Source organism: Schistocerca serialis, chromosome 7 (genome assembly GCF_023864345.2).
Source record: "Schistocerca serialis cubense isolate TAMUIC-IGC-003099 chromosome 7, iqSchSeri2.2, whole genome shotgun sequence".
In the NCBI taxonomy this organism is placed as follows: domain Eukaryota; kingdom Metazoa; phylum Arthropoda; class Insecta; order Orthoptera; family Acrididae; genus Schistocerca; species Schistocerca serialis.
Genome location: NC_064644.1, coordinates 623,184,291 through 623,472,648, shown reverse-complemented (window position 1 = coordinate 623,472,648; position 288,358 = coordinate 623,184,291).

Below are 288,358 nucleotides of genomic sequence, written 5' to 3'. Positions count from 1 at the left end.
CAGCAACAAGACTAGGTCTTCTTGTACTTAAGTCGGCATTGTGCCTATTGTAATTAATTCCGATGCAATTCCTGTGTTTCATTGGCAATGTGAAGATCCAAGGGATGCAGTAAACCTTCAGTTGTGAATCGGATTCTAAAACTTGTGACACAGGAAAGGCTCGAATCATAGACACTAAGAAAAGTCAGTCTTCTTGTACTTAAGTCGGTATTGAGCCTTTTGTATTAAATTCGGATGCAGTTTTTGTGTTTCATCGTCAAAGTGAAGGTCCACGGGATACAGTAAACCTGAAGTGAAGCATCGGAATCTAAAATTGGTCTCACAGGGACGGCTCAAAACATAGACAGTTATAAGACTAGGTCTTCTTGTACTTAAGTCAGCATTGTGACATTTGTATTTAATTCCGATGCAATTTGTGTCTTTCATCGTCAAAGTGATGGTCCAAGGGATACAGTAAACCCGAAGTGAAGCATCGGAATCGAAACCTGGTCTAACAGGAGAGGCTCAAAACGTAGACACTAAAAAAAGTCAGTCTTCTTGTACTTAAGTTGGCATTGTGCCTTTAATATTTAAATCCGATGCAATTACTGTGTTTCATCGTCAATGTGAAGGTCCAAGAGATACAGTAAACCAGCAGTTGTGCATCGGAATCTAAATCTGCTGAGACAGGAGAGGCTCAAAGTACAGACACTCGGAAAAGTTGTCTTCTTGTACAAAATTCGGGATAGTGCCTTTTATAATTAATTCCGATGCAATTTTTGTGTTTCATAGTCAAAGTGAAGGTCCAAGGGATACAGTACACCTGAAGTGAAGCTTCGGAATGGAAAACTGGTCTCACAGCAAAGGCTCAGAACATAGACGGTTAGAACACTCTGTTTTCTTGTACCTAATTCGGTATTGTGCCTTTTGTATTTAATTCCGTCTTAATTTCTGTGTTTCATCATCATAGTGAAGGTCCAAGGGATACACTAAAACTGAAGTGAAGCATCGGAAACTAAAACTGGTCCCACAGGGAAGGCTCAAATCATAGACAGTAAGAAGACTCAGTATTCTTGTACCTAATTCGGCATTGTACCTTTTGTATTTAATTCAGATGCAATTTCTATCTTTCATCGTCAATTTGAAGGACCAAGGGATACAGTAAACCTGCAGTTGTGCATCGGAATCTAAAACTGGTGACACAGGACAGGGTCGAATCATAGACACTATGAAAAGTCAGTCTTCTTGTACTTAATTCTGCATTGTGCCTTTTGTATTTAATTCCGATGCAATTTCTGTGTATCATCGTCATAGTGAAGGTCCAAGGGATACTTGAAAACTGAAGTGAAGCGTCCGATTATTAAACTTGTCTCACAGGGAGGGTTCAAATCATAGACAGTACGACGATTCAGTCTTCTTGTACTGAAGTCGGCATTCTACATTTTGTATTTAATTCAGATGCAATTCCTGTCTTTCATATTCAATGTGAAGGTCCAAGAGATACTGTAAACCAGAAGTGAAGCATCGGAATCTAAAACTGGTGACACAGGACAGGCTCGAAACATAGATACTAAGAAAAGTCATCCGTTTTACACTTAAGTCGGCATTGTGCCTTTTGTACTTAATTCCGATGCAATTTTTGTGTTTCATCGTCAATGTGAATGTCGAAGGGATACAGTAAATCTCCAGTTGTGCATCGGAATCTTAAACTGGGGACACAGGAAAAGCTCATACCATATACACTAAGAAAAGTCAGTGTTCTTGTACTTAAGTTGGCATTGTGCCTATTGTATTTAATTCTGATGCAATTTCTGTGTTTCATCGTCAATGTGAAGGTCGAAGGAATACAGTAATTCTCCAGTTGTGCATCGGAATCTAAAACTGGGGACACAGGAAAAGCCCAAAACATAGACGGTAAGCAGACTCCGAATTCTTGAACTTAAGTCGGCATTGTGCCTTTTGTATTTAATTCCGATGGAATTTCTGTCTTTCATCGTCAATGCAATGTGAAGGTCCAAGGGATACAGTAAACCTGAAGTGAAGCATCAGAATCTAAAGCTGGTGACACAGGGAAGGCTCAAAATATATACAGTAAGAAGACTTAGTCTTCTTGTACGTAAGTCGGCATTGTGGCTTTCGTATTTAATTCCGATGCAATTTTAGTGTTTCATCGTCAATGGGAAGGTCCAAGGGCTACAGTAAACCTGAAGTGAAGCATCGGAATTAACAACTGGTCCCACAAGATAAACTCAAAGCATAGACACTAAGAAAAGTCAGTGTCTTGTACTTAAGTCGGCATTGTGCCTTTTGTATTTCATTCCGATGCAATTTCTGTGTTTCATCGTTAATGTGAAGGTCCAAGGGATGCAGTAACCCTGCAGTTGTGCATCGGAATCAAATACTGGTGACACAGGACAGGCTCGAAACATAGACCCTAAGAAAAGTCACCTTTTTGCACTTAAGTCGGCATTGTGCCTTTTGTATTTAATTCCGATGCAATGTCTGTGTTTCATCGTCAATGTGAAGGTCGAAGGGATACAGTACATCTCCAGTTGTGCATCGGAATCTAAAACTGGGGACACAGGAAAAGCTCATAACATAAACACTAAGAAATGTCAGTCTTCTTGTATTTACGTTGGTATTGTGAGTTTTGTATTTAATTCCGCTGCAATTTCTGTGTTTCATCGTCAATGTGAAGGTCCAAGGGATACAGTAAACCTGAAGTGAAGCATCGGAATCTAAGCCTGGTCTCACAGGAAAAGCTCAAATCATAGACACTAAGAAAAGTCAGTCGTCTAGTACATATGTCGGCATTGTGCCTTTTGTTTTTAATTCCGATGAAATTTCTGGGTTTCATCGTCAATGTGAAGGTCCCAGGGATGCAGTAAATCTGCAGTTGTGCATCAGAATCTAAAACTGGTGACACAGGATCGGCTCAAAACATATACACTAAGAAAAGACAGTCTTCTTTTACTTAAGTCGGTAATGAGCCTTTTGTAATTAATTCCGATGCATTTGTTGTGTTTCATCGTCATAGTGACGGTCCAAGGGATACAGTTACCCGAAGTAAAACATCGGAATCAAAAACTAGTCTCACAGGACCAGATAAAAAACATAGACAGCAAGAAAACTCTGTCTTCTTGTACTTAAGTCGGCATTGTGCCTTTTGTATTTAATTCCGATGCTATTTCTGTGTTTCATCGTCAATGTGAAGGTCCAAGGGATACAGGATTTCTGAAATGAAGCATCGGAATCTAAAACTGGTCTCACAGCAAAGGCTCAAATCATAGACACTAAGGTCAGTCTTCTTGTTCTTAAGTGAGCATTGGGTCTTTTGAATTAAATTTCGATGCAATTACTGTGTTTCATTTTCAATGTGATGGTCCAAGGGAGACAGTATACCTGCAGTTGTGCATCGGAATCTAAAATTGGTCTCACAGGAAAGGCTCAAATCATAGACAGTAAGAAGACTCAGTCTTCTTTTACTTAAGTCGGCATTGTGACATTTGTATTTAATTCCGATCCAATTTTTGTGTTTCATCGTCAAAGTGAAAGTCCAAGGGATACAGTTAGCCTGAAGTGAAGCATCGGAATCTAAAACTGGTCCCACAGGAAAGGCTCAAATCATGGACGGTAAGGAGACTCAGTCTTCTTGTACTTAAGTCGACATTGTGCCTTTTGTATTTAATTCCGATGCAATTTCTGTGTTTCATATTCAATGTGAAGGTCCAAGGGGTACAGTAAAACTGAAGTGAAGCATCGGATTCTACAACTGGTTTCAAAGGTAAGGCTCAAAGCATTGACACTATTAACAGTCAGTCCTCTTGTACTTAAGTTGGCATTGTGCATTTTGTATTTAATTCCGATGCAATAACTGTGTTTCATCGTCAATGTGAAGGTCCAGGGGATACAGTAAATCAGCATTTGTGCATCGGAATCTAAAACTGGTGTGACATGATAGGCTCTAAACATAGACAGTAAAAAAAGTCAGTCTTCTTGTACTTAAGTCTTCATGGAGGCTTTTTGTATTAAATTCCGGTGCAATTTTTGTGTTTCATCGTCAATGTGAAGGTCCAAGGGATACAGTAAACCTGAAGTGAAGCATCGCAATCTAAAACTGGTCTCACAGGGAAGGCTCAAAACATAGTCAGGAAGCAGACTAGGTCGTCTAGTAATTAAGTCGGCATTGTGCCTTTTGTATTGAACTCCGATGCAGTTCCTGTGTTTCATCGTCAATGTGAAGGTCCAAGGGATGCTGTAAACTGGCAGTTGTGCATCGGAATCCAAATCTGGTGACACAGGAAGGGTTCGAAACATAGACACTAAGAAAAGTTAGTCTTCTTGTACTCATGTGGGCATTGTGGCTTTTGTATTTATTTCCGATGCATTTACTGTGTTGCATCGTCAATGTGAAGGTACAAGGGATACAGCAAACCTGAAGCGAAGCATCGGAATCTAAAACTGGTCTCACAGGGAAGGTTCAAATCATAGACAGTGAGAAGACACTGTCTTCTAGTACTTATGATGGCATTGTGCCTTTTGTATTTAATTCCAATGCGATTTCTGTGTTTCATCGTCAAAGTGAAGGTCCAATGGGATTCAATAAACCTGAAGTGAAGCATCGGCATTGTAACATTATGTGATTGCCTTATCATTTTAAACCATTCACTAATCGAGCAGTCGCTCGGCAACAGCTACAGTTAGCAATTAATGTTGCGAGAATGTAAAAGGTGAACCACCTGTGACCTAACTTGTTTATTGTCGAAGCGCCGTCAGAGATGCTGGGAGTTACTGACTTTGAAAACAGCGGCGCGAAAAACGGACAGAAGAAGAACACTTTTTTACAATTTTTTTTTTTTTGATGTACGAGATATTCTCGATGAACAGCTACTCATTCTTCTCTTGTCTCCTGTAACGTGTGTCGGACGCGCATGTCTTGCCGCCGTATTATTATTGTTAAAAATAATATTGTTCTAGTGTTAAGTAAATGTGTAATACTAAAAGTGCCTAGCAGTAGATTCATTGTGCGACGTGTATGTGAAAATGTCAAAGGAATTGTTTTCATTACGAGAAGTGCCAGTCAAAACTGCATCCATGTTAAATCCTTCGTTGCAGTGTAAGTTCGTCTATTAATTGCCATAAATTCAGACTTAAATGGAACTGGTGTATGGACTATTTATTTAATATAGAATCTATGTCTCACTCCTTCATGAAGTTATTTAATTTTCTTTATGTTTCTTCCAAATAGAGAGTTCACAGTCACGAATTCTTTCGTCGAAATCGGACGGAAGTTGTATGCGGCGAAATATTTTCTCCGCGACATGTTCTATTGGTAAATGCACGATAAACTACGGTCCCTTAGGAAATTCATGTTGAGCCATCCAAAAATAATTATATTTTGAATAGCCATTTGCTCTCTTCCGCAATGCAACTTCCGACTGATCAGACGATCCAACAAGAAACAGCCGCACACGGTCGGCGTTCGCAAATATGTTTCCACCGCTGATTATAGCTATATGTTACAGCACAAAAGTAAACATATTGTTATAATTAGCGGCCACGAACGGGGACATTTATAACTGTATGTTTATGTATACACATTACGTAAACATATCGTTATAATTGGCGCCCGAACAGGGACCCAAATTAAAAAAAAAAAAAATTAAAGGAATAAAAATTTATATAAGATAGGCATTGTGGAAATATTCATAAATAATTGTAGCTAATCTTGTGCTTTTTGTTACATGACATCAAACGTCATCCAATAAAATTTCCATTCAGCGAAAGAAACGAGATATTCAGGGAAAATTACGGAAGAGACATTTTTTTTTTGGAACAGAATTTGTGCGAAAATCTAGTAGCAACGCCCAAGGCAGTCATCAACAACGTAAGTTAAAATTTCGTTAGCCATAGCCAAGCTTCCTTAATTTCGTCCGACATTAATCAATTTGTGACGATCCTTAGTAGTTGCAGTAAAAATTTGATTTGAATTCAGTAGATTGCATTTAGTAGAGTAGAAATTTCTTCAAGTATTGTTTAAATTACATTGTTTTGTATTGCATATCAATTGTTTTTAAATGTCCGTTGCCTGTTCACGGAGCTGACCAGCCTTAGTTTTCATTTATTTTGACCAGTGTGCAGCCATACTTTCTTTACGGTCCAGAATAGTCTCTTGTTCTCGTGACGTGCAACTCCTGACATTCCGAACTTGGACGTAGCAGTGACAACCGACTCGCAACAGATAAATTACATCTCTGTCGACAGCTGACGGCCGTAGCTCAAGCGAACTTCATTGACTTACTTTTTATAAATAAGTGAGCTATGGCAGACGATAAAATGTCATCACTAGATTCTAATGAACAGAATGAAACGAGTGAAGTGTCGCGTCGCTTACGGTCCCGCACAATAATTAGTATGGCTGAGACACCAATCGAAACAATTGTAGAAAGTGAAGTGGGAAATCTTACGGACTTTGATGCCTCAAACCATAATGTTACTGGTACTGAACTAGACAATGGCAGCATAGTTTCTGCCACTAGTAGTCGTAGCCATATACCGGTTACAAGGGAGGCAGGTGAAAGCAATTCAGGGGTAGTGACAGACGATGTATTCAAACAGCTACTGAGTCAAATAAGTCAAATGATGCAGGACGGAAATCGCCAAATGTTAGCCTCGCTTGAAGATAAACTGTCTACAGTAAGCGAAGAAATAAAAACTGTTAGAGAAAACGTAGCCAAAGAAGTAGCAAAGCAAGTTAAGGATGCTGTTTCTCAAATGCGAAGTGGAATAATTATCGAACTGAATGACACTTTAGCTACCATGCAAAGCGAGACAGCTGACATCCGAAACGCAACCAAGAATCTTGATTCCACCGTAACCACGGTTAATCACAGATTAGACAGAGTAACTACGCAGGTAGAAAAATTAACCGAGGGAATGTCAAACTTGACTCTGGAAACGGAAACGAAAGTAAAGGAGAGGCTAGATAGTCATGAGAGAGAATTTAGAGAAAAGTATGAGAACTGAATTGCTGGAAAGGACAAATTTGTCGAAGATAAAATTAACAAAGACCGAGTAGAGACTGTGAAAGCAACTACTCTTGGTATCTTGTCAACTCCTGGAAGCTCCAGAGATACCGTAATGTCTGAACTCGGTAGTATTAAGCGTACCCTTCAGCAAGAACTACCAAAGTGGAAGCAAGAGGTAACGGAACAGCTAAATAACCTGAAGGCACAAGTGAGTAGTAGTTCCAGAATACAGAGACCGAATTTTCCTAACTCTTTAGCCTCAGAGGAAGAAGATGAATTATTTCGTCAATTCCGAATACCTGTTGTATCTAATGAACACACTTCACCACCACATATTCCAGTTAGTCACCGAAACCAAGAATCTGACTCAGTAGTAAAAATGATGAAGGAAGAAAGATTGATAAAGCATCGAGTTTTTCAAACCTTTAACCTGGAATAACGAAATATTCACCCGATTGCTTTTCTTCGTGGATTCTCTGGCATTTTTGCAAATTCGTGGACTGATAGACAGCGTATCAAATTTGTTACCGGATATATAGGTAGCGAATCGGCAATATGGGGAACAGAAATGGTTGATAAGTGTCGAACATATAAAGAGTTTGAGCACTGTTTCCTCAGGAAATTTTGGAGCGAAGGTGTTCAGAAGCTCCTTCGTAAAGAAGTCTATAATGCAGAACAATTTGACCCCAGGAATAGTAGCCCGAGAAAGTACTTCGAAAAATATCTTGGCAAAATTAGGTATTGGGATAACCCTATCAATAGTAAAGATGTAATTATGATTCTCAAGTCTAAGTTACCCATATCTATTCGTGACAAGCTGATAGCCATACCAGACGATGATCCACATACCTTTCTGACGATATTAGATTCCCTAGACCTGATCTATGAGGACACGAGAGCTAACAAACCGCGGAATACTCCGCACAATTCTTGGCCACAACATTAGGACAGTAACGGCTATGAAAAGCCAGGAAACGATTCAAAAAATAGTAACGATTGGCAAAACGGAAATAAAGGCAGTGGGTATCCGCACAAAAGGAATAGACATAAGCAACACAACCGATTCAATCCCGTGTATAACACGACTGGTAACCAGTACGGCAATCAATCGTACAAGCAGAAGTTGGGAAACGGTTTCAGTCAAAAAGGTTGGCAACAGCAGAGCGGATCGCAATGGAATGCACCGTACTCGCGCAGCCAACACTCAGATTACGGGCAGCAACAAACAGCTGATAACGCCCACTCATACCAATACAACTCCGCACCTAGTAAAAATCAAGCGCAGGGAATGTACAGAAACACACAGTTTAACGGCAAACCACAGTGTGAAGGTGTATTTCACAGTAACAATTCCGGAAATCATAATAGTAATAAAAATCATCAGACCCCGCGAAGGCACTACAATCCCCCTGTATTTTTCGCAAACGCGGAAGACAGTAACACGTATTGGACACCAGAACAAACGCAGCAACATTTTGACACGAGGTTTGTGCATAACAGTAATTTTGTTCCTCAGTGTTCTCACAATGTCAGATTGGTCGAACTTTCTAATGATGAAGGCCAATCAAAACCACACAAGCAGGAAAACTAAGTTCAGCATCTGAAAGCTCCCTAAGTGATGCTGTGAGACAGAATTGGGGCGACCACTTCGACGGAGAGACTAACCATGACGTACATGTACTGAGATACGGTGTTAACTTATAAAGTAGGCGAAAAGGTCTTGCTAAAAACACACTTTAAACCATCGTTGCTCTTACACAAAAATCGAAAATGGCAAAGTCTTTTTGAGGGACCTTACGAGATCCTTCGTATACCGCATACAGGTTGATATCTGATTTCTGATCCCGCAAATGGAAAAATAAAAGGGTTATACCATCACTCTGACCTTAAAAAATATCATGCTACAGAATAAGTCAAAAGGAAAGCTTTATAATGACAAGAGAATGTTAGCCGCTAGTGACTAAGTGACAACTGATTTGACTTCGTTAAAAAAAAAATGCTTAGATTATATTACACGACAGTGAGTCTATCTTGCTATACAGCAGACAATTTAAAATATGTTATCTTGAGCCATAATTTAAGTACAGACAAGCTGATTAATAAAGAAAAAATTCTTGTTTAACAAAGAAAGTGATCAACTCTAAGAACTTTAGTTTTAAGATTTAGTTTTAAGGAGATAATATTTAAGAGAGAAAAATGAAATATAAAGCGAAGGATGTGCCTAACAAGCCGGCTTCTGCGATATGAAATGCTAAAGAAGTGAAAATAAAACATAGTATGTAAGAATTTTTTCTTAATTTCAAGGAGCAATGATCCAGAAACGAAATTTATTTTCGTCAAGGACAAGGGTCGCTTGACAATTATTGGTTCCTGATCCCATTAAAAAGGAAAACAAGTAACTAGTTTCTAAGTCATCTATGTCTAGATTAAGTTACAATGTACATAGAAATCTGGAACAGGTTCATCTCTGCATTAAAATAACGTAATGTTTACGAAGCATGTGAGTTACTTGTAAGTACCACCATCACCACGAAAGCGCAATCCTTCAGCTAGGTAAACAAAGTAGCATCAATTGTAATTGCAATACGCAGGACAGATACATTCAAAGCCATAAGCGAAATAAATACCAAGTATAAGAGCGTAAGTGGCAAGGACAAGGCAATGATGACTTAAGGTCATATATAGAGGTCAATGCAGTGTATCGCAAGCAGGCGTCAAGGCGAGAATAAAATGACAATGAAACAGCCGGCAAAACAACCCAACTAGTTCTTAATTGGAGCGCGTACGCAGACGTACGGCGCAAAGTGAAATTAATTTCTAAGTCATAAGGAACAAGGAGTTGTTTGCTACATTTCTTCTTCTATGTACTATTATATCTATGTCTTTCTTCTGAATTTGTGTAAATACCCTAACCGGCCTAAACCCGTCCCGTAGACTTGACGTCACAGATTGAGAAATGCGGTTGACGTGGAAGGCTGGTTTGGCATACGATTTTCAAAAGGAAACGCGTGAACGAAATCGGGAAAAGCTAGTTTTGAAATGTCTTTATTTTTCCTTTTAAAGTCAATCCGAGACGGAAACCGAGATCGCGATACGGAATTTGAATATTTTCTTGAATGGTGTTCTGTTCTCATGTGAGAGGGCGATCAAATGTGACTGATTGATCCTCACATCTAGTAAAAAGAGAATTTTTGTTGAAATGACAGTGATAACTTTCATGAATCTAATAAATAGAAAGAACGGTTGAAATGAATTAAAATAATAATAATTGCTAACAGATCGGAGAAACTAATGTATTGTGACTGTGAACTAAAAGCATAATTAGTCTTAGAGAAAGATGATGAACAATGTAAAGCGAAATGTTAAAGATAGTTACCAACAAAGTAACAGAAATTGAAATGAACATGATAATCGAAGCTCTCAATTAGCAAGCTTCAAAGTGAGACAAACTATATGATTACAAAGTGTAAAAAAATTGTGTACATAGTAGTGTATAAGTGAAGGCTTAAAATGGTGAGGAAGTCTGCCACAGACACGATGAAGATAAAAAGTGTTAAACGTGCAGATAGGCCGACGGACAATGATAGTCCGGTTGTGTAACCGAAGGCGGTGATGTGATTACGTGCAGTGCATCGGAAAACATGTGTGTTAGCTGCTTTGCAAAGTGCGAGCGCTAGCCTACCTTAAAATCTTCAAAATCGGCTGGAAAATGTGGAGACAGGGATGGTTTCAATGGAGTTTCTGTTCCTGGTAATCCTCGTCCCTCCGCACCAGCTCAGCAAACCACAACACCATCGACGCAACGTGTTCACTGAACCGTGCGCGGAAAAGCTGAAGTTCCGCGTGGAGGCTGGTGAGCGCCTCGAGTTGCGATTCAGCTCTAACAATCAGCCTGTGTCAACGTCCATCGACGCAACAAACGCGTTAAATTTAAAGTGATGTACTTGCACAACACTCCCGCTGCAGTTCGACGAAACGGACTTTCCATGAAAGCCGCTCACAAAATAAAAGACTCTTATATGAATTCACAACATATCACATACTATGCTAATGTTATATCCCGTGGATGAAATGCGAACAGCCAAACCACACGCGAATAGTGCCAAGTCAAATTCCTATGAATCCCAAGTCCTAAAATTAGATTTAAGCTTAGTTCTTAGACTAATGGGTATTTATATTTTTTGTTACATGTAACGTGTGTACGTAACGTGCGAGTGAGACTCGCCCGCCAGAGCTGATGAAAAGTTTTCTACTCGGAGACCGCAATGTAGCGATCCTACTTCTCAAGGCATAAGCTTCACCTGGAAAAGAATCAAATTTTAACTTTCCTGTCAATACACAAACAATGAAAGCGTAAAAATTATAACAACTAGTGAGCAATGGAAAATGGACACGTGTGAGAAATTCCATGTGTGAGAAGTATATGTGTATAAAATGGACACGTGTGAGAAATTCCATGAGTGAGAATTGTGTGAGAATTATGTGTGTATAAAAAGATGAATCCTATGTGTTTTCTTTCAGGAGCAAAGAGCCTATGAACTCTGGACAATAACTGGAGGCCACAAAGATGGTCGGTATGAACTCTGTAAAAAAAGGACTGTAATGAGCATAATGTATAATGTCCATTGTAAACTTCGTAGATTTACTGTCTTAGTTTTTAAATTTTTTTGTGTATCTATACCTTAAGAACTGACTTTGTCTATGAATGAGAGATCTCCATATTTGTGTAATCCTAATAATCAAATGACAGGAATTCTGTGTTTGATCAATGTAAATCTGTAAAGTACTCAATCCCATAATGTTAACGGCGACATGTGAATCTTGGTAATCTCCATGATTTCCAAGATTCCCATGGAAGGCAATGTAACATTATGTGTTTGCCTTATCATTTTACATCATTCACTAATCGAGCAGTCGCTCGGCAACAGCTACAGTTAGCAAATAACGTTGCGAGAATGTAAGAGGTGAACGACCTGTGACCTAACTTGTTTATTGTCGAAGCGCCGTCAGAGATGCTGGGAGTTATTGACTTTGAAAACCGCGGCGCGAAAAACGGACAGAAGAAGAACACTTTTTTACACTTTTTTTTTTTTTTGGTGTACGAGATATTTTCGATGAACAGCTACTCATTCTTCTCTTGTCTCCTGTAACGTGTGTCGGACGCGCATGTCTTACCGCCGTATTATTATTGTCAAAAATAATATTGTTCTAGTGTAAAGTAAATGTGTAAGACTAAAAGTGCCTAGCAGTAGATTTATTGTGCGACGTGTATGTGAGAACGTCAAAGGAATTGTTTTCATTACGAGAAGTGCCAGTCAAAATGGCATCCATGTTAAATCCTTCGTTGCAGTGTAAGTTCGTCTATTAATTGCCATAAATTCAGACTTAAATGGAACTGGTGTATGGACTATTTATTTAATATAGAATCTATGGCTCACTCCATCGTGAAGTTATTTAATTTTCTTTATGTTTCTTCCAAATAGAGAGTTCACGGTCACGAATTATTTCGACGAAATCAGACGGAAGTTGTATGCGGCGAAATATTTTCTCCGCGACTTGTTCTATTACTGAATGCATGATAAACTACGGTCCCTTAGGAAATTCATGTTGAGCTATCCAAAAATAATTATATTTTGAATAGGCATTTACTCTCTTCCGCAATGCAACTTCCGACTGATCAGACGATCCAACAAGAAACATCCGCACACAGTCGGCGCTCACAAATATGTTTCCACCGCTGATTATCGCTATATGTTACAGCACAAAAGTAAACATATTGTTATAATTAGCGGCCACGAACGGGGACATTTATAACTGCATGTTTATGTATACACATTACGTAAACATATCGTTATAGAATCTAAAACTGGTCTCACAGGAAAGGCTCAAAACGGAGACGGTAATAAGACTCAGTCATCTTGTACTTTAGTCGGCATTGTGCCTTTTGTATTTAATTCCGAAGCAATTTCTGTGTTTCATCGTCAAAGTGAAAGTCCAAGGGATACAGTTAGCCTGAAGTGAAGCATCGGAATCTAAAACTGGTCTCACAGGAAAGGCTCAAATCATAGACAGAAAGGAGACTCAGTCTTCTTGTACTTAAGTCGACATTGTGCCTTTTGTATTTAATTCCGATGCAATTTCTGTGTTTCATCGTCAATGTGAAGGTCCAAGGGATACAGCAAACCTGAAGTGATGCATCGGAATCTCCAACTGGTCTCACAGGTAAGGCACAAAGGATTGACACTACGAAAAGTCAGTCTTCTTGTACTTAAGTCGGCATTGAGCGTCTGGTATTATATTCCGATGCAATTTTTGTGTTTCATCGTCAAAGTGAAGGTCCAAGGGATACAGTAAACCAGAAATGAAGCATCGCAATCTAAAACTCGTCTCACAGGGAAGGCTCAAAACATAGACAGTAAGAAGACTAGGTCATCTAGTACTTAAGTTGGCATTGTGCCTTTGTATTTAATTCCTATCCAAATCCTGTGTTTCATCGTCAATGTGAAGGTCCAAGGGATGCAGTAAACCTGCAGTTGTGAATCGGAATCTAAAACTGGTGACAAAGGAAAGGCTCGACCCATAGACACAAAGAAATGTCAGTCTTCTTGTACTTAAGTCGGCATTGTGGCTTTTGTATTTAATTCCGATGCATTTACTGTGTTGCATCGTGAATGTGAAGGTCCAAGGCATACAGTAAACCTGAAGTGAAGCATCAGAACTATAACTGGTCTCACAGGGAAGGCTCAAATCATAGACAGTGAGAAGACACAGTCTTCTAGTACTTACGACGACATTGTGCCTTTTGTATTTGATTCCGATGCAATTTCTGTGTTTCATCGGCAAAGTGAAGGTCCAAGGGATACAGTAAACCGGAAGTGAAGCATCGGAATCTAAACCTGGTCTCACAGGGAAGGCTCAAAACATAGACACTAAGAAAAGTCAGTCTTCATGTACTTAAGTTGGCAATGTGCCTTTAATATTTAATTCCGATGCAATATCTGTGTTTCATCGTCAGTGTGTAGGTAGAAAGGGATACGGTACACCAGCAGTTGTGCATCGGAATCTAAAACTGTTGACACAGGAAAGGCTCAAAGCATAGACACTAAGCAAAGGCAGTCTTCTTGAACTTAAGTCGGCATTGAGACTTTGGTATTAAATTCCGATGCAATTGTTGTGTTTCATCGCGAAAGAGAAGGTTCAAGGGATACAGTAAACCTGAAGTGAAGCATCGCAATCTAAAACTGGTCTCACAGGGAAGGCTAAAAATGTAGACAGTAAGAAGACTAGGTCTTCTAGTACTCATGTCGGCATTGTGCCTTTTCTATTTAATTCCGTTGCAATACCTGTGTTTCATCGTCAATGTGAAGGTCCATGAGATGCAGTAAACCTGCAGTTGTGCATCGGAATCTATAACTGGTGACACAGGAATGGTTTGAAACATAGACACTAAGAAAAGCCAGTCTTCTTGTACTTAGGTTGGCATTGAGACGTTGGTATTAAATTCCGATGCAATTTTTGTGTTTCATCGTCAAAGTTAAGGTCCAAGGGATACAGTAAACCTGAAGTGAAGCATCGGAATCTAAACCTGGTCTCACAGGAAAGGCTCAAAACATAGACACTAAGAAAAGTCAGTCTTCTTGTACTTATGTTGGCATTGTACCTTTAATTTTTAATTCCGATGCAATTACAGTGACTGATCGTCAATGTGAAAGTCCCAGGGGGTACAGTAAACCAGCAGTTGGGCATCGGAATCCAAAACTGTTGACACAGGAAAGGCTCAAAACATAGACACTAAGAAGAGTCAGTATTCTTGTACTTAAGTCGGCATTGAACCTTTGCTATTAAATTGCGATGCAATTTCTGTGTTTCATCGTAAAAGTGAAGGTCCAAGGGATACAGTAAACCTGAAGGGAAGCATCGGAATCTAAAACTGGTCACACAGGAACGGCTCAAAACACAGACGGTAAGATCTCTTTGTCTTCTTGTACATATTTCGGCAGTGTGCCTTTTGTATTTAATTTCGATGCAATTTCTGTGTTTCATCGTCAATGTGAAGGGCCAAGGGATACAGTAAACCTGAAGGGAAGCATCGGAATCTAAAGCTGGGGACACAGGGAAGGCTCAAAACATATACAGTAAGGAGACTGTGTCTACTTGTACTTACGTCGGCATTGTACCCGTTGTATTTCATTCAGATTCAATTTCTGTCTTTTATCGTCAATGTGAAGGCCCAAGGGATACAGTAAATCTGCAGTTGTGCATCGGAATCTAAAACTGGTGACACAGGAGAGGTTCGAAACATAGACACCATGAAAAGTCAGTCTTCTTGTACTTAATTCGGCATTGTGCCCTTTGTATTTAATTCCGATGCAATTTCTGTGTTTCATCGTCATAGTCAAGGTCCATGGGATACAGTAAGACTGAAGTGAAGCTTCGGAATCTAAAACTGGTCTCACAGGGAAGGCTCAAAACATAGACAGAAAGAAGACTCAGTATTCTTGTACTTAAATCAGCATTGTACCTTTTGTATTTAATTCTGATGCTATTTCTGTCTTTCATCGTCAATGTGAAGGTTCAAGGGATACAGTTAACCTGAAGTGAAGCATCGGAACCTAAATCTGGTCTCACAGGAAAGGCTCAAATCATAGACACTAAGGAAAGTCAGTCGTCTAGTACTTATGTCGGCATTGTGCCTTTTGTATGTAATTCCGATGCAATATCTGTGTTTCATCGCCAATGTGAAGGTCCAAGCTATACAGTAAACCTGAAGTGAAGCATCGGAATCTACAACTGGTTTCACAAGTAAGGCTCAAAGCATTGACACTAGGAAAAGTCAGTCTGCTTGTACTTAATTTGGCTTTGTGCATTTTGTATTTAATTCCGATGCAGTTACTGTGTTTCATCGTCAAAGTGAAGGTCCAGGGGATACATTAAACCAGCATTTGTGCATCGGAATCTGAAACTGGTGTGACATGAACGGCTCTAAACATAGACACTAAGAAAAGTCAGTCTTCTTGTACTTAAGTCGGCATTCTGGCCTTTGTATTTAATTCCGATGATTTTACTGTGTTGCATCGTCAATGTGAAGGTCCACGGGTAACAGTAAACCTGAAGTGAAGCATCGGAATCTAAAACTGGTCTCACTGGGAAGGCTCAAATCATAGAGAGTGAGAAGACACAGTCTTCTAGTACTTATGACGGCATTTTGCCTTTTGTATTTAACTCCGATGCAATTTCTGTGTTTCATCGTTAAAGTGAAGGTCCAAGATATACAGTAAACCAGAAGTGAAACATCGGAATCTAAACCTGGTCTCGCAGGAACGGCTCAAATCATTGACACTGTGAAAAGACAGTCTACTTGTACTTGAGTTAGCATTGTGCGTTTTATAATTAATTCCGATGCAATTTTTGTGTTTCATCGTCAATGTGCAGGTCCATGGGATACAGTAAACCAGCAGTTGCGCATCGGAACCCAAAACTGCTGACACAGGAAAGGCCCAGAGCACAGACACTAGGAAAAGTCAGTCTCTTTGTACTTAAGTCGGCATTGTGCCTTTTATAATTAATTCCGATGCAATTTTTGTGTTTCATCGTCAACGTGAAGGTCGAAGGGATACAGTAAACCTGAAGTGAAGCATCGCAATGTAAAACTGGTCTCACAGGGAAGGCTCAAAACATAGACAGTAAGAAGACTAGGTCTTCAAGTATTTAAGTCGGCATTGTGCCTTTTATATTTAATTCTGATGCAATTCCTGTGTTTCATCGTCAATGTGAAGGTCCAAGGGATGCAGTAAACCTGCAGTTGTGCATCGGAATCTAAAACTGGTGACACAGGAAAGTTTCGAAACATAGACACTAAGAGATGTCGGTCTTCTTGTACCTAAGTCGGCATTGTGGCTTTTGTATTTAATTCCGTTGCATTTACTGGTCTCACAGGGAAGGCTCAAAACATAGACAGTATGAAGACTAGGTCTTCAAGTATTTAAGTCGGCATTGTGCCTTTTATATTTAATTCTGATGCAATTCCTGTGTTTCATCGTCAATGTGAAGGTCCAAGGGATGCAGTAAACCTGCAGTTGTGCATCGGAATCTAAAACTGGTGACACAGGAAAGGTTCGAAACATAGACACTAAGAGATGTCGGTCTTCTTGTACCTAAGTCGGCATTGTGGCTTTTGTATTTAATTCCGTTGCATTTTCTGTGTTGCATCGTCAAGGCGAAGGTCCAAGGGATACAGTAGACCTGAAGGGAAGCATCGGAATCTAAAACTGGTCTCACAGGAAAGGCTCAAAACATAGACAATAAGAAGACTAGGTCTTCTAGTATTTAAGTCGGCATTGTGCCTTTTGTATTTAATTCTGATGCAATTTCTGTGTTTCATCGTCAATGAGAAGGGCCAAAGGATACAGTAAACCTGCAGTTGTGCATCGGAATCTAAAACTTGTGACACAGGAAAGGTTCGAAACATAGACTCTAAGAGATGTCGGTCTTCTTGTACCTAAGTCTGCATTGTGGCTTTTGTATTTAATTCCGTTGCATTTACTGTGTTTCATCGCCAATGTGAAGTGTGAAGGGATACTGTAAACCTGAAATGAAGCATCGGAATCTAAAACTGGTCTCACAGGAAAGGCTCAAAACTTAGACGGTACGAAGACTCAGTGTTCTTGTAGTTAAGTCTGCATTGTGCCTTTTGCAATTAATTCCGATGCAATTACTGTGTTTCATCGTCAAGTGGAGGTCCAAGGAATACAGTAAACCTGAAGAGAAGCATCAGAATCTAAAACTGGTGACCTAGGAAGGGCTCAAACATAGACACTAAGCAAAGTCAGTCATCTTGTTCTTTAGTCGGCATTGTGCCTTTTATATTTAATTTCCATGCATTTACTGTGTTGCATCGTCAATGAGAAGGTCCAACGGGTACAGTTAGCCTGAACTGAAGCTTCGGAATCTAAAACCGGTCTCACAGCAAAGGCTCAAATCATAGACACTAAGATAAGTCAGTCTTCTTGTTCTTAAGTGAGCATTGTGTATTTTGTATTAAATTCCGATGCAATTAATGTGTTTCATTTTCAATGCGAAGGTCCAAGGGATACAGTATACCGGCAGTTGTGCATCGGAATCTAAAATTGGGCTCAGAGGAAAGGCTCAAAACATAGACAGTAAGAAGACTCAGTCTTCCTGTACTTAAGTCGGCAATGTGATTTTTGTATTTAATTCCGATGCAATATCTGTGTTTCATCGTAAATGTGAAGGTCCAAGGGATACAGTAAACCTGAAGCGAAGCATCGGAATCTACAACTGGTCTCACAGGTAAAGCTCAAAGCATTGACACTAGGAAAAGTCAGTCGTCTTGTACTTAAGTTGGCATTGTGCCTTTTGTATTTAATTCCGATGCAGTTACTGTGTTTCATCGTCAATGTGAGAGTCCAGTGGATACAGTAAACCAGCATTAGTGCATCGGAATCTAAAACTGGTGTGACGTGAAAGGCTTTAAAGATAGACACAAAGATAAGTCAGTCTTCTTGTACTTAATTTGGCATTGTGCATTTTGTATTTAATTCCGATGCAATTACTGTGTTTCATCATCAAAGTGAAGGTGCTAGGGATACAGTAAAACTGAAGTGAAGCATCTGCATCTAAAACTGGTCTCACTGATAAGATTCAAAACATAGACAGTAAGAAGACTCAGTCTTCTTATACCTAAGTCGGCATTGTACCTTTTGTATTTAATTCAGATGCAATTCCTGTCTTTCATCGTCAATGTGAAGGTCCAAGGGATACAGTAAACCTGAAGTGAAGCATCGGAATCTAAAACTATTCTCACAGGAAGGGCTCAAATCATAGACACTAAAGAAAGTCTGTCGTCTAGTACTTATGTCGCCATTGTGATTTTTGTTTTTAATTCCGGTGCAATTTCTGTGACTCATCGTCAATGTGAAGGTCCCAGGAATGCAGCAAAATCTGCAGTTGAGCATCGGAATCTAAAACTGGCGACACAGGATAGGCTCAATACATGTACACTAAGAAAAGACAGTCTTCTTATACTTAAGTGGGCATTGTGCCTTTTGTCTTTAATTCCGATGGAATTGGTGTGTTTCATCGTCAAACTGAAGGTCCAAGGGATACAACTAAACTGAAGTGAAGCATCGGAATCTAAAACTGATCTCTCAGGAAAGGCTAGAAACTTGGACGGTATGAAGACTCATTCTTCTTGTAGTTAAGTCGGCATTGTGACTTTTGTATTTAAATCCGATGCAATTACTGTGTTTCATCGTCAAATGAAGGTCCAAGGGATACAGTAACCTGAAGATTAGCATCGGAATCAAAAACTGGTGACTTAGGAAAGGCTAATAACATAGACACAAAGCAAAGTCAGTCTTCCTGTTTTTAAGTCGGCTTTGTGCCCTTTGTATTTAAATCCGATGCAATTTCGGTGTTTCATCGTAATTGTGAAGGTCCATGGATACAGTAAACCTGAAATGAAGCATCGGAATCTAAAACTGGTCTCACACCAAAGGCTCAAATCGTAGGCTGTAAGGAGACTCAGTCTTCTTGTACTTAAGTCGACATTGTGCCTTTTGTATTTCATTTCGATGCAATTTCTGTGTTTCATCTTCAATGTGAAGCCCCACGGGATATAGTAAACCAGATGTGAAGGATCGGAATCTACAACTGGTCTCACAGGTAAGGCTAAAAGCATTGACACTAAGAAAAGTGTGTCCTCTTGTACTTCAGTTGGCAAGGTGCATTTTGTATTTAATTCCGATGCAATCACTGTGTTTCATCGTCAATGTGAAGGTCCAGGGGATACAGTAAACCAGCATTTGTGCATTGGAATCGAAAACTGGTGTGACATGAAAAGCTCTAATCATAGACACTAAGAAAAGTCAGTCTTCTTGTACTTAAGTCGGATAGAGCCTTTGGTATTAAACTCCGATGCAATTATTGTGTTTCATCTTCAAGGTTAAGGTCCAAGGTGATACAGTAAACCTGAAGTGTAGCATCGCAATCTAAAACTGGTGACACAGGAAAGGTTCGAAACATAGACACTAGGAAAAGTCAGTCTTCTTGTTCTTAAGTCGGCATTTTGCCCTTTATAATTAAATCCAATGCAATTTTTGTGTATCACTGTCAAAGTGAAGGTCCAAGGGATACAGTAAACCTGAAGTGAAGATTAAGAATCTAAAACTGGTCTCACAGGAAAGGGTGAAAAACATAGACAGCAGGAAGACCCAGTCGTTTTGTACTTTAATCGGCATTGTGCCCTTTTGTATTTAATTCCGATGCTATTTCTGTGTTTCATCGCAAAGTGCAGGTTTAAGAGATACAGTAATCCTGAGGTGAAGCATCGGAATGAAAAACTGGTCTTACAGGAAAGGCTCAAAACATAGACCGTTGGAAGACTCAATCTTCTTGTACTTAAGTCGGCATTGTGCCTTTGTATTTAATTCCGATGCAATTTCGGTGTTTCATCGTCAATGTGAAGGTCCAAGGGATACAGTAAACCTAAAGAGAAGCATTGGAATCAAAAACTGGTGTCATAGGAAGGGCTAAAAACATAGACACTAAGAAAGGTCAGTCTTCTTGTACTTAAGTCGGCATTGTGCCTTTTGTATTTAATACCGATGCAATTTCGGTGTTTCATCGTCAATTTGAAAGTCCAAGGGATACAGTAAACCTGAAGTCAAGCATCGGAATCTAAAACTGGTCCCACAGCAAAGGCTCAAATCATAGACACTAAGATAAGTCAGTCCTCTTGTCCTTAAGTGAGCATTGTGCCTTATGTATTAAATTCCGATGCAATTACTGTGTTTCATTTTCAATGTGAAGGTCGAAGGGATACAGTAGACCTGCAGTTGTGTTTCGGAATCTAAAATTGGGCTCACAGGAAAGGCTCAAAACATAGACAGTAGGAAGACTCAGTCTTCCTGTACTTTAGTCGGCGTTGTGACTTTTGTAATTAATTTCGATCCAATTTTTGTGTTTCATCGTCAAAGTGAAAGTCCAAGGGATACAGTTAGCCTGAAGTGAAGCATCGGAATCTACAACTGGTCTCACAGGTAAGGCTCAAAGCATTGACACAGGGAAAAGTCAGTCCTCTTGTTCATAAGTTGGCATTGTGCATTTTGTATTAATTCCGATGCAATTACTGTGTTTCAACGTCAATATGAAGGTCCAAGGGTTACAGTAAACCCTAAGTGAAGCATCGGAATCTAAAACTGGTCTCACAGGGAAGGCTCAAATCATAGTCAGTGAGAAGACACAGTCTTCTAGTACTTATGACGGCATTGTGCCTTTTGCATTTAATTATGGTGCAATGTCTGTGCTTCATCGTCAAAGTGAAGGTCCAAGGGATACAGTAAACCAGAAGTGAAGTATCGGAATCTAAATCTGGTCTCACAGGGAAGGGTCAAAGCATAGACACTAAGACAGGTCAGTCTTCTTGTACTTAAGTTGGCATTGTCCCATTAATACTTACTTCCGATGCAATTACTGTGTTTGATCGTCAATGTGAAGGTCCTTGGGATACAGTAAACCAGTAGTTGTGCATCGGAATCTAAAACAGCTGCCACAGGAAAGGCTTAAAGCACAGACACTCGGAAAAGTCAGTCTTCTTGTACTTAAGACGGCATTGTGCCTTTTATAATTAATTCCGATGCAATTTTTGAGTTTCATTTTGAAAGTGAACGTCCAAGGGATACAGTAGACCTGAAGTGAAGCATTGGTATGTAAAACTGGTCTCACAGGTTAAGGCTCAAAACATAGACGGTAAGAACTGTTTGTCTTCTTGTACTTAATTCGGCATTGTGCCGTTTGCATTTAATTCCCATGCAATTCCTGTGTTTCATCGTCAACGTGAAGGGCCATGGGATATAGTAAACCTGAAGGCAAGCTTCGGTATCTAAAGCTTGTGACACAGGGAAGGCTCAAATCAAAGACAGTAGGGAGTCTCAGTCTTCTTGTACTTAAGTCGGCATTGTACCCTTTGTATTTAATTCAATGCAATTTCTGTCTTTCATCGTCAATGTGAAGGTCAAAGGGATACAGTAAATCTGCAGTTGTGCATCGGAATCTAAATCTGGTGACACAGGACAGGCTCGAAACATAGACACAATGAAAAGTCAGTCTTCTTGTACTTAATTCGGCATTGTGCCTTTTATATTTAATTCCGATGCAATTTCTATGTTTCATCGTCGTAGGGAAGGTCCAAGGGATACAGTAAAACTGAAGTGAAGCATCGGAATCTAAAACTGGTGACCTAGGAAAGGCTCAAAACATAGACACTAAGCAAAGTCAGTATTCTTGTACTTAGGTTGGCATTGTGCATTTTGCATTTAATTCCGATGCAATTACTGTGTTTCATCGTCAATGTGAAGGTCCAAGGGATCCAGTAAACCAGCAGTTGTTCATCAGAATCTAAAACTGTTGACACAGGGAAGGCTCGAATCATAGACACTAAGAAAAGTCAGTCTACTTGTACTTAAGTCGGCATTGTGGCTTTTGTATTTAATTCCGATGCATTGACTGTGTTGCATCGTCAATGTGAAGGTCCAAGGGATAGAGTAGACCTAAATTGAAGCATCGGAATCTAAAACTGGTCTCACAGGAGAGGCTCAAAGCATAGACGGTAAGAACTCTCTGTCTTGTTGTACTTAATTCGGCATTGTGCATTTTGTATTTAATTCCGATGCAATTACTGTGTTTCATCGTCAATGTGAAGGTCCAAGGGATACGGTATACCAGCAAATGTGCATCGGAATCGAAAACTGTTGGCACAGGAAAGGCTCAAAGCATAGACACAAAGAAATGTCAGTCTTCTTGTATTTAAGTCTGCATTGAGACTTTGGTTTTAAATTCCGATGCAATTACTGTGTTTCATCGTCAACGTGAAGGTCCAAGGGATACAGTAAACCTGAAGTGTAGCATCGCAATCTAAAACTGGTCTCACAGGGAAGGCTAAAAACATAGACAGTAAGAAGACTAGGTCTTCTAGTACTTATGTCGGCATTGCGACTTTTGTAATTTAATTCCGATGCAGCATCTGTGTTTCATCGGCAATGTGAAGGTCCAAGGGATACAGAAAACCTGAAGTGAAGCATCGGAATCTACAACTGGTCTCACTGGTAAGGCTCAAAGCACTGACATTTGGAAAAGTCAGTCCTCCTGTACTTAAGTTGGCATTGTGCATTTTACATTAAATCCTGATGCTGTTACTGTGTTTCATCGTCAATGTGAAGGTCCAGGGGATACATTAAACCAGCATTTGTGCATCGGAATCTAAAACTGGTGTGACATAAAGGGCTCTAAACATAGACACTAAGAAAAGTCAGTCTTCTTGTACTTAAGTTGGCATTGTGCATTTTGTATTTAATTCCGATGCAATTACTGTGTTTCATCGTCAATGTGAAGTTTCAAGGGATATGGTAAACCAGCAGTTGTGCATCGGTGTCTAAAACTGTTGACACAGGAAGGCACAAAACATAAAGACTAAGAAAAGTCAGTCTTCTTGTACTTAAGTCGGCATTGAGACTTTGGTATTAAATTCCGATGCAATTTTTGTGTTTCATCGTCAACGTGAAGGTCCAAGGGATACAGTAAACCTGAAGGGAAGCATCCCAATCTAAAACTGGTCTCACAGGGAAGGCTCAAATAAAGACAGTAAGAAGACTAGGTCTTCTAGTACTTATGTCGGCATTGTTCCGTTTGTATTTAATTCCGATGCAATTCCTGTGTTTCATCGTCAATGTGAAGGTCCAAGGGATGCAGTAAACCTGCAGTTGGGCATCCAAATCTAAGACTGTTGACACAGGAATGGCTCAAAGCATAGACACCAAGAAAAGTCAGTCTTCTTGTACTTAAGTAGGCATTGAGACTTTGGTATTAAATTCCGATGCAATTTTTGTGTTTCATCGTCAAAGGGAAGGTCCAAGGGATACAGTAAACATGAAGTGAAGCATCGCAATTTAAAACTGGTCTCACGGAGAGGGCTCAAAGCATAGACAGTAAGAAGACTAGGTCTTCTAGCACTTATGTCGGCATTGTGCCTTTTATAATTAATTTCGATGCAATGTTTGTGTTTCATAGTCAATGTGAAGGTCCAAGGGATACAGTAAACCTGAAGTGAAGCATCGGAATCTAAAACTGGTCTCACAGGAAGGGCTCAAATCATAGACACTAAGCAAAGTCAGTCGTCTAGTACTTATGTCGGCATTGTGCTTTTTGTTTTTAATTCCGATGCAATTTCTGTGTCTCTTCGTCAATGTAAAGGTCCCAGGGATGCAGTAAATCTGCAGTTGTGCATCAGAATCTAAAACTGGCGACACAGGTTAGGCTCAATACATGTACACTAAGAAAAGACAGTCTTCTTGTACTTAAGTGGGCATTTTGCCTTTTGTTTTTAATTCCGATGGAATTGTTGTGTTTCATCGTCAAACTGAAGGTCCAAGGGACACAGTTAAACTGAAGTGAAGCATCGGAATCTAAAACTGGTCTCTCAGGAAAGGCTCGAAACTTAGACGGTATGAAGACTCGATTTTCTTATAGTTAAGTCGGCATTGTGCCTATTGTATTTAATTCCAATGCTATTACTGTGTTTCATCGTCAAGTGAAGGTCCAAGGGATACAGTAAACCTGAAGAGTAGCATCGGAATCTAAAACTGGTGACTTCGGAAAGGCTTATAACATAGACACTAAGCAAAGTCAGTCTTCCTGTTTTTAAGTCGGCATTGTGCCCTTTGTATTTAAATACGATGCAATTTCGGTGTTTCATCGTCAATGTGAAGGTCCAAGGGATACAGTAAACCTGAAGTGAAGCATCGGAATCTAAAACTGGTCTCACAGCAAAGGCTCCAATCATAGGTGGTAAGGAGACTCAGTCTTCTTGTACTTAAGTCGACAATGTAACTTTTGTATTTAATTTCGATGCAATTTTTGTGTTTCATCTTCAATGTGAAGCTCCACGGGATATAGTAAACCAGATGTGAAGGATCGGAATCTACAACTGGTCTCACAGGTAAGGCTAAAAGCATTGACACTAAGAAAAGTGTGTCCTCTTGTACTTCAGTTGGCATTGTGCATTTTGTATTTAATTCCGATGCTATTACTGTGTTTCATCATCAATGTGAAGGACCAGGGGATACAGTAAACCAGCATTTGTGCATCGGAATCGAAAACTGGTGTGACGTGAAAGGCTCTAAACATAGACACTAAGAAAAGTCAGTCTTCATGTACTTAAGTCGGATAGAGACTTTGGTATTAAATTCCGATGCAATTTTTGTGTTTCATCGTCAAGGTGAAGGTTCAAGGGATACAGTAAACCTGAAGTGTAGCATCGCAATCTAAAACTGGTGACACAGGAAAGGTTCAAAACATAGACACTAGGAAAAGTCAATCTTCTTGTTCTTAAGTCGGCATTGTGCCTTTTGTATTTTATTCCGATGCAATTTCTGTGTTTCATCGACAATGTGAAGAGCCAAGGGATACAGTATACCTGAAGGCAAGCATCGGTATCTAAAGCTTGTGACACAGGGAAGGCTCAAATCATAGACAGTAGGGAGTCTCAGTCTTCTTGTACTTAAGTCGGCATTGTACCCTTTGTATTTAATTCAGATGCAATTTCTGTCTTTCATCGTCAATGTGAAGGTCAAAGGGATACAGTAAACCTGCAGTTGTGCATCGGAATCTAAAACTGGTGACACAGGACCGGCTCGAAACATAGACACTATGAAAATTCAGTCTTCTTGTACTTAATTCGGCATTGTGCCTTTTGTATTTAATTCCGATGCAATTTCTGTGTTTCATCGTCGTAGGGAAGGTCCAAGGAATACAGTAAAACTGAAGTGAACCATAGGAATCTAAAACTGGTCCCACAGGGTAGGCTCATAACATAGAGAGTAAGAAGACTCAGTCGTCTTGTACTTAGGTCGCCATTGTACCTTTGTATTTAATTCAGATGCAATTTCTGACTTTCATCGTCAATGTGATTGTCCAAGGGATACAGTAAACCAGCAGTTGTGCATCGTAATCTGAAACTGGTGACACAGGGCAGGCTCGAATCATAGACACTATGAAAAGTCAGTCTTCTTGTACTTAAGTAAGCTTTGTGCATTTCGTATTTAATTCTGATGCAATTTCTGTGTTACAACGTCAAAGTGAAAGTCCAAGGGATACAGTAAACCTGAGGTGAAGCAACGGAATCTAAAACTGGTCACACAGGAGAGCCTCAAAGCGTAGACGGTAAGAAATCTCAGACCTCTTGTAGTTAAGTCGGCATTGTGCGTTTGTATTTAATTCCGATGCAATTATTGTGTTTCGTCGTCAAGTGAAGGTCCAAGGGATACAGTACACCTGAAGCGAAGCATCGGAATCTAAATCTGGTGACACAGGAAAGGCTAAAAATATATACAGTAAGAAGACTCAGTTTTCTTGTACTTAAGTCGGCATTGTGGATTTTGTATTGAATACCGATGCAATTCTTGTGTTTCAACGCCAATGTGAAGATCCAAGGGATACTGTAAACCTGAAATGAAGCATCGGAATCTAAAACTGGTCTCACAGGAAACGCTCAAATCGCAGACGGTACGAAGGCTCAGTCTTCTTGTAGTTAAGTCGGCATTGTGACTTTTGTATTTAATTCCGATGCAATTTCGGTGTTTCATCGTCAATGTGAAGGTCCAAGGGATACAGTAAACCAGCAGTTGTTCATCGGAATCTAAAACTGTTGACTCAGGGAAGACTCGAAAGATAGCCACTAAGAAAAGTCAGTCCACTTGTACTTAAGTCGGCATTGTGGCTTTGTATTTAATTCCGATGCATTTACTGTGTTGCATCGTCAATGTGAAGGTCCAAGGAATACAGTAAACCTGAAGTGAAGTATCGGAATCTAAAACCGGTCTCACAGGAAAGGCTGAAAGCATAGACGGTAAGAACTCTTTGTCTTCTTGTACTTAATTCGGCATTGTGCCTTTTGTATTTAATTCCGATGCGATTTCTGTGTTTCATCGTCAATGTGAAGAGCCAAGGGATACAGTAAACCTGAAGGGAAGCTTCGGAATCTAAAGCTGGTGACACAGGGAAGGCCCAAATCATAGGCTGTAAGAAGACTCAGTCTTCGTGTTGTTAAGTCGGCATTGTACACTTTGTATTTAATTCAGATGCAGTTTCTGTCTTTCATCGTCAATGTGAAGGTCCAAGGGATACAGTAAACCTGAAGTTGTGCACCGGAATCTAAAACTGGTGACACAGGACAGGCTGGAATCTTAGACACTATGAAAAGTCTGTCTTCTTGTACTTAAGACGGCATTGTGCATTTTGTATTTAATTCTGTTGCAATTTCTGTGTTTCATCGTCAAATTGAAAGTTCAAGTAATACAGAAAATCTGAAGTGAAGCATCGGAATCTAAAACTGGTATCACAGGAAACGCTCAAAGCATAGACGGTAAGAAGACTCAGACTTGTTGTACTTAAGTCGGCCTTGTGCCTTTCGTATTTAATTCCCATGCAGTTTTTGTTTCATCGTCAATGTGAAGGGCCAAGTGTACAGCCAACCTGAAGTGAAGCATCGTAATGTGGAGCTGGTGACACATGAAAGGTTAAAAATATATACAGTAAGAGGACTCAGTTTTCTTGTACTTAAGTCGGCTTGTGGATTTTGTATTTAATTCCGATGCAATTTCAGTGTTTCGTCGTCAATGTTAAGGTCCGAGGGCTACAGTAAACCTGAAGTGAAGAATCGTAGTCTAAAACTGATCTCACAAGTAAGGATCAAAACATAGCCACTAAGAAAAGTCAGTCCAATTGTACTTAAGTCGGCATTGTGCCTTCTGTATTTAATTCCGATGAAATTTCAGTCATTCATCGTCAATGTGAAGGTCCAAGGGATACAGGAAACCTGAAGTGAGGCATCTGAATCTATAACTGGCCTCCCAGGTAAGTCTCAGAACATTGACACTAAGACGAGTCAGTCCTCTTGTGCTTAATTCGGCATTGTGCCATTTGTATTTAATTCCGAAGCAATTTCTGTGTTTCATCGTCGTAGTGAAGGTCCAAGGGATACAATAACCAGAAGTGAAGCTTAAGAATCTAAAACTGGTCTCACAGGAAAGGGTGAAAAACATAGACAGCAAGAAGACTCAGTCTTTATGTACTTAAGTCGGCATTGTGCAGATTTGTATTTAATTCCGATGCTATTTCTGTGTTTCATCGCAAAGTGAAGGTCTAAGAGATGCAGTAATCCTGAGGTGAAGCATCGGAATGAAAAATTGGTCTCACAGGAAAGGCTCAAAACATAGACCGTTGGAAGACTCAATCTTCTTGTACTTAAGTCGGCATTGTGCCTTTGTATTTAATTCGGATGCAATTTCGGTGTTTCATCGTCAATGTGAAGGTCCAAGGGAAACAGTAAACCTGAAGAGAAGCATTGGAATAAAAAACTGGTGTCATAGGAAAGGCTAAAAACATAGACACTAAGAAAGGTCAGTCTTCTTGTACTTAAGTCGGCATTGTGCCTTTTGTATTTAATACCGATGCAATTTCGGTGTTTCATCGTCAATGTGAAAGTCCAAGGGATACAGTAAACCTGAAGTGAAGCATCGGAATCTAAAACTGGTCTCACAGCAAAGGCTCAAATCATAGACACTAAGGTAAGTCAGTCCTCTTGTCCTTAAGTGAGCATTGTGCCTTATGTATTAAATTCCGATTCACTTACTATGTTTCATTTTCAATGTGAAGGTCGAAGGGATACAGTATACCTGCAGTTGTGTTTCGGAATCTAAAATTGGGCTCACAGGAAAGGCTCAAAACATAGACAGTAGGAAGACTCAGTCTTCCTGTACTTTAGTCGGCGTTGTGACTTTTGTAATTAATTTCGATCCAATTTTTGTGTTTCATCGTCAAAGTGAAAGTCCAAGGGATACAGTTAGCCTGAAGTGAAGCATCGGAATCTACAACTGCTCTCACAGGTAAGGCTCAAAGCATTGACACAGGGAAATGTCAGTCCTCTTGTTCTTAAGTTGGCATTGTGCTTTTTGTATTAATTCCGATGCAATTACTGTGTTTCAGCGTCAATATGAAGGTCCAAGGGTTACAGTAAACCCTAAGTGAAGCAGCGGAATCTAAAACTGGTCTCACAGAGAAGGCTCAAATCATAGTCAGTGAGAAGACACAGTCTTCTAGTACTTATGACGGCATTGTGCCTTTTGCATTTAATTATGGTGCAATTTCTGTGCTTCATCGTCAAAGTGAAGGTCCAAGGGATACAGTAAACCAGAAGTGAAATATCGCAATCTAAACCTGGTCTCACAGGGAAGGCTAAAAACATAGACAGTAAGAAGACTAGGTCTTCTAGTACTTATGTCGGCATTGCGCCTTTTGTAATTAATTCCGATGCAGTATCTGTGTTTCATCGTCAATGTGAAGGTCCAAGGGATACAGGAAACCTGAAGTGAAGCATCGGCATCTACAACTGGTCTCACTGGTAAGGCTCAAAACATTGACATTTGGAAAAGTCAGTACTCTTGTACTTAAGTTGGCATTGTGCATTTTGCATTAAATCCCGATGCAGTTACTGTGTTTCATCGTCAATGTGAAGGTCCAGGTGTATATTAAACCAGCATTTGTGCATCGGAATCTAAAACTGGTGTGACATAAAAGGCTCTAAACATAGACACTAAGATAAGTCAGTCTTCTTGTACTTAAGTTGGCATTGTGCATTTTGTATTTAATTCCGATGCAATTACTGTGTTTCATCGTCAATGTGAAGGTCCAAGGGATACGGTATACCAGCAAATGTGCATCGGAATCGAAAACTGTTGGCACAGGAAAGGCTCAAAACATAGACACTAAGAAAAGTCAGTCTTCTTGTACTTAGGTTGGCATTGTGCATTTTGCATTTAATTCCGATGCAATTACTGTCTTTCATCGTCAATGTGAAGGTCCAAGGGATACAGTAAACCAGCAGTTGTTCGTCAGAATCTAAAACTGTTGACATAGGGAAGGCTCGAATCATAGACACTAAGAAAAGTCAGTCTACTTGTACTTAAGTCGGCATTGTGGCTTTTGTATTTAATTCCGATGCATTGACTGTGTTGCATCGTCAATGTGAAGGTCAAAGGGATACAGTAAATCTGCAGTTGTGCATCGGAATCTAAATCTGGTGACACAGGACAGGCTCGAAACAAAGACACAATGAAAAGTCAGTCTTCTTGTACTTAATTCGGCATTGTGCCTTTTGTATTTGATTCCGATGCAATTTCTATGTTCATCGTCGTAGGGAAGGTCCAAGGGATACAGTAAAACTGAAGTGAAGCATCGGAATCTAAAACTGGTGACCTAGGAAAGGCTCAAACATAGACACTAAGCAAAGTCAGTCTTCTTGTACTTAGATTGGCATTGTGGATTTTGCATTTAATTCCGATGGAATTACTGTGTTTCGTCGTCAATGTGAAGGTCCAAGGGATACAGTAAACCAGCAGTTGTTCATCAGAATCTAAAACTGTTGACATAGGGAAGGCTCGAATCATAGACACTAAGAAAAGTCAGTCTACTTGTACTTAAGTCGGCATTGTGGCTTTTGTATTTAATTCCGATGCATTGACTGTATTGCATCGACAATGTGAAGGTCCAAGGAATACAGTAGACCGAAATTGGAGCATCGGAATGTAAAACTGGTCTCACAGGAAAGGCTCAATGCATAGACGGTAAGAACTCTTTGTCTTCTTGTACTTAATTCGGCATTGTGCCTTTTGTATTTAATTCCGACGCAGTTACTGTGTTGCATCGTCAATGTGAAAGTCCAGTGGATACAGTAAACCAGCATTAGTGCATCGGAATCTAAAACTGGTGTGACATGAAAGGCTCTAAACATAGACACTAAGATAAGTCAGTCTTCTTGTTCTTAAGTTGGCATTGTGCTTTTGTATTTAATTCCGATGCAATTACTGTGTTTCATCGTCAATGTGATGGTCCAAGGGATACGGTATACCAGCAAATGTGCATCGGAATCGAAAACTGTTGGCACAGCAAAGGCTCAAAACATAGACACTAAGAAAAGTCAGTCTTCTTGTTTTTAAGTCTGCATTGAGACTTTGGTATTAAATTCCGATGCAATTTTCGTGTTTCATCGTCTAAGTGCAGGTCCAAGGGATACAGTAAACCTGAAGTGTAGCATCGCAATCCAAAACTGGTCTCACAGGGAAGGCTAAAAACATAGACAGTAAGAAGACTAGGTCTTCTAGTACTTATGTCGGCATTGCGCCTTTTTTAATTAATTCCGATGCAGTATCTGTGTTTCATCGTCAATGTGAAGGTCCAAGGGATACAGGAAACCTGAAGTGAAGCAACGGAATCTACAACTGGTCTCTCTGGTAAGGCTCAAAGCGTTGACATTTGGTAAAGTCAGTACTCTTGTACTTAAGTTGGCATTGTGCATTTTGCATTAAATCCCGATGCAGTTACTGTGTTTCATCGTCAATGTGAAGGTCCAGGTGATACATTAAACCAGCATTTGTGCATCGGAATCTGAAACTGGTGTGACATAAAAGGCTCTAAACATAGACACTAAGAAAAGTCAGTCTTCTTGTACTTAAGTTGGCACTGTGCATTTTGTATTTAATTCCGATGCAATTACTGTGTTTCATCGTCAATGTGAAGTTTCAAGGGATACGGTATACCAGCAGTTGTGCATCGGAATCTAAAACTGTTGACACAGGAAAGGCACAAAACATAAAGACTAAGAAAAGTCAGTCTTCTTGTACTTAAGTCGGCACTGAGACTTTGGAATTAATTCCGATGCAATTTTTGTGTTTCATCGTCAACGTGAAGGTCCAAGGGATACAGTAAACCTGAAGGGAAGCATCCCAATCTAAAACTGGTCTCACAGATAAGGCTCAAATAAAGACAGTAAGAAGACAAGGACTTCTAGTACTTATGTCGGCATTGTTCCGTTTGTATTTAATTCCGATGCAATTCCTGTGTTTCATCGTCAATGTGAAGTTTCAAGGGATGCAGTAAACCTGCAGTTGGGCATCGGAACCTAAGACTGTTGACACAGGAATGGCTCAAAGCATAGACACTAAGAATAGTCAGTCTTCTTGTAATTAAGTGGGCATTGAGACTTATGTATTAAATTCCGATGCAATTTTTGTGCTTCTTCGTCAAAGTGAAGGTCCAAGGGATACAGTAAACCTGATGTGAAGCATCGCAATTTAAAACTGGTCTCACAGGAAGGGCTCTAAACATATACAGTAAGAAGACTAGGTCTTCTAGCACTTATGTCGGCATTGTGCCTTTTGTAATAAATCCGATGCAATTCCTGTGTTTCATCGTCAATGTGAAGTCCCAAGGGATGCAGTAAACCTGCAGTTGTGCATCAGAATCTAAAACTGGTGACACAGGAATGGCTCGAAACATAGACACTAAGAAAAGTCAGTCTCCTTGTACTTACGTCGGCATTGTGCCTTTTATAATTAATTCCGATGCAATTTTTGTGTTTCATAGTCAATGTGAAGGTCCAAGGGATACAGTAAAACTGAAGTGAAGCATTAGCATCTAAAACTGGTCTCATAGATAAGATTCAAAACATAGACAGTAAGAAAACTCAGTCTTCTTGTACCTAAGTCGGCATTGTACATTTTGTATTTAATTCAGATGCAATTCCTGTCTTTCATCGTCAATGTGAAGGTTCAACGGATACAGTAAACCTGAAGTGAAGATTCGGAATCTAAAACTGGTCTCACAGGAAGGGGGTCAAATCATAGATACAAAGCAAAGTCAGTCGTCTACTATTTATGTCGGCATTGTGCTTTTTGTATTTAATTCCGATGCAATTTCTGTGTCTCTTCGTCAATGTAAAGGTCCCAGGGATGCAGTAAATCTGCAGTTGTGCATCAGAATCTAAAACTGGCGACACAGGTTAGGCTCAATACATGTACACTAAGAAAAGACAGTCTTCTTGTACTTAAGTGGGCATTGTGCATATTGTATTTAATTCCGATGCAATTACTGTGTTTCATCGTCAAGTGAAGGTCCAAGGGATACAGTAAACCTGAAGAGTGGCATCGGAATCTAAAACTGGTGACTTAGGAAAGGCTTATAACATAGACACTAAGCAAAGTCAGTCTTCCTGTTATTAAGTCGGCATTGTGCCCTTTGTATTTAAATCCGATGCAATTTTTGTGTTTCATCGTCAAGGTGACGGTCCAAGGGATACAGTAAACCTGAAGTGTAGCATCGCAATCTAAAACTGGTGACACAGGAAAGGTTCGAAACATAGACACTAGGAAATGTCAGTCTTCTTGTACTTAAGTCGGCATTGTGCCCTTTATAATTAATTCCCATGCAATTTTTGTGTTTCATTGTCAAAGTGAAGGTCCAGGGGATACAGTAAACCAGAAGTGAAGCTTAAGAATCTAAAACTTGTCTCACAGGAAAGGGTGAAAAACATAGACAGCAAGAAGACTCAGTCTTTTTGTACTTAAGTCGGCATTGTGCCTTTTGTATTTATTCCGATGCTATTTCTGTGTTTCTTCGTCAAAGTGAAGGTCTAAGAGATACAGTAATCCTGAGGTGAAGCATCGGAATGAAAAACAGGTCTCACAGGAAAGGCTCAAAACATAGACCGTTGGAAGACTCAATCCTCTTGTACTTAAGTCGGCATTGTCCCTTTTGTATTTTATTCCGATGCTATTTCTGTGTTTCATCGTCAAAGTGAAGGTGTAAGAGATACAGTAATCCTGAGGTGAAGCATCGGACTGAAAAACTGGTCTCACAGGAAAGGCTCAAAACGTAGACCGTTGGAAGACTCAATCCTCTTGTACTTAAGTCGGCATTGTGCCTTTTGTATTTTATTCCGATGCAATTTCTGTGTTTCATCGTCAATGTGAAGGGCCAAGGTATACAGTATACCTGAATGCAAGCTTTGGTATCTAAAGCTTGTGACACAGGGAAGGCTCAAATCATAGACAGTAGGGAGTCTCAGTCTTCTTGTACTTAAGTCGGCATTGTACCCTTTGTATTTAATTCAGATGCAATTTCTGTCTTTCATCGTCAATGTGAAGGTCAAAGGGATACAGTAAACCTGCAGTTGTGCATCGGAATCTAAAACTGGTGACACAGGACAGGCTCGAAACATAGACACTATGAAAAGTCAGTCTTCTTCTACTTAATTCGGCATTGTGCCTTTTGTATTTAATTCCGATGCAATTTCTGTGTTTCATCGTCGTAGGGAAGGTCCAAGGGATACAGTAAAACTGAAGTGAAGCATCGGAATCTAAAACTGGTCCCACAGGGTAGGCTCAAAACATAGAGAGTAAGAAGACTCAGTCGTCTTGAACTTAGGTCGCCATTGTACCTTTGTATTTAATTCAGATGCAATTTCTGACTTTCATCGTCAATGTGATTGTCCAAGGGATACAGTAAACCAGCAGTTGTGCATCGTAATCTGAAACTGGTTACACAGGTCAGGCTCGAATCATAGACACTATGAAAAGTCAGTCTTCTTGTACTTAAGTCGGCATTGTGCATTTCGTATTTAATTCTGATGCAATTTCTGTGTTACATCGTCAAAGTGAAAGTCCAAGGGATACAGTAAACCTGAGGTGAAGCAACGGAATCTAAAACTGGTCACACAGGAGAGCCTGAAAGCGTAGACGGTAAGAAGTCTCAGACTTCTTGTAGTTAAGTCGGCATTGTGCGTTTGTATTTAATTCCGATGCAATTACTGTGTTTCGTCGTCAAGTGAAGGTCCAAGGGATACAGTAAACCTGAAGTGAAGCATCGGAATCTAAATATGGTGACACAGGAAAGGCTAAAAATATATACAGTAAGAAGACTCAGTTTTCTTGTACTTAAGTCGGCATTGAGGATTTTGTATTGAATACCGATGCAATTCCTGTGTTTCAACGTTAATGTTGTGATCCAAGGGATACTGTAAACCTGAAATGAAGCATCGGAATCTGAAACTGGTCTCACAGGAAAGGCTCAAAACGTAGACGGAACGAAGACTCAGTCTCCTGTAGTTAAGTCGGCATTGTGCCTTTTGTATTTAATTCCGATGCAATTTCGGTGTTTCATCGTCAATGTGAAGGTCCAAGGGATACAGTAAACCAGAAGAGAAGCATCGGAATCAAAATCTGGAGTCATAGGAAAGGCTCTAAACATAGACACTAAGAAAATTCAGTCTTCTTGTACTTAGGTTGGCATTGTGCATTTTGCATTTAATTCCGATGCAATTACTGTGTTTCATCGTCAATGTGAAGGTCCAAGGGATACAGTAAACCAGCAGTTGTTCATCGGAATCTAAAACTGTTGACACAGGGAAGACTCGTAAGATAGACACTAAGAAAAGTCAGTCTACTTGTACTTAAGTCGGTATTGTGCCTTTGTATTTAATTCCGATGCATTTACTGTGTTGCATCGTCAATGTGAAGGTCCAAGGGATATAGTAAACCTGAAGTGAAGTATCGGAATCTAAAACCGGTCTCACAGGAAAGGCTGAAAGCATAGACGGTAAGAACTCTTTGTCTTCTTGTACTTAATTCGGCATTGTGCCTTTTGTATTTAATTCCGATGCGATTTCTGTGTTTCATCGTCAATGTGAAGGGCCAAGGGATACAGTAAACCTGAAGGGAAGCTTCGGAATCTAAAGCTGGTGACACAGGGAAGGCCCAAATCATAGGCTGTAAGAAGACACAGTCTTCTTGTTCTTAAGTCGGCATTGTACACTTTGTATTTAATTCATCTGCAGTTTCTGTCTTTCATCGTCAATGTGAAGGTCCAAGGGATACAGTAAACCTGCAGTTGTGCATCGGAATCTAAAACTGGTGACACAGGACAGGCTCGAAACATAGACACTATGAAAAGTCAGTCTTCTTGTACTTAATTCGGCATTGTGTCTTTTGTATTTAATTCCGATCCAATTTCTGAGTTTCATCATCGTAGTGAAGGTCCAAGGGATACAGTAAAACTGAAGTGAGGCATCGAAATCTAAAACTGGTCTCACAGGGAAGGCTCAAAACATAGAGAGTAAGAAGACTCAGTCTTCTTGTACTTAAGGCGGCATTGCACCTTTTGTATTTAATTCAGATACTATTTCTGTCTTTCTTCGTCAATGTGAAGGTCGAAGGGATACAGTAAACCTGAAGTTGTGCACCGGAATCTAAAACTGGTGACACAGGACAGGCTTGAATTTTAGACACTATGAAAAGTCAGTCTTCTTATACTTAAGTCGGCACTGTGCATTTTGTATTTAATTCTGTTGCAATTTCTGTGTTTCATCATCAATGTGAAGGTAAAACGGATACAGTAAACCTTAAGAGAAGCATCGGAAACTAAAGCTGGTGACACAGGAAAGGTTCAAAATATAGTCAGTTATAAGTCTCAATCTTCTTGTACTTAAGTCAGCATTGTGGCTTTTGTATTTAATTCCGATGCAATGTCAGTGCTTAATCGTCAATGTGAAGGTCCAAGGGATACAGTAAACCTGACGTGTAGCATCGGAATCTAAATCTGGTCTCAGAGGGAAGACTCGTAACATAGACAGCAAGAAAACTCAGTCTTCTTCTACTTTAGTCGTCATTGTGCCCTTTGTATTTAATTCCAATGCAATTTCAGTGTTTCATCGTCCATGCGAAGGTCCAAAGGGTAAATCAAACCTGAAGTGAAGCATCGGAATCTGCAACTGGTCTCACAGGTAAGGGTCAAAACATTGACACTAAGAAAACTCAGTCTTCTTCTACTTTAGTCGGCATTGTGCCCTTTGTATTTAATTCCAATGCAATTTCAGTGTTTCATCGTCCATGCGAAGGTCCAAAGGGTAAATCAAACCTGAAGTGAAGCATCGGAATCTGCAACTGGTCTCACAGGTAAGGGTCAAAACATAGACACTAAGAAAAGTTAGTCTTCTTGTACTTAAGTCGGCATTGTGAATTTTGTATTGAATTCCGATGCAATTTCGGTGTTTCATCGTCAATGTGAAGGTCCAAGGGTTACAGTAAACCTGAAGTGAAGCATCGGAATCTAAAACTGGTCTCACAGGAAAGGCTCATTTCCTTGACGGTAAGAAGACTCAGTCGTCTTGTACTTAAGTCTTCATTGTGCCATTTATATTTATTTCCGATGCAATTTCTGTGTGTCGTCGTCTATGTGAAGTTCCAAGGGATACAGTAAACCTGAAGTGAAGCATCGTTATCTAAAACTGGTCTCACAGTAAAATCTCAAATCATAGACACTAAGAAAAATCAGTCTTCTTGTAATTAAGTCCGCATTGTGAGTTTTGTATTAAATTCCGATGCAATTACTGTGTTTCATTTTAAATGTTAAGGTCCAAGTGATACAGTATACCTGCAGTTGTGCATCGGAAACTAAGACTGGTCTCACAGGAAAGGCTCAATACATAACCAGTAAGAAGACTCATGCTTCTTGTACTTAAGTCAGCATTGTGACTTTTGTATTTAGTTCCGATGTTTTTTTTGTGTTTCATCGTCAAAGTGAAAGACCAAGGGATACAGTAAAACTGAAGTGAAACATTGGAATGTAAAACTGGTCTCACAGGAAAGGGTCAAAACATAGACGGTAAGGAGTCTCAGTCTTCTTGTACTTGAGTCGCCAATGTGCCTTTTGTATATAATTCCGATGCAATTTTTGTGTTTCATCGTCAATGTGAAGGTCAAGGGACACAGTAAACCTGAAGTGAAGGATCGGAATCTAAAACTGGTTTCACGGGAAAGGCTCAACATTTTGACGGTAAAAAGAGTCAGTCTTCTTGTAGTTAAGTCGGCATTGTGCCTTTTGTATTTAATTCGGGTGCAGTTTCTGCGTTTCATCGCGAAGTTAATGTCCAAGGGATACAGTAAACCTGAAGTGAAGCATCAGAATCTGAAACTGGTTTCACAGGAAATGCTCAAAACAAAGACATTAAGAAAAGTCAGTCTTCTTGCACTTATGTCGGCATTGTGCCTTTTGTATTTAGTTCCCGTGCCATTACTGTGTTTCATCGTCAATGGGAAGGTCCACGGGATTCAGTAAACCTGAAGAGAAGCATCGGAATCCAAACCTGGTGAAATAGGAAAGGCTCAAAACATAGACACTAAGACAAGTAAGTCTCCTTGTACTTAAGACGGCATTGTGAATTTTGTATTTAATTCCGATGCAATTTCTGTGTTTCATCGTCAATGTTATGGTCCAAGGGTTACAGTAAACCTGAAGTGAAGGATAGGAATCTAAAACTGGTCTCACAGGAAAGGCTCATTACATAGCCAGTAAGAAGAATCATGCTTCTTGTACTTAAGTCGGCATTGTGACTTTTGTAATTAATGCCGTTGTAATTTTTGTGTTTCATCGTGAAAGTGAAAGGCCAAGGTATACAGTAAACCTGAAGTGAAGCATCGGAATCTAAAACTGGTCTCGCAGGAAAGGCCCAAAACATAGACGGTAAGGAGACTGGGTCTTCTTGTACTTGAGTCGGCAATGTGCCTTTTGTATTTAATTCCGATGCAATTGTTGTGCTTCATCGTCAAAGTGAAGGACCAAGGGACACAGTAAACCTGAAGTGAAGGATAGAAATCTAAAACTGGTCTCAGAGGAAAGGCTCAAATCATAGATGGTAAGAAGAATCAGTCTTCTCGTAACTGAGTCGTCATTGTGCCTTTTGCATTTAATTCCAATTCAATTTCTGTGTTTCATCGTCAATGTGAAAGTCCAAGGGACACAGTAAACCAGAAGTGAAGAATCGGAATCTAAAACTGGTCAGACAGGTAAGGGTCAAAACTTTGACACTAAGAAATTTCTTTTTTCTTGTACTTAAGCCGGCATTGTGCCATTTGTGTTCAATTCCGTTGCAATTACAGTGTTTCATCGACAATGTGAATGTCCAGGGGATACAGTAAACCAGCAGTTGTGCATCGTAATCTGAAACTGGTGTCACATGAAAGGCTCAAAACTTAGACACTAAGAAAAGTCAGTCGTTTTGTACTTAAGTATTCATTGTGCCTTTTGTATTTAATTCCGGTGCAATATTGGTGTTTCATCGTCAATGTGAAGGTCCGAGTGATACAGTAAACCTGAAGTGAAGCATCGGAATCTAAAACTGGTCTCACAGCAAAGGCTCAAAACATAGACAGTGAGAAAACTCAGTCTTCTTGTACTTAAGTCGGCATTGTGCCCTTCGTATTTAATTCCGAAGCAATATTTGTATTTCATCGTAAAGTGAAAATCCAAGGCATACAGTAAACCTGAAGTGAAGCATCGGAATCTAAAACTGGTCTCACAGCAAAGGCTCAAAACATAGACACTCAGAAAAGTCAGTCTTCTTGTACTTAATTCTGCATTGTGCCTTTTGTATTAAATTTCGATACAAATTTTGTGTTTCATCGTGAAAGTGAACGTCCAAGGGATACAGATAACTTGAAGTGACGCATCGCAATCTAAGACTGGTCTCAGAAGTATGGTTCAAAATATAGAATACTCAGTCTTCTTGCACTAACGTCGGCGTTGTGCCTTTTGTATTTAATTCCGATGCAATTCCTGTGTTTCATCGTCAATGTGAAGGTTTCAGGGATACAGTAAATCTGCAGTTGTGCATCAGAATCTAAAACTGGTGACACAGGACGGGCTCGAAGCATAGACACTAAGAAAAGCAGCCTTTTTGCACATAAGTCGGCATTATTCCTTTTGTATTTAATTCCGATGCAATTTCTGTGTTTCATCGTCAATGTGAAGGTCGAAGGGATACAGTAAATCTCCAGCTGTGGATCGGAATCTAAAACTGGGGAAACAGGAAAAGCTCAAATCATAGACACTAAGAAAAGTCAGTCTTCTTGTACTTAAGTTGACATTGTGCCTTTTGTATTTAATTCTGATGCAATTTAGGTGTATCATTGTCAATGTGAAGGTCCAAGGGATTCAGTAAACCTGAAGTGAAGAATCGGAATCTAAAACTGGTCTCACAGGGAAGCCTCAAAACATAGACAGTAAGAAGACTCAGTCTTCTTGTACTTAAGCCGGCATTGTGCCTTCTGTATTTAATTCCGATGCAATTTTTGTGTTTCATCGTCAAAGTGCCGGTCCAAGGGATACAGTAAACCTGAAGTGAAGCATCGGAATCTAAAACTTCTTTCACAGGAAAGGCTCAAATTGTAGACGATAAGAAGAGGCAGTCTCCTTGTAGTAACGTCGGCATTGTGCCTTTTGTATTTAATTCCGATGCAATTTCTGTGTTTCATCGTCAATGTGGAGGCCCAAGGTATACAGTAAACCTGCAGTTGTGCATCGGAGTCTAAAACTGGTGACACAGGACAGGCTCGAAACATAGACACTATGAAAAGTCAGCCTTGCAGTACTTAAGTCGGCATTGTGCCTTTTGTATTTTATTCCGACGCAACTTCTGTGTTTCATCGACAAAGTGAAGGGACAAGGGATACAGTAAATCTCCAGTTGTGCATCCTAATCTAAAACTGGTGTGACATGAAAGGCTCAAATTATAGACACTAAGAAAAGTCAGTCTTCCTCTACTTAAGTCGGCATTGTGCCTTTTGTACTTAATTCCGATGCAATTTCAGTGTTTCATCGTCAATGCGAAGGTCGAAGGGATGCAGTAAATCTCCAGTTGTGCTTCGGAATCTAAAACTGGGGACACAGGAAAAGCTCAAAACATAGACACTAAGAAAAGTCAGTCTTCTTGCACTTAAGGCGGGATTGTGCCTTTTGTATTTAATTCCGATGCAATTTTTGTGTTTCATCGTCAAACTGTAGGTCCAAGGAATACAGTAAATCTGAAGTGAAGCATCGGAATCTAGAACTGGTCTCACAGCAAAGGCTCTAATCGTAGACACTAAGAAAAGTCAGTCTTCTTGTACTTAAGTCCGCATTGTGCCTTCTGTATTAAATTCCGATGCAATTATTGTGTTTCATTTTAAATGTGAAGGTCCAAGGGATACAGTATACCTACAGTTGTGCATCGGAATCTGAGACTGGTCTCACAGGAAAGGCTCAAAACATCGACGGTAAGGAGACACAGTCTTCTGTTAATTCAGTCGTCATGGTGCCTTTTGTATTAATTTCCGATGCAATTTCTGTGTTTCATCGTCAATGTGAAAGTCCAAGGGATACAGTACTCTTACAGTTGTGCTTCGGAATCTAAAACTGGTGACACAGGATATGCTGGAAACATAGACACTAAGAAAAGTCAGTCTTCTTGTACTTAAGTCGGCATTGTGCCTTTGCTATTTAATTCCGATGCTATTTCCGTGTTTCATCTTCAAAGTGAAGGTAAAACGGATACAGTAAACCTTAAGAGAAGCATCGGAAACTAAAGCTGGTGACACAGGAAAGGCTCAAAACATAGACAGTAATAAGTCTCAATCTTCTTGTACTTAAGTCAGCATTTTGGTTTTTGTATTTAATTCCGATGCAATGTCAGTGCTTAATCGTCAATATGAAGGTCCAAGGGATACAGTAAACGTGACGTGTAGCTTCGGAATCTAAATCTGGTCTCAGATGGAAGACTCGTAACATAGACAGCAAGAAAACTCAGTCTTCTTCTACTTTAGTCGGCATTGTGCCCTTTGTATTTAATTCCAATGCAATTTCAATGTTTCATCGTCAATGCGAAGTTCCAAAGGGTAAATCAAACCTGAAGTGAAGCATCGGAATCTGCAACTGGTGTCACAGGTAAGGGTCAAAACATTGACACTAAGAAAAGTCAGTGTTCTTGTACTTAAGTCGACATTGTGCCTTTTGTATTTAATTCCGTAGCAATTACTGTGTTTCATCGACAATGTGAATGTCCATGGGATACAGTAAACCAGCAGTTGTGCATCGGAATCTAAAACTGGTGTCACATGAAAGCCAAAATTCACAGACTCTAAGAAAAGTCAGTCTTCTTGAACATAAGTCGGCATTGTGGCTTTTGTACTTTATTTCGATGCAATTTCACTGTTTCTTGGTCAATGTGAAGGTCGAAGGGATCCATTTAATCTCCAGTTGTGCATCCGAAACTAAAACTGGGGACACAGGAAAAGCTCAAAACATAGACTGTAAGAAAAGTCAGTACTCTTGTACTTAAGTCGGCATTGTGCCTTTTGTATTTAATTCCCACGCAATTTCTGTGTTTCATCGTCAATGTGAAGGTCCAAGAGATACAGTTAACCCATAGTTGTGAATCGGAATCTACATCTGGTGACACAGGAAAGGCTGGAAACATAGACACTAAGATAAGTCAGTCTTCTTGTACTTAAGTCACCATTGTGCCTTTTGTATTTAAGTCTGGTGCAATTCCGCTGTCTCATCGTCAAAGTGAAGGTCCCAGGAATACAGTAAACCTGAAGTGAAGCATCGGAATCTAAAACTTGTCTCACAGGAAAGGCTCAAAACATAGACCGTAAGAAGACTCAGTCTTCTTGTACTTAAGTCGGCATTGTGCCATTTGTCTTTCATTCCGATGCTATATCTGTGCTTCATCGGCAAAGTGAAGGTCGAAGGGATACAGTAAACCTGAAATGAAGTATCGGAATCTAAAACTGGTTTCACAGGAAAGGCTCAAAACATAGACAGTCAGAAGACTCAACCTTCTTTTACTTTAGTCGGCATTGTGCCTTTTGTATTTAATTCCGATGCAATTTCTGTGTTTCATCGTCAAAGTGAATGTCCAAGGTAAACAGTAAACCTGTAGCGAAGCATCGCAATCTAAAAATGGTCTCACAGGAAAGGCTCAAAACATAGACACTAAGATAAGTCAGTTTTCTTGTACTTATGTTGGCATTGTGCTTTTGTATTTAATTCCGGTGCAATTGCTGTATTTCATCGTCAATGGGAAGGTCCACAGGATACAGTAAACCTGAAGAGAGCATCGGAATCTAAAACTGGTGACATAGATAAGTCTCAAAACATAGACACTAATAAAAGTTAGTCTTCTCTTACTTAAGTCGGCATTGTGAATTTTGTATTTAATTCCGATGCAATTTCGGTGTTTCATCGTCAATGTGAAGGTCCAAGGGTTACAGTAAACCTGAAGTGAAGCATCGGAATCTAAAACTGGTCTCACAGGAAAGGCTGAAAGCATAGCCAGTAAGAAGACTCATGCTTCATGTATTGAAGTCGGCATTGTGACCTCTGTATTTAATTCCGATGCAATTTTGTGTTTCATCGTGAAAGTGAAAGTCCAAGGGATACGGTAAACTCAAGTGAAGCATCGGAATCTAAAACTGGTCTCACAGGAAAGGCTCAAACGTAGACGGTAAGGAGACTCTGTCTTCTAGTACTAGAGTCGGAATTGTGCCTTTTGTATTTAATTCCGATGCAATTTTTGTGTTTCAGCGTCAAAGTGAAGGTCCAAAGGATACAGTAAACCGGAAGTGAAGCATCGGAATCTAAAACTGGTCTCACAGGAAAGGCTCAAAACATAGATAGTTAGAAGACTCAGTCAACTTGTACTTATGTCGCCATTGTGACTTTTGTATTTAATTCCTATGCAAATTTTGTGTTTCATCGTGAAAGTGAACGTCCAAGGGATTCAGTTTACCTGAAGTGAAGCATCGGAATCCAAAACTGGTCTCAGAAGTATGGTTCAAAGCATAGACGTAAGAAGACTCAGTTTCTAGTACTTACATCGGCATTGTGCCTTTTGTATTTAATTCCAATGCAATTTCTGTGTTTCATCGTCCATGTGAAGTTCCCAGGGATACAGGAAATCTGCAGCTGAGCATCAGAATCTAAAACTAAACTCACAGGAAAGGCTTAATATTTGGACGGTAAGAAGAGTCAGTCTTCTTGTAATTTCTGTGCTTCATCGGCAAAGTGAAGATCGAAGGGATACAGTAAACCTGAAGTGAAGCTTCGGATTTTAAAACTAATCTCACAGGAAAGGCTCAAAGCAAAGACGGTACGAAAAGGCAGTCTAATTGTACTTAAGTCTCCATTTGGCATTTTGTATTTAATTCCGATGCAATTTTTGCTTTTCATTGCCAATGAGAAGATGTAAGGGATACTGTAAACCTGGAGTGAAGCATCTGTTTCTAAAACTGGTCTCACATGGATGGCTCAAAATATATAGACGGTAAGAACGGTCAGTCTTCTTGTAGTTAAGTCGGCATTGTCCTTTTGCAATTAAATTCCGATGAAATTTCTGGGTTTCTTCGTCCAAGTGAAGGTCCAAGGGATACAGTAAACCTGAGGTGAAGCATCAGAATCTGTAACCGGATTCACAGGAAAGGCTCAAAACATTGATACTAAGAAACGTCAGTCTTCTTGTACTTAAGTCGGCATTGTGCCATTTGTATTTAATTTCGATGCAGTTTCGGTGTTTCACCATCAAAGTGAAGGTCAAAGGGATACAGTAAACCCGAAGTGAAGCATCGGAATCTAAAATTGGTCTCACAGGGTAGGCTAAATACATAGACAGTAAGAAGACTCTGCCTTCTTGTCCTTAATTCGGCATTCTGCCTTTTGTATTTAATTCCGATGCAATTTCTGTGTATCATCGTCAATGTGAAGGTCCAAGGAATCCAGTAAACTTGCAGTTGTGCATCGGAATCTGAAACTGGTGACACAGGACACGCTCGAATCATAGACACTAAGAAAAGTTAGGTTTTTTGTACTTAAGTACCCATTGTGACTTTTGTATTTAATTCCGATGCAAATTCTGTGTTTCATCGTCAATGTTAAGGTTGAAGGGAGACAGTAAATCTGCAGTTGTGCATCGGAATCTAAAACTGGGGACACAGGAAAAAATCAAATCATAGACACTAAGAAAAGTCAGTCTTCTTGTACTTAAGTTGGCATTGTGCCTTTTGCATTTACTTCTGATGCAATTTCGGTGTATCATCGTCAATGCGAAGTTCCAAGGGATTCAGTAAACCCGAAGTGAATCATCGGAATCGAAAACTGGTCTCACAGGGAAGCCTCAAAATGTAGACCGTAAGATGACTCAATCTTCTTGTACTTAAGCCGGCATTGTGCCTTTTGTATTTAATTCCGATGCAATTTTTGTGTTTCATCGGCAAAGTGAAGGTCGAAGGGATACAGTAAACCTGAAGTGAAGCATCGGAATCTAAAACATCTTTCACAGGAAAGGCTCAAATTGTAGACACTAAGATGAGGCATTCTCCTTGTAGTTAAGTCGGCATTGTGCCTTCTGTATTTGATTCCGATGCGATTTCTGTGTTTCATCGTCGAAGTGAAGGTCCAAGGATACAGTAAACCTCAAGTGTGGCATTGGAATCTAAAACTGGTTTCACAGGAAAGGCTCAAACGTATACACTATGAAAAGTCAAACTTCTTGTACTTAAGTCGGCATTGGGCCTTTTGTATTTAATTACGATGCAATTTCTGTGCTTCATCGGCAAAGTGAAGATCGAAGGGATACAGTAAACCTGAAGTGAAGCTTCGGATTTTAAAACTAATCTCACAGGAAAGGCTCAAAGCAAAGACGGTACGAAAAGGCAGTCTAATTGTACTTAAGTCTCCATTTGGCATTTTGTATTTAATTCCGATTCCATTTTTGCGTTTCATCGCCAATGAGAACATCTAAGGGATACTGTAAACTTGGAGTGAAGCATCTGTTTCTAAAACTGGTCTCACATGGATGGCTCAAAATTTAGACGGTAAGAACGGTCAGTCTTCTTGTAGTTAAGTCGGCATTGTCCTTTTTCTATTAAATTCCGATGTAATTTCTGTGTTTCTTCGTCCAAGTGAAGGTCCAAGGGATACAGTAAACCTGAGGTGAAGCATCGAATCTGTAACCGGTTTCACAGGAAAGGCTCAAAACATTGACACTAAGAAATGTCAGTCTTCTTGAACTTAAGTCGGCATTGTGCCTTATGTATTTAATTCTGATGCAATTTCGGTGTATCATCGTCAATGTGATGGTCCAAGGGATTAAGTAAACCTGAAGTGAAGCATCGGAATCTAAAACTGGTCTCACAGGAAAGGCTCAAAGCATAGACAGTAAGATGACTCAGTCCTCTGGCACTTAAGTCGGCATCGTGCGTTTTGTATTTCATTCCGATGCAATTTCTGTGTTTCATCGTCAGTGTGAAGGTCCAAGTGATACAGTAAACCTGAAGTGTGGCATCGGAATCTAAAACTGGTGTCAGAAGTATGGCTCAAAACATACACGGTAGAAGACTCAGTCTTCTTGTACTTAAGTTGGCATTGTGCATTTTATATTTAATTCCGATGCAATTTCCGTGTTTCCTCGTCAATGTGAAGGTCGAAGGGATACAGTAAACCTCCTGTTGTGCTTCGGAATCTAAAACTGGCGACACAGGAAAAGCTCAAATCATAGACACTAACAAAAGTCAGTCTTCTTGAACATATGTCGGTATTGTACATTTTGTATTGAATTCCGGTGCAAATACTGTGTTTCATCGTCAATGTGAAGGTGCAAGGGATACTGTTAACCTGAAGTGAGGAATCGGAATCTAAAACTGGTCTCACAGCAAAGGCTCAAAACATAGACACTAAGAAAAGTCAGTCTTCTTGTACTTAAGTCGGCATAGTGACTTTTGTATTTAATTCAATTGCAATGTTTGTGTTTCACCGTCAAAGTGAACTTCCAATGGATACAGTTAACCTGAAGTGAAGCAACGGAATCTGAAACTGGTCGCCGAAGTATGGCTCTAAACATAGACGGTAAGAAGACTCAGTCTTATTGTACTTAAGTCGGCATTGTGCCTGTTGTATTTTTCTCCGATCCATTTTCTGTGTTTCATCGTCAATGTGAAGGTCCAAGGAATACAGTAAACCTGAAGTGAAGTATCGGAATCTAAAACTGGTCTCACAGGAAAGACTCAAAACATAGACACTAAGAAAAGTCAGTCCTTTTGTACTTAAGTCGGCATTCTGCCTTTTGTATTTAATTCCGATGCAATTACTGTGTTTCATCGTCAATGTGATGGTCCTAGGGGCACAGTAAACCAGCAGTTCTGCAACAGAATCTAAAACCGGTGACACAGGAAAGGCTCAAAACATAGACAGTAAGAAGACTCAGTGTTCTTGTACTTTAGTCGGCTTGTGCCTTTTGTATTTAATTCCGAACAATTTCTGTGTTTCATCGTCAATGTGAAGGTCCAAGGCATACAGTAAACGTCAAGTGAAGCATCGGAATCAAAAACTGGTCTCACAGTTAAGGCTCAAATCATAGACAGTAAGAAGACTCAGTCTTCTTGTACTTAAGTCGGCATTTTAACTTTTGTATTTAATTCCGATTTAATATCTATAATTCATCGTCAAAGTGAAGATCCAAGGGATACAGTAAACCTGAAGTGAAGCATCGTAATCTAAAAATGGTCTCACAGGAAAGACTCAAATCATAGACGGTAAGAAGACTCAGTCTTCTTGTACTTATGTCAGCATTGTGCGTTTTGTATTTAATTCCGATGCAATTTCTGTGTTTCATCGCCAAAGTGAAGTCGAAGGGATACAGTAAACCTGAAGTGAAGCGTCTGAATCTAAAACTGGTCTCACAGGAAAGGCTCAAAACATAGACGGTAAGAAGACTCAATATTCTTGTACTTAAGTAGGCATTGTGCATTTTGTATTTAATTCAGATGCAATTTCTGTATTTCATCGTCAAAGTGAAGGTCCAAGGTAAACAGTAAACCAGAAATGAAGCATCGGAATCTAAAACTGGTCTCACAGGAAGAGCTCAAAACACTGAAACTAACAAAAGTAAGTCTTCTTGTGCTTATGTCGGCATTGTGCCTTTTGTATTTAATTGCGATGCAATTTTTGTGTTTCATCGTCAAAGAGAAGGTTCAAGAGATACAGTAAACCTGAAGTGAAGCATCGGAATCTAGAACCAGTCTCACAGCAAAGGCTCAAAACATAGACAATAAGAAAAGTCAGTCTTCTTGTGCTTATGTCGGCATTGTGCCTTTTGTATTTACTTCCGATGCATTTACTGTGTTTCATCGACAATGTGAAGGTCTAAGGGATACAGAAAACCAGCAGTTGTGCAACGGAATCTGAAACTGGTGACACAGAAGAGGCTCAAAACATAGACACTAAGAAAAGTCAGTCTTCTTGTGCTTAAGTCGGCATTGTGCCTTTTGTATTTAATTCCAACGCAATTTTTGTGTCTCATCATCAAAGTGAAATCCAAAGGATACAGTATACCTGAGGTGAAGCATCGGAATCAAAAATTGGTCTCACACGGAAGGCTCAAATCATAGAAGGTAAGAGGACACAGTCTTCATGTACTTAAGTCGGCAATGAGCCTTTTGTATTTAATTCCGTTGCAATTTCTGTGTTTCATCGTCAATGTGAAGGTCCAAGGAATACAGTAAACCTGAAGGGAAGCATCGGAATCTAAAACTGGTGACATAGGAAAGGCCCAAAACATAGGCACTAAGAAAAGTCTGTCCCCTTGTACTTAAGTCGGCATTGTGCCCTTCGTATTTAATTCCGATGCAATGTCTGTGTTTCATCGTCAATGTGAAGGTCCAAGGCATACAGTAAACCTTCAGTTGTGCACCGGAAAATAAATCTGGGGAAAGAGGAAATGCTCGAAACATAGACACTAAGAAAAGTCAGTCTTCTTGTACTTAAGTCGGCATTGTGCCTTTGGTAATTAATTCCGATGCAATTTCTGTGTTTCGTCGACAATGTGAAGGTCCAAGTGATACAGTAAACCTGAATTGAATGATCGGAATCTGAAACTGGTCACACAGGAAAAGCTGAAATCATAGACGGTAAGAGGACTCAGTCTTCTTGTACTTAAGTCGGCATTGTGCCTTATGTAATTAATTCTGATGCAAGTTCTGTGTTTAATCGTGAATGTGAAGTTCCAAGGGATACAGTAAACCTGCTGTTGTGCAACGTAATCTAAAACTGGGGACACAGGAAAGGCTCGAAACTTAGACACTAAGAAGACTCAGTCTTCTTGTACTTAAGTCGGCATTGTGCCTTTTGTATTTAAATCTGATGCGATTTCTGTGTTTCATCGTCAATGTGAAGGTCCAAGGGATACAGTAAACCTGAAGTGAAGCATCGGAATCTAAAACTGGTCTCACAGGGAAGGCTCAAAACATAGACAATAAGATGACAAAGTCTTCTGGTACTTAAGTCAGGCTTGTGCCTTTTATATTTAATTCCGATGCAATTTCTGTGTTTCATCGGCAAAGTGAAGTTCCAAAGGATTCAGTAAAGCTGTAGTGAAGTATAGGAATCTAAAACTGGTCTCACAGGGAAGGATCAAAAAATAGACACTATGAAAAGTCAGTCATCTTGTACTTAAGTCGGCATTATGGCTTTTGTATACAATTCCGATGCAATTACTTTGTTTCATTATCACAATGACGGTCCAGGGGGTACACTAAACCTGAAGTGAAGCATCAGAATCTAAAACTGGTCTCACAGGAAAGGCTCAAAACAAAGACACTAAGAAAAGTCAGCCTTCTTGTACTTAAGGCGGCATTGAGCCTTTTATTTTCAATTCCGTGGCAATATTTGTGTTTCATAGTCAAAGTGAAGGTCCAAGGGATACAGTAAACCAGCAGTCGTGCATAGGATTCGAAAACTGGTGACGCAGGAAAGGCTGAACATAGATACTAAGTTAAGTCGGTCTTATTGTACTTAAGTCGGCATTGAGCCTTTTGTATTTAATTCTGAAGCAATTTTTGTGTTTCATCGTCAAAGTGAAGGTGCAAGGGATACAGTAAACCAGCAGTCGTGCATCGGATTCCAAAACTAGTGATGCAGGAGATGCTAAACGTAGACACTAAGATAAGTCAGCCTTATTGTACTTAAGTCGGCATTGTGCCTTTTGTATTTAATTCTGATGCAATTTTAGCGTTTCATCGTCAAAGTAAAGGTCCGAGGGATACAGTACATTGGACGTGAAACATCGGAACCTAAAACTGGTGACACAGGAAAGGCTAAAACTTAGACAATAAGAAGAATCAGTCTTCATGTACTTAAGTTGGCATTGTGCCTTTTGTATTTAATTCCCATGCAATTTCTGAGTTTCATCGTCAAAGTGAAGGTCCAAGGGAAACCGTAAATTGGATGTGATGCATGGGAATCTAAAACTAGTCTCACAGGAGAGGATCAAAACGTAGACGCTAAGAAAAGTCAGTCTTCTTGTACCTAAATCGGCATTGTGCCTTTTGTATTTAATTCCGATGCAATTACTGTGTTTCATCGTCAATGTGATGGTCTAAGTGATACAGAAAACCAGCAGTTGTGCATCGGAATCTAAAACGGGTGACACCAGGAAAGGCTCAAAACACAGTCACTACGAAACGTCGGTGTGCTGGTACTTAAGTCGGCATTGTGCTTTTTCTATTTAATTCCGATATAATTACTGTGTTTCATCGTCAATGTTAAGGTCCAAGAGATACAGTAAACCGGCAGTTGTGCATCGGAATATAAAAATGGTTACACAGGAAAGACTAGAAATATGGATAATAAGAAAAGTCAGTCTTCTTGTACTTCAGTCGGCATTGTGCCTTTTGTAATTAATTCCGATGCAATTTCTGTGTTACATCGTCAATGTGAAGGTCCAAGTGATACAGTAAACCTGAAGTGAAGCATCAGAAACTAAAACTGGTCTCACAGGAAAAGCTCAAATCATAGACGGTAAGAGGACTCAGTCTTCTTGTACTTAAGTCGGCATTGTGCCTTATGTATTTAACTCCGATGCAGTTTCTGTGTTTAATCGTGAATGTGAAGTTCCAAGGGAAACATTAACCTGCAGTTGTGCATCTGAATCTAAAACTGGTGACACAGGAAAGGCACAAAACATAGACACTAAAAAAGTCAGACTTCTTGTACTTAGGTCGGCATTGTGCATATTGTAATTATTTCCGATGCAATTTCTGTGTTTCATCGTCAATGTGAAGATCCAAGGGATACAGTAAACACGAAGTGAAGCATCGGAATCAAAAGCTGATCTCACAGAAAGGCTCAAAACATAAACACTAAGAAAAGTCAGTATTCTTGTACTTAATTCCGCATTGTGCCATTTATATTTAATTTCGATGCAATTACTATGTTTTATCATCAAAGTGAATGTCGAAGGGATACTGTAAACCAGCAGTTGTGCATCAGAATCTAAAACAGGTGACACAGGAAAGGCTCAAAACACAGACACTTAGAAAATTCATCCTTCTTGTACTTAAGTCGGCATTGAGCCTTTTGTATTTAATTCCGATCCAATTTTTGTGTTTCATCGTCTAAGTGAAGGTCCAAGGGAAACAGTCAACCAGAAGTGAAGCATCTGAATCTAAAACTGGTCTCACAGGAGTGGCTCAAATTACAGACAGTAAGAAGACCCAGTCTTCTTGTGCCTAAGTCGGCATTGTGCCTTTTGTATTGGATTCCGATGCTATTTCTGTGTTTCATCGTGAATGTGAAGGTCCAAGCGATACAGTAAACCTGAAGTGCAGCATCGGAATCTAAAACTGGTCTCACAGGGAAGGCTCAAATCATTGACAGTGGGAAGACACCGTCTTCTAGTACTTAAGTCGGCATTGAGCCTTTTGTATTTAATTCCGATGCAATTTTTGTGTTTCATCGTCAAAGTGGAGGTCCAAGAGATACAGTACATTGGACGTGATGCATCGCAACCTAAAACTGGTGACACAAGAAAGGCTCCAAACATAGACAGTAAGAAGACTCAGTCTTCTAGTACTTAAGTCGGCATTGTGCCTCTTGTATTTAATTCCGATGCAATTTCTGTGTTTCATCGTCAAAGAGAAGGTATAAGGGATACAATAAACCTGAAGTGAAGCATCGGAATCTAAAGCTGGTCTCACAGAAAAGCTCAAAACATAGACACTAAGAAAAGTTAGTCTTCTTGTACTTAAGGCGGCATTGAGCCTTTTATTTTTAATTCCGTGGCAATATTTGTGTTTCATCGTCAAAGTGAAGGTCCAAGGGATACAGTAAACGAGCAGTCGTGCATCGGATTCCAAAACTGGTGACGCAGGAAAGGCTAAATATAGACACTAAGTTAAGTCGGTCTTATTGTACTTAAGTCGGCATTGAGCCTTTTGTATTTAATTCCGATGCAATTTTTGTGTTTCATCGTCAAAGTGAAGGTCCAAGGGATACAGTAAACCAGCAGTCGTGCATCGGATTACAAAACTGGTAACACATGAAAGGCTAAACATAGACACTAAGATAAGTCAGTCTTTTTGTACTTAAGTCGGCATTGAGCCTTTTGTATTTAATTCTGATGCAATTTTTGTGTTTCATCGTCAAAGTGAAGGTGCAAGGGATACAGTAAACCAGCAGTCGTGCATCGGATTCCAAAACTGGTGACGCAGGAGATGCTAAACATAGACAGTAAGATAAGTCGGCCTTCTTGTACTTAAATCGGCATTGTGCCTTTTGTATTTAATTCCGATGCAATTACTGTGTTTCATCTTCAATGAGATGGTCCAAGGGATACAGAAAACCAGCAGTTGTGCATCGGAATCTAAAACTGGTGACACGAGGAAAGGCTCAAAACACAGCCACTACGAAACGTCGGTGTGCTGGTACTTAAGTCGGCATTGTGCCTTTTCTATTTAATTCCGATATAATTACTGTGTTTCATCGTCAATGTTCAGGTCCAAGAGATACAGTAAACCAGCAGTTCTGCATCGGAATCTAAAACTGGTGACATAGAAATGGCTCAAAACATTGACACTAAGATAAGTCAGTCATCTTGAACTTAAGTCGGCACTGTGCCTTTTGGTTTTAATTCCGATACAATTTCTGTGTTTCATCGTCAATGTGAAGGACAAAGAGATACAGTAAACCGGCAGTTGTGCATCGGAATATAAAAATGGTTACACAGAAAAGGCTAGAATTATGGACAATAAGAAAAGTCAGTCTTCTTGTACTTAAGTCGGCATTGTGCAATTTGTAATTAATTCCGATGCAATTTCTGTGTTACATCGTCAATGTGAAGGTCCAAGTGATACCGTAAACCTGAAGTGAAGCATCGGAAACTAAAACTGGTCTCACAGGAAAAGCTCAAATCATAGACGGTAAGAGGACTCAGGCTTCTTGTACTTATCGGGCATTGTGCCTTATGTATTTAACTCCGACGCAATTTCTGTGTTTAATCGTGAATGTGAAGTTCCAAGGGAAACATTAAACCTGCAGTTGTGCATCTGAATCTAAAACTGGTGACACAGGAAAGGCACGAAACATAGACACTAAGAAAAGTCAGACTTCTTGTACTTATGTCGGCATTGTACGTATTGTAATTATTTCCGATGCAATTTCTGTGTTTCATCGTCAATGTGAAGCTCCAAGGGATACAGTAAACACGAAGTGAAGCATCGGAATCTAAAGCTGATCTCACAGAAAGGCTCAAAACATAGACACTAAGAAAAATTAGTCTTCTTGTATTTAAGTCCGCATTGTGCCATTTGTATTTAATTTCGATGCAATTACTTTGTTTCATCATCAAAGTGAAGGTCGAAGGGATACTGTAAAACAGCAGTTGTGAATCAGAATCTAAAACAGGTGACACTTAGAAAATTCAGCCTTCTTGTACTTAAGTCGGCATTGAGCCTTTTGTATTCAATTCCGATCCAATTTTTGTGTTTCATCGTCAAAGTGAAGGTCCGAGAGATACAGTACATTGGACGTGAAGCATCGCAACCTAAAACTGGTGACACAAGAAAGGCTCAAAGCATAGACAGTAAGAAGACTCAGTCTTCTAGTACTTAAGTCGGCATTGTGCCTCTTGTATTTAATTCCGATGCAATTTCTGAGTTTCATTGTCAAAGAGAAGGTCCAAGGGATACAATAAACCTGAAGTGAAGCATCGGAATCTAAAGCTGGTCTCACAGAAAGGCTCAAAACATAGACACTAAGAAAAGTTAGCATTCTTGTACTTAAGGCGGCATTGAGCCTTTTATTTTTAATTCCGTGGCAATATTTGTGATTCATCGTCAAAGTGAAGGTCCAAGGGATACAGTAATCCTGCAGTCGTGCATCAGAAACTACAACTGGTGACACAGGAAAAACTTAAACATAGACACCAAGAAATGTCAGTCTTCTTGTACTAAAGTCGGCATTGTGCCTTTTGTATTTAATTCCGATGCAATTTTTGCGTTTCATCGTCAAAGTGAAAGTCCGAGGGATACAGTACATTGGACGTGAAGCATCGGAACCTAAAACTGGTGACACAGGAAAGGCTCAAAGCATAGACAAAAACAAGACTCAATCCTCTTGTACTTAATTTGGCGTTGTGGCTTTTGTATTTAATTCCGATGCAATTTCTGTGTTTCATCGTCAAAGTGAAGGTCCAAGGGAAACAGTAAATTGGACGTGATGCATAGGAATCTAAAACCAGTCTCACAGGATAGGATCAAAACTCAGACTCTAAGAAATGTCAGTCTTCTTGTAGCTATGTCGTCATTGTGCATTTTGTATTTAATTCCGATGCAATTACTGTGTTTCTTCGTCAATGTGATGGTCTAAGGGATACAGAAGACCAGCAGTTGTGCAACGGAATGTAAAACTGGTGACACCAGGAAAGGCTCAAAACACAGCCACTACGAAAAGACGGTGTGCTGGTACTTATGTCGGCATTGTGCCTTTTCTATTTAATTCCGATATAATTACTGTGTTTTATCGTCAATGTGAAGGTCCAAGAGATACAGTAAACCAGCACTTGTGCATCGGATTCTAAAACTGGTGACATAGAAAAGGATCAAAACATTGACACTAAGAAAAGTCAGTCTTCTTCTACTTAAGTCGGCATTGTGCATATAGTATATATTTCCGACGCAATTTCTGTCTTTCATCGTCAAAGTGAAAGTCCAAGGGATACAGTAAACCTGAAGTGAAGCATCGGAACCTAAAGCTGATCTAACAGAAAGGCTCAAAACATAGACACTAAGAAAAGTCAGTCTTCTTGTACTTATGTCCGCATTGTGCCTTTTGTAATTAATTCCGATGCAATTTCTGTGTTTCATCGTCAATGTGAAGGTCCAAGTGATACAGTAAACCTGAAGTGAAGCATCGGAAACTAAAACTGGTCTCGCAGGAAAAGCTCAAATCATAGACGGTAAGAGGACTCAGTCTTCTTGTACTTAAGTCGGCATTGTGCCTTATGTATTTAACTCAGATGCAATTTCTGTGTTTCATAATGAATGTGAAGATCCAAGGGAAACATTAAACCTGCAGTTGTGCATCTGAATCTAAAACTGGTGACACAGGAAAGGCAGGAAACATAGACTCTAAGAAAAGTCAGACTTCTTGTACTTAAGTCGGCATTGTGCACATTGTAATTATATCCGATGCAATTTCTGTGTTTCATCGTCAATGTGAAGGTCCAATGGGTACAGTAAACACGAAATGAAGCATCGGAATCAAAAGCTGATCTCACAGAAGGGCTCAAAACATAGACACTAAGAAAAGTCAGTCTTCTTGTACTTAAGTCCGCATTGTACCATTTGTATTTAATTTCGATGGAATTACTATGTTTCATCATCAATGTGAAGGTCGAAGGGATACTGTAAACCAGCAGTTGTGCATCGGAATCTAAAACAGGTGTCACAGGAAAGGCTCAAAACACAGACACTAAGAAATTTCAGCCTTCTTGTACTTAAGTCGGCATTGAGCCTTTTGTATTTAATTCTGATGCAATTTTTGTGTTTCATCGTCTAAGTGAAGGTCCAAGGGAAACAGTCAACCAGAAGTGAAGCATCGGAAACTAAAACTGGTCTCACAGGAGTAGCTCAAATTATAGACAGTAAGAAGACTCAGTCTTCATGTACTTAAGTCGGCTTTGTGCCTTTTGTATTGAATTCCGATGCAATTTCTGTGTTTCATCGTGAATGTGAAGGTCCAAGCGATACAGTAAACCTGAAGTGAAGCATCGGAATCTAAAACTGGTCTCACAGGGAAGGCTCAAATCATAGTCAGTGGGAAGACACCGTCTTCTAGTACTTAAGTCGGCATTGCGCCTCTTATATATAATTCCGATCCAATTTCTGTGTTTCATCGTCAAAGAGAAAGTCCAAGGGATACAATAAACCTGAAGTGAGGCATCGGAATCTAAAGCTGACCTCACAGAAAGGCTCAAAACATATACACTAAGAAGAGTCAGTCTTCTTGTACTTAAGTACGAATTGTGCCTTTTGTATTTAATTTCGATTCAATTACCGTGTGTCATCGTCAATGTGAAGGTCGAAGGGATACAGTAAACCAGCAGTTGTGCACCAGAATCTAAAACTGGTGACACAGGAGAGGCTCAAATCAAAGACACTCAGAAAAGTCAGCCTTCTTGTACTTAAGGCGGCAATGAGCCTTTTATTTTTAATTCCGTGGCAATATTTGTGTTTCATCGTCAAAGTGAATGTCCAAGGGATACAGTAATCCTGCAGTCGTGCATCGGAAACTACAGCTGGTGACACAGGAAAAACTTAAACATAGACACTAAGAAAAGTCAGTCTTCTTGTACTAAAGTCGGCATTGTGCCTTTTGTATTTAATTCCAATGCAATTTTTGCGTTTCATCGTCAAAGTGAAGTTCCGAGATATACAGTACATTCGACGTGAAGCATCGGAACCTAAAACTGGTGACACAGGAAAGGCTCAAAGCATAGACAATAACAAGACTTAGTCCTCATGTACTTAAGTTGGCGTTGTGCCTTTTGTATTTAATTCCGATGCAATTTCTGTATTTCATCGTCAAAGTGAAGGTCCAAGGGAAACAGTAAATTGGACGTGATGCATAGGAATCTAAAACTAGTCTCACAGGAGAGGCTCAAAACTCAGACACTAAAAAAAGTCAGTCTTCTTGTACCTAAATCGTCATTGTGCCTTTTGTATATAATTCCGAAGCAATTACTGTGTTTCTTCGTCAATGTGATGGTCTAAGGGATACAGAAAACCAGCAGTTGTGCAACGGAATCTAAAACTGGTGACACCATGAAAGGCACAAAACATAGCCACTACGAAAAGTCGGTCTGCTGGTACTTAAGTCGGCATTGTGCCTTTTCTATTTAATTCCGATATAATTAACGTGTTTTATCGTCAATGTGAAGGTCCAAGAGATACAGTAAACCAGCAGTTGTGCATCGGAATCTAAAACTGGTGACATAGAAAAGGCTCAAAACATTGACACTAAGAAAAGTCAGTCATCTTGCACTTAAGTCGGCACTGTGCCTTTTGTATCAAATTCCGATGCAATTTCTGTGTTTCATCATCAAAGTAAAGGTCCAAGGGATACAGTAAACCAGCAGTCATGCATCGGATTCCAAAACTGGTGACGCAGGAAAGGTTGAACATAGACACTACGACAAGTCGGTCTTATTGTACTTAAATCGGCATTGAGCCTTTTGTATTTAATTCCGATGCAATTTTTGTGTTTAGTCGTCAATGTGAAGGTCCAATTGATACAGTAAACCTGAAGTGAAGTATCGGAAACTAAAACTGGTCTAACAGGAAAAGCTCAAATCATAGACGGTAAGAGGACTCAGTCTTCTTGTACTTAAGTCGGCATTCTGCCTTATATATTTAACTCCGATGCAGTTTCTGTGTTTAATCGTGAATGTGAACTTCCGTGGGATACATTAAACCTGCAGTTCTGCATCTAAATCTAAAACTGGTGACACAGGAAAGGCACGAAACATAGACACTAAGAAAAGTCAGTATTCCTCTACTTAAGTCATCATTGTGCATATTGTAATTATTTCCGATGCAATTTCTGTGCTTAATCGTCACTGTGAAGGTCCAAGGGATACAGTAAACACGAAGTGAAGGATCGGAATCTAAAACTGGTTACACAGGAAGGGCTCAAAGCATAGACAGTAAGAAGACCCAGTCTTCCAGTACTTAAGTTGGCATTGTGCCTTTTGTATTTATTTCCGATGCAATTTCTGTGTTTCATCGTCAAAGTGAAGGTCCAAGGGATACAGTAAACCGGAAGTGAAGCATCGGAATCTAAAGCTGATCTCACAGAAAGGCTCAAAACATAGACACTAAGAAAAGTCAGTCTTCTTGCACTTATGTCCGCATTGTGCCTTTTGTGTTTAATTTCGATGCAATTACTATGTTTCATCGTCAATGTGATGGTCGAAGGGATAAAGTAAACCAGAAGTTGTGCATCAGAATCTAAAACTGGTGACACAGGAAAGGCTACACATAGACACTAAAATAAGCCAGTCTTATTGTACTTAAGTCGGCATTGAGCCTTTTGTATTTATTTCCGATGCAATTTTTGTGATTCATCGTCAAAGTGAAGGTCGAAGGGATACAGTAAACAAACAGTCGTCCATCGGATTCCAAAACTGGTGACGCAGGAAAGGCTAAACATAGACCCTAAGATAAGTCAGTCTTATTGTACTTAAGTCGGCATTGAGCCTTTTGTATTTAATTCCGATGCAATTTTTGTGTTTCATCGTCAAAGAGAAGGTCCAAGGGATACAGTAAACACGAAGTGAAGCATCGGAATCTAAAACTAGTTACACAGGAAAGGCTAAACATAGACACTAAGGTAAGTCAGCCTTATTGTACTTAAGTCGGCATTGAGCACTTTGTATTTAATTCCGATGCAATTTTTGTGTTTTATCGTCAAAGTGAAGGTCCAAGGAACACAGTTAACCAGTAGTCGTGCATCGGATTCCAAAACTGGTGACGCAGGAAAGGCTAAACGTAGACACTAAGATAAGTCCGTCTTATTGTACTTAAGTCGGCATTGAGCCTTTTGTATTTAATTCAGATGCATGTTTTGTGTTTCATCGTCAAAGTGAAGGTCCAGGGGATACAGTAAACCAGCAGTCGTGCATCGGATTCCAGAACTGGTGACGCAGGAACGGCTAAACATAGACACTAAGTTAAGTCGGTCTTATTGTAATTAAGTTGGCATTGAGCCTTTTGCATTTAATTCCGATGCAATTTTTGTGTTTCATCATGAAAGTGAAGGTCCATGGGATACAGTAAACCAGCAGACGTGCACGGTTTCCAAAACTGGTGACGCATGAAAAGCTAAACATATACACTAAGATAAGTCTGACTTATCGTACTTAAGTCGGAATTGAGCCTTTTGTATTTAATTCTGATGCAATTTTTGTGTTTCATCGTCAAAAGGGAGGTCCAAGGGATACAGTAAACCAGCAGTCGTGCATTGGATTCCGAAACTGGTGACGCACGAGATGCTAAACATAGATACTAAGATAAGTCAGTCTTATTGTACTTAAGTCGGCATTGTGCCTTTTGTATTTAATTCCGAAGCAATTTCTGTGTTTCATCATCAAAGTGAAGGTCCAAGGGATACAGTAAACCAGCAGTCGTGCATCGGATTCCAAAACTGGTGACGCAGGAAAGGTTAAACATAGACACTAAGATAAGTCGGTCTTATTGTACTTAAGTCGGCATTGGGCCTTTTTTATTTAATTCCGATGCAATTTTTGTGTTTCATCGTCAAAGTGATGGTCCAAGGGATACAGTAAACCAGCAGTCGTGCATCGGATTCCAAAATTGGTGACGCAGGAAAGGCTAAACGTAGACACTAAGATAAGTCAGTCTTATTGTACTTAAGTCGGCATTGAGCCTGTTGTATTTAATTCCGATGCATTTTTGTGTTTCATCGTCAAAGTGAAGGTCCAAGGGATACAGTAAACCAACAGTCGTGCATCGGTTTCCAAAACTGGTGACGCAGGAAAGGCTAAACGTAGACACTAAGATAAGTCTGTCTTCTTATACTTAAGTCGGCATTGAGCCTTTTGTATTTAATTCCGATGCAATTTTTGTGTTTCATCGTCAAAGAGAAGGTCCAAGGGATACAGTAAACCAGCAGTTCTGCATCGGAATCTAAAACTGGTGACATAGAAAAGGCTCAAAACATTGACACTAAGAAAAGTGGGTCATCTTGAACTTAAGTCGGCACGCTGCCTTTTGTTTTAATTCCGATGCAATTTCTGTGTTTCATCGTCAATGTGAAGGACCAAGAGATACACTAAACCGGCAGTTGTGCATCGGAATATAAAACTGGTTACACAGGACAGGCTACAAATATGGACACTAAGAAAAGTCAGTCTTCTTGTACTTATGTTGGCATTGTGCCTCTTGTAATTAATTCCGATGCAATTTCTGTGTTTCATCGTCTAAGTGAAAGTCCAAGGGAAACAGTAAACCAGAAGCGAAGCATCGGAATCTAAAACTGGTCTCACAGGAGAGGCTCAAATTATAGACAGTAAGAAGACTCAGTCTTCTTGTACTTAAGTAGGCACTGTGCCTTTTGTATTGAATTCCGATGCAATTTTTGTGTTTCATCGTCAAAGTGAAGGTCCAAGGAATGCAGTAAACCAGCATTCGTGGTTAGGATTCCATAACTGGTGACGCAGGAAAGGCTTAACTTAGACACTAAGATATGTCAGTCTTATTGTACTTAAGTCGGCATTGAGCCTTTTGTATTTAATTCCGATGCAATTTTTGTGTTTCATCGTCATAGTGAAGGTCCATGGGGTACAGTAAACCTGCAGTCGTGCATCGGAAACTAAAACTGGTGACACAGGAAAAACCTAAACATAGATACTAAGAAAAGTCAGTCTTCTTGTACTAAAGTCGGCATTGTGCCTTTTGTATTTAACTCCGATGCAATTTTAGGGTTTCATCGTCAAAGGTAAGGTCCGAGGGATACAGTAAATTTGGACGTGAAACATCGGAACCTAAAACTGGTGACACAGGAAAGGCTCAAAGCATAGACAATAAGAAGAATCAATCTTCATGTACTTAAGTTGGCATTGTGCCTTTTGTATTTAATTCCGATGCAATTTCAGTGTTTCATTGTCTAAGTGAAGGTCCAAGGGAAACAGTAAACCAGCAGTCGTGCATCGGATTCCAAAACTGGTGACGCAGGAAAGGCTAAACATAGACACTAAGATAAGTCAGTCTTATTGTACTTAAGTCGGCATTGAGCCTTTTGTATTTAATTCCGGTGCAATTTTTATGTTTCATCGTCTAAATGAAGGCCCAAGGGAAACAGTAAGCCAGAAGTGAAGCATCGGAATCTAAAACTGGTCTCACAGGAGAGGCTCAAATTATAGACAGTAAGATGACTCAGTCTTCTTGTACTTAAGTGGGCATTGTGCCTTTTGTATTGAATTCCGATGCATTTTTTGTGTTTCATCGTCAAAGTGAAGGTCCAATGAATACAGTAAACCAGCAGTCGTGCATCGGATTCCAAAACTGGTGACGAAGGAAAGGCTAAACATAGACACTAAGATAAGTCAGTCTTATTGTACTAAAGTCGGCATTGAGCCTTTTGTATTGAATTCCGATGCAATTTTTGTGTTTCATCGTCAAAGTGAAGGTCCAAGGAATGCAGTAAACCAGCATTCGTGGATAGGATTCCAAAACTGGTGACGCAGGAAAGGCTTAACTTAGACACTAAGATAAGTCAGTCTTATTGTACTTAAGTCGGCATTGAGCCCTTTATTTTTAATTCCGTTGCAATATTTGTGTTTCATCGTCAAAGTGAAGGTCCATGGGATACAGTAAACCTGCAGTCGTGCATCGGAAACTAAAACTGATGATACAGGAAAAACCTAAACATAGATAATAAGAAAAGTCAGTCTTCTTGTACTAAAGTCGGCATTGTGACTTTTGTATTTAATTCCGATGCAATATTTGCGTTTCATCGTTAAAGTGAAGGCCCGAGGGATATAGTAGATTTGGACGTGAAGCATCGGAACCTAAAACTGGTGACACAGGAAAGGCTCAAGGCATAGACAATAAGTAGTATCAGTCTTCATGTACTTAAGTTGGCATTGTGCCTTTTGTATTTAATTCCGATGCAATTTCTGTGTTTCATTGTCTAAGTGAAGGTCCAAGGGAAACAGTAAACCAGCAGTCGTGCATTGGATTCCAAAACTGGTGACGCAGGAATGGCTAAACACAGACACTAAGATAAGTTCAGTCTTATTCTACTTAAGTCGGCCTTGAGCCGTTTGTATTTAATTCCAATGCATTTTTGTGTTTCATCGTCAAAGAGAAGGTCCAAGGGATACAGTAAACACGAAGTGAAGAATCGGAATCTAAAACTGGTTACACAGGAAAGGCTAATCATAGACACTAAGATAAGTCAGTCTTATTGTACTTAAGTCGGCATTGAGCCTTTTGTATTTAATTCCGATGCAATTACTGTGTTTCATCGTTAATGTGATGGTCTAAGGGATACAGAAAACCAGCAGTTGTGCAACGGAATCTAAAACTGGTGACACCAGGAAACGCTCAAAACTCAGCCACTCCGAAATGTCGGTTTGCTGGTACTTAAGTCGGTATTGTGACTTTTCTATTTAATTCCGATATAATTACTGTGTTTCATCGTCAATGTGGAGGGCCAAGTGATACAGTAAACCAGCAGTTCTGCATGGGAATCTAAAACTGGTGACATAGAAAAGGCTCAAAACATTGACACCAAGAAAAGTCAGTCATCCTGAACTTAAGTCGGCACTGTGCCTTTTGTTATAATTCCGATGCAATTTCTGTGTTTCATCGTCAATGTGAAGGTCCAAATGATACAGTAAACCTGAAGTGAGGCATCTGAACCTAAAACCAGTGACACAGGAAAGGCTCAAAGCATAGACAATAAGAAGAATCAGTCTTCATGTACTTAAGTTGGCATTGTGCCTTTTGTATTTAATTCCGATGCAATTTCTGTGTTTCATCGTCTAAGTGAAGGTCCAAGGGAAACAGTAAACCAGAAGTGAACCATCGGAATCTAAAACTGGTCTCACAGGAGAGGCTCAAATTATAAACAGTAAGAAGACTCAGTCTTATTGTACTTAAGTCGGCATTGAGCCTTTTGTATTTAATTCCGATGCAATTTTCGTGATTCATCGTCAAAGTGAAGGTCCAAGGGATACAGTAAACCCGAAGTGAAGCATCGGAATCTAAAACTGGTTTCACAGGAAAGGCTCAATACGTAGACTGTAAGAAGACTCAGTCTCCAAGTACTTAAGTCCGCATTGTGCCTTTTGTATTTAATTTCGATGCAATTACTGTGTTTCATCGTCAATGTGAAGGTCGAAGGGATACAGTAAACCAGCAGTTGTGCATCAGAATCTAAAACTGGTGACACAGGAAAGACTCAAAGCATAGGCACTAAGCAAAGTCGGTCTTCTTGTACTTAAGTCGGCATTGATCCCTTTATTTTTAATTCCGTTGCAATATTTGTGTTTCATCGTCAAAGTGAAGGTCCATGGGATAAAGTACACCTGCAGTCGTGCATCGGAAACTAAAACTGGTGATACAGGAAAAACCTAAACATAGATAATAAGAAAAGTCAGTCTTCTTGTACTAAAGTCGGCATTGTGCCTTTTGTATTTAATTCCGATGCAATTTTTGCGTTTCATCGTCAAAGTGAAGGCCCGAGGGATATAGTAGATTTGGACGTGAAGCATCGGAACCTAAAACTGGTGACACAGGAAAGGCTCAAAGCATAGACAATAAGAAGTATCAGTCTTCATGTACTTAAGTTGGCATTGTGCCTTTTGTATTTAATTCCGATTCAATTTCTGTGTTTCATTGTCTAAGTGAAGGTCCAAGGGAAACAGTAAACCAGCAGTCGTGCATCGAATTCCAAAACTGGTGACGCAGGAATGGCTAAACATAGACACTAAGATAAGTTCAGTCTTATTCTACTTAAGTCGGCCTTGAGCCGTTTGTATTTAATTCCAATGCATTTTTGTGTTTCATCGTCAAAGAGAAGGTCCAAGGGATACAGTAAACACGAAGTGAAGAATCGGAATCTAAAACTGGTTACACAGGAAAGGCTAATCATAGACACTAAGATAAGTCAGTCTTATCGTACTTAAGTCGGCATTGAGCCTTTTGTATTTAATTCCGATGCAATTACTGTGTTTCATCGTTAATGTGATGGTCTAACGGATACAGAAAACCAGCAGTTGTGTGTACGGAATCTAAAACTGGTGACACCAGGAAACGCTCAAAACTCAGCCACTCCGAAATGTCGGTTTGCTGGTACTTAAGTCGGTATTGTGACTTTTCTATTTAATTCCGATATAATTACTGTGATTCATCGTCAATGTGGAGGGCCAAGTGATACAGTAAACCAGCAGTTCTGCATGGGAATCTAAAACTGGTGACATAGAAAAGGCTCAAAACATTGACAAGAAGAAAAGTCAGTCATCTTGAACTTAAGTCGGCACTGTACCTTTTGTTATAATTCCGATGCAATTTCTGTGTTTCATCGTCAATGTGAAGGTCCAAATGATACAGTAAACCTGAAGTGAGGCATCTGAACCTAAAACCAGTGACACAGGAAAGGCTCAAAGCATAGACAATAAGAAGAATCAGTCTTCATGTACTTAAGTTGGCATTGTGCCTTTTGTATTTAATTCCGATGCAATTTCTGTGTTTCATCGTCTAAGTGAAGGTCCAAGGGAAACAGTAAACCAGAAGTGAACCATCGGAATCTAAAACTGGTCTCACAGGAGAGGCTCAAATTATAAACAGTAAGAAGACTCAGTCTTATTGTACTTAAGTCGGCATTGAGCCTTTTGTATTTAATTCCGATGCAATTTTTGTGTTTCATCGTCAAAGTGAAGGTCCAAGGGATACAGTAAACCCGAAGTGAAGCATCGGAATCTAAAACTGGTTTCACAGGAAAGGCTCAACACGTAGACTGTAAGAAGACTCAGTCTCCAAGTACTTAAGTCCGCATTGTGCCTTTTGTATTTAATTTCGATGCAATTACTGTGTTTCATCGTCAATGTGAAGGTCGAAGGGATACAGTAAACCAGCAGTTGTGCATCAGAATCTAAAACTGGTGACACAGGAAAGACTCAGAGCATAGGCACTAAGCAAAGTCGGTCTTCTTGTACTCAAGTCGGCATTGAGCCCTTTATTTTTAATTCCGTTGCAATATTTGTGTTTCATCGTCAAAGTGAAGGTCCATGGGATAAAGTAAACCTGCAGTCGTGCATCGGAAACTAAAACTGGTGATACAGGAAAAACCTAAACATAGATAATAAGAAAAGTCAGTCTTCTTGTACTAAAGTCGGCATTGTGCCTTTTGTATTTAATTCCGATGCAATTTTTGCGTTTCATCGTCAAAGTGAAGGCCCGAGGGATATAGTAGATTTGGACGTGAAGCATCGGAACCTAAAACTGGTGACACAGGAAGGGCTCAAAGCATAGACAATAAGAAGTATCAGTCTTCATGTACTTAAGTTGGCATTGTGCCTTTTGTATTTAATTCCGATTCAATTTCTGTGTTTCATTGTCTAAGTGAAGGTCCAAGGGAAACAGTAAACCAGCAGTCGTGCATCGAATTCCAAAACTGGTGACGCAGGAATGGCTAAACATAGACACTAAGATAAGTTCAGTCTTATTCTACTTAAGTCGGCCTTGAGCCGTTTGTATTTAATTCCAATGCATTTTTGTGTTTCATCGTCAAAGAGAAGGTCTAAGGGATACAGTAAACACGAAGTGAAGAATCGGAATCTAAAACTGGTTACACAGGAAAGGCTAATCATAGACACTAAGATAAGTCAGTCTTATTGTACTTAAGTCGGCATTGAGCCTTTTGTATTTAATTCCGATGCAATTACTGTGTTTCATCGTTAATGTGATGGTCTAAGGGATACAGAAAACCAGCAGTTGTGTGTACGGAATCTAAAACTGGTGACACCAGGAAACGCTCAAAACTCAGCCACTCCGAAATGTCGGTTTGCTGGTACTTAAGTCAGTATTTTCACTTTTCTATTTAATTCCGATATAATTACTGTGATTCATCGTCAATGTGGAGGGCCAAGTGATACAGTAAACCAGCAGTTCTGCATGGGAATCTAAAACTGGTGACATAGAAAAGGCTCAAAACATTGACACCAAGAAAAGTCAGTCATCTTGAACTTAAGTCGGCACTGTACCTTTTGTTATAATTCCGATGCAATTTCTGTGTTTCATCGTCAATGTGAAGGTCCAAATGATACAGTAAACCTGAAGTGAGGCATCTGAACCTAAAACCAGTGACACAGGAAAGGCTCAAAGCATAGACAATAAGAAGAATCAGTCTCCATGTACTTAAGTTGGCATTGTGCCTTTTGTATTTAATTCGGATGCGATTTCTGTGTTTCATCGTCTAAGTGAAGGTCCAAGGGAAACAGTAAACCAGAAGTGAACCATCGGAATCTAAAACTGGTCTCACAGGAGAGGCTCAAATTATAGACAGTAAGAAGAATCAGTCTTATTGTACTTAAGTCGGCATTGAGCCTTTTGTATTTAATTCCGATGCGTTTTTTGTGTTTCATCGCCAAAGTGAAGGTCCAAGGGATACAGTAAACGCGAAGTGAAGCATCGGAATCTAAAACTGGTTTCACAGGAAAGGCTCAATACGTAGACTGTAAGAAGACTCAGTCTCCAAGTACTTAAGTCCGCATTGTGCCTTTTGTATTTAATTTCGATGCAATTACTGTGTTTCATCGTCAATGTGAAGGTCGAAGGGATACAGTATACCAGCAGTTGTGCATCAGAATCTAAAACTGGTGACACAGAAAAGACTCAAAGCATAGGCACTAAGCAAAGTCGGTCTTCTTGTACTTAAGTCGGCATTGAGCCCCTTATTTTTAATTCCGTGGCAATATTTGTGTTTCATCGTCAAAGGCAAGGTCCATGGGATACAGAAAACCTGCAGTCGTGCATCGGAAACTAAAACTGGTGACACAGGAATAACCTAAACATAGATACTAAGAAAAGTCAGTCTTCTTGTACTAAAGTCGGCATTGTGCCTTTTGTATTTAATTCCGATGCAATTTTTGCGTTTCATCGTCAAAATGAAGGTCCGAGGGATACAGTAAATTTGGACGTGAAGCATCGGAACCTAAAACTGGTGACACAGGAAAGGCTCAAAGCATAGGCAATCAGAAGAACCAGTCTCCATGTACTTAAGTTGGCATTGTGCCTTTTGTATTTAATTCCGATGCGATTTCTGTGTTTCATCGTCTAAGTGAAGGTCCAAGGGAAACAGTAAACCAGAAGTGAACCATCGGAATCTAAAACAGGTCTCACAGGAGAGGATCAAATTATAGACAGTAAGAAGACTCAGTCTTCTTGTACTTAAGTAGGCATTGTGCCTTGTGTATTGAATTCCGATGCAATTTTTGTGTTTCATCGTCAAAATGAAGGTCCAAGGAATACAGTAAACCAGCAGTCGTGCATAGGATTTCAAAACTGGTGACGCAGGAAAGGCTAAACATAGACACTAAGATAAGTCAGTCTTATTGTACTTAAGTCGGCATTGAGCCTTTTGTATTTAAATCCGATGCAATTTTTGTGTTTCATCGTCAAAGTGAAGGTCCTGGGGATACAGTAAACCAGCAGTCGTGCATCGGAATCCAAAACTGGTGACACAGGAAAGGTTAAACGTAGACACTAAGATAAGCCAGTCTTGTTGTACTTAAGTCGGCATTGAGCAGATTGTATTTAATTCCCATTCAATTTCTGTGATTCATCGCCAATGTGAAGGTCCAAGGGATACAGTAAACCCGAAGTGTAGCAACGGAATATCCAACTGGTTACACATGACAGGCTAGAAACATGGACACTAAGAAAAGTCAGTCTTCTTGTACTTGTGACGGCATTGTGCCTTTTGCATTTAATTCCGATGCAATTTTTGCGTTTCATCGTCAAAGTGAAGGTCCGAGGGATACAGTACACTGGACGTGAGGCATTGGAACCTAAAACTGGTCTCACAGGAGAGGCTCAAATTATAGACAGAAAGAAGACTCAGTCTTCTTGTACTTAAGTAGGCATTGTGCCTTTTGTATTTAATTCCGATGCAATTTCAGCGTTTTATCGTCAAAGTGAATGTCCGAGGGGTATAGTAAATTTGGACGTGAAGCATCGGAACCTAAAACTGGTGACACAGGAAAGGCTCAACTTATAGACAATAAGAAGAATCAGTCTTCATGTACTTAACTTGGCCTTGTGCCTTTTGTATTTAATTCCGATGCAATTTCTGTGTTTCATTGTCTAAGTGAAGGTCCAAGGGATACAGTAAACCAGCAGTCGTGCATCGGATTCCAAAACTGGTGACGCAGGAAAGGGTAAACATAGATACTGAGATAAGTCAGTCTATTTGTACTTAAGTCGGCTTAGAGCCATTTGTATTTAATTCCGAAGGAATTTTTGAGTTTCATCGTCAAAGTGAAGGTCCAAGGGAAACAGTAAACCAGCAGTCGTGCATCGGATTCCAAAACTGGTGACGCAGGAAAGGCTAAACATAGACACTAAGATAAGTCAGTCTCATTGTACTTAAGTCGGCATTGTGCCTTTTGTATTTAATTCCGATGCAATTTCTGTGTTTCATTGTCTAAGTGAAGGTCCAAGGGAAACAGTAAACCAGCAGTCGTGCATCGGATTCCAAAACTGGTGACGCAGAAAAGGCAAAACGTAGACACTAAGATAAGTCAGTCTTATTGAAACTTAAGTCGGCATTGTGCGTTTTGTATTTAGTTCCGAAGCAATTTCTGTGTTCATCGTCTTAGTGAAGGTCCAAGGGAAACAGTAAACCTGCGGTCGTGCATCGAATTCCAAAACTGGTGACGCAGGAAAGGCTAAATATAGACTCTAAGATAAGTCAGTCTTATTGTACTTAAGTCGGCATTGAGCCTTTTGTATTTAATTCCGAAGCAATTTTTGTGTTTCATCGTCAAAGTGAAGGTCCATGGGATACAGTAAACCAGCAGTCGTGCATCGGATTCCATAACTGGTGACGCAGGAAAGGCTAAACATAGACTTTAAGTTAAGTCAGTCTTATTGTACTTAAGTCGGCATTGAGCCTTTTGTATTTAATTCCGATGCAATTTTTGTGTGTCTTCGTCAAAGTGAAGGTCCAAGGGATACAGTAAACCTGAAGTGAAGCATCGGAATCTAAAAGTGGTTTCACTGGAGAGGCTCAATTCGTAGACTGTAAGAAGACACACTCTCCTAGTACTTAAGTCCGCATTGTGCCTTTTGTATTTAATTTCGATGCAATTACTGTGTTTCATCGTCCATGTGAAGGTCGAAGGGATACAGTAAACCAGCAGTTGTGCATCAGAATCTAAAACTGGTGACACAGGATAGACTCAAAGCATAGGCACTAAGCAAAGTCGGTCTTCTTGTACTTAAGTCGGCATTGAGCCCCTTATTTTTAATTCCGTGCCAATATTTGTGTTTCATCGTCAAAGGGAAGGTCCATGGGATAGAGAAAACCTGCAGTCGTGCATCGGGAACTAAATCTGGTGACACAGGGATAACCTAAACTTAGATACTAAGAAAAGTCAGTCTACTTGTACTAAAGTCGGCATTGTGCCTTTTGTATTTAATTCCGATAGAATTTTTGCGTTTCATCGTCAAAATGAAGGTCCGTGGGATACAGTAAATTTGGACGTGAAGCATCGGAACCTAAAACTGGTGGAACAGGAAAGGCTCAAAGCATAGGCAATAAGAAGGACCAGTCTTCATGTACTTAAGTTGGCATTGTGACTTTTGTATTTAATTCCGATGCAATTTCTGTGTTTCATCGTCTAAGTGAAGGTCCAAGGGAAACAGTAAATCAGAAGTGAACCTTCGGAATCTAAAACTGGTCTCACAGGAGAGGCTCAAATTATAGACAGTAAGAAGACACAGTCTTCTTGTACTTAAGTAGGCATTGTGCCTTTTGTAATGAATTCCGATGCAATTTTTGTGTTTCATCGTCAAAATGAAGGTCCAAGGAATACAGTAAACCAGCAGTCGTGCATAGGATTTCAAAACTGGTGACGCAGGATAGGCTAAACATAGACACTAAGATAAGTCAGTCTTATTGTACTTAAGTCGGCATTGAGCCTTTTGTATTTAAATCCGATGCAATTTTTGTGTTTCATCGTCAAAGTGAAGATCCAAGGGATACAGTAAACCAGCAGTCGGGCATCGGATTCCAAAACTGGTGACGCAGTAAAGGTTAAACGTAGACACTAAGATAAGTGAGTCTTTTTGTACTTAAGTCGGCATTGAGCCGATTGTATTTAGTTCCCATTCAATTTCTGTGATTCATCGCCAATGTGAAGGTCCAAGGGATACAGTAAACCCGAAGTGTAGCATCGGAATATAAAACTGGTTACACAGGACAGGCTAGAAATATGGACACTAAGAAAAATCAGTCTTCTTGTACTTGAGACGGCATTGTGCCTTTTGTATTTAATTCCGATGCAATTTTTGCGTTTCATCGTCATAGTGAAGGACCGAGGGATACAGTAAACCAGCAGTTGTACATCGGATTCCTAAACTGGTGACGCAGGAAAGACTAAACATAGACACTAAGATAAGTCAGTCTTATTGTACTTAAGTTGGAATTGAGCCTTTTGTATTTAATTCCGATGCAATTTCTGTGTTTCATCGTCAAAGTGAAGGTCCAAGGGATACAGTAAACCAGCAGTTGTACATCGGATTCCTAAACTGGTGACGCAGGAAAGACTAAACATAGACACTAAGATAAGTCAGTCTTATTGTACTTAAGTTGGAATTGAGCCTTTTGTATTTAATTCCGATGCAATTTCTGTGTTTCATCGTCAAAGTGAATGTCTAAGGGATACAGTAAACCAGCAGTCTGCATCCGATTCCAAAACTAGTTACGCAGGAAAGGGTAACCGTAGACACTAAGATAAGTCAGTCTTATTGTACTTAAGTCGGAATTGAGCATTTTGTATTTCATTCCGAAGCAAATTTAGTGTTTCATCATCAAAGTGAAGGTCCAAGGGATACAGTAAACCAGCAGGCGTGCATCGGATTCCAAAACTGGTGACACAGAAAAGGCTAAACGTAGACACTAAGATAAGTCAGTCTTATTGAAACTTAAGTCGGCATTGTGCCTTTTGTATTTAGTTCCGATGCAATTTCTGTGTTTCATCGTCAAAGTTAAGGTCCAAGGGATACAGTAAACAAGCAGTCGTGCATCGGATTCCAAAACTGGTGACGCCGGAAAGGCTAAACATAGACACTAAGATAAGTCAGTCTTATTGTACTTAAGTTGGAATTGAGCCTTTTGTATTTAATTCCGATGCAATTTTTGTGTTTCATCGTCAAAGTGAAGGTCTAAGGGATACAGTAAACCAGCAGTTGTACATCGGATTCCTAAACTGGTGACAAAGGAAAGGCTAAACATACACACTAACATAAGTCAGTCTTATTGTACTTAAGTCGGCATTGAGCCTTTTGTATTTAATTCCGATGCAATTTCTGTGTTTCATCGTCAAAGTGAAGGTCTAAGGGATACAGTAAACCAGCAGTTGTACATCGGATTCCTAAACTGGTGACAAAGGAAAGGCTAAACATACACACTAACATAAGTCAGTCTTATTGTACTTAAGTCGGCATTGAGCCTTTTGTATTTCATTCCGAAGCTATTTTTGTTTTTCGTCGTCAAAGTGAAGGTCCAAGGGATACAGTAAAGCAGCAGTCGTGCATCGGATTCCAAAACTTGTGACGCAGGAAAGGCTAAACATAGACACTAAGATAAATTAGTCTTATTGTACTTAAGTCGGCATTGAGCCTTTTGTATTTAATTCCGATGCAATTTCTGTGTTTCATCGTCAAAGTGAAGGTCGAAGGGATACAGTAAACCAGCAGTTGTACATCGGATTCCTAAACTGGTGACAAAGGAACGGCTAAACATACACACTAACATAAGTCAGTCTTATTGTACTTAAGTCGGCATTGAGCCTTTTGTATTTAATTCCGATGCAATTTCTGTGTTTCATCGTCAAAGTGAAAGTCCAAGGGATACAGTAAACCAGCAGTCGTGCTTCGGATTCCAAAACTGTTGACGCAGAAAGGGCTAAACGTAGATACTAAGATAAGTCAGTCTTATTGAAACTTAAGTCGGCATTGTGACTTTTGTATTTAGTTCCGATGCAATTTCTGTGTTTCATCGTCAAAGTGAAGGTCCAAGGGATACAGTAAACCAGCAGTTGTACATCGGATTCCAAAACTGGTGACGCGGGAAAGGCTAAACGTAGACACTAAGATAAGTCAGTCTTATTGTACTTAAGTCGGCATTGAGCCTTTTGTATTTAATTCTGATGCAATATTTGTGTTTCATTGTCAAAGTAAAGGTCCAAGAGATACAGTAAACCAGCAGTCGTGCATCCGATTCCAAAACTAGTTACGCAGGAAAGGGTAACCGTAGACGCTAAGATAAGTCAGTCTTATTGTACTTAAGTCGGAATTGAGCATTTTGTATTTCATTCCGAAGCAATTTTTGTTTTTCATCGTCAAAGTGAAGGTCCAAGGGATACAGTAAACCAGCAGTCGTGCATCGGATTCCAAAACTGGTGACGCAGGAAAGACTAAACATAGACACTAAGATAAATTAGTCTTATTGTACTTAAGTCGGCATTGAGCCTTTTGTATTTAATTCCGATGCAATTTCTGTGTTTCATTGTCAAAGTGAAGGTCCATGGGATACAGTAAACCAGCAGTCGTGCATCGGATTCCAAAACTGGTGACGCAGAAATGGCTAAACATAGACACTAAGATAAGTCAGTCTTATTGTACTTAAGTCGGCATTGAGCCTTCTGTATTTAATTCCGATGCAATTTCTGTGTTTCATCGTCAAAGTGAAGGTCCAAGGGATACAATTAAACCAGCAGTCGTGCATCGGTTTCCAAAACTGGTGACGCGGGAAAGGCTAAACGTAGACACTAAGATAAGTCAGTCTTATTGTCCTTAAGTCGGCATTGAGCCTTTATTATTTAATTCTGATGCAATATTTGTGTTCCATTGTCAAAGTGAAGGTCCAAGGGATACAGTAAACCAGCAGTCGTACATCCGATTCCAAAACTAGTTACGCAGGAAAGGGTAACCGTAGAAACGAAGATAAGTCAGTCTTATTGTACTTAAGTCGGAATTGAGCATTTTGTACTTCATTACGAAGCAATTTTTGTTTTTCATCGTCAAAGTCAAGGTCCAAGGGATACAGTAAACCAGCAGTCATGCATCGGATTCCAAAACTCGTGACGCAGGAAAGGCTATACATAGACACTAAGATAAGTCAGTCTTATTGTACTTAAGTCGACATTGAGCCTTTTGTATTTCATTCCGATGCAATTTTTGTGTTTCATCGTCCAAGTGAAGGTCCAAGGGATACAGTAAACCAGCAGTCGTGCATCGGATTCCAAAACTGGTGACGCAGGAAAGGCTAAACATAGACACTCAGATAAGTTAGTCTTATTGTACTTAAGTCGGCATTGAGCCTTCTGTATTTAATTCCGATGCAATTTCTGTGTTTCATCGTCAAAGTGAAGGTCCAAGGGATACAGTAAACCAGCAGTTGTACATCGGATTCCTAAACTGGTGACGCAGAATAGGCTAAACATAGACACTAAGATAAGTCAGTCTTATTGAAACTTAAGTCGGCATTGTGCCTTTTGTATTTAGTTCCGATGCAATTTCTGTGTTTCATCGTCAAAGTGAAGGTCCAAGGGATACAGTAAACCAGCAGTCGTGCATCGGATTCCGAAACTGGTGACGCCGGAAAGGCTAAACATAGACACTAAGATAAGTCAGTCTTATTGTACTTAAGTTGGAATTGAGCCTTTTGTATTTAATTCCGATGCAATTTTTGTGTTTCATCGTCAAAGTGAAGGTCGAAGGGATACAGTAAACCAGCAGTTGTACATCGGATTCCTAAACTGGTGACAAAGGAACGGCTAAACATACACACTAACATAAGTCAGTCTTATTGTACTTAAGTCGGCATTGAGCCTTTTGTATTTAATTCCGATGCAATTTCTGTGTTTCATCGTCAAAGTGAAGGTCCGAGGGATACAGTAAACCAGCAGTCGTGCATCGGATTCCAAAACTGTTGACGCAGAAAAGGCTAAACGTAGATACTAAAATAAGTCAGTCTTATTGAAACTTAAGTCGGCATTGTACCTTTTATATTTACTTCCGATGCAATTTCTGTGTTTCATCGTCAAACTGACGGTCCAAGGGATACAGTAAACCAGCAGTCGTGCATCGGATTCCAAAACTGGTGACGCCGGAAAGGCTAAACATTGACACTAAGATAAGTCAGTCTTATTGTACTTAAGTTGGAATTGAGCCTTTTGTGTTTAATTCCGATGCAATTTTCGTGTTTCGTCGTCAAAGTGAAGGTCCAAGGGATTCAGTAAACCAGCAGTCGTGCATCGGAATCCAAAACTGTTGACGCAGAAAAGGCTAAACGTAGATACTAAGATAAGTCAGTCTTATTGAAACTTAAGTCGGCATTGAGCCTTTTGTATTTAATTCTGATGCAATATTTGTGTTTCATTGTCAAAGTAAAGGTCCAAGGGATACAGTAAACCAGCAGTCGTGCATCCGATTCCAAAACAAGTTACGCAGGAAAGGGTAACCGTAGACACTAAGACAAGTCAGTCTTATTGTACTTTAGTCGGAATTGAGCATTTTGTATTTCATTCCGAAGCAATTTTTGTTTTTCATCGTCAAAGTGAAGGTCCAAGGGATACAGTAAACCAGCAGTTGTACATCGGATTCCTAAACTGGTGACGCAGGAAAGGCTAAACGTACACACTAACATAAGTCAGTCTTATTGTACTTAAGTCGTCATTGAGCCTTTTGTATTTAATTCCGATGCAATTTCTGTGTTTCATCGTCAAAGTGAGGGTCCGAGGGATACAGTAAACCAGCAGTCGTGCATCGGATTGCAAAAATGGTGACGCAGAAAAGGTTAAACATAGACACTAAGATAAGTCAGTCTTATTGAAACTTAAGTCGACATTGTGCCTTTTGTATTTAGTTCAGATGCAATTTCTGTGTTTCATCGTCAAAGTGCAGGTCCAAGGGATACAGTAAACCAGCAGTCGTGCATCGGATTCCTAAACTGGTGACGCAGGAAAGGCTAAACATAGACACTAAGATAAGTTAGTCTTATTGTACTTAAGTCGGCATTGAGCCTTTTGTATTTAATTCCGATGCAATTTCTGTGTTTCATCGTCAAAGTGAAGGTGCAAGGGCTACAGTAAACCAGCAGTCGTGCATCGGATTCCAAAACCGGTGACGCACAAAAGGCTACACATAGACACTAAGATAAGTCAGTCTTATTGAAACTTAAGTCGGCATTGTGCCTTTTGTATTTAGTTCTGATGCAATTTCTGTGTTTCATCGTCAAAGTGAAGGTCTAAGGGATACAGTAAACCAGCAGTTGTACATCGGATTCCTAAACTGGTGACGCAGGAAAGGCTAAACATAGACACTAAGATAAGTCAGTCTTATTGAAACTTAAGTCGGCATTGTGCCTTTTGAATTTAGTTCCGATGCAATTTCTGTGTTTCATCGTCAAAGTGAAGGTCCATGGGATACAGTAAACCAGCAGTCGTGCATCGGATTCCAAAACTGGTGACGCAGAAAAGGCTAAACATAGACACTAAGATAAGTCAGTCTTATTGAAACTTAAGTCGGCATTGTGCCTTTTGTATTTAGTTCTGATGCAATTTCTGTGTTTCATCGTCAAAGTGAAGGTCCAAGGGATACAGTAAACCAGCAGATGTACATCGGATTCCTAAACTGGTGACGCAGGAAAGGCTAAACATAGACACTAAGATAAGTCAGTATTATTGTACTTAAGTTGGAATTGAGCCTTTTGTATTTAATTGCGATGCAATTTTTGTGTTTCATCGTCAAAGTGAAGGTCTAAGGGATACAGTAAACCAGCAGTCGTGCATCCGATTCCAAAACTAGTTACGCAGGAAAGGGTAACCGTAGACACTAAGATAAGTCAGTCTTATTGTACTTAAGTCGGAATTGAGCATTTTGTATTTCATTCCGAAGCAATTTTTGTGTTTCATCATCAAAGTGAAGGTCCAAGGGATACAGTAAACCAACAGTCGTGCATCGGATTCCAAAACTGGTGACGCAGAAAAGGCTAAACGTAGACACTAAGATAAGTCAGTCTTATTGAAACTTAAGTCGGCATTATGCCTTTTGTATTTAGTTCCGATGCAATTTCTGTGTTTCATCGTCAAAGTGAAGATCCAAGGGATACAGTAAACCAGCAGTCGTGCATCAGATTCCAAAACTGGTCACGCCGGAAAGGCTAAACATAGACACTAAGATACGTCAGTCTTATTGTACTTATGTTGGAATTGAGCCTTTTGTATTTAATTCCGATGCAATTTTTGTGTTTCATCGTCAAAGGGAAGGTCTAAGGGATACAGTAAACCAGCAGTTGTACATCGGATTCCTAAACTGGTGACGCAGGAAAGGCTAAACATAGACACTAAGATAAGTCAGTCTTATTGAAACTTAAGTCGGCATTGTGCCTTTTGAATTTAGTTCCGATGCAATTTCTGTGTTTCATCGTCAAAGTGAAGGTCCATGGGATACAGTAAACCAGCAGTCGTGCATCGGATTCCAAAACTGGTGACGCAGAAAAGGCTAAACATAGACACTAAGATAAGTCAGTCTTATTGAAACTTAAGTCGGCATTGTGCCTTTTGTATTTAGTTCCGATGCAATTTCTGTGTTTCATCGTCAAAGTGAAGGTCCAAGGGATACAGTAAACCAGCAGTTGTACATCGGATTCCTAAACTGGTGACGCAGGAAAGGCTAAACATAGACACTAAGATAAGTCAGTATTATTGTACTTAAGTTGGAATTGAGCCTTTTGTATTTAATTGCGATGCAATTTTGGTGTTTCATCGTCAAAGTGAAGGTCTAAGGGATACAGTAAACCAGCAGTCGTGCATCCGATTCCAAAACTAGTTACGCAGGAAAGGGTAACCGTAGACACTAAGATAAGTCAGTCTTATTGTACTTAAGTCGGAATTGAGCATTTTGTATTTCATTCCGAGGCAATTTTTGTGTTTCATCATCAAAGTGAAGGTCCAAGGGATACAGTAAACCAGCAGTCGTGCATCGGATTCCAAAACTGGTGACGCAGAAAAGGCTAAGCGTAGACACTAAGATAAGTCAGTCTTATTGAAACTTAAGTCGGCATTATGCCTTTTGTATTTAGTTCCGATGCAATTTCTGTGTTTCATCGTCAAAGTGAAGGTCCAAGGGATACAGTAAACCAGCAGTCGTGCATCGGATTCCTAAACTGGTGACGCAGGAAAGGCTACACATACACACTAACATAAGTCAGTCTTATTGTACTTAAGTCGGCATTGAGCTTTTGTATTTAATTCCGATGCAATATTTGTGTTTCATCGTCAAAGTGAAGGTCCAAGGGATACAGTAAACCAGCAGTCGTGCATCGGTTTCCAAAACTGGTGATGCGGGAAAGGCTAAACGTAGACACTAAGATAAGTCAGTCTTATTGTACTTAAGTCGGCATTGAGCCTTTTGTATTTAATTCTGATGCAATATTTGTGTTTCATTGTCAAAGTGAAGGTCCAAGGGATACAGTAAACCAGCAGTCGTGCATCCGATTCCAAAACTAGTTACGCAGGAAAGGGTAACCGTAGACACTAAGATAAGTCAGTCTTATTGTACTTAAGTCGGAATTGAGCATTTTGTATTTCATTCCGAAGCAATTTTTGTTTTTCATCGTCAAAGTGAAGGTCCAAGGGATACAGTAAGCCAGCAGTCGTGCATCGGATTCCAAAACTGGTGACGCAGGAATGGCTAAACATAGACACTAAGATAAATTAGTCTTATTGTACTTAAGTCGGCATTGAGCCTTTTGTATTTAATTCCGTTGCAATTTCTGTGTTTCATTGTCAAAGTGAAGGTCCATGGGATACAGTAAACCAGCAGTCGTTCAACGGATTCCAAATCTGGTGACGCAGAAAAGGCTAAACGTAGACACTAAGATAAGTCAGTCTTATTGAAACTTAAGTCTGCATTGTGCCTTTTGTATTTAGTTCCGATGCAATTTCTGTGTTTCATCGTCAAAGTGAAGGTCCAAGGGATACTGTAAACCAGCAGTCGTGCATCGGATTCCAAAACTGGTAACGCCGGAAAGGCTAAACATAGGCACTAAGATAAGTCAGCCTTATTGTACTTAAGTTGGAATTGAGCCTTTTGTATTTAATTCCGATGCAATTTTTGTGTATCATCGTCAAAGTGAAGGTCTAAGGGAAACAGTAAACCAGCAGTTGTACATCGGATTCCTAAACTGGTGACAAAGGAAAGGCTAAACATACACACTAACATAAGTCAGTCTTATTGTACTTAAGTCGTCATTGAGCCTTTTGTATTTAATTCCGATGCAATTTCTGTGTTTCATCGTCAAAGTGAAGGTCCGAGGGATACAGTAACCCAGCAGTCGTGCATCGGTTTCCAAAACTGGTGACGCGGGAAAGGCTAAACGTAGACACTAAGATATGTCAGTCTTATTGTACTTAAGTCGGCATTGAGCCTTTTGTATTTAATTCTGATGCAATATTTGTGTTCCATTGTCAAAGTGAAGGTCCAAGGGATACAGTAAACCAGCAGTCGTACATCCGATTCCAAAACTAGTTACGCAGGAAAGGGTAACCTTACACACGAAGATAAGTCAGTCTTATTGTACTTAAGTCGGAATTGAGCATTTTGTATTTCATTCCGAAGCAATTTTTGTTTTTCATCGTCAAAGTGAAGGTCCAAGGGATACAGTAAACCAGCAGTCGTGCATCGGATTCCAAAACTGGTGACGCAGGAAAGGCTAAACATAGACACTAAGATAAGTCAATCTTATTGTACTTAAGTCGGCATTGAGCCTTTTGTATTTCATTCCGATGCAATTTTTGTGTTTCATCGTCCAAGTGAAGGTCCAAGGGATACAGTAAACCAGCAGTCGTGCATCGGATTCCAAAACTGGTGACGCCGGAAAGGCTAAACATAGACACTAAGATAAGTCAGTCTTATTGTACTTAAGTTGGAATTGAGCCTTTTGTATTTAATTCCGATGCAATTTTTGTGTTTCATCGTCAAAGTGAAGGTCCAAGGGATACAGTAAACCCGAAGTGTAGCATCGGAATATAAAACTGGTTACACAGGACAGGCTAGAAATATGGACACTAAGAAAAATCAGTCTTCTTGTACTTGAGACGGCATTGTGCCTTTTGTATTTAATTCCGATGCAATTTTTGCGTTTCATCGTCATAGTGAAGGACCGAGGGATACAGTAAACCAGCAGTTGTACATCGGATTCCTAAACTGGTGACGCAGGAAAGACTAAACATAGACACTAAGATAAGTCAGTCTTATTGTACTTAAGTTGGAATTGAGCCTTTTGTATTTAATTCCGATGCAATTTCTGTGTTTCATCGTCAAAGTGAAGGTCCAAGGGATACAGTAAACCAGCAGTTGTACATCGGATTCCTAAACTGGTGACGCAGGAAAGACTAAACATAGACACTAAGATAAGTCAGTCTTATTGTACTTAAGTTGGAATTGAGCCTTTTGTATGTAATTCCGATGCAATTTCTGTGTTTCATCGTCAAAGTGAATGTCTAAGGGATACAGTAAACCAGCAGTCTGCATCCGATTCCAAAACTAGTTACGCAGGAAAGGGTAACCGTAGACACTAAGATAAGTCAGTCTTATTGTACTTAAGTCGGAATTGAGCATTTTGTATTTCATTCCGAAGCAAATTTAGTGTTTCATCATCAAAGTGAAGGTCCAAGGGATACAGTAAACCAGCAGGCGTGCATCGGATTCCAAAACTGGTGACACAGAAAAGGCTAAACGTAGACACTAAGATAAGTCAGTCTTATTGAAACTTAAGTCGGCATTGTGCCTTTTGTATTTAGTTCCGATGCAATTTCTGTGTTTCATCGTCAAAGTTAAGGTCCAAGGGATACAGTAAACCAGCAGTCGTGCATCGGATTCCAAAACTGGTGACGCCGGAAAGGCTAAACATAGACACTAAGATAAGTCAGTCTTATTGTACTTAAGTTGGAATTGAGCCTTTTGTATTTAATTCCGATGCAATTTTTGCGTTTCATCGTCAAAGTGAAGGTCTAAGGGATACAGTAAACCAGCAGTTGTACATCGGATTCCTAAACTGGTGACAAAGGAAAGGCTAAACATACACACTAACATAAGTCTGTCTTATTGTACTTAAGTCGGCATTGAGCCTTTTGTATTTAATTCCGATGCAATTTCTGTGTTTCATCGTCAAAGTGAAGGTCTAAGGGATACAGTAAACCAGCAGTTGTACATCGGATTCCTAAACTGGTGACAAAGGAAAGGCTAAACATACACACTAACATAAGTCAGTCTTATTGTACTTAAGTCGGCATTGAGCCTTTTGTATTTCATTCCGAAGCAATTTTTGTTTTTCATCGTCAAAGTGAAGGTCCAAGGGATACAGTAAAGCAGCAGTCGTGCATCGGATTCCAAAACTGGTGACGCAGGAAAGGCTAAACATAGACACTAAGATAAATTAGTCTTATTGTACTTAAGTCGGCATTGAGCCTTTTGTATTTAATTCCGATGCAATTTCTGTGTTTCATCGTCAAAGTGAAGGTCGAAGGGATACAGTAAACCAGCAGTTGTACATCGGATTCCTAAACTGGTGACAAAGGAACGGCTAAACATACACACTAACATAAGTCAGTCTTATTGTACTTAAGTCGGCATTGAGCCTTTTGTATTTAATTCCGATGCAATTTCTGTGTTTCATCGTCAAAGTGAAGGTCCAAGGGATACAGTAAACCAGCAGTCGTGCATCGGATTCCAAAACTGTTGACGCAGAAAGGGCTAAACGTAGATACTAAGATAAGTCAGTCTTATTGAAACTTAAGTCGGCATTGTGACTTTTGTATTTAGTTCCGATGCAATTTCTGTGTTTCATCGTCAAAGTGAAGGTCCAAGGGATACAGTAAACCAGCAGTCGTGCATCGGTTTCCAAAACTGGTGACGCGGGAAAGGCTAAACGTAGACACTAAGATAAGTCAGTCTTATTGTCCTTAAGTCGGCATTGAGCCTTTATTATTTAATTCTGATGCAATATTTGTGTTCCATTGTCAAAGTGAAGGTCCAAGGGATACAGTAAACCAGCAGTCGTACATCCGATTCCAAAACTAGTTACGCAGGAAAGGGTAACCGTAGAAACGAAGATAAGTCAGTCTTATTGTACTTAAGTCGGAATTGAGCATTTTGTACTTCATTACGAAGCAATTTTTGTTTTTCATCGTCAAAGTCAAGGTCCAAGGGATACAGTAAACCAGCAGTCATGCATCGGATTCCAAAACTCGTGACGCAGGAAAGGCTATACATAGACACTAAGATAAGTCAGTCTTATTGTACTTAAGTCGACATTGAGCCTTTTGTATTTCATTCCGATGCAATTTTTGTGTTTCATCGTCCAAGTGAAGGTCCAAGGGATACAGTAAACCAGCAGTCGTGCATCGGATTCCAAAACTGGTGACGCAGGAAAGGCTAAGCATAGACACTCAGATAAGTTAGTCTTATTGTACTTAAGTCGGCATTGAGCCTTCTGTATTTAATTCCGATGCAATTTCTGTGTTTCATCGTCAAAGTGAAGGTCCAAGGGATACAGTAAACCAGCAGTTGTACATCGGATTCCTAAACTGGTGACGCAGAATAGGCTAAACATAGACACTAAGATAAGTCAGTCTTATTGAAACTTAAGTCGGCATTGTGCCTTTTGTATTTAGTTCCGATGCAATTTCTGTGTTTCATCGTCAAAGTGAAGGTCCAAGGGATACAGTAAACCAGCAGTCGTGCATCGGATTCCGAAACTGGTGACGCCGGAAAGGCTAAACATAGACACTAAGATAAGTCAGTCTTATTGTACTTAAGTTGGAATTGAGCCTTTTGTATTTAATTCCGATGCAATTTTTGTGTTTCATCGTCAAAGTGAAGGTCGCAGGGATACAGTAAACCAGCAGTTGTACATCGGATTCCTAAACTGGTGACAAAGGAACGGCTAAACATACACACTAACATAAGTCAGTCTTATTGTACTTAAGTCGGCACTGAGCCTTTTGTATTTAATTCCGATGCAATTTCTGTGTTTCATCGTCAAAGTGAAGGTCCGAGGGATACAGTAAACCAGCAGTCGTGCATCGGATTCCAAAACTGTTGACGCAGAAAAGGCTAAACGTAGATACTAAAATAAGTCAGTCTTATTGAAACTTAAGTCGGCATTGTACCTTTTGTATTTACTTCCGATGCAATTTCTGTGTTTCATCGTCAAACTGACGGTCCAAGGGATACAGTAAACCAGCAGTCGTGCATCGGATTCCAAAACTGGTGACGCCGGAAAGGCTAAACATAGACACTAAGATAAGTCAGTCTTATTGTACTTAAGTTGGAATTGAGCCTTTTGTGTTTAATTCCGATGCAATTTTCGTGTTTCGTCGTCAAAGTGAAGGTCCAAGGGATTCAGTAAACCAGCAGTCGTGCATCGGAATCCAAAACTGTTGACGCAGAAAAGGCTAAACGTAGATACTAAGATAAGTCAGTCTTATTGAAACTTAAGTCGGCATTGTGACTTTTGTATTTAGTTCCGATGCAAATTCTGTGTTTCATCGTCAAAGTGAAGGTCCAAGGGATACAGTAAACCAGCAGTTGTACATCGGATTCCAAAACTGGTGACGCGGGAAAGGCTAAACGTAGACACTAAGATAAGTCAGTCTTATTGTACTTAAGTCGGCATTGAGCCTTTTGTATTTAATTCTGATGCAATATTTGTGTTTCATTGTCAAAGTAAAGGTCCAAGGGAGACAGTAAACCAGCAGTCGTGCATCCGATTCCAAAACTAGTTACGCAGGAAAGGGTAACCGTAGACACTAAGACAAGTCAGTCTTATTGTACTTTAGTCGGAATTGAGCATTTTGTATTTCATTCCGAAGCAATTTTTGTTTTTCATCGTCAAAGTGAAGGTCCAAGGGATACAGTAAACCAGCAGTTGTACATCGGATTCCTAAACTGGTGACGCAGGAAAGGCTAAACATACACACTAACATAAGTCAGTCTTATTGTACTTAAGTCGTCATTGAGCCTTTTGTATTTAATTCCGATGCAATTTCTGTGTTTCATCGTCAAAGTGAGGGTCCGAGGGATACAGTAAACCAGCAGTCGTGCATCGGATTGCAAAAATGGTGACGCAGAAAAGGTTAAACATAGACACTAAGATAAGTCAGTCTTATTGAAACTTAAGTCGACATTGTGCCTTTTGTATTTAGTTCAGATGCAATTTCTGTGTTTCATCGTCAAAGTGCAGGTCCAAGGGATACAGTAAACCAGCAGTCGTGCATCGGATTCCTAAACTGGTGACGCAGGAAAGGCTAAACATAGACACTAAGATAAGTTAGTCTTATTGTACTTAAGTCGGCATTGAGCCTTTTGTATTTAATTCCGATGCAATTTCTGTGTTTCATCGTCAAAGTGAAGGTGCAAGGGCTACAGTAAACCAGCAGTCGTGCATCGGATTCCAAAACCGGTGACGCACAAAAGGCTACACATAGACACTAAGATAAGTCAGTCTTATTGAAACTTAAGTCGGCATTGTGACTTTTGTATTTAGTTCTGATGCAATTTCTGTGTTTCATCGTCAAAGTGAAGGTCTAAGGGATACAGTAAACCAGCAGTTGTACATCGGATTCCTAAACTGGTGACGCAGGAAAGGCTAAACATAGACACTAAGATAAGTCAGTCTTATTGAAACTTAAGTCGGCATTGTGCCTTTTGAATTTAGTTCCGATGCAATTTCTGTGTTTCATCGTCAAAGTGAAGGTCCATGGGATGCAGTAAACCAGCAGTCGTGCATCGGATTCCAAAACTGGTGACGCAGAAAAGGCTAAACATAGACACTAAGATAAGTCAGTCTTATTGAAACTTAAGTCGGCATTGTGCCTTTTGTATTTAGTTCTGATGCAATTTCTGTGTTTCATCGTCAAAGTGAAGGTCCAAGGGATACAGTAAACCAGCAGATGTACATCGGATTCCTAAACTGGTGACGCAGGAAAGGCTAAACATAGACACTAAGATAAGTCAGTATTATTGTACTTAAGTTGGAATTGAGCCTTTTGTATTTAATTGCGATGCAATTTTTGTGTTTCATCGTCAAAGTGAAGGTCTAAGGGATACAGTAAACCAGCAGTCGTGCATCCGATTCCAAAACTAGTTACGCAGGAAAGGGTAACCGTAGACACTAAGATAAGTCAGTCTTATTGTACTTAAGTCGGAATTGAGCATTTTGTATTTCATTCCGAAGCAATTTTTGTGTTTCATCATCAAAGTGAAGGTCCAAGGGATACAGTAAACCAACAGTCGTGCATCGGATTCCAAAACTGGTGACGCAGAAAAGGCTAAACGTAGACACTAAGATAAGTCAGTCTTATTGAAACTTAAGTCGGCATTATGCCTTTTGTATTTAGTTCCGATGCAATTTCTGTGTTTCATCGTCAAAGTGAAGGTCCAAGGGATACAGTAAACCAGCAGTCGTGCATCAGATTCCAAAACTGGTCACGCCGGAAAGGCTAAACATAGACACTAAGATACGTCAGTCTTATTGTACTTAAGTTGGAATTGAGCCTTTTGTATTTAATTCCGATGCAATTTTTGTGTTTCATCGCCAAAGGGAAGGTCTAAGGGATACAGTAAACCAGCAGTTGTACATCGGATTCCTAAACTGGTGACGCAGGAAAGGCTAAACATAGACACTAAGATAAGTCAGTCTTATTGAAACTTAAGTCGGCATTGTGCCTTTTGAATTTAGTTCCGATGCAATTTCTGTGTTTCATCGTCAAAGTGAAGGTCCATGGGATACAGTAAACCAGCAGTCGTGCATCGGATTCCAAAACTGGTGACGCAGAAAAGGCTAAACATAGACACTAAGATAAGTCAGTCTTATTGAAACTTAAGTCGGCATTGTGCCTTTTGTATTTAGTTCCGATGCAATTTCTGTGTTTCATCGTCAAAGTGAAGGTCCAAGGGATACAGTAAACCAGCAGTTGTACATCGGATTCCTAAACTGGTGACGCAGGAAAGGCTAAACATAGACACTAAGATAAGTCAGTATTATTGTACTTAAGTTGGAATTGAGCCTTTTGTATTTAATTGCGATGCAATTTTTGTGTTTCATCGTCAAAGTGAAGGTCTAAGGGATACAGTAAACCAGCAGTCGTGCATCCGATTCCAAAACTAGTTACGCAGGAAAGGGTAACCGTAGACACTAAGATAAGTCAGTCTTATTGTACTTAAGTCGGAATTGAGCATTTTGTATTTCATTCCGAGGCAATTTTTGTGTTTCATCATCAAAGTGAAGGTCCAAGGGATACAGTAAACCAGCAGTCGTGCATCGGATTCCAAAACTGGTGACGCAGAAAAGGCTAAGCGTAGACACTAAGATAAGTCAGTCTTATTGAAACTTAAGTCGGCATTATGCCTTTTGTATTTAGTTCCGATGCAATTTCTGTGTTTCATCGTCAAAGTGAAGGTCCAAGGGATACAGTAAACCAGCAGTCGTGCATCGGATTCCAAAACTGGTGACGCCGGAAAGGCTAAACATAGACACTAAGATAAGTCAGTCTTATTGTATTTAAGTTGGAATTGAGCCTTTTGTATTTAATTCCGATGCAATTTTTGTGTTTCATCGTCAAAGTGAAGGTCTAAGGGATACAGTAAACCAGCACTTGTACATCGGATTCCTAAACTGGTGACGCAGGAAAGGCTACACATACACACTAACATAAGTCAGTCTTATCGTACTTAAGTCGGCATTGAGCTTTTGTATTTAATTCCGATGCAATATTTGTGTTTCATCGTCAAAGTGAAGGTCCAAGGGATACAGTAAACCAGCAGTCGTGCATCGGTTTCCAAAACTGGTGATGCGGGAAAGGCTAAACGTAGACACTAAGATAAGTCAGTCTTATTGTACTTAAGTCGGCATTGAGCCTTTTGTATTTAATTCTGATGCAATATTTGTGTTTCATTGTCAAAGTGAAGGTCCAAGGGATACAGTAAACCAGCAGTCGTGCATCCGATTCCAAAACTAGTTACGCAGGAAAGGGTAACCGTAGACACTAAGATAAGTCAGTCTTATTGTACTTAAGTCGGAATTGAGCATTTTGTATTTCATTCCGAAGCAATTTTTGTTTTTCATCGTCAAAGTGAAGGTCCAAGGGATACAGTAAGCCAGCAGTCGTGCATCGGATTCCAAAACTGGTGACGCAGGAATGGCTAAACATAGACACTAAGATAAATTAGTCTTATTGTACTTAAGTCGGCATTGAGCCTTTTGTATTTAATTCCGTTGCAATTTCTGTGTTTCATTGTCAAAGTGAAGGTCCATGGGATACAGTAAACCAGCAGTCGTTCAACGGATTCCAAATCTGGTGACGCAGAAAAGGCTAAACGTAGACACTAAGATAAGTCAGTCTTATTGAAACTTAAGTCTGCATTGTGCCTTTTGTATTTAGTTCCGATGCAATTTCTGTGTTTCATCGTCAAAGTGAAGGTCCAAGGGATACTGTAAACCAGCAGTCGTGCATCGGATTCCAAAACTGGTAACGCCGGAAAGGCTAAACATAGGCACTAAGATAAGTCAGCCTTATTGTACTTAAGTTGGAATTGAGCCTTTTGTATTTAATTCCGATGCAATTTTTGTGTATCATCGTCAAAGTGAAGGTCTAAGGGAAACAGTAAACCAGCAGTTGTACATCGGATTCCTAAACTGGTGACAAAGGAAAGGCTAAACATACACACTAACATAAGTCAGTCTTATTGTACTTAAGTCGGCATTGAGCCTTTTGTATTTAATTCCGATGCAATTTCTGTGTTTCATCGTCAAAGTGAAGGTCCGAGGGATACAGTAACCCAGCAGTCGTGCATCGGTTTCCAAAACTGGTGACGCGGGAAAGGCTAAACGTAGACACTAAGATAAGTCAGTCTTATTGTACTTAAGTCGGCATTGAGCCTTTTGTATTTAATTCTGATGCAATATTTGTGTTCCATTGTCAAAGTGAAGGTCCAAGGGATACAGTAAACCAGCAGTCGTACATCCGATTCCAAAACTAGTTACGCAGGAAAGGGTAACCTTACACACGAAGATAAGTCAGTCTTATTGTACTTAAGTCGGAATTGAGCATTTTGTATTTCATTCCGAAGCAATTTTTGTTTTTCATCGTCAAAGTGAAGGTCCAAGGGATACAGTAAACCAGCAGTCGTGCATCGGATTCCAAAACTGGTGACGCAGGAAAGGCTAAACATAGACACTAAGATAAGTCAATCTTATTGTACTTAAGTCGGCATTGAGCCTTTTGTATTTCATTCCGATGCAATTTTTGTGTTTCATCGTCCAAGTGAAGGTCCAAGGGATACAGTAAACCAGCAGTCGTGCATCGGATTCCAAAACTGGTGACGCCGGAAAGGCTAAACATAGACACTAAGATAAGTCAGTCTTATTGTACTTAAGTTGGAATTGAGCCTTTTGTATTTAATTCCGATGCAATTTTTGTGTTTCATCGTCAAAGTGAAGGTCCAAGGGATACAGTAAACCCGAAGTGTAGCATCGGAATATAAAACTGGTTACACAGGACAGGCTAGAAATATGGACACTAAGAAAAATCAGTCTTCTTGTACTTGAGACGGCATTGTGCCTTTTGTATTTAATTCCGATGCAATTTTTGCGTTTCATCGTCATAGTGAAGGACCGAGGGATACAGTAAACCAGCAGTTGTACATCGGATTCCTAAACTGGTGACGCAGGAAAGACTAAACATAGACACTAAGATAAGTCAGTCTTATTGTACTTAAGTTGGAATTGAGCCTTTTGTATTTAATTCCGATGCAATTTTTGTTTTTCATCGTCAAAGTGAAGGTCCAAGGGATACAGTAAACCAGCAGTTGTGCATCGGATTCCAAAACTGGTGACGCAGGAAAGGCTAAACATAGACACTAAGATAAGTCAATCTTATTGTACTTAAATCGGCATTGAGCCTTTTGTATTTCATTCCGATGCAATTTTTGTGTTTCATCGTCCAAGTGAAGGTCCAAGGGATACAGTAAACCAGCAGTCGTGCATCGGATTCCAAAACTGGTGACGCAGGAAAGGCTAAACATAGACACTAAGATAAGTTAGTCTTATTGTACTTAAGTCGGCATTGAGCCTTCTGTATTTAATTCCGATGCAATTTCTGTGTTTCATCGTCAAAGTGAAGGTCCAAGGGATACAGGAAACCAGCAGTTGTACATCGGATTCCTAAACTGGTGACGCAGGAAAGGCTAAACATAGACACTAAGATAAGTCAGTCTTATTGAAACTTAAGTCGGCATTGTGCCTTTTGTATTTAGTTCCGATGCAATTTCTGTGTTTCATCGTCAAAGTGAAGGTCCAAGGGATACAGTAAACCAGCAGTCGTGCATCGGATTCCAAAACTGGTGACGCCGGAAAGGCTAAACATAGACACTTAGATAAGTCAGTCTTATTGTACTTAAGTTGGAATTGAGCCTTTTGTATTTAATTCCGATGCAATTTTTGTGTTTCATCGTCAAAGTGAAGGTCTAAGGGATACAGTAAACCAGCAGTTGTACATCGGATTCCTAAACTGGTGACGCAGGAAAGGCTAAACATAGACACTAAGATAAGTCAGTCTTATTGAAACTTAAGTCGGCATTGTGCCTTTTGAATTTAGTTCTGATGCAATTTCTGTGTTTCATCGTCAAAGTGAAGGTCCATGGGATACAGTAAACCAGCAGTCGTGCATCGGATTCCAAAACTGGTGACGCAGAAAAGGCTAAACATAGACACTAAGATAAGTCAGTCTTATTGAAACTTAAGACGGCATTGTGCCTTTTGTATTTAGTTCCGATGCAATTTCTGTGTTTCATCGTCAAAGTGAAGGTCCAAGGGATACAGTAAACCAGCAGTTGTACATCCGATTCCATAACTAGTTACGCAGGAAAGGGTAACCGTAGACACTAAGATAAGTCAGTCTTATTGTATTTAAGTCGGAATTGAGCATTTTGTATTTAATTCCGAAGCAATTTTTGTGTTTCCTCATCAAAGTGAAGGTCCAAGGGATACAGTAAACCAGCAGTCGTGCATCGGATTCCAAAACTGGTGACGCCGGAAAGGCTAAACATAGACACTAAGATAAGTCGGTCTTATTGTACTTAAGTTGGAATTAAGCCTTTTGTATTTAATTCCGATGCAATTTTTGTGTTTCATCGTCAAAGTGAAGGTCTAAGGGATACAGTAAACCAGCAGTTGTACATCGGATTCCTAAACTGGTGACGCAGGAAAGGCTAAACATACACACTAACATAAGTCAGTCTGATTGTACTTAAGTCGGCATTGAGCTTTTGTATTTAATTCCGATGCAATATTTGTGTTTCATCGTCAAAGTGAAGGTCCAAGGGATACAGTAAACCAGCAGTCGTGCATCGGTTTCCAAAACTGGTGATGCGGGAAAGGCTAAACGTAGACACTAAGATAAGTCAGTCTTATTGTACTTAAGTCGGCATTGAGCCTTTTGTATTTAATTCTGATGCAATATTTGTGTTTCATTGTCAAAGTGAAGGTCCAAGGGATACAGTAAACCAGCAAGCGTGCATCCGATTCCAAAACTAGTTACGCAGGAAAGGGTAACCGTAGACACTAAGATAAGTCAGTCTTATTGTACTTAAGTCGGAATTGAGCATTTTGTATTTAATTCCGAAGCAATTTTTGTTTTTCACCGTTAAATTGAAGGTCCAAGGGATACAGTAAACCAGCAGTCGTGCATAGGATTCCAAAACTGGTGACGCAGGAAAGGCTAAACATAGACACTAAGATAAATTAGTCTTATTGTACTTAAGTCGGCATTGAGCCTTTCATCGTCAAAGTGAAGGTCCAAGGGATACAGTAAACCAGCAGTCGTGCATCGGATTCCAAAACTGGTGACGCGGGAAAGGCTAAACGTAGATACTAAGATAAGTCAGTCTTATTGTACTTAAGTCGGCATTGAGCCTTTTGTATTTAAATCTGATGCATTATTTGTGTTTCATTGTCAAAGTGAAGGTCCAAGGGATACAGTAAACCAGCAGTCGTGCATCGGATTCCAAAACTGGTGACGCAGAAAAGGCTAAACATAGACACTAAGATAAGTCAGTCCTATTGAAACGTAAGTCGGCATTGTGCCTTTTGTAAATAGTTCCGATGCAATTTCTGTGTTTAATCGTCAAAGTGAAGGTCCAAGGGATACAGTAAACCAGCAGTCGTGCATCGGATTCCAAAACTGGTGACGCAGGAAAGGCTAAACATAGACACTAAGATAAGTCAGACTTATTGTACATAAGTTGGAATTGAGCCTTTTGTATTTAATTCCGATGCAATTTTTGTGTTTCATCGTCCAAGTGAAGGTCCAAGGGATACAGTAAACCAGCAGTCGTGCATCGGATTCCAAAACTGGTGACGCAGGAAAGGCTAAACATAGACACTAAGATAAGTCAGTCTTATTGTACTTAAGTCGGCATTGAGCCTTTTGTATTTAATTCCGATGCAATTTTTGTGTTTCATCGTCCAAGTGAAGGTCCAAGGGAAACAGTAAACCAGCAGTCGTGCATCGGATTCCAAAACTGGTGACGCCGGAAAGGCTAAACATAGACACTAAGACAAGTCAGTCTTATTGTACTTAAGTCGGCTTTGTGCCTTTTGTAATTAATTCCGATGCAATTTCTTTGTTTCATCGTCCAAGTGAAGGTCCAAGGGATACAGTAAACCAGCAGTCATGCATCGGATTCCAAAACTGGTGACGCATGGAAGGCTAAACATAGACACTAAGATAAGTTAGTCTTATTGTACTTAAGTCGGCATTGAGCCTTTTGTATTTAATTCCGATGCAATTTTTGTGTTTCATCGTCCAAGTGAAGGTCCAAGGGATACAGTAAACCAGCAGTCGTGCATCAGATTCCAAAACTGGTGACGCAGGAAAGGCTAAACATAGACACTAAGATAAGTCAGTTTTATTGTACTTAAGTCGGCATTAAGCCTTTTGTATTTAATTCCGATGCAATTTTTGTGTTTCATCGTCCAAGTGAAGGTCGAAGGGATACAGTAAACCAGCAGTCGTGCATCGGATTCCAAAACTGGTGACGCAGGAAAGGCTAAACATAGACACTCAGATAAGTCAGTCTTATTGTACTTAAGTCGGCACTGAGCCTTTTATATTTAATTCCGATGCAATTTTTGTGTTTCATCGTCAAAGTGAAGGTCCTAAGGAAACAGTAAACCAGCAGCCGTGCATCAGATTCCAAAACTGGTGACGCAGGTAAGGCTAAACATAGACACTAAGACAAGTCAGTGTTATTGTACTTAAGTCGGCATTGAGCCTTTTATATTTAATTCCGATGCAATTTTTGTCTTTCATCGTCCAAGTGAAGGTCCATGGGATACAGTAAACCAGCAGTCGTGCATCGGATGCCAAAACTGGTGACGCAAGGAAAGGCTAAACATAGACACTAAGACAAGTCAGTCTTATTGTACTTAAGTCGGCATTGAGCCTTTTGTATTTAATTCCGATGCAATTTTTGTGTTTCATCGTCCAATTGAAGGTCCAAGGGATACAGTAAACCAGCAGTCGTGCATCGGATTCCAAAACTGGTGACGCAGGAAAGGCTAAACGTAGACACTAAGATAAGTTAGTCTTATTGTACTTAAGTCGGCATTGAGCATTTTGTATTTAAATCCGATGCAATTTTTGTGTTTCATCGTCCAAGTGAAGGTCCAAGGAAAACAGTAAACCAGCAGTCGTGCATCGGATTCCAAAACTGGTGACGCAGGAATGGCTAAATATAGACACTAAGACAAGTCAGTCTTATTGTACTTAAGTCGGCATTGAGCCTTTTATATTTAATTCCGATGCAATTTTTGTAATTCATCGTCCAAGTGAAGGTCCAAGGGATACAGTAAACCAGCAGTCGTTCATCGGATTCCAAAACTGGTGACGCCGGAAAGGCTAAACATAGACACTAAGACAAGTCAGTCTTATTGTACTTAAGTCGGCATTGAGCCTTTTGTATTTAATTCCGATGCAATTTTTGTGTTTCATCGTCCAAGTGAAGGTCCAAGGGAAACAGTAAACCAGCGGTCGTGCATCGGATTCCAAAACTGGTGACGCCGGAAAGGCTAAACATAGACACTAAGACAAGTCAGTCTTATTGTACTTAAGTCGGCATTGTGCCTTTTGTAATTAATTCCGATGTAATTTTTGTGTTTCATCGTTCAAGTGAAGGTCCAAGGGATACAGTAAACCAGCAGTCGTGCATCAGATTCCAAAACTGGTGACGCAGGAAAGGCTAAACATAGACACTAAGATAAGTTAGTCTTATTGTACTTAAGTCGGCATTGAGCCTTTTGTATTTAATTCCGATGCAATTTTTGTGTTTCATCGTCTAAGTGAAGGTCCAAGGGATACAGTAAACCAGCAGTCGTGCATCGGATTCCAAAACTGGTGACGCAGGAAAGGCTAAACATAGACACTCAGATAAGTCAGTCTTATTGTACTTAAGTCGGCATTGAGCCTTTTATATTTAATTCCGATGCAATTTTTGTGTTTTATCGTCAAAGTGAAGGTCCAAGGGAAACAGTAAACCAGCAGTCGTGCATCGGATTCCAAAACTGGTGACGCCGGAAAGGCTAAACATAGACACTAAGACAAGTCAGTCTTATTGTACTTAAGTCGGCATTGAGCCTTTTATATTTAATTCCGATGCAATTTTTGTGTTTCATCGTCCAAGAGAAGGTCCAAGGGATACAGTAAACCAGCAGTCGTGCATCGGATTCCAAAACTGGTGACGCAGGAAAGGCTAAACATAGACACTAAGATAAGTCAGTCTTATTGTACGTAAGTCGGCATTGAGCCTTTTGTATTTATTTCCGATGCAATTTTTTTGTTTCATCGTCAAAGTGAAGGTCCAAGGGATACAGTAAACCAGCAGTCGTGCATCGGATTGCAAAACTGGTGACGCAGGAAAGGCTAAACATAGACACTCAGATAAGTCAGTCTTATTGTACTTAAGTCGGCAGTGTGCCTTTTGTAATTAATTCCGATGCAATTTTTGTGTTTCATCGTTCAAGTGGAGGTCCAAGGGAAACAGTAAACCAGCAGTCGTGCATCGGATTCCAAAACTGGTGACGCAGGAAAAGCTAAACATAGACACTAAGACAAGTCAGTCTTATTGTACTTAAGTCGGCATTGAGCCTTTCATATTTAATTCCGATGCAATTTTTGTAATTCATCGTCCAAGTGAAGGTCCAAGGGATACAGTAAACCAGCAGTCGTGCATCGGATTCCAAAACTGGTGACGCCGGAAAGGCTAAACATAGACACTAAGACAAGTCAGTCTTATTGTTCTTAAGTCGGCATAGAGCCTTTTGTATTTAATTCCGATGCAATTTTTGTGTTTCATCGTCCAAGTGAAGGTCTAAAGGGAAACAGTAAACCAGCAGTCGTGCATCGGATTCCAAAACTGGTGACGCCGGAAAGGCTAAACATAGACACTAAGACAAGTCAGTCTTATTGTACTTAAGTCGGCAGTGTGCCTTTTGTAATTAATTCCGATGCAATTTTTGTGTTTCATCGTTCAAGTGGAGGTCCAAGGGATACAGTAAACCAACAGTCGTGCATCAGATTCCAAAACTGGTGACGCATGGACGGCTAACCATAGACACTAAGATAAGTTAGTCTTATTGTACTTAAGTCGGCATTGAGCCTTTTGTATTTAATTTCGATGCAATTTTTGTGTATCATCGTCTAAGTGAAGGTCCAAGGGATACAGTACACCAGCAGTCGTGCATCGGATTCCAAAACTGGTGACCCCGGAAAGGCTAAACATAGACACTAAGATAAGTCAGTCTTATTGTACTTAAGTCGCCATTGGGCCTTTTGTATTTAATTCCGATGCAATTTTTGTGTTTCATCGTCCAAGTGAAGGTCCAAGGGATACAGTAAACCAGCAGTCGTGCATCGGATTCCAAAACTGGTGACGCATGGAAGGCTAAACATAGACACTAAGATAAGTTAGTCTTATTGTACTTAAGTCGGCATTGAGCCTTTCATATTTAATTCCGATACAATTTTTGTAATTCATCGTCCAAGTGAAGGTCCAAGGGATACAGTAAACCAGCAGTCGTGCATCGGATTCCAAAACTGGTGACGCCGGAAAGGCTAAACATAGACACTAAGACAAGTCAGTCTTATTGTACTTAAGTCGGCATTGAGCCTTTTGTATTTAATTCCGATGCAATTTTTGTGTTTCATCGTCCAAGTGAAGGTCCAAGGGAAACAGTAAACCAGCAGTCGTGCATCGGATTCCAAAATTGGTGACGCCGCAAAGGCTAAACATAGACACTAAGACAAGTCTGTCTTATTGTACTTAAGTCGGCATTGTGCCTTTTGTAATTAATTCCGATGCAATTTTTGTGTGTCATCGTTCAAGTGAAGGTCCAAGGGATATAGTAAAACAGCAGTCGTGCATCAGATTCCAAAACTGGTGACGCATGGAAAGCTAAACATAGACACTAAGATAAGTTAGTCTTATTGTACTTAAGTCGGCATTGAGCCTTTTGTATTTAATTCCGATGCAATTTTTGTTTTTCATCGTCTAAGTGAAGGTCCAAGGGATACAGTAAACCAGCAGTCGTGCATCGGATTCCAAAACTGGTGACGCAGGAAAGGCTAAACATAGACACTAAGATAAGTCAGTCTTATTGTAAATAAGTCGGCATTGAGCCTTTTGTATTTAATTCCGATGCAATTTTTGTGTTTCATCGTCCAAGTGAAGGTCCAAGGGAAACAGTAAACCAGCAGTCGTGCATCGGATTCCAAAACTGGTGACGCCGGAAAGGCTAAACATAGACACTAAGACAAGTCAGTCTTATTGTACTTAAGTCGGCATTGTGCCTTTTGTTATTAATTCCGATACAATTTTTTTGTTTCATCGTCCAAGTGAAGGTCCAAGGGATACAGTAAACCAGCAGTCATGCATCGGATTCCAAAACTGGTGACGCATGGAAGGCTAAACATAGACACTAAGATAAGTTAGTGTTATTGTACTTAAGTCGGCATTGACCCTTTTGTATTTAATTCCGATGCAATTTTTGTGTTTCACCGTCCAAGTGAAGGTCCAAGGGATACAGTAAACCAGCAGTCGTGCATCGGATTCCAAAACTGGTGACGCCGGAAAGGCTAAACATAGACACTAAGATAAGTCAGTCTTATTGTACTTAAGTCGGCATTAAGCCTTTTGTATTTAATTCCGATGCAATTTTTGTGTTTCATCGTCCAAGTGAAGGTCCAAGGGATACAGTAAACCAGCAGTCGTGCATCGGATTCCAAAACTGGTGACGCAGGAAAGGCTAAACATAGACACTCAGATAAGTCAGTCTTATTGTACTTAAGTCGGCATTGAGCCTTTTATATTTAATTCCGATGCAATTTTTGTGTTTCATCGTCAAAGTGAAGGTCCAAGGGAAACAGTAAACCAGCAGTCGTGCATCGGATTCCTAAACTGGTGACGCAGGAAAGGCTAAACATAGACACTAAGGCAAGTCAGTCTTATTGTACTTAAGTCGGCATTGAGCCTTTTATATTTAATTCCGATGCAATTTTTGTATTTCATCGTCCAAGTGAAGGTCCAAGGGATACAGTAAACCAGCAGTCGTGCATCGGATTCCAAAACTGGTGACGCCGGAAAGGCTAAACATAGACACTAAGATAAGTCAGTCTTATTGTACTTAAGTCGGCATTGAGCCTTTTATATTTAATTCCGATGCAATTTTTGTGTTTCATCGTCCAAGTGAAGGTCCAAGGGATACAGTAAACCAGCAGTCGTGCATCGGATTCCAAAACTGGTGACGCAGGAAAGGCTAAACGTAGACACTAAGATAAGTTAGTCTTATTGTACTTAAGTCGGCATTGAGCATTTTGTATTTAATTCCGATGCAATTTTTGTGTTTCATCGTCCAAGTGAAGGTCCAAGGGAAACAGTAAACCAGCAGTCGTGCATCGGATTCCAAAACTGGTGACGCAGGAATGGCAAAACATAGACACTAAGACATGTCAGTCTTATTGTACTTAAGTCGGCATTGAGCCTTTTATATTTAATTCCGATGCAATTTTTGTAACTCATCGTCCAAGTGAAGGTCCAAGGGATGCAGTAAACCAGCAGTCGTTCATCGGATTCCAAAACTGGTGACGCCGGAAAGGCTAAACATAGACACTAAGACAAGTCAGGCTTATTGTACTTAAGTCGGCATTGAGCCTTTTATATTTAATTCCGATGCAATTTTTGTAACTCATCGTCCAAGTGAAGGTCCAAGGGATACAGTAAACCAGCAGTCGTGCATCGGATTCCAAAACTGGTGACGCATGGAAGGATAAACATAGACACTAAGATAAGTTAGTCATATTGTACTTAAGTCGGCATTGAGCCTTTTGGATTTAATTCCGATGCAATTTTTGTGTTTCATCGTCCAAGTGAAGGTCCAAGGGATACAGTAAACCAGCAGTCGTGCATCGAATTCCAAAACTGGTGACGCAGGAAAGGCTAAACATAGACACTCAGATAAGTCAGTCTTATTGTACTTAAGTCGGCATTGAGCCTTTTATATTTAATTCCGATGCAATTTTTGTGTTTTATCGTCAAAGTGAAGATCCAAGGGAAACAGTAAACCAGCAGTCGTGCATCGGATTCCAAAACTGGTGACGCCGGAAAGGCTAAACATAGACACTAAGACAAGTCAGTCTTACTGTACTTAAGTCGGCATTGAGCCTTTTCTATTTAATTCCGATGCAATTTTTGTGTTTCATCGTCCAAGAGAAGGTCCAAGGGATACAGTAAACCAGCAGTCGTGCATCGGATTCAAAAACCGGTGACGCAGGAAGGGCTAAACATAGACACTAAGATAAGTCAGTCTTATTGTACTTAAGTCGGCATTGAGCCTTTTGTATTTATTTCCGATGCAATTTTTGTGTTTCATCGTCAAAGTGAAGGTCCAAGGGATACAGTAAACCAGCAGTCGTGCATCGGATTGCAAAACTGGTGACGCATGAAAGGCTAAACATAGACACTCAGATAAGTCAGTCTTATTGTACTTAAGTCGGCATTGAGCCTTTTATATTTAATTCCGATGCAATTTTTGTGTTTCATCGTCAAAGTGAAGGTCCAAGGGAAACAGTAAACCAGCAGTCGTGCATCGGATTCCAAAACTGGTGACGCAGGAAATGCTAAACATAGACACTAAGACAAGTCAGTCTTATTGTACTTAAGTCGGCATTGAGCCTTTTGTATTTAATTCCGATGCAATTTTTGTGTTTCATCGTCCAAGTGAAGGCCCAAGGGAAACAGTAAACCAGCAGTCGTGCATCGGATTCCAAAACTGGTGACGCAGGAAAGGCTAAACATAGACACTAAGACAAGTCAGTTTTATTGTACTTAAGTCGGCATTGAACATTTCATATTTAATTCCGATGCAATTTTTGTAATTCATCGTAAAAGTGAAGGTCCAAGGGATACAGTAAACCAGCAGTCGTGCATCGGATTCCAAAACTGGAGACGCCGGAAAGGCTAAACATAGACACTAAGAAAAGTCAGTCTTATTTTTCTTAAGTCGGCATAGAGCCTTTTGTATTTAATTCCGATGCAATTTTTGTGTTTCATCGTCCAAGTGAAGGTCCAAGGGAAACAGTAAACCCGCAGTCGTGCATCGGATTCCAAAACTGGTGACGCCGGAAAGGCTAAACATAGACACTAAGACAAGCCAGTCTTATTGTACTTAAGTCGGCATTGTGCCTTTTGTAATTAATTCCGATGCAATTTTTGTATTTCATCGTTCAAGTGAAGGTCCAAGGGATACAGTAAACCAGCAGTCGTGCATCAGATTCCAAAACTGGTGACGCATGGACGGCTAACCATAGACACTAAGATAAGTTAGTCTTATTGTACTTAAGTCGGCATTGAGCCTTTTGTATTTAATTTCGATGCAATTTTTGTGTTTCATCGTCTAAGTGAAGGTCCAAGGGATACAGTACACCAGCAGTCGTGCATCGGATTCCAAAACTGGTGACGCCGGAAAGGCTAAACATAGACACTAAGATAAGTCAGTCTTATTGTACTTAAGTCGCCATTGAGCCTTTTGTATTTAATTCCGATGCAATTTTTGTGTTTCATCGTCCAAGTGAAGGTCCAAGGGATACAGTAAACCAGCAGTCGTGCATCGGATTCCAAAACTGGTGACGCATGGAAGGCTAAACATAGACACTAAGATAAGTTAGTCTTATTGTACTTAAGTCGGCATTGAGCCTTTTGGATTTAATTCCGATGCAATTTTTGTGTTTCATCGTCCAAGTGAAGGTCCAAGGGATACAGTAAACCAGCAGTCGTGCATCGGATTCCAAAACTGGTGACGCAGGAAAGGCTAAACATAGACACTCAGATAAGTCAGGCTTATTGTACTTAAGTCGGCATTGAGCATTTCATATTTAATTCCGATGCAATTTTTGTGTTTTATCGTCAAAGTGAAGGTCCAAGGGAAACAGTAAACCAGCAGTCGTGCATCGGATTCCAAAACTGGTGACGCATGGAAAGCTAAACATAGACACTAAGATAAGTTAGTCTTATTGTACTTAGGTCGGCATTGAGCCTTTTGTATTTAATTCCGATGCAATTTTTGTGTTTCATCGTCTAAGTGAAGGTCCAAGGGATACAGTAAACCAGCAGTCGTGCATCGGATTCCAAAACTGGTGACGCCGGAAAGGCTAAACATAGACACTAAGATAAGTCAGTCTTATTGTAAATAAGTCGGCATTCAGCCTTTTGTATTTAATTCCGATGCAATTTTTGTGTTTCATCGTCCAAGTGAAGGTTCAAGGGAAACAGTAAACCAGCAGTCGTGCATCGGATTCCAAAACTGGTGACGCCGGAAAGGCTAAACATAGACACTAAGACAAGTCAGTCTTATTGTACTTAAGTCGGCATTGTGCCTTTTGTAATTAATTCCGATACAATTTTTTTGTTTCATCGTCCAAGTGAAGGTCCAAGGGATACAGTAAACCAGCAGTCGTGCATCAGATTCCAAAACTGGTGACGCATGGACGGCTAACCATAGACACTAAGATAAGTTAGTGTTATTGTACTTAAGTCGGCATTGAGCCTTTTGTATTTAATTCCGATGCAATTTTTGTGTTTCATCGTCCAAGTGAAGGTCCAAGGGATACAGTAAACCAGCAGTCGTGCATCGGATTCCAAAACTGGTGACGCAGGAAAGGCTAAACATAGACACTCAGATAAGTCAGTCTTATTGTACTTAAGTCGGCATTGAGCCTTTTATATTTAATTCCGATGCAATTTTTGTGTTTCATCGTCAAAGTGAAGGTCCAAGGGAAACAGTAAACCAGCAGTCGTGCATCGGATTCCAAAACTGGTAACGCCATAAAGGCAAAACATAGACACTAAGACAAGCCAGTCTTATTGTACTTAAGTCGGCATTGTGCCTTTTGTAATTAATTCCGATGCAATTTTTGTGTTTCATCGTTCAAGTGAAGGTCCAAGGGATACAGTAAACCAGCAGTCGTGCATCAGATTCCAAAACTGGTGACGCATGGACGGCTAACCATAGACACTAAGATAAGTTAGTCTTATTGTACTTAAGTCGGCATTGAGCCTTTTGTATTTAATTTCGATGCAATTTTTGTGTTTCATCGTCTAAGTGAAGGTCCAAGGGATACAGTACACCAGCAGTCGTGCATCGGATTCCAAAACTGGTGACGCCGGAAAGGCTAAACATAGACACTAAGATAAGTTAGTCTTATTGTACTTATGTCGCCATTGAGCCTTTTGTATTTAATTCCGATGCAATTTTTGTGTTTCATCGTCCAAGTTAAGGTCCAAGGGATACAGTAAACCAGCAGTCGTGCATCGGATTCCAAAACTGGTGACGCATGGAAGGCTAAACATAGACACTAAGATAAGTTAGTCTTATTGTACTTAAGTCGGCATTGAGCCTTTTGGATTTAATTCCGATGCAATTTTTGTGTTTCATCGTCCAAGTGAAGGTCCAAGGGATACAGTAAACCAGCAGTCGTGCATCGGATTCCAAAACTGGTGACGCAGGAAAGGCTAAACATAGACACTCAGATAAGTCAGTCTTATTGTACTTAAGTCGGCATTGAGCATTTCATATTTAATTCCGATGCAATTTTTGTGTTTTATCGTCAAAGTGAAGGTCCAAGGGAAACAGTAAACCAGCAGTCGTGCATCGGATTCCAAAACTGGTGACGCATGGAAAGCTAAACATAGACACTAAGATAAGTTAGTCTTATTGTACTTAAGTCGGCATTGAGCCTTTTGTATTTAATTCCGATGCAATTTTTGTGTTTCATCGTCTAAGTGAAGGTCCAAGGGATACAGTAAACCAGCAGTCGTGCATCGGATTCCAAAACTGGTGACGCCGGAAAGGCTAAACATAGACACTAAGATAAGTCAGTCTTATTGTAAATAAGTCGGCATTGAGCCTTTTGTATTTAATTCCGATGCAATTTTTGTGTTTCATCGTCCAAGTGAAGGTCCAAGGGAAACAGTAAACCAGCAGTCGTGCATCGGATTCCAAAACTGGTGACGCCGGAAAGGCTAAACATAGACACTAAGACAAGTCAGTCTTATTGTACTTAAGTCGGCATTGTGCCTTTTGTAATTAATTCCGATACAATTTTTTTGTTTCATCGTCCAAGTGAAGGTCCAAGGGATACAGTAAACCAGCAGTCATGCATCGGATTCCAAAACTGGTGACGCATGGAAGGCTAAACATAGACACTAAGATAAGTTAGTGTTATTGTACTTAAGTCGGCATTGAGCCTTTTGTATTTAATTCCGATGCAATTTTTGTGTTTCACCGTCCAAGTGAAGGTCCAAGGGATACAGTAAACCAGCAGTCGTGCATCGGATTCCAAAACTGGTGACGCCGGAAAGGCTAAACATAGACACTAAGATAAGTCAGTCTTATTGTACTTAAGTCGGCATTAAGCCTTTTGCATTTAATTCCGATGCAATTTTTGTGTTTCATCGTCCAAGTGAAGGTCCAAGGGATACAGTAAACCAGCAGTCGTGCATCGGATTCCAAAACTGGTGACGCAGGAAAGGCTAAACATAGACACTCAGATAAGTCAGTCTTATTGTACTTAAGTCGGCATTGAGCCTTTTATATTTAATTCCGATGCAATTTTTGTGTTTCATCGTCAAAGTGAAGGTCCAAGGGAAACAGTAAACCAGCAGTCGTGCATCGGATTCCTAAACTGGTGACGCAGGAAAGGCTAAACATAGACACTAAGACAAGTCAGTCTTATTGTACTTAAGTCGGCATTGAGCCTTTTAAATTTAATTCCGATGCAATTTTTGTGTTTCATCGTCCAAGTGAAGGTCCAAGGGATACAGTAAACCAGCAGTCGTGCATCGGATTCCAAAACTGGTGACGCCGGAAAGGCTAAACATAGACACTAAGATAAGTCAGTCTTATTGTACTTAAGTCGGCATTGAGCCTTTTATATTTAATTCCGATGCAATTTTTGTGTTTCATCGTCCAAGTGAAGGTCCAAGGGATACAGTAAACCAGCAGTCGTGCATCGGATTCCAAAACTGGTGACGCAGGAAAGGCTAAACGTAGACACTAAGATAAGTTAGTCTTATTGTACTTAAGTCGGCATTGAGCATTTTGTATTTAATTCCGATGCAATTTTTGTGTTTCATCGTCCAAGTGAAGGTCCAAGGGAAACAGTAAACCAGCAGTCGTGCATCGGATTCCAAAACTGGTGACGCAGGAATGGCTAAACATAGACACTAAGACAAGTCAGTCTTATTGTACTTAAGTCGGCATTGAGCCTTTTATATTTAATTCCGATGCAATTTTTGTAACTCATCGTCCAAGTGAAGGTCCAAGGGATGCAGTAAACCAGCAGTCGTTCATCGGATTCCAAAACTGGTGACGCCGGAAAGGCTAAACATAGACACTAAGACAAGTCAGTCTTATTGTACTTAAGTCGGCATTGAGCCTTTTGTATTTAATTCCGATGCAATTTTTGTGTTTCATCGTCCAAGTGAAGGTCTAAGGGATACAGTAAACCAGCAGTCGTGCATCGGATTCCAAAACTGGTGACGCCGGAAAGGATAAACATAGACACTAAGATAAGTCAGTCTTATTGTACTTAAGTCGGCATTGAGCCTTTTGTATTTAATTCCGATGCAATTTTTGTGTTTCATCGTCCAAGTGAAGGTCCAAGGGATACAGTAAACCAGCAGTCGTGCATCGGATTCCAAAACTGGTGACGCATGGAAGGCTAAACATAGACACTAAGATAAGTTAGTCATATTGTACTTAAGTCGGCATTGAGCCTTTTGGATTTAATTCCGATGCAATTTTTGTGTTTCATCGTCCAAGTGAAGGTCCAAGGGATACAGTAAACCAGCAGTCGTGCATCGGATTCCAAAACTGGTGACGCAGGAAAGGCTAAACATAGACACTCAGATAAGTCAGTCTTATTGTACATAAGTCGGCATTGAGCCTTTTATATTTAATTCCGATGCAATTTTTGTGTTTCATCGTCAAAGTGAAGGTCCAAGGGAAACAGTAAACCAGCAGTCGTGCATCGGATTCCAAAACTGGTGACGCAGGAAAGGCTAAACATAGACACTAAGACAAGTCAGTCTTATTGTACTTAAGTCGGCATTGAGCCTTTTGTATTTAATTCCGATGCAATTTTTGTGTTTCATCGTCCAAGTGAAGGCCCAAGGGAAACAGTAAACCAGCAGTCGTGCATCGGATTCCAAAACTGGTGACGCAGGAAAGGCTCAACATAGACACTAAGACAAGTCAGTTTTATTGTACTTAAGTCGGCATTGAGCATTTCATATTTAATTCCGATGCAATTTTTATAATTCATCGTCCAAGTGAAGGTCCAAGGGATACAGTAAACCAGCAGTCGTGCATCGGATTCCAAAACTGGTGACGCCGGAAAGGCTAAACATAGACACTAAGACAAGTCAGTCTTATTGTTCTTATGTCGGCATAGAGCCTTTTGTATTTAATTCCGATGCAATTTTTGTGTTTCATCGTCCAAGTGAAGGTCCAAGGGAAACAGTAAACCAGCAGTCGTGCATCGGATTCCAAAACTGGTGACGCCGGAAAGGCTAAACATAGACACTAAGACAAGCCAGTCTTATTGTACTTAAGTCGGCATTGTGCCTTTTGTAATTAATTCCGATGCAATTTTTGTGTTTCATCGTTCAAGTGAAGGTCCAAGGGATACAGTAAACCAGCAGTCGTGCATCAGATTCCAAAACTGGTGACGCATGGACGGCTAACCATAGACACTAAGATAAGTTAGTCTTATTGTACTTAAGTCGGCATTGAGCCTTTTGTATTTAATTTCGATGCAATTTTTGTGTTTCATCGTCTAAGTGAAGGTCCAAGGGATACAGTACACCAGCAGTCGTGCATCGGATTCCAAAACTGGTGACGCCGGAAAGGCTAAACATAGACACTAAGATAAGTCAGTCTTATTGTACTTAAGTCGCCATTGAGCCTTTTGTATTTAATTCCGATGCAATTTTTGTGTTTCATCGTCCAAGTGAAGGTCCAAGGGATACAGTAAACCAGCAGTCGTGCATCGGATTCCAAAACTGGTGACGCATGGAAGGCTAAACATAGACACTAAGATAAGTTAGTCTTATTGTACTTAAGTCGGCATTGAGCCTTTTGGATTTAATTCCGATGCAATTTTTGTGTTTCATCGTCCAAGTGAAGGTCCAAGGGATACAGTAAACCAGCAGTCGTGCATCGGATTCCAAAACTGGTGACGCAGGAAAGGCTAAACATAGACACTCAGATAAGTCAGTCTTATTGTACTTAAGTCGGCATTGAGCATTTCATATTTAATTCCGATGCAATTTTTGTGTTTTATCGTCAAAGTGAAGGTCCAAGGGAAACAGTAAACCAGCAGTCGTGCATCGGATTCCAAAACTGGTGACGCCGGAAAGGCTAAACATAGACACTAAGACAAGTCAGTCTTATTGTACTTAAGTCGGCATTGAGCCTTTTATATTTAATTCCGATGCAATTTTTGTGTTTCATCGTCCAAGAGAAGGTCCAAGGGATACAGTAAACCAGCAGTCATGCATCGGATTCCAAAACTGGTGCCGCAGGAAAGGCTAAACATAGACACTAAGATAAGTCAGTCTTATTGTACTTAAGTCGGCATTGAGCCTTTTGTATTTAATTCCGATGCAATTTTTGTGTTTCATCGTCAAAGTGAAGGTCCAAGGGATACAGTAAACCAGCAGTCGTGCATCGGATTGCAAAACTGGTGACGCAGGAAAGGCTAAACATAGACACTCAGATAAGTCAGTCTTATTGTACTTAAGTCGGCATTGAGCCTTTTATATTTAATTCCGATGCAATTTTTGTGTTTCATCGTCATAGTGAAGGTCCAAGGGAAACAGTAAACCAGCAGTCATGCATCGGATTCCAAAACTGGTGACGCAGGAAAGGCTAAACATAGACACTAAGACAAGTCAGTCTTATTGGACTTAAGTCGGCATTGAGCCTTTTGTATTTAATTCCGATGCAATTATTGTGTTTCATCGTCCAAGTGAAGGTCCAAGGGAAACAGTAAACCAGGAGTCGTGCATCGGATTCCAATACTGGTGACGCAGGAAAGGCTAAACATAGACACTAAGACAAGTCAGTCTTATTGTACTTAAGTCGGCATTGAGCCTTTCATATTTAATTCCGATGCAATTTTTGTAATTCATCGTCCAAGTGAAGGTCCAAGGGATACAGTAAACCAGCAGTCGTGCATCGGATTCCAAAACTGGTGACGCCGGAAAGGCTAAACGTAGACACTAAGATAAGTCAGTCTTATTGTACTTAAGTCGGCATTGAGCCTTTTGTATTTAATTACGATGCAATTTTTGTGTTTCATCGTCAAAGTGAAGGTCCAAGGGATACAGTAAACCAGCAGTCGTGCATCGGATTCCAAAACTGGTGACGCCGGAAAGGCTAAACGTAGACACTAAGACAAGTCAGTCTTATTGTACTTAAGTCGGCATTGTGCCTTTTGTAATTAATTCCGATGCAATTTTTGTGTTTCATCGTTCAAGTGAAGGTCCAAGGGATACAGTAAACCAGCAGTCGTGCATCGGATTCCAAAACTGGTGACGCCGGAAAGGCTAAACGTAGACACTAAGATAAGTCAGTCTTATTGTACTTAAGTCGGCATTGAGCATTTTGTATTTAATTCCGATGCAATTTTTGTGTTTCATCGTCAAAGTGAAGGTCGAAGGGAAACAGTAAACCAGCAGTCGTGCATCGGATTCCAAAGCTGGTGACGCAGGAAAGGCTAAACATAGACACAAAGATAAGTTAGTCTTATTGTACTTAAGTCGGCATTGTGCCTTTTGTATTTAATTCCGATGCAATTTTTGTGTTTCATCGTCAAAGTGAAGGTCCAAGGGATACAGTAAACCAGCAGTCGTGCATCGGATTCTAAAACTGGTGACGCCGGAAAGGCTAAACATAGACACTAAGACAAGTCAGTCTTATTGTACTTAAGTCGGCATTGAGCCTTTTATATTTAATTCCGATGCAATTTTTGTGTTTCATCGTCCAAGAGAAGGTCCAAGGGATACAGTAAACCAGCAGTCGTGCATCGGATTCCAATACTGGTGACGCCGGAAAGGCTAAACATAGACACTAAGATAAGTCAGTCTTATTGTACTTAAGTCGGCATTGAGCCTTTTGTATTTAATTCCGATGCAATTTTTGTGTTTCATCGTCAAAGTGAAGGTCCAAGGGATACAGTAAACCAGCAGTCGTGCATCGGATTCCAAAACTGGTGACGCAGGAAAGGCTAAACATAGACACTAAGATAAGTTAGTCTTATTGTACTTAAGTCGGCATTGAGCCTTTTATATTTAATTCCGATGCAATTTTTTTGTTTCATCGTCCAAGAGAAGGTCCAAGGGATACAGTAAACCAGCAGTCGTGCATCGGATTCCAAAACTGGTGACGCAGGAAAGGCTAAACATAGACACTAATATAAGTCAGTCTTATTGTACTTAAATCGGCATTGAGCCTTTTGTATTTAATTCCGATGCAATTTTTGTGTGTCTTCGTCAAAGTGAAGGTCCAAGGGATACAGTAAACCAGCAGTCGTGCACCGGATTCCAAAACTGGTGACGCCGGAAAGGCTAAACATAGACACTAAGATAAGTCAGTCTTATTGTACTTAAGTCGGCATTGAGCCTTTTGTATTTATTTCCGATGCAATTTTTGTGTTTCATCGTCCAAGTGAAGGTCCAAGGGATACAGTAAACCAGCAGTCGTGCATCGGATGCCAAAACTGGTGACGCAGGAAAGGCTAAACATAGACACTAAGATAAGTCAGTCTTATTGTACTTAAGTCGGCATTAAGCTTTTTGTATTTAATTCCGATGCAATTTTTGTGTTTCATCGTCCAAGTGAAGGTCCAAGGGATACAGTAAACCAGCAGTCGTGCATCGGATTCCTAAACTGGTGACGCCGGAAAGGCTAAACATAGACACTAAGATAAGTCAGTTTAATTGTACTTAAGTCGGCATTGAGCCTTTTGTATTTAATTCCGATGCAATTTTTGTGTTTCATCGTCCAAGTGAAGGTCCAAGGGATACAGTAAACCAACAGTCGTGCATCGGATTCCAAAACTGGTGACGCCGGAAAGGCTAAACATAGACACTAAGATAAGTCAGTCTTATTGTACTTAAGTCGGCATTGAGCCTTTTGTATTTAATTCCGATGCATTTTTTGTGTTTCATCGTCAAAGTGAATGTCGAAGGGATACAGTAAACCAGCAGTCGTGCATCGGATTCCAAAATTGGTGACGCAGGAAAGGCTAAACATAGACACTAAGATAAGTTAGTCTTATTGATCTTAAGTCAGCATTGTGCCTTTTGTATTTAATTCCGATGCAATTTTTGTGTTTCATCGTCCAAGTGAAGGTCCAAGGGATACAGTAAACCACAGTCGTGCATCGGATTCCTAAACTGGTGACGCCGGAATGGCTAAACATAGACACTAAGATAAGTCAGTTTTATTGTACTTAAGTCGGCATTGAGCCTTTTGTGTTTAATTCCGATGCATTTTTTGTGTTTCATCGTCAAAGTGAATGTCGGAGGGATACAGTAAACCAGCAGTCGTGCATCGGATTCCAAAATTGGTGACGCAGGAAAGGCTAAACATAGACACTAAGATAAGTTAGTCTTATTGATCTTAAGTCAGCATTGTGCCTTTTGTATTTAATTCCGATGCAATTTTTGTGTTTCATCGTCCAAGTGAAGGTCCAAGGGATACAGTAAACCAGCAGTCGTGCATCGGATTCCTAAACTGGTGACGCCGGAAAGGCTAAACATAGACACTAAGATAAGTCTGTCTTATTGTACTTAAGTCGGCATTGAGCCTTTTGTATTTAATTCCGATGCAATTTTTGTGTTTCATCGTCAAAGTGAAGGTCCAAGGGATACAGTAAACCAGCAGTCGTGCATCGGATTCCAAAACTGGTGACGCCGGAAAGGCTAAACATAGACACTAAGACAAGTCAGTCTTATTGTACTTAAGTCGGCATTGAGCCTTTTATATTTAATTCCGATGCAATTTTTGTGTTTCATCGTCAAAGTGAAGGTCCAAGGGATACAGTAAACCAGCAGTCGTGCATCGGATTCCAAAACTGGTGACGGAGGAAAGGCTAAACATAGACACTAAGATAAGTCAGTCTTATTGTACTTAAGTCGGCATTGAGCCTTTTGTATTTAATTCCGATGCAATTTTTGTGTTTCATCGTCCAAGTGAAGGTCCAAGGGATACAGTAAACCAGCAGTCGTGCATTGGATTGCTAAACTGGTGACGCCGGAAAGGCTAAACATAGACACTGAGATAAGTCAGTCTTAGTGTACTTAAGTCGGCATTGAGCCTTTTGTATTTAATTCCGATGCAATTTTTGTGTTTCATCGTCAAAGTGAAGGTCCAAGGGATACAGTAAACCAGCAGTCGTGCATCGGATTCCAAAACTGGTGACGCAGGAAAGGCTAAACATAGACACAAAGATAAGTCAGTCTTATTGTACTTAAGTCGGCATTGAGCCTTTTGTATTTAATTCCGATGCAATTTTTGTGTTTCATCGTCCAAGTGAAGGTCCAAGGGATACAGTAAACCAGCAGTCGTGCATCGGATTCCTAAACTGGTGACGCCGGAAAGGCTAAACATAGACACTAAGATAAGTCAGTCTTATTGTACTTAAGTCGGCATTGAGCCTTTTGTATTTAATTCCGATGCAATTTTTGTGTTTCATCGTCAAAGTGAAGGTCCAAGGGATACAGTAAACCAGCAGTCGTGCATCGGATTCCAAAACTGGTGACGCCGGAAAGGTTGAACATAGACACTAAGATAAGTCAGTTTTATTGTACTTAAGTCGGCATTGAGCCATTTGTATTTAATTCCGATGCAATTTTTGTGTTTCATCGTCAAAGTGAAGGTCCAAGGGATACAGTAAACCAGCAGTCGTGCATCGGATTCCTAAACTGGTGACGCCGGAAAGGCTAAACATAGACACTAAGATAAGTCAGTCTTATTGTACTTAAGTCGGCATTGAGCCTTTTGTATTTAATTCCGATGCAATTTTTGTGTTTCATCGTCAAAGTGAAGGTCCAATGGATACAGTAAACCAGCAGTCGTGCATCGGATTCCAAAACTGGTGACGCAGGAAAGGCTAAACGTAGACACTAAGATAAGTTAGTCTTATTGTACCTAAGTCGGCATTGAGCCTTTTGTATTTAATTCCGATGCAATTTTTGTGTTTCATCGTCCAAGTGAAGGTCCAAGGGATACAGTAAACCAGCAGTCGTGCATCGGATTCCTATACTGGTGACGCCGGAAGGCTAAACATAGACACTAAGATAAGTCAGTCTTATTTACTTAAGTCGGCATTGAGCCTTTTGTATTTAATTCCGATGCAATTTTTGTGTTTCATCGTCAAAGTGAAGGTCCAAGGGATACAGTAAACCAGCAGTCGTGCATCGGATTCCAAAACTGGTGACGCCGGATAGGCTAAACATAGACACTAAGATAAGTCAGTCTTATTGTACTTAAGTCGGCATTGAGCCTTTTGTATTTAATTCCGATGCAATTTTTGTGTTTCATCGTCCAAGTGAAGGTCCAAGGGATACAGTAAACCAGCAGTCGTGCATCGGAATCCAATACTGGTGACGCCGGACAGGCTAAACATAGACACTAAGATAAGTCAGTCTTATTGTACTTAAGTCGGCATTGAGCCTTTTGTATTTAATTCCGATGCAATTTTTGTGTTTCATCGTCCAAGTGAAGGTCCAAGGGATACAGTAAACCAGCAGTCGTGCATCGGATTCCAAAACTGGTGACGCAGGAAAGGCTAATCATAGACACTAAGATAAGTTAGTCTTATTGTACTTAAGTCGGCATTGAGCCTTTTGTATTTAATTCCGATGCAATTTTTGTGTTTCATCGTCCAAGTGAAGGTCCAAGGGATACAGTAAACCAGCAGTCGTCCATCGGATTCCAAAACTGGTGATGCAGGAAAGGCTAAACATAGACATTCAGATAAGTCAGTCTTATTGTACTTAAGTCGGTATTGAGCCTTTTATATTTAATTCCGATGCAATTTTTGTGTTTCATCGTCCAAGTGAAGGTCCAAGGGATACAGTAAACCAGCAGTCGTGCATCGGATTCCAAAACTGGTGACGCCGGAAAGGCTAAACATAGACATTAAGACAAGTCAGTCTTATTGTACTTAAGTCGGCATTGAGCCTTTTATATTTAATTCCGATGCAATTTTTGTGTTTCATCGTCAAAGTGAAGGACCAAGGGATACAGTAAACCAGCAGTCGTGCATCGGATTCCAAAACTGGCGACGCAGGAAAGGCTAAACATAGACTCTAAGATAAGTCAGTCTTATTGTACTTAAGTCGGCATTGAGCCTTTTGTATTTAATTCCGATGCAATTTTTTTGTTTCATCGTCCAAGTGAAGGTCCAAGGGAAACAGTAAACCAGCAGTCGCGCATCGGATTCCTAAACTGGTGACGCCGGAAAGGCTAAGCATAGACACTAAGATAAGTCAGTCTTATTGTACTTAAGTCGGCATTGTGCCTTTTGTAATTAATTTCCATGCAATTTTTGTGCTTCATCGTCCAAGTGTAGGTCCAAGGGATACAGTAAACCAGCAGTCATGCATCGGATTCCAAAACTGGTGACGCATGGAAGGCTAAACATAGACACTAAGATAAGTTAGTCTTATTGTACTTAAGTCGGCATTGAACCTTTTGTATTTAATTCCGATGCAATTTTTGTGTTTCATCGTCAAAGTGAAGGTCCAAGGGAAACAGTAAACCAGCAGTCGTGCATCGGATTCCTAAACTGGTGACGCAGGAAAGGCTAAACATAGACACTAAGATAAGTTAGTCTTATTGTACTTAAGTCGGCATTGAACCTTTTGTATTTAATTCCGATGCAATTTTTGTGTTTCATCGTCCAAGTGAAGGTCCAAAGGATACAGTAAACCAGCAGTCGTGCATCGGATTCCAAAACTGGTGACGCAGGAAAGGCTAAACATAGACACTAAGATAAGTCAGTCTTATTGTACTTAAGTCGGCATTGAGCCTTTTGTATTTAATTCCGATGCAATTTTTGTGTTTCATCGTCAAAGTGAAGGTCGAAGGGAAACAGTAAACCAGCAGTCGTGCATCGGATTCCTAAACTGGTGACTCAGGAAAGGCTAAACATAGACACTAAGATAAGTTAGTCTTATTGTACTTAAGTCGGCATTGAGCCTTTTGTATTTAATTCCGATGCAATTTTTGTGTTTCATCGCTAAGTGAAGGTCCAAGGGAAACAGTAAACCAGCAGTCGTGCATCGGATTCCTAAACTGGTGACGCAGGAAAGGCTAAACATAGACACTTAGATAAGTTAGTCTTATTGTACTTAAGTCGGCATTGAGCCTTTTGTATTTAATTCCGATGCAATTTTTGTGTGTCGTCGTCAAAGTGAAGGTCCAAGGGAAACAGTAAACCAGCAGTCGTGCATCGGATTCCAAAACTGGTGACGCCGGAAAGGCTAAACATAGACACTAAGACAAGTCAGTCATATTGTACTTAAAACGGCATTGGGCCTTTTATATTTAATTCCGATGCAATTTTTGTGTTTCATCATCCAAGTGAAGGTCCAAGGGATACAGTACACCAGCAGTCGTGCATCGTATTCCTAAACTGGTGACGCAGGAAAGGCTAAACATAGACACTAAGATAAGTTAGTCTTATTGTACTTCAGTCGGCATTGAGCCTTTTGTATTTAATTTCGATGCAATTTTTGTGTTTCATCGTCCAAGTGAAGGTCCAAGGGATACAGTAAACCAGCAGTCGTGCATCGGATTCCAAAACTGGTGACGCAGGAAAGGCTAATCATAGACACTAAGATAAGTCAGTCTTATTGTACTTAAGTCGGCATTGAGCCTTTTGTATTTAATTCCGATGCAATTTTTGTGTTTCATTGTCAAAGTGAAGGTCGATGGGAAACAGTAAACCAGCAGTCGTGCATCGGATTCCTAAACTGGTGACGCAGGAAAGGCTAAACATAGACACTAAGATAAGTTAGTCTTATTGTACTTAAGTCGGCATTGAGCCTTTTGTATTTAATTCCGATGCAATTTTTGTGTTTCATCGTCAAAGTGAAGTTCCAAGGGAAACAGTAAACCAGCAGTCGTGCATCGGATTCCTAAACTAGTGACGCAGGAACGGCTAAACATAGACACTAAGATAAGTTAGTCTTATTGTACGTAAGTCGGCATTGAGTATTTTGTATTTAATTCCGATGCAATTTTTGTGTTTCATCGTCCAAGTGAAGGTCCAAGGGAAACAGTAAACCAGCAGTCGTGCATCAGATTCCTAAACTGGTGACGCAGGAAAGGCTAAACATAGACACTAAGATAAGTTAGTCTTATTGTACTTAAGTCAGCATTGAGCCTTTTGTATTTAATTCCGATGCAATTTTTGTGTTTCATCGTCAAAGTGAAGGTCCAAGGGAAACAGTAAACCAGCAGTCATGCATCGGATTCGAAAACTGGTGACGCCGGTAAGGCTAAACATAGACACTAAGACAAGTCAGTCTTATTGTACTTAAGTCGGCATTGAGCCTATTGTATTTAATTCTGATGCAATTTTTGTGTTTCATCGTCAAAGTGAAGGTCCAAGGGAAACATTAAACCAGCAGTCGTGCATCGGATTCCTAAACTGGTGACGCAGGAAAGGCTAAACATAGACACTAAGATAAGTTAGTCTTATTGTACTTAAGTCGGCATTGAGCCTTTTGTATTTAATTCCGATGCAATTTTTGTGTTTCATCGTCAAAGTGAAGGTCCAAGGGAAACAGTAAATCAACAGTCGTGCATCGGATTCCTAAACTGATGACGCAGGAAAGGCTAAACGTAGACACTAAGATATGTTAGTCTTATTGTACTTAAGTCGGCATTGAGCCTTTTGTATTTAATTCCGATGCAATTTTTGTGTTTCATCGTCAAAGTGAAGGTCCAAGGGAAACAGTAAACCAGCAGTCGTGCATCGGATTCCTAAAATGGTGACGCAGGAAAGGCTAAACATAGACACTAAGATAAGTTAGTCTTATTGTACTTAAGTCGGCATTGAGCCTTTTGTATTTAATTCCGATGCAATTTTTGTGTTTCATCGTCCAAGTGAAGGTCCAAGGGATACAGTAAACCAGCAGTCGTGCATAGGATTCCTAAACTGGTGACGCAGGAAAGGCTAAACATAGACACTAAGATAAGTTAGTCTTATTGTACTTAAGTCGGCATTGAGCCTTTTGTATTTAATTCCGATGCAATTTTTGTGTTTCATCGTCAAAGTGAAGGTCCAAGGGAAACAGTAACCCAACAGTCGTGCATCGGATTCCTAAACTGGTGACGCAGGAAAGGCTAAACGTAGACACTAAGATATGTTAGTCTTATTGTACTTAAGTCGGCATTGAGCCTTTTGTATTTAATTCCGATGCAATTTTTGTGTTTCATCGTCAAAGTGAAGGTCCAAGGGAAACAGTAAACCAGCAGTCGTGCATCGGATTCCTAAAATGGTGACGCAGGAAAGGCTAAACATAGACACTAAGATAAGTTAGTCTTATTGTACTTAAGTCGGCATTGAGCCTTTTGTATTTAATTCCGATGCAATTTTTGTGTTTCATCGTCCAAGTGAAGGTCCAAGGGATACAGTAAACCAGCAGTCGTGCATAGGATTCCTAAACTGGTGACGCAGGAAAGGCTAAACATAGACACTAAGATAAGTTAGTCTTATTGTACTTAAGTCGGCATTGAGCCTTTTGTATTTAATTCCGATGCAATTTTTGTGATTCATCGTCAAAGTGAAGGTCCAAGGGAAACAGTAAACCAGCAGTCGTGCATCGGATTCCTAAACTGGTGACGCAGGAAAGGCTAAACATAGACACAAAGATAAGTTAGTCTTATTGTACTTAAGTCGGCATTGAGCCTTTTGTATTTAATTTAGATGCAATTTTTGTGTTTCATCGTCAAAGTGAAGGTCCAAGGGAAACAGTAAACCAGCAGTCGTGCATCGGATTCCTAAACTGGTGACGCAGGAAAGGCTAAACGTAGACACTAAGATAAGTTAGTCTTATTGTACTTAAGTCGGCATTGAGCCTTTTGTATTTAATTCCGATGCAATTTTTGTATTTCATCGTCAAAGTGAAGGTCCAAGGGATACAGTAAATCAGCAGTCGTGCATAGGATTCCTAAACTGGTGACGCAGGAAAGGCTAACCTTAGACACTAAGATAAGTTATTCTTATTGTACTTAAGTCGGCATTGAGCCATTTGTATTTAATTCCGATGCAATTTTTGTGTTTCATCGTCAAAGTGAAGGTCCAAGGGAAACAGTAAACCAGCAGTCGTGCATAGGATTCCTAAACTGGTGATGCAGGAAAGGCTAAACATAGACACTAAGATAAGTTAGTCTTATTGTACTTAAGTCGGCATTGAGCCTTTTGTATTTAATTCCGATGCAATTTTTGTGTTTCATCGTCAAAGTGAAGGTCCAAGGGAAACAGTAAACCAGCAGTCGTGCATCGGATTCCTAAACCGGTGACGCAGGAAAGGCTAAACATAGACACTAAGATAAGTTAGTCTTATTGTACTGAAGTCGGCATTGAGCCTTTTGTATTTAATTCCGATGCAATTTTTGTGTTTCATCGTCAAAGAGAAGGTCCAAGGGAAACAGTAAACCAGCAGTCGTGCATCGGATTCCTAAACTGGTGACGCAGGAATGGCTAAACGTAGACACTAAGATAAGTTAGTCTTATTGTACTTAAGTCGGCATTGAGCCTTTTGTATTTAATTCCGATGCAATTTTTGTGTTTCCTCGTCAAAGTGAAGGTCCCAGGGATACAGTAAACCAGCAGTCGTGCATAGGATTCCTAAACTGGTGACGCAGGAAAGGCTAAACATAGACACTAAGATAAGTTAGTCTTATTGTACTTAAGTCGGCATTGAGCCTTTTGTATTTAATTCCGATGCAATTTTTGTGTTTCATCGTCAAAGTGAAGGTCCAAGGAATAGAGTAAACCAGCAGTCGTGCATAGGATTCCTAAACTGGTGACGCAGGAAAGGCTAAACATAGACACTAAGATAAGTTAGTCTTATTGTACTTAAGTCGGCATTGAGCCTTTTGTATTTAATTCCGATGCAATTTTTGTGTTTCATCGTCAAAGTGAAGGTCCAAGGGAAACAGTAAACCAGCAGTCGTGCATCGGATTCCTAAACTGGTGACGCAGGAAAGGCTAAACATAGACACTAAGATAAGTTAGTCTTATTGTACTTAAGTCGGCATTGAGCCTTTTGTATTTAATTCCGATGCAATTTTTGTGTTTCATCGTCAAAGTGAAGGTCCAAAGGAAACAGCAAACCAGCAGTCGTGCATCGGATTCCTAAACTGGTGACGCAGGAAAGGCTAAACATAGACACTAAGATAAGTTAGTCTTATTGTACTTAAGTCGGCATTGAGCCTTTTGTATTTAATTCCGATGCAATTTTTGTGTTTCATCGTCAAAGTGAAGGTCCCAGGGATACAGTAAACCAGCAGTCGTGCATCGGATTCCTAAACTGGTGACGCAGGAAAGGCTAAACATAGACACTAAGATAAGTTAGTCTTATTGTACTTAAGTCGGCATTGAGCCTCTTGTATTTAATTCTGATTCAATTTTTGTGATTCATCGTCCAAGTGAAGGTCCAAGGGAAACAGTAAACCAGCAGTCGTGCATCGGATTCCTAAACTGGTGACGCAGGAAAGGCTAAACGTAGACACTAAGATAAGTTAGTCTTATTGTACTTAAGTCGGCATTGAGCCTTTTGTATTTAATTCCGATGCAATTTTTGTGTTTCATCGTCAAACTGAAGGTCCAAGGGATACAGTAAACCAGCAGTCGTGCATAGGATTCCTAAACTGGTGACGCAGGAAAGGCTAAACATAGACACTAAGATAAGTTAGTCTTATTGTACTTAAGTCGGCATTGAGCCTTTTGTATTTAATTCCGATGCAATTTTTGTGTTTCATCGTCAAAGTGAAGGTCCCAGGGATACAGTAACCCAGCACTCGTGCATAGGATTCCTAAACTGGTGACGCAGGAAAGGCTAAACATAGACACTAAGATAAGTTAGTCTTATTGTACTTAAGTCGGCATTGAGCCTCTTGTATTTAATTCTGATGCAATTTTTGTGTTTCTTCGTCCAAGTGAAGGTCCAAGGGAAACAGTAAACCAGCAGTCGTGCATCGGATTCCTAAACTGGTGACGCAGGAAAGGCTAAACGTAGACACTAAGATAAGTTAGTCTTATTGTACTTAAGTCGGCATTGAGCCTTTTGTATTTAATTCCGATGCAATTTTTGTGTTTCATCGTCAAAGTGAAGGTCCAAGGGAAACAGTAAACCAGCAGTCGTGCATCGGATTCCTAAACTGGTGACGCAGGAAAGGCTAAACATAGACACTAAGATAAGTTAGTCTTATTGTACTTAAGTCGGCATTGAGCCTTTTGTATTTAATTCCGATGCAATTTTTGTGTTTCATCGTCAAAGTGAAGGTCCAAGGGAAACAGTAAACCAGCAGTCGTGCTTCGGATTCAAAAACTCGTGACGCCGGAAAGGCTAAACGTAGACACTAAGACAAGTCAGTCTTATTGTACTTAAGTCGGCATTGAGCCTTTTATATTTAATTCCGAGGCAATTTTTGTGTTTCATCGTCCAAGTGAAGGTCCAAGGGATACAGTAAACCAGCAGTCGTGCATCGGATTCCTAAACTGGTGACGCAGGAAAGGCTAAACATAGACACTAAGATAAGTCAGTCTTATTGTACTTAAGTCGGCATTGAGCCTTTTGTATTTAATTCCGATGCAATTTTTGTGTTTCATCGTCAAAGTGAAGGTCCTAGGGAAACAGTAAACCAGCAGTCGTGCATCGGATTCCTAAACTGTCGACGCAGGAAAGGCTAAACTTAGACACTAAGATAAGTTAGTCTTATTGTACTTAAGTCGGCATTGAGCCTTTTGTATTTAATTTCGATGCAATATTTGTGTTTCATCGTCAAAGTGAAGGTCCAAGGGAAACAGTAAACCAGCAGTCGTGCATCAGATTCCTAAACTGGTGACGCAGGAAAGGCTAAACATAGACACTAAGACAAGTCAGTCTTATTGTACTTAAGTCGGCATTGAGCCTTTTATATTTAATTCCGATGCAATCTTTGTGTTTCATCGTCAAAGTGAAGGTCCAAGGGATAGAGTAAACCAGCAGTCGTGCATCGGATTCCTAAACTGGTGATGCAGGAAAGGCTAAACATAGACACTAAGATAAGTTAGTCTTATTGTACTTAAGTCGGCATTGAGCCTTTTGTATTTAATTCCGATGCAATTTTTGTGATTCATCGTCAAAGTGAAGGTCCAAGGGAAACAGTAAACCAGCAGTCGTGCATCGGATTCCTAAACTGGTGACGCAGGAAAGGCTAAACATAGACACAAAGATAAGTTAGTCTTATTGTACTTAAGTCGGCATTGAGCCTTTTGTATTTAATTCCGATGCAATTTTTGTGTTTCATCGTCAAAGTGAAGGTCCAAGGGAAACAGTAAACCAGCAGTCGTGCATCGGATTCCTAAACTGGTGACGCAGGAAAGGCTAAACGTAGACACTAAGATAAGTTAGTCTTATTGTACTTAAGTCGGCATTGAGCCTTTTGTATTTAATTCCGATGCAATTTTTGTATTTCATCGTCAAAGTGAAGGTCCAAGGGATACAGTAAATCAGCAGTCGTGCATAGGATTCCTAAACTGGTGACGCAGGAAAGGCTAACCTTAGACACTAAGATAAGTCATTCTTATTGTACTTAAGTCGGCATTGAGCCATTTGTATTTAATTCCGATGCAATTTTTGTGTTTCATCGTCAAAGTGAAGGTCCAAGGGAAACAGTAAACCAGCAGTCGTGCATAGGATTCCTAAACTGGTGATGCAGGAAAGGCTAAACATAGACACTAAGATAAGTTAGTCTTATTGTACTTAAGTCGGCATTGAGCCTTTTGTATTTAATTCCGATGCAATTTTTGTGTTTCATCGTCAAAGTGAAGGTCCAAGGGAAACAGTAAACCAGCAGTCGTGCATCGGATTCCTAAACCGGTGACGCAGGAAAGGCTAAACATAGACACTAAGATAAGTTCGTCTTATTGTACTTAAGTCGGCATTGAGCCTTTTGTATCTAATTCCGATGCAATTTTTGTGTTTCATCGTCAAAGTGAAGGTCCAAGTGATACAGTAAACCAGCAGTCGTGCATAGGATTCCTAAACTGGTGACGCAGGAAAGGCTAAACATAGACACTAAGATAAGTTAGTCTTATTGTACTTAAGTCGGCATTGAGCCTTTTGTATTTAATTCCGATGCAATTTTTGTGTTTCATCGTCAAAGTGAAGGTCCAAGGAATAGAGTAAACCAGCAGTCGTGCATAGGATTCCTAAACTGGTGACGCAGGAAAGGCTAAACATAGACACTAAGATAAGTTAGTCTTATTGTACTTAAGTCGGCATTGAGCCTTTTGTATTTAATTCCGATGCAATTTTTGTGTTTCATCGTCAAAGTGAAGGTCCAAGGGAAACAGTAAACCAGCAGTCGTGCATCGGATTCCTAAACTGGTGACGCAGGAAAGGCTAAACATAGACACTAAGATAAGTTAGTCTTATTGTACTTAAGTCGGCATTGAGCCTTTTGTATTTAATTCCGATGCAATTTTTGTGTTTCATCGTCAAAGTGAAGGTCCAAAGGAAACAGCAAACCAGCAGTCGTGCATCGGATTCCTAAACTGGTGACGCAGGAAAGGCTAAACATAGACACTAAGATAAGTTAGTCTTATTGTACTTAAGTCGGCATTGAGCCTTTTGTATTTAATTCCGATGCAATTTTTGTGTTTCATCGTCAAAGTGAAGGTCCCAGGGATACAGTAAACCAGCAGTCGTGCATCGGATTCCTAAACTGGTGACGCAGGAAAGGCTAAACATAGACACTAAGATAAGTTAGTCTTATTGTACTTAAGTCGGCATTGAGCCTCTTGTATTTAATTCTGATTCAATTTTTGTGATTCATCGTCCAAGTGAAGGTCCAAGGGAAACAGTAAACCAGCAGTCGTGCATCGGATTCCTAAACTGGTGACGCAGGAAAGGCTAAACGTAGACACTAAGATAAGTTAGTCTTATTGTACTTAAGTCGGCATTGAGCCTTTTGTATTTAATTCCGATGCAATTTTTGTGTTTCATCGTCAAACTGAAGGTCCAAGGGATACAGTAAACCAGCAGTCGTGCATAGGATTCCTAAACTGGTGACGCAGGAAAGGCTAAACATAGACACTAAGATAAGTTAGTCTTATTGTACTTAAGTCGGCATTGAGCCTTTTGTATTTAATTCCGATGCAATTTTTGTGTTTCATCGTCAAAGTGAAGGTCCCAGGGATACAGTAACCCAGCAGTCGTGCATAGGATTCCTAAACTGGTGACGCAGGAAAGGCTAAACATAGACACTAAGATAAGTTAGTCTTATTGTACTTAAGTCGGCATTGAGCCTCTTGTATTTAATTCTGATGCAATTTTTGTGTTTCTTCGTCCAAGTGAAGGTCCAAGGGAAACAGTAAACCAGCAGTCGTGCATCGGATTCCTAAACTGGTGACGCAGGAAAGGCTAAACGTAGACACTAAGATAAGTTAGTCTTATTGTACTTAAGTCGGCATTGAGCCTTTTGTATTTAATTCCGATGCAATTTTTGTGTTTCATCGTCAAAGTGAAGGTCCAAGGGAAACAGTAAACCAGCAGTCGTGCATCGGATTCCTAAACTGGTGACGCAGGAAAGGCTAAACATAGACACTAAGATAAGTTAGTCTTATTGTACTTAAGTCGGCATTGAGCCTTTTGTATTTAATTCCGATGCAATTTTTGTGTTTCATCGTCAAAGTGAAGGTCCAAGGGAAACAGTAAACCAGCAGTCGTGCTTCGGATTCAAAAACTCGTGACGCCGGAAAGGCTAAACGTAGACACTAAGACAAGTCAGTCTTATTGTACTTAAGTCGGCATTGAGCCTTTTATATTTAATTCCGAGGCAATTTTTGTGTTTCATCGTCCAAGTGAAGGTCCAAGGGATACAGTAAACCAGCAGTCGTGCATCGGATTCCTAAACTGGTGACGCAGGAAAGGCTAAACATAGACACTAAGATAAGTCAGTCTTATTGTACTTAAGTCGGCATTGAGCCTTTTGTATTTAATTCCGATGCAATTTTTGTGTTTCATCGTCAAAGTGAAGGTCCTAGGGAAACAGTAAACCAGCAGTCGTGCATCGGATTCCTAAACTGTCGACGCAGGAAAGGCTAAACTTAGACACTAAGATAAGTTAGTCTTATTGTACTTAAGTCGGCATTGAGCCTTTTGTATTTTATTTCGATGCAATATTTGTGTTTCATCGTCAAAGTGAAGGTCCAAGGGAAACAGTAAACCAGCAGTCGTGCATCAGATTCCTAAACTGGTGACGCAGGAAAGGCTAAACATAGACACTAAGACAAGTCAGTCTTATTGTACTTAAGTCGGCATTGAGCCTTTTATATTTAATTCCAATGCAATCTTTGTGTTTCATCGTCAAAGTGAAGGTCCAAGGGATAGAGTAAACCAGCAGTCGTGCATCGGATTCCTAAACTGGTGATGCAGGAAAGGCTAAACATAGACACTAAGATAAGTCAGTCTTATTGTACTTAAGTCGGCATTGAGCCTTTTGTATTTAATTTCGATGCAATTTTTGTGTTTCATCGTCAAAGTGAAGGTCCAAGGGAAACAGTAAACCAGCACTCGTCCATCGGATTCCTAAACTGGTGACGCAGGAAAGGCTAAACATAGACACTAAGATAAGTTAGTTTTATTGTACTTAAGTCGGCATTGAGCCTTTTGTATTTAATTCCGATGCAATTTTTGGGTTTCATCGTCAAATTGAAGGTCCAAGGGAAACAGTAAACCAGCAGTCGTGCATCGGATTCCAAAACTGGTGACGCCGCAAAGGCTAAACATAGACACTAAGGCAAGTCAGTCTTATTGTACTTAAGTCGGCATTGAGCCTTTTGTATTTAATTCCGATGCAATTTTTGTGTTTCATCGTCAAAGAGAAGGTCCAAGGGAAACAGTAAACCAGCAGTCGTGCATCGGATTCCTAAACTGGTGACGCAGGAAAGGCTAAACGTAGACACTAAGATAAGTTAGTCTTATTGTACTTAAGTCGGCATTGAGCCTTTTGTATTTAATTCCGATGTAATTTTTGTGTTTCATCGTCAAAGTGAAGGTCCCAGGGATACAGTAAACCAGCAGTCTTGCATAGGATTCCTAAACTGGTGACGCAGGAAAGGCTAAACATAGACACTAAGATAAGTTAGTCTTATTGTACTTAAGTCGGCATTGAGCCTTTTGTATCTAATTCCGATGCAATTTTTGTGTTTCATCGTCATAGTGAAGGTCCAAGGGATACAGTAAACCAGCAGTCGTGCATAGGATTCCTAAACTGGTGACGCAGGAAAGGCTAAACATAGACACTAAGATAAGTTAGTCTTATTGTACTTAAGTCGGCATTGAGCCTTTTGTATTTAATTCCGATGCAATTTTTGTGTTTCATCGTCAAAGTGAAGGTCCAAGGAATAGAGTAAACCAGCAGTCGTGCATAGGATTCCTAAACTAGTGACGCATAAAAGGCTAAACATAGACACTAAGATAAGTTAGTCTTATTGTACTTAAGTCGGCATTGAGCCTTTTGTATTTAATTCCGATGCAATTTTTGTGTTTCATCGTCAAAGTGAAGGTCCAAGGGAAACAGTAAACCAGCAGTCGTGCATCGGATTCCTAAACTGGTGACGCAGGAAAGGCTAAACATAGACACTAAGATAAGTTAGTCTTATTGTACTTAAGTCGGCATTGAGCCTTTTGTATTTAATTCCGATGCAATTTTTGTGTTTCATCGTCAAAGTGAAGGTCCAAGGGAAACTGTAAACCAGCAGTCGTGCATCGGATTCCTAAACTGGTGACGCAGGAAAGGCTAAACATAGACACTAAGATAAGTTAGTCTTATTGTACTTAAGTCTGCATTGAGCCTTTTGTATTTAATTCCGATGCAATTTTTGCGTTTCATCGTCAAAGTGAAGGTCCAAGGGAATTAGTAAACCAGCAGTCGTGCATAGGATTCCTAAACTGGTGACGCAGGAATGGCTAAACATAGACACTAAGATAAGTTAGTCTTATTGTATTTAAGTCGGCATTGAGCCTTTTGTATTTAATTCCGATGCAATTTTTGTGTTTCATCGTCAAAGTGAAGGTCCAAGGGAAACAGTAAACCAGCAGTCGTGCATCGGATTCCTAAACTGGTGACGCAGGAAAGGCTAAACATAGACACTAAGATAAGTTAGTCTTATTGTACTTAAGTCGGCATTGAGCCTTTTGTATTTAATTCCGATGCAATTTTTGTGTTTCATCGTCAAAGTGAAGGTCCATTGGAAACAGTAAACCAGCAGTCGTGCATCGGATTCCAAAACTCGTGACGCCGGAAAGGCTAAACGTAGACACTAAGACAAGTCAGTCTTATTGTACTTAAGTCGGCATTGAGCCTTTTATATTTAATTCCGAGGCAATTTTTGTGTTTCATCGTCCAAGTGAAGGTCCAAGGGATACAGTAAACCAGCAGTCGTGCATCGGATTCCTAAACTGGTGACGCAGGAAAGGCTAAACATAGACACTAAGATAAGTCAGTCTTATTGTACTTATGTCGGCATTGAGCCTTTTGTATTTAATTCCGATGCAATTTTTGTGTTTTTTCGTCTAAGTGAAGGTCCTAGGGAAACAGTAAACCAGCAGTCGTGCATCGGATTCCTAAACTGTCGACGCAGGAAAGGCTAAACATAGACACTAAGATAAGTTAGTCTTATTGTACTTAAGTCGGCATTGAGCCTTTTGTATTTAATTTCGATGCAATATTTGTGTTTCATCGTCAAAGTGAAGGTCCAAGGGAAACAGTAAACCAGCAGTCGTGCATCAGATTCCTAAACTGGTGACGCAGGAAAGGCTAAACATAGACACTAAGACAAGTCAGTATTATTGTACTTAAGTCGGCATTGAGCCTTTTATATTTAATTCCGATGCAATCTTTGTGTTTCATCGTCAATGTGAAGGTCCAAGGGATAGAGTAAACCAGCAGTCGTGCATCGGATTCCTAAACTGGTGATGCAGGAAAGGCTAAACATAGACACTAAGATAAGTCAGTCTTATTGTACTTAAGTCGGCATTGAGCCTTTTGTATCTAATTCCGATGCAATTTTTGTGTTTCATCGTCAAAGTGAAGGTCCAAGGGAAACAGTAAACCAGCAGTCGTGCATCGGATTCCTAAACTGGTGACGCAGGAAAGGCTAAACATAGACTCTAAGGTAAGTCAGTCTTATTGTACTTAAGTCGGCATTGAGCCTTTTGTATTTAATTCCGATGCAATTTTTGTGTTTCATCCTCCAAGTGAAGGTCCAAGGGAAACAGTAAACCAGCAGTCGTGCATCGGATACCTAAACTGGTGACGCAGGAAAGGCTAAACATAGACACTAAGATAAGTCAGTCTTATTGTACTTAAGTCGGCATTGAGCCTTTTATATTTAATTCCGATGCAATTTTTGTGTTTCATCGTCCAAGTGAAGGTCCAAGGGAAACAGTAAACCAGCAGTCGTGCATCGGATTCCTAAACTGGTGACGCAGGAAAGGCTAAATATAGACACTAAGACAAGTCAGTCTTATTGTACTTGAGTCGGCATTGAGCCTTTTATATTTAATTCCGATGCAATTTTTGTGTTTCATCGTCAAAGTGAAGGTCCAAGGGATACAGTAAACCAGCAGTCGTGCAACGGATTCCTAAACTGGTGACGCAGGAAAGGCTAAACATAGACACTAAGATAAGTCAGTCTTATTGTACTTAAGTCGGCATTGAGCGTTTTGTATTTAATTCCGATGCAATTTTTGTGTTTCATCGTCAAAGTGAAGGTCCAAGGGAAACAGTAAACCAGCAGTCGTGCATCGGATTCCTAAACTGGTGACGCAGGAAAGGCCAAACATAGACACTAAGATAAGTTAGTCTTATTGTACTTAAGTCGGCATTGAGCCTTTTGTATTTAATTCCGATGCAATTTTTGTGTTTCATCGTCAAAGTGAAGGTTCAAGGGAAACAGTAAACCAACAGTCGTGCATTGGATTCCTAAACTGGTGACGCAGGAAAGGCTAAACTTAGACACTAAGATAAGTCAGTGTTATTGTACTTAAGTCGGCATTGAGCCTTTTGAATTTAATTCCAATGCAATTTTTGTGTTTCATCGTCCAAGTGAAGGTCCAAGGGATACAGTAAACCAGCAGTCGTGCATCGGATTCCTAAACTGGTGATGCAGGAAAGGCTAAACATAGACACTAAGATAAGTCAGTCTTATTGTACTTAAGTCGGCATTGAGCCTTTTGTATTTAATTCCGTTGCAATTTTTGTGTTTCATCGTCAAAGTGAAGGTCCAAGGGAAACAGTAAACCAGCAGTCGTGCATCGGATTCCTAAACTGTCGACGCAGGAAAGGCTAAACTTAGACACTAAGATAAGTTAGTCTTATTGTACTTAAGTCGGCATTGAGCCTTTTGTATTTAATTTCGATGCAATATTTGTGTTTCATCGTCAAAGTGAAGGTCCAAGGGAAACAGTAAACCAGCAGTCGTGCATCGGATTCCTAAACTGGTGACGCAGGAAAGGCTAAACATAGACACTAAGACAAGTCAGTCTTATTGTACTTAAGTCGGCATTGAGCCTTTTATATTTAATTCCGATGCAATCTTTGTGTTTCATCGTCAAAGTGAAGGTCCAAGGGATAGAGTAAACCAGCAGTCGTGCATCGGATTCCTAAACTGGTGATGCAGGAAAGGCTAAACATAGACACTAAGATAAGTCAGTCTTATTGTACTTAAGTCGGCATTGAGCCTTTTGTATTTAATTTCGATGCAATTTTTGTGTTTCATCGTCAAAGTGAAGGTCCAAGGGAAACAGTAAACCAGCACTCGTCCATCGGATTCCTAAACTGGTGACGCAGGAAAGGCTAAACATAGACACTAAGATAAGTTAGTCTAATTGTACCTAAGTCGGCATTGAGCCTTTTATATTTAATTCCGATGCAATTTTTGTGTTTCATCGTCAAAGTGAAGGTCCAAGGGAAACAGTAAACCAGCAGTCGTGCATCGGTTTCCTAAAATGGTGACGCAGGAAATGCTAAACATAGACACTAAGATAAGTTAGTTTTATTGTACTTAAGTCGGCATTGAGCCTTTTGTATTTAATTCCGATGCAATTTTTGTGTTTCATCGTCAAAGTGAAGGTCCAAGGGAAACAGTAAACCAGCAGTCGTGCATCGGATTCCAAAACTGGTGACGCCGCAAAGGCTAAACATAGACACTAAGGCAAGTCAGTCTTATTGTACTTAAGTCGGCATTGAGCCTTTTGTATTTAATTCCGATGCAATTTTTGTGTTTCATCGTCAAAGAGAAGGTCCAAGGGAAACAGTAAACCAGCAGTCGTGCATCGGATTCCTAAACTGGTGACGCAGGAAAGGCTAAACGTAGACACTAAGATAAGTTAGTCTTATTGTACTTAAGTCGGCATTGAGCCTTTTGTATTTAATTCTGATGTAATTTTTGTGTTTCATCGTCAAAGTGAAGGTCCCAGGGATACAGTAAACCAGCAGTCTTGCATAGGATTCCTAAACTGGTGACGCAGGAAAGGCTAAACATAGACACTAAGATAAGTTAGTCTTATTGTACTTAAGTCGGCATTGAGCCTTTTGTATCTAATTCCGATGCAATTTTTGTGTTTCATCGTCATAGTGAAGGTCCAAGGGATACAGTAAACCAGCAGTCGTGCATAGGATTCCTAAACTGGTGACGCAGGAAAGGCTAAACATAGACACTAAGATAAGTTAGTCTTATTGTACTTAAGTCGGCATTGAGCCTTTTGTATTTAATTCCGATGCAATTTTTGTGTTTCATCGTCAAAGTGAAGGTCCAAGGAATAGAGTAAACCAGCAGTCGTGCATAGGATTCCTAAACTAGTGACGCATAAAAGGCTAAACATAGACACTAACATAAGTTAGTCTTATTGTACTTAAGTCGGCATTGAGCCTTTTGTATTTAATTCCGATGCAATTTTTGTGTTTCATCGTCAAAGTGAAGGTCCAAGGGAAACAGTAAACCAGCAGTCGTGCATCGGATTCCTAAACTGGTGACGCAGGAAAGGCTAAACATAGACACTAAGATAAGTTAGTCTTATTGTACTTAAGTCGGCATTGAGCCTTTTGTATTTAATTCCGATGCAATTTTTGTGTTTCATCGTCAAAGTGAAGGTCCAAGGGAAACTGTAAACCAGCAGTCGTGCATCGGATTCCTAAACTGGTGACGCAGGAAAGGCTAAACATAGACACTAAGATAAGTTAGTCTTATTGTACTTAAGTCTGCATTGAGCCTTTTGTATTTAATTCCGATGCAATTTTTGCGTTTCATCGTCAAAGTGAAGGTCCAAGGGAAACAGTAAACCAGCAGTCGTGCATAGGATTCCTAAACTGGTGACGCAGGAATGGCTAAACATAGACACTAAGATAAGTTAGTCTTATTGTATTTAAGTCGGCATTGAGCCTTTTGTATTTAATTCCGATGCAATTTTTGTGTTTCATCGTCAAAGTGAAGGTCCAAGGGAAACAGTAAACCAGCAGTCGTGCATCGGATTCCTAAACTGGTGACGCAGGAAAGGCTAAACGTAGACTCTAAGATAAGTTAGTCTTATTGTACTTAAGTCGGCATTGAGCCTTTTGTATTTAATTCCGATGCAATTATTGTGTTTCATCGTCAAAGTGAAGGTCCAAGGGATACAGTAAACCAGCAGTCGTGCATAGGATTCCTAAACTGGTGACGCAGGAAAGGCTAAACATAGACACTAAGATAAGTTAGTCTTATTGTACTTAAGTCGGCATTGAGCCTCTTGTATTTAATTCTGATGCAATTTTTGTGTTTCATCGTCCAAGTGAAGGTCCAAGGGAAACAGTAACCAGCAGTCGTGCATCGGATTCCTAAACTGGTGACGCAGGAAAGGCTAAACGTAGACACTAAGATAACTTAGTCTTATTGTACTTAAGTCGGCATGGAGCCTTTTGTATTTAATTCCGATGCAATTTTTGTGTTTCATCGTCAAAGTGAAGGTCCAAGGGAAACAGTAAACCAGCAGTCGTGCATCGGATTCCTAAACTGGTGACGCAGGAAAGGCTAAACATAGACACTAAGATAAGTTAGTCTTATTGTACTTAAGTCGGCATTGAGCCTTTTGTATTTAATTCCGATGCAATTTTTGTGTTTCATCGTCAAAGTGAAGGTCCAAGGGAAACAGTAAACCAGCAGTCGTGCATCGGATTCCAAAACTCGTGACGCCGGAAAGGCTAAACGTAGACACTAAGACAAGTCAGTCTTATTGTACTTAAGTCGGCATTGAGCCTTTTATATTTAATTCCGAGGCAATTTTTGTGTTTCATCGTCCAAGTGAAGGTCCAAGGGATACAGTAAACCAGCAGTCGTGCATCGGATTCCTAAACTGGTGACGCAGGAAAGGCTAAACATAGACACTAAGATAAGTCAGTCTTATTGTACTTATGTCGGCATTGAGCCTTTTGTATTTAATTCCGATGCAATTTTTGTGTTTTATCGTCTAAGCGAAGGTCCTAGGGAAACAGTAAACCAGCAGTCGTGCATCGGATTCCTAAACTGTCGACGCAGGAAAGGCTAAACATAGACACTAAGATAAGTTAGTCTTATTGTACTTAAGTCGGCATTGAGCCTTTTGTATTTAATTTCGATGCAATATTTGTGTTTCATCGTCAAAGTGAAGGTCCAAGGGAAACAGTAAACCAGCAGTCGTGCATCAGATTCCTAAACTGGTGACGCAGGAAAGGCTAAACATAGACACTAAGACAAGTCAGTCTTATTGTACTTAAGTCGGCATTGAGCCTTTTATATTTAATTCCGATGCAATCTTTGTGTTTCATCGTCAAAGTGAAGGTCCAAGGGATAGAGTAAACCAGCAGTCGTGCATCGGATTCCTAAACTGGTGACGCAGGAAAGGCTAAACATAGACACTAAGATAAGTCAGTCTTATTGTACTTAAGTCGGCATTGAGCGTTTTGTATTTAATTCCGATGCAATTTTTGTGTTTCATCGTCAAAGTGAAGGTCCAAGGGAAACAGTAAACCAGCAGTCGTGCATCGGATTCCTAAACTGGTGACGCAGGAAAGGCCAAACATAGACACTAAGTTAAGTTAGTCTTATTGTACTTAAGTCGGCATTGAGCTTTTTGTATTTAATTCCGATGCAATTTTTGTGTTTCATCGTCAAAGTGAAGGTTCAAGGGAAACAGTAAACCAACAGTCGTGCATTGGATTCCTAAACTGGTGACGCAGGAAAGGCTAAACTGAGACACTAAGATAAGTCAGTGTTATTGTACTTAAGTCGGCATTGAGCCTTTTGTATTTAATTCCAATGCAATTTTTGTGTTTCATCGTCCAAGTGAAGGTCCAAGGGATACAGTAAACCAGCAGTCGTGCATCGGATTCCTAAACTGGTGATGCAGGAAAGGCTAAACATAGACACTAAGAGAAGTCAGTCTTATTGTACTTAAGTCGGCATTGAGCCTTTTGTATTTAATTCCGTTGCAATTTTAGTGTTTCATCGTCAAAGTGAAGGTCCAAGGGAAACAGTAAACCAGCAGTAGTGCATCGGATTCCTAAACTGGTGACGCAGGAAAGGCTAAACATAGACACTAAGATAAGTTAGTCTTATTGTACTTAAGTCGGCATTGAGCCTTTTGTATTTCATTCCGATGCAATTTTTGTGTTTCATCGTCAAAGTGAAGGTCCAAGGGAAACAGTAAACCAGCAGTCGTGCATCGGATTCCTAAACTGGTGACGCAGGAAAGGCTAAACACAGACACTAAGATGAGTTAGTCTTATTGTACTTAAGTCGGCATTGAGCCTTTTGTATTTAATTCCGATGCAATTTTTGTGTTTCATCGTCAAAGTGAAGGTCCAAGGGAAACAGTAAACCAGCAGTCGTGCATCGGATTCCTAATCTGGTGACGCAGGAAAGGCTAAACATAGACACTAAGATAAGTTAGTCTTATTGTACTTAAGTCGGCATTGAGCCTTTTATATTTAATTCCGATGCAATTTTTGTGTTTCATCGTCCAAGTGAAGGTCCAAGGGATACAGTAAACCAGCAGTCGTGCATCGGTTTCCAAAACTGGTGTCGCCGGAAAGGCTAATCATAGACACTAAGACAAGTCAGTCTTATTGTACTTAAGTCGGCATTGAGCCTTTTGTATTTAATTCCGATGCACTTTTGGTGTTTCATCGTCCAAGTGAAGGTCCAAGGGATACAGTAAACCAGCAGTCATGCATCGGATTCCTAAACTGGTGACGCAGGAAAGGCTAAACATAGACACTAAGATAAGTCAGTCTTTATGTACTTAAGTCGGCATTGAGCCTTTTGTATTTAATTCCGATGCAATTTTTGTGTTTCATCGTCAAAGTGAAGGTCCAAGGGAAACAGTAAACCAGCAATCGTGCATCGGATTCCTAAACTGGTGACGCAGGAAAGGCTAAACATAGACACTAAGAAAAGTTAGTCTTATTGTACTTAAGTCGGCATTGAGCCTTTTGTATTTAATTCCGATACAATTTTTGTGTTTCATCGTCAAAGTGAAGGTCCGAGGGAAACAGTAAACCAGCAGTCGTGCATCGGATTCCTAAACTGGTGACGCAGGAAAGGCTAAACATAGACACTAAGATAAGTTAGTCTTATTGTACTTAAGTCGGCATTCAGCCTTTTGTATTTAATTCCGATGCAACTTTTATGTTTCATCGTCAAAGTGAAGGTCCAAGGGAAACAGTAAACCAGCAGTCGTGCATCGGATTCCTAAACTGGTGACGCAGTAAAGGCTAAACATAGACACTAAGATAAGTTAGTCTTATTTTACTTAAGTCGGCATTGAGCCTTTTGTATTTAATTCCGATGCAATTTTTGTGTTTCATCGTCAAAGTGAAGGTCCAAGGAATAGAGTAAACCAGCAGTCGTGCATAGGATTCCTAAACTGGTGACGCGGGAAAGGCTAAACATAGACACTAAGATAAGTTAGTCTTATTGTACTTAAGTCGGCATTGAGCCTTTTGTATTTAATTCCGATGCAATTTTTGTGTTTCATCGTCAAAGTGATGGTCCAAGGGAAACAGTAAACCAGCAGTCGTGCATCGGATTCCTAAACTGGTGACACAGGAAAGGCTACACATATACTCTAAGATAAGCCAGTCTTATTGTACTTAAGTCGGCATTGTGCCTTTTGTATTTAAGTCCTATGCAATTTCTGTGTATCATTGTCTAAGTGAAGGTCCAAGGTAAACAGTAAACCAGCAGTCGTGCATCGTATTCCAAAACAGATGACGCAGGAAAAGCTAAACATTGACACTAAGATAAGTCAGTCTTATTGTACTTAAGTCGGCATTGAGCCTTTTGAATTTAATTCCGATGCACTTTTTGTGTTTCATCGTCAAAGTGGAGATCCAACGGATACAATAAACCAGCAGTCGTGCATCAGATACTAAAACTGGTGACGCAGGAAAGGCTAAACATAGACACTAAGAAAAGTCAGTCTTCTTGTACTTAAGTCGGCATTGTGCCTTTTGTATTTAATTCCGGTGCAATTTTTGCGTTTCATCGTCAAAGTGAAGGTCCAAAGTAAACAGTAAACCATCAGTCGTGCATCGTATTCCAAAACAGATGATGCAGGAAAAGCTACATATAGACACTAAGATAAGCCAGTCTTATTGTACTTAAGTCGGCATTCAGCCTTTCGTATTTATTTCCGACTTAATTTTTGTGTTTCATCGTCAAAGTGAAGGTCCAAGGGATACAGTAAACCAGCAGTCGTGCATCGGATTCCATAACTGGTGACGCAGGAAAGGCTAAACATAGACACTAAGATAAGTCAGTCTTATTGTACTTAAGTCGGCATTGAGCCTTTTGTATTTAATTCCGATGCTATTTTTGTGTTTCATCGTCAAAGTGAAGGTCCAGGGGATACATTAAACCACCAGTCGTGCTTCGAATTCCATAACTGGTGACACAGGAAAGGCTAAACATAGACACTAAGATAAGTCAATCTTATTGTACTTAAGTCGGCATTGGGCCTATTGTATTTAATTCCGATGCAGTTTTTGGGTTTCAGCGTCAAAGTGAAGGTCCAAGGGATACAGTAAACCAGCAGTCGAGCATCGGGTTCCAAAACTGGTGACGCAGGAAAGGCTAAACATAGACACTAAGATAAGTCAGTCTTGCTGTACTTAAGTCGGCATTGAGCCTTTTGTATTTAATACCGATGCAATTTTTGTGTTTCGTCGTCAAAGTGAAGGTCCAAGGGATACATTAATCCGGCAGTCGTGCATCGTATTCCAAAACTGGTGACGCTGGAAAGGCTAAACATAGACACTAAGATAAAACAGTCTTATTGTACTGAAGTCGGCATTGTGAATTTTGTATTTAATTCCAATGCAATTTCTGTGTTTCATCGTCTAAGTGACGGTCCAAGGTAAACAGTACACCAGCAGACGTGCATCGGATTCCAAAACTGGTGACGCAGGAAAGGCTAAACTTAGACACTAAGATAAGACAGTCTTATTGTACTTAAGTCGGCATTGAGCCTTTTGTATTTAATTCCGATGCACTTTTTGTGTTTCATCGTCAAAGTGAAGGTCCAACGGATACAGAAAAACCAGCAGTCGTGCATCGGATTCCAAAACTGGTGACGCAGGAAAGGCTAAACACTGCCACTAAGATAAGTCAGTCTTATTGTACTTAAGTCGGCATTGAGCCTTTTGTATTTAATTCCGATGCTATTTTTGTGTTTCATCGTCAAAGTGAAGGTCCAGGGGATACATTAAACCAGCAGTCGTGCTTCGAATTCCATAACTGGTGACACAGGAAAGGCTAAACATAGACACTAAGATAAGTCACTCTTATTGTACTTAAGTCGGCATTGGGCCTATTGTATTTAATTCCGATGCAGTTTTTGGGTTTCAGCGTCAAAGTGAAGGTCCAAGGGATACAGTAAACCAGCAGTCGAGCATCGGGTTCCAAAACTGATGACGCAGGAAAGGCTAAACATAGACACTAACATAAGTCAGTCTTGCTGTACTTAAGTCGGCATTGAGCCTTTTGTATTTAATTCCGATGCAATTTTTGTGTTTAGTCGTCAAAGTGAAGGTCCAAGGGATACATTAAAAAAGCAGTCGTGCATCGGATTCCAAAACTGGTGACGCTGGAAAGGCTAAACATAGACACTAAGATAAGTTAGTCTTATTTTACTTAAGTCAGCATTGAGCCTTTTGTATTTAATTCCGATGCAATTTTTGTGTTTCATCGTCAAAGTGAAGGTCCAAGGAATAGAGTAAACCAGCAGTCGTGCATAGGATTCCTAAACTGGTGACGCAGGAAAGGCTAAACATAGACACTAAGATAAGTTAGTCTTATTGTACTTAAGTCGGCATTGAGCCTTTTGTATTTAATTCCGATGCAATTTCTGTGTTTCATCGTCAAAGTGAAGGTCCAAGGGAAACAGTAAACCAGCAGTCGTGCATCGGATTCCTAAACTGGTGACACAGGAAAAGCTACACATAGACACTAAGATAAGCCAGTCTTATTGTACTTAAGTCGGCATTGTGCCTTTTGTATTTAATTCCTATGCAATTTCTGTGTTTCATTGTCTAAGTGAAGGTCCAAGGTAAACAGTAAACCAGCAGTCGTGCATCGTATTCCAAAACAGATGACGCAGGAAAGGCTAAACATAGACACTAAGATAAGTCAGTCTTACTGTACTTTAGTCGGCATTGAGCCTTCTGTAATTAATTCCGATGCAATTTTTGTGTTTCATCGTCAAAGTGAAGGTCCAAAGGGATACAGTAAACCAGCAGTCGTGCATCGGATTCCAAAACTGGTGACGCAGGAAAAGCTAAACATTGACACTAAGATAAGTCAGTCTTATTATACTTAAGTCGGCATTGAGCCTTTTGAATTTAATTCCGATGCACTTTTGGTGTTTCATCGTCAAAGTGGAGGTCCAACGGATACAATAAACCAGCAGATGTGCATCAGATACTAAAACTGGTGACGCAGGAAAGGCTAAACATAGACACTAAGAGAAGTCAGTCTTCTTGTACTTAAGTCGGCATTGTGCCTTTTGTATTTAATTCCGGTGCAATTTTTGCGTTTCATCCTCAAAGTGAAGGTCCAAAGTAAACAGTAAACCATCAGTCGTGCATCGTATTCCAAAACCGATGATGCAGGAAAAGCTACACATAGACACTAAGATAAGCCAGTCTTATTGTACTTAAGTCGGCATTCAGCCTTTTGTATTTATTTCCGACTTAATTTTTGTGTTTCATCGTCAAAGTGAAGGTCCAAGGGATACAGTAAACCAGCAGTCGTGCATCGGATTCCTATACTGGTGACGCAGGAAAGGCTAAACATAGACACTAAGATAAGTCAGTCTTATTGTACTTAAGTCGGCATTGAGCCTTTTGTATTTAATTCCGATGCACTTTTTGTGTTTCATCGTCAAAGTGAAAGTCCAACGGATACAGAAAAACCAGCAGTCGTGCATCGGATTGCAAAACTGGTGACGCAGGAAAGGCTAAACATAGCCACTAAGCTAAGTCAGTCTTATTGTACTTAAGTCGGCATTGAGCCTTTTGTATTTAATTCCGATGCTATTTTTGTGTTTCATCGTCAAAAGTGAAGGTCCAGGGGATACATTAAACCAGCAGTCGTGCTTCGAATTCCATAACTGGTGACACAGGAAAGGCTAAACATAGACACTAAGATAAGTCAGTCTTATTGTACTTAAGTCGGCATTGAGCCTATTGTATTTAATTCCGATGCAGTTTTTGGGTTTCAGCGTCAAAGTGAAGGTCCAAGGGATACAGTAAACCAGCAGTCGAGCATCGGGTTCCAAAACTGGTGACGCAGGAAAGGCTAAACATAGACACAAAGATAAGTTAGTCTTATTGTACTTAAGTCGGCATTGAGCCTTTTGTATTTAATTCCGATGCAATTTTTGTGTTTCGTCGTCAAAGTGAAGGTCCAAGGGATACATTAAAATAGCAGTCGTGCATCGGATTCCAAAACTGGTGACGCTGGAAAGGCTAAACATAGACACTAAGATAAAACAGTCTTATTGTACTGAAGTCGGCATTGTGAATTTGGTATTTAATTCCAATGCAATTTCTGTGTTTCATCGTCTAAGTGACGGTCCAAGGTAAACAGTAAACCAGCAGTCGTGCATCGGATTCCAAAACTGGTGACGCAGGAAAGGCTAAACTTAGACACTAAGATAAGACAGTCTTATTGTACTTAAGTCGGCATTGAGCCTTTTGTATTTAATTCCGATGCACTTTTTGTGTTTCATCGTCAAAGTGAAGGTCCAACGGATACAGAAAAACCATCAGTCGTGCATAGGATTCCAAAACTGGTGACGCAGGAAAGGCTAAACATAGACACTAAGATAAGTTAGTCTTATTGTACTTAAGTCGGCATTCAGCCTTTTGTATTTAATTCCGATGCAATTTTTGTGTTTCATCGTCAAAGTGAAGGTCCAAGGGAAACAGTAAACCAGCAGTCGTGCATCGGATTCCTAAACTGGTGACACAGGAAAGGCTACACATAGACACTAAGATAAGCCAGTCTTATTGTACTTAAGTCGGCATTGTGCCTTTTGTATTTAATTCCTATGCAATTTCTGTGTTTCATTGTCTAAGTGAAGGTCCAAGGTAAACAGTAAACCAGCAGTCGTGCATCGTATTCCAAAACAGATGACGCAGGAAAGGCTAAACATAGACACTAAGATAAGTCAGTCTTACTGTACTTTAGTCGGCATTGAGCCTTCTGTATTTAATTCCGATGCAATTTTTGTGTTTCATCGTCAAAGTGAAGGTCCAAAGGGATACAGTAAACCAGCAGTCGTGCATCGGATTCCAAAACTGGTGACGCAGGAAAAGCTAAACATAGACACTAAGATAAGTCAGTCTTATTATACTTAAGTCGGCATTGAGCCTTTTGAATTTAATTCCGATGCACTTTTTGTGTTTCATCGTCAAAGTGGAGGTCCAACGGATACAATAAACCAGCAGTCGTGCATCAGATACTAAAACTGGTGACGCAGGAAAGGCTAAACATAGACACTAAGAAAAGTCAGTCTTCTTGTACTTAAGTCGGCATTGTGCCTTTTGTATTTAATTCCGGTGCAATTTTTGCGTTTCATCGTCAATGTGAAGGTCCAAAGTAAACTGTAAACCATCAGTCGTGCATCGTATTCCAAAACCGATGATGCAGGAAAAGCTACACATAGACACTAAGATAATTCAGTCTTATTGTACTTAAGTCGGCATTCAGCCTTTCGTATTTATTTCCGACTTAATTTTTGTGTTTCATCGTCAAAGTGAAGGTCCAAGGGATACAGTAAACCAGCAGTCGTGCATCGGATTCCATAACTGGTGACGCAGGAAAGGCTAAACATAGACACTAAGATAAGTCAGTCTTATTGTACTTAAGTCGGCATTGAGCCTTTTGTATTTAATTCCGATGCACTTTTTGTGTTTCATCGTCAAAGTGAAAGTCCAACGGATACAGAAAAACCTGCAGTCTTGCATCGGATTGCAAAACTGGTGACGCAGGGAAGGCTAAACATAGCCACTAAGATAAGTCAGTCTTATTGTACTTAAGTCGGCATTGAGCCTTTTGTATTTAATTCCGATGCTATTTTTGTGTTTCATCGTCAAAGTGAAGGTCCAGGGGATACATTAAACCAGCAGTCGTGCTTCGAATTCCATAACTGGTGACACAGGAAAGGCTAAACATAGACACTAAGATAAGTCAGTCTTATTGTACTTAAGTCGGCATTGGGCCTATTGTATTTAATTCCGATGCAGTTTTTGGGTTTCAGCGTCAAAGTGAAGGTCCAAGGGATACAGTAAACCAGCAGTCGAGCATCGGGTTCCAAAACTGGTGACGCAGGAAAGGCTAAACATAGACACTAACATAAGTCAGTCTTGCTGTACTTAAGTCGGCATTGAGCCTTTTGTATTGAATTCCGATGCAATTTTTGTGTTTCGTCGTCAAAGTGAAGGTCCAAGGGATACATTAAACCAGCAGTCGTGCATCGGATTCCAAAACTGGTGACGCTGGAAAGGCGAAACATAGACACTAAGATAAAACAGTCTTATTGTACTGAAGTCGGCATTGTGAATTTGGTATTTAATTCCAATGCAATTTCTGTGTTTCATCGTCTAAGTGACGGTCCAAGGTAAACAGTAAACCAGCAGTCGTGCATCGGATTCCAAAACTGGTGACGCAGGATAGGCTAAACTTAGACACTAAGATAAGACAGTCTTATTGTACTTAAGTCGGCATTGAGCCTTTTGTATTTAATTCCGATGCACTTTTTGTGTTTCATCGTCAAAGTGAAGGTCCAACGGATACAGAAAAACCAGCAGTCCTGCATCGGATTCCAAAACTGGTGACGCAGGAAAGGCTAAACATTGCCACTAAGATAAGTCAGTCTTATTGTACTTAAGTCGGCATTGAGCCTTTTGTATTTAATTCCGATGCTATTTTTGTGTTTCATCGTCAAAGTGAAGGTCCAGGGGATACATTAAACCACCAGTCGTGCTTCGAATTCCATAACTGGTGACACAGGAAAGGCTAAACATAGACACTAAGATAAGTCAGTCTTATTGTACTTAAGTCGGCATAGGGCCTGTTGTATTTAAATCCGATGCAGTTTTTGGGTTTCAGCGTCAAAGTGAAGGTCCAAGGGATACAGTAAACCAGCAGTCGAGCATCGGGTTCCAAAACTGGTGACGCAGGAAAGGCTAAACATAGACACTAACATAAGTCAGTCTTGCTGTACTTAAGTCGGCATTGAGCCTTTTGTATTTAATTCCGATGCAATTTTTGTGTTTAGTCGTCAAAATGAAGGTCCAAGGGATACATTAAACCAGCAGTCGTGCATCGGATTCCAAAACTGGTGACGCTGGAAAGGCTAAACATAGACACTAAGATAAAACAGTCTTATTGTACTGAAGTCGGCATTGTGAATTTGGTATTTAATTCCAATGCAATTTCTGTGTTTCATCGTCTAAGTGACGGTCCAAGGTAAACAGTAAACCAGCAGTCGTGCATCGGATTCCAAAACTGGTGACGCAGGAAAGGCTAAACTTAGACACTAAGATAAGACAGTCTTATTGTACTTAAGTCGGCATTGAGCCTTTTGTATTTAATTCCGATGCACTTTTTGTGTTTCATCGTCAAAGTGAAGGTCCAACGGATACAGAAAAACCAGCAGTCGTGCATCGGATTCCAAAACTGGTGACGCAGGAAAGGCTAAACATTGCCACTAAGATAAGTCAGTCTTATTGTACTTAAGTCGGCATTGAGCCTTTTGTATTTAATTCCGATGCTATTTTTGTGTTTCATCGTCAAAGTGAAGGTCCAGGGGATACATTAAACCAGCAGTCGTGCTTCGAATTCCATAACTGGTGACACAAGAAAGGCTAAACATAGACACTAAGATAAGTCAGTCTTATTGTACTGAAGTCGGCATTGGGCCTATTGTATTTAATTCCGATGCAGTTTTTGGGTTTCATCGTCAAAGTGAAGGTCCAAGGGATACAGTAAACCAGCAGTCGAGCATCGGGTTCCAAAACTGGTGACGCAGGAAAGGCTAAACATAGACACTAACATAAGTCAGTCTTGCTGTACTTAAGTCGGCATTGAGCCTTTTGTATTTAATTCCGATGCAATTTTTGTGTTTCGTCGGCAAAGTGAAGGTCCAAGGGATACATTAAACCAGCAGTCGTGCATCGGATTCCAAAACTGGTGACGCAGGAAAGGCTAAACATAGACACTAAGATAAGTCAGTCTTACTGTACTGAAGTCGGCATTGAGCCTTTTGTATTTATTTCCGATGCAATTTTTGTGTTTCATCGTCAAAGTGAAGGTACAAGCGATACAGTAAACCAGAAGTGAAGCATCGGAATCTAAAACTGGTTTCACAGGAAAGGCTCAATACGTAGACAGTAAGAAGACTCAGTCTCCAAGTACTTAAGTCCGCATTGTGCCTTTTGTATTTAATTTCGATTCAATTACTGTGTTTCATCGTCAATGTGAAGGTCGAAGGGATACAGTAAACCAGCAGTTGTGCATCAGAATCTAAAACTGGTGATACAGGATAAACCCAAAACATAGGCACTAAGCAAAGTCAGTCTTCTTGTACTGCTTGTGCATAAGTTGGCCATGAGGATTTTATATTTAATTCCGATGCAATTTTTGTGTTTTATCGTCAAAGTGAAGGTCCATGGGATACAGTAAACCTAAAGTGAAGCATCGCAATCTAAAACTGGTCTCACAGGGAAGGCTCAAAACATAGAAGGTAAGTAGACTCAGTCTTCATGTACATAAGTCGGCATTGTGCCCTTTGTATTAAATTCCGATGCAATTGTTGTGTTTCATCGTCAAAGTGATGGTCCAAGGGATGCAGTTATCCTGCTGTCGTACATCGGAATCTAAAACTGGTGACACAGGAAAGGCTTAAACATAGACACTGAGAAAAGTCCAACTTCATTTTTCTTAAGTCAGCATTGTGCCTTTTGTATTTAATTCCGATGCAATAACTGTGTTGCATCGTCAATGTGAAAGTCCGAAGGATACAGTAAACCTGAAGTGAAGAATTGGAATCCAAAATTGGTCTCACAGGAAGACTCAAATCATAGACAGTAAGAAGGCACAACCTTCTAGTACTTAAGTCGGCATTGTGACGTTTGTATTTAATTCCGATGCATTTTCTATGTTTCATCGTCAATGTGACGTTGCAAGGGTTACAGAAAACCAGAAGTGAAGCATCGGAATGTAAATCTGGTCTCACAGGCAAGGCTCAAAACATAGACGGTAGAAGGACCCAATCTTCTTGTTCTTACGTCGGCATTGTGCCTTTTGTATTTAATTCCGATGCAATTTTTGTGTTTCATCGTCAAAGTGAGAGTCCAAGAGATACTGTAAACCTGAAGTGTATCATTGGAATCTAAAACTGGTCTCTCAGGAAAGGCTCTAATCATAGACAGCAAGAAAAGTCAGTTTATTTGTACTTAAGTATGCATTGTGCCTTTTGTATTTGATTCCGAAGCTAATTCTGTGTTTAATCGTGAATGTGATGCTCCAAGGGATACAGTAAACCTGCAGTTGTGCATCGCAATCTAAATCTGGTGACCCAGGAAGGGCTCGAAACATAGACACTTAGAAACGTCAGTCTTCCTGTACTTAAGTCGGTATTGTAGTTTTTGTATTTAATTCCGATGCAATTTCTGTGTTTCATCGTCAATGTGGACGTCCAAGGGATACAGTAAACCTGATGTGAAGCATCGGAATCTAAAACTGGTGACACAGGAAACTCTCAAAGCTTAGACAGTAAGAAGACTCTGTATTCTTGTACTTAAGTCGGTATTTTACCTTTCGTATTTAATTTCGATGCAATTTCTGTGATTCATCGTCAATGTGAATATCTAAGGTATACAGTATACCTGAAGTGAAGCATCGGAACCTAGAACTTGTCTCAAAGTAAAGGCTCAACCTTAGACAGTAAGAAGATTCAGTCTTCTTGGACTTAAGTCGGCATTGTGCTTTTTCTATTTAATTCCGATGCAATTTCCGTGTTTCATCGTGAATGTGGAGGTCCAAGGGATACTGTAAACCTGAAGTAAAGCATCGGAATCTAAAACTGGCAGCAAAGGAAAAGCTCAAAACATAGGCACTAAGAAAAGTCAGTCCTCTTGTACTTAAGTCGGTGTTCTGCCTTTTGTACTTAATTCCAATGCAATTTCTGTGTTTCATCGTCAATGTGAAGGTCCAAGGGATACTGTAAACCTGAAGTGAAGCATCGTAATCTAAAACTGGTCTCACAGGATAGGCTCAAAACATAGACACTAAGAAAAGTCAGTGTCTTGTACTTTAAGTCGCAATTGTGCCTTTTGAATTTAATCCGATGCAATTCTTATGTCTCATCGTCAAAGTGAAGGTCCAAAAGATACTGTAAACCTGAAGTGAAGCATCGGATTTTAAACTGGTCTCACACGAAAGGCTCATAACATACACGATAAGTAGACTCAGTTTCCATGTACTGAAGTCGGCATTGTACATTTTGTATTTAATTCCGATGCAATTACTGTGTTTCATCGTCAATGTGAACGTCCAAGGGATACGGTAAACCAGCAGTTGTGCATCTAAAACAGGTGACACAGGAAAGGCTCAAAACATAGACACTAAGAAAAGTCAAGCTTGTTGCACTTAAGTCGCCCATGAGCCTTTTATATTTAATTCCGGTGATATTTCTGCGTTTCATCGTCAATGTGACGGTCCAAGTGACACAGTAAACCTGAAGTGAAGCATTAGAATCTAAGACTGGTCTCACAGGAATGGCTCAAGACATAGACGATAAGAAGACTCAGTCTTCTTGTACATAAGTCGGCATTGTACCCTTTGTATTTAATTCCGATGCAATTACTGTGTTTCATCGTCAATTCGAAGTTCCAATGGATACAGTAAACCTGCAGTCGTGCATCGGAAACTAAAACTGGTGACACAGTAACGGCTTAAACATAGACACTAAGAAAAGTCAGTCTTCTTGTACTTAAGTCGGTATTGTGCTTTTGTATTTAATCCCGATGCAATTACTGTGTTACATCGTCAATGCGAAGGTCCAAGGGATACAGAAAACCTGTAGAGAAGTTTAGGATTCTAAAACTGGTCTCACAGTGAAGGCACAAATCATAGACAGTAAGAAGACACAATCTTCTAGAATTTAAGTCGGCATTGTGCCTTTTGTATTTAATTCCGATGCAATTTCTGTGTTTCATCGTCAATGTGAAGGTCCAACGGATACAGTAAACCTGACCTGAAGCATCGGAATCTAAAACTGGACTCACAGTGACGGCTCAAAGCGTAGACAGTAAGAAGACTCGTCTACTTGTACTAAAGTCGGCATTGTTCCTTTTGTATTTAATTCCGATGCAATTCTTGTGTCTCATAGTCAAAGTGAAGGTCCAAAACATACTGTAAACCTGAAGTGAAGCATCGGATATAAAACTGGTCTCACAGGATAGACTCAAAACATAGACACTAAGAAAGGACATTCGTCTTGTACTTAAGTCGGAATTGTGCATATTGTATTTAATTCCGATGCAATGTTTGTGTTTCATCGTCAAAGTGAAGGTCCAAGGGATACAGTAAATATGAAGTGAAGCAACTGAATCTAATAGTAGTCTCACAGGAAAGGCTCAATACATAGACACTAAGAAAAGTCAGTCGTCTTGTACTTCTGTCGGCATTGAGCCTTTTGTATTTAATTTCGATGCAATTTTTGTGTTTCATCGTTAAAGTGAAGGTCCAAGGGACACAGTAAACATGAAGTGAAGCATCGGAATCTAAAACTGGTCTCACAGTGAAGGCTCAAAACATAGACAGGAAGAAGACTCAGTCCTCTTGTACTTAAGTCGGCACTGTGCCTTATGTATTTTATTCCGATGCAATTACGGTGTTTCATCATCAATGTGATCGTCCAAGGGATACGGTAAACCTGCAGTTGTGAATCGGAATCTAAAACTGGCGACACAGGAAAAGCTCAAAACATAGGCACTAAGAAAAGTCAGTCTTCTTGTACTTAAGTCGGTGTTGTGCCTTTTGTACTTAATTCCAATGCAATTTCTGTGTTTCATCGTCAATGTGATGGTCCAAGGGATACAGTAACCTGACGTGAAGCATCGGAATGTAAAACTGGTCTCACATGGATGGTTAGAACCCTATACACTAAGAAAAGTTAGTCTTCTTGTACATAAGTCGGCATTGAACCTTTTGTAATTAATTCCGATGCAATTTCTGTGTTCCTTCGTCAATGTGAAGGTCCAAGTGATACAGTAAACCTGAAGTGAAGCATCAGAATCTACAACTGGTCTCACAGGAATGGCTCAAAACATAGACGGTAAGAAGACTCAGTCTTCTTGTACATAAGTCGGATTTGTTCCTTTTGTATTTAATTCCGATGCAATTCTTGTGTCTCATCGTCAAAGTGAAGGTCGAAAAGATACTGTAAACCTGAAGTGAAGCATCGGATCTAAAACTGGTCTCACAGGATAGGCTCAAAACATAGACACTAAGATAGGACAGTCGTCCTGTACTTAAGTCGGAATTGTGCATTTTGTAATAAATTCCGATGCAATTACTGTGTGTCATCGTCTAAGTCAAGGTCAAGGGATACAGTAAACCTGAAGTGAAGCATCGGAATCTAAAACTGGTTTCACAGGAAAGGCTCAAAGCACAGACAGTAAGAAGTCTCAGTCTTCTAGTACTAAAGTCGGCATTGTGCCTTTTGTATTTAATTCCGATGCAATTTCTATGTATCATCGTCAATGTGAAGGTCCAAGGGATACAGTGAACCTGCAGTTGTAAATCGGAATCTAAAACTCGTGACACAGGACAGTTTCGAATCATAGACACTAAGAAAAATCAGTCTTCTTGTACTTCAGTCGGTATTGTGTTATTGTATTTAATTCCGATGCAATTACTGTGTTACATCGTCAATGCGAAGGTCCAAAGGATATAGCAAACCTGAAGAGAATCTTCGGATTCTAAAACTGGTCTCACAGGGAAGGCACAAATCATAGACGGTAAGAAGACACAGTCTTCAAGAGTCTAAGTCGGCATTGTGCCTTTTGTATTTAATTCCGATGCAATTCTTGTGTCTCATCGTCAAAGTGAAGGTCCAAAAGATAGTGTAAACGGGATGTGAGGCATCGGAATCTAAAACTGGTCTCACAGGAAAGGTTCAAACATAGACACTAAGAAAAGACAGTCTACTTGTACTTGAGTCGTCATTGTGCCTTTTGTATTTAATTCCGATGCAATTTCTGTGTTTCATCGTCAAAGTGAAGGTCCGTGGGATACAGTAAACCTAGTGTGAAGCATCGGAATCTAAAACTGGCTTCACAGGCAAGGCTCAAAACATAGACACTAAGAAAAATCAGTCGTCTTGTACATACGTCGGCCGTGAGACTTTTATATTTACCTCCGATGCAATTTTTGTGTTTCATCGTTAAGTGAAGATCCAAGGGATACAGTAAACCTGAACTGAAGCTTGAGAATCTAAAACTGGACTCATAGGAATGGCTCAAAACATAGACGCTAACAAAACTCAGTCTTCTAGTACTTAAGATGGCATTGTGCCCTTTGTATTTATTTCCGATGCAATTACTGTTTTTCATCGTCAAATTGAAGGTCCAAGGGATACAGTACACCTGAAGTGAAGCATCGGAATCTAAAACTGGTCTCACAGTGGAGGTTCAAATCATTGACACTAAGAAAAGTCAGTCTTCTTGTACTTAAGGCGGAGATGGGCATTTTTAATTTATTCCGATGCAATTTCTGTGTTTCATCGTCAATGTGAAGGTCCAAGGGATACAGTAAACCATCAATTGTGCATCTAAATCCAAAAATGGTGATATAGAAAAGAGTCGTAACATAGACACTAAAAAAAGTCAGTCTTCTAGAACTTAAGTCGGCATTGTGCCTTTTGTATTTAATTCCGATGCAATTTCTGTGTTTCATCATCAAAGTGAAGGTCCAAGGGATACAGTAAACATGAAGTGAAGCATCGGAATCTAATACTGGTCTATCCGGAAGGCTCAATACATAGGCACTAAGAAAATTCAGTCTGTTTGTACTTAAGTCGCTATTGTGACTTTTGTATTTAATTCCGATGCAATTACTGTGTTACATCGCCAATGTGAAGGTCCAAGGGATACAGAAAACATGAAGAGATGCATCGGAATCTAAAACTGGTCTCACGGGGAAGGCTCAAACATAGACAGTAAGAAGACTCAGTTCTCTTGAACTTAAGTCGGCATTGTGCCTTTCGAATTTAATTCCGTTGCAATTTCTATGTTTCATTGTCAATGTGAAGGTCCAAGGGATACAGTAAACCTGCAGTTGTCAATCGGAATCTAAAACTGCTGACACAGGACAGGTTCGAAACATAGACACAAAGAAAAGTCAGTCTTCTTGTACTTAAATCGGTATTGTGCTATTGTATTTAATTCCGATGCAATTACTGTGTTACATCGTCAATGCGCAGGACCAAGGGATACTGTAAACCTGAAGTGATGCATCGGAATCTAAAACTGGTCTCACAGGAAAGGCTCAAAACATAGGCGGTGAGATGACTCAGTCTTCTCGTACATACGTCGGCATTGTACCCTTTGTATTTAATTCCGATGCAATTACTGTGTTTCATCGTCAACGTGAAGGTCCAAGGGATACAGTAACCCTGAAGTGAAGCATCGTAATGTAAAACTGGTCTCACAATAAAGGCTCAAATCGGAGACGGTAAGAAGGCTCAGTCGTCTTGTAAATAAGTCGGCATTGTGCCTTTTGTATTTAATTCCGATGCAATTACTGTGTTTCATCGTCAAAGTGAAGGTCCTAATGATACAGTTATCCTGCAGTCGTGCATCGGAATCTAAAACTGGTGACACAGGAATGGCATAAACATAGACACTAAGAAAAGTCAGTCTTCTTGTACATAAGTCGGCATTGTGCCTTTTGTATTTAATTCCGATGCAATGTTTGTGTTTCATCATCAAAGTGAATGTCCAAGGGATACAGTAAACATGAAGTGAAGCATCTGAATCTAATACGGGTCTCACAGGAAATGCTCAATACATAGACACTAAGAAAAGTTAGTCGTCTTGTACTTTTGTCGGCATTGTGCCTTTTGTATTTAATTCCGATGCAATTCTTGTGTCTCATCGTTAAAGTGAAGGTCCAAGGGATACAGTAAACCTGAAGTGAAGCATCGGAATCTAAAACTGGTCTCACAGTGAAGGCTCAAAACATAGACAGTCAGAAGACTCAGTCTTCTTGTACTTAAGTCGGCATTGTGCCTTTTGTATTGAATTCCGATGCAATTACTGTGTTTCATCGTCAATGTGAAGGTCCAAGGGATACACTAAACCAGCAGTTGTGTATCGGAATCCAAAACTGGTGACATAGAAAAGGCTCAAAACATAGACACTAAGAAAAGTCAGTCTTCTGGAACTTAAGTCGGCATTGTGCATTTTGTATTTAATTTCGATGCAATTTCTGTATTTCATCGTCATTGTGAAGGTCCAAGGGATACAGCAAACCTGCAGTTGTGCATCGGAATCTATAACTGGTGACACAGGAGAGGCTCGAAACATAGACACTAAGAAGAGTCAGTATTCTTGTACTTAAGTCGGTGTTATGCCTTTTGTATTTAATTCCGATGCAATTACTGCGTTACATCGCCAATGTGAAGGTCCAAGGGATACAGTAAACCTGAAGTGAAGCATCGGATTTGAGAACTGGTCTCACATGGAAGGCACAAATCATAGACAGTAAGAAGACACGGTCCTCTAGAACTTAAGTCGGCATTGTGCCTTTTGTACTTAATTCCGTTGCAATTTCTGTGTGTCATCGTCAATGTGAAGGTCTAAGGGATACAGTAAACCTGACGTGATGCATCGGAATCCAAGATCGGTCTCACAAGGAAGGTTCAAAGCATAGACTCTTTGAAAATTCAGTCTTCTTGTACTTAAGTCGACATTGAGCTTTTTGTATTTAATTCCGAAGCAATTACTATGTTTCATCGTCACTGTGAAGGTCCTAGGAATACAGTAAACCAGCAGTTGTGCATCAGAATCCAAAACTGGTGACACACGAAAGGCTCGAAACATAGACTCTGAGATAAGTTGGTATTCTTGTACTTAAGTCGGTATTGTGATTTTTCTTTTTATTTCCGATGCAATTACTGTGTTACATCGTCAGTGTGAAGGTCCAAGCGATACTGTAGAACGGAAGTGAAGCATCGGAATGTAAAACTGGTCTCAGAATAAAGGCTCAAATCGTAGATGGTAAGAAGGCTCAGTCGACTTGTACTTAAGTCGGCATTGTGCCTTTCGTATTTATATCCTATGCAATTTCAGTGTTTCATCGTCAATGGGAAGGTCCAAAGGATTCAGTAAACCTGACGTGAAGCATCGGAATCTAAAACTGGACTCACAGGGACGGCTCGAAGCATAGACGGTAAGATGACTCGTCTACTTGTACTTAAGTCGGCATTGTTCCTTTTGTGTTTAATTCCGATGCAATTCTTGTGTCTCATCGTCAAAGTGAAGGTCCAAAAGATACTGTAAACCTTACGTGAAGCATCGGATCTAAAACTGGTCTCACAGGATAGGCTCAAAACATAGACACTAACAAAGGAGAGTCGTCTTGAACTTAAGTCGGAATTGTGCATTTTGTATTTAATTCTGATTCAATAACTGTGTGTCATCGTCAAAGTGAAGTTCCAAGGGATACAGTATACCTGAAGTGAAGCATCGGAAACTAAAGCCAGTCTCGCAGGGACGGCTCAAAATATAGACACTAAGAAAAGTCAGTCTTCTAGTACTTAAGTCGGCATTGTGCCTTTTGTATTTAATTCCGATGCAGTTGTAGTGTTTCATCGTCTAAGTGAAGGTCCAAGGAATACAGTAAACCTGAAGTGAAGCATCGGAATCTAAAACTGGTTTAACAGGAAAGGCTCAAAGCGTAGATAGTAAGAAGACTCAGTCCTCTTGTACGTAAGACGGCATTGTGAATTTTGTATTTAATTACGATGCAATTACTGTGTTTCATCGTCAAAGTGAAGGTCCTAATGATACAGTTATCCTGCAGTCGTGCATCGGAATCTAAAACTGGTGACACAGGAATGGCTTAAACATAGACACTAAGAAAAGTCAGTCTTCTTGTACATAAGTCGGCATTGTGCCTTTTGTATTTAATTCCGATGCAATGTTTGTGTTTCATCATCAAAGTGAATGTCCAAGGGATACAGTAAACATGAAGTGAAGCATCTGAATCTAATACGGGTCTCACAGGAAATGCTCAATACGTAGACACTAAGAAAAGTTAGTCGTCTTGTACATTTGTCGGCATTGTGCCTTTTGTATTTAATTCCGATGCAATTCTTGTGTTTCATAGTTAAAGTGAAAGTCCAAGGGATAAAGTAAACCTGAAGTGAAGCATCGGAATCTAAAACTGGTCTCACAGTGAAGGCTCAAAACATAGACAGTCAGAAGACTCAGTCTTCTTGTATTTATGTCGGCATTGTGCTTTTTGTATTTAATTCCGATGCAATTACTGTGTTTCATCGTCAATGTGATGGTCCAAGGGATACGGTAAACCTGCAGTTGTGAATCGGAATCGAAAACTGGGGACACAGGAAAAGCTCAAAACATAGGCACCAAAAAAATCAGTCTTCTTGCACTTAAGTCGGTGTTATGCCTTTTGTATTTAATTCCGATGCCATTACTCCGTTACATCGCCAATGTGAAGGTCCAAGGGATACAGTAAACCTGAAGTGAAGCATCGGATTCCAAAACTGGTCTCACAGGGAAGGCACAAATCATTGACGGTAAGAAGACACGGTCTTCTAGAACTTAAGTCGGCATTGTGACTTGTGTTATTTAATTCCGAAGCAATATCTGTGTTTCATCGTCAATGTGAAGGTCCAAGTGATACAGTAAACCTGAAGTGAAGCATTAGAATCTAACACTGGTCTCACAGGAAAGGCTGAAAACATAGACGGTAAGAAGACTCAGTCTTCTTGTACATAAGTCGGCATTGTGCCCTTTGTATTTAATTCCGATGCAATTACTGTGTTTCATTGTCAAAGTGAAGGAGCAATGGATACAGTAACCTTGCGGTCATGCATCGGAATCTAAAACTGGTGACACAGGAAAGGCTTAAACATGGACACTAAGAAAAGTCAGTGTTCTTGTACTTAAGTCTGCATTGTGCCTTTTGTATTTAATTCCAAAGTAATATTTGTGTCTTTTCGTCAAATAGAAGGTCCAAGGGATAATGTAAACATGAAGTGAGGCATCAGATTCTAAAACTGGTCTCACAGGTAATTCTCAACACATAGACACTAAGAAACGTCAGTCGTCTTGTACTTATTTCGGCATTGTGCCTTTTGTACTTAATTCCGATGCAATTATTGTGCATCATCGTTAAAGTGAAGGTGCAAGGAATACAGTAAACCTGAAGTGAAGCATCGGAATATAAAACTGGTTTCACACTGAAGGCTCAAAACATTGACGGTAAGAAGACTCAGTCCTCTTGTACTTAAGTCGGTATTGTGACTTTTGTATTTAATTCCGATGCAATATCTGTGTTTCATCGTCAATGTGAAGGTCCAAGGGTTACAGTAAACCTGCAGTTGTGAATCGTAATCTAAAACTGGTGACGCAGGACAGTTTCGAAACATAGACACTAAGAAACGTCAGTCTTCTTGTACTTAAGTCGGTATTGTGCTTTTGGTATTTAATTCCGATGCAATGTTTGAGTTACATCGACAATGTGAAGGACCAAGGGATACAGCAAACCTGAAGTGAAGCATCGGAATCTAAAACTGATCTCACAGGAAAGGTTCAAACATAGACACTATGAAAAGTCAGTCTTCTTGAACTTTAGTCGGGATTGTGCGTATTGTATTTAATTTCTATGCAATTTCTGTGTTTCATCGAAGAAGTGAAGGTCCAAGGGTTACAGTAAACCTGAAGTGAAGCATCGGAATCTAAAACTGCTCTCACAGTGAAGGCTCAAAGCATAGACAGAAAGAAAACTCAGTTATCTTATACTTAATTCGGCATTGTGCCTTTTGTATTTAATTCCGATGCAATTTCTGTGTTTCATCGTCAATGTGAATGTCTAAGGGAAACAGTAAACCTGCAGTTGTGAATTGGAAACTAAAACTGGTGACACAGGACAGGTTCGAAACATAGCCACTAACAAAAACCAGACTTCTTGTACTTAAGTCGGTATTGTGCCTTTTCTTTTTAATTCCGATGCAATTACTGTGTTACATCGCCAATGTGAAGGTCCAAGGGAAACAGCAAAACTGAAGAGAAGCATCGGATTCTAATACTAGTCTCACAGGGAAGGCACAAATCATAGTCAGTGTGAAGACACAGTCTTCTAGAACTTGTCTACATTGTGTCTTTTGTATTTAATTCCGATGCAATTTCTGCGTTTCATCGTCAATGTGAAGTTCCAAGGGATACTGTAATCCTGAAGTGTAGTATTGGAATCTAAAACTGGTCTCACAGGATAGGCTCAAAACATAGACACTAAGATAAGTCAGTGTCTCGTACTTTAAGTTGGCATTGAGCTTTTTGTATGTAATTCCGTTGCAATTACTGTATTTCATCGTCATTGTGAAGGTCCAAAAGATACAGTAAACCAGCAGTTGTGCATCGGAATCCAAAACTGGTGACATAGAAAAGGCTCCAAACATAAACACTAAGAAAAGTCTGTCTTTTTGAACTGAAGTCGGCATTGTGCCTTTTGTATATAATTCCGATGCAATTTCTGTGTTTCATTGTCAATGTGATGGTCCAAGTGACACAGTTAACCTGAAGTGATGCATCAGAATCGAAAACTGGTCTCACAGGAATGGCTCAAAACATAGACGATAAGAAGACTCAGTCTTCTTGTACATAAGTCGGCATTGTACCCTTTGTATTCAATTCCGATGCAATTCCTGTGTTTCATCGTCAATGTGAAGTTCCAGTGGATACAGTGAACCTGCAGTCGTGCATCGGAATCTAAAACTGGTGACACAGGAAAGGCTTAAACATAGACACTAAGGGAAGTCATTCTTCTTGTACTTAAGTCGGCATTGTGCCTTTTGTATGCAATTCCGATTCAATGTTTGTGTTTCTTCGTCAAAGTGAAGGTCCAAGGGATACAGTAAATATGAAGTGAAGCATCCAAATCTAAAACTTGTCTCACAGGTAAGGCTCAAGACAAAGACACTAAGAAAAGACAGTCGTCTTGTACTTATGTCGGCATTGTGCCCTTTGTATTTAATTCCGATGCAATTTTTGTGTTTCATCGTCAATGTGAAGGTCCAAGGGATACAGTAAACCTGAAGTGAAGCATTGGAATCTTAAACTGGTCTCACAGTGAAGGCTCAAATCATACACAGTAAGATGACTCAATCCTCTTGTACCTAAGTCGGCATTATGCCTTTTTTATTTAATTCCGATGCAATTACTGTGTTTCATCGTCAATGTGATGGTCCAAGGGATACGGTAAACCTGCAGTTGTGATTCGGTATCTTAAACTGGGGACACAGGAAAAGCTCAAAGCATAGGCACTAAGAAAAGTCAATCTTCTTGTACTTAAGTCGGTGTTGTGCCTTTTGTATTTAATTCTGATGCAATTACTGTGTTACATCGCCAATGTGAAGGTCCAAGGGATACAGTAAACATGAAGTGAAGCATTGGAATGTAAAACTGGTCTCACATGGAAGGTTCAAACCATATACACTAAGAAAATTCAGTCTTCTTGTACTTAAGACCGCATTGAGCCTTTTGTAATTAATTCCGATGCACTTTCTGTGTTTCATCGTCAATGTGAAGGTCCAAGTGATACAGTAAACCTGAAGTGAAGCATCAGAATCTAATTCTGGTCTCACAGGAAAGGCTCAAAATATAGACGGTAAGAAGACTCAGTCTTCTTGTACATAAGTCGGCATTGTGCCCCTTGTATTTAATTCCGATGCAATTACTGTTTTTCATCGTCAATGTGAAGGTCAAATGGATACAGTAAACCTGCAGTCGTGCATCGGAAACTAAAGCTGGTGACACAGGAAAGGCTTAAACGTAGACACTAAGAAAAGTCGGACTTCTTGTACTGAAGTCGGCATTGTGCGTTTTAAAAGTAATTCCGATGCAATTTCTGTGTTTCATCGTCAGTGTGAAGGTCCAGGTGATACATTAAACCTGAAGTGAAGCATCGGAATCTAAAACTATTCTCACAGGAAAGGCTCAAAACATAGAAGGAAAGAAGACTCAGTCTTCTTGTCACATACGTCGGCATTGTTCACTTTGTATTTAATTCTGAAGCAATTACTGTATTTCATCGTCGAAGTGAAGGTCCAAGGGATACAGTAACTCCGAAGTGAAGAATCGGAATGTAAAACTGGTCTCACAATAACGGCTCAAATCATAGACGGTAATTAGACACTGTCTTCTAGTACTTAAGTCGGCATTGTGCCTTTTGTATTCAATTCCGATGCAATTACTGTGTTGCATCGTCAATGTGAAGGTCCAAGGGATACAGTAAACCTGAAGTGAAGCATCAGAATCTAAAACTGGTCTCACTGGAAAGGCTCAAAACATAGACGGTAAGATGACTCAGTCTTTTTGTACATAAGACGGCATTGTACCCTTTGTATTTAATTCCGATGCAATTACTGTGTTTCATCGTCAAAGTGAAGTTCCATTGCATACAGTAAACCTGCAGACGTGCATCGGAATCTAAAACTGTTGACACAGGAAAGGCTTGAGCATTGACACTAAGAAAAGTCAGTCTTCTTGTACTTCAGTCGGTATTGTGCTTTTGTATTTAATTCCGATGCAATTACTGTGTTACATCGTCAATGTGAAGGTCCAAGGGATACAGCAAACCTGAAGAGAAGCTTCGGATTCTAAAACTGGTCTCACAGAAAAGGCACAGAACATAGACCGTAAAAAGACACAGTCTTCTAGAATTTAAGTCGGCATTCTGCCTTTTGTAGTTAATTCCGATGGAATTTCTGCGTTTCATCCTTAAAGTGATGGTCCAATGGATACAGTATACCTGAAGTGAAGCATCGGAACCAAAAACTGGTCTCACAGGGAAGGCTCAAAACATAGACACTAAGAAAAGTAAGTCTTCTTGTTCTTAAGTCGGCATTGTGCCTTTTGTGTTTAATTCCAACCCAATTACTGTGTTTCATCGGCAATGTGAAGGTCCAAGGGATACAGTAATCCTGCAGTCGCGCATCGGAATCTAAAACAGTTGACACAGGAAAGGCTTAAACATAGAATCTAAGAAAAGTCAGTCCTCTTGTACTTCAGACGGTATTGTGCTTTTGTATTTAATTCCGATGCAATTACTGTGTTGCATCGTCAATGTGAAGGTCCAAGGGACACAGTAAACCTGAGGTGAAGCATCGGAATGTAAAACTGGTCTCACGATAAAGGCTCATATCATAGACGGTAATAAGACACAGTCTTCTAGTACTTAAGTCGCCATTGTGCCTTTTGTATTTAATTCCGATGCAATTTCAGTATTTCATCGTCCATGTGAAGGTCCAAGGGATACTGTAAACCTGATGTGAAGCATCGGAAACTAAAACAGGTCTCACAGGTAAGGTTCAAAACATAGTCACTAAGAAAAATCAGTGCTCTTGTATTTAAGTCGGCATTGTGCCTCTTCAATGTAATTCCGAAGCTATTTCTGTGTTTCATCGTCAATGTGTAGGTCGAAGGGATACAGTAAACCTGAAGTGAAGCATCGGAATCTAAAACTGGTCTCACAGTGAAGGCTCAAAGCATACACAGTAAGAAGACTCAGTCCTCTTGTACTTAAGTCGGCATTGTGCCTTTTGTATTTAATTCCGATGCAATTATTGTGTTGCATTGTCAATGTGAAGGTGCAAGGGATACAGTAGACCTGACGTGAAGCATCGGAATCTAAAACTGGTCTCACAGGGAAGGCACAAATCATAGACAGTAAGAAGACACAGTCTTCTAGTACTTATGTCGGCATTGTGCCTTTTGTATTTAATTCCGATGCAATTTCTGCGTTTCATCGTCAATGTGAAGGTCCAAGGGACACAGTAAACCTGAAGTGAAGCATCGGAATCTAAAACTGGTCGCACAGGGGAGGTTCAATGCATAGACACTAAGAAAAGTCAGTCTTCTTGTACTTAAATCGAATATTGTGCCTTTTGTATTTAATTCCGATGCAATTACTGTGTTTCTTCGTCAATGTGAAGGTACAAGGGATACAGTATACCAGCAGTTGTGCATCGGAATCCAAATCTGGTGACATAGAGAAGGCTCAAAACATTGACACCAGGAAAAGACAGTCTTCATTAACTTAAGGCATGGTGCCCTTTGTATATTAATTCCGATGCAATTTCTGTGTTTCATCGTTAGTGAGAAGGTGCAGGTGATACAGTAAACCTGAAGTGAAACTTCGGAATCTAAAACTGGTATCACAGGGAAGGCACAAATCATAGACAGTAAGAAGACACAGTCTTCTAGTACTTATGTCGGCATTGTGAATTTTGTATTTAATTCCGATGCAATTTCTGCGTTTCATCGTCAATGTGAAGGTCCAAGGGAAACATTAAACCTGAAGTGAAGCATCGGAATCTAAAACTGGTCTCACAGGAAAGAATAAAACATAGACGGTAAGATGACTCAGTCTTCTTGTACATACGTCGGCATGGTACACTTTGTATTTAATTCCGATGCAATTACTGTGTTTCATTGTCAAAGTGAAGGTCCAAATGATACAGTAATCCTGCAGTCGTGCGATCGGAATCTAAAACTGGTGACACAGGAAAAGCTCAAAGCATAGGCACTAAGAAAAGTCAGTCTTTTTGTACTTAAGTCCGCATTGAGCCTTTTGTATTTAATTCCGATGCAATTTCTGTGTTTCATCGTCAATGTGATGGTCCAAGTGACACAGTAAACCTGAAGTGAAGCATCGGATTCTAAAACTAGTCTTACAGGGAAGGCACAAATCATATACAGTATCAAGACACGGTCTTCTAGAACTTAAGTCGGCATTGTGCCTTGTGTATTTAATTCCGATGCAATTTCTGTGTTTCATCGTCAATGTGAAGGTCCAAGGGATACTGTAAACCTGAAGTGAAGCATCGGAATCTAGAACTGGTCTCACAGGATCGGCTCAAAACATAGACACTAAGAAAAGTCAGTCTCTTGTACTTTAAGTCGCCATTGTGCCTTTTGAATTTAATTCCGATGCAATTACTGTGTTTCTTCGTCAATGTGAAGGTCCAAGGGACACAGTAAACCTGAAGTGAAGCATCGGAATTTTAAACTGGTCTCACAGGGGAGGTTCAAAACATAGACACTAAGAAAAGTCAGTCTTCTCGTACTTAAGGCGGCATTGTGCTTATTGTAATTAATTCCGATGCAATTACTGTGTTTCATCGTCAATGTGAAGATCCAAGGTATACTAAAAACCAACAATTGTGCATCGAAATCCAAAACTGGTGACATAGAAAAGGCTGAAAGCATAGACTCTAAGATAAGTCAGTCTTCATGAACTTAAGGCAGCATTGTGGCTATTGTAATTAATTTCGATGCAATTTCTGTGTTTCATCGTCAATGTGAAGGTCCAACTGATACAGTAAACCTGAAGTGAAGCATCGGAATCTAAAACTGATGACACAGGAAAGGCTCAAAGCATAGACAGTAAGAAGGCTCAGCCTTCTTGTACTTAAGTCGGCATTGTGCCTTTTGTATTTAATTCCGTTGCAATTTCTGTTTTTAATCATCAATGTGAAGGTCCAATGTATACAGTAAACCTGACGTGAAGCATCGGAATGTAAAACTGGTCTTACATGGAAGGTTCAAACCATATACACTAAGGAAATTCAGTCTTCTTGTACTTTAGGCAGCATTGTGCCTTTTGCATTTAATTCCGATGCAATTACTGTGTTTCATCGTCAATGTGAAGGTCCAAGGGATACTGTAAACCAGCAGTTGTGTATCGGAATCCAAAACTGCTGATATAGAAACGGCTCAAAACATAGACACTAAGAAAAGTCAGTCTCCTTGAGCTTAAGTCGGCATTCTGCCTTTTGTATTTAATATCGATGCAATATCTGTGTTTCATTGTCATTGTGAAAGTCCAAGGGATACAGCAAACCTGCAGTTGTGCATTGGAATCTATAACTGATGACACAGGAGAGGCTCGAAACATAGACACAATGAAGAGTCAGTCTTCTTGTACTTAAGTCGACAATATGCCGTTTGTAATTGAGTCCGATGCAATATCTGTGTTTCAACGTCAGCGTGAAGGTCCACGTGATACAGTAATCCTGAAGTGAAGCATCGAAATCTAAAACTGGTACCACACGAAAGGCTCAAACCATAGACAGTAACAAGACTCAGTCTTCTTGTACTTAAGTCGGCATTGTGCCTATCGTATTTATATCCGATGCAATTTCTTTGTTTCATCGTCAATGTGAAGGTCCAAAGCATACAGTAAAACTGACGCGAAGAATCGGAATCGAAAACTGGTTCAAAATGGTTCAAATAGCTCTGAGCACTATGGGACTCAACTGCTGTTCTCATAAGTCCCCTAGAACTTAGAACTACTAAAACCTAACTAACCTAAGGACATCACACACATCCTTCCCCGAGGCAGGATTCGAACCGGTGATCGTAGCGGTCGTGCGGTTCCAGACTGTAGGGCGTTTAACCGCTCGGCCTCTAAAACTGGACTCACAAGGAAGGCTCAAAGCATAGACAGTAAGAAGACTCTGTCTACTTGTACTTAAGACGGCTTTGTTCCTTTTGTATTTAATTCTGATTCAATTCTTGTGTCTCACCGTCAAAGTGAAGGTCCAAAAGATACTGCAAACCTGAAGTGAAGCATCGGATCTAAAACTGATCTCACAGGATAGGCTCAAAAAATAGACACTAAGAAAGGACAGTCGTCTTAAACTTAAGTTGACATTGTGCATTTTGTATTTAATTCCGATGCAATTACTGTGTTTCATTGTCAAAGTGAAGGTCCAAGGGATACAGTACACCTGAAGTGAAGCATCGGAATCTAAAACTGGTCTCGCAGGAACGGCTCAAAATGTAGACACTAAGAAAAGTCAGTCTTCTTGTACTTAAGTCGTTATGGTGCCTTTTTTATTTACTTCCGATGCAATTACTGTGTTTCATCGTCAAAGTGAAGGTCCTAATGATACAGTAATCCTGCAGTAGTGCATCGGAATCTAAAACTGGTAACACAGGAAAGGCCTAAACATAGACACCAAGAAAAGTCAGTCTTCTTCTACATAAGTCCGCATCGTGCCTTTTGTATTTCATTCCTAATCAATGTTTGTGATTCATCGTCAAAGTGAAGGTCCAAGGGATTCAGTAAACACGAAGTGAAGCATCTGAATCTAATAATGGTCTCACAGGAAAGGCTCAATACATAGACACTAAGAAAAGACAGTCGTCTTGTACTTTTGTCGGCATTGTGCCTTGTGTATTTAATTCCAATGTAATTTTTGTGATTCATCGTTAAAATGAAGGTCCAAGGGATACAGTAAACCAGAAGTGAAGCATCGGAATCTAAAACTGGTCTCACAGTGAAGGCTCAAAACACAGACAGTAAGAAGACTCAGTCCTCTTGAACTTAAGTCTGCATTGTGCCTTTTGAATTTAATTCCGATGCAATTACTGAGTTTCATCGTAAAGTGAAGGTCCAAGGGATACAGTACACCTGAAGTGAAGCAACGGAATCTAAAATTGGTCTCACAGGAAAGGCTCAAAACATAGGCGGCAAGAAGATTCAGTCTTCATGTACATAATTCGGCATTGTGCCCTCTGTATTTAATTCCGATGCAATTATTGTGTTTCATCGTCAAAGTGAAGGTCCAAGGGATAATCCCACAGTCGTGCATCGGAATCTAAAACTGCTGACACAGGAACGGCTTAAACATAGAAACTATGAAAAGTCAGTCTTCTTGTACTTAAGTCATCATTGTACCTTTTGTATTTAAATCCGATGCAATTACTGTGTTGCATTCTCAATGTGAAGGTCCACGGGATACAGCAGACCTGAAGTGAATCATCGGAATCCAAAACTGGTCTCAAAGGGAAGGCTCAAATCATAGGCATTAAGAAGATACACACTTCTAGTACATAAGTCGGCATTGTGCCTTTTGTATTTAATTCCGAAGTTATTTCTGTGTTTTTTATCGTCAATGTGAAGGTCCAAGGGATACAGTAAACCTGATGTGAAGCATAGGAATCTAAAATAGGTCTCACAGCTAAGGCTCAATACATAGACAATAAGAAAATTCAGTCTTCTTGTATTTAAGTCAGCATTGTGCCTTTTGTATTTAATTCCGATGCTATTTCTGTGTTTCATCGTCAAAGTGAAGGTCCAAGGGATACAGTAAACCCGAAGTGAAGCATCGGAATCTAAAACTGGTCTCTCTGGAAATGCTCAAAACATAGACGGTAAGAAGACTCAGTCGCCTTGTACTTAAGTCGGTATTGTGCCATTCGTATTTAATTCCAATGCAATTACTGTGTTTCATCGTCAAAGTGAAGCCCTAAATGATACAGTAATCCTGCAGTCGTGCATCGGAATCTAAAACTGGTGACACAGAAAAGGCTTAAACATAGACACTAAGAAAAGTCAGTATTCTTGTATTTAAGTCGGCATTGTGCCTTTACTGTTTAATTCCGATGCAATTTCTGTGTTTCATCGTCAATGTGAAGGTCCAAGGGATACAGTCAACCTGAAGTGAAGCATCGGAATCTAAAACTGGTCTCTCAGGAAATGCTCAAAAGATAGACGGTAAGAAGATTCAGTCGCCTTGTACTAAAGTCGGCATTGTGCCTTTTGTATTTAATTCCGATGCAATTTCTGGGTTTCATCGTCAATGTAAATGTCCAAGGGATACAGTAAACCTCACGTAAAGCATCGGATTCTAAAACCGGTCTCACAGAGAAAGTTCAAAACATAGACACTAAGAAAAGTCAGTCTTCATGTACTTAAGGCGGCATTGTGCCTTTTGTATTCAATTCCGATGCAATTACTGTGTTTCATCGTCAATGTGAAGGTCCAAGGGATACAGTAAACCAGCAGTTATGTATCGGAATCCAAAACTGGTGACATAGAAAAGGCTCAAACATAGACACTAAGAAGAGTCAATCTTCATGAACTTAAGTCAGCATTGTGCCTTTTGTATTTAATTCTGATGCAATTTCTGTGTTTCATCGTCATTGTGAAGGTCCAAGGGATACAGCAAACCTGCAGTTGAACATCGGAATCTGTAACTCGTCACACAGGAGAGGCTCCAAGCATAGACACAAAGAGGAGTCAGTCTTCTTGTACTTAAGTCGACATTGTGCATTTTGTAATTGATTCCGATGCAATTTCTGTGTATCATCGTCAATGTGATGGTCCATGGGATACCGTGGAATTGAAGTGAGGCATCGGATTCTAAAAGTGGTCTCACAGGAAGAGCTCAAAACATAGACACTAAGAAAACTTAGTCTTCTTGTACTTAAGTTGACATTGTGCCTTTTGTATTTAATTCCGATGCAATTTCTGTTTCATCGTCAATGTGAACGTCCAAGGGACACAGTTAACCTGAAGTAAAGCATCGGAATCCAAAACTGGTCTCACGAGGGAGGCTGAAACATAGACACTAAGAAAAGTCAGTCATCTTGTACTTAAGGCGGCATTGTGCCTTTTGTATTTACTTCCGATGCTATTACTGTGTTTCTTCGTCAATGTGAAGGTGCAAGGGTTACAGTATACCAGCAGTTGTGCATCGGAATTGAAAACTGGTGACATAGAAAAGGCTCAAAACATTGACACTAAGAAAAGTCAGTCTTCTTTAACTTAAGTTGGCAATTTGCCATCTGTATTGAATTTCGATGAAATATCTGTGTTTCATCGTCAATGTGAAGGCCCAAGGGATACAGTAAACCTGCAGCTGTCCATCGGAATCTAAAAATGATGACACAGGAAAGGCTCGAAACATAGACACTAAGAAAAGTCAGTCTTCTTGTACTTAAGTCAGCATTGTGCCTTTTAAAATTAATTCCGATGCAATTTCTGTGTTTCATCGTCAGTGTGAAGGTCCAGGTGATACAGTAAACCTGAAGTGAATCATCTGAATCTAAAACTGGTCTCACACGAAAGGCTCAAAACATAGACTGTAAGAAGTCTCAGTCTTCTTGTACATACGTCGGCATTGTGCTCTTTGTATTTAATTCCGATCCAATTACTGTGTTTCATCGTAAAAGGGAAGGTCCAAGGGATACAGTAAACCTGAAGTGAAGCATCGGAATCTAAAACTGGTCTCACAATAAAGGCTCAAATCGTAGATGGTAAGAAGACTCAGTCTTCTTGTACATAAGTCGGCATGAAGCCCTTTGTATTTAATTCCTATGCAATTACTGTGTTTCATCGTCAAAGTGAAGGTCCAAATGATACAGTAATCCTGCAGTCGTGCATCGGAATCTAAAACTGGTATCACAGAAAAGGCTTAAACATAGACACTAAGAAAAGTCAGTCTTCTTGTATTTAAGTCAGCATTGTGCCTTTTGTATTTAATTCCGATGCTATTTCTTTGTTTCTTCGTCAATGTGAAGGTCGAAGGGATATAGTAAACCTGAAGTGAAGCATTGGAATATAAAACTGGTGACACAGGAAAGGCTCAAAGCATAGACAGTAAGAAGACTCAGTCTTCTTGTACTTAAGTCGACAATGTGCCTTTTGTAATTGATTCCGATGCAATTTCTGTGTTTCTTCGTCAATGTGAAGGTCCACGTGATACAGTCAACCAGAAGTGAAGCATTGGAATCTAAAACTGGTGACACAGGAAAGGCTCAAAGCATAGACAGTAAGAAGACTCAGTCTTCTTGTACTTACGTCGGCACTGTGCCTTTTGTATTTATATCCGATGCAATTTCTGTGTTTCGTCGTCTATGTGAAGTTCCAAAGGATACAGTAAACCTGTCGTGAAGCATCGGAATCTAAAACTGGACTCACAGGGAAGACTCAAATCATAGACAGTAAGAAGACTCAGGCTACTTGTACTTAAGTCGGCATTGTTCCTTTTGTATTTAATTCCGATGCAATTCTTGTGTCTCATCGTCAAAGTGAAGGTCAAAAAGATACTGTAAACCTGAAGTGAAGCATCGGATCTAAAACTGGTCTCTCAGGATAGGATCAAAACATAGACACTAAGAAAAGACAGTCGTCTTGTACTTAAGTCGACATTGTGCCTTTTGTATTTAATTCCGATGCAATATCTGTTTTTCATCGTCAATGTGAAGGTCCAAAGGATACAGTAAACCTGCAGTATTGAATCGGAATCTAAAACTGGTGACATAGGAGAGGTTCGAAACATAGACACTAAGAAAAGTCAGCCTTCTTGCACTTAAGTCGGTATTGTGCCTTTTGTATTTAATTCCGATGCAATTACTGTGTTTCATCGTCAAAGTGAAGGTCCTGATGATACAGTAATCCTGCAGTCGTGCATCGGAATCTAAAACTGGTGACACAGAAAAGGCTTAAACATAGACACTAAGAAAAGTCAGTCTTCTTGTACTTAAGTCAGCAATGTGCCTTTTGGGGTGTCACCGCCGAACACCACACTTGCTAGGTGGTAGCTTTTAATCGGCCGCGGTCCATTAGTACATGTCGGACCTGCGTGTCGCTACTGTGTGATCGCAGACCGAGCGCCACCACAAGGCAGGTCTCGAGATACGGGATAGCACTCTCCCCAGTTGTACGGACGACTTTGCTAGCGACTATACTGACGAAGCCTCGCTCATTTGCAGAGCAGATAGTTAGAATAGCCTTCAGGTAAGTCAATGGCTACGACCTTGCAAGGCGCCATTAGTAACATTGCATGTATCTAAAGCGTCTCACTTGTATCGCCACAATCTCCTGATGTACCAAAAGAATGGATTGAAGTTAAGTATTACAGAAGCTACGTACTTCTCTTTATAGCATTCATTACGTATCCTGTTTCAGACCTCACGCCTTCCGGCTTTAGCTTAGCGTGTGCCTGTCGGCTTCCTCTCATTGTGTCTAGGCTGTCTCGTCTAGACACAAAATTTTTGGCGACGAGTCAACGGAAAGGGTCTTGTTCTTTCTAATTGCTTACATTTACTTGTGTCATGGCTTCGCCAGATGTACTGTCTCAATTTTATCGCTTGCAGAATCAGCAGACGCAGGCATTATTGGATGCCCTTGGACAGCTCGTCCAGGGTCAACGTGCTCTGCAAAACGATGCGGCCGCCGCCGCTTCACTGCTACCGCAGCCACAATATGTAGTTGCACTACCATTCCGTAATTTTCACGCAGACGTGGAAACATGGACGGAGTGGTCACGCCCGTTTGGATTTCATCTCGTCGCCTACAGAATTCGAGGTAACGAGCGGCAGCCTCATTTATTGGCGTGTGTAGGGGCGCAAATGTACCGTGTGATAGTGAAATTATTTCCCCGACGCGACTAGCGACTCTGTCCTACGAAGAAATTTTGTCGGTATTGCACGCCTATTTCAAAGAAACAGTTAATGTAGTTGCAAAGAGGTATGCTTTCTTTCGTACAAAATGTACGGCCGGTCAAACTAATAGGGAGTGTGTTGCAACATTGCAAGGGCTTACAATGGATTGTGCTTTTGAGTGTGAATGTGGACTCCCTTATTCAGATACAATGGTACGTGATGCAATTGCACAGAACGTTTCTGATGTTCGTATATGGGAGCAAATTTTTAAACTAGTCAATCCCTCCCTTCAACAAGTCATAGACATATTGGACAGACAAGACACGCTTGACGTTGCTCAGGAATCATTTGCAACTTCACCAGCCATGTGTAACATTAACCGGCCCCCCGGGCGCGCTGCTCGGACCAGTAAACTGCCCTCGCGCACGTCCACGCAACTGCCGCCACGCTCTAAATCAGGTGTGCCGCGCCAGCATACAACTGCACTGAAATCATGCCCGCGGTGTGCTACTAGACATTCGCATGAAAATTGCCCGTCGCGCCACGCTATTTGCTTTTTCTGTAATAAGAAAGGACATGTTCAAAGTGTTTGCCAGAAAAAGCTCCGATCAGACAATCACAACCATTCCAGGCCCTTTGCTTCGCGACGGAATCGAACCAAGAATACTCAGGCTCGTGAACCTTCGCACATGGACATTCATGTAGTTAATTCCACTTCGTCCAGTGCCACTGTCTCTAACAGTGACTGTGTTCGTCCCACAAATACCGTGCGTCGACGTCGCAGGAAATCGCGTCAAGTCACAAGTGCTTCTGTACCAGTGTCAGTTCAAATTGCACAAGACAGTCGCTCTTGTCGTCAGCAGGACAATAAACTTTTTGTAGATTTGGAGTTTGAGGGCAAGGCCATACCATTCCAGCTCGATACCGGAGCTGCAGTTTCATTGCTCAATCACGACACGTACAAACAACTGGGCAAACCTCCGTTGCATGCCGCAAATGTTCAGTTAAATACTTATTCAGGTCAGAATATCCCTGTGTTAGGACAGTGCACTCTTCTTGCAACATATAAGGGACAGACAAAACTTGTATCATTTTACGTTCTTCGTTCTTCTTCTGCAGTGAACTTGTTTGGTTTAGAATTATTTCAATTGTTTAACTTGTCTATTGTAAATCAGGTCCTATCAGTGAATCAGACTGTGCCTTCCGCCAGTGTTTCTCGGCTATGTGAAGAATTTGCAGACATTTTTGCACAGGGGCTTGGTTGCGCTAAGATCTATGAAGCACATTTGGAACTGAAAGTCAACACGCAACCGAAATTTTTCAGAGCGCGCAATGTTCCTCACGCATTGGGTGATGAGGTCGCAAGAACATTACACGATTTAGAATCACAAGTTGTGAATGAATGTGCGCAATGCCTCTTCCATTTCAGCTCCGCTTCATTGCTTACGCCGTACAGGTGTTCTGTTCGTCTGGACGACGGAATACGAACGCGCCTTTCGCCAGTTGAAATCGGCGTTGCTTTCTAATACTTGCCTTACGCCATTAAATCCCCAGAAACCCCTTTTGTTGATGGTAAATGCATCGGATTTCGGGATCGGTGCTGTGCTTGCGCACAGAGATGGGTCGCATGATCGCCCTATGGCCTTTGCATCCAAATAGCTCTCGTCTGCGCAAAGAAATTACTCGCAGATAGAGAAAGAAGCTTTGGCTCTCGTGTTTGGTGTTACTAAGTTCCATGATTTCTTGTATGGTCGTCACTTTACCATCATCACAGGCCACAAACCTTTGACGTCGCTTTTCCATCCGAACAAGCCTGTACTTCCGCATACAGCACAGAAATTCATTCGCTGGTCTATTTTCCTCTCGCAGTACCGCTACGATATCTTGTATCGGTCCACTGCTAAGCACGGAAACGCCGATGCGTTGTCCCGTTTGCCTGTTGCTGAGGATAGAGCATTCGATTCTTCCGAACTTGCTTGCATGTTCATTGATTCGGAAACCCATGAAGTGGTCGAATCGTTTCCGATTGATTTTCGTCGTGTAGCTACAGCCACAGCTGCTGACCCGGTCCTTGCTACCGTTTTGCGTTTTGTTGCTACGCAATGGCCTTTGTCAAAGTCTCGGATCGAGGATCCGTTGGTTCGCCGATTTTTTGCTCACAAGGAGAGACTTTTTGTTCGACGTGGTGTTTAGTTGTTGCGTACTGATAATGATCAGTCCAGGGTCGTGGTCCCACGTTCGTTACAGTCATCTCTCTTAAAGCTTCTCCACCAAGGAGATTGGGGTATAGTGAGAACGAAACAACTTGCTCATCAGCACTGTACTTGGTTCGGAATCGATGCTGCGATTACGAGCATGTGTTCTTCTTGCATGGCGTGTGCTGAACAAAAATTCGCACCGCCGCGGAAGTCTTTGCATGGCCAAAAGCCACTTCCCCTTGGCAACGCTTGCACATCGATTTTGCTGGTCCATTCTGGAATGCTAGATGGTTGGTTGTGGTAGATGCCTTCAGTAATTTTCCTTTTGTTGTCCGGATGTCTTCCACGACGTCATCTGTCTCCATCCAATCGTTGTCTGCTATCTTTTGCATTGAAGGTCTTCCGCAGACTGTTGTTACCGACAATGGCCCACAATTCATGTCCGCAGAATTTCAGTCATTCTGCAAGGCCAATGGTATTCAACATCTAACATCCGAGCCGTTTTCGCCTCAGTCAAACGGTGCCGCTGAACGATTGGTCCGGACTTTCAAGTCACAGATGTTGAAGTTGAAAGAGTCGCATTCTCGGGAGGACGCGTTGTTGCTCTTTGTCTTCGTATCGCTCTCAGACCCGCGATGGTCGCTCGCCAGCTGACTTGCTCCACGGTCGTCCTCATCGAACCTTGATGTCTTTGCTGCACCCTCCGCATCAGGTTCCTGTGCAGCAGCAGACTTCTGCTTTTGCTCCAGGCGACGTTGTATTCTATCGCACCTATCGAGGTTCACGGCGTTGGCTCGCAGGGCGCATTCTTCGCTGCCTCGGCCGCGCGATGTATTTGGTTTTTGGGGCCTCTGGTGAGGTGCATCTCAATCAGCTGCGCCTCTGTCGTCGGACGGGTTCTGCCGCTCCCCGTCTGCTTTCAGCGACGGTGCCGTCCGGTCAGCGCCCTGGGGACCCATCTTCTGGCTCGCCTCATCCCCAGGTGTTATCGACGATTCCTTCCATTTAGCCCCATGGCGACGCGCCTCCGACGCCTCCGCCACCGCCGCCTGTTCTCCCGCCGGCGCCGCCCGCCGTAGACGCCTCGCTGCAGCCGCCAAGCGCCACCTGGGTCACGCGCCGCCGATCGCTTCCCGTGACCAGCTGTCCTCCGCCATGGAACTCTTGCCCGCTCCGGACCACAAGACGTCTTTGCGTGTAGGATACCCCGACGCAATGGAGGTCGACCCTTCGGCCCCTCCTGTCTCTTTACGGGCGCATACACCGCATGTTGACGTGCACCCTGGACTAGGTTTTCAGGCGTTTCCTAGCTCCCCTCGGACCGAATGGCCAGGTGCGGGTGGCACAGCCTCGCCTGTTGTTAGGCACCCCACTTCATCGCATACGTCAACATGGGGTCCTCCCCACGGCGGGCGGAAGCCTTATAACACGACCGTTCGCCGATTTGCGGGGGAGGAATGTGGTGTCACCGCCGGACACCACACTTGCTAGGTGGTAGCTTTAAATCGGCCGCAGTCCATTAGTACATGTCGGACCCGCGTGTCGCCACTGTGTGATCGCAGACCGAGCGCCACCACAAGGCAGGTCTCGAGATACGGGCTAGCACTCGCCCCAGTTGTACGGAGGACTTTGCTAGCGACTACACTGACGAAACCTCGCTCATTTGCAGAGCAGATAGTTAGAATAGCCTTCAGCTAAGTCAATGGCTACGACCTAACAAGGCGCCATTAGTAACATTGTATGTATCTAAAGAGTCTCACTTGTATCGCCACAACCTCCAGATGTACTAAAAGAATGGATGAAAATTAAGTATTCCAGAAGGTACGTACTTCTCTTTATTGCATTCATTACGCATCCTGTTTCAGACCTCATGCCTTCCGGGTTTAGCTTAGCGCGTACCTTTCGGCTTCCTCTCATTGTGTCTAGGCTGTCTTGTCTAGACACAACACCTTTTGTATTTAATTCCGATGCCATTACTGTCTTGCATCGTCAATGTGAAGGTCCAAGGGATACAGTAAACCTGAAGTGAAGCATCGGAATCTAAAACTGGTCTCACAGGGAAGGCTCAAATCATAGGCAGTAAGAAGACACTGTCTTCTAGTACTTAAGAAGTCGGCATTGTGCATTTTGCATTTAATTCCGATGCAATTTCTGTGCTTCATCGTCAGTGTGAAGGTCCAAGGGATACAGTAAACCTGAAGTGAAGCATCGGAATCTAAAACTGGTCTCTCAGGAAATGCTCAAAACATAGACGGTAAGAAGACTCAGTCGTCTTGTACTTAAGACGGCATTGTGCGTTTTATATTTAATTCCATTCAATTTCTGTGTTTCATCGTCAAAGTGAAGGTCCAAGGGATACAGTGAAGCTGAAGTGAAGCATCGGAATCTAAACCTGGTCTTACAGGAAAGGCTCAAAATATGGACACTAAGGAAAGTCAGTCTTCTTGTACTTAAGTCGGCATTGTGCCTTTTGTATTTAACCTCGATGCAATTGTTGTGTTTCATCGTCAATGTGAGGGCCCAAGGGATACAGCAAACTAGAAGTGAAACATCAGAATCTAAAACTGGTTTCACAGGGAAGGCTCAAATCATAGACTGTAAGAAGACACAGTCTTCTAGAACTTAATTCGGCATTTTGCCTTTTGTATTTAATTCCGATGCAATTTCTTTGTTTCATCGTCAATGTGAAGGTCCAAGGGATACTGTAAAACTGAAGTGAAGCATCGGAATCTAAAACTGGTCTCACAGGATAGGCTCAAAACATAGACACTAAGAAAAGTCAGTCGTCTTGTACTTAAGTGGGCATTGTGCCTTTTGAATTTTATTCCGATGCAATTACTGTGTTTCATCGTTAATGTGAAGGACCAAGGGATACAGTGAACCTGAAGTGAAGCATCGGAATCTAAAACTGGTCTTACAGGAAGGCTCAAAGTATGAACACTAAGGAAAGTCAGTCCTCTTGTACTTAAGTCGGTATTGTGCCTTTTGTATTTATCATCGGAATCTAAACCTGGTTTCATAGGAATGGCTCAAAGCATAGATAGCAAGAAGACTCAGTCTTCTAGTACTTAAGTCGGCATTGTGCCTTATGTATTTAATTCCGATGCTATTTCTGCGTTTCATCGTCAAAGTGTAGGTCCAAGGGATACAGTAATCCTGAAGTGAAGCATCGGAATCTAAAACTGGTCTCAGAGGATAAACTCAAAACATAGACACTAAGAAATGTCAGTGTCTGGTACTTAAGTCGGCATTGTGACTTTTGTATTTAATTCCGATGCAATTACTGTATTTCATCTTCAATGTGATGGTCGAAGGGATACAGTAAACCTGAAGTGTAGCATCGGAAACTAAAACTGGTCTCACAGGAATGGCTCAAAACATAGACACTAAGAAAAGTCAGTCTTCTTGTACTTAAGTCTGCATTGTGCCTTTTGTATTTAACTCCGATGCAATTGTTGTGTTTCATAGTCTAAGTGAAGGTCCAAGGGATACAGTAAACCGGAAGTGAAGCATCGGAATCTAAAACTGGTTCCACAGGAAATTCTCAAAGCATAGACTGCAAGAAGACTCAGTCCAGTTATACGTAAGTAGGCATTGTGCCTTTAGTATTTAATTCCGAAGCAATTATTGGGTTTCATCGTCAATGTGAAGGCCCAAGGGATGCAGTAAACCAGCAGTTGGGTATCGCAATCCAAAACTGGTGACATAGAAAAGGCTCAAAACATAGACACTAAAAAAAGTCAGTCTTCTTGAACTTAAGTCGGCATTGTGCCTTTTGTATTTAATTTCGTCAATGTGGAGGTCCAAGTGATACAGTAAACCTGAAGTGAAGCATCGGAATCTAAAACTGGTGACACAGTAAAGGCTCAAAACATAGATAGTTAAAAGACTCAGTCTTCTTGTACTTAAGTCCGCATTTTGCCTTTTGTATTTAATTCAGATGCAATATCTGTGTTTCATCGTCAAAGTGAAGGTCCAAGGGATACAGTATACCTGCAGTCTTGCATCGGAGTCTAAAACTGGTGACACAGGAATGGCTTGAACATAGACACTAAGAAAATTCAATCTTCTTGTACTTAAGTCGGCATTGTGCCTTTTGTATTTAATTCCGATGCAATTACTGTGTTACATCGTCAATGTGAAGGTCCAAGGGATACAGCAAACCTGAAGTGAAGCATCGGAAACTAAAACAGGTCTCACAGGAAAGGCTCGAAGCGTAGACAGTAAGAATACACAGTCTTCTAGAACTTAGGTCGGCATTGTGTCTTTTGTATTTAATTCCGATGCAATTTCTGCGTTTCATCGTCAATGTGAAGGTCCAAGGGATACAATAAACCTGAAGTGAAGCATTGGAATCTAAAACTAGTCACACAGGAAAGGCTCAAAATATGGACACTAAGAAAAGTCAGTCTTCTTGTACTTAAGTCGGCATGGTGCCTTTTGTATTTAACTGCGATGCAATTGTTGTGTTTATAAAATAAATAAAATAAATAAAAAAATGTTGTTGTTTTTTAAATATGTTAATTATTCTATCTGTATGATGGTGATTGTGATTGCAATTGTATTTGCTTATCTGGAATGTGGACGTTTAATTATTCGGTATCAGACGCTTGACAATGGCTTTTTCGTAAAGGCAATGTTACTCGTAGTTGACGGTGAAATAAAACTGAATAATCGGACTTCGTAATTAAATCGTTTCCAAAGACTGCTGCGGTAGGTGCGGACTCATAATCTAAATCTCAATATTACAATAATTTGCCAGCCATGCAAATACGTCGTACAGAGGTGATTGTCTACTAAACATAAAAAAGTTACACAGTTAGTTAAATCACATATATTCAGTGAATAAGCCTACAGTTCATAATCCTACTTACCTTTATAAATATAAATTCTTTACAGAATCGAGTGCCTATTGTGGTTGCAACTCGCAGTATTCTTCTATAACATGAAATATGGCGGTGTGCCAGACAATAAAATAAAATACGTGCTTCTCGCACCACTTCAACCAGAGCTCTCTCTTTCTTAATCAAACATATGAGTAACGTAATTGTGCTTTTGTTTTATCAGCGACACAGCGCTGCAGTTGTGTGCCATAGGCTTTATTTATTTGTCACTGATTATTTATTTAATTAATATTTCGCGTTTCCGAGGAAACTCACGCTCGGCATGCAAATGTGCCTTTATATTGCCCCCTGAATTGCGAGGCGAAAGGACACACCTGCAGGCGAGCAATTCACCTAAAGGCACAAGAAAATCTAAGTTATCTACAACTATTTACATGACTTACATTACACATTATACACATTATATACAAAATGTGAATGACGCGGGTGCGCCATAAAAGTTCTTATGTTGGCAGATAGTGTGCGCGCATGCGCAGAAGCGTCTGTGTAACTGCGGCACTGCCGTTATATCGTACAGTTAGATCACGCGGCACAGTATTGCAGATCATATTGTTCGTGTGCGCGCGTTTTTCAGTCGTTGCACAAAGAAAATATTCAACCAAGATTACATATGAAGACTACATTCTATGACAGGTAACTTAGTTTTAAATTTACAATATTTGTTATAACACAATACAACTTAGATTGTTGAATGTTCTTAGTTACATAGTATTGTTTTGAAATACTTCAAAGAAAAATGTCCGTATTTTTCAGGTGCGTTGACCTATACACATCGTGTCGTTATTACAGTTCATATTCATCCGCTGCACAATAATTTTTTACAGGTTAGTATCGTCGTGGTAAAGTTTTTTGATCACAGTAACATCGTTGTATAACAACGTGATTAATACATAAGCGTGTCCATTTCTCATTTCCATTATAGTCGTAGTGGTGCAGTTGGTTGTGACTAAAAGCATTGCTTATTACAGATCAGACGTGACCCGTCGAGTAATTGGTCCACGTGCAGTTCGTTTTTTACATTCCGTGGAAGCTTGGTTGCAGAACCTCGGACGGCACATAGCTGGCGTCGATCCTTGGACAGTCCAGGTAAGAGTGTCCGTCACATTTCGAGAGCATTTCATTCCCTGAAGTTCCAACCAAAATTCTTCCACCCATCGTGTTGTTTTCTGGACAGGCACTTCGTGTCCATTTAATCCAGTTAACATCTTGAAGTTGGGTACTGTAGTAATATCACTAGACGATGCACGAATTATGCACTTCACATTTTCAGTTTTTTACTGAATATAGCTCACCTAAATGTTCGTAGTTATTAATCAAGGAAATCGTTCATCGCGTTTACATAGATACGCTGCATAATGAATGGTATTAACAGTTTCTTTCACATAGGTTTCCGCGTAGTTGCAGAGTTAGTAATGTTCGTTAATGTCCGTGAACAGTGGTTCACTATGCAATGTCTTTTTTTTTTTTTTTTTTGCACTCGTTTTGTTCAAATTCTTACATAGTAACAGTTACACTATACATCAGTTAAAAAAATAAGTAATTATACATACACACATCACATATTTTCTTAGCATAAACATAATATAGTTGCACATAAACATGTTTACATCATCATTACATCGCTATAGGTTATTACATTGTGTCACATTTGATTTCATGAATTGCAGATATTTACATCCTCTTTAGCGGTTTTGCTGGGATATTATCGACGTCTTTTGTGATGTCATCTGAAATTAAGATAGGTTAGACACAACATTCATTACATCAGTAGGCAAGACCAGGCGTTTTCACTACTCAATATATATTCAAAATAGTAAGAGAGAGAAAATGTTCGATTCCTCGCGTTTTGTGCGTGTGTGTAGAGTGTCTGTGTGGCCTTGACTACTGATAGATGCTCTTCGTGTTGAGAGATGTGCGTCTAATCTATTTCTCAAAGTAAAAGATCGCTTCACAGATGACGTCTGTCAGTTCGTCAGGTGTCACACCAAGTCAGTGGTACCTTCAGTAACAAATGTTCCGTGAAAAATTAATATGTCATCCACTGCTACGTAATCATAAATTTTACTTTAATATTCCGTCTTTCAGGTGGAGGCGCGCACTGAAAGAAGAGTTCTTCTGTCTTCAACTGCGTCACTGGAACCGCTGAAATGAAAATTTCTATACTACTTATTATCTGTGTTGTAACAACAGAGTTTTTCGAGTTGCTTAGCAATATTTTGATGGGTATGACTTTGAAATTATTCAGCATGAAATGCTCTAAGATCTCGGTGTGCGTATAGCCCAATAATTTTGTTAGTTCTAGGATGTTGTAACAGATACGCACCAGGATGCGGTATGTTAACAATTATATAAGGTCCTTCATATAGCAGACGCCACTTAGCGTTGCGTCGTTTGAATGCTACAGATTTATGATGAGTACGAAGTAGTACAAGCATTCCTACCTCGAATTTTTGTTTTCTTTTTATTATGTTTCTGTGATGTTTGTTTCGTATTTGTGCGTGATGTGTCAATGTAGTCAATACTTCTTTTATTTTCTGTTCAGGTGTGATTTCCTTGTCTGACAACTTAGGTAATGGTTCTATCCACTGATCGTTCTGTTTGCAATTGAACATGATCTCGTTAGGTGTGTAATTCGTATCGTAAATATTCAAGTTATTGTGTACGTCTTCGAAAAGACTTAGGTAGGACACCCAATTAGTATGTTTTGATGAAATATAGGTCCTCATGAATCGATTTAATTCTCGGAAAAGTCTCTCAGTCGCGTTACATTGTGGACTAAACCTCGAAATAAATATACTTTTAATGTTATTGTCCTTCAAGAAATTTCTCCATTTGTACCCAGAGTAGTATGTTGCATTATCTGATAGAACTGCTTTAGGTTTTCCCACGTGCGTCAGGTAATCACTTGAGAATCTTCGTATTATAGCACTTGCAGTGGCGGATTTTAAAGCATAAAGTTTTACATGTTTAGAAAATATATCGTAAAAAGCTAAGATATATTTGACGCCTCCAGAGCTTGCTGGATGCGGTCCACTGATGTCAGTACACAGAATTTCCAGAGGTTTACTAGGTAAAAGGGAATGTAAATCTGTTTTTGTGGATAAATTCTGAGGTTTTGATTTTTGACATATGACACAGGTTTTCAGTTCCCTGTAAATTTTTCTTCTCATATTGCTAAAATAACAGTATGTGCTGAGCTTTGCCAAACACTTTTTCGTCCCATAATGACCCCAAACTAAGTGTGTGTGCCAAATTAGATTACGTTCAGACTCTTTGGGAATGCATACACACCAGTTAGTAGCATTTGGATGTCGGCGGTAAAATAACACATCATTGTGTAACTTGTAATACTTAGTCAAAGGATGATTGTGTTTTTCTACCAGTAATGTTAATATTTTATACCAGTGAGGATCAGATTTTTGTAATTCAGCCATGTTTCTGCACATATCAATATAATATTGGTGATTCTGGTTGTCTTGCATTAAGAGAATCCTGTAGTCATTTATATTTTCTAAGTCACTGTTTGTATCATTCATACCTTGTGGAAGTCTAGACAAAGTGTCTGCAATGGTGTTGTCCTTACCTCTTATGTACTTAATTTCAAAAGAGTAGTTCTGAAGTGTAACTGCCCATCGTGATAGTCTAGGATGTACAAGTTTACAAGTTAACAAAAATGTCAGGGCCTGGTGATCAGTGTAAATTACCGTATGTTTTCCAAATAAATAATAATTGAATTTCTTGAATGCCCATACTATGGAAAGTGTTTCTAACTCAATAGTGGAGTATGTACGCTCACATTCAGTTAGAGTGCGACTCGCAAACCCAATAATTCTTATCTGTTCCTCCTCTTTATTCTTTACAACTTGAAATAAGCAACAGCCCAAGCCAGTACGTGAAGCGTCACAAGTCATACAAAAATCTAAATTGAAATCTGGATGGCTCAATATGTTAGCATTCACTAAAGCATGTTTAATTGTATTAAAGTCATTCTGGCACTGTTCCGACCAGATCCAAACTTGATTCTTTCTGAGTAGATTTAGCAGATGTTTACTGTTCAAAAGTGGTTGTGGCAAAAAACGTCTGAAAAATGAACATAGCCCAAGGAATGATTTTAACTGCTTTTTAGTTCGAGGGCTAGGAAAGTTTCTGATAGCATCTAATTTACTGGGATCAGGAAGTATGCCCTGTGAATTAATGATATGTCCTAAATATTTTATCTCACTGCAACCAAATTTTGATTTTCTTAGGTTGGCTGTGACTCCAGCTTGTGCAAATTTTTCTAAAATTCTTTGAAGTGTGTCAACGTGTTCCTTCCAAGACTGTGTAGCTATCAGTATATCATCTACATAGTGTGTGACTGTCTCAACTAAATCGTCGCCAAGCACGGTATCCAGGGCTGTAATGAATACCCCCGAGCTGACATTCAGTCCGAAGGGTAGAACACAAAACTTATAGGTTCGCCCCCCAAACATAAATGCAGTATATTTCCGAGAATCAGGAGTGATACCCACCTGCCAAAACGAATTAGCGAGATCTATTGTGGAAAAATATTTCGCATCTAGAAATTTCTGTAATTGCTCTTCTAAATTTTCAGGTTTTGTGTGAACCGGTAAAACTATTTCATTAATAGCTCGTGTGTCTAACACTAACCTAATGCTTCCATTTGATTTTTTGACAACAAGTAGAGGACTACAATAAGGTGAGGTGGATGGTTCAATGACCTTCCAGTCTAACATTTGTTTCAATTCTTGCCACACAGCAGGTCGTTGAGATAACGGTACGTTATATGTCTTATGGTAGAAGATCTTGTGAGGCTTAACTTCAATCTTGTACACATACGTGTTGATAACACCTAATCGTTTGGTAAAAACTTGTAAATATTTGGATAACACTTCCTGTAGTTTTATACGTTCATGTACACTGAGAGCTGTAGCTTCACTTATCTTATGATCAAGCAATGTTTTCAAGTCCATTAGCTCTGTGTCAGATGAGTGTGTTTGCATGTCTTGAATGTCTTTGTCAAGTACTAACTGAACCTTGTACCCTGTACAGTGTTTGTCATGCTTTAGAGTTCTCCTGTCCAAATCAATAATAATTACACTGCCTTTATCATTTAAAATACATTTACCTTTGGAGAAGTCTATAATGCAGTCCTTCTCGCTCATAATATCTATTCCTAATATGCAATTTGTGACAAGGTTTTGTACAACCAGGAATGGCCATTGTACGGTTCCATTACCTATTTTAACGTTTACAAAAACTTGCTTCGTAACCCTACATGACTTATTACCTAGTGCAGTAGTTATTTTACAGTTTTGGGCAGGAAACTCAGGCACAGGTTCCAATTCACACATCTTTTTATAGAAATTAAAAGACAAAACGCTGACAGCTGCACCTGTATCTAGGATAATAGTAGTTGGAATCCCACCTACTACACCAGTAGTAGATGCTAAAACAATTTCATTTGTGTTTAAACGACATTGTGTACTGTCTTGTAAAAGTTCATCTGATATATTGTTATTGTGGTTGTATCTTATAAATAAAACAGGTAGTTTTTGTTTAGAATTACTCGGCATATCATTATTCTGTTGTTCAAGTGTGGTGTCAAATAATTGATTAACATTGAAGTCGCCCCCCAAGAATTCTTCAGCCACGACCTGGGGCAAAGTAGTGACTGTTTCTAGTTTGTTGGATTATCATTTGTACTAGGTACTGACACAGATTGAGGTTGTGCATCAGGTGTCATTTCTATTATATTCACATTCGGATATTGCCTATTATGATCTCCAAACTAATGCGGTTGTTGTTGCTGTTGCGCATTATAACTTACCTGTCGGTCGTAAGGTATGCTCCAATTTTGTCCTGGTGGCTGCTGTGGTAAAGCAGAGTTTGAATTAAAGTACTGATCGTTACGAGTCCAACCTTGATGCTGTCTTGGCTCGTAGTTACTATTATTTCTATTTCTGTTTGTGTTTTTGTTATTACCCTTGTATCCGTTGTTACCGTTGTAGTTATTACCGCGGTGCCTTTTGTATGGATTGCCGCATGAAACGTTATTACTGTTGTAACTATTGTTTGTATTGGAATACGCGTGTTGATTTTGATTTCCGTACTGAGACGGCATGTGAGTTTGCTGTTTTTGTTGTACCGCGTATCCAACTGTGGGTGCGCCAGAATTGTGTTGGCAAGCCTGCATGTTTTGCATACCACTAGTGTAAACATTGTGGCTGCTGTTTTGCCGCGCGAAGCGCTGATCTTCAAGTAACATGTCAACCGAATCTAAAGCTGTTAAAAAATAATCTGAATCGTCATCCGGGATATGTAGGAGTTTTTCTTTAATGTTGAAAGGCAATTTGGCCTTCAACGCACGGAGTATATCACGCGTTGCGACTGGTTCGTCTAAAAAATGTCCCATGTTCAAGTATTTTTCAAAATATCTGCGTAAGTTACCATTTTTACTGTTAAAAGTTTCAGGTTCTAAAATTTGTCTTCTGAGTCGCTCCTGGACGGATTGCGACCAGAATTTGTTCAGAAAAGCACGCTCAAACTCACTGTACGTGGTACATACGTCAGCTTGACTGTATGCACAGACAGCTGCATCACCTTGGATGTAACCGACAATATATGAAATCTTTTTCCGGTCACTCCAAGTGCGTGGAAATGCGTTACTAAAAGATTTAAGAAAAATCACCAGATGAATGGTTCGTTTTTCTGGGATAAAAATCTGAAATTGCCTGTGTTTCATTAAGCTTTCATCTTCCTTCGCATTGTGATATGGATTTATTCCACTGTAATTACTGGTATGTTCAGCTGGCGAGTAATTACGATAATGTTGCTGTGGTTTACCATGATAATAGCTTGTGTTTGTGTTTCCACATCGTGGTATGTGTTGTAGTCGTGGTGTGTTTTGTTCTTGTGTATTTGTCGTGTGCGGAATGTGTGTATCATACTCGAATGTATATTGGTTTCTGAACTGTACATTTTGACTGATATTTTCGTTACATTCAGACTGTAGTTGATCGGTGAATTGTCTCATGGGTGCAGTGACGGATTGTACTGCGTCACTGATCAGCTGTTTGTTATTAGTAATGTATTGCGCTACGGAGTCGTGCACAATTGTTGGTAAATTTTCACGTAAGCATCTATCAAAATGTTTGTCTTTGTTCTCAACCCAATCATGAAATTCTTTATTAATATTTTGAAAATGAGCTGTGGCATCTGATGGTAAGATGTCAGTCAGGTGTTGTTCAACATTGTCAAATTTATTCTGTACGTCAGTAATTCGTTTTTCAAGATTGTCATGTACTGAAGGATATGTTTGAATTTGTTCAGTAAGAACTTCACTCGTGACATTAAGGTTTTTTACTTGTGTCTGTAAAAGTGCTACGTCAGTTGTAGTCTTTTCTTGTCTCGTATTGAGCTGGGAAAATTTAGTACTGAGTTCGGTCATGTGTTTGGTCAGTTTGGCGTCTATAAGTTCCACACGCTTACATAAAGTCTCATTACCTATCTTGATTGCAATGAGATCAGATTTGATTTCGTCATTTTGTGTTTTTAACTGTTCATTTTGTGTCTCTAATTGTGCCTTTAAGGTTGCCATGTTTTCGGCGTTTTGTTTCATTAGCATTTGTAACATGTCGGCAATGTTTACCGTTTGCAAGGTCTCTGCTCCCGCCGCGTCATTAGACGTGACGTCATGCATTAACATGGGCTCTGATTGAGATTTTGAAATTTTTGTAGTGGACGGCCTATCGTCAAAATTTTCGTCAATACTTGCGTCAATATTTGATGAATCGTCACCTCCGGTTGCTGTCGTAAAGTCATTTTCTAACACTTGTCTCACGTCCGAGTCGGATTGCGTCTGAATAGTACGTCCTTGCTGTTCCATTTTTGCGTATTGTTTTCTAGTTATTACCATGCCACACGTGATATATGTTTCAAGAAAATTTTTGACACTGATTTTAAAATAAAATGTAGTTGAGCATGAATCGCTGGTAGCAACAATGGCTGTCTGTTAATTTAAAAATATAAACTGAATTTGAGATTATTGGTAATGGCTGCTGGCCATGTTACATGATATCGTAGAGAAGTCGGCCATATTGTACACTCGTGTATTGGTATTGTTGCATACGTTATTGTTTAGGGAAAAGTACTGAGAATGAAATTTATCACTGAAACTGTTATGCAGAAAAGAAACACTACAGAATTTACTGAAAAGCTAAGACACTGAATTATACGTCTGGTCAAGCCTACCAATGCAAAGATGCTGCGTCTTACCTTATTTTGCTGGAAGTTTCATTGCGTCTTCCCGCAAAATTTCAGAATTGGAAAATATCTTCAGATTTTGTTATCTCTCATACATTGACGTCCAGGTCCAGAAAGTTGATTTTTTACATGAAACAAAGAGAACAGTGTAACAAATGACAAAATAACAAGTCCGACACGCCGTCGCCAATATAAAATAAATAAAATAAATAAAAAAATGTTGTTGTTTTTTAAATATGTTAATTATTCTATCTGTATGATGGTGATTGTGATTGCAATTGTATTTGCTTATCTGGAATGTGGACGTTTAATTATTCGGTATCAGACGCTTGACAATGGCTTTTTCGTAAAGGCAATGTTACTCGTAGTTGACCGTGAAATAAAACTGAATAATCGGACTTCGTAATTAAATCGTTTCCAAAGACTGCTGCGGTAGGTGCGGACTCATAATCTAAATCTCAATATTACAATAATTTGCCAGCCATGCCAATACATCGTACAGAGGTGATTGTCTACTAAACATAAAAAAGTTACACAGTTAGTTAAATCACATATATTCAATGAATAAGCCTACAGTTCATAATCCTACTTACTTTTATAAATATAAATTCTTTACAGAATCGAGTGCCTAGTGTGGTTGCAACTCGCAGTATTCTTCTATAACATGAAATATGGCGGTGTGCCAGACAATAAAATAAAATACGTGCTTCTCGCACCACTTCAACCAGAGCTCTCTCTTTCTTAATCAAACATAAGAGTAACGTAATTGTGCTTTTGTTTTATCAGCCACACAGCGCTACAGTTTTGTGCCATAGGCCTTATTTATTTGTCACTGATTATTTATTTAATTAATATTTCGCGTTTCCGAGGAAACTCACGCTCGGCATGCAAATGTGCCTTTATATGTTTCATCGACTCAGTGAAGGTACGAGGGATACAGTAAACCTGAAGTGAAGCATCGGAATCCAAAACTGGTCTCACAGGGAATGCTCAATTCATATACCCTAAGAAAATTCAATCTTCTTGTATTTAACTCGGCATTGTGCCTTTTCTATTTCATACTGATGCTATTTCAGTGTCTCATTGTCAATGTGATGGTCCAAGGGATACAGTAAACCTGAAGTGAAGCATCGGAATCTAAAACTGGTCTCACAGGATAAACTCAAAGCATAGACACTAAGAAAAGTCAGTGTCTTGTACATAAGTCGGCATTGTGACTTTTGTATTTAATTCCGATGCAATTACTGTGTTTCATCGTCAATGTGAAGGTCCAAGGGGTCCAGTAATCCTGAAGTGAAGCATCGGAAACTAAAACTGGTCTCACAGGAAAGGCTCAAGACATAGACACTAAGATAAGTCAGTCCTCTTGTATTTAAGACGGCATTGTGCCTTTTGCATTTAATTCCGATGCAATTGTTGTGTTCTATCGTAAAAGTGAAGGTCCAAGGGATACAGTACTCTTGCAGCCGTGAATCGGGATCTAAAACTGGTGACACACGAAAGGCTTATCATAGACACTAAGAAAAGTCAGTCTTCTTGTACTTAAGTCGGCATTGTGCCTTTTGTATTTAATTCCGATGTAATTTCTGTGTTTCATCGTCAAAGTGTAGTTCCAAGGGATACAGTGTACCTGTAGTCTTGCATCGGAATCTAAAACTGGTGACACAGGAATGGCTTAAAAATAGACACTAAGAAAATCCAATCTTCTTGTACTGAAGTCGGCATTGTGACTTTTGTATTTGATTCCTATGCAATAACTGTGTTGCATCATCTATGTGAAGGTCCAATGGATACAGTAAACCTGAAGTGAAGCATCGGAATCTAATACTGGTCTCACAGGGAAACCTCAAATCATAGACAGTAAGATGACACAGTCTTCTAGAACTTAAGTCGGCATTGTGACTTTTGTATTTAATTCCGATGCAATTTTTGTGTTTCAACGTCAATTTGAAGGTCCAAGGGATACAGTAATCCTGAATTGAAGCATCAGAATGTAAAACTGGTCTCACAGTGAAGGCTCAGAACATAGACAGTAGGAAGACTCAGTCCTCTTGTACGTAAGTCGGCATTGTGCCTTTTGTATTTAATTCCGATGCAATTTCTGTGTTTCATCGTCAATGTGAAGGTCCAAGGGATACAGTAAACCTGCAGTTGTGAATCGGAATCTAAAACAGGTGACACGGGCCAGGTTCGAAACATAGACACTAAGAAAAGCCAGTATTCTTGTAGTTAAGTCGGTATTCTGCCTTTTGTATTTAATTCCGATGCAATTACTGTGTTTCATCGTCAATGTGAAGGTCCAAGGGATCCAGCAATCCTGAAGTGAATCATCGGTAACTAAAACTGGTCACACAGGAAAGGCTCAAAACATGGACACTAAATAAAGTCAGTCTTCTTCTACTTATGTCGGCATTGTGCCTTTTGTATTTAACTGCGATGCAATTGTTGTGTTTCATCGTCTCCGTGAAGGGCCAAGGGACACAGTAAACCTGAAGTGAAGCATCGGAATCTAAAACTGGTTTAACAGGAAAGGGTCAAAGCGTAGACAGTAAGAAGACTCAGTCTTCTAGTAATTAAGTCGGCATTGTGCCTTATGTATTTGATTCCGATGCAATTTCTGCATTTCATCGTCAAAGTGTAGGTCCAAGGGATACAGTAAACGTTAAGTGAAGCATCGGAATCTATAACTGGTCTCACAGGAAAGACTCAAAACATAGACACTAAGAAAATTCAGTCTTCTTGGACTTAAGTCCGCATTGTGCCTTTTGTATTTTATTCAGATGCAATATCTGTGTTTCATCGTCAAAGTGAAGGTCCAAGCGATTCAGTATACCTGCAGTCTTGAATCGGAATCTAAAACTGGTGACACAGGAATGGCTTAAACATAGACACTAGGAAAATTCAATCTTCTTGTACTTAAGTCGGCATTCTGCCTTTTGTATTTAAATCCTATGCAATTACTGTGTTGCATCAGCAATGTGAAGGTCAAAGGGATACAGTAAACCTGAAGTGAAGCATCGGAATCTAAAACTGGTCTCACAGGGAATGCTCAAATCATATACACTAAGAAAATTCAGTCTTCTTGTATTTATCTCGCCATCGTGCCTTTTCTATTTCATTCCGATGCTATTTCTGTGTTTCATCGTCAATGTGATTTTCCAAGGGATACAGTAAACCTGAAGCGAAGCATCGGATTCAAAAACTGGTCTCACAGGGAAAGCTCAAATCATAGACAGTAAGATGACACAGTCTTCTAGAACTTATGTCGGCATTGTGCCTTTTGTAATTAATTCCGATGCAACTTTTGTGTTTCAACGTCAATGTGAAGGTGCAAGGGATACAGTAATAATGAAGTGAAGCATCAGAATGTAAAACTGGTCTCACAATGAAGGCTCAGAACATAGACATTACGAAGACTCAGTCCTCTTGTACTTAAGTCGGCATTGTGCCTTTTGTATTTAACTGCGATGCAATTGTTCTGTTTCATCGTCTCAGTGAAGGTCCAAGGGATAGAGTAAACCTGAAGTGAAGCATCGGAATCTAAAACTGGTTTCACAGGAAAGGCTCAAAGCGTAGACAGTAAGTAGACTCAGTCTTCTAGTACTTAAGTCGGCATTGTGCCTTATGTATTTGATTCCGATGCAATTTCTGCATTTCATCGTCAAAGTGTAGGTCCAAGGGATACAGTAAACGTTAAGTGAAGCATCGGAATCTATAACTGGTCTCACAGGAAAGACTCAAAATATGGACACTAAGAAAAGTCAGTCTTCTTGCACTTAAGTCGGAATTGTGCATTTTGTATTTAATTCCGATGCAATTACTGTGTTTCATCGTCAATCTGAAGGTCCAAGGGATACAGTAAACCAGCAGTTGTGCATCGGAATCTGAAACTGGTGACACAGAAAAGGCTTAAACATAGACACTAAGCAAAGTCAGTCTCCTTGTACTTAAGTCGTCATTGTGCCTTTTGTATTTAATTCCGGTGCAATTACTGTGTTACCAAGGAATACAGCAAACCAGAAGTGAAGCATCGGAATCTAAAACTGGTTTCACAGGGAAGGCTCAAATCATAGACGGTAAGAAGACTCAATCTTCTTCTACTTAAGTCGGCATTGTGGCTTTTGTATTTAATTCCGAAGCAATTTCAGCGTTTCATCGTCAAAGTGAAGGTACAAGGGGTACTGTAAACCTGAAGTGAAGCATTGGAATCTAAAACTGGTCTCACAGGATCGGCTCAAATCATAGACGGTAAGAAACCACAGTCTACTTGTACTTCAGACGGCATTGTGCCTTTTGTATTTAATGCCGATGAAATTTCTGTGTTTCATCGTGAATGTGGAGGTCCAATGGATACAGCAAACCTGAAGTGAAGCATCGTAATCTAGAACTGGTGACACAGGGAAGGCTGAAAGCATAGACAGTAAGAAGACTTTGTCTTCTTGTACTTAAGGCGGCATTGTGCCTTTTGTATTTGATTCCGATGCGAGTTCTGTGTTTCATCGTCAAAGTGAAGGTCCAAGGGATACATTAAACCTCACGTGAGGCATCGGAAACTAAAACTGGTCTCACAGGGAAGAATCAAATTATATACACTAAGAAAAGTCAGTCTTCTTGCACTTAGGTCGGCATTGTGCCTTTTGTATTTAATTCCGATGCAATTGTTGTGTTTCATCGTCAAATGTAAGGTCCAAGGGATACAGTAAACCTGAAGTGAAGCATCGGAACCTAAAACTGATCTCACAGGAGAGGCTCAAAACATAGACGGTAAGATCAATCAGTCTTCTTGTGCTTAAGTCGGCATTGTACTTTTGTATTTAATTCCGATGCAAATCTTCTGTTTCATCGTCAAAGTGAAGGTCCAAGGGATACTGCAAACCTCAAGTGAGGCATCGGAATCTAAAACAGGTCTCACAGGAAGGAATCAAAGCATAGACACTAGGAAAAAACAGTCTTCTTGTAATTAAGTCGGCATTATGCATTTTGTATTCAATTCCGATGCAATTGTTGTGTTTCATCGTCAAAGTGAAGGTCCAAGGGATACAGCAAACCTGAAGTGAAACATCGTTATCTAAAACTAGTCTGACAGGAGAGGCTCAAAACATAGACGGGAAGAAGACTCAGTCTTCTTGTACTTAAGTTGGCATTGTGCCTTTTGTATTTAATTCCGATGCCTTTTCTGTGTTTCATCGCCAACGTCAAGGTCCAAGGATACAGTAAACGTGAAGTGAAGCATCGGAAACTATAACTGGTCTCACAGGAAAGGCTCAAACCACAGACACTAATAAAAGTCAGTCTTCTTGTACTTAAGTTGGCATTGTGCCTTTTTTATTTAATTCCGATGCAATATCTGTGTTTCATCGTCAAAGTTAAGGTCCAAGGTATACAGTGAACCTGATGTGAAGCATCGGAATTTAAAACTTGTTTCACAGGAAAGGCTCAAAACATAGCCAGTAAGAAGACTCATTCTCCTAGTACTTAATTCGGCACTGTGCTCTTTGTATTTAATTTCGGCGCAATTTCTGTGTTTAATCGTCAAACTGAAAGACCAAGGGATACAGTAAATCCGAAGTGAAGATCGGAATCTAAAACTGGTCTCACAGGAAAGGCTCAAATCATAGACACTAAGAAATGTCAGTCTTCATGTACTTAAGTCGGCATTGTGCCTTTTTTTTTTCATTCCGATGCAATTACTGTGTTTCATCGGCAATGTGAAGGGCCAAGGGATACAGTAAGCCTGAAGTGAAGAATCCGAATCTAAACCTGGTTTCACAGGATAGGCTCAAATCATAGACGGCAAGAAGAATCAGTCTTCTTGTACTTAAGTCGGCATTGTTCCTTTAGTATTTAGTTCCCATGCAATTACTGTGTTGCATCGTCAATGTGAAGGTCCAAGGGATACAGCAAACCTGATGTGAAGCATCGGAATCTAAAACTGGTCTCACAGGGAATGTTCAAATCCTAGACAATAAGAAGACTTAGTCTTCTAGTACTTAAGTCGGCATTGTGCCTTTTGTATTTAATTCCAATACAATTTCTGTGTTTCCTCGTCAATGTGAAGCTCCATGGGATACAGTAAACCTGAAGTGAAGCATCTGAATCTAAAACTGGTGACACAGGAATGGATTGAAACATAGACACTAAGAAAAGTCAGTCTTCTTGTACTTAAGTCGGCATTCTGCCTTTTGTATTTAATTCCGCTGCAATTACTATGTTTCATCGTCAATGTGAAGGTCCAAGGGATACAGTAATCCTGAAGTGAAGCATCGGAATGTAAAACTGGTCTCACAGGAAAGGCTCAAATCATAGACACTACGAAAAGTCAGTCTTCTTGTCTTTATTTCTGCATTGTGCCTTTTGTATTTAATTCCGATGGAATTTCTGCGTTTCATCTCCAATGTGAAGATCCTAGGGATACAGTAAACTTGAAGTGAAGCATCGGAATCTAAAACTGGTCTCACAGGAATGGATCAAAACATAGACACTAAGAAAAGTCAGTCCTCTTGTACATAGGTCGGCATTGTACCCTTTGTATGTAATTCCGATGCAATTACTGTGCTTCATCGTCAAAGTGGAGGTCCAAGGGATACAGTAGTCCCGCAGTCGTGCATCGGATCTAAAACTGGTGACACAGGAAAGGCTTAAACATAGACACTAAGAAATGTCAGTCTTCTTGTACTTAGGTCGGCATTGTGCCTTTTGTATTTAATTCCGACTGTGTTGCGTCGTCATTGTGAAGGTCCAAGGGATACAGTAAACCTGAAGTGAAGCATCGGAATCTAAAACTGGTCTTACAGGAAAGGCTCAAACAAAAACGGTAAGAAGACTCAGTCTCCCAGTACTTAAGTCGGCATTGTCCCTTTCGTGTTAAATTCCGATGCCATTTCTGTGTTTCATCGTCAAAGTGCAGGTCCACGGGATACAGTAAGCCTGAAGTGAAGATTCCGAATCCAAACCTGGTCTCACAGGATAGGCTCAAATCATAGACAGTAAGAAGAATCAGTCTTCTTGTACTTAAGTCGGCATTGTTCCTTTTGTATTTAATTCCCATGCAATTACTGTGTTGCATGGTCAATGTCAAGGTCCAAGGGATACAGCAAACCTGAAGTGAAGCATCGGAAACTAAAACTGGTCTCACAGAGATTACTCAAATCCTAGACAATAAGAAGACTCAGTCTTCTAGTACTTAAGTCGGCATTGTGCCCTTTGTATTTAATTCCGATACAATTTCTGTGTTTCAACGTCAATGTGAAGCTCCATGGGATACAGTAAACTTGAAGTCAAGCATCGGAATCTAAAACTGGTGACACAGGACAGGATCGTATCATAGACACTAAGAAAAATCAGTGTTCTTGTACTTAAGTCGGCATTGTGCCTTTTGTATTTAATTCCGATGCAATTACTGTGTTGCATCGTCAATATGAATGTCCAAGGGATACAGAAAACCTGAAGTGAAGCATCGGAATCTAAAACTGGTCTGACAGGGAAGGCCCAAATCATAGACAGTAGGACGACACAGTCTTCTAGTACTTATGTCGGCATTGGGCCTTTTGTATTTATTTCCGATGCAAATATTCTGTTCCATCGTCAAAGAGTATGTCCAAGGAATACAGTAAGCCTGAAGAGAAGCATCGGAATCTAAAACTGGTCTCAAAGTGAAGGCTCAAAACATAGAGAGTCAGAAAAACGCCGTCCTCTTGTTCTTAAGTCGGCACTGTGCCTTTAGTATTTAATTCCCATGCAATTTCTGTCTTTCATCGTCAATGTGAAGGTGCAAGGGATACAGTAAACCTGCAGTTGAGCAATTGAATCCTAAACTGGTGACCCAGGACAGGCTCGAGACATAGACACTAAGAAAAGTCAGTCTTCTTGTACATAAGTCAGCATTGTGCCTTTTGTATTTAATTCCGATGCAATTTCTGTGTATGATCGTCAATTTGAAGGTCCAAGGGATACAGTAAACCTGAAGTGAAGCATCGGAATCTAAAACTGGTCTCACAGGAAAGGCTCAAAACATAGACACTAAGAAAAGTCAGTCATCTTGTACTTAAGTCGGCATTGTGCCTTTTGTATTTAATTCCGATGCATTTGTTGTGTTTCATCGTCAATATGAAGGTCCAATGGGTACAGTAAACTTGAAGTGAAGCATCGGAATCAAAACTGGTCTCACAGGAAAGGCTCAAAGCATAGACAGTAAGAAGACTCAGTCTTCTAGTGCTTAAGTCGGCATTGTATCATTTGTATTTAAGTCCGACGCAATTTTTGCGTTCCATCGTCAATTGGAAGGTCCTAGGGATACAGTAAACCTGAAGTGAAGCATCGGAACCTACAACTGGGTTCACTGGGATGGCTCAATTCATAGACAGTAAGAAGACACTGTCTTCTAGTACTTAAGAAGGCAGTGTGCCCTTTGTATATACTTCCGATGCAATTTCTGTGTTTCATCGTCAATGTGAAGTTCCAAGGGTTACAGTAAACCTGCAGTTGTGCATCGGAATCTAAAACTGGTGACACAGGACAGGTCCGAAACATAGACAGTAAGAAAAATTAGTCTTCTTGTACTAAAGTCGGCATTGTGCCTTTCTTATTTAATTCCGATGCAATAACTGTGTTGCATCGTCAATGTGAAGGTCCAAGGGATACAGTAAACCTGAAGTGAAGCATCTGAATCTAAAACGGTTCTCATAGGAAAGGCTCAAAACATAGACACTAAGAAAACTCAGTCGTCTTCTACTTAAGTCGGCATTGTGCCTTTTGTATTTAATTCCGATGCAATTTTTGTGTTTCGTCGTCAGAGAGAAGATCCAAGGGATACAGTAAACCTGAATTGAAGCATCGGAATCTAAAACTGGTCTCACAGTGAAAGCTCATAACATAGACAATAAGAAGACAAAGTCCTCTTGTATTTAAGTCGTCATTGTGCCCTTTGTGTTTAATTTCGATGCAAATTCTATGTTTCATCGTCAATGTGAAGTTTCAAGGGATACAGTTAACCTGCAGTTGTTCATCGGAATCTAAAACTGGTGACACAGGACAGGTTCGAACAATAGACACTAAGAAAGGTCCGTCTTCTTGTACTTAAGTCGGCATTGTACCTTTTGTATTTAATTCCGATGCAATTACTGTATTGCATCGTCAATGTGAAGGTCCAAGGGATACAGTAAATCTGATGTGAAGCATCGGAATCTAAAACTGGTGACACATGACAGGATCGAAACATAGACACTGAGAAAAGTCAGTCTTCAATACTTATGTCGGCATTGTGCCTTTTCTATTTAATTCCAATGCAATTACTGTGTTGCATCCTCAATGTGAAGGTCCAAGGCATACAGCAACCAGAAGTGACGCATCGGAATGTAAAACTGGTCTCACAGGGAAGGCTCAAATCATAGACAGTAAGAAGACACAGTCTTCTAGTACTTAAGTCGGCATTGTGCCTTTTGTATTTAATTCCAATGCAATTTTTGTGTTTCATCGTCAAAGAGAAGCTCCGAGGAATACAGTAAGCCTTAAGTGAAGCATCTGAATCTAAAACTGATCTCAAAGTGAAGGCACAAAACATAGACCGTAGCTGGCCGCGGTGGTCTATCGGTTCTAGGCGCTCAGTCCGGAACCGCGCGACTGCTACGGTCGCAGGTTCGACTCCTGCCTCGGGCATGGATGTGTGTGATGTCCTTAGGTTAGTTCGGTATAACTAGTTCTAAGTTCTAGGGGACTAATGACCCCAGAAGTTGAGTCCCATAGTGCTCAGAGCCATTTGAGCCATAGACAGTAAGAAGACGCAGTCCTCTTGTACTCAAGTCTGCATTGTGCCATTAGTATTTAATTCCGATGGAATTTCTGTCTTTCATCGTCAATGTGAAGTTTCGAGGGATACATTAAACCTGCAGTTGTGCATCGGAATCTAAAACTGGTGTCCCAGGACAGGTACGAAACATAGACACTGAGAAAAGTCAGTCTTCTAGTACTTATGTCGGCATTGTGCCTCTTCTATTTAATTACGATGCAATTACTGTGTTGCATCGTCATTGTAAGGGTCCAAGGGATACAGCAAACCAGAAGTGACGCATCGGAATCTAAAACTGGTCTCACAGGGAAGGCTCAAATCATAAACAGTAAGAAGACACAGTCTTCTAGTACTTAAGTCGGCATTGTGCGGTTTGTATTTAATTCCGATGCAATTTCTGAGTTTCTTCGTCAATGTGAAGGTCCAAGGGATACAGTAAACCTGATGTGAAGCATCGGAATGTAAAACTGGTACCACAGGGAAGGTTCGAAACATAGACACTAAGAAAAGTCAGTCTTCTTGTACTTAAGGCGGCATTGTGCCATTTGTATTTAATTCCGATGCAATTACTGTGTAGCATCGTCAATGTGAAGGTCCAAGTGATACAGTAAACCAGCAGTTGTGCATCGCAATCCAAAACTGGTGGCATAGAAAAGGCTCAAAACATAGACACTAAGAAAAATCAGTCTTCTTGAACTTAAGCCGGCGTTGTGCCTTTTGTATTTAATTTCGATGCAATTTCGGTGTTTCATCGTTAATGTGAAGGTCCAAGGATACAGTTAAACTCCAGTTTTGCATCGGAATCTACAACTGATGACACAGGAAAGGCTCGAAGCATAGATACTAAGAAAAGACAGTCTTCTTGTACTTAAGTCGGCCATGAGCCCTTTATATTTAATTCCGATTCAATTTCTGTGTTTCATCGTCAACGTGAAGGTCCAAGGAAAACAGTAAAACTGAAGTGAGGCATCGGAATCTAAAACCGGCCTCACAGGAAAGGCCAAAACTTAGATGGTAAGAAGAGTCAGTCTTCTTGTACATAAGTCGGCATTGTGCCTTTTGTATTTCATTTCGATGCAATTTCTGTGTTTCACAGTCATTGTGAAGGTCCAAGGGATACAGTAAACCTGCAGTCGTGCATCGGAATCTAAAACTGGTGACACAGGAAAGACTTAAACATAGACACTAAGAACAGTCAGTCGTCTTGTACTTAAGTCGGCATTGTGCCTTTTGTATTTAATTCCGATGCAATTACTGTGTTTCATCGTCAATGTAAGGGTCCAAGGGATACAGTAAACCAGAAGTGAAGCATCGGAATCTACAACTGGGTTCACTGGGATGGCTCAATTCATAGACAGTAAGAAGACACAGTCTTCTAGTACTTACGTCAGCATTGTGCCCGTTGTATATAATTCCGATGCAATTTCTGTGTTTCATCGTCAATGTGAAGATCCAAGGGATGCAGTACACCTGCAGTTGTGCATCGGAATCTAAAACTGGTGACACAGGACAGGTTCGAAACATAGACAGTAAGAAAAATCAGTCTTCTTGTACTAAAGTCGGCATTGTGGCTTTCTTATTTAATTCCGATGCAATTACTGTGTATCATCGTCAATGTGAAGGTCCAAGGGTTACAGTAAACCTGAAGTGAAGCATCAGAATCTAAAACTGGCCTCACAGGGACGGCTCAAATCATAGGCAGTAAGAAGACACAGTCTTCTAGTACATAAGTCGGCATTGTGCCTTTTGTATTTAATTCCGATGATATATGTGTATTTCATCGTCAATTTGATGCTCCAAGGAATACAGTAAACCTGAAGTGAAGCATCGGAATCTAAAACTGGTCTCATAGGAAAGGCTCAAAACATAGGCACTAAGAAAACTCAGTCGTCTTGTACTTAAGTGGGCATTGTGCCTTTTGTATTTAATTCCGATGCAATTTTTGTGTTTCGTCGTCAAAGAGAAGATCCAAGGGATACAGTAAACCTGAATTAAGGCATCGGAATCTAAAACTGGTCTCACAGTGTAGGCTCAAATCATAGACAGTATAAAGACACAGTCTTCTAGACTTAAGTCGGCATTGTGCCTTTTGTATTGAATTCCGATGAAATTTCTGTGATTCATCGTCAATGTGAAGCTCCAAGGGATACGGTAAACCTGACGTGAAGCATCGGAATCTAAAACTGGTCTCATAGGAAAGGCTCAAAACATAGACACTAAGAAAAGTCAGTCTTCTTGTACTTAAGTCGGCATTGTGCCATTTGTATTTAATTCCGATGCAATTACTGTGTTTCATCCTCAATGTGAAGGTCCAAGGGATACAGTAATCCCGCAGTCGTCCATCGGAATCTAAAACTGATGACACAGGAAAGGCTTAAACATAGACACTAAGAAAAGTTAGTGGTCTTGTACTTAAGTCGGCATTGTGCCTTTTGTATTTAATTCCGATGCAATTATTGTTTAGCATCGTCACTGTGAAGGTCCAAGGGATACAGTAAACCTGAAGTGAATCATCGGAATCTAAAACTGGTCTGACAGGGAGGGCTCAAATCGTAGACAGTAAGAAGACACAGTCCTCTAGTATTTAAGTTGGCATTGTGCCTTTTGGACTTAATTCCGATGCAATTACTGTGTTTCATCCTCAATGTAAAGGTCCAAGGGATACAGTAATCCCGCAGTCGTCCATCGGAATCTAGAACTGGTGACACAGGAAAGACTTAATCATAGACACAAAGAAAATTTAGTGTTTTGCACTTAAGTCGGCATTGTGCCTTTTGTATTTAATTCCGATGCAATTACTGTGTAGCATTGTCATTGTGAAGGTCCAAGGGATACAGTAAACCTAATGTGAAGCATCGGAATCTAAAACTGGTGACACAGGACAGGATCGAAACATAGACACTGACAAAAGTCAGTCTTCATGTACTTATGTCGGCATTGTGCCTTTTGTATTTAATTCCAATGCAATTACTGTGTAGCATCGTCATTGTGAAGGTCCAAGGGATACAGTAAACCTGAAGTGAATCATCGGAATCTAAAACTGGTCTCACAGGGAAGGCTCAAATCATAGTCAGTAAGAAGACACAGTCTTCTAGTACCTATGTCGGCATTGTGCCTTTTGTATTTAATTCCGATGCAATTTTTGTGTTTCATCGTCAAAGAGAAGGTCCATGGGATACAGTAAACCTGAAGTGGAGGATCGGAATCTAAAACTGGTCTCACTGTGAAAGCTCATATCATAGACAATAAGAAGACACAGTCCTCTTGCACTTAAGTCGGCATTGTGCACTTTGTATTTAATTCCGATGCAAATTCTATGTTTTATCGTCAATGTGAAGTTCCAAGGGATACAGTTAACCTGCAGTTGTGCATCGGAATCTAAAACTGGTGACACAGGACAGGTTCGAAGCATAGACACTGAGAAAGGTCTGTCTTCTTGTACTTAAGTCGGCATTGTGCCTTTTGTATTTAATTCCCATGCAATTACTGTATTGCATTGTCAATGTGAAGGTCCAAGGGATACAGTAAACCTGATGTGAAGCATCAGAATCTAAAACTGGTGACACAAGACAGGATCCAAACATAGACACTGAGGAAAATCAGTCTTCTAGTACTTATGTCGTCATTGTCCCTTTTCTATTTAATTCCGATGCAATTACTGTGTTGCATCGTCAATGTGAGGGTCCAAGTGATACAGCAAACCAGAAGTGACGCATCGGAATCTAAAACTGGCCCCACAGGGAAGGCTCAAATCTTAGACAGTAAGAAGACACAGTCTTCTAGTACTCAAGTCGGCATTGTGCCCTTTGTATATAATTCTGATGCAATTTCTGTGTTTCATCGTCAATGTGAAGTTCCAAGGGATACAGTAAACCTGCAGTGGTACATCGGAATCTAAAACTGGTGACACAGGACACGCTCGAAACATAGACAGTAAGAAAAATCAGTCTTCTTGTACTAAAGTCGGCATTGTGCCTTTCTTATTTAATTCCGATGCAATTACTGTGTTTCATCGTTAGGTGAAGGTCCAAGGGATACAGTAAACCTGATGTGAAGCATCGGAATCAAAAACTGGTGACACAGGACAGGATCGAAACATAGACACTGACAAAAGTCAGTCTTCTAGTACTTATGTCGGCATTGTGCCTTTTGTATTTAATTCCGATACAATTACTCTGTAGCATCGTCATTGTGAAGGTCCAAGGGATACAGTAAACCTGAAGTGAGTCATCGGAATCTAAGACTGGTCTCACAGGGAAGGTTCAAATCATAGACAGTAAGAAGACAGTCTTCTAGTACCTAAGTCGGCATTGTGCCTTTTGTATTTAATTCCGATGCAATTTTTGTGTTTCATTGTCAAAGAGAAGGTCCAAGGGATACAGTAAACCTGAAGTGGTGCATCGGAATCTAAAACTGGTCTCACAGTGAAAGCTCATTACATAGACAATAAGAAGACACAGTCCTCTTGTACTTAACTCGGCATTGTGCCCTTTGTATTTAATTCCGATGCAAATTCTATGTTTCGTCGTCAATGTGAAGTTCCAAGGGATTCAGTTAACCTGCAGTTGTGCATTGGAATCTAAAACTGGTGACACAGGATAGTTTCGAGGCATAGACACTGAGAAAGGTCTGTCTTCTTGTACTTAAGTCGGCATTGTGCCTTTTGCATTTAATTCCCATGCAATTACTGAATTGCATTGTCAATGTGAAGGTCAAAGGGATACAGTAAACCTGAAGTGAAGCATCGGAATCTAAAACTGGTGACACAGGACAAGATCGTAACATAGACACTGAGAAAAGTCAGTCTTCTAGTACTTATGTCGGCATTGTGCCTTTTCTATTTAATTCCGCTGCAATTACTGTGTTGCATCGTCATTGTGAGGGACCAAGGGATACAGCAAACCAGAAGTGACGCATCGGAATCTAAAACTGGTCTCACAGGGAAGGCTCAAATCATAGACAGTAAGAAGACTCAGTATTCTTGTACTCAAGTCGGCATTGTGCCTTTTGTATTTAATTCCGATGCAATATCTGAGTCTCATCGTCATTGTGAAGGTCCAAGGGATACAGTAAACCTGACGTGAAGCATCGGAATCTACAACTGGTACCTCAGGGAAGGTTCGAAGCATAGACACTAAGAAAAGTCAGTCTTCTTGTACTTAAGGCGGCATTGTGCCTTTTGTATTTAATTCCGAAGCAATTTCTGTGTAGCATCTTCAATGTGAAGGTCCAAGGGATACAGTAAACCAGCAGTTGTGCATCGCAATCCAAAACTGGTGACACAGGAAAGACTTAAACATAGACACTAAGAATAGTCAGTCGTCTTGTACTTAAGTCGGCATTGTGCCTTTTGTATTTAATTCCGATGCAATTACTGTGTTTCATCCTCAATGTGAAGGTCCAAGGGATACAGTAAACCAGCAGTTGTTCATCGCAATCCAAAACTGGTGGCATAGAAAAGGCTCAAAACATAGACACTAAGAAAAATCAGTCTTCTTGAACTTAAGCCGGCGTTGTGCCTTTTGTATTTAAATTCGATGCAATTTCGGTGTTTCATCGTTAATGTGAAGGTCCAAGGATACAGTTAAACTCCAGTTTTGCATCGGAATCTAAAACTGATGACACAGGAAAGGCTCGAAGCATAGATACTAAGAAAAGTCAGTCTTCTTGTACTTAAGTCGGCCATGAGCCCTTTATATTTAATTCCGATTCAATTTCTGTGTTTCATCGTCAACGTGAAGGTCCAAGGAAAACAGTAAAACTGAAGTGAGGCATCGGAATCTAAAACCGGCCTCACAGGAAAGGCTCAAAACTTAGATGGTAAGAAGAGTCAGTCTTCTTGTACATAAGTCGGCATTGTGCATTTTGTATTTCAGTCCGATGCAATTTCTGTGTTTCACAGTCATTGTGAAGGTCCAAGGGATACAGTAAACCTGCAGTCGTGCATCGGAATCTAAAACTGGTGACACAGGAAAGACTTAAACATAGACACTAAAAACAGTCAGTCGTCTTGTACTTAAGTCGGCATTGTGCCTTTTGTATTTAATTCCGATGCAATTACTGTGTTTCATCGTCAATGTAAGGGTCCAAGGGATACAGTAAACCAGAAGTGAAGCATCGGAATCTACAACTGGGTTCACTGGGATGGCTCAATTCATAGACAGTAAGAAGACACAGTCTTCTAGTACTTAAGTCAGCATTGTGCCCTTTGTATATAATTCCGATGCAATTTCTGTGTTTCATCGTCAATGTGAAGATCCAGGGGATACTGTACACCTGCAGTTGTGCATCGGAATCTAAAACTGGTGACACAGGACAGGTTCGAAACATAGACAGTAAGAAAAATCAGCCTTCTTGTACTAAAGTCGGCATTGTGGCTTTCTTATTTAATTCCGATGCAATTACTGTGTATCATCGTCAATGTGAAGGTCCAAGGGTTACAGTAAACCTGAAGTGAAGCATCAGAATCTAAAACTGGTCTCACAGGGACGGCTCAAATCATAGGCAGTAAGAAGACACAGTCTTCTAGTACATAATTCGGCATTGTGCCTTTTGTATTTAATTCCGATGATATATGTGTGATTCATCGTCAATGTGATGCTCCAAGGAATACAGTAAACCTGAAGTGAAGCATCGGAATCTAAAACTGGTCTCATAGGAAAGGCTCAAAACATAGGCACTAAGAAAAATCAGTCGTCTTGTACTTAAGTGGGCATTGTGCCTTTTGTATTTAATTCCGATGCAATTTTTGTGTTTCGTCGTCAAAGAGAAGATCCAAGGGATACAGTAAACCTGAATTAAAGCATCGGAATCTAAAACTGGTCTCACAGTGTAGGCTCAAATCATAGACAGTATAAAGACACAGTCTTCTAGTACTTAAGTCAGCATTGTGCCTTTTGTATTGAATTCCGATGAAATTTCTGTGATTCATCGTCAATGTGAAGCTCCAAGGGATACGGTAAACCTGACGTGAAGCATCGGAGTCTAAAACTGGTCTCATAGGAAAGGCTCAAAACATAGACACTAAGGAAAGTCAGTCTTCTTGTACTTAAGTCGGCATTGTGCCATTTGTATTTAATTCCGATGCAATTACTGTGTTTCATCCTCAATGTGAAGGTCCAAGGGATACAGTAATCCCACAGTCGTCCATCGGAATCTAAATCTGGTGACACAGGAAAGGCTTAAACATAGACACTAAGAAAAGTTAGTGTTCTTGTACTTAAGTCGGCATTGTGCCTTTTGTATTTAATTCTGATGCAATTACTGTTTAGCATCGTCACTGTAAAGGTCCAAGGGATACAGTAAACCTGAAGTGAATCATCGGAATCTAAAACTGGTCTCACAGGGAGGGCTCAAATCGTAGACAGTAAGAAGACACAGTCCTCTAGTACTTAAGTTGGCATTGTGCCTTTTGGACTTAATTCCGATGCAATTACTGTGTTTCATCCTCAATGTAAAGGTCCAAGGGATACAGTAATCCCGCAGTCGTCCATCGGAATCTAGAACTGGTGACACAGGAAAGGCTTAATCATAGACACAAAGAAAAGTTAGTGTTCTTGCACTTAAGTCGGCATTGTGCCTTTTGTATTTAATTACGATGCAATTACTGTGTAGCATTGTCATTGTGAAGGTCCAAGGGATACAGTAAACCTGATGTGAAGCATCGGAATCTAAAACTGGTGACACAGGACAGGATCGAAACAAAGACACTGACAAAAGTCAGACTTCATGTACTTATGTCGGCATTGTGCCTTTTGTATTTAATTCCGATGCAATTACTGTGTAGCATCGTCATTGTGAAGGTCCAAGGGATACAGTAAACCTGAAGTGAATCATCGGAATCTAAAACTGGTCTCACAGGGAAGGCTCAAATCATAGTCAGTAAGAAGACACAGTCTTCTAGTACCTAAGTCGGCATTGTGCCTTTTGTATTTAATTCCGTTGCAATTTTTGTGTTTCATCGTCAAAGAGAAGGTCCATGGGATACAGTAAACCTGAAGTGGAGGATCGGAATCTAAAACTGGTCTCACTGTGAAAGCTCATATCATAGACAATAAGAAGACACAGTCCTCTTGCACTTAAGTCGGCATTGTGCACTTTGTATTTAATTCCGATGCAAATTCTATGTTTCATCGTCAATGTGAAGTTCCAAGGGATACAGTTAACCTGCAGTTGTGCATCGGAATCTAAAACTGGTGACACAGGACAGGTTCGAAGCATAGACACTGAGAAAGGTCTGTCTTCTTGTACTTAAGTCGGCATTGTGCCTTTTGTATTTAATTCCCATGCAATTACTGTATTGCATTGTCAATGTGAAGGTCCAAGGGATACAGTAAACCTGATGTGAAGCATCAGAATCTAAAACTGGTGACACAAGACAGGATCGAAACATAGACACTTAGGAAAATCAGTCTTCTAGTACTTATGTCGGCATTGTCCCTTTTCTATTTAATTCCGATGCAATTACTGTGTTGCATCTACAATGTGAGGGTACAAGGGATACAGCAAACCAGAAGTGACGCATCGGAATCTAAAACTGGCCCCACAGGGAAGGCTCAAATCTTAGACAGTAAGAAGACACAGTCTTCTAGTACTCAAGTCGGCATTGTGCCTTTTGTATTTAATTCCGATGCAATTTCTGAGTTTCATCGTCAATGTGAAGGTCCAAGGGATATAGTAAACCTGACGTGAAGCATCGGAATCTAAAACTGGTACCTCAGGGAAGGTTCGAAGCATAGACACTAAGAAAAGTCAGTCTTCTTGTACTTAAGGCGGCATTGTGCCTTTTGTATTTAATTCCGATGCAATTACTGTGTAGCATCGTCAATGTGAAGGTCCAAGGGATACAGTAAACCAGCAGTCGTGCATCGCAATCCAAAACTGGTGACACAGGAAAAACTTAAACATAGACACTAAGAATAGTCAGTCGTCTTGTACTTAAGTCGGCATTGTGCCTTTTGTATTTAATTCCGATGCAATTACTGTGTTTCATCGTCAATGTAAATTTCCAAGGGATACAGTAAACCAGAGGTGAAGCATCTGAATCTACAACTGGGTTCATTGGGATGGCTCAATTCATTGACAGTAAGAAGACACAGTCTTCTAGTACTTAAGTCGGCATTGTGCCCTTTGTATATAATTCTGATGCAATTTCTGTGTTGCATCGTCAATGTGAAGTTCCAAGGGATACAGTAAACCTGCAGTTGTGCATCGGAATCTAAAACTGGTGACACAGGACACGCTCGAAACATAGACAGTAAGAAAAATCAGTCTTCTTGTACTAAAGTCGGCATTGTGCCTTTCTTATTTAATTCCGATGCAATTACTGTGTTTCATCGTTAGGTGAAGGTCCAAGGGATACAGTAAACCTGATGTGAAGCATCGGAATCAAAAACTGGTGACACAGGACAGGATAGAAACATAGACACTGACAAAAGTCAGTCTTCTAGTACTTATGTCGGCATTGTACATTTTGTATTTAATTCCGATACAATTACTCTGTAGCATCGTCATTGTGAAGGTCCAAGGGATACAGTAAAACTGAAGTGAGGCATCGGAATCTAAAACCGGTCTCACAGGAAAGGCTCAAAACTTAGACGGTAAGAAGACTCAGTCTTCTTGTACATAAGTCGGCATTGTGCCTTTTGTATTTCATTCCGATGCAATTTCTGTGTTTCACCGTCATTGTGAAGGTCCAAGGGATACAGTAAACCTGCAGTCGTGCATCGGAATCTAAAACTGGTGACACGGGAAAGACTTAAACATAGACACTAAGTAAAGTCAGTCGCCTTGTACTTAAGTCGGCATTGTGCCTTTTGTATTTAGTTCCGATGCAATTACTGTGTTTCATCGTCAATGTAAAGGTCCAAGGGATACAGTAAACCAGAGGTGAAGCATCGGAATCTACAACTGGGTTCACTGGGATGGCTCAATTCGTTGACAGTAAGAGGACCCAGTCTTCTAGTACTTAAGTCGCCATTGTGCCCTTTGTATATAATTCCGATGCAATTTCTGTGTTTCATCGTCAATGTGAAGTTCCAAGGGATACAGTAAACCTGCAGTTGTGCATCGGAATCTAAAACTGGTGACACAGGAATGGCTCAAAACATAGACAGTAAGAAGCCACAGTCTTCTAGTACTTACGTCGGGATTGTGCCTTTTGTATTTAATTCCGATGAAATTTCTGTGATTCATCGTCAATATGATGCTCCAAGCGATACAGTAAACCTGAAGTGAAGCATCGGAATCTAAAACTGGTCTCATAGGAAAGGCTCAAAACATAGACACTAAGAAAACTCAGTCGTCTTGTACTTAAGTGTGCATTGTGCCTTTTGTATTTAATTCCGATGCAATTTTTGTGTTTCGTCGTCAAAGAGAAGATCCAAGGGATACAGTAAACCTGAATTAAAGCATCAGAATCTGAAACTGGTCTCACAGTGTAGGCTCAAATCATAGACAGTATGAAGACACAGTCTTCTAGTACTTAAGTCGGCATTGTGCCTTTTGTATTTAATTCCGAAGAAATTTCTGTGATTCATCGTCAATGTGAACCTCCAAGGGATACAGTAAACCTGACGTGAAGCATCGGAATCTACAACTGGTCTCATAGGAAAGGCTCAAAACATAGACACTAACAAAAGTCAGTCTTCTTGTACTTATTTCGGCATTGTGGATTACGAATCTAATTCCGATGTAATTACTGTATTTCATCGTCGATGTTAAGGTCTAAGGGATACAGTAAACCAGCGGTTGTGCATCGGAATCTAAAACTGGTGACACAGGAATGGCTCAAAACATAGACATTAAGGAAAGTCAGCCTTCTTGTACTTAAGTTGGCCATGAGCCCTTTACATTTAATTCCGATTCAATTTTTGTGTATCATAGTCAAAGTGAAGGTCCAAGGGATACAGTGAACCTGAAGTAAAGCATCGGAATCTAAAACCGGGCTCACAGGAAAGGCTCAAAACATAGACGGTGAAAAAACTCTGTCTTCTTGTACATAAGACGGCATTGTGCCCTTTGTATTTAATTCCGATGCAATTACAGTGATTCATCGTCAATGTGAAGGTCCAAGGGATACAGTAAACCTGAAGTGAAGCATCGGATTCTGAAACTGGTCTCACAGGAATAGCTCAAATCATACACACTAAGAAAAGTCAGTCTTCTTGCACTTATGTCGGCATTGTTCCTTTTGTATTTAAGTCCGATGCAATTTCTGCGTTTCATCGTCAATGTGAAGGTCCTAGGGATACAGTAATCCTGAAGTGAAGCATCGGAATCTAAAACTGGTCTCACAGGAAAGGCTCAAAGAATAAACGGTAAGAAGACCCAGTCCTCTTGTTCATAAGTCGGCATTGTGCCCTTTGTATTTAATTCCGATGGAATTACTGTGTTTCATCCTCAATGTGACGGTCCAAGGGATACAGTAATCCCACAGACGTCCATCGGAATCTAAAACTGGTGACACAGGAAAAGGCTTAAACATAGACACAAAGAAAAGTTAGTGTTCTTGTAATTAAGTCGGCATTGTGCCTTTTGTATTTAATTCCGATGCAATAACTGTGTAGCATCGTCATTGTGAAGGTCCAAGGGATACAGTAAACCTGAAGTGAATCATCGGAATCCCTGGTCTCACAGGGAAGGCTCAAATCATAGACAGAAAGAAGACACAGTCTTCTAGTACTTAAGTTGGCATTGTGCCTTTTGGACTTAATTCCGATGCAATTTCTGTGTTCCATTGTCAATGTGAAGGTCCAAGGGATACAGTAAACCTGAAGTGAAGCATCGGGATCTAAAACTGGTCTCACAGGAATGAATCAAAGCATAGACAGTAAGAAGACTCAATATTCTTGTACTTAAGTCCGCATTGTGCCTTTTATATTTAATTCCGATGCAATATCTGTGTTTCATCGTTAATGGGAAGGTCCAAGGGATTCAGTAAACCTGATGTGAAGCATCGGAATCTAAATCTGGTGACACAGGACAGGATTGAAACATAGACACTGACAAAAGTCAGTCTTCTAGTACTTATGTCGGCATTGTGCCTTTTGTATTTAATTCCGATGCCATTACTGTGTAGCATCCTCATTGTGAACGTCCAAGGGATACAGTAAACCTGAAGTGAATCATCGGAATCTAAAACTGGTCTCTCAGGGAAGGCTCAAATCATAGACAGTAAGAAGACACAGTCTTCTAGTACCTAAGTCGGCATTGTGCCTTTTTTTTTTAATTCCGATGCAATTTTTGTTTTTCATCGTCAAAGAGAAGGTCCTAGGGATACAGTAAACCAGAAGTGGAGCATCGGAATATAAAACTGGACCCACAGTGAAAGCTCATAACATAGACAATAAGGAGACACAGTCCTCCTGTGCTTAAGTCGGCATTGTGCCTTTTGTATTTAAATCCGATGCAAAGTCTATGTTTCATCGTCAATGCAAAGTTGCAAGGGATACAGTTAACCTGCAGTTGCGCATCGGAATCTAAAACTGGTGGCACAGGAAAGGCTCGAAGCATAGACACTAAGAAAACTCAGTCTTCTTGTACATAAGTCGGCCGTGAGCTTTTATATTTAATTCCGATGCAATTTTTGTGTTTCAACATCAAAATGAAGGTCCAAATGATGCAGTAAACCTGAAGTGATGCATCGGAATCTAAAACTGGTCTGACAGGAAAGGATCAAAACATAGACGGTAAGATGACTCAATCCTCTTGTGCATAAGTCGGCATTGTGCCCTTTGTATTCAGTTCCGATGCAATTACTGTGTTTCATCGACAAAGTGAAGGTCGAAGGGATACAGTAATTCCGCAGTCGTGCATCGGAATCTAAAACTGGTGACACAGGAAAGGCTTAAACATAGCCACAAAGAAAAGTTAGTTTTCTTGATCTTAAGTCGGCATTGTGCATTTTGTATTTAATTCCGATGCAATTACTGTGTTGCATCGTCATTGTGAAGGTCCAAGGGATACAGTAAACCTGAAGTGTAGCATCGGAATCTAAAACTGGTGTCACAGGGATGGCTCATATCATAGACTGTAAGAAGACACAGTCTTCTAGTACTTAAGTCGGTATTGTGCCTTTTGTATTTAATTCCGACGCAATTTCTGTGTTTCATCGTCAATGTGAAGGTCCGAGGGATACAGTAAACCGGAAGTGAAGCATTGGAATCTAAATCTGGTCTCACAAAAAAAGGCTCAAAACATAGACACTGAGAAAATTCAGTCTTTTTGTACGTAATTTGGCATTGTGCTTTTTGTATTTAATTCCTATGCAATTTCTGGGATTCATCGTCAATGTGAATGTCCAAGGGATACAGTAAACCTGAAGTGAAGCATGGAATCTAGAAGTGGTCTACGAGGAAAGGCTCAAACGAAGACGGTAAGAAGACTCGGTCTTCTTGTACTTAAATGGAAATGTGACTTTTGTATTTAATTCCGATGCAATTTCTGTGTTTCTCGTCAAAGTGACGGTCCAAGGGATACAGTATACCTGAAGTGACGCATCGGTATCTAAAACTGGTGGCACAGGAAAGGCTCAAAGCATAGACAGTAAGAAGACTCAGTATTCTTGCACTCAAGTCCGCATTGTGCCTTTTGTATTAAATTCCGATGCAATTTCTGTGTTTCATCGTCAATGAGAAGGTCCAAGGGATACAGTAAACCAGAAGTTGTGCAACGCAATCCAAAACTGGTGACGTAGGAAAGGCTGAAATGTAGACACTAAGAAAAGTCAGTCTTCTTGAACTTAAGTCGGCATTTTCCTATTTGTATTTAATTTCGATGCAATTTCTGTGTTTCATCGTTAATGTTAAGGTCCAAGTGATACAATAAACCTGCACTTACGCATCGGAATCTAAAACTGGTGACACAGGAAAGGCTCAAATCACAGACAGTAAGAAACATCAGTCTTCATGTGCTTAAGTCGGCATTGAGCTTTTTGTAGTTAATTCCGATGCAATTTCTGTCTTTCATCGTCAATGTGAAGGTCGAAGGGATACAGTAAATCTGCAGTTGTGCATCGGAATCTAAAACTGGTGACACAGGAAAGCTCAAAACATAGACACTAAGAAAAGTCAGTCTTCTTGTACTTAAGTCGGCATTGTGCCTTTTGTATTTAATTCCGATACAATTTCTGTGTTTCCACGTCAATGTGAAGCTCCATGGGATACAGTAAACCTGAAGTGAAGCATCTGAATCTAAAACTGGTGACACAGGACTGGATCGAATCATAGACACTAAGAAAAGTCAGTCTTCTTGTACTTAAGTCGGCATTGTTCCTTTTGTATTTAATTCCCATGCAATTACTGTGTTGCATCGTCAATGTGAATGTCCCAGGCATACAGCATACCTGAAGTGAAGCATCGGAATCTAAAACTGGTCTCACAGGGAAGGCTCAAATCATAGACAGTAGGAAGACACAGTCTTCTAGTACTTATATCGGCATTGTGCATTTTGTATTTATTTCCGATGCAATTTTTCTATTTCATCGTCAAAGAGAAGGTACAAGGAATACAGTAAGCCTGAAGTGAAGCATCGGAATCCAAAACTGGTTTCAAAGTGAAGGCTCAAAACATACACAGTAAGAAGACTCAGTCCTCTTGTTCTTAAGTCGGTATTGTGCCTTTAGTATTTAGTTCCGATGCAATTTCTGTCTTTCATCGTCAATGTGAAGCTCCAAGGGATACGGTAAACCTGAAGTGAAGCGTCGGAATCTAAACTGGTCTCACGGTAAAGGCTCGAAACATAGACACTAAGAAAAGGCAGTCGTCTTGTACTTAAGTCGGCATTGTGCATTTGTATTTAATTCCGATGCAATTACTATGTTTCATCGTCAATGTGAAGGTCCAAGGGATACAGTAATCCTGAAGCGAAGCATCGGAATGAAAAACTGGTCTCACAGGAAAGGATCAAAACATAGACACCAAGAAAAGTCAGTATTTTCGTACTGAAGTCGGCATTGAGCATTTGTATTTAAATCCGATGCAATTACTGTGTTTCATCGGCAATGTGAAGGTCCAAGGGATACAGTAAACCAGCAGTTTTGCATCGGAATCTAAAACTGGTGATACAGGAATGGCTCAAACATAGACACTGAGAAAAGTCAGTCTTCTTGTACATAAGTCGGCCATGATCCTTTTATATTTAATTCCGATGCAATTTTTGTGTTTCATCGTCAAAGTGAAGGTTTAAGGGATACAGTAAACCTGATGTGAAGCATCGGAATCTAAAACTGGTCTCACAGGAAAGGCTCAAATCATAGACAGTAAGAAGACACAGTCTTCTAGTACCTAAGTCGGCATTGTGCCTTTTTTTTTTAATTCCGATGCAATTTTTGTTTTTCATCGTCAAAGAGAAGGTCCTAGGGATACAGTAAACCAGAAGTGGAGCATCGGAATATAAAACTGGACCCACAGTGAAAGCTCATAACATAGACAATAAGGAGACACAGTCCTCCTGTGCTTAAGTCGGCATTGTGCCTTTTGTATTTAAATCCGATGCAAAGTCTATGTTTCATCGTCAATGCAAAGTTGCAAGGGATACAGTTAACCTGCAGTTGCGCATCGGAATCTAAAACTGGTGGCACAGGAAAGGCTCGAAGCATAGACACTAAGAAAACTCAGTCTTCTTGTACATAAGTCGGCCGTGAGCTTTTATATTTAATTCCGATGCAATTTTTGTGTTTCAACATCAAAATGAAGGTCCAAATGATGCAGTAAACCTGAAGTGATGCATCGGAATCTAAAACTGGTCTGACAGGAAAGGATCAAAACATAGACGGTAAGATGACTCAATCCTCTTGTGCATAAGTCGGCATTGTGCCCTTTGTATTCAGTTCCGATGCAATTACTGTGTTTCATCGACAAAGTGAAGGTCGAAGGGATACAGTAATTCCGCAGTCGTGCATCGGAATCTAAAACTGGTGACACAGGAAAGGCTTAAACATAGCCACAAAGAAAAGTTAGTTTTCTTGATCTTAAGTCGGCATTGTGCATTTTGTATTTAATTCCGATGCAATTACTGTGTTGCATCGTCATTGTGAAGGTCCAAGGGATACAGTAAACCTGAAGTGTAGCATCGGAATCTAAAACTGGTGTCACAGGGATGGCTCATATCATAGACTGTAAGAAGACACAGTCTTCTAGTACTTAAGTCGGTATTGTGCCTTTTGTATTTAATTCCGACGCAATTTCTGTGTTTCATCGTCAATGTGAAGGTCCGAGGGATACAGTAAACCGGAAGTGAAGCATTGGAATCTAAATCTGGTCTCACAAAAAAAGGCTCAAAACATAGACACTGAGAAAATTCAGTCTTTTTGTACGTAATTTGGCATTGTGCTTTTTGTATTTAATTCCTATGCAATTTCTGGGATTCATCGTCAATGTGAATGTCCAAGGGATACAGTAAACCTGAAGTGAAGCATGGAATCTAGAAGTGGTCTACGAGGAAAGGCTCAAACGAAGACGGTAAGAAGACTCGGTCTTCTTGTACTTAAATGGAAATGTGACTTTTGTATTTAATTCCGATGCAATTTCTGTGTTTCTCGTCAAAGTGACGGTCCAAGGGATACAGTATACCTGAAGTGACGCATCGGTATCTAAAACTGGTGGCACAGGAAAGGCTCAAAGCATAGACAGTAAGAAGACTCAGTATTCTTGCACTCAAGTCCGCATTGTGCCTTTTGTATTAAATTCCGATGCAATTTCTGTGTTTCATCGTCAATGAGAAGGTCCAAGGGATACAGTAAACCAGAAGTTGTGCAACGCAATCCAAAACTGGTGACGTAGGAAAGGCTGAAATGTAGACACTAAGAAAAGTCAGTCTTCTTGAACTTAAGTCGGCATTTTCCTATTTGTATTTAATTTCGATGCAATTTCTGTGTTTCATCGTTAATGTTAAGGTCCAAGTGATACAATAAACCTGCACTTACGCATCGGAATCTAAAACTGGTGACACAGGAAAGGCTCAAATCACAGACAGTAAGAAAAATCAGTCTTCATGTGCTTAAGTCGGCATTGAGCTTTTTGTAGTTAATTCCGATGCAATTTCTGTCTTTCATCGTCAATGTGAAGGTCGAAGGGATACAGTAAATCTGCAGTTGTGCATCGGAATCTAAAACTGGTGACACAGGAAAGCTCAAAACATAGACACTAAGAAAAGTCAGTCTTCTTGTACTTAAGTCGGCATTGTGCCTTTTGTATTTAATTCCGATACAATTTCTGTGTTTCCACGTCAATGTGAAGCTCCATGGGATACAGTAAACCTGAAGTGAAGCATCTGAATCTAAAACTGGTGACACAGGACTGGATCGAATCATAGACACTAAGAAAAGTCAGTCTTCTTGTACTTAAGTCGGCATTGTTCCTTTTGTATTTAATTCCCATGCAATTACTGTGTTGCATCGTCAATGTGAATGTCCCAGGCATACAGCATACCTGAAGTGAAGCATCGGAATCTAAAACTGGTCTCACAGGGAAGGCTCAAATCATAGACAGTAGGAAGACACAGTCTTCTAGTACTTATGTCGGCATTGTGCATTTTGTATTTATTTCCGATGCAATTTTTCTATTTCATCGTCAAAGAGAAGGTACAAGGAATACAGTAAGCCTGAAGTGAAGCATCGGAATCCAAAACTGGTTTCAAAGTGAAGGCTCAAAACATACACAGTAAGAAGACTCAGTCCTCTTGTTCTTAAGTCGGTATTGTGCCTTTAGTATTTAGTTCCGATGCAATTTCTGTCTTTCATCGTCAATGTGAAGCTCCAAGGGATACGGTAAACCTGAAGTGAAGCGTCGGAATCTAAACTGGTCTCACGGTAAAGGCTCGAAACATAGACACTAAGAAAAGGCAGTCGTCTTGTACTTAAGTCGGCATTGTGCATTTGTATTTAATTCCGATGCAATTACTATGTTTCATCGTCAATGTGAAGGTCCAAGGGATACAGTAATCCTGAAGCGAAGCATCGGAATGAAAAACTGGTCTCACAGGAAAGGATCAAAACATAGACACCAAGAAAAGTCAGTATTTTCGTACTGAAGTCGGCATTGAGCATTTGTATTTAAATCCGATGCAATTACTGTGTTTCATCGGCAATGTGAAGGTCCAAGGGATACAGTAAACCAGCAGTTTTGCATCGGAATCTAAAACTGGTGATACAGGAATGGCTCAAACATAGACACTGAGAAAAGTCAGTCTTCTTGTACATAAGTCGGCCATGATCCTTTTATATTTAATTCCGATGCAATTTTTGTGTTTCATCGTCAAAGTGAAGGTTTAAGGGATACAGTAAACCTGATGTGAAGCATCGGAATCTAAAACTGGTCTCACAGGAAAGGCTCAAATCATAGACGGTAAGAAGACTCAGTCCTCTTGTACATAAGTAGGCATTGTGCCCTTTGTGTTTAATTCCGATGCAATTACTGTGCTTCATCGTCAAAGTGAAGGTCCAAGGGATACATTAATCCCGCAGTCGTGCATCGGATCTAAAACTGGTGACACAGGAAAGGCTTAAACATAGACACTAAGAAAAGTCAGTCTGCGGATAAGGGTAACGCCACAGTTCTTCTGACAAGAGAAGCCTACAACAAGAAGATATATTGTCAGGTAAATGATTCTACGTACCGTAGAATTGAAATGGACCCAACAAGCCGAATATAAAGTTAACCTACTACCCTTTTGAATGACTGTTCTCTGCCTGAAGAAGTTATCAAGAGATTGAGACCACACAATGCAGTACCACCAAGACTCTACGGTCTTCCGAAGATACACAAGGATGGTGCCCCACTACGATTAATAGTGAGTAATATTGGTGCTGCGACCTATTCTACAGCAAAATATCTGGCCTCATTACTGAAGCCGTATGTGGGTAAGTGTTGCCACCATATACGTAATTCCGCGGATTTTGTCAGTCGCTTGAAGGAAGTTAAGCTTAGCAGCTCGGATTTATTAGTCAGCTTTGATGTGGTCTCACTTTTTACCAACGTGCCTTTAATGGAATCATTACATCTTATTGGTAACTTATTCAGTGCAGAAATGACGGCCTTGTTTGAACATATACTCTCCTCAACGTACTTTTTATTCAATGACGAATTCTTTGAACAAACAGACGGCGTCGCCATGTGGAGCCCTTTGTCGCCTGTGGTAGCTAATCTCTTTATGGAGGACTTTGAGCCGGCCGCGGTGGTCTAGCGGTTCTAGGCGCTCAGTCCGGAACCGCGGGACTGCTACGGTCGCAGGTTCGAATCCTGCCTCGGGCATGGATGTGTGTGATGTCCTTAGGTTAGTTAGGTTTAATTAGTTCTAAGTTCTAGGCGACTGATGACCTCAGAAGTTAAGTCGCATAGTGCTCAGAGCCATTTGAGGACTTTGAGGAGAAAGCACTTGAGTCTGTTGTTTTAAAGCCTACGGTCTTCTGGCGGTACGTAGATGATACTTTTGCTGTATGGCCTCATGGCAGACAGGAACTGGAGAAATTCCTTCATCACTTAAACTCATTACATGAGAACATCAAATTTACTATGAAGATTGAAAAAGAGGGCACTTTACCATTTCTAGACGTGCTAGTTCGCCGTAAAAATGATGGGTCATTAGGACATTCTGTGTACAGGAAAGTGACTCACACAGATTTGTATCTCCAGGCGTCAAGCTGCCATCACCCAGCACAAACAGCCGGTGTTCTCAGTACCTTAATACATCGAGCGCATATAATATCAGATGATGAAAACCTCCACGCAGAATTAGAACACTTGGAGAAGGTTTTCAAAGAGAATGGCTACACTTCTCACCAAATAAGGAAGGCCATGCGCAACTATCATAACAAGAAGCAACGCACTGAAAACGCAGATGACGACTTTAAATCAACTGCGTTCCTTCTATACGCCGGGAATGTGTCGTCGAAAATAGGCCGATTACTGAAGAAAAATAAAATCAAGGTTATCTTCCGTCCACCAGCAAAGAACCGGGCCCTGGTTGGATCCGTTAAAGAAGATTTACAACTGAAGAAAGCAGGCGTCTACAAAATTCCCTGTTAACGTGGCTCTGCATATATTGGCCAGACGACAAGAACTGTCCATGAACGATGTATAGAACATGAAAGATACACCCGTCTGCGGCAACCGTCAAAATCGGCAGTGGCAGAGCACTGTATTTCTTTGGGACATTCAATGGAATACAATGTAACAAAAATTTTATCCACGGTTTCCGGTTTTTGGGATTCCGTAATCAAGGAATCAGTGGAAATACGTCTTGCCAATAATCTTATAAATCGTGACAACGGCTTTCAGCTGGATAAAAATTGCAATCCTGTTATTAAAATTATACAATCACAGCGGACTCGACAGTGTCATTCGATACTCAATGACTAGATGAACCTTTATTTCCACCACCGAGGGCAGCACGTACAACTCGGCTATGCTGCGCATGTCAACAGCTGACGCATGCGCTGTAGGATGCCAGTACATTTCACATGGGCGAGATTCTTCATAAATACCGCGACTGCAACTGTGCTCTTCAGTAGTTGTGTACTCACCTGATGATGGCCGGACGTCTCTGGGCCGAAATATCGTCTCAGAATGTCGACGGGATCCGGCTGCATACCCGGAAATTATTAGAAAAAGTCAGTCTTCTTGTACTTAGGTCGGCATTGTGTCTTTTGTATTTAATTCCGATGTAATGACTGTGTTGCGTCGTCATTGTGAATGTCCAAGGGATACAGTAAACCTGAAGTGAAGCATCGGAATCTAAAACTGGTCTTACAGGAAAGGCTCAAACAAAGACGGTAAGAAGACTCAGTCTTCTTGTACTTAAGTCGGCACTGTGCCTTTTGTATTTAACTCCGATGCAATTGTTGCGTTTCATCGTCTAAGTGAAGGTCCAAGGTATACAGTAAACATGAAGTGAAGCATCGGAATCTAAAACTGGCATCACAGGAAAGGCTCAAAACATAGACGGTAAAAAGACTCAGTCTACTTGTACTTAAGTCGGCACTGTGCCTTTCGTATTTAATTCCGATGCCATTTCTGTGTTTCATCGTCAAAGCGAAGGTCCACGGGATAGAGTAAACCTGAAGAGAAGAATCCGAATCTAAAACTGGTCTCAAAGGATACGCTTAAAACATAGACGGTAAGAAGACTCAGTCTTCCTGTACTTAAGTCGGCATTCTTCCTTTTGTATTTGATTCCGATGCAATTACTGTGTTGCATGGTCAATGTGAAGGTCCAAGGGATACAGCAAACCTGAAGTGAAGCATCGGAATCTAAAACTGGTCTCACAGGGAATGCTCAAATCCTAGACAATAAGAAGACTCAGTCTTCTAGTACTTACGTCGGCATTGTGCCTTTTGTATTTAATTCCGATGCAATTTCTGTGTTTCATCGTCAAATTGAAGGTCCATGGGATACAGTAAACCTGAAGTGAAGAATCGGAATCTAAAGCTGGTGACACAGGAAAGGCTCAAAATATAGACAGTAAGAAGACTCAGTCTTCTTGTACTTAAGTCGGCATTGTGCCTTTTGTATTTAATTCCGATGAAATTTCTGTGTTTCATCGACAATGCGAAGGTCCATGGGATACAGTAAACCTGAAGTGAGGAATCGGAATCTAAAGCTGGTGACACAGGAAAGGCTCAAAATATAGACAGTAAGAAGACTCAGTCTTCTTGTACTTAAGTCGACATTGTGGCTTTTACATTTAATTCCGATGCAAATTCAGTGTTTCATCGTCAATGTGGAGGTCCAAGGGATACAGTAACCCTGACGTGTAGCTTCGGAATCTAAATCTGGTCTCCCAGATAAGGCTCAAAACATAGACAGTAACAAGACTCAGTGTTCTTGTACTTAAGTCGGCATCCTCCCTTTTGTATTTAATTCTGATGCAATGTCTGTGCTTCATGGTCAATATGAAGGTACAAGGGATACAGTAAACCTGCAGTTGTGCATCGGAATCTAAAACTGGTGACAGAGGACAGGTTCGAAGCATAGAAACTAAGAAAAGTCAATTGTCTTGTACTTAAATCGGCATTGTGCCTTTTGTATTTAATTCCAATGCAATTTTTGTGTTTCATCGTCATAGAGAAAGTCCAAGGGATTCAGTAAAACTGAAGTGAAGCATCGCAATCTAAAACTGGTCTCACAAGAAAGGCTCAAAACATATACGGTAAGAAGACTCAGTATTCTTGTCGGCTTTGCGCCTTTTGTATTTAATTATGATGCAATTTCTGTGTTTCATCGTCAAAGTGAAGGTCCAAGGGATAAAGTAAACCTGTCGTGAAGCATTGGAATCTAAAACTGGTTTCACAGGAAAGGCTCAAATCATAGACACTGAGAAAAGTACTTCGATCGGTATTGTGCCCTTTCTATTTAATTCCAATGCAATTTCTGTGTTGAATCGTGAATGTGAAGTTCCAAGGGATACAGTAAATCTGCAGTTGTGCATCGGAATCTAAAACTGGTGAGACAGGCAAGGCTCGAAGCATAGGCACTAAAAAAGTCAGTCTTCTTGTACTTAAGTCGACATTGTGCCTTTTGTATTTAATTCCGATGCAATTTCTGCGTCTCATCGTCAATGTGAAGGTCGAAGGGATACAGTAAATCTCCAGTTGTGCTTTGGAATCTAAAACTGGGGACACAGGAAAAGCTCAAATCGTAGACACTAACAAAAATCAGTCTTCTTGTGCTTAAGTCGTCATTGTGCCTTTTGTATTTAATTCCGATGCAATTTCTGTGTTTCATCGTTAATGCGGAGGTCCAAGGGATACAGTAAACCTGAATTGAAGCATCGGATTCTAAAATTGGTGCCACAGGAAAGGCTCAAAACATTGACAGTAAAAGGAATCATTTTCATGTTTTTACGTCGGCATTGTGCCTTTTGTATTTAATTCCGATGCAATTTCTGTGTTTCATCGTCAAAGTGAAGGTCCAAGGGATACAGAAAATCTGAAGTGAAGCATTCTAATCTAAAACTGGTCTCACAGGAAAGGCTCAAATGATAGACACTAAGAAAAGCCAGGCTTCCTGTACCTAAGTTGGCATTGTGCCTTTTCCATTTAATTCCGATGCAAATTCTGTGTTTAATCGTGACTGTGAAGTTCCAAGGGATACTGTATACCTTCAGTTGTGCATCGGAATCTAATACTGGTGACACAGGAAAGGCTCAAACACAGACACAAAGAGAAGTCAGTCTTCTAGTACATAAGGCGGCATTGAGCTTTTGATATTTAATTCCGATGCAATTTTTGTGTTTCATCGTCAAAGTGAAGGTCCAAGGGATACACTAAACCTGAAGTGAAGCATCGGAATATAAAACTGGTCTTACAGGGAAGGCTGAAAGCATAGACAGTAAGAAGACCCAGTCTCCTTGTACTTCAGTGGGCATTGTGGCATTTGTATTTAATTCCGATGCAATTGTTGTCTTTCATCGTCAATGAGAAGGTCCAAGGGATACAGTAAACCTGACGTGTAGCTTCGGAATCTAAAACTGGTCTCACAGGGAAGGCTCAAAACATGAACAGCAAGAAAACTCAGTCTTCTTCTACTTAAGTTGGCATTGTCTGCCTTGTATTTAATTGCGATGCAATTTCAGTATTTAATCGTCAATTCGAAGGTCCAAGGGAGCAGTAGACCTGAAGTGAAGCATCAGAATCCAAAACTGGTCTCACAGGTAAGGCTCTAAACATTGACATTAAGAAAAGTCAGTCTTCTTGTACTTAAGTCGGCATTGTGCCTTTTGTATATACACTCCTGGAAATGGAAAAAAGAACACATTGACACCGGTGTGTCAGACCCACCATACTGGCTCCGGACACTGCGAGAGGGCTGTACAAGCAATGATCACAAGCACGGCACAGCGGACACACCAGGAACCGCGGTGTTGGCCGTCGAATGGCGCTAGCTGCGCAGCATTTGTGCACCGCCGCTGTCAGTGTCAGCCAGTTTGCCGTGGCATACGGAGCTCCATCGCAGTCTTTAACACTGGTAGCATGCCGCGACAGCGTGGACGTGAACCGTATGTGCAGTTGACGGACTTTGAGCGAGGGCGTATAGTGGGCATGCGGGAGGCTGGGTGGACGTATCGCCGAATTGCTCAACACGTGGGGCGTGAGGTCTCCACAGTACATCGATGTTGTCGCCAGTGGTCGGCGGAAGGTGCACGTGCCCGTCGACCTGGGACCGGACCGCAGCGACGCACGGATGCACGCCAAGACCGTAGGATCCTACGCAGTGCCGTAGGGGACCGCACCGCCACTTCCCAGCAAATTAGGGACACTGTTGCTCCTGGGGTATCGGCGAGGACCATTCGCAACCGTCTCCATGAAGTTGGGCTACGGTCCCGCACACCGTTAGGCCGTCTTCCGCTCACGCCCCAACATCGTGCAGCCCGCCTCCAGTGGTGTCGCGACAGGCGTGAATGGAGGGACGAATGGAGACGTGTCGTCTCAGCGATGAGAGTCGCTTCTGCCTTGGTGCCAATGATGTTTGTATGCGTGTTTGGCGCCGTGCAGGTGAGCGCCACAATCAGGACTGCATACGACCGAGGCACACAGGGCCAACACCCGGCATCATGGTGTGGGGAGCGATCTCCTACACTGGCCGTACACCACTGGTGATCGTCGAGGCGACACTGAATAGTGCACGGTACATCCAAACCGTCATCGAACCCATCGTTCTACCATTCCTAGACCGGCAAGGGAACTTGCTGTTCCAACAGGACAATGCACGTCCGCATGTATCCCGTGCCACCCAACGTGCTCTAGAAGGTGTAAGTCAACTACCCTGGCCAGCAAGATCTCCGGATCTGTCCCCCATTGAGCATGTTTGGGACTGGATGAAGCGTCGTCTCACGCGGTCTGCACGTCCAGCACGAACGCTGGTCCAACTGAGGCGCCAGGTGGAAATGGCATGGCAAGCCGCTCCACAGGACTACATCCAGCATCTCTACGATCGTCTCCATGGGAGAATAGCAGCCTGCATTGCTGCGAAAGGTGGATATACACTGTACTAGTGCCGACATTGTGCATGCTCTGTTGCCTGTGTCTATGTGCCTGTTGTTCTGTCAGTGTGATCATATGACGTATCTGACCCCAGGAATGTGTCAATAAAGTTTCCCCTTCCTGGGACAATGAATTCTCGTTGTTCTTATTTCAATTTCCAGGAGTGTAATTCCGTTGCAATTACTGTGTTTCATCGACAATGTGAATGTCAAAGGGATACAGTAAACTTGAAGTGAAGCATCGGAATCTTAAACTGGTCTCACAGGAACGCTCAAAACATAGACAGTAAGAAGACTTAGTCTTCTTGTACTTAAGTCGGCATTGCGCCTTTTGTAGTTAATTCCGATGCAATTTTTGTGTTTCATCGTCAATGTGAAGGTCCAAGGGATACAGAAAATTGAAGTGAAGCATCGGAATCTTAAACTGGTCTCACAGGAGACGCTCAAAACATAGACGGTAAGAAGACTCAGTCCTCTAGCACTTACATCGGCATTGTGCCTTTTGTATTTAATTCCGTTGCAATTTCTGTGTTTCATCGTCAAAGTGAAGGTCCAACGGATACAGTAAACCTGAAGTGAAGCATCGGAATCTAAAACTGGGCTCACAGGAAAGGCTCAAAATATAGACAGTAAGAAGACTCAGTCTTCTTGTACTTAAGTCGGCATTGTGCCTTTTGTATTTATTCCGATGCAATATTCGTGTTTAATCGTCAAAGAGTAGGTCCAAGGGATACAGTAAGCATGAAGTGAAGCATCAGAATCTATAACTGGTCGCACAGGAAAGGCTCAAGTCGTGGACGTAAGAAGACTCAGTCTTCTTGTACTTAAGTGGGCATTGTGCCTTTCGTATTTAATTCCGAAGCAATATCTGAGTTTCATCGTCAAAGTGAAGGTCCAAGGGATACAGTAAACCTGCAGTTGTGCATCGGAATCTAAAACTGCTGACACAGGACAGGCTCGAAAAATAGATACTAAGAAAAGTCAGTCTTCTTGTACTCAAGTCGGTATTGTGCCTTTTGTATTTAATTCCGTTGCAATTACTGTGTTTCAGCGACAACGTGAATGTCCAAGGGATACAGAAAACCAGCAGTTGTGCATCGCAATCTAATACTGGTGACACAGGAAAGTCTCAAACACAGACACAAAAAGAAGTCAGTCTTCTACTACATAAGGCGGCATTGAACTTTTGGTATTTAATTCCGATGCAATTTTTGTGTTTCATCGTCAAAGTGAAGGTCCAAGGGATACATTAAACCTGAAGTGAAGCATCGGAATCTAAAACTGGTCTCACAGGGAAGGCTGAAAGCATAGACAGTAAGAAGACCCAGTCTCCTTGTACTTCAGTGGGCATTGTGGCTTTTGTATTTAATTCCGATGCAATTGTTGCCTTTCATCGTCAATGAGAAGGTCCAAGGGATACAGCAAACATGACGAGTAGCTTTGGAATCTAAAACTGGTCTCACAGGGAAGGCTCAAAACATGGACAGCAAGAAAACTCAGTCTTCTTCTACTTAAGTCGGCATTGTGTGCCTTGTACTTAATTGCGATGCAATTTCAGTATTTAATCGTCATTGTGAAGGTCCAAGGGAGCAGTAGACCTGAAGTGAAGCATCGGAATCCATAACTGGTCTCACAGGTAAGGCTCAAAACATTGACATTAAGAAAAGTCAGTCTTCTTGTACTTAAGTCGGCAATGCGCCTTTTGCATATAATTCCGTTGCAATTACTGTGTTTCATCGACAATGTGAATGTCAAAGGGATACAGTAAACTTGAAGTGAAGCATCGGAATCTTAAACTGGTCTCACAGGGAACGCTCAAAACATAGACAGTAAGAAGACTTAGTCTTCTTGTACTTAAGTCGGCATTGCGCCTTTTGTAGTTAATTCCGATGCAATTTTTGTGTTTCATCGTCAATGTGAAGGTCCAAGGGATACAGAAAATTGAAGTGAAGCATCGGAATCTTAAACTGGTCTCACAGGAGACGCTCAAAACATAGACGGTAAGAAGACTCAGTCCTCTAGCACTTACATCGGCATTGTGCCTTTTGTATTTAATTCCGTTGCAATTTCTGTGTTTCATCGTCAAAGTGAAGGTCCAACGGATACAGTAAACCTGAAGTGAAGCATCGGAATCTAAAACTGGTCTCACAGGAAAGGCTCAAAATATAGACAGTAAGAAGACTCAGTCTTCTTGTACTTAAGTCGGCATTCTGCCTTTTGTATTTAATTCCGATGCAATATTTGTGTTTAATCGTCAAAGTGTAGGTCCAAGGGATACAGTAAGCATGAAGTGAAGCATCAGAATCTATAACTGGTCGCACAGGAAAGACTCAAGTCGTGGACGTAAGAAGACTCAGTCTTCTTGTACTTAAGTGGGCATTGTGCCTTTCGTATTTAATTCCGAAGCAATATCTGTGTTTCATCGTCAAAGTGAAGGTCCAAGGGATACAGTAAACCTGCAGTTGTGCATCGGAATCTAAAACTGCTGACACAGGACAGGCTCGAAAAATAGACACTAAGAAAAGTCAGTCTTCTTGTACTCAAGTCGGTATTGTGCCTTTTGTATTTAATTCCGTTGCAATTACTGTGTTTCAGCGACAACGTGAATGTCCAGGGGATACAGAAAACCAGCAGTTGTGCATCGCAATCTAATACTGGTGACACAGGAAAGTCTCAAACACAGACACAAAGAGAAGTAAGTCTTCTAGTACATAAGGCGGCATTGAACTTTTGATATTTATTTCCGATGCAATTTTTGTGTTTCATCGTGAAAGTGAAGGTCCAAGGGATACATTAAACCTGAAGTGAAGCATCGGAATCTAAAACTGGTCTCACAGGGAAGGCTGAAAGCATAGACAGTAAGAAGACCCAGTCTCCTTGTACTTCAGTGGGCATTGTGGTTTTTGTATTTAATTCCGATGCAATTGTTGTCTTTCATCGTCAATGAGAAGGTCCAAGGGATACAGTAAACATGACGTGTAGCTTCGGAATCTAAAACTGGTCTCACAGGGAAGGCTCAAAACATGGACAGCAAGAAAACTCAGTCTTCTTCTACTTAAGTCGGCATTGTGTGCCTTGTATTTAATTGCGATGCAATTTCAGTATTTAATCGTCATTGTGAAGGTCCAAGGGAGCAGTAGACCTGAAGTGAAGCATCGGAATCCATAACTGGTCTCACAGGTAAGGCTCAAAACATTGACATTAAGAAAAGTCAGTCTTCTTGTACTTAAGTCGGCAATGCGCCTTTTGTATATAATTCCGTTGCAATTACTGTGTTTCATCGACAATGTGAATGTCAAAGGGATACAGTAAACTTGAAGTGAAGCATCGGAATCTTAAACTGATCTCACAGGAAAGGCTCAAAATATAGACAGTAAGAAGACTCAGTCTTCTTGTACATCAGTCGCATTGTGGCTTTTGTATTTAATTGTTTCATCATCAATGCGATGGTCCAAGGGATACAGTAAACAAGCAGTTGTCCATCGGTTCTCCCATCTATTCCATTCTCGTAGTGTTCGTGGAAAGAAGGATTGTCGGTATGCCTCTGTGTGGGCTCTAATCTCTCTGATTTTATCCTCATGGTCTCTTCGCGAGATATACGTAGGAGGGAGCAATATACTACTTGACTGTTCGGTGAAGGTATGTTCTCGAAACTTTGACAAAAGCCCGTACCGAGCAACTGAGCGTCTCTCCTGCAGAGTCTTCCACTGGAGTTTATCTATCATCTCCGTAACGCTTTCGCGATTACTAAATGATCCTGTAAAGAAGCGTGCTGCTCTCCGTTGGATCTTCTCCATATCTTCTAGCAACCCTATCTGGTACGGATCCCACACTGCTGAGCAGTATTAAAAGCAGTGGGCGAACAAGCGTATTGTAACCTACTTCCTTTGTTTTCGGATTGCATTTCCTTAGGATTCTTCCAATGGATCTCAGTCTGGCATCTGCTTTACCGACGATCAACATTATATGATCATACCATTTTAAATCACTCCTAATGCGTACTCCCATATAATTTATGGTATTAACTGCTTCCAGTTGCTGACCTGCTATTTTGTAGCTAAATGATAAAGGATCTATCTTTCTGTGTATTAAAATCTCCACCCAGAACTATAACATGGTGGAAAAATCTACTCGAAATATTTTCCAAATTATCCTTCAGGTGCTCAGTTACAACAGCTGCTGAGCCAGGGGGCCTATAGAGACATCCAATTACCATGTCTGAGCCTGCTTTAACCGTGACCTTCACCCAAATCATTTCACATTTCGGATCTACGTCAATTTCCTTCGATACTATTGCACTTCTTATCGCTATAAACACGCGTCCCCCTTCACTGTCCAGCCTGTCTCTGCGGTATACATTCCAATCTGAGTTTAGGATTTCTTTACTTTTTACATCTGGTTTCAGCCAACTTTCTGTCCCTAGTACTATATGGGCGTTGTGACCGTTTATTAATGAGAGCAGTTCTGGGACCTTTCTGTAGACGCTCCTGCAGTTTACTATTAGCACATTAATATTGTTATTTCCTGTTGCATTTTGATTACTCCTAACCTTGCTGCGTCTCTGGAGGCGTTTTGTCGGGCCTAGGGAGGGTATTCTCGTCAATGTGAACGTCCAAGTGATACAGTAAATCTGCAGTTGGGCATCGGAATCTAAAACTGGTGACACTGGAAAGGCTCAAATCATAGACACAAAGAAAAGTCAGTCTTCTTCTACTTAAGTAGGCATTGTGCCTTTTGTATTTAATTCCGATGCAAGTTTTGTGTTTCATTGTTAATGAGAAGGTCCAAGGGACACAGTAAACCTGAAGTGAAGCATCGGAATCTAAAACTGGTCTCGAAGGTAAGGCTCAAAGCATTCACACTAAGAAATGTTAGTCTTCTTGTACTTCAGTCGGCATTGTGCCTCTGTATTTAATTACATTGCAATTACTGTGTTTCAATGGCAATGTGAATGTCCAAGGGATACAGTAAACCAGCAGTTGTGCATCGGAACCTAAAACTGGTTTGACATGAAAGGCTCAAACATAGACACTAAGAAAAGTCAGTCTTCATGTACTTAAGTCGGCATTTTGCCATTTGTATTTAATTCCGATGCAATGTTTGTGTTTCATCGTCAAAGTGAAGGTCCATGGGATACAGTAAATCTGAAGTGCAGCATCGGAATCCAACACTGGTCTCACACGAATGGCTCAAATCGTATCACTAAGAAAAGTCAGTCGTCTTGTACATAAATCAGAATTGTGCCTTTTGTATTTAATTCAGATGCAATTATTGTGTTTCATCGTCAAAGTGAAGTTCCAAGGGATACAGTAAACATGCAGTCGTGCATCGGAATCTAAAACTTGTGGCACAAGAAAGGCTCAAACACAGACACAAAGAAAAGTCAGTCTTCTTGTACTTAAGGCGACATTGTGCCTTTTGTATTTAATTCCGATGCAATTCCTGTGTTTCATCGTCATTGTGAAGGTCGAAGGGATACAGTAAATATCAATTTGTGCATCGGAATCTAAAACTGGGGACACAGGAAAGGCTCAAAACGTAGACACGAAAAAATTCAGACTTCTTGTACTTAAGTCGGCATTGTGCTTGTTGTATTTAATTCCAATACAATTTCTGTGTTTCATCGTCAAAGTGAAGGTCCAAGGGATACAATAAACCTGAAGTGAAGCATCGTAATCTAAAACCGGTCTCACAGTAAAGGCTCAAAACATAGACAGTAAGAAGACTCAGTCTTCGTGTACTTACGTCGGCATTGTGCCTTTTGTATTTATTTCCGATTCAATTACTGTGTTTCGTAGTCAATGTGAAGATCCAAGGGATACAGTAAACCTGAAGTGAAGCATCGAAATCTAAGCCTGGTCTCACAGGAAAGTCTCAAAATCATAGACGGTAAGAAGACTCAGTCTTCTTGTACTTAAGTCGCCATTGAGCCTTTTGCATTTAATTCCGATGCAATTTCTGTTTTTCATAGTCAATGTGATGGTAAAAGGGATAGAGTAAACCTGAAGTGAGTCATCGGAATCAAAAGCTGGTGACACAGGAAAGGCTCAAACCATTAACAGTAAGAAGACTGAGTCTTCTTGTACTTAAGTCGTCAAGGTGACTTTTGCATTTAATTCCGATGCGATTTCTGTGTTTCATCGTCAATGTGAAGGTCCGAGGGATACAGTAAATCTGAAATGAAGCATCGGAATCTAAAATTGGTCTCACAGGAAAGGCTCAAAACATTCGCACTAAGAAAAGGCAGTCTTCTTGTACGTACTTCGGCATTGTGCCTTAGTAGTTAATTCTGTTGCAATTACTGTGTTTCATCGACAATGTGAATGTCCAAGTGATATACTGAACCGGCATTTGTGCATCGGAATCTAAAATTGGTGTGACATGAAAGGCTCAAAATAATTACACTATGAATGGTCAGTCTTCCTGTACTTAAGTCGGCATTGTGCCTTTTCTCTTTAATTCCGATACAATTTTTGTGTTTCATCGTCAAAGTGAAGGTCCAAGGGATTCAATAACCTGAAATGAAGCATCGGAATTTAAAATTGGTCTCACAGGAAAGGCTCATAACATAGACAGTAACAAGACTCAGTCTTCTTGTACTTAACTCGGCATGGTGCCTTTTGTATTTAATTCCGATGCAATTTCTGTGTTTCATCGTCAATGTGAAGGTCCGAGGGATACAGTAAATCTGCAGTTGTGCATCGGAATCTAAAACTGGTGACACAGGAACGGCTCAAAACATAGACACTAAGAAAAGTCAGTCTCCTTGTACTGGATTCTACATTGTGCCTTTTGTATTTAATTCCGATGCCATTTTTGTGTTTCATCGCGAAAGTGAAGGTCCAAGGGATACAGTAAACCTGAAGTGAAGCATCGGAATCTAAAACTGGTGACACAGGAAACGCTCAAACATAGACATTACGAAGACTCAGTCTTCCTGTGCTTAAGTCGGTATTGTGCCTTTTGTATTGAATTCGGATGCAAATTTTGTGTTTCATCGTCAAAGTGAAGGTCCAAGGGATACAGTAAATCCGCAGTCATGCATCGGAATCCAAAACTGGTGACACAGGAAAATCTCAAAAGCATAGACACTAAGAATAGTCAGTCGTCTTGTTCTGAAGTCGGCATTGTGCCTTTTACATTTGATTCCAATGAAATTTTTGTGTTTCATCGTCAAAGTGAAGGTCCAAGGGATACAGTAAACCTGATGGCAAGCATTGGAATCCAAAACTGGTCTCACAGGGAAGGCTAAAACATAGACACTAAGAAAAGTCAGTCTTCTTGTACATAAGCCTGCATTGTGCCCTTTGTATTTAGTTCCGATGCAATTACTGTGTTTCATCGTCGAAGAGAAGATCCAAGGGATACAGTTAACCTGAAGTGAAGCATCGGAATCTTAAACTAATCTCTTAGGAAACGCTCAAATCATATACGGTAATAAGACTCAGTCTTCTAGTACTTAAGTCCGGATTGTGCCTTTTGTATTTAATGCCAATGCAATTTCTGTGTTTCATGGTAAATGTGAAGGTCCAATTGATACAGTAAACCTGAAGTGAAGCATCGGAATCTAAAACTGGTCTCACAGGTAAGGCTCAAAACATTGACACTAAGAGAAGGCAGCCTTCTTGTACTTAAGTCGGCATTGAGCCTTTGTATTTAAAACCGTTGCTATAACTGTGTGTCATGGACAATGTGAATGTCCAAGGCATACAGTAAACCAGCAGTTGTGCATCGGAATCTGAAACTGGTGTGACATGAAAGACTCAGAACATTCATACTACGAACAGTCAGTCTTCTTGTACTTAAGTCTGCATTGTGATTTTGTAATTAATTCCGAAACAATTTTTGTGTTTCGTCGTCAAAGTGAGAGTCCAACGGATACACTAAACGTGAAGTGAAGCATCGGAATCTAAAACTGGTCTCACAGGAAAGGCTCAAGGCATAGACGGTAAAATGACTCAGTCTTCTTCTACTTAAGGCGTCATTGTGACTTTTGAATTTAATTCCGATGCAATTTTTGTGTTTCATCGTCAAAGTGAAGGTCCAAGGTATACAATAAACCTGAAGTGAAGCATCGGAATCTAAAACTGGTCTCACAGGAACGGCTCAAAATATAGACGGTAAGAAGACTCAGTTTTTCTGTACTTAACTCGGGATTGTGCCTTTTGTATTTAATTCCGATGCAATTTCTGTGTTTCATCGTCAATGTGAAGGTCATAGGGATACAGTGAAATCGCAGTTGCCCATCGGAATGTAAAACTGGTGACACAGGATTTCCTCAAAGCATAGACACTAAGAAAAGTCAGTCTTCGTGTACTTAAGTCGGCATTGTTCCTTTTGCTTTTAATTCCGATGCAATTCTTGCGCTTCATCTTCAATGTGAATGCCCAAGGGACACAGAAAACCTGAAGTAGAGCATTGGAATCTAAAACTGGTTTCACATGAAAGGCATAAATCATAGACAATTAGAAGACTCAGTCTTCTTGTACTTAAGTCGGCATTGTGCCTTTTGTATTTAATTCCGATATAATTTCTGTGTTTCATTGTCAAAGTGAAGATCGATGGGATACATAAACCTTAAGTGAAGCATCGGAATCTAAAACTGGTCTCACAGGGAAAGCTCAAAAAATAGACAGATAGACAGCATGAAAACTCAGTCTTCTTCGACTTTAGTTTGTATTGTGCCCTTTGTATTTAATTCCGATGCAATCTCGGTGTTTCATCGTCAATGTGAGGGTCCAAGGAATGCAGTAAATCTGCAGTTGAGCATCGGAATCCAAAACTAATGATACAGGAAAGGCTCAAAGCACAGAGACTAAGAAAAGTTAGTCTCCTTGTACTTAAGTCGGCATTGTGCCTTTTGTATTTAATTCCGATGCAATTTTTGTGTTTCATGGCCAAAGGGAATGTCTAAGAGATACAGTAAACCTGAAGTGAAGCATCGGAATCTAAAACTGGTCTCCTAGCAAGGGCTCAAAACATAGACCGTAAGAAGAGTCAGTCATCTTGAACTTAATTAGGCATTGTGACTTTTCTATTTAATTCCGATGCAATTTCTGTGTTTCATCGTCAATGTGAAGGTCCGAGGGATACAGTAAATCTGCAGTTGTGCATCGGAGTCTAAAACCGGTGACGCAGGAGGGGCTCAAAACATAGACACTAAGAAAAGTCGGTCTTGTTGTACTTCCGTCTTCATTGTGCCTTTTGAATACATTCCGATGCAATTTCTTTGTTTCATCGTTATTGTGAAGTTCCAAGGGATACAGTAAATCTGCAGTTATGCATCGGAATCCAAAACTGGTCTCACAGGAAAGGCTCAAGACATAGACAGTAAGAAGACTCAGTCTTCTTTCACTTAATTCGGCATTGTGCCTTTTGTATTTAATTTCGATCTAATTTCTGTGTTTCATCGACAAAGTGAAGGTCCAAGGGATACACTAAACTTGAAGTGAAGCATTGGAATCTATAACAGGTCACACAGGAAAGGCTCAAAACATAGACACTAAGAAAAGTCAGTCTTCTTGTACTTAAGGTGGCATTGTGCCTTTTGTATTTTATTCCGATGCAATATGTGTGTTTCAACGTCAACGTGAGGGTCCAGTGATACAGTAAAACTGCTGTTGTGCATCGGAATCTAAAACTGGTGACACAGGATAGGCTCACAACATACACACTAAGAAAAGTCAGTCTTCGTGTACTTAAGTCGGCATTGTACCTTTTGTTTTTAATTCCGATGAAATTGTAGCGTATCATCGTCAATGTGAAGGTCCAAGGGTTACAGTAAACCTGAAGTGAAGCATGGGAATCTAAAACTGGTCTCACAGGAAAGGGTCAAAACGTAGACGGTAAGAAGACACAGACTTCTTGTGCTTAAGTCGGCTTTGTGCCTTTTGTATTTAGATCCGATGCAGTTTCTGTGTTTCCTCGTCAATGTGAAGGTACAAGGGATACAGTAAACCTGACGTGAAGCATCGGGATCTAAATCTGGTCTCACAGGGAAGGCTCAAAACATAGACAGGATGAAAACTCAGTATTCTTCTACTTAAGTCGGCATTGAGCCCTTTGTATTTAATTCCGAAGCAATTTCTCAGTTTCATCGTCAATGTGAAGGTCCAGGTGATGCAGTAAATGTGCAGTTGTCCATCGAAATCTAAAACTGGTGACACAGGAAATGCTCAAAACATAGACACTAAGAAAAGTCAGTCTTCTTGTACTTAAGTCGGCATTGTGCCCTTTGTATTTAATTCCGATGCAATTTTTGTGCTTCAGCGTCAACGTGATGGTCCAAGGGATACAGTAAACCTGAAGTGAAACATAGGTTTCTAAAACTGGTCTCTCAGGAAACGCTCAAAACATAGATGTTAAGGAGACTCAGTCTTTTAGTACTTAAGTCGGCATTGTGCCTTATGTATTTAATTCCGATGTAGTTTCAGTATTGAATCGTCAATGTGAAGGTCGAAGGGAGACAGTAAACCTGCAGTTGTGCATCGGAATCTAAAACTGGTCTCACAGGAAAGCCTCAAACATAGACGGTGAGAAGACTCAGTCTTCTTGTACTTCAGTCATCATTGTGCCTTTTGTATCTACTTCCGATGGAATATCTGTGTTTCATCGTCAATGTGAAGGTCCAAGGGATACAGTAAAACTGCAGTTCTGCATCGGAATCTGAAACTGGTGATGCAGAATAGGCTCAAAACATAGACACTACGAAAAGTCAGTCATCTTGTACCTGAGACGGCATTGTGCCTTTTGTATTTAATTTCGATGCAATTTCAGTGTTTCATCGTCAATGTGAACGTCCAAGGGATATAGTAATCCTGCACTTGTGCATCGGAATCTAAACTGGTGACACAGGACAGGCTCCACATATGGACACTAAGACAGGCAGTCTTCTTGTACTTAAGTCAACATTGTGCCATTTGTATTTAATTCTGATGCAATTTCTGTGTTTCATCGTCAAAGCGAAGGTACAAGGCCTGAAGTGAAGCATCAATTTAAAACTGAACTCACAGGAATGCACAAAACATATACGGTAAGAAGACACAGTCTTCATGTACTTAAGTCGACATTGAGCCTTTCGTATTCAATTCCGATTAAATTTCTGTGCTTCATCGTAAATGTGAAGGTACAAGGGATACAGTAAACCTACAGTAGTGCATCGGAATCTAAGAGTGCTGACAAGAAAAGGCTCAAAACATAGACACTATGAAAAGTTAGTCTTATTGTACTTAAGTCGGCATTGTGCCTTTTGTATTTAATTGCGATGCAATTTCTGTGTTTCATCGTCAATGTGAAGGTCCAAATGATACAGTAACCTGATGTGAAACATCGGAATCTAAAGCTGGTGACACAGGAAAGGCTCAAAATATAGACAGTAAAGAGATGCAGTCTTCTTGTCCTTAAGTAAGCATTGTGCCTTTTGTATATAATTCAGATGCTATTACTATGTTTCATCGTCAATGTGAAGGTCCAAGGGATACAGTAAACCTGCAGTTGTGCAGCGAAATCTATAACTGGTGACAAAGGATACGCTCAAAGCATAGACACTAAGAAAAGTCAGTCTTCTTGTACTTAAGTCGGCATTGGGCATTTTGCAATTAATTCCGATGCAATTTCTGTGTTGCATCGTTAATGTGAAGGTCCAAGGGATACATTAAACCTGAAGTGAAGCATCGAAATGTAAAACTGGTCTCACAGGAAAGGCTCAAAAAAATAGACGGTAAGAAAACTCAGACGTCTCGTACTTAAGTCGGCATTGTGCCCTTTGTTTTTAATTCCGATTCAATTTATGTGTTTCATCGTCAAAGTCAGGGTCGATGGGTTACAGTAAATTTCCAGTTGTGCATCGGAATCTAAAACTGAAGGCACAGGAAACGCTCAAAACATAAACACTAAGAAAAGTCAGTCTTCTTGTACTTAAGTCGGCATTGGGCATTTTGAGTTTAAATCCCATGCAATTTCTGTGGTTCATCGTCAATGTGAAGGGCCAAGGGATACACTAAATCTGAAGTGAAGCATCGGAAACTAAAACTGGTGACACAGGAAAGGCTCAAAACATAGACTGTAAGAAGACACAGTCTTCTTGTACTTAAGTCGGCATTGCGCGTTTTGTATTCAATTCCCATGCAATATCTGTGTTTCATCGTCAACGTGGAGGTCCAAGGCATACAGTAAACTTGAAATCACGCATCAATCTAAATCTGGTCTCACAGGAATTCACAGAACTTTGACAGTAAGAGGACACAGTCTTTTTGTACTTAAGTCGGCATTGTGCCTTTTGTATTGAATTCCGATGCAATTTCTGTGTTTCATCGTCAATGTGAAGGTACAAGGGATACAGTAAATCCGCAGTTGTGCATCGGAATCTAAAACTGGTGACACAGAAAAGGCGCAAAACATAGACACTATGAAAAGTTAGTCTTCTTGTAATTAAATCGACATTGTGCATTTGTATTTAATTACGATAGAATTTTTGTGTTTCATCGTCAAAGTGAAGGTCCAAGGGATACTGAAACCTGACGTGAAGCATCGGAAACTATAACTGGTGACACAGGAAATGCTTGAAACATAGACACTAAGAAATGTCAGTCTTCTTGTACTTAAGTCGGCCTTCGGCATTTGTATTTAATTCCGATGCAATTTCTGTGTTTCATCGTCAATTTGAAGGTCCAAGGGATACATTAAACCTTAAGTGAAGCATCGAAATCTAAATCTGGTCTCACAGGAGAGGCTCAAAACATAGACGGTAAGAAGACACAGTCATCATGTACTTACGTCGGCATTCTGCCATTTGTATTTAATTCCGATTCAATTTCTGTGTTTCATCGACAAAGTGAGGGTCGAAGGGATACAGTAAATCTCCAGTTGCGCATCGGAATCTAAAAATGGGGACATAGGAAAAGCACAAAACATAGACACTAAGGAAAGTCAGTCTTCTTGTACTTAAGCCGGCTTTGTGCCCTTTTGTATTTAATTCCGATGCAATTACTGTGTTTCATCGTCAATGTGATGATCCAAGGGATACAGTAAACATGAAGTGAAGCATCGGAACCTAAAACTGGTCCCACAGGAAAGGTTCAAAATATAGACGGTAAGAAGGCTGAGTCTACTTGTACTTGAGTTGGCATTGTACATTCTGTATTAAAATCCGATGCAATTTCTGTGTTTCATCGTCAAAGAGAAGGTGCAAGGGATACAGTAAACATGAAGTGAAGTATTGGAATCTAAATCTGGTCTCACAGGAAAGGCTCAAAACATAGACGGTAAGAAGACTCAGTCTTCTAGTACTTAAGTCGGCATTGTGCTTTTGTATTTAAATCCTATGCAATTTCTGTGTTTCATCGTACACGTGAAGGTACAAGGGATACTGAAAAACTGCAGTTGCACATCGGAGTCTAAAACTGGTGACGCAGGAGAGGCTCAAAACCGAGACACTAACAAAAGTCAGTCCTCTTGTACTGAAGTCGGCATTGGGCATTTTGTATTTAATTCCGATGCAATTTCTGTGTTTCATCGCCAACGTGAAGGTCCAAGGCATACAGTAAACGTGAAATCACCCATCAATCTAAATCTGGTCTCACTGGAATTCACAGAACTTTGACGGTAAGAGGACACAGCCTTTTTGTACTTAAGTCGGCGTTGTGCCTTTTGTATTTAATTCCGATGCAATTTCTGTGTTTCATTGTCAATGTGAAGGTACAAGGGATACAGTAAATCCGCAGTTGTACATCGGAATCTCAAACTGGTGACACAGGAAAGGCGCAAATCATAGACACTATGAAAATTAGTCTTCTTGTACTTAAATCGGCATTATGCCTTTTGTATTTAATTACGATACAATTTTTGTGTTTCATCGTCAAAGTGAAGGTCCAAGGGATACTGAAACCTGAAGTGAAGAATCGGAAACTAAAACTGGTGACATAGGAAATGCTTGAAACATAGACACTAAGAAATGTCAGTCTTCTTGTACTTAAGTCGGCATTCGGCATTTGTATTTAATTCCGATGCAATTTCTGTGTTTCATCGTCAATTTGAAGGTCCAAGGGATACATTAAACCTGAAGTGAAGCATCGAAATGTAAAACTGGTCTCACAGGAAAGGCTCAAAAACATAGACGGTAAGAAAACTCAGACGTCTTGTACTTAAGTTGGCATTGTGCCCTTTGTTTTTAATTCCGATGCAATTTCAGTGTTTCTTCGTCAATATGACGGTTCAAGTGATGCAGTAAAATTGCAATTGTGCATCGGAATCTAAAACTGGTGACACAAAACAGGCTCGAAATATAGACACTAAGAAAAGACGGTCGTCTAGTACTTATGCCGGTATTGTGCCATTTGTTTTTAATTCCGATTCAATTTATGTGTTTCATCGTCAAAGTGAGGATCGACGGGTTACAGTAAACTTCCAGTTGTGCATCGGAATCTAAAACTGGAGGCACAGGAAACGCTCAAAACATAAACACTAAGAAAAGTCAGTCTTCTTGTACTTAAGTCGGCATTGGGAATTTTGAGTTTAAATCCCATGCAATTTCTGTGGTTCATCGTCAATGTGACGGTCCATGGGATACAGTATACGTGATGTGAAGCATCGGAATCTAAAGCTGGTGACACAGAAAACGCTCAAAACATAGACAGTAAGAAGACTCAGACTTCTTGTACTTAAGTCGGCATTGTGACTTTGTATTTAATTCCGATGCAATTTCTGTGTTTCATCGTGAATTTGAAGGACCAAGGGATACATTAATCCTGAAGTGAAGCATCAAAATCTAAAACTGGTCTCACAGGAAAGGCTCAAACATAGACGGTAAGAAGACTCAGACTTCTTGTTCATGAGTCGCCATTTTACCTTTTGTATTTAATTCCGATGCAATTTCTGTGATTCATCGTCATGGTGAAGGTCCAAGGGATACAGTAAACCTGGTGTGAAGCGTCGGAATCCAAAACTGGTGACACAGGAAAGGCTCAAATTATAGACAGTAAGAAGACGCAGTCTTCTTGTACTTAAGTCAGCATTGTGCCTTTTCTATTTAATTCAGATGCAAATACTATGTTTCATCGTCAATGTGAAGGTTCAAGGGATACAGTAAACCTGCAGTTGTGCATCGGAATCTAAAACTGGTGACGCAGGAGAGGCTCAAAACTGAGACACTAACATAAGTCAGTCCTATTGAACTTAAGTCGGCATTGGGCATTTTGTATTTAATTCCGATGCAATTTCTGTGTTTCATCGCCAAAGTGAAACACCAAGACATACTGTAAACCTGAAGTGAAGCATCAATCTAAAACTGGTCTCACAGGAAGGCACAAAACATAGACGTTAAGAAGACACAGTCTTCTTGTACTTAAGTCGGCATTGTGCGTTTTGTATTCAATTCCGATGCAATATCTGTGTTTCATCGTCAACGTGAAGGTCCAAGGCATACAGTAAACTTGAAATCACCCATCAATCTAAATCTGGTCTCACAGGAATTCACAGAACTTTGACGGTAAGAGGACACAGTCTATTTGCACATAAGTCAGCATTGTGCCTTTGGTATTTAATTCCGATGCAATATCTGTGTTTCATCGTCAATGTGAAGGTACAAGGGATACAGTAAATCCGCAGTTGTGCATCGGAATCTAAAACTGGCGACACAGGAAAGGCGCAAAACATAGACACTAAAAAAAGTTAGTCTTCTTGTACTTAAATCGGCATTGTGCATTTGTATTCAATTACGATACAATTTTTGTGTTTCATCGTCAAAGTGAAGGTCCAAGGGATACTGAAACCTGAAGTGAAGCATCGGAAACTAAAACTGGTGACACAGGAAATGCTTGAAACATAGACACTAAGAAATGTCTGTCTTCTTGTACTTAAGTCGGCATTCGGCATTTGTATTTAATTCCGATGCAATTTCTGTGTTTCATCGTCAATTTGAAGGTCCAAGGGATACATTAAACCTGAAGTGAAGCATCGAAATCTAAATCTGGTCTCACAGGAGAGGCTCAAAACATAGACGGTAAGAAGACACAGTCATCACGTACTTACGTCGGCATTGTGGTATTTGTATTTAATTCCGATTCCATTTCTGTGTTTCATCGTCAAAGTGAGGGTCGAAGGGGTACAGTAAATCTCCAGTTGCGCATCGGAATCTAAAAATGGGGACATAGGAAAAGCACAAAACATAGACACTAAGGAAAGTCAATCTTCTTGTACTTAAGCCGGATTTGTGCCCTTTTGTATTTAATTCCGATGCAATTTCTGTGTTTCATCGTCAATGTGATGATCCAAGGGATCGACATTGTGCCTTTTGTATTTAAGTCCGTTGCAATTTCTGTGTTACATCGTCAATGTAAAGGTACAAGGGTTACAGTAAATCTGCAGTTGTGCATCGGAATCCAAGACTGTTGACACAGGAAAAGCTCAAAACATAGACACCATTAAAAGGTAGTCTCCTTGTACTAATGTCGGCATTGTGCTTTTGTATTTAATTGCGATGCAATTTCTGAGTTTCATCGTCAATGTGAAGGTCCTAGGGATACAGTAAACATGAAGTGAGCTTCGGAATCTAAAACTGGCCTCACAGGAAGGGCTCAAATCATAGACGGTAAGAAGACTCAGTCTTCTTGTACTTAAGTCGGCATTGTGCCTTTTGTTTTTAATTCCGATTCAATTTTTGTGTTTCATCTTCAAAGTGACGGTCCAAGGGATACAGTAAACATGAAGTGAGGCATTGGGATCTAAAACTGGTCTCACAGGAAGGTCTCAAAACATAAACGTTGCGAAGACACAGTCTTTCTGTACTTAAGTCGGCATTGTGCCTTTTGTATTTAATTCCGATGCAATTTCTGTGTTTCATCGTCAATGTCAAGGTACAATGGATACAGAAAAACTGCAGTTGTGCATCTGTATCTAAAACTGCTGATACAGGATGGACTCAAAACTTAGTCACTAACAAAAGTCAGTCTTCTTGTACTTAAGTCGGCATTGTGCATTGTGCCTGTTGTGTTTAATTCCGATGCAATTGTTGCGTTTCATCGTCAAAGTGAAGGTCCAAGGCATACAGTAACCCTCAAGTGAAGCATCGGAATCTAAAACTGGTCTCACAGGAAGGCACAAAACATAGACGGTAAGAAGACTCAGACTTCTTGTACTTAAGTCGGCATTGTGCCGTTTGTATTTAATTCCAATGCAATTTCTGTGTTTCATCGTCAATGTGAAGGTTCAAGTGATGCAGTAAACCAGCGGTTGTGGATCCGAATCTAAAACTGGTGACACAGGACAGGCTCGAAATATAGACACTAAGAAAAGGCGGTCGCCTTGTACTTAAGTCGGCATTGTGCATTTTGTATTTAATTCCGATGCAATTTCTGTGTTTCATCGTCAAAGTGAGAGTCGGCGGGATACAGTAAATCTCCAGTTGTGGATCGGAATCTAAAAATGGGGACATAGCAAAAGCTCAAAGCATAGACAGTAAGAAAAGTCAGTCTTCTTGTACTTAAGTCGGCATTGTGCGCTTTGTATGTAATTCCGATGAAATTTTTGTATTTCATCGTCAATGTGAAGGTCCAAGGGATACAGTAAACATGAAGTTAAGCATTGGAATCTAAAACTGGTCTCACAGCAAAATCTCAACACATAAACGTTAAGAAGACGCAGTCTTCTTGTATTTAAGTCGGCATTGTGCCTTTTGTATTTAATTCCGATGAAATTTCTGTGTTTCATCGTCAATGTGAAGGTACATGGGATACAGTAAACCTGCAGTTGTGCATCGGAATCCAAAACTGCTGACACAGGATAGGCTCAAAACTTAGTCACTAACAAAACTCAGTCTTCTTGTGCTTAAGTCGGCATTGTGCCGGTTGTGTTTAATTCCAATGCCATTTCTGTGTTTCACCGTCAAAGTGAAGGTCCAAGGGATACACTAACCCTCAAGTGAAGCATCGGAAACTAAAACTGGTCACACAGAAAAGCCTCAAAACGTAGACGGTAAGAAGACTCAGACTTCTTGTACTTAAGTCGGCATTGTGCATTTTGTATTTAATTTCGATGCAATTTCTGTTTTTCACCGGTTAAGTGAAAGTCCAAGGCATACAGTAAACCTGAAGTGAAGCATCAATATAATTTGGTCTCACAGGAAGGCACAAAACATGGACGGTAAGAAGACACAGTCTTCTTGTACTTAAGTCGGCATTGGGCATTCGGTATTTAATTCCGAAGCAATTTCTATGTTTCATCGTCAATTTGAAGGTCCTATGGATACATTAGACCTGAAGTGAATAATCGAAATCTAAAACTTGTTTCTCAGGAAAGGCTGAAAAACATAGACGGTAAGAAGACTCAGACTTCTTGTACTTATGTCGGCATTGTGCCCTTAGTATTTAATTCTGATGCATTTTCTGTGTTTCATCGTCAATGTGATGGTCCAAGGGATACAGTAAACCTGCAGTTGTGCATCGGAAACTAAAACAGGTGACAAAGGATAGGCTGAAATCATAGACACTAAGAAAAGTCAGTCTTCTTGTACTTAAGTTTGCATTGTGCATTTTGTATTTAATTCCGATGCAATTTCTGTGTTTCATCGTCAAAGTGAGAGTCAACGGGAGACAGTAAATCTCCAGTTGTGCATCGGAATCTAAAAATGGGGACATAGGAAAAGCTCAAATCATAGACAGTAAGAAAAGTCAGTCTTCTTGTACGTAAGTCGGCATTGTGCCTTTCGTATTTAATTCCGATGCAATTTCTGTGTTTCATCGTCAATGTGAAGGTCCAAGGGATACAGTAAACATGAAGTTAAGCATTGGAATCTAAAACTGGTGTCACAGGAAAGTCTCAACACATAAACGTTGAGAAGACACAGTCTTCTTGTACTTAAGTCGGCATTGTGCCTTTTGTATTTAATTCCGATGCAATTTGTGTGTTTCATCGATAATGTGAAGGTACAAGGGATACAGTAAATCTGCAGTTGTGCATCGGAATCCAAAACTGCTGACACAGGACAGGCTCAAAACTTAATCACTAACAAAAGTCAGTCTTCTTGTACTTAAGTCGGCTTTGTGCCTGTTTTGTTTAATTCCGATGCAATTGTTACGTCTCATCGTCAAAGTGAAGGTCCAAGGGTTACAGTAACCCTCAAGTGAAACATTGGAATCTAAAACTGGTCACACAGAAAAGACTCAAAACGTAGACGGTAAGAAGCCTTAGTCTTCTAGTACTTATGGCGGCATTGTGCCTTTTGTATTTAATTCCAACGCATTTTCTGTGTTTCATCGTCAATGTGAAGGTCCAACGGATACAGTACACCTGCAGTTGCTCATCGGAAACTAAAACAGGTGACACAGGATTGGCTGGAAACATAGACACTAAGAAAGGTCGGTCCTCTTGTAATTAAGTCGGCATTGGGCATTTTGTATTTAATTCCGATGCAATTTCTGTGTTTCATCGTCAATCTGAAGGTCCAAGGGATACATTAAACCTGAAGTGAAGCATCGAAATCTGAAACTGGTCTCACAGGAAAGGCTCATAACATAGACGGTAAGAAGACTCAGACTTCTAGCACTTAAGTCGGCATTGTGCATTTTGTATTTAATTCCGATGCAATTTCTATGTTCAATCGTCAATGTTAATGTATAAGGTATTCAGTAAATCTGCAGTTGTGCATTGGAATCTAAAACTGGTGACACAGGAAAGGCTCAAAGCATAGACAGTAGGAAGACGCGGTCTTCTTGTACTTAAGTCATTATTGTGAATTTTGTATTTAATTTCTATGCAATTTCTGTGTTTCATCGTTAATGTGAAGGTCCAAGGGATACAGTAAACATGAAGTGAAGCATCGGAACCTAAAACTGATCCCACAGGAAAGGCTCAAAATATAGACGGTAAGAAGACTCAGTCTACTTGTACTTGAGTTCGCATTGTACATTCTGTATTTAATTCCGATGCAATTTCTGTGTTTCATCGTCAAAGTGAAGGTCCAAGGGATACAGTAAACATGAAGTGAGCATTAGAATCTAAATCTGGTCTCACAGGAAAGGCTCAAACATAGATGGTAAGAAGACTCAGTCTTCTAGTACTTAAGTCGGCATTGTGCTTTTGTATTTAAATCTTATGCAATTTCTGTGTTTCATCGTCAACGTGAAGGTACAAGGGATACAGTGAAACTGCAGTTGCGCATCGGAATCTACAACTGGTGACGCAGGAGAGGCTCAAAACCGAGACACTAACAAAAGTCGGTCCTCTTGTACTTAAGTCGGCATTGGGCCTTTTGTATTTAATTTCGATGCAATTTCTGTCTTTCATCGTCAATGTGAAAGTCCAAGGGATACAGTAAACCTGCTGTTGTGCATCGGAAACTAAAACAGGTGACACAGGATAGGCTGGAATCATAGACACTAAGAAAAGTCAGTCTTCTTGTACTTAAGTCGGCATTGTGCGTTTTGTATTTAATTCCGATGCAATTTCTGTGTTTCATCGTCAAAGTGAGAGTGGACGGGATACAGTAAATCTCCAGTTGTGCATCGGAATCTAAAAATGGGGACATAGGAAAAGCTCAAATCATAGACAGTAAGAAAATTTAGTTTTCTTGTACTTAAGTAGGCATTGTGCCTTTCGTATTTAATTCCGATGCAATTTCTGTGTTTCATTGTCAATGTGAAGGTCCAAGGCATACAGTAAACATGAAGTTAAGCATTGGAATCTAAAACTGGTCTCACAGGAAAGTCTCAACACATAAACGTTAAGAAGACACAGTCTTCTTATTCTTAAGTCTTCATTGTGCCTTTTGTATTTAATTCCGTTGCAATATCTGTGTTTCATCGTCAATGTGAAGGTCCAGGGGATACAGTAAACCTGCAGTTGTGCATCGGAATCTAAAACTGGTGACACAGGAAAGACTGGAACCATAGATACTAAGACAAATCAGTCTTCTTGTACTTAAGTCGGAATTGCGTTTTGTATTTAATTCCGATTCAATTTTTGGGTTTCATCGTCATAGTGAAGGTCCAAGGGTTACAGTAAACCTGAAGTAAAACTTCGCATTCTAAAACTGGTGACACAGGAAACGCTCAAATCATAGACACTAAGAAGACTCAGTCTTCTTGTACTTAAGTCGGTATTGTGCCTTTTGTATTAAATTCGGGTCGGTTTTTGTGTTTCATCGACAAAGTGAATGTCCAAGGGATACAGTAAACCTGAAGTGAAGCATCGGAATTTAAAACTGGTCTCACTGGAAAGGCTCAAAACATAGACGGTAAGAAGACTCAGTCTACTTGTATTTAAGTCGGTATTGTGTTTTTTTTTTAATTCCGATGCAATTTCTGTGTTTCATCGTCAATGTGAAGGTCCAAGGGATACAGGAAACTTGCAGTTGTGCATCGGAAACTAAAACAGGTGACACAGGATAGGCTGGAATCATAGACACTACGAAAAGTCAGTCTTCTTGTACTTAAGGCGGCATTGTGCAATTTGTATTTAATTCCGATGCAATTTCTGTGTTTCATCGTCAAAGTGAGAGTGGACGGGATACAGTAAATCTCCAGTTGTGCATCGGAATCTAAAAATGGGGACATAGGAAAATCTCAAATCATAGACAGTAAGAGAAGTCAGTCTTCTTGTACTTAAGTCGGCATTGTGCATTTCGTATTTAGTTCCGATGCAATTTATATGTTTCACCCTCAAAGTGAAGGTCCAAGGGATACAGTTAACCTGAAGTGAAGCAACGGAATCTAAAACCGGTCTCACTGGAAAGGCTCAAGGCTCAAAACATAGACGATAAGAAGACTCAGTCTACTTGTATTTAAGTCGGTATTGTGCGTTTGTATATAATTCCAATGCAATTTCTGTGTTTCATCGACAAAGTGAAGGTCCAAGGGATACAGTAACTCTCAAGTAAAGCATCGAAATCAAAAACTGGTCTCTCAGGAAAGGCTCAAAGCATAGACGGTAAGAAGACTGAGACTTCTTGTACTTAAGTCGGCATTGTGTCTTTTGTATTTAATTCCGATGCAATTTTTGTGTTTCATCGTCAAAGTGAAGGTCCAAGGGTTACAGTAGACCTGAAGTAAAGCTTCGCAATCTAAAACTATTGACACAGGAAATGCTCAAAACATAGGCACTAAGAAGACTGAGTCTTCTTGTACTTAAATCGGTATTATGCCTTTTGTATTTAATTCGGGTGCGGTTTTTGTGTTTCATCGACAAAGTGAATGTCCAAGGGATACAGTAAACCTGAAGTGAAGCATCGGAATCTAAAACTGGTCTCACAGGAAAGGCTCGAAACATTGACGTTATGCAGACTCAGTCTGCTAGTACTTAAGTCGGCATTGTGCCTTTTGTATTTAATTCCGATGCAATTTCTGTGTTTCATCATCAATGTGAAGGTCCAAGAGATACAGTAAACCTGCAGTTGCGTATCGGAAACTAAAACAGGTGACACAGGAAAGGCTGGAAACATAGACACTAAGAAAAGTCAGTCTTCTTGTACTTAAGACGGCATTGGGCATTTTGTGTTTAATTCCGATGCAATGTCTGTGTTTCATCGCCAATCTGAAGGTCCAAGGTATAAATTAAACCTGAAGAGAAGCATCGAAATCTAAAACTGGTCTCAGAGGAAAGGCTCAAAACATAGGCGGTAAGAAGACTCAGACTTCTTGTACTTAAGTCAACGTTGTGCCTTTTGTATTTAATTCCGATGCAATTTCTGTGTTTAATCGTCAATGTGAAGGTCCAAGGGATACAGTAAGCCTGATGTGAAGCATCGGAATCTCAAGCTGGTGACACAGAAAGGCTTAAAACATAGACGGTAAGAAGACTCAGACATCTTGTACTTAAGTAGCCATTGTGCTTTTGTATTTCATTTCAATGCATTTTCTGTTTTTCATCGGTAAAGTGAAGGTCAAAGGCATACAGTAAACCTAAAGTGAAGCATCAATCTAAAACTGGTCTCACAGGAAGGCAGAAAACATAGACGGTAAGAAGACACAGTCTTCTTGTACTTAAGTCGGCATTGTGCCTTTTGCATTTAATTCCGATGCAATTTCTGTGTTTCATCGCCAATGTCAAGGTACAAGGGATACAGTAAACCTGCAGTTGTGCATCGGAATCTAAGACTTATGACACAGGAAAAGCTCAAAACATAGCCACCATGAAAAGTCAGTCCTCTTGCACAAAAGTCGGTATTGTGCCTTTTGTATTACATTGCGATGCAATTTTTTTGTTTAATCGTCAGAGTGAAGGTCCAAGGGATACAGTAAACCTGAAGTGAAGCATCGGAAACTAATACTGGTGATACAGGAAAGGCTGGAAACATAGACATTAAGAAAAGTCAGTCTTCTTGTACTTAATTCGGCATTGGGCATTTTGTATTTAATTCCGAAGCAATTTCTGTGTTTCATCGTCAATTTGAAGGTCCAAGGGATACATTAAACCTGGTGTGAGTAATCGAAATCTAAAACTGGTCTCTCAGGAAAGGCTCAAAAACATAGACGGTAAAAAGACTCAGACTTCTTGAACTTATGCCGGCATTGTGCCCTTTGTATTTAATTCCGATGCAATTTCTGTGTTTTATCGTCAATGTGATTGTTCAGGTGATGCAGTAAACCTGCAGTTGTGCATCGGAATCTAAAACTCGTGACACACGACAGGTTCGAAATATATACACTAAGAAAAGGCGGTTGTCTTGTACTTAAGTCGGTATTGTGCCATTTGTATTTCATTCCTATGCAATTTCTGTGTTTTATCGGCAAAGTGAAGGTCCAAGGGATACAGTAAACATGAAGTGAAGCATTGGAATTAAAAACTGGTCTCAAAGGAAAGACTCAAAGCATAGACGGTAAGAAGACACAGTCTTCTTGTACTTATGTCGGCATTGTGCCTTTTGTATTTAATTCCGATGCAATTTCTGTGTTTCATCGTCAATGTGAAGGTACAAGGGATACAGTAAAACTGTACTACGCTCTCCTAGAGACCTACGGTACACCGCTGCAAGGAGGGGGGCAAGTTCCTTCGCGTACTCTGTGTAAAATTGAACTGGTATCGCATAAGGTCCAGAGGCCTTTCCTCTTTTGAGCGATTTTAATTGTTTCTCTATCCCTCTGTCGTCTATTTCGATATCTACCATTTTGTCATCTGTGCGACAATCTAGAGAAGGAACTACAGTGCAATCTTCCTCTGTGAACCAACTTTGGAAAAAGACATATAGTATTTCGGCCTTTAGTCTGTCATCCTCTGTTTCAGTACCATTTTGGTCACAGAGTGTCTGGACATTTTGTTTTGATCCACCTACCGCTTTGACATAAGACCAAAATTTCTTAGGATTTTCTGCCAAGTCAGTACATAGAACTTCACTTTCGAATTAATTGAACGCCTCTCGCATAGCCCTCCTCACACTACATTTCGCTTCGCGTAATTTTTGTTTGTCTGCAAGGCTTTGACTATGTTTATGTTTGCTGTGAAGTTCCCTTTGCTTCCGTAGCAGTTTTCTAACTCGGTTGTTGTACCACGGTGGCTCTTTTCCATCTCTTACGATCTTGCTTGGCACATACTCATCTAACGCATTATGTACGACGGTTTTGAACTTTGTCCACTGATCCTCAACACTATCTGTACTTGAGACAAAACTTTTGTTTTGCGCCAACGGGTAATTTGATATCTACTTTTTGTCACTTTTTCTAAACAGAAAAATCTTCCTACCCTTTTTAATATTCCTATTTACGGCTGAAATCATCGATGCGTTACCACTTTATGGTCGCTGATTCACTATTCTGCGTTAACTTTTTCAAATAGTTCGGGTCTGTTTGTCACCAGAAGGTCTAATATGTTATCGCCACGGGTCGGTTCTCTGTTTAACTGCTCAAGGTAGTTTTCAGATAAAGCACTTAAAAAAATTTCACTGCATTCTTTGTCCCTGCCACCCGTTATGAACGTCTCAGTCTCCCAGTCTATATCCGGCAAATTAAAATCTCCACCCAGAACTATAACATGGTGGGGAAATCTACTCGAAGTATTTTCCAAATTATCCTTCAGGTGCTCAGCCACAACAGCTGCTCAGCCAGGGGGCCTATAGAGACATCCAATTACCATGTCTGAGCCTGCTTTAACCGTGACCTTCACCCAAATCATTTCACATTTCGGGTCTCCGTCAATTTCCTTCGATACTATTGCACTTCTTATCGCTATAAACACGCCTCCCCCTTCACTGTCCAGCCTGTCTCGGCGGTATACATTCCAATCTGAGTTTAGGATCTCATTACTATTTACATTTGGTTTCAGCCAACTTTCTGTCCCTACTACTATATGGACGTTGTGACCGTTTATTAATGGGAGCAGTTCTGGGACCTTTCTGTAGACGCTCCTGCAGTTTACTATTAGCACATTAATATGGTTATTCCCTGTTGCATTTTGCCTACTCCTACCTTGCTGCGTCTCAGGAGGCGTCTTGTCGGGCCTAGCGAGGGGATTCTCTAACCTAAAAAACCCCCATGTGAACTTTACACGTACTCCGCTACCCTTGTAGCCGCTTCCGGCGTGTGGTGCACGCCTGACCTATTCAGGGGGACCCTACATTTCTCCAACCAATAGCGGAGGTCGAGAAATTTGCACCCCAGATCTCCGCATAATCGTCTGAGCCTCTGGTTTAAGCCTTCCACTCGGCTCCAAACCAGAGGACCTCGATCGGTTCTGGGAACGATACTACAAATAGTTAGCTCTGATTTCACCCGCGAGCGAGCCTTTCCGCCTTCACCAATTCCGCCAACCGCGTGAACGAACTGAGGATGACCTCTGAACCCAGCCGGCAGGAGTCATTGGTACCGACATGAGCAACAATTTGCATTTAAGTCGGCATTGTGCCTTTTGTATTTAATTCGGATGCAGTTATTGTGTTTCATCGCCAAATTGAATGTCCAAGGGATACAGTAAACTTGAAGTGAAGCATCGGAATCTAAAACTGGTCTCACAGGAAAGGCTCAAAACATAGACGGTAAGAAGACTCAGTCTTCTAGTACTTCTACATCTACATTCACACTCCGCAAGCCACCTGACGGTGTGTGGCGGAGGGTACCTTGAGTACCTCCATCGGTTTTCCCTTCTATTCCATTCTTGTTTTGTTCGTGGAAAGAAGGATTGTCGGTATGCCTATGTGTGGGCTATAATCTCTCTGATTTTTTCCTCATGGTCTCTTCGCGAGATATACGTAGGAGGGAGTAATATAATGCTTGACTCTTCGGTGAAGGTATGTTCTCGAAACTTCGACGAAAGCCTGTACCGAGCTACTGAGCGTCTCTCCTGCAGAGTCTTCCACTGGAGTTTATCTATCATCTCCGTAACGCTTTCGGGATTACTAAATGATCCTGTAACGAAGCGCGCTGCTCTCCGTTGGATCTTCTCTATATCTTCTTTCAACCCTATCTGGTACTGATCCCACACTGCTGAGCAGTATTCAAGCAGTTGGCGAACAAGAGTACTGTAACCTACTTCCTTTGTTTTCGGATTGCATTTCCTTAGGATTCTTCCAATGAATCTCAGTCTGGCATCTGCTTTACCGACGATCAACATTATATGACCATTCCATTTTAAATCACTCCTAATGCGTACTCCCAGATAATTTATTGTATTAACTGCTTCCAGTTGCTGACCTGCTATTTTGTAGCTAAATGATAAAGGATCTATCTTTCTGTGTATTCGCAGCACATTACACTTGTCTACATTGAGATTCAATTGCCATTCCCTGCACCATGCGTCAATTCGCTGCAGATCCTCCTGCATTTCAGTACAATTTTCCATTGTTACAACCTCTCGACACACCACAGTATCATCCGCAAAAAGCCTCAGTGAACTTCCGATGTCATCCACATGGTCAATTATGTATATTGTGAATAGCAACGGTCCTATGACACTCCCCTGCGGCACACCTGAAATCACTCTTACTTCGGAAGACTTCTCTCCATTGAGAATGACATGCTGCGTCCTGTTATCTAGGATCTCCTCAATCCAATCACACACTTGGTCGGAGAGTCCATATGCTGTTACTTTGTTCATTAGACGACTGTGGGGAACTGTATCGAACGCCTTGCGGAAGTCAAGAAACACGGCATCTACCTGTGAACCCGTATCTATGGCCCTCTGAGTCTCGTGGACGTGTAGCGCGAGCTGGGTTTCACATGACCGTCTTTTTCGAAACCCATGCTGAATCCTACAGAGTAGATTTCTAGTCTCCAGAAAAGTCATTATACTCGAAAACAATACGTGTTCCAAAATTCTACAACTGATCGACGTTAGAGATTTAGGTCTATCGTTCTGCACATCTGCTCGACGTCCCTTCTTGAAAACGGGGATGACCTGTGCCCTTTTCCAATCCTTTGGAACGCTACGCTCTCCTAGAGCCCTACGGTACACCGCTGCAAGGAGGGGGGCAAGTTCCTTCGCGTACTCTGTGTAAAATTGAACTGGTATCGCCTCAGGTCCAGAGGCGTTTCCTCTTTTGAGCGATTTTAATTGTTTCTCCATCCCTCTGTCGTCTATATCGATATCTACCATTTTGTCATCTGTGCGACAATCTAGAGAATTAACTACAGTGCAATCTTCCTCTGTGAACCAACTTTGGAAAAAGACATTTAGTATTTCGGCCTTTAGTCTGTCATCCTCTGTTTCAGTACCATTTTGGTCACAGAGTGTCTGGACATTTTGTTTTGATCCACCTACCGCTTTGACATAAGACCAAAATTTCTTAGGATTTTCTGCCAAGTCAGTACATAGAACTTCACTTTCGAATTAATTGAACGCCTCTCGCATAGCCCTCCTCACACTACATTTCGCTTCGCGTAATTTTTGTTTGTCTGCAGGGCTTTGGCTACGTTTATGTTTGCTGAAGTTCCCTTTGCTTCCGCAGCAGTTTTCTAACTCGGTTGTTGTACCACGGTGGCTCTTTTCCATCTCTTACGATCTTGCTTGGCACATACTCATCTAACGCATTATGTACGACGGTTTTGAACATTGTCCACTGATCCTCAACACTATCTGTACTTGAGACAAAACTTTTGTGTTGAGCCAACAGGTAATCTGAAATCTGCCTTTTGTCACTTTTTCTAAACAGAAAAATCTTCCTACCCTTTTTTATATTCCTATTTACGGCTGAAATCATCGATGCGTAACCGCTTTATGATCGCTGATTCACTGTTCTGCGTTAACTTTTTCAAATAGTTCGGGTCTGTTTGTCACCAGAAGGTCTAATATGTTATCGCCATGGGTCGGTTCTCTGTTTAACTGCTCAAGGTAGTTTTCAAATAAAGCACTAAAAAAAATTTCACTGGATTCTTTGTCCCTGCCACCCGTTATGAACGTCTCAGTCTCCCAGTCTATATCCGGCAAATTAAAATCTCCACCCAGAACTATAACATGGTGGGGAAATCTTCTCGAAATATTTTCCAAATTATCCTTCAGGTGCTCAGCCACAACAGCTGCTCAGCCAGGGGGCCTATAGAGACATCCAATTACCATGTCTGAGCCTGCTTTAACCGTGAGCTCCACCCAAATCATTTCACATTACGGATCTCCGTCAATTTCCTTCGATACTATTGCACTTCTTATCGCTATAAACACGCCTCCCCCTTCACTGTCCAGCCTGTCTCTGTGGTATACATTCCAATCTGAGTTTAGGATTTCATTACTATTTACATCAGGTTTCAGCCAACTTTCTGTCCCTAGTACTATATGGACGTTGTGACCGTTTATTAATGAGAGCAGTTCTGGGACCTTTCTGTAGACGCTCCTGCAGTTTACTATTAGCACATTAATATGGTTATTCCCTGTTGCATTTTGCCTACTCCTACCTTGCTGCGTCTCAGGATTCGTCTTGTCGGGCCTAGCGAGGGGATTCTCTAACCTAAAAAACCCACATGTGAACTTTACACGTACTCCGCTACGCTTGTAGCCGCTTCCGGCGTGTGGTGCACGCCTGACCTATTCAGGGGGACCCTACATTTCTCCACCCAATAGCGGAGGTCGAGAAATTTGCACCCCAGATCTCCGCATAATCATCTGAGCCTCTGGTTTAAGCCTTCCACTCGGCTCCAAATTTAGAGGACCTCGATCGGTTCTGGGAACGATACTACAAATAGTTAGCTCTGATTTCACCCGCGAGCGAGACTTTCCGCCTTCACCAATTCCGCCAACCGCGTGGACGAACTGAGGATGACCTCTGAACCCAGACGGCAGGTGTCATTGGTACCGACATGAGCAACAATTTGCATTTAAGTCGGCATTGTGCCTTTTGTATTTAATTCCGATGCAATTTCTGTGTTTCATCGTCAATGTGAAGGTACAGGGAATACAGTAAAACTGCAGTTGTGCATCGGAATCTAGAACTGGTAACACAGGATAGGCTCAAAACAGAGACACTAACAAAAGTCAGTCTCCTTGTACTTACGTCGGCATTGTGCCCGTTGTGTTTATTTCCGATGCAATTGTGTTTCATCGTCAATGTGAAGGTCCAAGGGATACAGTAAACCTGAAGTGAAGCATCGGAATCTAAAACCGGTCTCACAGGAATGGCTCAAACATAGACGGTAAGAAGACGCAGTCTTCTTGTATTTAAGTCGGCATTGTGCTTTTTGTATTTAATTCCAATGCAATTTCAGTGTTTCATCGTCAAAGTGAAGGTCCAAGGGATACAGTAAACCTAAAGTGAAGCATCGGAATCCAAAATTGGTGACACAGGGAAGGCTCATAACATAGAGAGCAAGAAAACTCAGTTTCTTTCTACTTAATTCGGCATTGTGCCCTTTGTATTTAATTCCGATGCAATTTCTATGGTTCATCGTCAATGTGAAGGTCCAAGTTATGCAGTAAATCTTCAGTTGTGCAACGAAATCTAAAACTGGTGACACAGGAAAAGCTGCAAACATAGACACTAAGAAAATTCAGTCTTCTTGTACTTAAGTCGGCATTGTGAATTTTGTATTTAAATACGATGCAATATCTGTGTTACTGCATCCCTTGGACCATCACATTGACGATGAAACACAGAAATTACACCTGAATTAAATACAAAGGCCACAATGCTGACTTAAGTAGCAGATGACTTGTCTTGCTGTCAATGTTTTGAGTCTTCCCTGTGAGACCAGAATTACATTCCGATGCTTCACGTCAGGTATACTGTATCCCTTGGGCCTTCACATTGACGATGAAACACAGAAATTGCATCGGACTTAAATACAAAAGGCACAATGCCGACTTAAGTACAAGAAGACTGAGTCTTCTTACTGTCTATGCTTTGAGCCTATCCTGTATCACCAGTTTTAGATTCCGATGCACAACTGCAGTTTTACTGTATTCCTTGGACCTTCACATTGACGATGAAACACAGAAATTGCATCGGAATTAAATACCAAAGTCACAATGCCGACTTAAGTTCAAAAAGACCGAATCTTCTCACAGTCTATGTTTTGAGACTTTCCTGTGAGACCAGTTTTAGATTCCGATGCTTCACTTGAGGTATACTGTATCCCTTGGACTTTCACATTGACGATGAAACACTGAAATTGATTCGTAATGAATTACATAAGGCACAATGCCGACTTAAGTACTAGAAGACCGAGTCTTCTTACCTTCTATGTTTTGAGCCTTTCCTGTGAGACCAGTATTAGATTCCGATGCTTCACTTCAGGTTTACTGTATCCCTTGGACCTTTACATTAACGATGAAATGCAACAATTGCATCGGAAATAAAAACAAAAGGCACAATAACGGCTTAAGTACATGAAGACTGACTTTACTCAGTGTCTATGTTTTGAGCCTATCCTGTTTCGCCAGTTTTAGATTCCGATGCAGAACTGCAGTTTTACTGGATCCCTTGGACCATCACATTGACGATGAAACACAGAAATTGCATCGGAATTAAATACAAAAAGCACAATGTCGACTTAAGTTCAAAAAGACCGAGTCTTCTCACAGTCTATGTTTTGAGACTTTCCTGTGAGACCAGTTTTAGATTCCGATGCTTCACTTGATGTTTACTGTATACCTTGGACCTTCACTTTGACGATGAAACACAGAAATTTTATCGGAATCAAATGCAAATGCACAATGCCGAATTAAGTCCAAGAACACTGAGTTTTCTTACCGTCTATGTTTTGAGCCTTTCCTGTGAGACCAGTTTTAGATTCCGTTGCTTCACTTCAGGTTTACTGTATCCCTTGCACCTTCACTTTGTCGATGAAACACAGTCATTGCATCGGAATAAAATACAAAGTGCACAATGCAGACTTAAGCACAAGGAGATTGACTTTTCTTAGTGTCAATGTTTTGAGCCTTATTTGTGCGACCAGTTTTAGATTCCGGTGCTTCACTTCAGGTTTACTGTATCCCTTTGACCTTCATATTGACGATGAAACACAGAATTTGCATCGGAATTAAACACAAAATGCACTATGCCGACGTAAGTACAAGAAGACTGAGTCTTCTTACTGTCTATCTTTTGAGCCTTTTCTCTGTCACCAGTTTTAGATTCCGATGCACAACTGCAGGTTTACTATATCGATTGGACCTTCATATTGACGATGAAACACAGAATTGCATCGTCATTAAATGCAAAAGGGACAATGCCGACTTAAGTACATGAGGACTAACTTTTCATAGTGTCTATGTTTCCATCCTTTCCCGTGTCACCAGTTTTAGATTCCGATGATTCACTTCAGGTTTACTGCATCCCTTGGGCGTTCGCATTGACGATGAAGCACAGAAATTGCATCGCAATTAAATACAAAAGGCACAATGTCGATTTAAGTATAAGAAGACTGACTATTTTTAGTGTCTATGCTTTTGTGCCTTTCCTGTGTCACCAGTTTTAGATTCCGATGCTCAACTGCAGATTATCTGCATCCCTTGGACCATTCCATTGACGATGAAACACAGAAATTGCATCGAAATTAAATGCGAAATGCAAAATGCCTGCTTAAGTACAAGAAGACTGAGTCTTATTACTGTCTATGTTTTGAGCCTTTTCTCTGTCACCAGTTTTAGATTCCAATGCACATCTGCAGACTTACTGTATACCTTGGACCCTCACATTTACGATGAAACAGAGAAATTACATCGGAATTAAATGCAAAAGACACAATGACGACTTAAGTACAAGAAGACTGATTTTTCTTAGTGTCTATGTTTCAAACCTGTCCTGTGTCACCAGTTTTAGATTCCGATGCTCATCTGCAGGTTTACTGTATCCCATGGACCTTCACATTGACGATAAAGCACAGAAATTTCATCGGATTAATAACAAAAGACACAATGCCGAATTTAGGACAAGTAGACTGCGTCTTCTTACGGTCTATGCTTTGAACCTTTGCTGTGAGACCAGTTTTAGATTCCGATGCTTCACTTGAGGTTTACTGTACCCCTTAGACATTCACTTTGACGAAGAAACACATGAATTGCATCGGAATTAAATACAAAAGGCACAACGCCGACTTTAGTACAAGAAGACTGATTCTTCTTACTGTCTATGATCTGGGCATTCCCTATGAGACCACTTTTAGATTCCGATTCTACACTTCTGCCTACTGTATCCCTTGGACATTCCCTTTAACGATGAAACACAAAAATAGCATTGAAATTAAATACAAAAGGCACAAGGTCGCCTTAAGTACTGGAAGATTGTCTTTTCTTAGTGTCTATGCTAGAGCCTCTCCTGTGTTACCAGTTTTAGATTCCGATGCACGACTGCAAGTTCAGTGTATCCCTTGGGCCTTCTACTTTGACGATGAATCACGGTATTTGTATCGGAATTAAAGCATCGGAGTCTAAAATTTATCTCACAGGGAAGGCTCAAACCATAGACAGCAAGAAAACTCAGTCTTCGTCTACTTAGGTCGGCATTGCGCCAATTGTATTTAATTCCGATGAAATTTCTGTATTTCATCGTCAATGTGATGGTCCAAGGGATACAGTAAACCTGCAGTTGTGCATCGGAATCTAAAACTGGTCTCACTGGAAAGGCTCAACACATAGACGGTGAGAAGACTCAGTCTTCTTGTACTTAAGTCGGCATTGTACCTTTTGTATTTAATTCCGATGCAATTTCTGTGCTTCTTCGTCAACGTGAAAGTCCATGGGATACAGTAAACCTCATGTGAAGCATCGGAATCTAAATCTGGTCTCACAGGAAAGGTTCATACATAGACAGTAAGAAGACACAGTCTCCTTGTACTTAAGACGGCATTGAGCCTTTTGTTTTTAATTCCGATGCAGTTTCTGTATTTCATCGTCAATGTGAAGGTCCAAGTGATGCAGTAAATCTGCAGTTGAGCATCGGAATCTAACACTGGTCTCACAATAAAGGCTCAAATCATAGACGGTAGGAGGACTCAGTCTTCCCGTACTTATGTCAGCATTGTGCCTTTTGCATTTAATTGCGATGCAATTTCTGGGTTTCATCGTGAAAGTGAAGGTCCAAGTTATACTGTAACCCTCAAGTGAAGCATCGCAATCTAAAACTGGCCTCACAGGAAAGGCTCAAATCAAAGACGGTGAGTCGACTCGCTCTTCTTGTACTTAAGTCGGTATTGTGCATTTTGTATTTAATTGCGATGAAATTTCTGTGTTTCATCGTCAATGTGAAGGTCCAATATATACAGTAAACCTTCAGTTGTGCATCGGAATCTAAAAGTTGTTTCACAGGAAAGGCTCAAGACATAGACGGTGAGAAGACTCAGTCTTCTTGTACTTTAGTCGGCATTGTGCTTTTGCATTTAATTCCGTTGCAATATCTGTGTTTCATCGTCAAAGTGAAGGTCCAAGATATACAGTAAACCTCAAGAGAGGCATCGAAATCTGAAACTGGTCTCACAGGAAAGGCACAAACATAGACGGTAATAAGACACAGTCTTCTTGTACTTAAGTCGGCACTGTGCATTTTGTATTTAACTCCCATGCAAATTTCTGTGTTTCATCGACAATGTGAAGGTACAAGTGATACAGTAAACCTGCAGTTGTGCATCGCAATCTCGTACTGGCGACGCAGGAAAGGCTCAAAACATAGACACTATGAAAAGTCCGTCTTCCAATACTGAAGTCTTCATTATGCCTTTGGTATATATTCGGATGCAATTTTTGTGTTTCATCGTCAGTGTGAAGGTCAAAGGGATACAGTCAACCTGAAGTGAAGCATTGGAATCTAAAACCGGTCCCACAGGAAAGGCTCAGAACATAGACACTAAGGAAAGTCAGTCGTCTTGTACTTAAGTCTGCATTGTGCCTTTTGTATTTAATTCGGATGCAATTACTGTGTTTCATCGTCAAAGTGAGGGTCCACGGGATACAGTAAAACTGCAGTCTTGCATCGGAATCTAAAACTGGTGACACAGGAAAGGCTCAAACACAGACACAAAGAAAAGTCAGTCTTCCTGTACATAAGGCGGCCTTGTGCCTTTTGTATTTAATTCCGATGACTTTTATGTGTTTCATCGTCAAAGTGAAGGCACAAGGTATACAGTAAACCTGCAGTGACGCATCGGAATCTAAAACTGGTCTCACAAAGATGGCTCAAATCATAGACTGTAAGAAGGCTCACTCTTCTTGTACTTAAGCCGGCATTGTGATTATGTATTTCATCCCGATGCAATTTCAGTGTTTCATCGTCAATTTGAAGGTCAAGGGTATATAGTAATCCTGTAGTTGTGCATCGGAATCTAAAACTAGTGCCACAGGACGGGCTCGAAGTATAGACACTAAGAAAAGGCAGCCCTCTTGTAACTTAGTCGACTTTGTGCCTTTTGTATTTAATTCCGATGCAATTTCTGTGTTTCATCGTCAAAGTGAAGGTCCAAGGGATACAGTAAACATGAAGTGAAGCATTGGGATCTAAAACTGGTCTCACAGGAAAGGCTCAAAATATAGACTGTAAGGAGACATAGTCTTCTTGTACTTAAGTCGACATTGTGCCTTTTGTATTTATTTTCGATGCAATTTCTCTGTTTCATCGTAAATGTTAAGGCACAAGGGATACATTAATACTGCTGTTGTGCATCGGAATCTAAAACTGGTGAAACAGGACAGGCTCGTAACATAGCCACTAACAAAAGTCAGTCTTCTTGTACTTAAGTCGGCATTGTGCCTTTTGTGTATAATTCCGATGCATTTCTTGGGTTTCATCGTCAGTGTGAAGGGCCAAGTAATGCTGTAAACCAGAAGTGAAGCATTGGAAGCTCAAACTGGTCTCACAGGAAAGGCTCAAAACATAGACAGTACGAAGACTCAGTCTTCCTCTACTTGAGTCCGCATTCTGCCTTTTGTATTTTATTCCATTGCATTTTCTGTGTTTCATCGTCAATGTGAAGGTCCAAGGGATACAGTATATCCGCAGTTGTGAATCGGAATCTAAATCTGGTGAAACAGAAAAGGCTCAAATCATAGACAGTAAGAAGACTCAGTCTTTTTTACTTAAGTCGGCTTTGTGCCTGTATTATTTAATTCCGAATCAATTTCTGTGTTTCATCGTCAATGTGCAGGCCCAAGGGATACAGTAATGCGGCAGTTGTGCATCGGAATCTAAAACTGGTGAAACAGGACAGGCTCGAAACATAGACACTAAGGAAAGTCAGACTTCTTGTACTTAAGTCGGTATTGTGCCTTTTGTAATTAATTCCGATGCAATTTTTGTGCTTCATTGTCAATGTGAAGGTCCAAGTGATGCAGTAAATCTGCAGTTGAGCATCGGAATCTAAAACTGGTCTCACAATAAAGGCTCAAATCATAGACTGTCGGAGGACTCAGTCTTCTTGTACTTATGTCGGCATTGTGCCTTTTGCATTTAATTCCGATGCAATTTCTGGGTTTCATCGTCAAAGTGAAGGTCCAAGGTATACAGTAACCCTCAAGTGAAGCATCGCAATCTAAAACTGGTCTCACAGGAAAGGCTCAAAACAAAGACGGTGAGAAGACTCAGACTTCTTGTACTTAAGTCGGTATTGTGCATTTTGTATTTAATTGTGATGAAATTTCTGTGTTTCATCGTCACTCTGAAGGTCCGAGGGATACAGTAAATTTTCACTTGTGCATCGGAATCTGAAACTGGTGACACAGGAAAGGCTCAAACACAGACACAAAGAAAAGTCAGTGTTCTTGTACTTAAGGTGGACTTGTGCCTTTTGTATTTAATTCCGATGACATGTTTGTGTACATTGTCAAAGTGAAAGTCCAAGGGATACAGTAAACCTGAAGTGACACATCGGGATCTAAAACTGATCTCACAGGGATGGCTCAAATGATAGACAGTAAGAAGGCTCACTTTTCTTGTACTTAAGCCGGATTAGGGTTTTATGTATTTAATTCCGATGCAATTTCTGTGTTTCATCGTCAATGTGAAGGTCCAATGGATACAGTATAACTGCAGTTGTGAATCGGAATCTAAAACGGGTAATACAGGATAAGCTCAAAACATAGACACTAAAAAAAGTCAGTCTTCTTGTACTTAAGTCGGCATTGTGCCTCTTGTTTTTAATTCCGATGCAATTTTTGTGTTTCATCGTCAAAGTGAAGGTCCAAGGTATACAGTAAACCTGAAGTGACTCATTGGAATCTAAATCTGGTCTCACAGGAAAGGCTCAAAACATAGATGGTAAGAAGACTCAGTCTTCTTGTACTTAATTCGGCATTGTGCCTTTTGTATTTAATTCCGATGCAATTTCTGTGTTTCATAGTCAAAGTGAAGGTCCAAGGGATACAGTCAACCTAAAGTCAAGCATTGTAATCTAAAACTAGTCTCACAGGAAAGGCTCAAAACATAGATGGTAAGAAGACTCAGTCTTCATGTACTTAATTCGGCATTGTGCCTTTTGTATTTAATTCCGATGCAATTACTGTGTTTCATCGTCAAAGTGAGGGTCCCAGGGATACAGTAAACCTGCAGTTTTGCATCGGAATTTAAAACTGGTGACACAGATAAGGCTCAAACCATAGACACTAGCAAAAGTCAGTCTTCTTGTACTTAAGTCGGCATTGTGCCTTTTGTGTTTAATTCCGATGCAATTGTTGCGTTTCATCGTCAAAGTAAGTGTCCAAGGAATACAGTAAACCTGCAGTTGTGCATCGGAATCTAAAACTGGTGACACAGGAAAGGCTCAAACCATAGACGGTAAGAAGACTCAGTCTTCTTGTACTTAAGCCGGCATTGTGCCTTTTGCATTTAATTCCGATGCAATTTCTGTGTTTCATCGTCAGAGTGAAGGTCCAAGCGATACAGCAAACCTGAAGTGAAGCATCGGAATATAAAACTGGTGAATCAGGAAACGCTCAACACATAGACACTAAGAAGACTCAGTCTTCTTGTGCATAAGTCGGTATAGTGACTTATGTATTTAATTTGGATTCATTTTTTGTGTTTCATCGTCACTGTGAAAGTCCATGTCATAAGGTAAACCTGACGTGAAGCATCGGAATCTAAAACTGGTCTCACAGGTAAGGCTCAAAACATAGACAGCAAGAAAACCCAGTCTTCCTGTATTTAAGTTGGCATTGTGCCTTTTGTATTTAATTCCGATGAAATTTTTGTGTTTCATCGTCAAAGTGAAAGTCCAAGGGATACAGTAAACCTGAAGTGAAGAATCCGAATATAAAACATGTCTCAAAGGAATGGCTCAAAGCATAGACAGTAAGAAGACTCAGTCTTCTAGTACTTAAGTCGGCTTAGTGATTTATGTATTACTTCCAATGCAAATTCAGTTTTTCATCGTCAATGTGAAGGTCCAAGGGATACAGTAAACTTGAAGTGAAGCATCGGAATCTAAAACTGGTCTCACAGGAAAGGCTCAAAACATAGACGGTAAGAAGACTCAGTCTTTTGTACTTAATTCGGCATCGTGCCTTTTGTTTTTAATTCCGATGCAATTTCTGTGTTTCATAGTCAAAGTGAAGGTCCAAGGGTTACAGTCAACCTGAAGTGCAACATTGGAATCCCAAACTTGTCTCACAGGAAAGGCTCAAAACATAGACACAAAGAAATGTCAGTCTTCTTGTACTTAAGGCGGCCATGAGCCTTTTCTATTTAATTCCGATGCAATTTCTGTGTTTCATCGTCAGTGTGAACGTCCAAGGGATACAGTAAAACTGCAGTTGTGCATCGGAATCTAAAACTGTTGACACAGGACAGGCTCGAAATATAGACACTTAGATAAGGCAGTCTTCTTGTACTTAAGTCGGCATTCTGCATTTTATATTTAATTCCGATTCTATTTCTGTGTTTCATCGTCAATGTGAAGGTCCAAGGGATACAGTAAACATGAAGTGAAGCATCGGAATCTAAAACTGGTCTCTCAGGAATGACTCAAAACATAGACGTTAAGAAGACTCAGTCTTCTTATACTAAAGTCGGCATTGTTCCTTTTGTATTTAATTCCGATGCAGTTTATGAGTTTCATCGTCAAAGTGAATGTCCAAGGGATACAGTAAACCTGAAGTGAAGCATCGGAATCTGAAACTGGTCTCACAGGAAAGGCTCAAAACTTTGACAAAAAGAAAAGTCATTCTTCTTGTACAAATTCGGCATTGTGCCTTTTGAATTTAATTCCGATGCTATTAAGTGTTTCATCGTCAATGTGAAGGTCCAAGGGATACAGTAAACCAGCAGTTGTGCATCGGATTCTAAAACTGGTGACACAGGAAAGGCTCAAAGCATAGACTGTAAGAAGACTCAGTCATCTTGTACTTAAGTCGGCATTGTGCCTTTTGCATTTAATGCCGATGAAATTTCTGTGTTTCATCGTCAATGGGAAGGTCCAAGTGATGCAGTAAATCTGCAGTTGAGGATCGGAATCCCTAACTGGTGAAACAGGAAATGCTGAAAGCATAGACACAAAGAAATGTCAGTCTTCTTGTACTTAAGTCGGCATTGTGCCTTTTGTATGTAATTCCGACGCAAATTTTTGTGCTTCATCGTCAAAGTGAAGGTCCAAGGAATACAGTAAACATGAAGTGAAGCATTGGGATCTAAAACTGGTCTCACAGGAAGGGCTCTAGACATAGACGGTGAAAAGACTCAGTCTTCTTGGACTTTAGTCGGCATTGTGCCTTTTGCATTTAATTCCGATGCAATTTCTGTGTTTCATCGTCAAAGTGAAGGTCCAAGGAATACAGTAAACATGAAGTGAAGCATTGGGATCTAAAACTGGTCTCACAGGAAGGGCTCAAAACATAGACGATAAGAAGACTTTGTCTTCTTGTACTTAATTTCGGCATTGTTCCTTTTGCATTTAATGCCGATGAAATTTCGGTGTTTTATCGTCAAAGTGAAGGTCCAAGGTATAAAGTAAACCTCAAGAGAGGCATCGGAATCTGAAACTGGTCTCACAGGAAAGGCTCAAACATAGACGGTAATAAGACACAGTCTTCTTGTACTTAAGTCGGCATTGTGCATTTTGTATTTAACTCCCATGCAAATTTCTGTGTTTCATCGACAATGTGAAGGTACAAGGGATACAGTAAACCTGCAGTTGTGCATCGCAATCTCATACTGGCGACACAGGAAACGCCCAAAACATAGAAACTATGAAAAGTCCGTCATCCAATACTGAGTCTTCATTGTGTCCTTTGTATATATTCGGATGTATTCTTTGCGTTTCATCGTCAGTGTGAAGGTCGAAGTAATACAGTAAACCTGAAGTGAAGCATCGGAATCTCAAATTGGTCTCACAGGAAAGGCTCAAAACATTGACGGTAAGAAGACACAGTCTTCCTCTACTTAAGTCCGCATTGTGCCTTTTGTACTTAATTCCATTGCAATTTCTGTGTTTCATCGTCAAAGTGAAGGTGAAAGGTATACAGTAAACCTCAAGCGAAGCATCGGAAACTAAAACTGGTCTCACAGGACAAGCACAAAGCATAGACACTAAGAAAATCAGTCTTCTTGTACTCAAGTCGGCATTGAGCCATTTGTACTTAATTTCGATGCAATTTCTGCGTTTCATCCTCTATGTGGAGGTCCAAAGGATACAGTAAATCCGCATTTGCGCATCGGAATCTAAAACTGGTGACACAGAAAACGCTCAAAACATAGACAGTAAGAAGACTCAGTCTTTTGGCACTTAAGTCGGCATTGTGCCTGTTGTATTTAATTCCGAAGCAATTTCTGTGTTTCATCGTCAATTTGAAGGTCCAAGGGGTACAGTAAACCTGCAGTTGTGCATCGTAATCTAAGACTGGTGACACAGGAAAGGCTGGAATCATAGACACTAAGATAAGCCAGTCTTCATGTACTTAAGTCGGTTTTGTGCATTTTGCATTTAATTTCGATGCAATTTCTGTGTTTCATCGTCAATGTGAAGGTCCAAGGGATACAGTAAACCTGAAGTGAAGAATCGGAATCTAAAACTGGTCTTACAGGGAAAGCCCAAATCATAGACAGTAAGAAGATTCAGTCTTCTTGTACTAAAGTCGGCATTGTGCCTTTTGTATTTAATTCCGATGCAATCTCTGTGTTTCATCGTCAATGTGAAGGCCCAAGGGATACAGTAAAGTTCCAGTTCTTCATCGGAATCTAAAACTGGTGACATAAGACATCCTCGAATCAGAGACAGTCAGAAGACTCAGTCTTCTTGTACTTAAGTCGGCATTGTGCCATTTGTATTTAATTTCGATGCAATTTCAGTGTTTCATCGTCAATTTGAAGGTCCAAGGGATACACTAAACCTGACGTGACGCATTGGAATCTAAAACTGGTCTCAAAGGGAAGGCTCAAAGCATAGACAGCAAGGAAACTCACATCGTCTTCTACTTAAGTCGGCATTGTGCCTTTTGTAATTAGTTCCGATGCTATTTCTGTGTTTCATCGTCAATGTGAAGGTCAAAGGGTTTCAGTAGACGTGAATTGAGGCATCGAATTCTAAAACTATTCTCACAGGAACGGCTCAATACATAGACGGTAAGGAGACTCAGGCTTCTGGTACTTAATTCGGCATTTAGCCGTTAGTATTTAATTCCGATGCAATATCTGTGTTTCATCGTCAAAGTGAAGGTCCTAGGGATAAAGTAAACCTGAAGTGAAGCATCGGAATGTAAAGCTGGTGATACAGGAAAGGCTCAGACATAGACAGTAAGAAGACGCATCTTCTTGTACTTAAGTCGGCATTGTGGATTTTGTATTTAATTCCGATGCTATTTCTGTGTTTCAACGTCAATGTGAAGGTCCAAGTGATGCAGTAAATCTGCAGTTGTGGATCGGAATCTCTAACTGGTGACACAGGAAAGGCTCAAAGCATAGACACCAAGAAATGTCAGTCTTCTTGTACTTAAGTCGGCATTTTGCCTTTTGTATTTAATTCCGATGCAATATTTGTGTTTCATCGTCAATGAGAAGGTCCAAGTGATGCAGTAAATCTGCAGTTGAGAATCGGAATCCAAACCTGGTCTCACAGGAAAGGCTCATAACATAGACAGTAAGAAAACCCAGTCTTCTTGTACTAAAGTCGGCATTGTGCCTTTTGTATTTAATTCTGATGCAATTTCTGGGTTTGATCGTAAATGTGAAGGCCCAAGAGATACCGTAAAGCAGCAGTTGTGCATCGGAATCAAAACTGGTGACAAAGGACAGGCTCGAAATATGGACACTAAGAAAAGGCAGTCCTCTTGTACTTAAGTCGGCATTGTGCCTTTTGTATTTAATTCCGATGCTTTTTCTGTGTTTCATCGTCAATGTGAAGGTCCAAGGGATACAGTTTAACTGCAGTTGTGCATCGGAATCTAAAACTGGTGACACAGGATAGGCTCAAATCATAGATACTAACAAAAGTCAGTCTTCTTGTACTTAAGGCGGCTTTGTGACTTTTGTATTTAATTCGGATGCTATTTTTGTGTTTCATCGTCAAAGTGAATGTCCAAGGGATACAGTAAACCTGACGTGAAGTATCGGAATCTATAACTGGTCTCACAGGAAAGGCTTACTACATTGTCACAAATGAAAAGTCGGTCTTCTTGTTCAAATGCGGCATTGTGCGTTTTGAATTTAATTCCGATGCTATTACTGTGTTTCATCGTCAATGTGAAGGTCCAAGGGATACAGTAAACCAGCAGTTGTGCATCGTATTCTAATACTAGTGACACAGGAAAGGCTCAGATCATAGACACTAAGAAAAGTCAGTCTTCTTTTAATTAAGGCGGCCTTGTGCCTTTTGTATTTAATTCGGATGCTATTTTTGTGTTTCATCGTCAAAGTGAATGTCCAAGGGATACACTAATCCTGACAAGAATAATCGGAATCTAAAACTGGTCTCACAGGGAAGGCCCAAAGCATACACAGTGAGAAGACTCAGTCTTCTTGTACTAAAGTCGGCATTGTGCCTTTTGTATTTAATTCTGATGCAATTTCTGGGTTTCATCGTAAATGTGAAGGCCCAAGGGATACAGTAAAGCAGCAGTTGTGCATTGGAATCAAAACTGGTGACAAAGGACAGGCCTGAAATATGGACACTGAGAAAAGGCACTCCTGGGGTACTTAAGTCGGCATTGTGCCTTTTGTATTTAATTCCGATGCTTTTTCTGTGTTTCATCGTCAATGTTAAGCTCCAAGGGATACTGTAAACATGAAGTAAAGCATTGGATTCTAAAACTGGTCTCACTGGAAAGGCTCATAACATTGACGGTAAGAAGACACACTCTTCTTGTACTTAGGTCGGCATTGTGTATTTTGTATTTAATTCCGATGCAATTTCTGTGTTTCATCGTCAATGTGAAGGTTCTAGGGATACAGTTAAACAGCAATTGTGCATCGGAATCTCAAACTGGTGACACAGGATAGGCTCAAATCATAGACACTAACAAAAGTCAGTCATCTTGTATTTAAATCGGCATTGTGCCTAATGTGTTTAATTCCGAAGCAATTGTTGCGTTTCATCGTCAATGTGAAGGTCCGAGGGTTACAGTAAACCTGAAGTAAAGCATCGGAATCTAAAACTGGTGACGCAGGTAACGCTCAAATCATAGACACTAAGAAAAGTCAGTCTTTTTGTACTTCAGGCGGCTTTGTGCCCTTTGTATTTAATTCGGATGCTATTTTCGTGTTTTATCGTCAAAGTGAATGTCCACGGGATACAGTAAACCTGACGTGAAGCATCGGAATCTATAACTGGTCTCACTGGAAACTCTCACTACATTGTCACAAAGAAAAGTCGGTCTTCTTGTACTAATTCGGCATTGTGCCCTTTGAATTTAATTCCGATGCTATTACTGTGTTTAATCGTTAATGTGAAGGTCCAAGGGATACAGTAAACCAGCTGTTGTGCATCGGATTCTAAAACTGGTGACACAGGAGAGGCTCAAACCATAGACAGTTAAAAGACTCAGTCATCTCGTACTTAAGTCGGCATTGTGCCTTTTGTATTTAATTCCGATGCAATTTCTGTGTTTCATCGTCAATGTGAGGTCCAAGGGATATAGCAAACATGAAGTGAAACATCGGAATCTAATACTGGTTTCTCAGGAAAGGCTCAAAACATTGACGGTAAGAAGACTCAGTCTTCTTGTATTTAAGTCGGCATTATGCCTTTTGTTTTTAATTACGAAGCAATTGTTGCGTTTCATCGTCAATGTGAAGGTCCAAGGGATATAGTAAACCTGAAGTAAAGCATCAGACTATAAAACGGGTGACACAGGAAACGCCTAAATCATAGACACTAAAGAAAGTCAGTCTTCTTGTACATAAGGCGGGCTTGTGCCTTTTGTATTTAATTTGGATCGTTTTTTTGTGTTTCATCGTCAAAGTGAATGTCCAAGGGATACAGTAAACCTGACGTGAAGCATCGTAATCTAAATATGGTCTCACAGGATAGGCTCACAACATTGTCACAAAGAAAAGTCAGTCTTCTTGTACAAATTCGGCATTGTGCCTTTTGAATGTAATTCCTATGCTATTACTGTGTTACAACGTCAATGTGAAGGTCCAAGGGATACAGTAAACCAGCAGTTGTACATCGGATTCTAAAACTGGTGACACAGGAAAGGCTCAAATCATAGACACTAAGAAAAGTCAGTCTTCTTTTACCTAAGGCGGCCTTGTGCCTTTTTTATTTAATTAGGATACGATTTTTGTTTTTCATCGTCAAAGTGAATGTCCAAGGGATACAGTAAACATGACGTGAAGAATCGGTATCTAAATCTGCTCTCACAGGGAAGGCCCAAATCATAGGCAGTAAGAAGACTGTCTTCTTGTGGTAGAGTTGGCATTGTGCCTTTTGTATTTAATTCCGATGCAATTTCTGTGTTTCATCGTCAATGTGAAGGCCCAAGGGATACAGTAAAGCAGCACTTGTGCATCGGAATCAAAACTGGTGTCTCAGGACAGGGTCGAAATATAGACACTGAGAAAAGGCAGTCCTCTTGTACTTAAGTCGGCATTGTGCCTTTAGTGTTTAATTCCGATGAATTTTCTGTGTTTCATCGTCAATGTGAAAGTCCAAGGGATATAGTAAACATGAAGTGAAGCATTTGATTCTAAAACCGGTCTCACAGGAAAGGCTCAAAGCATTGTCGGTTAGAAGACACTGTCTTCTTGTACTTACGTCGGCATTGTGCCTTTTGTATTTAATTCCGATGCAATTTCTGTGTTTCATCGTCAATGTGAAGGTACAAGGGATACAGCTGAACTGCAGTTGTGAATCGGAATCTAAAACTGGTGACACAGGATAGGCTCAAATCATAGACACTAACAAAAGTCACTCTTCTTGTACTTAAGTCGGCATTGTGCCTAATGTGTTTAATTCCGAAGCAACTGTTGCGTTTCATTGTCAATGTGAAGGTCCAAGGGATACAGCAAACCTGAAGTAAAGCATCGGAATCTGAAACTGGTGACACAGAAAACGTTCAAAACATAGACACTAAGAAAAGTCCGTCTTCTTGTACTTAAGGCGGCCTTTTGCCTTTTGTAATTAATTCGGATGCTATTTTTGTGCTTCATCGTCAAAGTAAATGTCCAAGGGATACAGTAAACCTGACGTGAAGCATCGGTATCTAAAAGTGGTCTCACTGGAAAGGCTCACTACATTGTCACAAAGAAAATTTGGTCTTCTTGCACTAATTCGGCATTGTGCCTTTTGAATTGAATTTCAATGATATTACTGTGTTTAATTGTCAATGTGAAGTTCCAAGTGATACAGTAAACCAGCAGTTGTGCATCGGATTCAAAAACTGGTGACACAGGAAAGGCTCAAATCGTAGACGCTTAGAAATGTCAGTCTTCTAGTACTTAGGGCTGCCTTGTGCCTTTTGTATTTAATTCCGATGGAATTTTTGTGTTTCATCGTCAATGTGAAGGTCCAAGTGATGCAATAAATCTGCATTTGAGCATCGGAATCTAAAACCGGTCTCACAGGAAAGGCTCAAGACATAGACGGTAGGAAGACTCAGTCTTCTTGTACTTATGTCGGTATTGTGCCTTATGTGTTTAATACCGATGCAATTTCTGTGTTTCATCATCAATGTAAAGGTCCAAGTGATGCAGTAAATTTGCAGTTGAGCATCGGAATCTAAAACTGGTCTCACAGGAAAGGCTCAAAACATATACGGTAGGAAGACTAAGTCTTCTTGTACTTAAGTTGGCATTGTGCCATTTGTATTTAATTCCGATGCAATATCAGTGTTTCATCGTCAATGTGAAGGTCAAAGGGATACAGTAAACCTGAAGTGAAGCATCGGAATATAAAGCTGGTTATACAGGAAAGGTTCGAACCATAGACAGTAAGAAAACGCAGACTTTTTGTACCTATGTCGGCATTGTGCCTTTTGTATTTAATTCCGGTGCAATTTCTGTGTTTCATCGTCAATGTGAAGGTAGAAGGGTTACAGTAAACGTGATGTGAAGCATCGTAATTTAAAACTGGTCTCACAGGGATGGCTCAAAAAATAGACAGCAAGAATACCCAGTCTACTTCTACTTAAGTCGGCATTGTGCCCTGAGTATTTAATTCCAATGCCATTTCCTTGATTCATCGTCAATGTGAAGGTCTAAGAGATGCAGTAAATCTGCAGGTGAGCATCGGAATCTCAAACTGGTGACACAGGAAAGGCTCAATGCATAGACACCTAGAAAAGTCTGTCTTCTTGTACTGAAGTCGGAATTGTGACTTTTGTATTTAATTCCCATGCAATTGTTGTGATTCATCGTCAATGTGAAGGTCCAAGTGATGCAATAAATCTGCAGTTGAGCATCGGAATCTAAAACCGGTCTCACAGGAAAGGCTCAAGGCATAGACGGTAGGAAGACTCAGTCTTCTTGTACTTATGTCGGTATTGTGCCTTTTACATTTAATTCCGATGCAATTTCTGTGTCTCATCGTCAATGTGAAGGCCCAAGGGATACAGTAAAGCAGCACTTGTGCATCGGAATCAAAACTGGTGTCTCAGGACAGGGTCGAAATATAGACACTGAGAAAAGGCAGTCCCCTTGTACTTAAGTCGGCATTGTGCCTTTTGTATTTAATTCCGATGAATTTTCTGTGTTTCATCGTCAATGTGAAGGTCCAAGGGATATAGTAAACATGAAGTGAAACATTGTATTCTAAAACCGGTCTCACAGGAAAGGCTCAAAGCATTGACGGTAAGAAGACACAGTCTTCTTGTACTTAAGTCGGCATTGTGCCATTTGTATTTAATTCCGATGCAATTTCAGTGTTTCATCGTCAATGTGAAGGCCCAAGGGATACAGAAAAACTGCAGTTGTGCATCGGAATCTAAAACTGGTGTCACAGGACCGGCTCGAAACATAGAAACTAAGAAATGTCAGTCTTCTTGTACTTAAGGCTGCCTTGTGCCTTTTGTATTTAAGTCCGATGAAATTTTTGTGTTTCATCGTCAAAGTGAAGGTCCAAGGGATAAAGTAAAATTGAAGTGACGCATCTGAAACTAAAACTGGTCTCACAGGGATGGCTCAAATCATAGACAGTAAGAAGGCTCACTCTTCCTGTACTTAAGTCGGCATTGTGCCTTATGTGTTTAATACCGATGCAATATCTGTGTTTCATCGTCATTGTGAAGGTCCAAGTGATGCAGTAAATCTGCAGTTGAGCATCGGAATCTAAAACTTGTCTCACAGGATAGGCTCAAATCATATACGGTAGGAAGACTAAGTCTTGTTGTACTTAAGTTGGCATTGTGCTTTTTGTATTTAATTCTGATGCAATTACTGTGTTTCATCGTCAAAGTGAAGGTCCAACGGATACAGTAAACGTGAAGTTGTGCATCGGAATCTAAAACTGGTGACACGGGAAAGGTTCAAACCATAGACAGTACAAAAACTCAGTCTTCTTGTACTTAAGTCGGCATTGTGCCTTTTGTATTTAATTCCGATGCAATATCAGTGTTTCATCGTCAATGTGAAGGTCAAAGGGATACAGTAAACCTGAAGTGAAGCATCGGAATATAAAGCTGGTTTTACAGGAAAGGTTCGAACCATAGACAGTAAGAGGACGCAGACTTCTTGTACCTATGTTGGCATTGTGCCTTTTGTATTTAATTCCGATGCAATTTCTGTGTTTCATCGTCAATGTGAAGGTCCAAGGTATACAGTAAACGTGACGTGAAGCATCGGAATTTAAAACTGGTCTCACAGGGACGGCTCAAAACATAGACAGCAAGAAAACCCAGTCTACTTCATCTTAAGTCGGCAATTTGTCCTGAGTATTTAATTGAAATGCCATTTCTGTGATTCATCGTCAATGTGAAGGTCTAAGAGATGCAGTAAATCTGCAGGTGAGCATCGGAATCTCAAACTGGTGACACAGGAAAGGCTCAATGCATAGACACCAAGAAAAGTCTGTCATCCTGTATTTATGTCGGAATTGTGACTTTTGTATTTAATTCCGATGCAATTTCTGTTTTTCATCGTCAATGTGCAGGTCAAAGTGATGCAGTAAATCTGCAGTTGAGCATCGGAATCTAAAACCGATCACACAGGAAAGGCTCAAGACATAGACGGTATGAAGACTCTGTCCTCTTGTACTTACGTCGGCATTGTGCCTTTTACATTTAATTCCGATGCAATTTCTGTTTTTCATCGTCAAAGTGAAGGTCGAAGGTATACAGTAAACCTTAAGTGAACCATCGGAATGTAATCCTTGTCTCTCAGGATGGGCTCAAAGCATAGCCCGTGCCAAGACTCAGTCTTCTTGTACTTAAGTCGGTATTGTACCTTTTGTATTTAATTCACATGGAATTTCTGTGTTTCAACGTCAATGTGAAGGTCCAAGGGATACAGTAAACCTGCAGTTGTGCATCGGATTCAAAACTGGAGACGCAGTGCAGGCTCGAAATGTAGACACTAAGAAAAGGCAGTCTTCTTGGACTTAAGTCGGCATTGTGCCTTTTGTATTTAATTCCGATGCAACTTCTGTGTTTCATCGTCAATGTGACGATCGATGTGATACAGTAAATCTCCAGTTGTGCATCGGAAGCTAAAAATGGGGCCATAGGAAAAGTTCGAAACATAGACAGTAAGAAGTTTCAGTCTTCTTGTAATTTAGTCGGCATTGCGCCTTTTGTATTTAATTCCGATGCAATTTCAGTGTTGCATCGTCAAATTGAAAGTCCAGGGGATACAGTAAACCTGAAGTGAAGCATCGGAATCTAAAACTTGTGACACAGGAAACGCTCTAAACATAGATACTAACAAAAGTCAGTCTACTTGTACTTATGTCGGCATTGTGCCTTTTGTTTTTAATTCCGATGCAATTTCTGTTTGTCATCGTCAATGTGAAAGTCCAGGTGATGCAGTAAATCTGCAGTTGAGCATCGGAATCTAAAACCGGTCTCACAGGAAAGGCTTAAGGCATGGACGGTAGGAAGACTCAGTCTTCTTGTACCTATGTCGGCATTGTGCCTTTTGTATTTAATTCCGCTGCAATTTCTGTGTTTCATCGTCAAAGTGAATGGCCAAGGGATACAGTAAACCTGCAGTCGTGCATCGGATTCTAAAACTAGTGACACAGGAAAGGCTCAATCACAGACACAAAGAAATGTAAGTCTCCTTGTACTTAAGGCGCCCTTGTTCCTTTTGTATTTAATTCTGATGCTATTTTTGTGTTTCTTCGTCAAAGTGAATGTCCAAGGGATACAGTAAAGCAAAAGTGACGCATCGGAATCTAAAACTGGTCTCACAGGGTTGGCTCAAATCATAGTCAGTAAGAAGCCTCACTCGTCTTGTACTTAAGCCGGCATTGTGCTTTATGTATTTAATTCCCATGCTATTTCTGTGTTTCTTCGTCAATGTGAAGGTCCAAGGGATACAGTATACCTGCAGTTGTGCACCGGATTCTTAATTGGTGACTCATGACAGGCTCGAAATATAGACACTAAGAAAAGTCAGTCCTCTTGTACTTAATTCGGCATTGTGCCTTTTGTATTTAATATCGATGCGATTTCTGTATTTCATCGTCAATGTGAAGGTCGAAGGGATACGGTAAATTTCCAGTTGTGCATCGGAATCTAAAAATGGGACATAGGAAATGCTCGAACCATAGACACTAATAAATGTCAGTCTTCTTGTACTTAAGTCGGCATTGTGCCTTTTGTATTTAATTCCGATGCAATTTCTGATTGTCATCGTCAATGTGAAGGTCCAAGTGACGCAGTAAAACTGCAGTTGAGCATCGGAATCTAAAACCGGGCTCACAGGAGAGGCTCAAGTCATGGACGGTAGGAAGAATCAGTCTTCTTGTACTTACGTCGGCATTGTGCCTTTTGCATTTAATTCGGATGCAATTTCGGTATTTCATCGTCAAAGTGAAGGTCCAAGGTATCCAGTAAACCTTAAGTGAACCATCGGAATCTAAAACTGGTCTCACAGGAAAGGCTCAAAATATAGACCGTGCCAAGACTCGTTCTTCTTGTACTTAAGTCTGCATTGTGCCTTTTGTATTTAATTCCGATGCGATTTTTGTGTTTCATCGTCAAAGTGAAGGTCCAATGGATACAGTATACCTGATGTGAAGCATCGGAATGTAAAACTGTCCCACAGTAAAATCTCAAACATAGACGGTAACAAGACTCAGTCATCTTTTACATAATTCGGCATTGTGCCTTTTGTAATCAATTCCGATGCAATTTCTGTGTTTCATAGTCAAAGTGAGGGTCCAAGGCATACAGTCGTCCTGAAGTGAAGCATTGGAATCTAAAACTGGTCTCACTTGAAAGGCTCAAAACATAGACACTAAGAAAAGTCAGTCGTCTTGTACTTAAGTCTGCATTGTGCTTTTTGTATTTAAATCCGATGCAATTACTGTGTTTCATCGTCAAAGCGAGGGTCCAAGGGATACAGTAAACCTGCAGTTGTGCATCGGAATCAAATCTGGTGACATAGGACAGGCTCGAAATATAGACACTAAGAAAAGGCAGTCTTCTAGGACTTATGTCGGCATTGTGGCCTTTGTATTTAATTCCGATGCATTTTCTGTGTTTCATCGTCAATGTGAAGGTCCAATGGATACAGTAAACCTCCAGATGTGCATCGTAATTTAAAACTGGTGACACAGGATAGGCTCAAAACATAGACACTAACAAAAGTCAGTCCTCTTGTACTTAAGTCGGCATTGTGCCTATTGTGTTTAATTCCTTAGCAATTGTTGCGTTTCATCATCAATGTGAAGGTCCAAGGGATATAGTAAACCTGAAATAAAGCATTGGACTATATAACTGGTGACACAGGAAACGCCCGAATCATAGTCACTAAGAAAAGTCAGTCACTTGTACATAAGGCGGCCTTGAGCCTTTTGTATTTAATTCGGATGCTATTTTTGTGTTTATCGTCAAAGTGAAAGTCCAAGGGATACAGTGAACCTGACATGAAGAATCGGAATCTAAAACTGGTCTCACAGGGAAGGCCGAAACATAGACAGTAAGAAGACTCAGTCTTCTTGTACTAAAGTCGGCATTGTGCCTTTTGTATTTAATTCCGATGCAATTTCTGTGTTTCATCGTCAAAGAGAAGGTACACGGTCTACAGTTAATCTGCAGTTGTGCATCGGAATCTAAAACTGGTGACACAGGATAGGCTCAAAACATAGACACTAACAAAAGTTAGTCTTCTTGTACTTAAGTCGGCATTGTGCCTAATGTGTTTAATTCCGTAGCAATTGTAGCGTTTCATCGTCAATGTGAAGGTCCGAGGGATACAGTAAACTTGAAGTAAAGCCTCGGAATCTAAAACTCTTGACACAGGTAACGCTCAAAACATAGACAATAAGAAAAGTCAGTCTTCTTGTACTTAAAGCTGGCTTGTGCATTTTGTATTTAATTCGGATGCTATTTTTTTGTTTCATCGTCAAAGTGAATGTCCAAGGGATACAGTAAACCTGACGTGAAGCATCGGAATCTATAACTGGTCTCACAGGAAAGGCTTACTACATTGTCGCAAAGAAAAGTCGGTCTTCTTGTACTAATTCGGCATTGTGCCTTTTGAAATTAATTCCGATGCTATTACTGTGTTTAATCGTCAATGTGAAGGTCCAAGCGATACAGTAAACCAGCTGTTGTGCATCGGATACAAAAACTGGTGACACAGGAAAGGGTCAAACCATAGACAGTAAAAAGACTCAGTCTTCTCGTACTTAAGTCGGCATTGTGCCTTTTGTATTTAATTCCGGTGCAATTTCAGTGTTTCATCGTCAATGTGAAGGTCCAAGGGATACAGTAGACCTGAATTGAATCATCGAAATATAAATCTGTTCTCACAGGAAAGGCTCGAAACATAGACGGTAAGAAGACTCAGACTTCTTTTACTTAAGTCTTCATTGTGCCTTTTGAATTTAATTCCGATGCAATTTCTGTGTTGCATAGTCAGTGTGAAGGTACAAGGTATACAGTAAACCTCAAGTGAAGAAACGGACTCTAAATCGGGTCTCACAGGAAAGGCTCAAAACATAGACGGTAAGAAGACTCAGTCTTCTTGTACTTAAGTCGGAATTGCGCCTTTTGCATTTAATTCCGATGCAATTTTTGTGTTTCATCGTCAAATTGAAGGTCCAAGGGATACAGTAAACCTGAATTGAAGCATCGGAATCTAAAACTGGTGACACAGGAAGCGCTCTAAACATAGATACTAAGAAAAGTCAGTCTACTTATACTTAAGTCGGCATTGTGCCTTTTGTTTTTAATGCCGATGCAATTTTTGTGTTTCATCGTCAATGTGAAGGTCAAAGGGATTTAATAAACCTGAAGTGAAACCTGAAGTGAATACTAGTCTCACAGGAACGGCTCAAAACATAGACGGGAAGAAGACTCAGTGTTCTTGTACTTATTTCGGCAATGTGCTTTTGTATTTAATTCCGATGCAATTTCTGTGTTTCATAGTAAAAGTGAGGGGCCAAGGGATGCAGTCAACCTGAAGTGAAGCATTGGGACCTAAAACTGGGGTCACAGGAAAGGCTCAGGACATTGACAGTAAGAGGACTCTGTCTTCTTCTACTTAAGTCTGCATTGTGCCTTTTGTATTTAATTCCGATGCATTTTCTGTGTTTCATCGTCAATGTGAAGGTGGAGGGATACAGTAAATCTGCAGATGTGCATCGGAATCTAAAAGTGGTGACACAGGATAGGGTCAAAACATAGACACTAATAAAAGTCAGTCTTCTTGTATTTAAGTCGCCATTGTGCCTAATGTGTTTAATTCCGAAGCAATTGTTGCGTTTCATCGTCAATGTAAGGGTCCGAGGGATACAGTAAACCTGAAGTAAAGCATCGGAATCTAAAACTCTTGTCACAGGAAACGCTCTAAACATAGACACTAAGAAAAGTCAGTCTTCTTGTACTTAAGGCGACCTTGTGCCTTTTGTATTTAATTCGGATGCTATTTTTTTGTTTCATCGTCAAAGTGAATGTCCAAGGGATACAGTAAACCTGACGTGAAGCATCGGAATCTATAACTGGTCTCACAGGAAAGGCTTACTACACTGTCACATATAAAAGTCGGTGTCCTTGTACTAATTCGGCATTGGCTTTTTGAATTTAATTCCGATGCTATTACTGTGTTTAATCGTGAATGTGAAGGTCCAAGGGATAGAGTAAACCAGCAGTTGTGCATCGGCATCGAAACTGGTGAAACAGGACAGGCTCGAACTATAGACACTAAGAAAAGGCAGTCTTCTTGTACTTAAATCGGTTTCTGTGCCTTTTGTATTTAAATCCGATGCAATTTATGTGTTTCATCGTCAATGGGAAGGTCGAAGGGATACAGTAAATCTAAAGTTATGCATCGGAATCTAAAAATGGGGACATAGGAAAAGCTCGAAACATAGACACTAAGAAAAGTCAGTCTTCTTGTACTTAAGTCGGCATTGTGCCTTTTGCATTAGATTCCGATACAATTTGTGTGTTTCATCGTCAAAGTTAAGGTCCAAGGTACACAGTAAACCTCAAGTGAAGCATCGGAACCTAAAACTGGTCTCACAGGAAATGCTCAAAACATAGACGGTGAGAAGTCTCAGTTTTCTTGTACTTCTGTCGGTCTTGTGCCTTTAGTATTTAATGCCGATGTAATTTCTGTGTTGCATCGTCAATGTGAAGGTCCCAGGGATACAGTAACACTGCAGTTGTGCATCGGAATCGAAAACTGGTATTACAGGATAGGCTGAAAACATAGACACTAAGAAAAGTCCGTCTTCTTGTACGTAAGTCGCCATTGTGCCTTTTGTTTTTAATTCCGATGCAATTTTAGTGTTCATCGTCATAGTGAAGGTCCAGGGGTTACAGTAAACTTGAAGTGAAGCATCGGAATCTAAAACTGGTCTCGCAGGAAAGGGTAAAAACACAGACGGTAAGAAGACTCAGTCTTCTTGTACTTAATTCGGCATTGTGCCTTTTGTTTTTAATACCGATGCAATTTCTGTGTTTCGTAGTCAAAGTGAAGGTCCAAGGGATACAGTCAACCTTAAGTGAAGCTTTGGAATCTAAAACTTGTGTTACAGGGATGGCTCAAATCATAGACAGTAAGAAGTCCCACTATTCTTGTACTTATGCCGGCATTGTGCCTTATGTATTTAATTCCCATGCAATTTATGTGTTTCATCGTCAAATAGAAGGTCCAAGGGATACCGAACACTTGCAGTGGTGCATCGACATCAAAACTGGTGACACAGGACAGCCTCGAAATATAGACACTAGGAAAAGGCAGTTTACTTGTAGTTAATTCGGCATTGTGCCTTTTGTATTTAATTCCGATGCAATTTCTGTGTTTCATTGTCAATATGGAGGTCGAAGGGATACAGTAAATCTCCAGTTGTGCAACGGAATCTAAAACTGGTCTCTCAGGAAAGGCTCAAAACATAGACAGTTAAATGACTCAATCCTCTTGTACTTAAGTCGGCATTGTGCCTTTTGTATTTAATTCCGATGCAATTACTTTGTTTCATCGTCAAAGTGAGGGTCCAAGGGATACGGTAAACCTGCAGTTGTGCATCGGAATTTAAATTAGGTGACACAGGAAACGCTCAAATCATACACACTAAGAAAAGTCAGTCTTCTTGTACTTTAAGCGGCCTTGTGCCTTTTGTATTTAATTCTGATGCAATTACTGTGTTTCATCGTCAAAGTGAAGGTCCAACGGATACAGTAAACGTGAAGTTGTGCATCGGAATCTAAAACTGGTGACACGGGAAAGGTTCAAACCATAGACAGTACAAAAACTCAGTCTTCTTGTACTTAAGTCGGCATTGTGCCTTTTGTATTTAATTCCGATGCAATATCAGTGTTTCATCGTCAATGTGAAGGTCAAAGGGATACAGTAAACCTGAAGTGAAGCATCGGAATATAAAGCTGGTTATACAGGAAAGGTTCGAACCATAGACAGTAAGAGGACGCAGACTTCTTGTACCTATGTTGGCATTGTGCCTTTTGTTTTTAGTTCCGATGCAATTTCTGTGTTTCATCGTCAATGTGAAGGTCCAAGGTATACAGTAAACGTGACGTGAAGCATCGGAATTTAAAACTGGTCTCACAGGGACGGCTCAAAACATAGACAGCAAGAAAACCCAGTCTACTTCAACTTAAGTCGGCAATTTGTCCTGAGTATTTAATTGAAATGCCATTTCTGTGATTCATCGTCAATGTGAAGGTCTAAGAGATGCAGTAAATCTGCAGGTGAGCATCGGAATCTCAAACTGGTGACACAGGAAAGGCTCAATGCATAGACACCAAGAAAAGTCTGTCTTCCTGTATTTATGTCGGAATTGTGACTTTTGTATTTAATTCCGATGCAATTTCTGTTTTTCATCGTCAATGTGAAGGTCCAAGTGATGCAGTAAATCTGCAGTTGAGCATCGGAATCTAAAACCGATCACACAGGAAAGGCTCAAGACATAGACGGTATGAAGACTCTGTCCTCTTGTACTTATGTCGGCATTGTGCCTTTTACATTTAATTCCGATGCAATTTCTGTTTTTCATCGTCAAAGTGAAGGTCGAAGGTATACAGTAAACCTTAAGTGAACCATCGGAATGTAAAACTTGTCTCACAGGATGGGCTCAAAGCATAGACCGTGCCAGGACTCAGTCTTCTTGTACTTAAGTCGGTATTGTGCCTTTTGTATTTAATTCACATGGAATTTCTGTGTTTCAACGTCAATGTGAAGGTCCAAGGGATACAGTAAACCTGCAGTTGTGCATCGGATTCAAAACTGGAGACGCAGGACAGGCTCGAAATGTAGACACTAAGAAAAGGCAGTCTTCTTGGACTTAAGTCGGCATTGTGCCTTTTGTATTTAATTCCGATGCAACTTCTGTGTTTCATCGTCAATGTGACGATCGATGTGATACAGTAAATCTCCAGTTGTGCATCGGAAGCTAAAAATGGGGACATAGGAAAAGTTCGAAACATAGACAGCAAGAAGTTTCAGTCTTCTTGTACTTAAGTCCGCATTGAGCCTTTTGTATTTAATTCCGATGCAATTTTTGTGTTTCTTCGTCAGTGTGAAGGTCCAAGGTATACGGTAAACCTGACGTGAAGCATCGGAATCTAAAACTGATCTCACAGGGAAGGCTCAAATCAGAGACAATAAGAAGACGCAATCTTCTTGTACTTTAGTCGGCATTGCGCCTTTTGTATTTAATTCCGATGCAATTTCAGTGTTGCATCGTCAAATTGAAAATCCAGGGGATACAGTAAACCTGAAGTGAAGCATCGGAATCTAAAACTGGTGACACAGGAAACGCTCTAAACATAGATACTAACAAAAGTCAGTCTACTTGTACTTAAGTCGGCATTGTGCCTTTTGTTTTTAATTCCGATGCAATTTCAGTTTGTCATCGTCAATGTGAAAGTCCAGGTGATGCAGTAAATCTGCAGTTGAGCATCGGAATCTAAAACCGGTCTCACAGGAAAGGCTTAAGGCATGGACGGTAGGAAGACTCAGTCTTCTTGTACCTATGTCGGCATTGTGCCTTTTGTATTTAATTCCGCTGCAATTTCTGTGTTTCATCGTCAAAGTGAATGGCCAAGGGATACAGTAAACCTGCAGTCGTGCATCGGATTCTAAAACTAGTGACACAGGTAAGGCTCAATCACAGACACAAAGAAATGTCAGTCTCCTTGTACTTAAGGCGCCCTTGTTCCTTTTGTATTTAATTCTGATGCTATTTTTGTGTTTCTTCGTCAAAGTGAATGTCCAAGGGATACAGTAAAGCAACAGTGACGCATCGGAATCTAAAACTGGTCTCACAGGGTTGGCTCAAATCATAGTCAGTAAGAAATCTCACTCGTCTTGTACTTAAGCCGGCATTGTGCTTTATGTATTTAATTCCCATGCTAATTCTGTGTTTCTTCGTCAATGTGAAGGTCCAAGGGATACAGTATACCTGCAGTTGTGCATCGGATTCTTAGTTGGTGACTCATGACAGGCTCGAAATATAGACACTATGAAAAGTCAGTCCTCTTGTACTTAATTCGGCATTGTGCCTTTTGTATTTAATATCGATGCGATTTCTGTATTTCATCGTCAATGTGAAGGTCGAAGGGATACGGTAAATTTCCAGTTGTGCATCGGAATCTAAAAATGGGACATAGGAAATGCTCGAAACATAGACACTAAGAAATGTCAGTCTTCTTGTACTTAAGTCGGCATTGTGCCTTTTGTATTTAATTCCGATGCAATTTCTGTTTGTCATCGTCAATGTGAAGGTCCAAGTGACGCAGTAAAACTGCAGTTGAGCATCGGAATCTAAAACTGGGCTCACAGGAAAGGCTCAAGTCATGGACGGTAGGAAGAATCAGTCTTCTTGTACTTACGTCGGCATTGTGCCTTTTGCATTTAATTCGGATGCAATTTCGGTTTTTCATCGTCAAAGCGAGGGTCCAAGGGATACAGTAAACCTGCAGTTGTGCATCGGAATCAAATCTGGTGACATAGGACAGGCTCGAAATATAGACACTAAGAAACGGCAGTCTTCTAGGACTTATGTCGGCATTGTGGCCATTGTATTTAATTCCGATGCATTTTCTGTGTTTCATCATCAATGTGAAGGTCCAATGGATACAGTAAACCTCCAGATGTGCATCGTAATTTAAAACTGGTGACACAGGATAGGCTCAAAACATAGACACTAACAAAAGTCAGTCCTCTTGTACTTAAGTCGGCATTGTGCCTATTGTGTTTAATTCCTTAGCAATTGTTGCATTTCATCATCAATGTGAAGGTACAAGGGATATAGTAAACCTGAAATAAAGCATTGGACTATATAACTGGTGACACAGGAAACGCCCGAATCATAGTCACTAAGAAAAGTCAGTCACTTGTACATAAGGCGGCCTTGAGCCTTTTGTATTTAATTCGGATGCTATTTTTGTGTTTATCGTCAAAGTGAAAGTCCAAGGGATACAGTGAACCTGACATGAAGAATCGGAATCTAAAACTGGTCTCACAGGGAAGGCCGAAAGCATAGACAGTAAGAAGACTCAGTCTTCTTGTACTAAAGTCGGCATTGTGCCTTTTGTATTTAATTCCGATGCAATTTCTGTGTTTCATCGTCAACGTGAAGGTACACGGTCTACAGTTAATCTGCAGTTGTGCATCGGAATCTAAAACTGGTGACACAGGATAGGCTCAAAACATAGACACTAACAAAAGTTAGTCTTCTTGTACTTAAGTCGGCATTGTGTCTAATGTGTTTAATTCCGTAGCAATTGTAGCGTTTCATCGTCAATGTGAAGGTCCGAGGGATACAGTAAACTTGAAGTAAAGCCTCGGAATCTAAAACTCTTGACACAGGTAAGGCTCAAAACATAGACAATAAGAAAAGTCAGTCTTCTTGTACTTAAAGCTGGCTTGTGCATTTTGTATTTAATTCGGATGCTATTTTTTTGTTTCATCGTCAAAGTGAATGTCCAAGGGATACAGTAAACCTGACGTGAAGCATCGGAATCTATTACTGGTCTCACAGGAAAGGCTTACTACATTGTCGCAAAGAAAAGTCGGTCTTCTTGTACTAATTCGGCATTGTGCCTTTTGAAATTAATTCCGATGCTATTACTGTGTTTAATCGTCAATGTGAAGGTCCAAGCGATACAGTAAACCAGCTGTTGTGCATCGGATACAAAAACTGGTGACACAGGAAAGGGTCAAACCATAGACAGTAAAAAGACTCAGTCTTCTCGGACTTAAGTCGGCATTGTGCCTTTTGTATTTAATTCCGATGCAATTTCTGTGTTTCATCGTCAAAGTGAATGGCCAAGGGATACAGTAAACCTGCAGTCGTGCATCGGATTCTAAAACTAGTGACACAGGAAAGGCTCAATCACAGACACAAAGAAATGTCAGTCTCCTTGTACTTAAGGCGCCCTTGTTCCTTTTGTATTTAATTCTGATGCTATTTTTGTGTTTCTTCGTCAAAGTGAATGTCCAAGGGATACAGTAAAGCAAAAGTGACGCATCGGAATCTAAAACTGGTCTCACAGGGTTGGCTCAAATCATAGTCAGTAAGAAATCTCACTCGTCTTGTACTTAAGCCGGCATTGTGCTTTATGTATTTAATTCCCATGCTATTTCTGTGTTTCTTCGTCAATGTGAAGGTCCAAGGGATACAGTATACCTGCAGTTGTGCATCGGATTCTTAATTGGTGACTCATGACAGGCTCGAAATATAGACACTAAGAAAAGTCAGTCCTCTTGTACTTAATTCGGCATTGTGCCTTTTGTATTTAATATCGATGCGATTTCTGTATTTCATCGTCAATGTGAAGGTCGAAGGGATACGGTAAATTTCCAGTTGTGCATCGGAATCTAAAAATGGGACATAGGAAATGCTCGAAACATAGACACTAAGAAATGTCAGTCTTCTTGTACTTAAGTCGGCATTGTGCCTTTTGTATTTAATTCCGATGCAATTTCTGTTTGTCATCGTCAATGTGAAGGTCCAAGTGACGCAGTAAAACTGCAGTTGAGCATCGGAATCTAAAACCGGGCTCACAGGAAAGGCTCAAGTCATGGACGGTAGGAAGAATCAGTCTTGTTGTACTTACGTCGGCATTGTGCCTTTTGCATTTAATTCGGATGCAATTTCGGTTTTTCATCGTCAAAGTGAAGGTCCAAGGTATCCAGTAAACCTTAAGTGAACCATCGGAATCTAAAACTGGTCTCACAGGAAAGGCACAAAATATAGACCGTGCCAAGACTCGTTCTTCTTGTACTTAAGTCGGCATTGTGCCTTTTGTATTTAATTCCGATGCGATTTTTGTGTTTCATCGTCAAAGTGAAGGTCCAATGGATACAGTAAACCTGATGTGAAGCATCGGAATGTAAAACTGTCCCACAGTAAAATCTCAAACATAGACGGTAACAAGACTCAGTCATCTTTTACATAATTCGGCATTGTGCCTTTTGTAATCAATTCCGATGCAATTTCTGTGTTTCATAGTCAAAGTGAGGGTCCAAGGCATACAGTCGTCCTGAAGTGAAGCATTGGAATCTAAAACTGGTCTCACTTGAAAGGCTCAAAACACAGACACTAAGAAAAGTCAGTCGTCTTGTACTTAAGTCTGCATTGTGCTTTTTGTATTTAAATCCGATGCAATTACTGTGTTTCATCGTCAAAGCGAGGGTCCAAGGGATACAGTAAACCTGCAGTTGTGCATCGGAATCAAATCTGGTGACCTAGGACAGGCTCGAAATATAGATACTAAGAAAAGGCAGTCTTCTAGGACTTATGTCGGCATTGTGGCCATTGTATTTAATTCCGATGCATTTTCTGTGTTTCATCATCAATGTGAAGGTCCAATGGATACAGTAAACCTCCAGATGTGCATCGTAATTTAAAACTGGTGACACAGGATAGGCTCAAAACATAGACACTAACAAAAGTCAGTCCTCTTGTACTTAAGTCGGCATTGTGCCTATTGTGTTTAATTCCTTAGCAATTGTTGCATTTCATCATCAATGTGAAGGTCCAAGGGATATAGTAAACCTGAAATAAAGCATTGGACTATATAACTGGTGACACAGGAAACGCCCGAATCATAGTCACTAAGAAAAGTCAGTCACTTGTACATAAGGCGGCCTTGAGCCTTTTGTATTTAATTCGGATGCTATTTTTGTGTTTATCGTCAAAGTGAAAGTCCAAGGGATACAGTGAACCTGACATGAAGAATCGGAATCTAAAACTGGTCTCACAGGGAAGGCCGAAAGCATAGACAGTAAGAAGACTCAGTCTTCTTGTACTAAAGTCGGCATTGTGCCTTTTGTATTTAATTCCGATGCAATTTCTGTGTTTCATCGTCAACGTGAAGGTACACGGTCTACAGTTAATCTGCAGTTGTGCATCGGAATCTAAAACTGGTGACACAGGATAGGCTCAAAACATAGACACTAACAAAAGTTAGTCTTCTTGTACTTAAGTCGGCATTGTGCCTAATGTGTTTAATTCCGTAGCAATTGTAGCGTTTCATCGTCAATGTGAAGGTCCGAGGGATACAGTAAACTTGAAGTAAAGCCTCGGAATCTAAAACTCTTGACACAGGTAACGCTCAAAACATAGACAATAAGAAAAGTCAGTCTTCTTGTTCTTAAAGCTGGCTTGTGCATTTTGTATTTAATTCGGATGCTATTTTTTTGTTTCATCGTCAAAGTGAATGTCCAAGGGATACAGTAAACCTGACGTGAAGCATCGGAATCTATAACTGGTCTCACAGGAAAGGCTTACTACATTGTCGCAAAGAAAAGTCGGTCTTCTTGTACTAATTCGGCATTGTGCCTTTTGAAATTAATTCCGATGCTATTACTGTGTTTAATCGTCAATGTGAAGGTCCAAGCGATACAGTAAACCAGCTGTTGTGCATCGGATACAAAAACTGGTGACACAGGAAAGGGTCAAACCATAGACAATAAAAAGACTCAGTCTTCTCGTACTTAAGTCGGCATTGTGCCTTTTGTATTTAATTCCGATGCAATTTCAGTGTTTCATCGTCAATGTGAAGGTCCAAGGGATACAGTAGACCTGAATTGAATCATCGAAATGTAAAACTGTTCTCACAGGAAAGGCTCGAAACATAGACGGTAAGAAGACTCAGACTTCTTTTACTTAAGTCTTCATTGTGCCTTTTGAATTTAATTCCGATGCAATTTCTGTGTTGCATAGTCAGTGTGAAGGTACAAGGTATACAGTAAACCTCAAGTGAAGAAACGGACTCTAAATCGGGTCTCACAGGAAAGGCTCAAAACATAGACGGTAAGAAGACTCAGTCTTCTTGTACTTAAGTCGGAATTGCGCCTTTTGCATTTAATTCCGATGCAATTTTTGTGTTTCATCGTCAAATTGAAGGTCCAAGGGATACAGTAAACCTGAATTGAAGCATCGGAATCTGAAACTGGTGACACAGGAAGCGCTCTAAACATAGATACTAAGAAAAGTCAGTCTACTTGTACTTAAGTCGGCATTGTGCCTTTTGTTTTTAATGCCGATGCAATTTTTGTGTTTCATCGTCAATGTGAAGGTCAAAGGGATTTAATAAACATGAAGTGAAACCTGAAGTGAATACTAGTCTCACAGGAACGGCTCAAAACATAGACGGGAAGAAGACTCAGTGTTCTTGTACTTATTTCGGCAATGTGCTTTTGTATTTAATTCCGATGCAATTTCTGTGTTTCATAGTAAAAGTGAGGGGCCAAGGGATGCAGTCAACCTGAAGTGAAGCATTGGGACCTAAAACTGGGGTCACAGGAAAGGCTCAGGACATTGACAGTAAGAGGACTCTGTCTTCTTCTACTTAAGTCTGCATTGTGCCTTTTGCATTTAATTCCGATGCATTTTCTGTGTTTCATCGTCAATGTGAAGGTCGAGGGATACAGTAAATCTGCAGATGTGCATCGGAATCTAAAAGTGGTGACACAGGATAGGGTCAAAACATAGACACTAATAAAAGTCAGTCTTCTTGTGTTTAAGTCGCCATTGTGCCTAATGTGTTTAATTCCGAAGCAATTGTTGCGTTTCATCGTCAATGTATAGGTCCGAGGGATACAGTAAACCTGAAGTAAAGCATCGGAATCTAAAACTCTTGTCACAGGAAACGCTCAAAACATAGACACTAAGAAAAGTCAGTCTTCTTGTACTTAAGGCGACCTTGTGCCTTTTGTATTTAATTCGGATGCTATTTTTTTGTTTCATCGTCAAAGTGAATGTCCAAGGGATACAGTAAACCTGACGTGAAGCATCGGAATCTATAACTGGTCTCACAGGAAAGGCTTACTACACTGTCACATATAAAAGTCGGTGTACTTGTACTAATTCGGCATTGGCTTTTTGAATTTAATTCCGATGCTATTACTGTGTTTAATCGTGAATGTGAAGGTCCAAGGGATAGAGTAAACCAGCAGTTGTGCATCGGCATCGAAACTGGTGAAACAGGACAGGCTCGAACTATAGACACTAAGAAAAGGCAGTCTTCTTGTACTTAAATCGGTTTCTGTGCCTTTTGTATTTAAATCCGATGCAATTTATGTGTTTCATCGTCAATGGGAAGGTCGAAGGGATACAGTAAATCTAAAGTTATGCATCGGAATCTAAAAATGGGGACATAGGAAAAGCTCGAAACATAGACACTAAGAAAAGTCAGTCTTCTTGTACTTAAGTCGGCATTGTGCCTTTTGCATTTGATTCCCATACAATTTGTGTGTTTCATCGTCAAAGTTAAGGTCCAAGGTACACAGTAAACCTCAAGTGAAGCATCGGAACCTAAAACTGGTCTCACAGGAAAGGCTCAAAACATAGACGGTGAGAAGTCTCAGTTTTCTTGTACTTCTGTCGGTCTTGTGCCTTTAGTATTTAATGCCGATGTAATTTCTGTGTTGCATCGTCAATGTGAAGGTCCCAGGGATACAGTAACACTGCAGTTGTGCATCGGAATCGAAAACTGGTATTACAGGATAGGCTGAAAACATAGACACTAAGAAAAGTCCGTCTTCTTGTACGTAAGTCGCCATTGTGCCTTTTGTTTTTAATTCCGATGCAATTTTAGTGTTCATCGTCATAGTGAAGGTCCAGGGGTTACAGTAAACTTGAAGTGAAGCATCGGAATCTAAAACTGGTCTCGCAGGAAAGGGTAAAAACACAGACGGTAAGAAGACTCAGTCTTCTTGTACTTAATTCGGCATTGTGCCTTTTGTTTTTAATACCGATGCAATTTCTGTGTTTCGTAGTCAAAGTGAAGGTCCAAGGGATACAGTCAACCTTAAGTAAAGCTTTGGAATCTAAAACTTGTGTCACAGGGATGGCTCAAATCATAGACAGTAAGAAGTCCCACTATTCTTGTACTTATGCCGGCATTGTGCCTTATGTATTTAATTCCCATGCAATTTATGTGTTTCATCGTCAAATAGAAGGTCCAAGGGATACCGAACACTTGCAGTGGTGCATCGACATCAAAACTGGTGACACAGGACAGCCTCGAAATATAGACACTAGGAAAAGGCAGTTTACTTGTAGTTAATTCGGCATTGTGCCTTTTGTATTTAATTCCGATGCAATTTCTGTGTTTCATTGTCAATATGGAGGTCGAAGGGATACAGTAAATCTCCAGTTGTGCAACGGAATCTAAAACTGGTCTCTCAGGAAAGGCTCAAAACATAGACAGTAAGAAGACTCAGTCTTCTTGTACTTAAGTTGGCATTGTGCCTTTTGTATTTAATTCAAATGCAATTTTTGTGTTTCTTCGTCAAAGTGAAGGACCAAGGGAAACGGTACACATGAAGTGAAGCTTTGGAATCTAAAACTGGTCTCACAGCAAAGGCTCAAAACATTGACGGTAAGAAGAGACAGTCTTCTTGTACTTAAGTCGGCATTGTGCCTTTTCTATTTAAATCCTATGCAATTTCTGTGTTTCATTGTCAATCTGAAGGTCCAAGGGATATAGTAAACCTGAAGTAAGGTATCGGACTATAAATCGGGTGACACAGGAAACGCCTAAAGCATAGACACTAAGAATAGTCCGTCTTCTTCTACTTAAGACAGCATTGTGCCTTTTGTTTTTAATTACGAAGCTATTGTTGCGTTTCATCGTCAATGTGAAGGTCCAAGGGATATAGTAAACCTGAAGTAAAGCATCGGACAATAAAACGGGTGACACAGGAAACGCCTAAAACATAGACACTAAGGAAAGTTAGTCTTCTTGTACATAAGGCGGACTTGTGCCTTTTGTATTTAATTTGGATGCTATTTTTGTGTTTCATCGTCAAAGTGAATGTCCAAGGGATACAGTAAACCTGACGTGAAGCATCGGAATCTAAAACTGGTCTCACAGGAATGGCTCACTACATTGTCACACAGAAAAGTCGGTATTCTTGTACTAATTTGGCATTGTGCCTTTTGACTTTAATTTCGATGCTATTACTGTGTTTAATCGTCAATGTGGAGTTCCAAGGGATACAGTAAACCAGCAGTTGTGCATCGGATTCAAAAACTGGTGACACAGGAATGGCTCAAACCATAGACAGTTAAATGACTCAATCCTCTTGTACTTAAGTCGGCATTGTGCCTTTTGTATTTAATTCCGATGCAATTACTTTGTTTCATCGTCAAAGTGAGGGTCCAAGGGATACGGTAAACCTGCAGTTGTGCATCGGAATTTAAATTAGGTGACACAGGAAACGCTCAAATCATAGACACTAAGAAAAGTCAGTCTTCTTGTACTTTAAGCGGCCTTGTGCCTTTTGTATTTAATTCGGATGCTATTTTTGTGTTTCAGAGTCAAAGTGAATGTCCAAAGGATACAGTAAACCTGAAGTGAAGAATCTGAATCTAAAACTGGTCTCACAGGGAAGGCCCAAAGCATAGACAATAAGAAGACTCAGTGTTCTTGTACTAAAGTCGGCATTGTGACTTTTGCATTTAATTCCGATGCAATTTCTGTGTCTCATCGTCAATGTGAAGGCCCAAGGGATACAGTAAAGCAGCACTTGTGCATCGGAATCAAAACTGGTGTCTCAGGACAGGGTCGAAATATAGACACTGAGAAAAGGCAGTCCCCTTGTACTTAAGTCGGCATTGTGCCTTTTGTATTTAATTCCGATGAATTTTCTGTGTTTCATCGTCAATGTGAAGGTCCAAGGGATATAGTAAACATGAAGTGAAACATTGTATTCTAAAACCGGTCTCACAGGAAAGGCTCAAAGCATTGACGGTAAGAAGACACAGTCTTCTTGTACTTAAGTCGGCATTGTGCCATTTGTATTTAATTCCGATGCAATTTCAGTGTTTCATCGTCAATGTGAAGGCCCAAGGGATACAGAAAAACTGCAGTTGTGCATCGGAATCTAAAACTGGTGTCACAGGACCGGCTCGAAACATAGAAACTAAGAAATGTCAGTCTTCTTGTACTTAAGGCTGCCTTGTGCCTTTTGTATTTAAGTCCGATGAAATTTTTGTGTTTCATCGTCAAAGTGAAGGTCCAAGGGATAAAGTAAACTTGAAGTGACGCATCTGAAACTAAAACTGGTCTCACAGGGATGGCTCAAATCATAGACAGTAAGAAGGCTCACTCTTCCTGTACTTAAGTCGGCATTGTGCCTTATGTGTTTAATACCGATGCAATATCTGTGTTTCATTGTCAATGTGAAGGTCCAAGTGATGCAGTAAATCTGCAGTTGAGCATCGGAATCTAAAACTGGTCTCACAGGATAGGCTCAAAACATATACGGTAGGAAGACTAAGTCTTGTTGTACTTAAGTTGGCATTGTGCTTTTTGTATTTAATTCTGATGCAATTACTGTGTTTCATCGTCAAAGTGAAGGTCCAACGGATACAGTAAACGTGAAGTTGTGCATCGGAATATAAAACTGGTGACACGGGAAAGGTTCAAACCATAGACAGTACAAAAACTCAGTCTTCTTGTACTTAAGTCGGCATTGTGCCTTTTGTATTTAATTCCGATGCAATATCAGTGTTTCATCGTCAATGTGAAGGTCAAAGGGATACAGTAAACCTGAAGTGAAGCATCGGAATATAAAGCTGGTTATACAGGAAAGGTTCGAACCATAGACAGTAAGAGGACGCAGACTTCTTGTACCTATGTTGGCATTGTGCCTTTTGTATTTAATTCCGATGCAATTTCTGTGTTTCATCGTCAATGTGAAGGTCCAAGGTATACAGTAAACGTGACATGAAGCATCGGAATTTAAAACTGGTCTCACAGGGACGGCTCAAAACATAGACAGCAAGAAAACCCAGTCTACTTCAACTTAAGTCGGCAATTTGTCCTGAGTATTTAATTGAAATGCCATTTCTGTGATTCATCGTCAATGTGAAGGTCTAAGAGATGCAGTAAATCTGCAGGTGAGCATCGGAATCTCAAACTGGTGACACAGGAAAGGCTCAATGCATAGACACCAAGAAAAGTCTGTCTTCCTGTATTTATGTTGGAATTGTGACTTTTGTATTTAATTCCGATGCAATTTCTGTTTTTCATCGTCAATGTGAAGGTCCAAGTGATGCAGTAAATCTGCAGTTGAGCATCGGAATCTAAAACCGATCACACAGGAAAGGCTCAAGACATAGACGGTATGAAGACTCTGTCCTCTTGTACTTATGTCGGCATTGTGCCTTTTACATTTAATTCCGATGCAATTTCTGTTTTTCATCGTCAAAGTGAAGGTCGAAGGTATACAGTAAACCTTAAGTGAACCATCGGAATGTAAAACTTGTCTCACAGGATGGGCTCAAAGCATAGACCGTGCCAGGACTCAGTCTTCTTGTACTTAAGTCGGTATTGTGCCTTTTGTATTTAATTCACATGGAATTTCTGTGTTTCAACGTCAATGTGAAGGTCCAAGGGATACAGTAAACCTGCAGTTGTGCATCGGATTCAAAACTGGAGACGCAGGACAGGCTCGAAATGTAGACACTAAGAAAAGGCAGTCTTCTTGGACTTAAGTCGGCATTGTGCCTTTTGTATTTAATTCCGATGCAACTTCTGTGTTTCATCGTCAATGTGACGATCGATGTGATACAGTAAATCTCCAGTTGTGCATCGGAAGCTAAAAATGGGGACATAGGAAAAGTTCGAAACATAGACAGTAAGAAGTTTCAGTCTTCTTGTACTTAAGTCCGCATTGAGCCTTTTGTATTTAATTCCGATGCAATTTTTGTGTTTCTTCGTCAGTGTGAAGGTGCAAGGTATACAGTAAACCTGACGTGAAGCATCGGATCTAAAACTGATCTCACAGGGAAGGCTCAAATCAGAGACAATAAGAAGACGTAATCTTCTTGTACTTTAGTCGGCATTGCGCCTTTTGTATTTAATTCCGATGCAATTTCAGTGTTGCATCGTCAAATTGAAAGTCCAGGGGATACAGTAAACCTGAAGTGAAGCATCGGAATCTAAAACTGGTGACACAGGAAACGCTCTAAACATAGATACTAACAAAAGTCAGTCTACTTGTACTTAAGTCGGCATTGTGCCTTTTGTTTTTAATTCCGATGCAATTTCTGTTTGTCATCGTCAATGTGAAAGTCCAGGTGATGCAGTAAATCTGCAGTTGAGCATCGGAATCTAAAACCGGTCTCACAGGAAAGGCTTTAGGCATGGACGGTAGGAAGACTCAGTCTTCTTTTACCTATGTCGGCATTGTGCCTTTTGTATTTAATTCCGCTGCAATTTCTGTGTTTCATCGTCAAAGTGAATGGCCAAGGGATACAGTAAACCTGCAGTCGTGCATCGGATTCTAAAACTAGTGACACAGGAAAGGCTCAATCACAGACACAAAGAAATGTCAGTCTCCTTGTACTTAAGGCGCCCTTGTTCCTTTTGTATTTAATTCTGATGCTATTTTTGTGTTTCTTCGTCAAAGTGAATGTCCAAGGGATACAGTAAAGTAAAAGTGACGCATCGGAATCTAAAACTGGTCTCACAGGGTTGACTCAAATCATAGTCAGTAAGAAATCTCACTCGTCTTGTACTTAAGCCGGCATTGTGCTTTATGTATTTAATTCCCATGCTATTTCTGTGTTTCTTCGTCAATGTGAAGGTCCAAGGGATACAGTATACCTGCAGTTGTGCATCGGATTCTTAATTGGTGACTCATGACAGGCTCGAAATATAGACACTAAGAAAAGTCAGTCCTCTTGTACTTAATTCGGCATTGTGCCTTTTGTATTTAATATCGATGCGATTTCTGTATTTCATCGTCAATGTGAAGGTCGAAGGGATACGATAAATTTACAGTTGTGCATCGGAATCTAAAAATGGGACATAGGAAATGCTCGAAACATAGACACTAAGAAATGTCAGTCTTCTTGTACTTAATTCGGCATTGTGCCTTTTACATTTAATTCCGATGCAATTTCTGTTTGTCATCGTCAATGTGAAGGTCCAAGTGACGCAGTAAAACTGCAGTTGAGCATCGGAATCTAAAACCGGGCTCACAGGAAAGGCTCAAGTCATGGACGGTAGGAAGAATCAGTCTTCTTGTACTTACGTCGGCATTGTGCCTTTTGCATTTAATTCGGATGCAATTTCGGTTTTTCATCGTCAAAGTGAAGGTCCAAGGTATCCAGTAAACCTTAAGTGAACCATCGGAATCTAAAACTGGTCTCACAGGAAAGGCTCAAAATATAGACCGTGCCAAGACTCGTTCTTCTTGTACTTAAGTCGGCATTGTGCCTTTTGTATTTAATTCCGATGCGATTTTTGTGTTTCATCGTCAAAGTGAAGGTCCAATGGATACAGTAAACCTGATGTGAAGCATCGGAATGTAAAACTGTCCCACAGTAAAATCTCAAACATAGACGGTAACAAGACTCAGTCATCTTTTACATAATTCGGCATTGTGCCTTTTGTAATCAATTCCGATGCAATTTCTGTGTTTCATAGTCAAAGTGAGGGTCCAAGGCATACAGTCGTCCTGAAGTGAAGCATTGGAATCTAAAACTGGTCTCACTTGAAAGGCTCAAAACATAGACACTAAGAAAAGTCAGTCGTCTTGTACTTAAGTCTGCATTGTGCTTTTTGTATTTAAATCCGATGCAATTACTGTGTTTCATCGTCAAAGCGAGGGTCCAAGGGATACAGTAAACCTGCAGTTGTGCATCGGAATCAAATCTGGTGACATAGGACAGGCTCGAAATATAGACACTAAGAAAAGGCAGTCTTCTAGGACTTATGTCGGCATTGTGGCCATTGAATTTAATTCCGATGCATTTTCTGTGTTTCATCATCAATGTGAAGGTCCAATGGATACAGTAAACCTCCAGATGTGCATCGTAATTTAAAACTGGTGACACAGGATAGGCTCAAAACATAGACACTAACAAAAGTCAGTCCTCTTGTACTTAAGTCGGCATTGTGCCTATTGTGTTTAATTCCTTAGCAATTGTTGCATTTCATCATCAATGTGAAGGTCCAAGGGATATAGTAAACCTGAAATAAAGCATTGGACTATATAACTGGTGACACAGGAAACGCCCGAATCATAGTCACTAAGAAAAGTCAGTCACTTGTACATAAGGCGGCCTTGAGCCTTTTGTATTTAATTCGGATGCTATTTTTGTGTTTATCGTCATAGTGAAAGTCCAAGGGATACAGTGAACCTGACATGAAGAATCGGAATCTAAAACTGGTCTCACAGGGAAGGCCGAAAGCATATACAGTAAGAAGACTCAGTCTTCTTGTACTAAAGTCGGCATTGTGCCTTTTGTATTTAATTCCGATGCAATTTCTGTGTTTCATCGTCAACGTGAAGGTACACGGTCTACAGTTAATCTGCAGTTGTGCATCGGAATCTAAAACTGGTGACACAGGATAGGCTCAAAACATAGACACTAACAAAAGTTAGTCTTCTTGTACTTAAGTCGGCATTGTGCCTAATGTGTTTAATTCCGTAGCAATTGTAGCGTTTCATCGTCAATGTGAAGGTCCGAGGGATACAGTAAACTTGAAGTAAAGCCTCGGAATCTAAAACTCTTGACACAGGTAAGGCTCAAAACATAGACAATAAGAAAAGTCAGTCTTCTTGTACTTAAAGCTGGCTTGTGCATTTTGTATTTAATTTGGATGCTATTTTTTTGTTTCATCGTCAAAGTGAATGTCCAAGGGATACAGTAAACCTGACGTGAAGCATCGGAATCTATAACTGGTCTCACAGGAAAGGCTTACTACATTGTCGCAAAGAAAAGTCGGTCTTCCTGTACTAATTCGGCATTGTGCCTTTTGAAATTAATTCCGATGCTATTACTGTGTTTAATCGTCAATGTGAAGGTCCAAGCGATACAGTAAACCAGCTGTTGTGCATCGGATACAAAAACTGGTGACACAGGAAAGGGTCAAACCATAGACAGTAAAAAGACTCAGTCTTCTCGTACTTAAGTCGGCATTGTGCCTTTTGTATTTAATTCCGATGCAATTTCAGTGTTTCATCGTCAATGTGAAGGTCCAAGGGATACAGTAGACCTGAATTGAATCATCGAAATGTAAAACTGTTCTCACAGGAAAGGCTCGAAACATAGACGGTAAGAAGACTCAGACTTCTTTTACTTAAGTCTTCATTGTGCCTTTTGAATTTAATTCCGATGCAATTTCTGTGTTGCATAGTCAGTGTGAAGGTACAAGGTATACAGTAAACCTCAAGTGAAGAAACGGACTCTAAATCGGGTCTCACAGGAAAGGCTCAAAACATAGACGGTAAGAAGACTCAGTCTTCTTGTACTTAAGTCGGAATTGCGCCTTTTGCATTTAATTCCGACGCAATTTTTGTGTTTCATCGTCAAATTGAAGGTCCAAGGGATACAGTAAACCTGAATTGAAGCATCGGAATCTAAAACTGGTGACACAGGAAACGCTCTAAACATAGATACTAAGAAAAGTCAGTCTACTTGTACTTAAGTCGGCATTGTGCCTTTTGTTTTTAATGCCGATGCAATTTTTGTGTTTCATCGTCAATGTGAAGGTCAAAGGGATTTAATAAACCTCAAGTGAAACCTGAAGTGAATACTAGTCTCACAGGAACGGCTCAAAACATAGACGGGAAGAAGACTCAGTGTTCTTTTACTTATTTCGGCAGTGTGCTTTTGTATTTAATTCCGATGCAATTTCTGTGTTTCATAGTAAAAGTGAGGGGCCAAGGGATGCAGTCAACCTGAAGTGAAGCATTGGGACCTAAAACTGGGGTCACAGGAAAGGCTCAGGACATTGACAGTAAGAGGACTCTGTCTTCTTCTACTTAAGTCTGCATTGTGTCTTTTGTATTTAATTCCGATGCATTTTCTGTGTTTCATCGTCAATGTGAAGGCCGAGGGATACAGTAAATCTGCAGATGTGCATCGGAATCTAAAAGTGGTGACACAGGATAGGGTCAAAACATAGACACTAATAAAAGTCAGTCTTCTTGTATTTAAGTCGCCATTGTGCCTAATGTGTTTAATTCCGAAGCAATTGTTGCGTTTCATCGTCAATGTAAAGGTCCGAGGGATACAGTAAACCTGAAGTAAAGCATCTGAATCTAAAACTCTTGTCACAGGAAAAGCTCAAAACATAGACACTAAGAAAAGTCAGTCTTCTTGTACTTAAGGCGACCTTGTGCCTTTTGTATTTAATTCGGATGCTATTTTTTTGTTTCATCGTCAAAGTGAATGTCCAAGGGATACAGTAAACCTGACGTGAAGCATCGGAATCTATAACTGGTCTCACAGGAAAGGCTTACTACACTGTCACATATAAAAGTCGGTGTTCTTGTACTAATTCGGCATTGGCTTTTTGAATTTAATTCCGATGCTATTACTGTGTTTAATCGTCAATGTGAAGGCAAAAGGGATAGAGTAAACCAGCAGTTGTGCATCGGCATCGAAACTGGTGAAACAGGACAGGCTCGAACTATAGACACGAAGAAAAGGCAGTCTTCTTGTACTTAAATCGGTTTCTGTGCCTTTTGTATTTAAATCCGATGCAATTTATGTGTTTCATCGTCAATGGGAAGGTCGAAGGGATACAGTAAATCTAAAGTTATGCATCGGAATCTAAAAATGGGGACATAGGAAAAGCTCGAAACATAGACACTAAGAAAAGTCAGTCTTCTTGTACTTAAGTCGGCATTGTGCCTTTTGCATTTGATTCCGATACAATTTGTGTGTTTCATCGTCAAAGTTAAGGTCCAAGGTACACAGTAAACCTCAAGTGAAGCATCGGAACCTAAAACTGGTCTCACAGGAAAGGCTCAAAACATAGACGGTGAGAAGTCTCTGTTTTCTTGTACTTCTGTCGGTCTTGTGCCTTTAGTATTTAATGCCGATGTAATTTCTGTGTTGCATCGTCAATGTGAAGGTCCCAGGGATACAGTAACACTGCAGTTGTGCATCGGAATCGAAAACTGGTATTACAGGATAGGCTGAAAACATAGACACTAAGAAAAGTCCGTCTTCTTGTACGTAAGTCGCCATTGTGCCTTTTGTTTTTAAATCCGATGCAATTTTAGTGTTCATCGTCATAGTGAAGGTCCAGGGGTTACAGTAAACTTAAAGTGAAGCATCGGAATCTAAAACTGGTCTCGCAGGAAAGGGTAAAAACACAGACGGTAAGAAGACTCAGTCTTCTTGTACTTAATTCGGCATTGTGCCTTTTGTTTTTAATACCGATGCAATTTCTGTGTTTCGTAGTCAAAGTGAAGGTCCAAGGGATACAGTCAACCTTAAGTGAAGCTTTGGAATCTAAAACTTGTGTCACAGGGATGGCTCAAATCATAGACAGTAAGAAGTCCCACTATTCTTGTACTTATGCCGGCATTGTGCCTTATGTATTTAATTCCCATGCAATTTATGTGTTTCATCGTCAAATAGAAGATCCAAGGGATACCGAACACTTGCAGTGGTGCATCGACATCAAAACTGGTGACACAGGACAGCCTCGAAATATAGACACTAGGAAAAGGCAGTTTACTTGTAGTTAATTCGGCATTGTGCCTTTTGTATTTAATTCCGATGCAATTTCTGTGTTTCATTGTCAATATGGAGGTCGAAGGGATACACTAAATCTCCAGTTGTGCAACGGAATCTAAAACTGGTCTCTCAGGAAAGGCTCAAAACATAGACGGTAAGAAGACTCAGTCTTCTTGTACTTAAGTCGGCATTGTGCCTTTTGTATTCAATTCAAATGCAATTTTTGTCTTTCTTCGTCAAAGTGAAGGACCAAGGGAAACGGTACACATGAAGTGAAGCTTTGGAATCTAAAACTGGTCTCACAGCAAAGGCTCAAAACATTGACGGTAAGAAGAGACAGTCTTCTTGTACTTAAGTCGGCATTGTGCCTTTTCTATTTAAATCCTATGCAATTTCTGTGTTTCATTGTCAATCTGAAGGTCCAAGGGATATAGTAAACCTGAAGTAAGGTATCGGACTATAAATCGGGTGACACAGGAAACGCCTAAAGCATAGACACTAAGAATAGTCCGTCTTCCTCTACTTAAGACAGCATTGTGCCTTTTGTTTTTAATTACGAAGCTATTGTTGCGTTTCATCGTCAATGTGAAGGTCCAAGGGATATAGTAAACCTGAAGTAAAGCATCGGACAATAAAACGGGTGACACAGGAAACGCCTAAAACATAGACACTAAGGAAAGTTAGTCTTCTTGTACATAAGGCGGACTTGTGCCTTTTGTATTTAATTTGGATGCTATTTTTGTGTTTCATCGTCAAAGTGAATGTCCAAGGGATACAGTAAACCTGCCGTGAAGCATCGGAATCTAAAACTGGTCTCACAGGAATGGCTCACTACATTGTCACACAGAAAAGTCGGTATTCTTGTACTAATTTGGCATTGTGATTTTTGAATTTAATTTCGATGCTATTACTGTGTTTAATCGTCAATGTGGAGTTCCAAGGGATACAGTAAACCAGCAGTTGTGCATCGGATTCAAAAACTGGTGACACAGGAATGGCTCAAACCATAGACAGTTAAATGACTCAATCCTCTTGTACTTAAGTCGGCATTGTGCCTTTTGTATTTAATTCGGATGCAATTACTTTGTTTCATCGTCAAAGTGAGGGTCCAAGGGATACGGTAAACCTGCAGTTGTGCATCGGAATTTAAATTAGGTGACACAGGAAACGCTCAAATCATAGACACTAAGAAAAGTCAGTCTTCTTGTACTTTAAGCGGCCTTGTGCCTTTTGTATTTAATTCGGATGCTATTTTTGTGTTTCATAGTCAAATTGAATGTCCAAAGGATACAGTAAACCTGAAGTGAAGAATCTGAATCTAAAACTGGTCTCACAGGGAAGGCCCAAAGCATAGACAGTAAGAAGACTCAGTGTTCTTGTACTAAAGTCGGCATTGTGACTTTTGCATTTAATTCCGAAGCAATTTCTGTGTCTCATCGTCAATGTGAAGGTCCAAGTGATGCAGTAAATCTGCAGTTGAGCATCGGAATATAGACTGGTCTCACAGGAAAGGCTCAAAACATATACGGTAGGAAGACTAAGTCTTCTTGTACGTAAGTCGGCATTGTGCCTTTTGTATTTAATTCCGATGCAATATCAGTGTTTCATCGTCATTGTGAAGGTCAAGGGGATACAGTAAACCTAATGTGAAGCATCGGAATGTAAAGCTGGTTATACAGGAAAGGTTCGAACCATAGACAGTAAGATGACGCAGTCTCATTGTACCTATGTCGGCATTGTGCCTTTTCAATTTAATTCCGATGCAATTTCTGTGTTTCATCGTCAATGTGAAGGTCCAAGGGATACAGTAAACCTGACGTGAAGCATCAGAATCTAATACTGGTCTCACAGGGACGGCTCAAAACATGGACAGCAATAAAACCCAGTCTACTTCTACTTAAGTCGGCATTGTGCCCTTTGTATTTAATTCCAATGCAATTTCTGTGATTCATCGTCAATGTGAAGGTCTAAGAGATGCAGTAAATCTGCAGTTGAGCATCGGAATTTCAAACTAGTGACACAGGAAAGGCTCAATGAATACACACCAAGAAAAGTCTGTCTTCTTGTACTTAAGTCGGCATTGTGCCTTTTGTATTTAATTCCAATGCAATTTTTGTGTTTCATCGTCAATGTGAAGGTCCAAGTGATGCAGTAAATCTGCAGTTGAGCATCGGAATCTAAAACCCGGCTCACAGGAAAGGCTCAAGGCATAGACGGTAGGAAGACTCAGTCTTCTTGTACTTATGGCGGCATTGTGCCTTTTGCATTTAATTCCGATGCAATTTCTGTGTTTCGTCGTCGATGTGAAGGAACAAGGGAATCAGTAAACCTGCAGTTGAGCATCAGAATCTCAAATTGGTGACACAGGAAAGGTTCAAAACATAGAGATTATGAAATGTCAATCTCCCTGTACTTAAGTCGGCATTGTGCCTTTTGTATTTAATTCCGATGTAATTTTGGTGTTTCATCGTCAAAGTGAAGGTCCAAGGCATACAGTAAACCTCAAGTGAGGCATCGGAATCTAGAACTGGTCTCACAGGAAAGGCTCAAACATAGCCGGTAAGAAGACACAGTCTTCTTGTACTTACATCGGCATTGTGCCTTTTGTATTTAATTCCAATGCAATTTCTGTTTTTCATCGTCAATGTGAAGGTCCAAGTGATGCAGTAAATCTGCAGTTGAGCGTCGGAATCTAAAACTGGTCTCACAGGAAAAGCACAAACATAGACACTAAGATAAGTCTGTCTTCTTGTACTCAAGTCGGCATTGTGTATATTGTATTTAATTTCGAAGCAATTTCCGTATTTCATCGTCAATGTGAATGTCCAAGAGGTACAGTAAATCCAAAGATGGGCATCGGAATCTAAAACTGGTGACACAGGAAAGTCTCAAAACATAGACACTAAGAAAAGCCAGTCATCTTGTACTTAAGTCGGCATTGTGCCTTTTGTATTTAATTATGATGCAATTTCTGTGTTTCGTCGTCAATGTGAAAGTCCAAGGGATAAAGTAAACCAGCAGTTGTGTATTGGAATCTTAAACTGGTCTCAGAGGAAAGGCACAAAACATTGATGGTAAGAAGACTCAGTCTTCTTGTACTTAAGTCGGCATTGTACCTTTTGCTTTTCATTCCGATGCAATTTGTGTGTTTCATCGTCGATGTGAAGGTACATGGGATACAGTAAACCTGCAGTTGGGCATCGGAATCTCAAATTGGTCACACAGGAAAGGCTCGAAACATAGAGACTATGAAATGTTAATCTTCCAGTACTAAAGTCGGCATTGTCCCTTTTGTATTTAATTCCGATGCAATTCCTGTGTTTCATCGTCAATGTGAAGACCCAAGGTATACAGTAAAGCTGCAGTTGTGCATCGGAATCTAAAACTAGTGTCACAGCACAGGCTCGAAACATAGAAACTAAGAAAAGTCAGTCTCCTTGTACTTAAGTCGGCATTGTGCATTTTGTATTTAATTCCGATGCAATTACTGTGTTTCATCGTCAAAGTGAAGGTCCAAGGGATACAGTAAACATGCAGTTGAGCATCGGAATCTAAAACTGGTGACACAGGAAAGGCTCAAACCATAGACAGTAAGAAAACTCAGTCTTCTTGTACTTAACTCGGCATTGTGCCTTTTGTATTTAATTTCGATGCAATAACTTTGTTTCATCGTCAATGTGAAGGTCCAAAGGATACAGTAAACCTGAAGTGAAGCATCGGAATCTAAAGCTGGTTATACAGGAAAGGTTCAAATCATAGACAGTAAAAAGACGCAGTCTTCTTGTACCTATGTCGGCATTGTGCCTTTTGTATTTAATTCGATGCAATTTCTGTGTTTCATCGTCAATGTGAAGGTCCAAGGGATACAGTAAACCTGACGTGAAGCATCGGAATCTAAAACTGTTCTCAAAGGGACGGCTCAAAACATAGACAGCAAGAAAACCCAGTCTACTTCCACTTAAGTCGGCATTGTGCCCTTTGTATTTAATTCCAATGCAATTTCTGTGATTCATCGTCAATTTGAAGGTCTAAGAGATGCAGC